This window comes from Geotrypetes seraphini, chromosome 2, assembly GCF_902459505.1.
Source record: "Geotrypetes seraphini chromosome 2, aGeoSer1.1, whole genome shotgun sequence".
In the NCBI taxonomy this organism is placed as follows: domain Eukaryota; kingdom Metazoa; phylum Chordata; class Amphibia; order Gymnophiona; family Dermophiidae; genus Geotrypetes; species Geotrypetes seraphini.
Genome location: NC_047085.1, coordinates 470,707,430 through 470,951,222, shown reverse-complemented (window position 1 = coordinate 470,951,222; position 243,793 = coordinate 470,707,430). Strand labels below are relative to the sequence as shown.

General features: G+C 42.4%; 3 protein-coding genes across 12 annotated transcripts; 2 read left to right on the top strand and 1 right to left on the bottom strand.

The window, feature by feature from the left end:
• Nucleotides 1-19,115: 19,115 nt before the first annotated feature.
• On the bottom strand, nucleotides 19,116-29,624 carry XRCC2 (X-ray repair cross complementing 2). The gene is made up of 3 exons (XM_033931652.1): nucleotides 29,426-29,624; nucleotides 25,472-25,553; nucleotides 19,116-19,956 (listed from the first exon to the last, which is right to left on the bottom strand). Exons 1-3 carry the CDS (start codon nucleotides 29,462-29,464, stop codon nucleotides 19,217-19,219), a joined length of 861 nt encoding a protein of 286 aa, XP_033787543.1. The 5' UTR covers nucleotides 29,465-29,624; the 3' UTR covers nucleotides 19,116-19,216.
• Nucleotides 29,495-136,781, top strand: ACTR3B (actin related protein 3B). Of its 10 annotated transcripts, XR_004538183.1 has the most exons (13): nucleotides 39,693-40,411; nucleotides 61,490-61,545; nucleotides 66,271-66,395; nucleotides 70,698-70,808; nucleotides 74,452-74,547; nucleotides 86,476-86,583; nucleotides 88,836-88,979; nucleotides 89,666-89,839; nucleotides 107,135-107,227; nucleotides 119,991-120,116; nucleotides 122,798-122,880; nucleotides 132,470-132,553; nucleotides 136,008-136,035. XR_004538183.1 is itself a non-coding variant. In XM_033931646.1 (12 exons), the coding sequence occupies exons 3-12, from the start codon at nucleotides 66,324-66,326 to the stop codon at nucleotides 136,101-136,103; spliced, it is 1,104 nt and encodes a 367-aa protein (XP_033787537.1). In that variant the 5' UTR covers nucleotides 29,495-29,581; nucleotides 61,490-61,545; nucleotides 66,271-66,323; the 3' UTR covers nucleotides 136,104-136,781. The 10 variants fall into 10 exon arrangements, 9 of the variants coding, with proteins under 9 accessions (XP_033787537.1, XP_033787534.1, XP_033787540.1 ...); XM_033931646.1 differs by lacking the exons at nucleotides 39,693-40,411; nucleotides 122,798-122,880 and adding an exon at nucleotides 29,495-29,581 and having other exon boundaries at nucleotides 136,008-136,781; XM_033931643.1 differs by lacking the exons at nucleotides 39,693-40,411; nucleotides 122,798-122,880 and adding an exon at nucleotides 29,651-29,739 and having other exon boundaries at nucleotides 136,008-136,781.
• Nucleotides 48,386-48,842, top strand: LOC117354331 (mitochondrial import receptor subunit TOM20 homolog). Its single transcript, XM_033931653.1, is given in 2 exon segments — nucleotides 48,386-48,478; nucleotides 48,480-48,842. Coding segments are annotated over 2 exon segments (441 nt in total). The 3' UTR covers nucleotides 48,828-48,842.
• Nucleotides 136,782-243,793: the final 107,012 nt, after the last annotated feature.

Sequence of the window (243,793 nt, the reverse complement as noted above, 5' to 3'; positions counted from 1 at the left end):
CAACTAGGAACCTGTGACCAGTCAGGCTCCGTGCCTGCCAAGGTCCCTGTGCATACAGGAAGGAAAGGGGGCAAGAAACCCAAAAAGGGGGTGTCCAGGGCCTGGCCCCATCACTGTTGACCAGGGGTGTCCAACCTGCAGCCTGTGAAATATTATGTGCGGCCCCGGTCGAGGATGATGCAGTGTTTTCCTCTGCTGCCCATGGGTGTTTACTGTCTTGCCGGCTCCCTCCTCTGTCTTGCTGCAGCGTTTGCGTGGCCCCAGAAAAATGTTTTTCCGCCAATGCGGCCCAGGGAAGCCAAAAGGTTGGACACCCCTTGTTTAGACCTTCCTGAGTACGCTAGTAACTTGGATTGTAAAGCCAGAACTGAAAATAGGGAGCATGGCTATTATCCAGGTGACCACCAGGGGAGCCAAAGAGAAGATAAGCTGAGAGCAGGCTCATGCAGATCAGGGTGTGGCTTTCCCCTTGAAAAACCAGTAGATCTGAACAAGCTGCTAGGCAGGTTAGGAAGAAAGCTCAGGGCTCTCCCTAAAGAACAGCTTTCTACCTTAAGCATGGGTAATGCCTGTGACCCGATGGAAGTAGAAGAAGCTGGAGCCACTTCAGAATTTGTGAGCTCAGACCCAGTGGAGCCAATGGAACTTCAGGTTGATCTAGCCCTTGAAGATTTGTGTGCAGACCCTAAACTTATGGAAGTGGGTTTAGATGTCATTTTGAAAGATACTGGAGAACTGTGAGGTTTTCTTTTGGCTTTTGCTGTTTTGGCTGGAATGTTGTTTTTTTTCCTTTGTGAGTTTTTGCATGAACTGCCAGAACTGTGGAGTTTTGTTTTTCTGTTTTGTTCCCAGCTCTTTTTATAGAAAGCTGAGAGTGCTTATAATGGGGAGAAGTTTGCCAACAACTGGGAGGGATTTTGTAAGCTGTTTTTCTGCTGTTATTAAGGCAAACTTAAAGCACTTCTCCTAAGCCCAGCAGTGCTGAATATTTGCTGGAGGTTTTCTCATTTGAAGCTGTTTGAGTGTGGGACTATTAAAACAGTAACACTGGACTTACCTGAGACCTGCAGGGTACAGGCTTGGGGAAATAACTTTAGGGAAGAAAAGCTGTTTGAATGGTAAAGCCACAGTTGGAATTAAATGGATTGTGTGAAGAAATCCTGAGAGCCATACAGGATTTTTCATTGAAGTTTATTCTTTTGAAATTGCTTTTGCTTGGCCATTTTGTTTGCTTTTGCTTGGCCATTTTGACTTGAAACATTCTGACATTAAATTTTTTTTTGGAAACTGAACCTGGAACTGTGTGCAGTGGTTTTGTTTTTGTTTTACTGATATTATTGCAGTCCCTGCAGGATGACTCCTTACTGGATCACACGCTGGTGCAATTCTGGACTGTAGCCACTGGAGGCACTGAATAGCCCCATGGGAAGGCTCTGGTGCCGGCTACAAACTCAGCCAATCCCTTATTTTCAAATTAACTGAATTATGGAATGGAATTCCCTATATCCTAAGGGTCTCTAGCTCCTTTCAATTTTTTTGTAAAGCTTTAAAAACAATTTTGTTTTCTAACCACCTTAGAAATCTTTCCTATCTTTGCCTTCTCCCACTTACTGGCTCTTTTTTTCTTCCCTTCATTTTGATTTTATTAAAATACTGTTAACTGAATCGAGCTCCTTGTTTGGAGATGATCCGGTTTACAAAGCTAAGTTTTAGTTTAGTTTAGTATGGTGAGAGCTTACAGGAAATGATGTGGCAAATAACATGTGATTAGAACAATCACTGTAGAAAAACCCAAAGTAGCCAGTGTAGAATTAAAGCTTTAAAGCTCTTACACAGAAAAAAAAAAGGATCCTTTTAAAACTTCTGGCAGACAGACAGCAGAAAAAAAGGATTTTCAAGAAAGTGCAGAGATAGTAGATTACCCACCAGCAGAAAATTGTCCAAAATTAAAAGTGATAAATCAAATAAATGTTGGTCATTTAAAAGAGGTCGGCACTTTAATCCATTCATTATACTATTGTGAGCATATACAAGTATGAGATACTATTTATCATCAAATATATTTTATTGAGCTCGATAGAAAAAAGACAAAATGGGCAGACAAAACAGCAATACAAGCTCAAAGTATATAAAATACCCTACTACAACAAACTATCTAAACCCTCAACAACATGAGATACTATTTATTCCCTGTTGAGAATCAAGGAACTGCTAACATTAAATGTCATTTTATTGGGCTATTTTGGACTTCAGAAGTCATTATCTGATAATCAATCAAAATTATTGAGAATCATGCTAAATTTGGCCATTAAAGTTATCTTGAAACATTGGAAGGATGTATCAATGATAAAATACATAACTTGGTGAAATACTGTTTAAAAGCTAAATTTGAGTGTGTGGCTGCAGAAAGATTAAATGCCTTAAATAAATTTAATAAAATATGGGAGCCATTAGAATCCTCATGCACCTGTTAAACCATGATGACTTCTCTGAATAGAGTATACATCCACACTGTCCGTTTTGAAGTATCTATGATAATATTAATGAGTAATTGTTAATTGTTGCTTATATTGTTCTGTTTAGTTTTATATTGTTCTGAGTTTATTTTTCTACCTTTTATTCATACATATGACTCATGTCATTTATATTGTGTTGATTCATATATGTATGATTTCTTTCTTTTTTTTATTTGAAAATCAGTTTAATTTTATTCAAACAATACAAAACACAGAATTCAATCAAAACAGTGCCAAGAAAAGAACTCCTCACCCTACCCAATTCCCACCCCCACCCCTACCTCCCTACACCCCCCCCCCATCAAGAAGGCAAAAAGGATAGGCAATCCTAGTATCAGTCCAGAAGATGCTCAACAGAAAGAAGTCAAAGAATTCAAATAGGGAGTCCACACCTGTAGAAAAGCTTTACGCTGCCTCCAAAAACCCGCTACAGCTCTCAGCTCCAACTGCAGCAGAGTATGTAATTTGTTCCTCCAATACCATACAGAACGAGGTTGATCAGAAAGTCAATGGTTCATAATACATTTTTCCCCACCACATAACATTTGCTCAAAAACAAGTGCTCTCGAGCGGAATACATAGTAAACACAGGAAAATGGCAAACTAACATAGCCAGGGCTGAAACAGAAACTGCAGAGGTCAAAACAGCACTCAAATAAGCAGCCACCTCCTGCCAGAAACCCCGAATTGTGGAACAAGTCCACAAACCATGCACATAAGAATTCACCCCTTTATGACATTTAATACACAGCTGAGTATCTATACAACCCATATGGTAAGCCTGGCTCTGGGGGACATAAGCCCGCAACAGAGTACAATGAAACTCACGCAGGTCAGCACTGCCCACATCCCCTGGCACACCTTTAAGTGCCCTCATCAGGATTGGTAAGGTCAATTGCCAATTAAGATCTCTCTGCCAATGTTGAAGAATCCCAAAGAAACACCCAGGGGGCTGTAATGTATGATTTATTTAAATGTCAATAAAAATTATTGAACTAAAAAACAACAGAGGAATACTTTTTCTGGGGAGGGAATTTTTCTCTCTCTCTCTAATCATCAGTAGTTTGCTGCTCTAATTCCCTCTCATCCCCAGCTGTCACTTCTCTTTCTCAAACCCCTCAGTTCCAGCAACCATCACTCTTTCCTAGTCCTCTCCATGCCCAGCAGTCATCACTCTTTCTTAAGGTTACCAGATGTCTTTCATTTCAGACTACAAGGTGTGATCGAATAATATGATGAATGCTGCAGCCGAGCACCATCCAACGGAAAGGCAGGGATCACACTGGCCAATAATATAAAAAGACTTGAAGCGGTCCAGAGGAAAGAGATGAAAATGGTAGGAAATCTGTGCCAAAAGTACAAGGCTAGATAACCTCAACATGCATACTTTGGAGGGAAGAAGGGACAGGGGTAATATGATACAGACATTTAAATATTTGAAAGGTATTAATATAGGACCAAATATTTTCCAGAGAAGGGAAGCTGGTAAAACCAGAAGACATACATTGAGGTTGAGTGGTGGTAGACTTAAGAGTAATGTTAGGAATTTATTTTTCACAGAGAGGGTGGTGGATGCCTAGAATGTCCTCCCGGGTGAGGTGGTGGAGAGGAAAACTGTGATAGAATTCAAAAAAGCATGGGATGAACCTGGAGGATTGCTAATTAGAATATAAATGAGCAAACTCTAATGGGCTGAATCCAGCAAAGGAGATGATTTGGCCAGGCTGGAGTGAGCTTAATGGCAACTCCAGTAGTTGGAACCTAAGGTCAGTACCAGGTGGACTTCTAAGGTCTATGGCCCAGAAATAACAAAGAAAAAAGACATTTTAATTTAATCATGAAATTGTAATGCATGTGATTACAGGGTAGACTGGATGGACCATTCAGGTCTTTATCTGCCATCATTTACTATGTTACTATGAGAAGCAGAGCATCAAACCTTAGTAACAACTTTCAACTTGTTTGGTGCGGTCAGTTGGCTCTGAGCTATGGTTGACAGAAGGTGTGTTTTAAAGTCTGTTATAAATCATGGATTACGAAACAACACATTAACATGAAATTTTGTTTCAAATTGCAAATAAGTGCTAAAGAAACACACAAAGGCTCGGATTCTGTATAGGAAGCCCAGTCTCAGAAGCCGACAGGCGTCCTATACATAATCGCACCTAAGCCCGCCTAAAAAGAACCCGATTCTCTAACCCAGTGGTTCCCAACCCTGTCCTGGAGGAACACCAGGCCAATTGGGTTTTCAGGCTAGCTCTAATGAATATGCATGAAGCAAATTTGCATGCCTATCACTTCCATCATATGCAAATCTCTCTCATGCATATTCATTAGGGCTAGCCTGAAAACCCGATTGGCCTGGTGTTCCTCCAGGACAGGGTTGGGAATCACTGCTCTAACCGACATCCATCTTACAGATGCCATTTAGAGAATCGGGTTACCGCTGAGTTTATCATGGCAAGGGATCTCCCTGCCGGCTGTGGCCGCTAAACTTATTGTAGCAAGAAGATCCCTTTCTGTGATAAGCTCAGCGTCTGCATCTACTTACAACGTAGGCCACCATTTTTGTGACCTACATTGTACGCATCTCCCGCTGGCTAGGGAGATGCGTACGGCCGCCTAAGGCTACTTCCGGGTCAAACCACACCTAGCCTCAGCAGGTTTTTTAAAAAAATGTGCATCCCAATTGGCTGGTTAGACAGCGGTAGGACGCTTATCACCACCTACAATCGGGATGCCATTTATAGAATCCAAGCCAAAATGTTAAAATTAGTTTATGCTGATGCTGCAGTGACCATGAAGAAGGTTTACATGAGATTCGAGTGATTTCATAATGGTTAAGAATCAGTTGAAGATGAGGAGAAATCGGAATGTCCTTCAACATCAATAACCCAAGAGAATGTTGAAAGACTAAGTGAAATGATTTGATCAAACATGCAATTACTATTAGGGAAATTTTTGAAGATCTGAACATCTCTTATGTGCATAGAAAACAATCTGAGAAATGGGCAAACAGTTTCATCCTTCGTCATGACAACGCTATGTGTCACACATCGATTCTGGGATGGCAATTCTGTCAAATAAAAATATTACAGTGTGTCCTTATCCACTGACACTGTGAAACTTCTGGCTCTTTCCCAAAGTCAAAATGACAATGACAGGCAAGCATTTTGAACTGATTCAGGACATCAAGGCAGCTACAACACCACAAATAAAGACACGAAAGATGACTTCCAGAACTGCTTCAGAAAGTGGCAAGAATGATGTGTTTGAAGCAAGACAGCATATTTTGAAGGGGATTAATGGCAATGTGTCTTTTACTGTAATAATTATTATTTTTTTAAACATTCATATTTTTTATCGCACCTCACATGTATGTTTTTAGATAATGTGCCCTGAACATTTTTGATATAATAGACTAAATGTCAAAATATGTAAAATGAAATTGATACAAACCTACAAAGAACTAAGTGGTTTAAACAGCTGATCTGCAAATCATGGGAGAAAACAGCAGTACAGTACTCCCCCGATATTTGCAGGGGTTCCATTCCAACAACCACCGCAGAGGAGACAGGGAGGCAGAAGAGGGCAGCCGGAGTGCCAGCGAGTGAAAGAAATCACTTGCGGTATGCTCCGACCGCCTCGTCCTGTACTAAAGTCGGGCCTTACCAATCAGGAGCTGCATGTCTTGATTGGTGAGGCCCGATTTTAGTACAGGAAGAGGCGGTCGGAGCATACTGCGAGTGATTTCCTTCACTCACCAGCGCTCCAGCTGCCCTCTCCTGCCCAGTCATTCACGGTCGGAAAATACCGCGAATGACCGGGACTGCAAATTCGCGGGGGAGCACTGTACATCAGAGCCACTTGGTTGTTGGTGCCACTCTCCTGCAGGATGATGCTAGACTGAGGTGGGGTTGGTGGAAGGATGTTGTACCATATGGAAAGTGTGGCTTCTTGGGATTTTGATTTATGTTTATTATTTTTGGTCAGTTATTATGTATTTGGCATTTGTGTTCTGTGTGTGTGACCGAGATATTCTATTAGGATGAATTTTCTATGTAGCATTCAGTTTTCTTGATAGTGGAGGGGATATTGTGAGGGGAGATGGATTTTGTTAATCCTTTTTCTGTATTTGTGTTTTATAAAATGACAGCTGTACAGCATATTGTTCCTTTTTATACTTTAATAAAATGATTTCAATATAAAATAGCTATTCAAGACTTGTATGGATGGGATCAGACAGAGTCCATGAGGATGAGGACAAATTTTTTCCCTGTGTCATTCTCTAAGGGAGGCATCCAAGAGTTGAAAGAAATATGTCAACCTAATCCTGCTTCTTGGATCACACATTTCTTGGGCAGCTAAATAAAGCCACCTTGTGAAACTAGGCCACTTTATTTACTGTAGCTGCTCAGTGGCAGACAGTTTTCAGCACCACAAATCTAAGGTCCTGATTTAGTTTTTTCCTAATTCTATATCTATTTGGGGGGGGGGGGAAGCTTAGTAAATGAGGCCCTTAACCTTTAGTTAGCTGGCTGAATCATTCTGAAAATTGTACTTACAGTCACATAACCCCTTACTATCCAAAGAAGTCTAGCTCTATAGACCTAAACTCATATTCAGACTCTTTTGATCAGTATTTCCCTTCACTTTGGGCCTCTGTGCTTTGAGCCTACAGATTCCAGTGTTATGGCATCACTTGGGGAAGTTAAAGGCCCAGAATTTTATCTGCTTTTAGTTTCAGTAGTTTTAGCTTCATTCCATATCCTGAGATAGAAGGACGGGCCAAGTTATTCCTTCGGAATACAGCAACTGCCAATCATGCATCCCTTCTCTCCTCCATCTCTGCTTGCTCAGTCTCCTGGCTTGGCTTGTAAAATTCTCTCTAATGCCTGCAGCTGTTTTGGGGTCCTGGTGCAGGAACTCTTGTTCCCTTGGTAACCTGGCAGCTTCAAGAGCTGTGTTGGCACAGATTTCATACATCTACTGGACCAAATTTTTTTCTTCATGCCTGAAAATTAGTATCTTCAGTTTTACACAAAATCCCCTAACCTTTATATTTGACTAATTAATTCTTCAAATAGTCATGTATACAGAAACACATTAAATATACAGAATAGACCATGGATATTATTTTTATAAACAACAAATATTTCTCATTATAATCATGTCTTTAAATCATCTTTTTTTGTATTTTGTATATTGCTAAAAACAACAAATATAATCCCTGTTTTGTTATGCTGCTAAAAAATGCCAACTGCTAATGGTCCTTAAATGGTAAAATTAGCTGTCACTGTAGTTGTGCTAGTCACCTCTATCTAGATATTATATACAGTATATAGGCAATTCTTTAAGATGGCTGCTCACATTTACTTGCAAATGATCAGAATGTACATAAAGCGACTGGGTGAAGTGACTAGGTGACAGATAGGGGTGATGTTGATCTTTTGATTGTTTGGCTATGCAAAATTTGTTTAAGTTTTAACTTTTTTTTATTTTTTTTTAAATTTTAGCTGATTGTAAGTCTTTTAAATCCTATTTCACTGAATCACTATTTCCTAGTTCATCATGGCGCCCATGAATAACTTTTGGTTATTAGTGGGTTTCACTTACCTTATCTGTTACAAAAGTTGGGCTAGTATGATAAAGTCTGATCACATTCCTGTTCATTTTTCTCAAATTCGTTTTCTGAAGTATTATAATTTCCCTGTCACCCATCATATTCTTCATGACTATGCTGACGCAGGCCCGTGGCAGAATCCAGTTCTAATTACCTCCCAAGTGCATTTTAAACCTCACGTAAAAAGACGAGTTCTAAAACAACTTCGTCACTTCAATTTTTTAACTGATTTAGATAATCAGGGGCCTAATGCTAGTTTTTGCAATTTAAAAGGGAATTATTTGAATATTCGTTCTATTAGAAACAAAGCTTATGTGATTCGTGATTGGTTGCAGGAGTCTAATCCAGATTTTTTTTTTTAACAGAAACTTGGTTAATTTCAGATAATGATCCAATTATTAATGAGTTCTTACCTCAAGGTTTTAAAATTATACCACTATCCAGGATTGCAAAGAGAGGAAGAGGTGTAGCAATTATCTTAAAGGACAAGTTTGATTTTGTAAAACTTGATTCGCGATCTACCTCAAATTATGAAATTCTTACTTGTAGGCTATCTTCTAAATTTTTGGATACCTCTCGTTACCCTGTTTTATATCCCTCCCAAAAAATGGCATGTTGTGAAAGCTTTCCATGACTTCCTTGCATCAAATACTATTGGAGGTTCCTATAATTTAATATAATAAACTAGTGTTTTAGCCCATTACATTAATGGGTGCTAGAGTAGATGTCTGTCTGTTGTTTTTTTTTAATTTGTCTCTCTCTCCTTGGACGCTGTCATTCTTTCTGTCTGTGTCTCTCCCTGACTTCCTGTCTGTCTATCTTTATTTCTAACTATCATTTTCTAACTCTATCATCTTCCCTCAATCCTGCATGTGGCCTTTTTTCTTTCTTCTCCCCATTTCCTTCCAACTGCTGCTCCCTCTGTCCTCCACACTTCCATTCAGTGTCTGTCTCCCTCTCTCTACCCCTTTCATCTACTGTTCACCCTCTGTCTTGCCCCTTCCATTCACTGTCCTCTCTTCTCTTTCCATCCAGTGTCTGCCCTCTCTTTCTCTGTTCCATATGGCATCTCCTCCTTCCTTTCCCCCTGGTCTGGCATACCTTCCTCCTTCCATGCCCTGCCATCTCTTCTTCCCTCCAAGTTATTCTCTCCCCCTCTGCTCCCTTTCCTCCTTGAACTTCATCGGGCAGCAGCAGCAGCAACAGTAATCACAATTCATTGCTGTTGCTGGCTTCAGGTCTTCCTCTCAGGCGGGTCCTGTCTTCATGAAAACAGGAAGTAGGCAGGACCCGCCAAAGAGTAAGGCCTGAAGCCAGCAACAGCAGCGAATTGTAAACGCTGCAGCTGCCCGAAGAAGCCAGGCCTTGAAGCACCCAAGGCAGACCGCTTCTCTCCCCTCCCAGCCCAACCCCCGCTGACTCTGCTATCTCTCCTTCCCATGCGACCCTCCCAGCGAGATGACCTTAATAACAAACCTCCTTCCAGCGTTGGCAGCCGCAGCATGCTAAACAGGCTGCTTCATGGCTTTCTCCTGCCGTTGAGTCCCTCTGCCGTGTCACTGCCAAAGCTGGAGGGAGGTTTCTGCCGGTATGTGCAGGAGAAGCAGTATCGCTCTTAATAAATTGAACAGGTGCGTCTCCTTAGTCGGCCACAGCACTCGAGTGTGGGCCCATTGTAAGCGCGCATGTGCTCTCCTGCCTGCCACAGACATACGGAACATGCAGGTAGGAGTGCGCATGCACCGCTTAGGGTTTTATTATAAGAGATAGGTCATATTGTTGTAATTCCTATTGTAAAAAATCCAAAACTAAACTAAACTAAACCTAAGTTTGTATACCGCATCATCTCCATAAAGATAGAGCTCGACACGGTTTACAGGTAATTCAGTAAATGAGGGAAGGACATAATAAGAAATAAAAGGTTATGAAGAGGATAGCTAGCTTTACATTTTAAATAGATAGATTTACATTTTGGAGAAAAACCAGGTTTTCAGATGCTTTCGGAATAATTGGAATGAGCCTAGGTTCCGCAGCGGGGCAGGGAGGTTATTCCAAAGCTCAGTGAATTTGAAGAAAAGGGATTTCCCTAATTTACCTGCATACATGACACCTTTTAACGAAGGGAAAGATAGATAGGCCACTCTAAGGCTGTCCACTGGTGCCAAGTAACTTGAGAAAAAGCACACCAGGTTCTGAGGGAACTGTGTTTTCTTTCATTTCTCCCAACTGCTGTTCTTCCTGAGGATTCTATCAGCTGGTTCAACACAGCAGCACAGACAGGCCACTCTAAGGCTGACCTGGTGCCAAGTCAACTTCAGAAAAAGCACGCCAGGTTCTAATTATAGGCCCGTAGCTAGTATTCCATTGTTCGTAAAGCTAATGGAGGGATTGGTAAATGTTGATTTGGTAAATTATCTGGACAAATTTGACATTTTTCATGACCATAAGTCTGGTTTCCATGCTAGTTACAGTACTGAAACAGTTCTTGCATCCATAATTGATTATCTTTATAGGCAATTCAGTTCAGGTTCAAGTGTTTTGATTTTACAATTGGATTTGAGTAGTGCGTTTGATTTGGTTGACCACGATCTATTATTAGCCTATATGGAGGCCATTGGAATCACTGGGAACGTTCGAAGGTGGTTCAAAGGCTTTTTGCAAAGTAGATCTTACCAAGTATATTCCACTGGGACATACTCATCCACATGGAGTAATCCATCCGGCGTCCCTCAGGGATCTCCATTGTCACCTACTCTTTTTAATATCTACTTGATCTCCTTGGCTAACTTATTGCAAGACCTAAAAGTCAAGTTTTATATCTACACGGATGACATCACCATACTATTGCCTATGTCTTTTACAGAGGACATAAAAGATCAGATCGCTGTAATTCTGGCAAAGATAAAACTTTGGATGTTTAGATTCAAACAAACTTAATTCAGAAGAAACAAATTTTTTTCTTGCCAGTCCTAACGATATTATTTCAGACAAAAAAACTTCTAATCAATGATCAAATTTTTGACATCGTTCCCTCAATTAGGATATTGGGGGTTACATTAGATCGTCATCTATCATTCGATGATTATACAGATGTTATGATAAAGAAATATTTTATGATCCTCTGGAAACTTCGAACTATTAAAAGATATTTTGACTTTGCTTCTTTCAGATTTCTGGTACAGTCTTTAATTCTGTTTTCTCTTGATTACTGCAATATTATCTATCTAGCATCCTATAAGAAAAATTTAAATCGTATTCAATTATTACAGAACACGGCAGTTTGCCTAATTTTTGGCCTAAAGAAATACGACCACGTTAGTCCTTTTTACTAGCAATTACATTGGTTACCTTTCAAAGCATGTATCCTTTTTAAATTTGGCTGTTTTTGCTTTTTGGTGTGATCCCGGGGTACTTGTCCTCCCAATTTAACTTTTACAAATCATCAAAAAATACCCGTAACGATTTTATGTTTATGTACCCTTCTATTAAGGCTTGTCGTTACAAGAGATTTTTTAATAAGACATTTGCCTTTCAATTAGGAAAAATTAACTTTTGGTTAAGCCCTTTGATTTCTCAAATGTATTCTTATAATGTTTTTGAAAGTTTATAAAAACATACTTGTTTGATAAGTTTGTTACATAACTGTACTTTTTACTTCCTATTTTATTATGCTATACAGAATTTTATGTATACTTCACTGATTGTACAGTTCTTCTTAGTGAACCACCCAGAACCTTATGGATGGGCGGTATACAAGAATAAAGTTATTATTGCACATATCTTACATAGCCTATATTATAGATGCAAATGTACACATAGTTGAGCATGAGCAGGGTACATAATTACACATGTATCTTTGGCATTTGGGAGTGAGCATTTACATCAACTCTGTGGCTGGCATAAGGCTCATATGAATATACCTTAGTACACAAGTATTTTACTGTATAAAGGAAAGTGAATGCCTACTTTCTTGTATAGAATGGGTGCTTAATATACAGTAGGTGCACTGCTAAAGAACTGTCCTTTTTGTGGATAATTTTATAAAGGCTTTTCTGCATATACCGTATTTTTTGCTCTATAAGATGCACTTTTTCTTCCCCCCAAAGTGGGTGGAAATAAGGGTGTGTTTTATACCCCCCATATCTTTTTAAAATCCTGCCGTCCAGCGCTGTATGGCAGGAACTTTCAGTGATCCTGCCCTTCCCTCCGCTGACTCCTGAGCTGAACTCCGAGCATCAGAGCAGAGCACAAGGCAGGTGTGAGCTTATCGTGTTCCTGTCTGGTCCCACTCCGCTCCATGAATGGCTGCAGTCAGTTCTCGCGACGGAAGAAGTGGATAGAGATTTAATAGAAGACATTCAGAATATATCTAAAAAAGGGGAAGTCTTGCTAATAGGTGATTTTAACATGCTAGATGTTGACTGAGGTATCCCTATTGTGGGGTCTTCTAGAAGTAAGGAGATTCTGGATTTCTCTACAAGAACTGTTCCAGCAATTGGTAATGGAACGCACACAGGATAGGGTTATACTGGACTTACCAATCAGTTTGCGATCCCTTTGCGACCAAATTTCCCTCCTGCACTATTCACTAAGGCCAGGATTCACTAAGCAAACCGATCGGTTTGTGAGCCTTTTGCGACCAAATTTCCCTCCTACACTATTCATTAAGGCCTATAGCGATCCGATCCCAATCCTCCCATGCAAATTAATAAAACCCCATACAAAATAGCCAAGCGATTGATTCACTAACAATTGCTTGGCTATTTTGAGTCGGGTTTTACTACTGACAAACCTGACTACTGCAGACCTGTCGGTAACTGAGTTACCGACAGGTCTGCAGGTTTTTTGATAAGCCTGTCTTTTTTATTCATTTTTTTTCCATGGAGGGGCCTAAGGCACTGATTGGCTGGGCGCCTCGGGCTCCTCCCAGGCTTCTCCCAGGGAGGAGCCCGAGGCACCTCAGCCAATCAGTGCCTTAGGCCCCTCCCTGTGCATCAGATGATGCGCCATGGTGGAGCCTAAGGCTGCTATTGCACAGCAGCGGCCCGGGGAGCAGGAAGACTTTACTCCTGCTCCCGAAGATCGGTGTAGGAGCAGGAGGGTCCGGGCACCCCTCCTGCTCCCAACTATTTCAAAGGTACTGGGGTGGGTGGGCTGGGCCCGACCGCCTGGGCCGACCAGGAGTGGGCCGGGAGGTAGGAGGCCTAGGAGCAGGAGGGACAGATCGGGGCAGGCAGGAGAAATCGGGGCCTGGGGGATGTCGGGCAGATCTCTCTTGCCTGCTCCGCAGTGCAGGCCTGCTTTAAAACCACGGGCTTGCAATGCAGGGAACAGTGGTAGAGAGCAGCAGAGTCCGGGAGCAGGCAAGAAAGATCTGGGCAGGGCAGGCAGGCGAGATCGGGGCCTGCAGGGGGGGGTGTCACCATAATAAGTATTTAGTTTCCTTTACCATACTATATATTTATTTTTCATGGGTCTTTTTGTCTCCCATGAAAAATAAATATTTACAAAAAACAGTTCTTAGTAAAATAAAGGTGATAAGGTGATAAGTTCGCTCCTACATTTATCCATTTCAATAGGGGTATTTATTTATATCACATCTTTCCCAAGGTGGGTTACAAAACCAACAAACATAATTCTACATAACTTAAATTAAAATCAATATACACGTAAATCAATACACCAGCTGTTCCAAATAATTGCCCAGTTCCCACATGCCCTCTCTCATTTGAAATTCCCCTATCTTAGCTGTTTGAATAAAACCAAGATATTCTCCACCAAACATTTTTAAGACGAAGATACCTTTTACAAGTTGTTGTTGTTTTAGGTACAACTGTTATCAGTCAATGATCTTAAATGAGGTAGTAACTGATTCCAGTTATTCAGACCAGCAATCTTCTAGTCTCTTTAAGACATCTCTCTTTTGCAGTGAGAAGTGATAGAAAATGTATTCTCTCAAATCTCAAAGATCAGGCACATATAGCCCAAACATACCTACAAAATATTGTGCTGACTCATGCAAAGCCTTATACATAAACAGCAAGATCTTAAAATTAATTATTGATACTACAGGCAACTAAGGTAACTGGATCAGCACTGGGGTGACATGTTCAAAATAGAAAGACATGAAAATCAAATGAGTGGCAGCATTTTGAATCAGAGTAAGCCATTATTTCAGTAAATGTCAGTACCTAAATGAGGTAAGGAGTCATCCTAGAAAATGCAGTCTACAAATTTAAGTAAGCTGTACAACTTAGGGCTCCTTTTACGAAGGTGAACTAGCGTTTTTAGTGCACAAACCTGATTAGCGCATGCTATAGCACGCACTAGCTGAAAAACTATCACCTGCACAAGAGGAGGCGGTAGCAGCTAGCGTGCAAGTCATTTTAGCGCGTGATATTCCACGTGTTAATGCCCTAACGCGCCTTTGTAAAAGGAGCCCTTAGTAATAAAAATAGTAATAATTTTAAAATAATAAAATTAAAAAGACCACAAAAACATTGCCTTTTTAATTCTAGAAGGCAAGTTTTTCTATTACCCTTCATTCCCTATATAAGCTATAGCAAGTACTAGAGTACTGCTGCCTTCGAAACTGTTGATCACTACCTCCTTCTCGACACATTGTCCTCGCTGGGATTCCAGGGTTCTGCTATCTCCTGGTTTTCTTCCTATCTCTCTTGTCGTATCTTCAGAATATGTTACGGTGGATCCTCCTCTGCTGCCATCCTGCTGTCTATTGGCATACCCCAAGGCTCTGTCCTGGGCCCTCTCCTCTTTTCCCTATATGCCCGCTCTCTTGGTACACTGATCTCTCAAGGTTTTCAATATCACCTCTATGCTGACGACTCCCAGATCTACCTCTCCACACCGGATATCTCTGCAGGAGTTCAGGCCCGAATTTCAGCCTGCCTGTCCGACATTGCCGCTTGGATGTCTCACCGCCATCTCAAACTGAACATGGCTAAAACTGAACTCTTATCTTCCCACCTCCTCCCTCTCGCCATTCTCTATTTCTGTGGATAACACTATTATTTCTAGAATAAGCTCTGTTATTGTCTACTGTAACCTATTTGTTGTCATGACTAGTCTGTTTTCAAATGATTGTGAATGTCTACTTGTAACCTGTTCTGAGAGAATGGGATAGAAATTGAAATAAATAAATAAAAATAAATATCCTCCACCCTGTCTCATTGGCTCGCAACCTTGGGGTGTTTGACTCCTCTCTCATTCTCTGCTCAGATCTAACAAACTGCCAAATCCTGTTGCTTCCTCCTCTATAATATTACCAAAATCCGTCCTCTTCTCTCTGAACACACTACCAAAACCCTTGTCCTCGCTCTCATCACCTCGTGCTTAGACTACTTCTCTCGGGCCTCTCGCGCAACCATTTTTCACCTCTTCAATCCATTCAAAATTCTGCTGCACGACTCATATTCCGTGAGAGCTATTCTCACATTACTCCTCACCTGAAATCACTTCATTGGCTCCCCATCCATTTTCGAATAAAGTTCAAATTCCTATTGCTGACTTACAAGTGCATTCACTCTGAAGCCCCCCGATATCTCTCCTTACTTATCTCCTCCTATACTCCCCCCATGATCTCTGCTCATTGGGCAAGCCCCTCTTCTCTTCCACTGCCAACTCGACTCCGTCCCTTCTTTCTTGCGGCACCGTATACCTGGAACAGGTTGCCTGAATCAATAGGTCGTGCTCTAACCCTGGCAGTGTTTAAATCTAAGCTAAAAGCCTACTTTTTTGAAACTGCCTTCAACTCTTAACTCCCACTCACTGCTGTCAGATACCTATACCCACTATAATCTCCCCAACCCTGAAATGTCATGTCTAAATTAGATTGTAAGCTCTTCTGAGCAGGGACTGTCTATTGTACATTAAAATGTACAGCGCTGTGTACGCCTTTCAGCGCTATAGAAATAATAAATAGTAGTAGTAAAGTAACGTGGGTCTCTAATCAAGCCTCTCCCCCATACCTCTCCCTCATACCACCAATAGCAATAATTTTTTTTAGGCACTTTCCTGTAGTTTTACCTTGTATGCAAATACACAAAATGGGCAAGTATTTAAAAAATAGTACAAGAAGTTGACTATATTGTACTTGGATTCAATTTTCTCTCCAAAGTAATAATAGTTTTTTGTATTCATTAATATATTTAATGAAGTACAATATACATTACACTTTACTTTAAAAATACTCTCATTCTGTACAGTTGGCAATTATTCAAAAACATTCAAAACTAAAGAATGAACAACTACAGCTGTCAACAGTTTGGATGTATAGCAAGCTAGAACTGTTTTTCCAACATTTTGGCAAGTCCCTAAGGGGGAAATTCTATAAATGGTGCCTTACGAGGGAAACATGATTTTAAACGGTACTTAAATAAAAATTCAAAGCGCCTATTGCTGCCTAAATAAATGGCGTCAGAATCACACTTCCAAAGGCACCAAACAGTGCCTAATGCCAATGTAGGTGTGGCTAATATTGGAAGTGGCATTAGGCAAGATTCACGTCAAAGGTAGGCACTGGAAATGTAGGCCTTGAAAACCCTGAACTATATTTCTGGCACCTATCTTTACTGGAGGCACGATTCTCTAAATAGCGATATCGCATGATTGGCATATGATCGGCGGCCATTGACAATGGCACCATTTAGAGAATCTGGCCCTAAGTGGTTTATTTTTCTTTAACATTTAGGGTCTTCTTGAGGGTTCAAAACCTAGGCAGTGATGGGCTTTTTTAACTATAAAAACATAAGAATACTATACTGGGTCAGACCAATGGTCCATCTAGCCCAGTATCCTGTTTCCAAAGTGGCCAATCTAGGTCACAAATGCCTGGCAGAAACCCAGCACCCAAAAGTTTGACAAGATCATTTTTTAAATTTATATGAATTATGTGTATTAGGCACTTACATTTTTTTTTATGTGCTTATTACAAACATAGCACATTTTTAAGTTTATTGATATATGTACACCAGATACATTTTATTGTTCTGGCATTTCTTTGCATGGTCCTTTATTTTAATTGCCTTTTCATTGGAGATAATTTATTAATTTTTATTTGCTACAGTAATTATTTATATTTGAATATTTGTATGTTTAAGTTTTTTATATGTTCATTATTGTTTTTAATTGTATCTTAGCATCTACCCCTGATGTAGCCAGAAGGCAAAACGAGGCCACATCAGGTTTAGTTTAATAAAATGCACCTTTCCTGTACTATTTGCCTGCTCCATATTTTACTGCTCCTTCAATATATTCCATTCTGTCTTTCCCCAACTCAATTTCTCCCCAGTTTCTCTACCTCCTCCATACTCTATCCTTGAAATAATTTATCTACCTGAGTATGAAAGAACATAGGAATCATGCTGAAACAAGTCTGTGCACGTTTTGCATGTCTCAAGGTTACTCATGTACAGTTGTGGCTCAGTGCAAGTCTAACATTCCAAGAGACAGGATGGCAGGAGAGTCCTCGTTAGTATAATGGGTGAATCAAGTAAGAAACTGCAAGATTTTGTAGCACTGTTCAGTGATAAAATTTCTCACAAAAGAAGGGAAAAAGCCAAAGAAGATCTATGAATGCATGACTGCAGTTTATGGTGAGTCTTCTCCATCATCCTACAAAGTAAAATGTTGGAGCAAGCAGTTTAAGTGGGGTAGAGAATTCATTGAAGATGACCCCTCACACTGGAAGGCCTGTGGAAGAAAGTTCCACAGAAATGTGCAAGAAATTTGAGGATTTAATTTTGTCAGATAGACAAATTAAGGTTTCTCAAATAGCTGAAGAAATGAGCAACTCAGCAGGTATAGTTTGGAAAATAATTCATGAAAAGTTGGGCATGTCCAAGGTTAGTGCGAGATGGGTTCCAAGAATGCTGATGCCATGTCAGAAGGCCACAAAGCTCCAGTACTGTCAGGAGAACTTGGAAATGCTCCATGAGGACCAAGTTAATTTTTTTCATCATTTGGTGACTGGAGATGACACTCAGGTCTATCACAGAGATCCTGAGTCCAAAACAGAGTCAATGCAGTAGAAGCCCAAGTCAGCCCCCACCCTCAAAAAAGTTTGACAAAAAAATCTGCAGGCAAGGTCATGGCAATTGTCTTCTGGGATGATGGACTTTTGCTTCTGGAGTTCATGGCACACAAGATAACCATAACCAGGGAGAGTTACGCCAACACAATGATCACTTTGCAGGAGTCAATCAAGGAGAAAAGACGAGGAGAACTCACAGCAGCCATGCTGCTTCTTTATGACAATGCACTGATGCACATGTCATGACAATCACAAGCTGCCATCCAAGAATGTGGGTTTGAACAGCCGAACCATCCACCCTATAGTCCTGACCTGGCTCCCTCGGATTATTTCCTGTTCCGACTTTTGAAGAAATTTCTCCATGGACAGCAGTGATATCAAAGAAGCTGTGGTATCTTGGTTTGAAGGTCAAACACAAGAATTCTTTTCAAAGAGACTAAAGTCATTGCAGAAAATGTGAATGACGTGAATGCAGCTATCAGGGGACTATATTGAAAAATAAAACAAAAAATTTTTTTTAACTCTTTTCTTTCCTTCTGAGGTAGATAAATTATTGATTGTCCCTCGTATATACCGTACACTTCCCCATCTCTCCTACCAGTTAAACCCCCTTGAAATCATACCTCTCCTTGGGTATTTACCCCATCCTTCTAGTGGCTTGATGACAGTTTTTCTACAGCACTGCAAAGCTTTATGTGAGTTTAAGCGGCATTGTGCCTATTTCCCCAATGCTATTTTCAATCTTGCAGGAATAACATGAGAGACTGGCTAACTACCACAGTGCAGGACCCAAAGAAAGAATTCCATAGGTGGTGCCAACAGCAAGCTTCCAATGAAGAATGGGGGATAGATGCAGAGGGCTGCATTTAAGGTCAATAGGTGCTAGCACAATTCCCTGGGCCTTACAAAGAACAGTTCTAGTGGATATGTACAAAGACCATTCATAATCACCATTTTAATAAACATTTAAAAACTAAAGATAGTCTAAAAACCATAATGATAAATTTACAGAAATTGTATGCGTTTTTAAGCAGATTTAAATTGAAAAAATTGAACCCCACACTCTCCAATATTAAATGAACATTTAACAACACTATGATTTCTTGTGTTACTAGAAACAATTTCAAATTCTTGCTTGCCACTGTTAGATCTGTCTTTCCTAGAAAAAAAAATCCTATGAGTCACAAGGTTTTGCCATGCCTTACAAAGATAAGGTCTATAGTCTATATCAGTGTTATACTGGCGTTCCACTAAAAGAGAAGGTCCTTCCATCTGATTTGAAGATTTTTGCATGATGGCTTGAGTTGATGCAAAAAGTACTAACTGATATTCTTTAAGGAGCTTCCCAAGAAATTCAGTGCATTTCTTTAGATTAGCTTCTTGTATGTAAAAACTTTCTCCACCATTATTTCTGTCTATCCAGTAAAAAGCTGATATACTGTCTAAAATCAAAAGGCATAGTGAAGGGTGACTGCAAATCATGCTTTCCAGATAGTGAAGTGTGAGCAACAACTGAATACTACTACTACAGTATACCAAAAAAAATCTACTAAGGCACTGTTTTACTATCTCTTCTGTGCTTTGCGACAGTCTGCGTTCAAGAATAGTAACAAGCCGAAGCATATCAAAATGATAGTCCATGTCAATGAACAGGACTTCTACTTGTAGCCCTCCTTCAGATTTTGGCAGGATGCAGCGTGTAAGCAGATGATAAAACATTTCTGTTTTTCCTGTTCCTTCTGGACCATACAACTCAATGACATCTCCTGTTCAAAACAAATGGGCAGGACATATGCAATCAGAAGTGATGTAGACATTTTACAAAATAAATCATATGAACAGAAATATTTGAGCTGTCATAGTCCCTATTACTGTTGACATTAAAATAGCTTTAAAAAATTACTATGATTTCTTTACATGCATAGCTAGTTGTCTAATAATTTTATTCTAGTAGCCTTATACTAGACCAGACTAAACTAGCATTGTATTACCTGCTGAGGTGAGATAAATTTCTAAGAAGTGGGGCTGTTATAGTGATCATATAGCTCCATGTGAAAGGTGACACCTTTATTACATTACAGTGGTGCCTCACACAACGAACTTAATCCGTTCCAGGAGCAAGTTTGTTATGTGAAACGTTCGTTGTGTGAAACGCGTTTTCCCATAAGAATACATGTAAAACAAAATAATTCGTTCTGCAGCCCTGTTTTCCCATAAGAATACATGTAAAACAAAATAATTCGTTCTGCAGCCCTACATTTCCCTCCCTCCACCTCACCTTATATGCAGAGATTGCCAGCTTTCTTTTTCACCCAGCCGCACGCTTTCAAAAAGCTGTGCACGCGCAGCTGCTGAAGTTGATCAATGTTCTCTCTCCTGCAACTTCCGGTTTCCGGTTGCGTCAGAGGAGAAGATTGAACAACAGAGCATGCGCGCATGTGCTGCTCTTTGAAAGTGTGTGGCTGGCCGAAAAAGAAAGCCGGAAAACTCGGCATCTAAGGTAAGGTGGAGGGAGATGATGGAACACTGCATTCAGACAGGAGGGTGCTGCTGTTCCCGGCTCACATTAGGAAGCGGCGAGAGTAGTTCCGCCCCCCCCCCGGGCCCCTCGGGCGACTTCGTTGTGTGAAACGAAGTTCGTTATAGGGAGCAAGACAAAAAGTTCGTTATGCGCAGCGTTCGCTGTGCGAGGCGTCCGTTATGCGAGGCACCACTGTATATGAATTCTTATATACCACAACTACCTAACGGTTATGTGTGGTTAACAACTAAAATATACTAACCATTCGAAGTATGATCACAATAAATTAGTCAAAATATTTACCAAACAGGTGAGTTTTCAATGATTTTCTAAAAACTAGATAAGAAGTAGAGATTGATATATAGGTACTAACTTGTTTGTCCAACATAGCTGCCAAATATGCCAAAGTTTTACTAAGGAATCGTTTATAAACACATCTCTTCAAAGACGGGATGTCAAAAAATTGTATCTCAGGCAGGTGTTTTCTATTAGTAAAGTTGAAGCGATCAAGAAGGTAGTTGGTAAGAGTCCATTCAAAGCCTTAAAGCATACACAACCGAATTTGAGAACTATTCTGGCTTCTATTGTCAACCAGTGCAGTCTATAGTAATACTGCAATACATAATCTGATCTTTTCAATCCAAAAATCAGCCGTACTGAAGTATTTTGAATAATCTGCAACCTTTTTACATTTTTATTAGAAATCGACAGATAGAGAATATTGCAGTAATCTAATGTACTCAGAATGAGAGACTCTACCAACAATCTGAATGAGAAGAAATCAAAGTAAGGTTTAATTGCACTTAATTTCCATAATAGAAAGTAAGATTTTTTTAACTAAAGAAGTAATATGGAAATCAAAAGACAATTTACGATCAAGGTAGACTTCAAAGATTTTTAAAGTCGGTAAGATGGAATAAATAGTACCGTTTAAATTTATTGAGTTTTCCTTGATCGTATCAGATGGAATGCAAGGAAAAATTTTGTCTTGTCTGGGTTGAGTTTCAACCTAAAGTCATTCATCCATTTGATTGAATGAAAGTCAAAGTATCATTGTAAGAGCTGTCAATGGTACTACTATGGCTTTATCATCTTCATAACTATATAGCTTTACTCCCAGGGATGAAATTCGAGATCCAAGTGGAGCTAAGTAAAGATTAAAAAGCGTGGAAGATAATGGGGAGCCCTGAGGGACTCCACATAAATGCTTCCATTTGTAAGAGAAAGAATTGTTTAAATGAACTTGGTAAAAACGGTTTGTCAATTCAAGTTAAACCAATTCAAGACATTACTTGACACTCCAATGGCACCCAAACAGCCCAGTAAGATATGGTGATCTACAAGATCAAAGGCACTGCTAAGACCAAATTGCATGATCAAAGCACTAGTATCTATACTAAACAACTGATAAAGAGCAAGGAGGCCAACACTGTACTATAGTGTGGGCAAAAGCCAGATTGAGTAGGATGTAAAATTAGGAAATGTGCTAAGTAGATATTAAGCGTTATGTTCACTATCCCTTCATTAAGTTTTACCAAAAAAGGGATTCCAGCAATTGGCCTATAATTACTTACAAGAGATGTTGGGCATTTGTGATCTTTAACAATCGGAGTAATTACAATATGACCTAAGATTTTGAATATAAGAATAGCCTTACTGGGTCAGACCAATGGTCCATCAAGCCCAGTAGCCTGTTCTCATGGTGGCCAATCCAGGTCACCAGTACCTGGCCAAAACCCAAGGAGTAGCAATATTCCATGTTACCGATCTAGGGCAAGCAGTGGCTTCCCCCATGTCTCTCTCAATAACAAACTATGGACTTTTCCTCCAGGAAATTGTCCAAACCTTTCTTAAAACCTGAATCTTCCCAGGTTTTTCCAATTGCAGCAAAATGGTGCCTGCTGACTGCGTGGGAAGAACAGAGTTAGAAGCAGCTGGCTGACCAGACATCAGAGGGAAGGCTTCCGGGTCTGTCATGGGCAGCGTGCAGGAGCTACTGCTCGCAGCTTTGTGAAGAGAAGTGCGGCTGGGAGAAGGAAGCTGGCCAAAGGAGGTAAACATTCATGGGAGGGAGGGATGAATTTAGGATACAGTGCAGAGGGATGGAAGGACATGAGAGGTATTTTGGGATACAGAAGGGAGGAAGAGGGGCTTGTTGACACAGGGAGAAGCAGACCCCGGTTCATAAGTACTAGTCCAATATAAGTCTGATGTTCTTAACCCGGGGACTGCCTGTAGTTCAAGTGTGTGTGGGTGATGTTTGTATATGATTGAGGATGGGTGTCTGTTACAAAGTGTTGATATGGCTGCATGTTGGTAATGTTATGTGTTTCTTTGTAAACACCCTTTTGCTTTCCTCTTTTATGGCTCTCTCCCTCTTTCCATTATTTTGCCACTGTAGAAGACTTTGCTGCTCCCTAAAAGCATTCTCCCTCACTCTCTGCCCTACCCCCCACCCCCTGTCACAACAGCTTTTCCTTCTCACCCTTGTTCCCATCAAATACTCCCTTTTCTCATCTGGGAAATTTCTTCTGCTCAACCAGGCCTCCATTTCTCTCTCTTCCACTCTTTCCCATCTCCCATCAGGGGCTCTATATCCCTATCAAGGCACTCTCCTTTCCCCCTTTCAAATCAGATCCCCTCTGTGTCCTATGAAGCAACCCTGGCTTTTCAAAGCCCTTTCTCTGTCAAGTTCACAACCCTTTTTTATCCTCCAGCCCTCATCCCCTACTAAAGGTGTTTCCAAGCCTTTCTTTATCCCCCTTTCCTATGATCAGGTCCCCTCCTCTCTTCAATTCAGGCATCCCAAACAGGCCAACCCACCTGCTTTTCCTTGAAGGTTTTCATGGAAGCTCAAGAAGATATAGCAAACCTCCTGCAAGTGTGCTCATTAATTATACAGAAAATTATATATATACACATAATTGCATAATTGCTTGAGGTGTACCTGTAGTATGTATATTAACTAGTCTTTAAGCCCATTACATTAACGGGTGCTAGAATATATGTCTGTCTGTCTTTCTTTCTGTCTCTCTCCCTACCCCTGTCTCTTTCTTCCTTTCTTTCTGTCTTTCTCCCTCTCGCTGTCCCTTTTTGTCTGTCTGTCTTTCTGTCTCTCTTCATGCCCCTGTCTCTTTCTATCTGTCTCCCTCCCGCTATCTTTCTTTCTCTCTCCCTCCCGCTGTCTGTCTTTCTGTCTCTCTCCCTGCTCCCTGTGCAGCAGCATTTTCTTCCCCCCCCCCACTTCCCTGTGCAGCAGCAGCATTCCCTCCCCCTCCACTTCCCTGTGCAGCAGCAGCAGTGGTATTTTCCTCCCCACTTCCTTTTTTTTTTCCTCAATAGTTGTCTGTCCTATTACCTGCCTCCTCCGTCTCCAGTTGTCCTTTACCATTGCTTTCCCCTCCCCAATTTTCCAATTAATACTCCGCATCTCCCTGCTTCTTCACAGTCTTTCTCCTCAACTATCTCTTACCATCTATTATTCTACGTCCTCTTGCTGAGGTGTTCCTAATCTTCTATATCTGTTAGCTGGATAAGACAGGGACAAAACCAGAGGCTGAAGCCTTGACAGTGACAGTCCTGCCTGCATTTAGGGTTTTATGCTTATTTACTGTGTGCTATCTTATGCCAATCAGCAATGTGTATTATTATTCTTACTATAGAACTATCCTCCTTGACCTTCTCTCCATCTTTCTCCCTTCCCAATAAGCAACAAATCATTTCTCTCAACTCTGCTGGAACCTTTCTGCTTCTGCTAACCCTTTGTCAATTCTCCTTTTCTGTGTCTATCTCCTTCAGTTCCAAACGTTTCTTTGCCCCATTCCTTTATAATTGCCAAGAATTGAATGATAGGCTTCAGCTCTTCCGCCGCGGCCTGCAGCCGCCGACAGCCGCCGCTGCGGCCTGCAGCCACCTTCAGCCGCCGCTGCGGCCTGCAGCCGCCAACAGCTGCCGCAACCAACATCCGCCTCGGGGGATTCTCGCGCATGCGCACTCCTACCTGCGGTGCCCTACAGCGCACGGAAAACGGGAGCATGCAGGTGGGAGTGCGCATGCGAGCTTAGGGCTTTATTATATTAGATAATACAAATAAGGTTATGGATTGAGCATTTGACTTTTAAGAAATTACTTAAGCGTCAACAAATAACTGTCTTATTTCTGACATGGCTTAATAGTTTATTAATCTGAAATTGCTGTATGATTGGCTATGGCCACAGAATTTTTCTGATATCGCCATGGGTGACATTTGATGTTATATTCATATGTTTGTATGTCGATATTGAGTTTTTGTTTATTGTATTTGTGTTTCATATTTTATGTATGTAAATTTTGTAAACCACTGAGTTTTTGGCGGTATATAAATTTTTAAAATAAATAAATAATAGGAATTCTTTAATGGAATAAGCATTCAGAATGTACCTTATTTGCCCTCCCTTTTACAAAAACATGAAAGCGGTTTTTAGCGCCGGCCGGCGCATCGAATGTTCTGCGCTGCTCCCGACGCTCATAGAGGTCCTATGATTGTTGGAAGCAGTGCAGAGCATTCAGCACACCAGCCTATGCTAAAAACCACTTTCATGGTTTTGTAAAAGGGGGGATTAATAATGGTTAGATATCTTTGGAAAACTCTTTAAGACAAATAATGAAACTGTGGTAAATTTAAAATAAAAGTAATATTGAATACTGTCCAAAATAACTTCAAATATGAGATGTATTTATAAATACATAGCTTAGTACAGAACTTTTTTTTTTTTTTTTACCATGGATGGGGAATCCTTCCTCAGTAAAAAGCAAAGGCTCAAGATTTTTCAGAGAACTTCTGCCCTCAAGTCGAGCAAGCAGCTTTGGGAGGAAAAAAAGAGACATATTATTAAAAGCACCGAGAACAAGTAAAATCTTCAGACTGATACTATCAATCACCCATTTAAAATTGATCATATGCCAATGGAAGATTAGATTCTTACCTCAATAATCTTCTTTCTATTAGATGTCTGGGAGTCCTGTATCCTAAATTATCTTCAAAAAGCCTAAGTTTTTTGCAGAAAAATGTCATTTACATCTTTCAGCTCCGCCTCCTTCCTCAGTAGGCTGACCCCTGTCTATTCAGTTAGTACTGGAGGAACAGGCTTCACGCATTGATGGTATGGGAATCTTATGGAGCTTGTATGCACCCCAAAAGACAAAAAAAAGTTTCTTTCGACAAGCAACCAAGCAATGAATGGATTTCAGAAAGCAAGTAGGTGGAGATGAGCTTGGGAATGGGGCTATGGGATGGGGGGTTTTAGTGTGGGTTTGGGATTTCAGTTTGTCTTAAAGGATGGGAAACTATAAGAGTCCAGGTACCCCATCTTGGGTATACTGCAACAGATTTACAGGTGATTTCCTTTCCTTTTGAGAGGGATGAGAAAGCAGAATTTAAGAACTATGTTCTGTGTTCTTTACAACTTTTGTATTTTGCATTACAGTACAGAAAAACCTTGGTTTGTGAGCATAATTCATTCCAAAAGCATGTTTGTAATCCAAAGCACTTGTATATCAAAGCAAATTTCCACATAAGAAATAATGGAAACTTAGACGATTTGTTCCACAACCCAAAAACTTTAATACAAAATACTATACGTACTTGTATTGCAAGACCTTGCTCATTTAGAACAGTCACTGCACTCCTTCAGCGTCAGAGAGAGAAGAACCATTGGCTCAGTTGTGATGTGTGTATACTGTATGTACTTGTATTGCAAGACATTGCTTGTATACCAAGTTATAATTTAATAAAGTGTTTTGCTTGTCTTGCAAAACACTTGCAAACCAAGTTACTTGCAATCCAAAGTTTTACTGTATTTGTTTTTATTTGACCAAGATTGCTGTTTATGTATGTGTTCAAATTTTCTTTAATAAAAATAATTTACATAAACGAGCACATCAATCAGACTTGACCTCTACTAGACTATGGCACTATGAGACTTATTCTGCAACCCCACCACTCATATTTATAAAATTTCTGCCTAGCCCTGCTGTTATGGCAGTTCTTGATCGGTAGTGGCAGACTGTTACCTGCTCTAGAACTCAGTATGCATGCATTATTTATCCAGATGATGTCATCGCTGCATGATGGCAGGGAGACCATAAAACAGACACTGAAATATTTTAAATGTGATACTGTGCAACAAACATATCCCCCTTTTATGAAGCTGCGTTAAGCTTTTTTTTATTGCTGGCTTTGATTCCAAAATGCACACATCTCTGTTACCTTCTACCAGTCTTTTAAATTTGCAGGAACTTCAGGTAGCAGAAGACAATAAACCTGTTAAATCTTCACTAAAACTTCCTTGCTTGCATTGTCCTCTCAGAAAAAAACAAGTTTCCTTCTGTACATTGCCCAGAATACTTAATGGACTAATTTACTATATATTTTAACCCAATGTGTAACCATGCCTTCCTAGCAAGTTTAATCGTTCAATCCCTCTGTGCCATTAATGTTCAAGCACATCCCTTGGTAACTGTGATACTAGGCTTTCTGAATTGCCCCCCCCCCCCCCCCCCCGAAATAAGTAACAAATGTTGTTTTTTATTTACTAGGGTTATATTTATGATGTCAAAAAAGAGAACACATGAACCCACCCCATCCCACCTCCATTTTTAAAAATAGTAGTACAGTACATCAATTGCTGAATACATAAGTAAACACAGTACTCCCCCGAAATTCGTGGGGGTTCCGTTCCAGTAAAGGGCAGCTGGAGAGGCAGGAGAGGGTAGCTGGAGAGTTAGCGGGTGAAGAAAATCACTCGCGGTCTACTCCGACCGCTTCTTCCTGTAGTAAAGTCGGGCTACACCAATCAGGAGCTGCTTTGACACGCAGCTCCTGATTGGTGTATCCCAACTTTACTACAGGAAGAAGCGGTCAGAGGAGACCATGAATGAGCAAGTCTGTGATTCACGAATTCGCAGGGGAACACTGTACAATAGAAAGATAGGTTAGATCAGGGGGTGGTAAATATTTTTTGTAAAGGGCCAAATAGTAAATATTTTCATTTCTGCAGGCCAAGGGGCAAACTCAAGGATATTTTTGTAGATAGGCTTACTTAAATAAGCAAAAAATGAGTTTTTACAAAGTTATTGAACAAACCAAAAAGGCAGTGTGGCACAAAGCTGCCTAAAAAGCAAGTAGTCTATGCTTAGTTCCTTTAGGATATTCCAATCCTGCAAAAGGAACAACTGGTTATATTTCTTGCATCACCTCAAAATTAGAAAAATAAAAAAGCAACCCAACGGATTCCTCAAAAGGAGGACTTGTCCAGGGAAACCCAGACATCTGGTAACATTATTACTAAGCTGCATTAACTGTTAATAAGTAATTAACATGCATTAACAGTTACTGCAGCACCTTAGCAGTTAGCTATTTAGAGAATGACACGAGACAAATGTGTCCCCATTCCCGTAGGATCTATCTCAGTGGTCTCAAACTCGCAGCCTGCCAGATACTATTTGAGGCCCTCGATATGTTTATCATAATCACAAAATAAAATAAAAAAGTTTCTTGATCATATGTCTCTTTAGCTATAAATTACAATATTATTATTAAGACTTAGCCAAAAGGAAAGATTTATAAACTATAAAGAGTTTTACCTCATGCAAAATTGTCATTTCTTTAATAAGCAAAAAACAAAAGGAATTGACCCCAAAATATCCACAAAGAAGAAAATCCAGAAAAAACCAAAAAAACTCTGTGGAGTGACGATGTTCCCAAATGGACTTTATTTGAAAGTATCAAAGTTCCAAAGGTACACATTTCTTTAATAAAACATTAACTATTTTTTTTTGAGGCCGTCTAAGTACATACAAATCCAAAATGTGGCCCTGCAAAGGGTTTGAGTTTGAGACCATAAATCTATCTCCATCCCTGTCTCGGCCCTTGGAAGTCTGGATGGGCCATTTGGCCTTTATCTGCCATAATCTTTCTATATAAATATTTAGTGGAAAAGAAATTAGCAAGTGAGGACTACTTGCAATATGTAAGTGATCCTATGAAACAAATAGCTTACATGTAAATAATACCGAAATTTTGATAACGAATACATACATTCCAATGAAAATAAACATTTCATATTTAGTGGAAATTTTAAAAAGCTGTACATCCCTCTAACGTTTTCAGAATAAGAAGAAATTCTGTATATGATTAAAAAGAATACTTCACATTCAAAAAATAATTTCTACTATTTTGGTGCATATAAAGAGACGCCCTATTCCTGAGAAAAAGCACATATGACTTACACTAACTACCTCTGCAAGCTATTACATTTTATTGACATAGAAGACTCACTGAACTCATTCTCAGACACTTAAAGCTGTGTCACCCCCCCCCCCCCCTGCGGCAGACTTCAGCAAAGGAAGTAACCAGACTCATCAGTTTTTAGACCCTCAAGCAAAATCGATAGCACTGTTAAATGTTATGTCCTTTTGGTAGCTGAGCCGAACACGTCTGTTAATTTTTAAAAACTGAACAAATACAAGCACACAAAATACACTCTATGCCTGATAAACCGGCGCGCAGACGGGCCGCCCAGATGGGGGGAAGGGGGCTTTGACTGTACAGTATTGAGCATTCACAGTTCGGTTGGTAGAAGGCGGACTATAGCGGGGTTGGTGACCCTAAGGATAATACCTCCTCCCTTTTGCGCCTCGAGCACAAGGTTTTGGCTCGTTCACTGCTTGTTTACCTCAGTGCCTGACTCCCCCTTCCGGAAGTCGGTAGTCATGCCTAGAAAATACAGCACGTCGTCTTCCGCGACCCCGACGGACGCGAGGCCAGACACTACCGGTTAGCGTGCGCGCACGCGCAGGTTACGTCACAGCAGGACGGATGCATCCGAATGGTCAGTGGCCGGGTGGGTGGTGCTTGGCTGCGTAAGGGCTGGTTTTGCAACTGGAGAGCTTAGGAGCTTTTTGAGCGTCGGGGGTAGATGATTGCTTCCAAGTAACAGTCACCATAAAGAATTTATAGAATGGTGTATCTGGTTCATGATCTAAGAAGGAAAGTACTGGGGAGAAACGTAGCTAAGTTTTTAATGTCAGGGGAAGCAGACCTGTAAAATAGGCGTCTGTGAAACTTAAGGACTGATCTGGCAAACATTGGGATCGTTCCTATCCTCCAAATGAAGGTTTAAATCTCCCAATATAACCAAAATAGTAGTACAATATGAAATTATTTTATACAGATTCAGTTGAGATTTACCCCCAATAATTTATTTATTTAATTCATTTTCTATCCCGTCCTCCCCAGAGAGCTTAGAACGGGTTACAAGATAACGTACATATTAACCTTTACGTTCTCAGTTAACATTCACAGGTAATAATTGTTTACAGTTACATAATTCATTAGTTAACTGGTGCCTTACAGTTTGATATAAATATCATTTGCAGAGGGAATTTGGGTCTAAGTCAGTGTCTTGCAAACTTTGTAAATCTGCGGCACACTAAACGTAGTGGCCGCGGCTCAAAGCATGGGGAAGTGTGCGGACATCAATGCAATGATGGCATGTGCAGTGCATGCGTGATGTCATCACATTGATGTCCGCGCATGCGCAAAGGCCCTCCAGACAGGCCCTGAGCCACGACTGGGGGGTGCCAGCAGGTAAGACAAGAGAGATAGTTGGCTGGCACCGGCGCCTCTCCTCTCCAGCGTCATGTGGCACATCTGAAATCTCAGGAGGCACAGAGTTTGCGATACACTGGTCTAGGTGCTTTGTCATAAGGATACTGGATACAGTAGGGTTACCCAAGAGGTCGATTGCGATCGACCAGAAGATTGCAATGGCAACGCGAGTTGATCGTGGAGCCCATCCCCTCCACAAGCCTTCCCCCCACGTCAATTTTGATGTTGGAGAGGAAGTTCTGGGCCAGCCAATCGCTGCGTGGCCCAGAACTTCTTCTCCGATGTCAGAATTGACGTCGGGCGGGGGGAGAAGGCTAGTGGGCCCAGCGCAGGCCTGGCTTTTGCAGCTTCGGGAAACCAGGGAGAAAATGGCAGTGGTGGCTTGGGGGACAGGAAGAGAAAGAAAGGAAGGAAGAGGAGGGGGCAGGGAGAGAGGAAGAAAAAGTTGGGGGAGGGAATGGAATGTGTCGGGTGGCATGGGGCAGGCAGGGAGAGAGGAAGGAAAAGTTGGACTCATGGAGGGACAGAGAGAGATGTTGGTTGGGGAATGGAATGAGGTCGAGGAGAGGAAGCATGCAGGAGGAATAAAGAAAGAAAGATTGGATGCACAGTCAGAAGGAAGTGCAGCCAGAGACTCATGAAATCACCAGACAACAAAGGTAGGAAAAATTATTTTATTTTCAGTTTAGTGATCAGAATGTGTCCGTTTTGAGAATTTATATCTGCTGTCTATATTTTGCACTATGGCCCCCTTTTACTAAACCGCAATAGCGGTTTTTAGCGTAGGGAGCCTATGAGCATCAGGAGCAGCACGGGGCATTCAGCGCAGCTCCCTGCGCTAAAAACTGCTATTGTGGTGCATGGAGCAGCGGGGAGGGTGGGGTGCACACTGTGGTAATGCCGGGCACCACCCTCCCTTGCTATGCCATTGAGCCCATCAGGACAAGCAGGAGTACCTGATTACTATTCAGTGTATTTTAATGTGCCTTGATATCAGTGGAGGAAAGGCAGTACTGTATATCAAATAAAAATAACCATGACCATAACTATTGCTTGCCCTGGGATCAGTAGCATGAAATATTGCTACCATTTGAGTTTCTACCAGGAACATGTGACCTGTATTGACCACTGTTAAAAGTAGATTACTGGGCTAGATGGAATATTGGTCTGACCCAGTATGGCTATTTTTATGTTCTTTGTTGCCCATTTCTTTGGATTAATTTAGGGGCCCTTTACTAAGTTGTGCTAAGAAATGGGCTTATGTGGGGGTCTTTCTCATGCCTATTTCTAATGTGGCTGTAAATTCAGCCATGTTTTAAAATTGTCATTAGCATGCACCCTTTTAAAAATTTACCACAGGAGCATTTAACTGCCTCGTGTTTAGGAGGCAATAAAGGCCCCTGTGTTATGGATGCGTTAACTAATTAAAACATAAGAGTTGCCATACCAGGACTGACCAAAGGTCCATCAAGCCCAGAATCCTGTTTCTAACAGTAGCCAGCCCAGGTCACAAGCCCCTGACAAGATCCCGATTTTATGCTGCTTATCCTAGGACTACTACTACTATTAATTAATTCTATAGTGCTACCAGATGCATGCAGCGCTGCACAGAGTCACAAAGAGTAAGAAAACAGTCCTTGCTCGAAAGAGCTTACAATCTAAACAGTCAAGACAGACAAACAGAATGTCATGAAAATAGTTAAGGAGAACGGTTAATCAGCAGGCTGGGTTGGAGGGCAGAGGAGTAGGGTTAAGAATTGAAAGCTATATCAAAAAGGTGGGTTTTCAGTCTGCTTTTAAACAAGGGAAGGGGCTTGACGGACAAACTCGGGTAATTTATTCCAAGCATAGGGGGCAGCTAGATGAAAGGAATGAATTCTGGAATTGGCAGTGGAGGAGAAGGGTAACGTTAAGAGTGACTTATCTGAGGAATGGAGTTCTCTGGTAGGTATATAAAGAGAGAGAAGCGAGGAGAGATATTGAGGGGCAGCAGAATGAACACATGTAGGTCAGCAATAATATCTTGAACTTTATGCAATGGCAGATAGGGAGCCAGTGAAGTAACTTATGGAGAGGGGTGACATGAGCGTAGCAAGGTTGGTAGATGATGAGTCGCGCAGCAGAGTTTTGCACAGATTGCAAGGGGGAGCGGTGACACTGCAGGATACCAGTTAGGAGTAGATTGCAGTAATCTATGCGTGAGGTTATGAGAGCTTGAACAAGGGTCTGGGTTGTGTGCTCAGAGAAAAAGGGGTGAATTTTGGTGATATTGAAGAGATAGTAGCGACAGGTCTTAGCAGCTTGTTGGATATACATAGAAAATGAGAGGTCAGAATCGAAGACCACTCCTAGGTTGCGAGCAGAGGAGACAGGAACAATGACAGTATTATTTACAGAGATGGAGAAAGGAGGAGGAGGTTTAGGAGGAAAGAGTAGCAGCTCAGTCTTGGACATATTTAGTTTCAGATGACGGCTGGACATCCAGGCAGCAATGTCAGCCAAATAAGCAGAGCCTTTTTCTTGACAAGTCAATGAAGCCATCTGCGGTGGCGGCAAAAAAAGGGAACAGAATGCTAGGATTGTTTAAGAAGGTTGATCACAAACAGATCGGAGAAGGTTATCATAAGAACATAAGAACATAAGCAATGCCTCCACTGGATCAGACCCGAGGTCCATCTTGCCCAGCAGTCCACTCACGCGGCGGCCCAACAGGTCCAGGACCTGTGCAGAAGCCCTCTATATATATCCCTCTATCCCTTTCTCCAGCAGGAAATTGTCCAATCCTTTCTTGAACTCCAGTACCGTACTCTGTCCTATTACGTCCTCTGGAAGCGCATTCCAGGTGTCCACCACACGCTGGGTAAAGAAAAACTTCCTAGCATTGGTTTTGAATCTGCCTCCTTCCAACTTTTCCGAATGTCCTCTTGTTCATACTGGGCCATGGTACGCCACCACCTGGAATACTGCATCCAGCACTGGTCGCCGTACATGAAGAAGGACATTGTACTACTTGAAAGGGTCCAGAGAAAAGTGACTAAAGTGGTTAAGGGGCTGGAGGAGTTGCCGTACAGTGAGAGATTAAAGAAACAGGGCCTCTTCTTCCTTGAAAAGAGGAGACTGAGAGGGGACATGATCGAAATGGAAAAATTATGTCCTACTTGTTAATTTTCTTTCCTTTACATGCAGCAGATGAATCCAGAGACTAGTGGGATAGCACACATCTATCAGCAGGTGGAGATAGAGAACTGATTTGCAGGTATATATCTTGGATGGAGCCCCTCTTGCCAATTACTTAATGTCCAAGCTTCCGGACTATGCAGTTGCAACCTAGCCAACTTCTTTCCCATGAGCAAAATAAATCCTGACCCCAACCATGAGACAGCACCTGTGAGAAAAAATCCATGAACAATACCTATCGGGTGGGGCTGTGGATCCATCTGCTGCGTCTAAAGGAAAGAAAATTAACAGGTAGGACATAATTTTTCCTTCCTTAGCGCCATCAGCAGATGAATCCAGAGACTAGTAGGATGTAGCAAAGCAACCTCAACTCGGGTGGGGTGAACATGCCGCCTCTGCAAGCACCGAAGCACCTAAGGACGACTCCGCACGCTCCGCTACATCCAAGCGGTAATGCCTAGAAAACGTGTTGGAAGACGACCAAGTGGCCACCCTACAAATCTCCTCTAGGGAAAACCCCCTGGACTCTGCCCAAGAAGTAGCCATCGCACTCATCGAATGTGCATGTAGAGCCTCTGGCACCCACTTACCTGCTAACAAATAAGCAGAAGAAATAGCCTCTTGGACCCACTGAGCCACCGAGGCCTTAGAAGCCGCCATACCCTTTCTAGGATCCAAAAGAGCACAAAGAGGTAATCTGAATGCCGAAATTCATTAGTAACCTAAAGATAGTGCAAAAGCATTCTCCTTACATTGGGCAAGTGCAAGGCAGGAAACCTTGACCCCCCAATCCTTTTCCCGGAAGGACGGTAGAAAGAAGACCTGATGAACATGAAAAGGAGACACTACTTTTGGAAGAAAAGAAGGACCCGTCTGAATCGAAACTCTGGCCTCTGAAAAACGTAAGAACGGATCCCTGCAGGATAAAGCCTGCAACTCAGAAACCCGCCTGGCTGAAGCTAGGGCTACCAGAAAAATCGCCTTTAAGGTAACATCCTTGAGCATTGTGGTATCCAAAGGCACCCCTTGTAAACCTTTAAGGACCACCTTCAGACTCCAATCTGGACAGGGCCTCTGTAAAGGAGGCCTAATGCGGTTAACTACTTTAAGGAACCATATCACATCAGGGTGAGATCCTATGGACAAACCTGACACCTTCCCTCTGTAACAGGCAATAGCCGCTACTTGTACCCGAATGGAATTGTAGGCCAACCCTTTAACAACCCCTTCTTGCAGGAAGGAAAGAATCTGAGACAGGGAAGCCTGAAAAGGAGAAAACTCAATTTGAATGCACCAAGCTTCAAACACCCGCCGGATCCTAGCATAAGTCATAGAGGTAGACCTCTTCTTTGAATGCAGGAGAGTAGAGATAACCTGCTCGGAATACTCCCTAAGTTACAGCCTCGACTGTTCAATCGCCAGGCCATAAGACCACAGCAGAAAGGAGCATCTCCCTGAACCTACTCCAGTGGGACATAGATGGGCGTCCCCTGCCGCTGAAGCGGAGGGACCGGTAACCACCTCCCCGAGGAGTCTAACCTGAGGGCTGCGGACAACCCTGAAATATCCACCCCGCTGCGCTGGAGCTGCGAGCTGGACAAAGCTATACTTGCCCCTTTACAGTCCGGAGAGGAAACCCTCTCTACAGGCGCTATGGGGATCTCGGAGGACTGAGAGCCTACCCTACATCCTGAGCCTGCTCCCTGTGCCTGTTGGGGAGCCAGGGAACTGACAAGGGACTGAAAAGACATACCACCTGGAGTCCCCCTCTCCTGGGGAACCAAATGATCCCCTGGTGGGCCCTCCAAACCCCAGAATAGAGTCCCGGGCCCTTCCGACTGCAAGGAACCAGAACCCCTGGCCCCAAGGCTCACTGGCCTCAGAGTGAACATCTCACAATCTCCTATCCAGCCCCTGCTCACAGGGATGCCCAAAATGAATTTGCGCCTGGAAAAAAGCATTCTCAACCGTAACCTTCGTTCTCTACCCAGAAGACCTCCGGGCTCTATGTAATCTTGGCCCATTTCGCCAGCAATGAGGCCAGCCCCCCCCCCCCCCCATTCACTCGGCAGAAGGAGCCAAAATCCCATCATTGTGGAGGGCGTGAGGACTGAGGAGGATCTACCCTCAAGGCCAAGGGTTTGGCAGGGCGAGATGCCGCTGCGGGATCATCCCTACCAGCCTCTTACATCCATGTCCTGCACCCTGGCCTCCTTCCGGAACCGAACAGAGGTAGAGGACTCTCTGGGTAGGCAAAGTCCTCAGCCTCGGGCAACCTACACCTCTTGGCTGAAATGCTGTCCCTTGGGCTAGGCCACCCTCGCAGAACCCCCTACCTCCATCCGGGCTTGCCTTCTGCTGCAAAAACACCTTGTGCAGCAGAAGCACAAACTCCAGTAAGAGGTTACCGAAGGCTGCAAGCCCTTCCAGTGCTGCCGCTAATGCCGTTAGCACTTCTCCTGCCGCTGCAGCTGAGGTGCATGGCCGCGCCTTCAAAGTCGCGGCCAAATCCAGTCCTGCCTTCTCCCCAAGCATGTCTTTAGCACGGGGAGGAGGCGCACCTTTCGGTGCCAAAACAGCTGCTGCATTCGCGACTCCCGTGAAGCCTGCCGAACACAGCCCCGAAATAGAACTGCGCTTCCCGCACCGCGAACAATGCTTTACAGCTTCTTCTGCCATGTCTTCCCCCTCCCGGTAAAGAAAAATACAGGGGTACTCATGTGCTCCTGTCCTGAAAGACCCACTCCAGCACAAAGCCCCAACGCTGTACCGGCAAACCTGGTCCAAGCCAAATGGCAGGGTTTTTTTTCTTATGGGAAAGAAGCCCTCTGGACCAGGAAACTTTCTTCATGGGCGGCGGGAAGGGACCTGGGAAGGCCCAAGTGTTGCCCCCAAAGTCGGAACTGAAACCTGGCTTAACTGGAGCCAAAGCAGCAGGAGCAACAGCCTTCCACACAGGAGCCTCAGAGATCCAGGAACTGTCGGAACAGCAACCATCCAACCTGCTGAAGATAGAGCATACTGGTTGGCAAGAGGGGCTCCAACCAAGATATACACCTGCAAACCAGTTCTCTATTTCCACCTGCTGATAGATGTGTGCTATCCCACTAGTCTCTGGATTCAACTGCTGAGGGTGCTAAGGAAATTCAAGATAATGAAGGAAATAGACTTAGTAAATAAAAACAGGTTGTTCACCCTCTCCAAGGTAGAGAGAATGAGAGGGCACTCTCTAAAGTTAAAAGGAGATAGATTCCGTACAAACGTAAGGAAGTTCTTCTTCACCCAGAAAGTGGTAGAAATCTGGATCGCTCTTCTGGAGGATGTTATAGAGGAAAACACCCTCCAGGCAAAGTTAGACAAGTTCCTGATGAACCAGAACGTACGCAGGTAAGGCTAGACTCAGTTAGGGCACTGGTCTTTGACCTAAGGGCCGCTGAGGGAGTGGACTGCTGGACACGATGGACCACTGGTCTGACCCAGCAGCGATAATTCTTATGTTCTTATGACGTTAGGTGAAATTTCAGGTGTAGAGAGGTAGATCTGGGAGTCATCAGCATATAGGAGATACTGGAATATTGAATGACATGGGGAAAAAATTTGACCACATCACCACCCCGCAACTTCTGTCCCCACTCCATCCCCGCGACTACTATCCCCACAGCATCCATACAAGCCTCAGTACTGCAATATTTAGCTTATTCCTTCCTTATAAATCAAAGTTCTGGATGCTGAACTAGAGAAAGAGAAGTTCAGCTGGAAGGGCTTTGTTTATAAATTTTTATCAACACAACTAATATACTACTTTATCCTAAAGCAAAAAAATTAAAAAAATGGAAATTTTTTTTCTACCTTTGTTGTCTGGTTTCTGCTTTCCTCAACTTCTCATTCAATTCCTTCCATACACAGTCTGTCTTCTCTCAGCGTCTTCCATTTGCTCTGTTACTGTGCCTCTCCCTTCACCCCCCCCCCCATTGGTCTGGCACCCGTCTTCTTCCCTCTGCTCCCCCCATAGTCTGGCATCTCTGTCTTCTTCCCTTCCAGCGTCTTCTCTCCACTCTGTTCCCCATTTCCCTTCAGCGTCATCTCCCCACTCTGTCTTCCCCATTTCCCTTCAGCGCCTTCTCCCCACTCTGTCTTCCCCATTTCCCTTCAGCACCTTCTCCCCACTCTGTCTTCCCCATTTCCCTTCAGCGCCTTCTCCCCACTCTGTCTTCCCCATTTCCCTTCAGCGTCATCTCCCCACTCTGTCTTCCCCAATTCCCTTCAGCATCTTCTCTCCACTCTGTCTTCCCCATCCCCATTTCCCTCAGCGTCTTCTCCCCACTTGATCTTCCCCATTTCCCTTGTCTTCTCCCCACCACCACCACCACCACCACCCTTCCCTCTCGCCACCTCACCGCCCTTCTGCACCCCTCGTGCGGCCCGAGAATCTTCCTCCCTCCCCTTACCTTCGAGGCCCATGGTAAAGTAACTTGCTGAAACTGGCTGAGCCTGCCTGCAGTCGCGTGTGTGTGGGCGGGAGCTTCTCTGATGCAGTTGGAAGTTACGTCAGAGGAGAAGCATCTGCTCACACATATGCGACTGCAAGCTGACTCGGTCGGCTTTAGCAAGTTACTTTACTAATGCGCCGCGAAGGTAAGGGGGAGGGAGATAGATTCGGTAGGTAGGAAGGAGGTAAGGGGCCGCACGCATTCCCTCCATTAACTGCAGGGACAAGGCCATTCACCGCTCCATGGGGCAGTGGGTGGCCTTGTCTCCGTGCCCGCAGTGAGCACTTCCCCCCCTCACCGTTTTGGCGGGTTACCCGCAGCTAGACGCAGGTAACAGCCACCGTGTCATTCTCTATACTGGAAGCCATGAGAGGAGATCAGGGCACCAAGGGAAGAGGTGTAGAGAGAGAAAAGAAGAGAACCTAAGACAGAACCCTAGGGTACACCAACTGCTAGCAGCAGAAGAGGACTCACCAACACATACACTAAAGGTGCATTAGGAAAGATAGGAGACAAACCAGGAGAGGACAGATTCACGGAATCCAAACGAGGACAGCAAATCATAGTAACATAGAGTAAACTGTGATTTACAGTATCAAAGGCAGCAGACAGGTCAAGAAGAATAAGGATAGAGTAAAGGCCCTTAGATCTGGCCATGAACAAGTTAGCAGAATAAGCAGTCCAAGTCCATCTTAACAATGGTTTATGGTCTTGTTTTGGGACATTTTCCAAACCTTTTTTAAGCCTTGCTAAACTAACTTTCATCACATTCTCTGGCAATGAATTCCAGAGTTTAATTACACGTTGTGAAGAAATATTTTCTTTGGTTTATTTTAAATGTACTACTTTAAAGTTTCATCACATGCCCCCTCGCCCTAGTATTTTTTGGAAAGTGTAAACAAGTGATTCACATCTACCAGTTTCACTCCACTCAGTATTTTATAGATCTCTATTATATTTTCTCTGAGCAGTGGAGCAGTGGTGTAGCGAGGGTGAGTAGCACCTGGGGCTGTGGCACCCCTCCCACCCTCTTCTCCATCCTCCTACTCCTTCCCAACCCTCCCCTGCTGTGCCCGTGCCCCCTTCCCTTCCCCTCCCCTGTACCTCTTTAAATTTCCCAGCGCGAGTAGCATCACAAACTTGCTGCCTGCGTCATGTTGGCTCTCCTTCTGACATCACTTCCAAGGTGTGGAACCCGGAAGTGATGTCAGAGAGGGCTGACAGCAGCACAGGCATTAAGTTCGTGATACTGCTCGCACCGGGAAAATTAAAGAGATACGAGGGAAGGGGTGCATGCACACAGCACAGAGGGGTCAGAAAGGAGCTGGAGTGGAGAAGAGGGCAGGGTGCCACTCACCACGCCACTGGTCACTGATTAGTGCATCCATGTCCCACTCCCTGCCCCTCAAACTCCCCACCACCCCCAGTACCACGTGCATGCATGAACAGATGGCAAGACTAATGCAGAATGTTTTGGCCCAGTGGCTCTTTCTCTGATGTCACTTCTTAGGGCAGGTCTAGGAAGTGATGTCAGAGGATGAGCTAACACTGTCCTGAGCAGTAGGTTGGGGTTGCTGTGCTCACACCCCAAATGTTGGGGAGGACGGTTTCCGGTGCCCCTATCAAGATGGTAAATGGAGCACACCCCTTCCCCTGCACTACACCACTGTTTTGGCCCATCACACGTTAGGCCATTTTTGCTCTATACGGCACGTTAGAGCAGCTTAGTAAACGGGCCCCTTGGTTCTATTTATCTACTTTTATAAGTGAGGTTTCTGAGGAAGAAAAAAAAAAATTCTAAACCAATTTCAGAATCCCTACCAAAGCAGAGAGCACAGAGCTCAAAGCTGATGGAAATTCCGCTGCAAAACAGTAGATGTTGTGGTTATTTGAATACGGAATTTGATGGTCCGAGTTGGTTCTTTGACTTTGTGAAAGAGGCTGTCAGAGGCCTGTTACCCTGAAATGGTTGTCGGGGGACGGGCACAGCCGACGCTCAGAGAGCTGATTACCCGAAGACTGGCTTCTTCATTCGGAGCACTTGAAGAGTATTAGCCCGGGCTGACGATCAGCACTGGTCTTTGTAGGTGTAACGTTGTAGTGAGGAGCAGGAGCGGCTGCAGCGGTGGGGGTAGGAAGAACATCCGGGAGCATGAGCTCAGAGAGGCTGCCTCTGACTCTGGAAGCAGTGCAGCTGTCGGTAGGCTCGGAGGCGGGTTGCACGCGGCAGGGTCTTCGCCTCGCGGGGCTGGGAGCAGTGAAAACCCTTCTGTGTCTCGCGGCACGTGAAGGACTTCATGATCTGAACGGGGAGCGGCTTTTTCTTATCGATTCCTGGTGATGGCAGGGCACTTGCCTCCCTGTGTCATAGACTGTGGCACCGGGTAAGTGTGCAAGAATTAATTGCTGGAATACTTTAATCCCGGGCTTTACTTTTAGGTGTAGTATTGTAATAATTTAACAGGTTTCACGGCCCCCCCCCCCCAAAAAAAATCCCTTCCCCCAAATAAATGCTTTACTAAGCTAGGTATTGGAAAACTCTGAGTGCCGGCTATTTTTGGAGGTATATCGCGCTTGTTTCCAAGGTTGGTAGAGCAGCTTCTCTGGTTTCTTTTTTCACTCAGCTGTGAATCGTAGATAAATGAAAGCCACGTTTCACAGACATGTTAAGTCCCTTGAGAAATGATATATAAATAATGTAACACGGTCTGCAGGTGCTGTCTGTATAAATGAACTGGGGGATATTGCTAGTGCTAGATTTTTGATTGCAGTATCAGAATATCTTAGCAGTATTAACCTGAAGGTTTGCTTCCAAAGAGAACTTTTATCTTCATGTCCATTAATTTTTGGATTAGATTTTATGCAATGTTGTTTTTCACAAAACACAAAGGGCTCCTTTTATCAAGCTGCGCTAGCGGAGTTAACGCGCGCGACGTTTCATCACGTGCTAACCCCCGCGCTGGCCAAAAAACTACCGCCTGCTCAAGGGAGGCGGTAGCGGCTAGCGCAGCCAGCGGTTTAATGCCCAGCTTGATAAAAGGAGCTCAAAAGCTTTCAAAATGGGATAAAGAGCATCATTTTAATTGGAATTAAATTTTATTGAACATCAACCCACATTCTTTACAAACTTATTTTATCAGGTCTGATGTAAAACACCACATGTTTTTGATTTAGTTAACTTTTTTTCATTCCTAGTAAAGAATAGGAGAAAATGCCTTTACAAACTAGGCCTTAAATGTCATCAGGACGTTTATAAAACATATGATATTCCACAAAGCCTTATAACAAAACAAAATGATGTGAAACGCCCACATCTGTTTTATAAATTGAGTCTTATTTTCCGATTAGGTGAGTGGACTTTCAGTTATTAAAGCAGAAATCTGAATTTCTTTAGATAATCCAGTTGACTGTTTTAGAGGAGATAATAATGGAGACTAACGGGGATCTCAAGTGCTCACAGCCAGAGATTTGGTACGTTTTTCAAAGTCACTGACTAATATCGTGAGCTATCATCGGTCCCGTATATTTTCTCCATATCTATGCTAAGTGCATTTTTTAACTTTTTCGTCTTATTTTCCTTTTAATTAATCATTTAAATTATTCTTATAAATTATTTATAAAATCTATATAAGCATATATCTTCATACTCTGCTATTCCATATAGTGCAGGATTACTTAGCTTGTTTTTTCTTTTTTCTTGTTTCTCCTGGTAATTTATTCATTCACTTCTTTTTATTTCACTTCAATGTTAATTCACTTCTCTTCACTTCACTTCCACTTCACTTCTACGGAAGATCTCCGTTTCGCCCCCGAGCTTTAACGCGGGGCTTCATCAGGAAAGCGATAATCATTCACTCGCATTTATCCATAGCACACTCCTTACAAACCAGAGCTTCAGAGACACTCACTTCTACTCCGAGCTCCCCACATGTAAAGAACGTTCTTTACATGTGGGGAGCTCGGAGTAGAAGTGAGTGTCTCTGAAGCTCTGGTTTGTAAGGAGTGTGCTATGGATAAATGCGAGTGAATGATTATCGCTTTCCTGATGAAGCCCCGCGTTAAAGCTCGGGGGCGAAACGGAGATCTTCCGTAGAAGTGAAGTGGAAGTGAAGTGAAGAGAAGTGAATTAACATTGAAGTGAAATAAAAAGAAGTGAATGAATAAATTACCAGGAGAAACAAGAAAAAAGAAAAAACAAGCTAAGTAATCCTGCACTATATGGAATAGCAGAGTATGAAGATATATGCTTATATAGATTTTATAAATAATTTATAAGAATAATTTAAATGATTAATTAAAAGGAAAATAAGACGAAAAAGTTAAAAAATGCACTTAGCATAGATATGGAGAAAATATACGGGACCGATGATAGCTCACGATATTAGTCAGTGACTTTGAAAAACGTACCAAATCTCTGGCTGTGAGCACTTGAGATCCCCGTTAGTCTCCATTATTATCTTATGACAGTGCATAAAGTATTTGTGCGACAGCGCATTAAATTAAGTGGATAGTGTGTTTCACAAAATTATATTAAGTGGTGTTTTAGAGGAGACACATGTTGTTCATATGTATAAATGGCAGACTTGTGTGTATAATGCTATTTTGCATTTGTTAGTGACAGTATTGGAATTGTTACACACAGGAATTTAGAGGTTTGTGGAGGTGGATTTGTAGAATTCCTCCTGATATGTGCTATACTCATTTTAGAAGGGCGAAACAGATTTTATGTGCCAAATATAAATGTCAGACAGTATTTAATCCTGTCAGAAATCATGCACAATTTGCTGTGGACTTGTCTTTTTTGTTCTGGTGCTTGACAAGGTGTTTATTAGTAGAAATTTGATGGGGTTTGCTTTGTCCTCATTGTCACTCTAGCTAACCCCTTGCTTCTCTCTCTCCCTTTATTATTTTCAGTTCTTTAAAGCAATACTTTTCAAATCAGTCCTCAGAGATCACCTGACCAGTTGGGTTCTCAGGATATCCACAATGAATACGTATGAAAGAGATTTGCATGCACTGTCTTCCTGGTATGCAAATTTCTCTCATGTATATTCATTGTCGCTGTCCTGAAAATCTGATTAGTCAATGAGTACTGGGTTGAAAATCACAGATTTAAAGGCCATCTATCCTCTCACCTTTCTTCTATCCATTTGCTCTTGCTCTCTTTCCGTTTAGACTAGGTATATTTCTGTGACTGAAGGCTGGATTCTCTGATATCACCGGTACATAAAATCCGCCGGGTCGCTGTAGATATAATGGATGGCATGGGTGGATAGGAGGATGGAGAACTACCAGCAAATGCTACATCGTTGTGTCAATCATAGGCATGCCAGTGCTATTGCATGGAGGGGAGGTACAATCGTCAGCTTTCAACAAGCACATATGAGACGCACCTTTAATACATGTGCTCGAGATGCGTGCTTTTGAGATTTTTTTCCCATTACTATTTACTATAATTTATGTGAATACTGTGATTTAAAAATTTTTTTTATCATGAACCACACACAGCCTGAGATGCCTGAGATGCGCTTTTCACAATATTGGCACCCTTGCACCAGCCGATAATTTTTGGTCATTAAAAGTCAGCGCTTCATTTGGACAATCATCCGGCGATGATAGAGAATCGCCCAGAGTGCTTGTTTAAATATTAATGATCCCATTTTACTACCATTTTAATAGTAATGGCCTTGTTGTGCTACATTTGCATGGCAGAGTCAGAGGCTGCTGGGAAGCTCAGAAAAGACCACGGTGAGCCTTTCTGAGAATTGGCAGGTAAAATACTTGCGCGCTAAACCAGCTGGAACTGGTTTAGTGAACATCATAAAACGCACAGCGAGTTTTGAAAATCTGGCCCTGAGTGAATGTCTGTCTCTCTTTGGCACTAGTGATTGTGGCTATGTCTCAGTCGGAAATTAATGTTCTAATGCAGTAGTCCCCAACCCTTCCTGGAGGACCACCAGGCCAATCGGGTTTTCGGGCTAGCCCTAATAAATATGCATGGAGCAGATTTGCATGCCTGTCATTTCCATTATATGCAAATCTCTCTCATGCATATTCATTAGTGTTAGCTTGAAAACCTGATTGGCCTGGTGGTCCTCCAGGACAGGGTTGGGGACTACCGTTCTAATGAATCTTAAAGGGTTTGTGCATGGAACATTCAGGCCACAGAAAGGGCCATAAGAATGCATCAGTTCAGGAACTAGGTCTTAGGCCTGTAAATCCTATCTGAAAAAGTTTGCCTCAGGAGATTCTACTTAGACAAGCAGATCCATTTCTGCTTCTGCTGGCTTCTCGATCAGGACACTCCATGCCAGTGCATCTGTCATTTGCTAAAGTCGTTGTCTTTTTGACTGCAGCATCAAGTCCACTGTGGCACTGGTGGTCACAGTTGGCAACAGCCAGTCTGCAACCTCACTCTGCATTGCTCATTTTCTGAGGGTCTTTCTCAGCTATATTGCTGAACATATTGTGCTACAGAAACTTATTTTTTCAGTGACCGTGCCACAGACCTGGAACGCCCTTCCAATTTATTTACGAAGGGAGCAGGACCTAGGAAAATTCAAAAGTAATTTAAAAACTTTTCTTTTTAAAGATGCCTTTGATATTTAATTTCTTAATACCCAGGTCATTGATTTTATTCTATTAATATGCTTTTATTTTTTGTTCCCTTATGTACCTTTCCTTTTTTGTTCTACTTTCCTATATTAAATTGTATTTCATTATCCCTTTTTTTACCTTATGTTATGTATTTGATGAGTTAATTTTTAACCTATTGTATTGTCTTAAGTTTGTATTGTATTGTTTTGTATTGTTCCCCTTGGAATGTATTTTTAATTGTTCATCGCTTAGAACTATGATTAAGCGATTAATCAAAAGAATTAATAAACTTGATAATAATAAACTTAATAATACAGAAACAGCAAACTAAGTCTTAGGGCTAGATTCACGAACCTGCCTGATCGGGGCCGACCCGTGCCTGATTCGGGCAGGTCCGATGGATTCTTCAAAGTCTAATATGCAGATGGGGGCGATCAGAGGAATGCCCCCATCTGCCGGCACGGATTGCTGGTGTGCGATCCCAACGCATGTGCAGACCTGTCCGACCTGTGACTTTTTAAAAACAGCGAGCCCATGGTTTTAACCTGCTTAAACCTGTGGGTTAAAACCATGGGCTCGCAGTGCGGGGAAAGGCAGGAGAGATTTGGGACAGCAGGCAGGAGAAAACTGGTGACGAGCAGGGTGGTGATTCGTGGTGAGCAGGCAGAAGAGATCGGGGCAGAGCAGGGCGGTAATGTGGTGATTCAGGGCAGAGGAGGCAGGAGAGATCCGGGGAAGAGCATTGGGGCGGCAGGCAGGAGAGATTCAGGGCGTGCAGAGAGCAGGGCTTCTATGGAGCTGGAGAGTCAGAAAGACGTTTTCTACTGGTCCCCAGTTGTCGCTTCTTTGGTTGATTGGCCAGCCCAGTTGGTTTGAAAAATTTCGTTGGTGAATCGTGTCCCTGTTTACTTTGCATGCGTTTCTCCTCATTTGCATGCATGGATTTGAAGCGGATCACAGGAGAGATTAGTGAATCTGGCCGGAGGGAAATCTGGTTGCAAAGGGGTCACAAACCGATCGGTACACGATCGGTTTGCTTTGTGAATCTAGCCCTTAGCTCCTTGAGAGCGTTCATTTCCCAACACTGGGGGCAGCTAATTGCACCCTTGTAGTAATCAGATCACCTCAACATAGTAACAGGATGTTCCAATTAGATGGAACAGCATCTATAAAATGCTGGTATCAATATGATAAAACTTAATACATCTTAGACAACTGGCATTCAGTGATTTAAAAAACCTGAATTCAGTGATTTTAAAAAACCTGCAGAAGCTGCTTTTGGATTTAAATGAACTAATGTTAAATGACATAATTTATGTCTTGTTTGTCTTTGATGTGACAAGAAGAGTCTTGTCTGCTAATCAAACTCCTACCATCTGCAACATCCTTCCATCATTTGTCCAGTTGCTCAGGCATCAGATTCATCCATTGTTGCTGTCATCAAGGAGCATTTCCAACATTTAGTTATTTTCCTGTTCATCTACTACACCAGTGTCTTTCATGTTTTTCACAGCACATTATAATTGAAATGATAAAATTGCAAAAACCAACAAAAAATTAAATTTGAGATGTATTTATTTAAAGTTCTTTAAGCTATGTAATTGTTAACAATGGTGAAACTAAAGTAGATAGAATAGAATTGCTAATCAATGTGATGGATGTGCTTATTTTTGAGTGCAAATTAACTCAAAATGTGGCTTGATAGTTGACAAGTAAACACACATTTCATCATCCACCATCTATAGTTATGCTCTTTTTTTCAATTTAATTTCTATCAGAGCTGAAAATCCAAGTTCGCAAAGATAAGACGATCCAAATGGTAACAAAACCTTGATTGCTTTGTTGCTCGTTAAGATAACTACTGCATAAAAAATACAAATAAAATTACTTGCTTTTATTTTTCAAGAACCAATCATGTCAAAGAATGATGCTTGTCTGGGCAGTTGTATCCTTATGCACATAGATGCTCATAACATTGACAGAGTCCTGTGTACATGACATACATGTCATCTATTCTAGTGTATACTTATGAAGGTATGGCGTGGCATTCATCCTCAATAATAAGCATTCAAAGACGGTACTAAACTACGATGTTATCAGTGATAGTCATGTCAGTCCGTCTGCAGGGAAAGCTGATCAATGTGACCTTTATCCAAGTATATGCTGCAACGACAGATGCAGAAGATGAGGATGTAGAATTGTTCTACAAACAACTTTAAAATGTAATATATCAAATGCTGAAACAAGATTTACTGATCATTATGGGGGATTCAATGCAAAAGTTGGAAGTACATCTGAAGATGCAGTGGTTGGAAAGTATGGCATAGGAGAAAGAAATGAAGCTGATGATAACTTAGTATAGTTTTGCAAAACAAACTAACTGTCAATCATGAATATGCATTTCTAACATCACAAATGTCGTCAGTACATATAGACCTCTCCAAATGGTATGTATTGAAATCAAATTGACTATATCTGCATAGGATAGAGATGGAAATCTGCAGTTTTGACTGCAAGGACTAAACCAGGAGCTGATTGTGGAAGTGACCATGAGCTTTTGACAAGTAAGATCAAGATAAAGCTTCACAAGAAGATCATTAGAGACCTCCTCCCAAAATATGACATTGAAAACATTCCTTAGACTATTGGATAAAATTAAACAACAGGTTTGCCTTGCTTGATACAAGAGATAGAGAGCCCGAAGAGTTATGGAATGACATCAAAACTGTAATTAGTGATGAAGCTAAAAAATAAAAACAAAAACCACTCCAGAAGAAAAAGAGAGCCAAGAAATCACCTTGGACCTTAGAAGAAACCAGCAAAGAAGCAGAAGAAAGAAGACAAGCAAAACTATCCGGTGGTAGAGAAAAAGTATCACAAATGAACCGAGAGCTTCAACGTCAAGTTCGGCAAGACAAAGAACAATATCTCAAGGATATTTGTCAGAAAATTGAATCAGAACATGTAAATGAAAAAAACCAGATTAGCGTAACGGGAGATTAAGAGATTGCGGCAGAAATTCCAACCTCAACTGGGGATGCTTAAAGACACTAATGGAATGATATTGAATGATCCAAAAAGCATTAAAAAGAGATGGAAAGAATATACAGAACATTTATACAAACAAGGCAATAAGGATAACATTGGGGAAATTGAACTGGAAACTGAAGCCAGCAGATATTTCTTCAGTTGAAATGTTTCGAAAGTATCTGATACAAAATTTAAACTTCGCACCTGAAATGATTCCTCCATTAAATAAAATTTATTACCTTCCTATTTCTGCAAAAAAAAAAAAAAGAGGGAGCGAAGTGGTTGTGACAAGTCAAGAACCTCAGAACCAGGTCCCAATAGTTCTGGTAATATTTTGGAGATATCGGTTTTGCAAATTAAAAAGAGGAGGGCCACCTTGCTTATCTTATTTGTCTTTCAGTAAGACCTCAACGCAGTAATGAAAATGTATTTTAGATATGCACAGACTCTTTTCTTGGGACAACGTGTTTGGATTTATATTGACGTTAATATCCGTTAATGCCATTAGTTTAACTTGTTTCCTTCCTTATGTATTAAGTCCCTTATCTTTTTGGGCCGCTTCTCCACAGAAACAGAGTTGGGGGTCTAAGAAGAATGGAATTGTTGCTTAGGTTCTATTGTATTTCTTACTAATTGTTGCCTTTTGCATTGCCTAAACAAGTGTATTGCTTGCTATGTATTTCAAATTATAATAAATAATACATTTAGGACGGTTAGGTGAGCCCGTGAGGATGCTGGGGCGGACGGGTGCGGTGGCAGCTGTTGGGCTTTGCGGGGCGCTTTTCATCGGTTATTGTATCTACTTCGACAAGAAACGGCGCAGCCACCCCCGACTTTAAGCTGCGGTTGCGAGAGAAAAGGCGAAAACAAAAGCTTGCCAAAGAAAGAGCAGGGCTGTCTAAGTTACCTGACCTCAAGGATGCGGAGGCTGTTCAGAAGTTTTTCCTTGAAGAGATACAGCTTGGAGAGGAATTGTTAGCACAAGGTGATTATGAGCAGGGTGTTGACCATTTGACCAATGCCATTGCTGTGTGTGGACAGCCACAACAGTTGTTGCAGGTGTTGCAGCAAACGCTTCCACCACCAGTGTTCCAGATGTGTCTGACTAAGTTACCAACTATTAGCCAGAGAATTGTAAATTCACAGAGCTTAACAGAGGATGATGTTGAGTAAGGAGCGAAAACAAGCACCTGCTCTTTCCTAATGCAGAAGATGAAACAATGAGGCAAAAAAAAGAATCCAAATGTGTTAGTAAATGGACAGTATATTGTTTCGGAAGCTGTAAGAAAATTACCAGAGTTCAACTTTTTTGTAGGTGGATTTGGCTGTGTTATTTATTGATTTGATGGATGGGGTTTTTTTTTTTTTCTTTCTCATGTAGAAAAATCCCAGTTATTTGTAAAATATTACTGCATTCATTTACTAAAATATCAACATTGTACATAAAATGGCAGTATATACTATGTATCAAATGCTCATTTTGAGGTGGGGAGGAGCAAGATTAATGCAATAAAAAAGATGTCTCCTTTTTTGTGTCTCCCATTTATGTCTACTTTTCAAAGCAAAATAATAAACAGAGTGAAAATTCTGAATTTTACAATAAATAAATAAATAAAAAATACATTAAAAAAAAAATTATTTTACTGATGGAAAATAAAAATTTGCGCAGATGTTTCCTATTGGCAAATATAAAGTGATATAGAAGGTAACTGGGTAATAACCCAATCAAAGCCTTAAAGCATATACAACAAAATTTAAAGATCACTCTTGCCTAATGTGCGGTGGTGGCCAAAACAGCAAATAGGATGCTAGGCATTATTAAAAAAGGGATAGTTAGAAGGCATGATCCAAGATGGCCGCTGCATGTCTGCTGCAGTGAGGACGCCGTCGAAGTTTCCTGTAACTATGCCGAAAAGACGGGGAAGGAACGTAGGAGGAGCCTCCCGGCGACCCTTAACTCCAGTGGTCACTATTGATGATTTTCTCCGACGCCTACAATGGGAGCAAGAAGAGTCGGGTGCCAGCTCGCTAGGGACGCCGCCGGAGAGTAGCGCGGTGGTGAGATCCCCTGGGCTCGATGTTACTCTCAGCCCCGACGTCAGGACGCCACCCCTTCAACCGACGCCGCAAGCAGCTAGCTCTCCACGGGACCAGAATGCACCCGAGGAGGTAGCTTCTTCTTCGTTCCCAGAGGCTAGCATGGAGGGCTCGCCGAACATAACAACGCAGAGTGACATGCTCTCTCTGCAAGGACTTGCGACCGGGACAACAGAGGCTGGGGGAATACTGAGGTAAAGCTAACTTCAGAACATTTAGATACTACACCACTACAACTTTTTTCACCTACAAAACCCCCTAAAGTTACACTTGATGCATTATGGGACTTGGTAGTGAATTTGGGGAATTCTTTAAATCCTCAAATAAAAAGTTTGGACAAAGAATTAAAAGAACAAAAAGAAGAAATAAATGTGTTAAAACAGGATATTTCTCAATTAAAAACAGAGTCACAAAATACAAGTAAGGAGCTAATATGTTTAAAACAAAATCAAGATTTGCTGGTTAAAGATAATATAATACTCAGGAGGAAGCTGGAAGCTCAGGAGAATAATGGTCGAATTAACAATCTGAGATTTATAAATTTTCCAAAGATCTTGTCAACTTCTCCTAGAGAAATGGTGAAAAGGTATTTTATGGAAATATTGGAAATTCCTGAAAGCTCCTTACCTCCTCTTACAAGAGTGTATTATCTTCCTGCCAAGCCCCAATCCAAAGAAGAAGGAAAAATTGAGGAATCCCGGGAGAGATCATTGGACATTTCCGCAATACTGGAACAATCGGATAGAGAATTGGCTGTTCCAGCCACTCTCTTGTTGTCTGTCGCTTTGGCTCCAGACAAGGATTGGATATTAAAACTTTTCTTTAAAAATAGGTCCAAAGACTTCCTGGGACATCATATTCAGATTTTCCCTTGAGAGACTCAAAAGAGAAGGAAAGAATTTCTACTTCTAAAACCTGGAGTGACTCAAATAGGGGGTATTTTCTTTCTGAGATATCCATATAAATGTGTGGTTAGATATTTATCATTGAAGTATATTTTTATAGAGCCGTCTCAACTGATTAGTTTTCTCTCAGCGAAACGTCTTGAAAAAGGAATAACAGCGCCCATGGAAGGTTAGCTCCCCGCACTGTAGTAAGACATGGATTTTCTTTTAATTAATTTGATTTATATTTGTTCTACTCTTTAAATCTTGGATCCAATATATGGAGGACTAGTGTGTGATCAACTAGATCATTATTACTTTATCTATTTTTATTTTCAAACAGAATTATGATTGTGGTATATCTTAATTTTGGTAATTTAGTTCAGTATGTTGTTTGATCTCACTTTACTGTACAAAATGTATATGCTTGGTAATATTATAAAATTCTATAAATAAATAAATAAATAAATTTAAAAAAAAGGGATAGTTAACAAGGCTAAGGGCTCCTTTTAGGTTTTATCGCATGCATTGGATTAGCGCGTGCTATAGTACACGCTAGTCGGAAATCTATCGCCTGCTCAAAAGGAGGCAGTACCGGCTAGTGCTTGTGGCAATTTAGCGTACGCTATTTGGCACGTTAAGGCCCTAGCACGGCTTTGTAAAAGGAGCCCTAAGAATGTTATAATGCCCCTGTATCGCTCCATGGTGCAACCTCATCTGGAGTATTGTGTTCAATTCTGGTCTCCTTATCTCAAGAAAGATATCATGATGCTAGAAAAGGTTCAATGAAGAGCGACCAAGATGGTAAAGGGGATGGAATCCTCTCGTATGAGGAAAGACTAAAACGGTTAGGGCTCTTCAGCTTGGAAAAGAGATGGTTGAGGGGAGATGTGGTTAAAGTCTACAAAATTCTGAGTGGAGTAGAATGGGTACAAGTGGATCAATTTTTCACTCCGTCAGAAATTACAAAGACTATGGGACACTCGATGAAAGTTACAGGGAAATACTTTTAAAACCAATAGGAGGAAATTTTTTTTCACTCATTGAATAGTTAAGCTCTGGAACGTGTTGCCAGAGGATGTGGTAAGAGCCAATAGCCTAGCTGGTTTTAAGAAAGGTTTGGACAAGTTCCTGGAGGAAAAGTCCATAGTCAGTTATTGAGAAAGACATGGGGGAAACCATTGCTTGCCCTGTATCGGTAGCGTGGAATATTGCTATACCTTGGGTTTTGGCTAGGTACTAGTGACCTGGATTGGCCACCGTGAGAACAGGCTACTGAGCTTGATGGACCATTGGTCTGACCCAGTAAGGCTATTCTTATGTTCCTATGTTCTTATATTGACAACCAATGCAATCTACGATAATACTTCAGTACGTGATTGGATCTTTACAGCTTGAAAATCAATCATACTGCATGCAGTATTCTGAATAATCTGCAACCTTTTTACGTTTCTCCTAGAGATCGAGAGAAAAAGAATATTTCAGTAATCCAACCTACCAAGACAAGGGACTGTATTAGCAATCTAAATGAGAAAAAAATCAAAATATGGCTTAATTGTTCTTAATTTCCATAGTAGAAAATAGGATTTTTTAACTAAGGAGTTGTTTTTAAAAAAAAAAAAAAATTATTTGATTTTATAAAGCATATAAAAAGTGCAACATTTAAACATTCAAAATTTCAATAAACAGCACTTATATACTTGCATTAAACCTGAATCAATTAACCATACCCTCCCTCGTCCTGGATGTACGTGCATAAGAATAAAAATAAATTAAATTTGGCAGGTAAATTATTAATGTTTAAGATATCTAACAAATGTATCCAGTGGACTCCAAATTTTTTTAAAATTTTTTATCTTTCCTGATTGCTCTGCTAATATTCTTTCATATCGGTAATATAAACAGAGCGTTTCCCACCAAAAAGTAAAATTTAGACGATCCCAGTTTTTCTAGTTTCTATTAATTAATTGTATGGCCAGACCTGTCATAATAATAAGTCTATCTTTATTGCTATCAATTGGACTTTTAGGTATCAACGATGTCCCAAATAGAATTACCCCATAAAACAACGGAATAGAGACTCATAAGACACAATTTATTTTGCCCCAAATTGATTTCCAAAAATTATCAGTATTAATTAATTGTATGGCCAGACCTGTCATAATAATAAGTCTATCTTTATTGCTATCAATTGGACTTTTAGGTATCAACGATGTCCCAAATAGAATTACCCCATAAAACAACGGAATAGAGACTCATAAGACACAATTTATTTTGCCCCAAATTGATTTCCAAAAATTATCAGTGGATAATGAAATAAGAGGGGGGTCTAATGTACTCACTTCAAGATGATAGTGCCAGCATCTATTAGATTTTGTATTGTCTAATTTCTGTAATCTTATTGGAGTCCCTAAAATTCTATATAAAAGGAAAAACAAGGTTTGTCTCATAGATGCTGATGTTGTACACCGTATCCTTCGAGACCAAATTCGAGGCCATTGAGTGTCAGAGATATTTTGTTGTATTTCCATGCTTCAGATATCTCTTAAACTTGTTTTTGGCTTTCTGGAAAGATAATCAGATATTAATTTGTACCATTTAGAAGCCTGATGTCCTTGGAATTCCACTTGGAAGCATAAAAATGGCAAACTAAGATGATTTACTATAAAGTATGCCACTCAGGAAACCCTTTTTGAATGGCTTCTTTGAATTGCATTCAATATCAAAAAACATCCAATATTATTCTCAGTACTATGTACTAAAAATTGGAGAAAAGACCTTAGGGCTCCTTTTACAAAGCCATGCTAGGCCCTTAACGCGCAGAATAGCGCACGCTAAATTGCCGCACGTGTTAGCTGCTACCGCCTCCTTTCGCTAAGCAGGTGCGTGCGATAAAACCACTAGTGCGGCTTTGTAAAAGGAGCCCTTAGTGTCTAATAGGAATTACAAAAAGCAGATTTCTCCACATAGACTATCCTGCTTTAATATTACACAAATTAGCCAGAAACCAGCATTTCCCACAGGAAACAGGGAGAAACTCTCAGGACTGAAACTTTGTAACTGTACCACGAAGAACTAGCTTTTGACTTTCACTGCATCGGGAGTTGCCCCTGAGGGTTGCCCCTGACGAAGGTTACGAAACGGGGCTCTGTAAGGCAATCAGCAGGCACCCTGTATGAAAAAACAGCGGTTTGCAGATTGAGATAAGTTCCTGTTTTTTTAGCTACTTTATTAAAGGTTTAAAACTCACAAGGCTCAACATCTTTTTTTCAGATAATGCCTTTCTAATTACCTCTATGTTCTTCAGTTCCAGCCAACCACCAGCCAAATTATTTGAAGGCTTGTTTCTCTTTCTGGCTTTTATTCATCATCAGACCTCAGGATTTTTTTAAAGTGCTTGTGCTCTATATTCTATGTTTTGTGCAAATTGATAAACTTTTCTTATACAACTTTAAAACTTTTGTACTTAGCTTTAGCTATTTCTTCATTCTTTTTTTTTAAACCTCGGAAAGGACCTTAAGGTTCAACCAGTTTCGTCCAAAGGCTTTTTCAAGAACGGGTCCCCTGCAGATAAGAGGCAAGAGTTGGTAAATGCATCAGTTTCATTGTTCTAAAACTTTATGTTCAAATGATTTTTATTGTTCCAACAGAAAACAAACAATACAAGCAGTAACTTAGTCCTGTAAAGAACAATGCAACAATCCCCCCCCAACCCACCCCACCCCCGGAGTCCAGTGCCATAACAAAAACTGAGAGTCCGAGATCTTCCTAAATATTCAAGAGTTTGCTACGGGCATGTGGAATGAGATCCTGCCAGAAACATTCCCAAGTCTGACGAAATCTTCGACCCGGACCACGATCCAGATCTCCCACCAGTCTCCGCTTTGTTCCAAAACTTTAAACTACTGGTAATCCCTCAATATCTTAGCAGTTCTAGTTTTAGAAGTAAAATTACCCCTTTTGTTTTGCTCCACAGCATTCCAACGTGTGTTCTTCTATGTAAAGATGGCCGTGGCATTTTTTGGTTCTGTTTAAATCAGGTGACTCATTAACTACCTCACTGATGATATCAGTTCAGTGGGAGGAGCCTAAACTAGTGTCATCCATTCTATTTCTAAATTTAATCCTGTATGAAACGGAGCCATAAGATGACTTTCAAGAATAAGCCAATCAGGCAGATTCTCCATGAGTTCAGGAAGGATCCAGTACATACCCTGACACAAAATAAAAGCTTGCTGATATCTATAAAAGTTTGGAAAATTTATCCCTCCCATAGATTGAGACTTTTGCAAAGATGATAAAGCTATTCTAGGAGTTTTACCAAGCCAAAGAAAATTCGAAAGAATCCCATTTCATTTCTTGTAAAAAGATAACTGAAAATAAATTGGTAACATACTAAGGAGTTAATATGAAAATCAAAGGACAATTTATGGTCAAGGACTCCTACAATTTTTATAACTGGCAAGATGAAATAGCGTGGCAAGGAACATTGATGTTAGCTTCTTTGATTGCAGGAACGGTAAGCCTATTGCTAGCTGGGCGGAGGGAGGACGTTAGCGCCGGTCATAGGGGAAGAGGGGTTTGTGGAAGAAAGTAGCAGTTTTCATTGAGGGAGGGATGGGTTTGTGGAAGATGGCAGAGTTGGTTATCAGGGGGAGGGGGTATGTAGAGAACAGAAACTCTGGGCATCGGGAGGTTGGGACAGCAGCACCAACGATGTTCAGATCAAGTGGGGAGGAGGACAAAAGCAACAGTCATTGGTTAGGGACTCGAATATAAACCAAGTCCTCCATTTTTAGGCCATTCTTTTTTGCCCCAAAATCTCGGTTTATATTTGAGTATATATGGTATGTAGCAAAATCGACAAATTAACAAGTAGTAAATCACCTGGACCAGATGACATGCACCCTAGGTTACTGAAAGAACTCAAACATAAAATTGCTGATCTGCTGTTAGTGATCTTTAGTCTGTCATTAAAATTATCCATAGCATCTTAAGATTGAAGGGTAGTCAATGTAATGCCAGTTTTTAAAAAGTATTCAAGGGGTGATATGGGAAATTACAGGAGTCTTTCCGGCACTGGCCCTATTTCTCTTTGCTGGCAAAAACCCACTCCTGGCAAGCCTGACTTCAGTGCCAGGCAAAATGCTGGAAACTGTTATAAAGAATAAAATTATAGAACATGTAGACAAACATGGTTTAATGAGAGTCAGTATGAATTCAGCAAAGGGAAGCCTTGCCACATCAATTTGCTTCAATTCTTTAAAAGTGTGAATAAACATGGATAAAGGTGAGCTGAGCTGGTTGCAGTGTAGCTAGATTTTCAGAAAGCTGTGACAAAGTTTTTCATGAGAGACTCCTGAGAAAATGAAAAGGTCATGGGATGGGAAGCAATGTTCTGTTGTCTAGGAATTGGGTTAAATGGCCTTTTTTTCTATGGAGGGCGAATAGTGGAGATCTGTGCTGAGACTGGTGCTATTTAACATATTTATTAGTGATCTGGAAATTAGAATGACAATTGAGGTGATTAATCCCCCCACTTTTACTAAGTAAAGGTTTCTACCGTGGCCTAGAACGTTAAATGCTCCTATGCTCTTTGTGAATCAAGTGCCGTTAGGCTCTGATATCGGTACTGAACTTTAGGTGTAGAAAACCCTGGCATAAGTTGGGGATGCCTAAATGTTAGGATGCTAAGTGCCACCTAAGCATGCTTAGGTGATGCTAAGTGTGATTCTATAATAGGCACTAAGGTTTTATAGAATCGGTGTCGATATTGGCGCCTAACTTTAGGTGGACTTCATAGAATCAGGGCCTAATTCTTTTCTGACCTTGATTCTATCATGTTAAACATATTTTGCTATAATACTTAGTTATAACCATTACACTTCTCCCTCCGTATTCGCGGTTTCGATTATTCACGGTTTTTAGCTTGCTGGCTCATCCCCCCAAAATTACATCAGCTTGCATAGAGAAATCGCTGATTCCAAGCATTTACAGAGAAAATCGCTGATTCCCAGCACTTTCTTCACTGTGTTTTGTCTCTCCTTCAGGAACAGGCCAGGTCTCCCCCCATGTTATTTGTGGTTTCACCATATTCACGATGGTTTTTATTAGAAAACAGCAAATAACATATGAAAAAGTTATTCACGTTTTTTCTGTATTTGTGGTTCTGTTAATCCCCTATCACAGTGAATACGGAGGGAAAAGTGTATTGGTAATGATTATTACTTACCTTTTATATGAACCTGTATGTATGTACCTTGAGATCCTTAGATCTGAGCTGTTTGAATGTACCATTATTATGATTACCATGAAAACACTGGGTATATGCAATTAGTAGTTGGACCAATTGTATTCAATACTCTGTTAGATATCATTGGACTAGATTTAGAGATGTGGATCTTGGGGTTCTCTCATTTGTTCGGACATCTAGGGTTGTTGTTTTGTACAATAGGTCTATTATGTGTGTATTATTGTACAATGTGTCTATTATGTGTATTTTTTTTTCTGAAGTCTACTGAGCTCATAGTGATGAATAGAGTAAATAAATATTTACTGGCAAGATTGCTGTTATGCATTGTCTGGCTCACTTGGACAAATGTTTGGAGAAATAATGAGATACTGTAGTTCAATGTCTGATCACTCCTTTATTAGACTAATGTAATTCACTGTATTTAGGCTTATCAGCATGCAAGATATACACACCACAAATTGTTCAGAATGCAGCCACATATTTGTTGATAAAAACCCCTCAATTTTCTCATATTATACCTGTTTTGAAAGATCTACACTGACTACCAATTCATTGGAGAGTAAAATTCAAGACATTAATTCTGATCCACAATACTAAACTGCAGTGTTTCTCAACTTCTTCCCCCTAAGTCTAACAAATATTAACAGAGTACCACTGCCCAAGCTCTGCCCCAGACCCACCCAGGCTCCACCCCTTACCCCACCCCCATAATAATAGTACTAATTATAATGCAATTTCTTCCATCCATTTTTCATTCAATATAATCTTATTATTACATAATGGTAACCACAAAATAAAAAAACAACAAAGTACACTGTATGCAGTGGAAATGTTAATTATCATTTATATTCGGGGGTTTTTTTTTCCAAAGAAGTCAAGGCAGATGACTTTAAAATATGCAATGTCATCTCAGTAACAACTATAGAAAAACAGAAAAATATAGTGCAAAATATAGACAGCAGATATAAATTCTCAAAATAGACACATTTCAATCACTAAATTGAAAATAAAATCATTTTTCCTACCTTTGTTAGCTGGTGATTTCATGAGTCTCTGGTTGCACTGACTGACTATGCATCTAGTTTTTCTTTCTGCTTCCTCTCCTCCTGACCTCATTTCCTTCCCCAAACAACATCTCTCTGTCCCTCCATGAGTCCAACATTTCTCCCTCTCTCATCCCCAGGATCATGTGCAGCATTTTTCACCACAGCCCACCAGCTCCATGCTCATTTCTACTTCTCCCACATCTCTCCCTCCATCACTATGTTCTCCCCTTCAATCTGTCCCTCTTTTCCCTCTCCACCACCATATCTAACATTTCACTCTCTCATCAATTTACTACCTAATATCACAACAGCTGGGTTAGCAACTAGCCCTGCAGTCTTTCAGGCCTGTTCATTTTATTGCTGGTTTGAGATCCCATATGCCTGTCCCACGCTTTCTGAATTCAGACACAGTCTTTGTCTCCACCACTTCTTCCGGGAGACTATTCCAAGCATCTACCGCCCTTTTTTGTAAAAAAGTTTTTCCTTAGATTACTCCTGAGCCTATCCCCTCTTAACTTCATCCCAAGGAGTAAAACAGGATTTTATGGGCTTATCCTAGGAATAAACAGTGGATGTTCCCAAGCCATCTTAATAATGGCTTATGGACTTCTCTTTTAGGAAATTATCCAAACCTTTTTTTTAAACCCTGCTAAGCTAACCAATTTCACTACATTCTCCATCAACGAATTTCGGAGTTTAAATATCCATTGAGTGAAGAAATATTTTCTGTGGTTTGCTTTAAATCTACTATTTAGTAGTTTCATCATATGCCCCTAGTCCTAGTATTTCTGTAAGAGTAAACAAACGATTCACATCTACCCGTTTCACTCCACTTAGTATTTTATAGACCTCTTATCATATCTCCCCTGAGTTGTCTCTTCTCCAGGCTGAAGAGCCCTAGCTGCTTTAGCCTTTCCTCATAGGGAAGTTGTCCCATCCATTTTATCATCTTGAGCTGTAACTGAAAAAGGCTTGAACTAATTCAGAATTTCTTCCTTTCCCTTCAAGTAAAGGTCATTTAGACCAGATCAGGGTAACACTTTTTATCAGTAAATGCCACCTCATTCAGATTTCACTAGAGATGCATATAATTAGATGGCACTACTGGCTGACATCACAAATATAGCCATTTGGTATGGGAGTTAATCACGTTTTAATAGCTACTTAGTTTGGAGAATATATAGTAGAGGTTTACAAAATCTTGAATGGGAGTAGAATGGGTTATTGTGAATGGATTGTTTACTCTTTCAAAAAGTACAAAGACTAGGGGATATGCCATGAAGTTAAATATAATACATTTAAAATAAATAGGTGAAGGTAATTTTTCATTCAGCAGATAGGTTCTAGAACTCATTGCTGGATGATGTTGTAAAAGCAGTTAACATATTAACAAAGCATGTTAATATATTAACAAAGCATGTTAACATATTAACAAAGCAGTTAACAAAGGTTGCACTATGCAACTTCAAATCAGCAAAACGGTCCAGAAGGCATTCGCAACCATGCACAATTTAAGGCAAATCCGATAATACTTCAACAACAAACAATTCAAACTCTTCAGGGGTGTGTTGGAGGTCTTCAGGGGGAACAGGCCTTTGGGGGGGATAGGCCTTCAAGGAGAGGACAGGTCTTCAGGGATGGTGGCACAGGCCTTCAGAGGGGACAGGCAGACCTTTAGGGTTGGGATGCAGGCCTTTAGGGGGGATAGGCCTTCGGGTGGTGCAGGCCTTTAAGGGGGGGACAGGCCTTCAGGGGTGGGGTGCAGGCCTTTGGAGGGGACAGACCTTCAGGGAAGGGGGGCCCTGGTGTAGAAGTACATGGAGGGAGGGAAGGGGGGTTTCAAAGAGACGTGCATATGCCGGACTTTGGGGGGAAGAAATAATGGGTCTAAAAACAGAGGAGAGGGAGAGAGATGGTGGACAATGGGATTTAGGGAGGGAAGGAACAGAAAGGGAGAGAAGTTGGACACAAGGGATGGTGTGTGGGGGGGATAGAGATACTGGATAGGAGAGTAGTTGGGAAAAGAAAGGGAGAGATAGTGGATCCTGGGGTGTTGGGGAAGGAAGGAGAGATGCTGGATGAAAGGGTAGTTGAGAAAAGGTGGATCTGTGGATGGAGACAAAAAAAAGGAAAGATGCCAGACCTCCGGGGGAGGGAAGGGAAATGGAAGGGGAGGACAGAGATGGCAGATGGATGGTTAGCACGGAGAAAGAAGAAAGAAGGAGACCCTGGCAAGCAAGTTATTGGAAGACAACCAGAGCCTGGGACCAACAAGATTTGAATAATGACCAGACAACAAAAGATAGAAAAATAATTTTATTTTCTGTTTTGTGATTACAACATGTCAGATTTGAAATGTGTATCCTGTCAGAACTGGTATTAGACCACAAACGTGAGCTAGGATTTAACAGAGAGAGGAAAAGTCATTTTTGTTTGTTTATTTTGTTTACACCACAGCGCCAGTGTGGTTAGGAGAAGGCAAAGGAGGTGAAGAGGCTATAAAAGGGGTTAAGAGGCTATAAAATAAACCCACCAGGATGTTTGAAAAAACACCCAATTGGGCAGGAAAATCGAATTGAAAAATCGATTCAATAGGCTGAATCGAATCAAATTTTTTTTTTCCTGAATCAGGCAGCACTAGCGCTAACTGACTGAGCATGCACTAATGATTAGCACATGCTAAATGCTAAGATGCCCATTATATTCCTATGGGCGTCTTAGCATTTAGCGTGCACTAATCGGTTAGTGTGTGCTAAATTGGTTAGCACCCCATGATGAATTTCCCCTTAATCTAATTTTGATCATTTTGTTTTCTCTATTTCCCATCAATGTGTTCCACTCTTCCTCTTCCCCTGCAACTTTATTTTTGCAACCTGGTCCAACTCTAGTTGTTACTCCTTCTATATCTGACTGTTTCTTCTCCTGCTCTTACTAGGGATGGGCAGCCAGAACATTTTGTTTTGTTTTGTTTTGTATCCTTTCCCTTGTTTCTGAGAATATTTATTTCATTTGTTTTCATGTGACTGTTTTATAGTCATGGGAGCAAAGCTGAGTGCATGCTCCTTTTGAAAGAGGGAGCGCTCAGTGTAAAGAGGGTGTACTCTTTTTGAAAGAGTTGTGAGCAGATTCAGTGGTTTTTGCATGCGTTATAGTTTGCGCACATATGGGTGCCCTCTACAAGCAGTGCAGATACTCTTGAAATAGTAAAACATATTTTTTTTGTGTGTATGTGGCTTGTTTTCATTTGATAACAACATTGTATTGTATTGAGTCTTATTTTGGGATATGTCGTTGACATTTCTCATATTGTTGCAAGCTAATGCCCATCCCTATCTCTTACTGCTCCTACATTTTAAGCCTCAGCGGGCATCTACTCTTTATGGTCCTTGCTCATTTGCTTAGCAGCAGGAACCAGGCACTGAATTGTAAGTGTATAGTTAACTTGGCACTTGGATTTTTCTAACCTTGTCTTTAAAATAATATAAATTTGTACTTTAACGAAAAGTAAGCTTATAGCTCCATTTTTAAAATTCTGTTGTCTTTATTTTTCCACAGATATACAAAACTAGGTTATGCAGGCAATACAGAACCCCAATTTATTATACCATCATGTAAGTAAATCTGCTTTCATATGGGAATTGGCGAAGGGATGATAAAAGAGAGCAGCATAAAATGTAATGGATGGAGAGAATGTAGGAGTAAAATACTGGGAGGATTCTGTGGCTTGTGCTGAAGTTTGGCGTTATTACATTGCATCGAAATGACTCTGGAGAAGTTATTTTATGATTTTCCAGACAGAGAAGAAGTCAGCATTTTACATAAGCTGGGCTGTATGAGGGCAAGTTATAATTGAGCACCTCCAAATTAGGTGCCACAGTGGGAAGCACAAGGCATCCTCTATAATAAAACCCTAAGCGTGCATGCGCACTTAGGAGGTCGTAATCCCTGCCGCCGTGCTGTGTGCTTCTATGGCCGCATTCCATTTGTGGAGCATTGGCCGGCTTGTGGTGCATGGGGCGGCTTTTGGCGTGTGCGGTGGCTTGGGGTGCGTGCAGTGGATTGAGTGGCAGTTTGTCTCAGCAATGGCAGGTGTTTGTCGTGCGGGTGCTGTGAGGTGTCCCATGCTGGTAAGAAGTGGAGGGAAGAGGGAAAGGGGGCTGCTTTGGGGGGAGGGGTGTGCTGGGGGGTAGACAGCAGGCATGCTTTGCTCTGGGAGGGGGGGAAACAGAAGGGGGCCACGGAGACACAAGAAAGCATGGTGCAGCAGAGAAATACAGGGATGGGGAGGTAAAACAAAGGAAGAAGGGCTGCTGCTGGACAGGGGGAGCAGTGAAGGGCTGCTGCTGGACAGGGGGTTAGGTAAAAGGAAGGGAGAAGGCCTCCTGCTGGACAGTGGGGAGGTAAAAGGAAGGGAGAAGGGCTGCTGCTGGACAGGGGGAGCAGTGAAGGGGTGCTGCTGGACAGGGAGTTAGGTAAAAGGAAGGGAGAAGGCCTGCTGCTGGACAGGGGGGAGGTAAAAGGAAGGGAGAAGGGCTGCTGCTGGACAGGGGGGAGCAGTGAAGGGGTGCTGCTGGACAGGGGGTTAGGTAAAAGGAAGGGAGAAGGCCTGCTGCTGGACAGGGGGAGGTAAAAGGAAGGGAGAAGGGCTGCTGTTGGACAGGGGGGAGGTAAAAGGAAGGGAGAAGGGCTGCTGCTGGACAGGGGGGAGCAGTGAAGGGGTGCTGCTGGACAGGGGGTTAGGTAAAAGGAAGGGAGAAGGCCTGCTGCTGGACAGGGGGGAGGTAAAAGGAAGGGAGAAGGGCTGCTGTTGGACAGGGGGAGCAGTGAAGGGGTGCTGCTGGACATGGGGGAGGTAAAAGGAAGGGAGAAGGCCTGCTGCTGGACAGGGGGGAGGTAAAAGGAAGGGAGAAGGGCTGCTGCTGGACAGGGGGAGCAGGCAAGGAGTGGAGGTGGACAGCCGAGGAAAGAGAGAGACAGAAAGAAAGACAGACAGTGGCCAAGGAGAGAGAAAGAAAGAAAGAAAGATAGACACACACATCTATTCTAGCACCCATTAGTGTAACGGGCTTAAAGACTAGTAAATTATATAATGGCAATTAAGTACGTCTAAGACATTATGCAGTGTGATAGCATAAGCGATGGTTGGGGGTGGACCCATGGACACACAGCCAGACATGGTTATAAAGGTAACATAAAACCAAATATTAGCCAAAAAGGATAAAGCTTGTTATTTCATAGGTTCAGAATTGAAGGTTTAAAGTCTCTTTAAATCCAAAGAAATCTCTTTCTCTCAGATACTCCAGAGTTGGAGTCTCTAGTACTAAATCAAGAATTGGCTTACCTCAGTCAAATTATAGTAGTTAGATGTAGTTGGAGAAGGCACATGCTGGGAAGGCACACTTCTTCCGTCCTTCCCTGGGGCTCCTTAACTCAGCTCTGATCCTGCTTGGAAAACTGTGTTCAGATTTGGAGGCTGCATCTCAGTAGGGAAGTTAGTAAAGAGAAAAGTGATAAGGATAATGAGAGGTCTCTATCAGAAGACACATGAGAAGAGACTGAAGGTCCCTAAATGTGTACAACCTAACCAGGCATAGTTAGGCAGTTGATAGCCCAAGATGATTAGGTATGACATTTCCACCTCTACATCCCCACCCCCCGCTTTACTCTGCTCTTTCCCACCCACATGCCATTCAGCTAGCCAACCCGAAATATTAAATATCTGAACTGATGGGTATCCCTGAACCCTACTAGCACTCTTCCAAATGGCAGCTGGCAGCTTTTGCCTTGAATGATGATGACACCAGCAGGCCATGCATGCTTAGTGCTTGTGCATGCATGCATGAAAACTGAGCACTTGCAGAGGAGCCGGTGTTAGTGTCAGCTTGAGGCAAGTGCTTCTGTCTGCTATTTAGAAAAGTGCTGGCTGCCTGAGGAGGAAGAAATCTTCAGCTGGTGGGGTTTAGGGATCCCCACCAGCTACAGCAGGAGTGCCACAATTTTAGGTGGGCCTGAGTCCAAATTGGGTGGTCCCTGGCCTACCCATGGCTGCACCACTGGAGAGAAGGATATGATACAAACCTTTAAATGCTTGAAAGGAATTGCTAGACAAACAAGCCTTTTCCAAGTGAGGGAAAGCTCAAGAAGACTTGATATGAAACCACAGGGAGGTAGAGTCAAAAGCAACTTAAGGAGATATTTTCTTCAGGGAAAGGGTAATGGATGCCTGGAATGCCCTCATGAAAGAGGTGATGGAAGTAAAAACTGTGCTGGAATTCAAAATGGAGTGGGATATACACAATGGTTCCCTAAAAGGCAGGAAAGAAGAAAGCAAACATAAAACACTTCAGCTATGTAATTAGATTTGCACTTCTAAGAAATCAAGGAGGAAGGTAGCCTGCACTGTGTTGCAGGTACAACCCCCAACAACAGGCAAATGGGGAATATAACCCAGTCTCAACCAACTTCCTAAGAAGCTTAATGGGCCATGTTAGTCTTTCTCGGTCATCATTTACTGTGATCCTATAAGTTTTTCATCTCACTATTTACCATTATTATGCTCTATAGAAAGATAAATTATCCTGTCACTCAATCCCTGCTTGGAACCAAAGCTCTGTCTTTATAGGTATATATAGAAGAGAAAAACATTTTGCATCCCAACAAATCCCTGATGGATCAACCAGGAGACCAAGCTATGAATCACACTAGTGTCTCTTGCTTAGCAACACAGAACACTGCAACCTCCAGCATTTTTTAATATGCTTTCCAATGTGACTATATCATGAATATTTTTCAATTGTGAAGCACAACTCTAAATCCTTGACATGACAATAGCTATTGTACCTGAATGTAATTCACTTTGAACTACTGAGAAAGGGCATGAACTAAATACCAATCCAGTATAGCCAAATACTGCCACTGTGGGAAATTCTGGTGTTTATAATAATAGAATGAACTTATTTCTCTGCTTTCAGTGTTCTCATCATAAGAAGGCTTTAAATAATGCTATACTACAGAGTAGTTAAGGAAGGTCTGTAAAAAAATTTTTTAAAAAAATCTATTTTAGACTTCTTCATATTTTATTTTACTTTCATTTCCTTATAAGTAGCAATGAACATTAAGGGGGGTCCATTCTTTTCACAAATAATGCTTCTAAACATTTTACAACAATGAACCAGGGGCAGCAGAATGCCTTTTTGTTTGGGGGTGCCCCAGTTCTGCTGAATATTTGGCATGGACTTTCAAAGCAAAGCAACCACCACCATAGACATACATTTGTTTGAGTGTTTCCTTAAAGGCAAAAATGGTACGAGTTTTGGTTATGGATTTGATAATCTAAGGGGCCCTTTTACTAAAGCTTAGTGCACGCTAATGGATATTCGTATGCAATAAGTATCACGGGGCCCAGAGGTATAAAATAGGATGTGCAGCATTTACTAAGCTTTAATAAAAAGACCCCTTAGATTATCAAATCCATAAGCAATTGTTGATGGCAATTGTAAATGAAATAGTACTGTATATCGGTGTCTTCTTAGTGCAGATATGCTGGGAACAGAGGTTCGTGTCCATTTACTCTTCACATAAGAACATAAGAATAGCCTTATTGGGTCAGACCAATGGTCCATTAAGCCCAGTAGCTTGTTCTCACGGTGGCCAATCCAGGTCCCTAGTATCTGGCCAAAACCCAAGGAGTAGCAATATTCCATGCTACCAATCCAGAGCAAGCAGTGGCTTCCCCCATGTCTTTCTCAATTACAAACTATGGACTTTTCCTCCAGGAAATTATCCAAACCTTTCATAAAACCAGCTACGCTATCCATTCTTACCACATCTTCTGGCAATGCATTCCAGAGTTTAACTTATTCTCTGAGTGAAAAAATATTTCCTCCTATTGGTTTTAAAAGTATTTCCCTGTAACTTCATTGAGTGTCCCCTAGTCTTTGTAATTTTTGACGGAATGAAAAATCAATCCACTTGTACCCGTTCTAATCTACTTAGGATTTTGTAGACTTCAATCATATCTCCCCTCAGCCATCTCTTTTCCAAGCTGAAGAGCCCTAACCTTTTTAGTCTTTCCCCATAAGAGAGGAGTTGCAGCCCCTTTATCACCTTGGTCGCTCTTCTTTGAACCTTTTCTAGCACCACTATATCTTTCTTGAGATAAGGATATCAGAATTGAATGCAGTACTTCAGGTGAGGTTGCACCATGGAGCGATACAGGGGCATTATAACATTCTTAGTCCTGTTAACCATCCATTTTTTAATAGTTCCTAGCATCACAGTTGATCAGCATATATATCTACTAAATGATGTGTAAATTTATGCATTTTTTTTTCCAGGTATTGCAGTTAGAGAGTCAGCCAAAGTTGGTGACCAAACTCAGAGGAGGCTTATGAAAGGTGTTGATGACCTCGACTTTTTTATAGGTGATGAAGCCGTAGATAAACCAACATATGCCACTAAGGTAAGAGCATGTAAAGAAACCTTTTGCTTTTAATCATTCAGTTTACTTGAGTTTTAGGATTTTGTTAAAGGAATATGTCAACTAAACTGATATGTAACATTATTAAAGGTTCATTTCTCTGAAATTGGCACTAGGCATGTGCAGAGAACTTACTTCTTCCTTGATTCCATATGGAAGATATTAGGGTGCGTTGTTTTCCTGCAGTGAATTTCAAATGGATTTAGAAGGAGACAGAATAGCTGGCTGTGCACCTGTGATAGAACCTTAAATACATAGAGAACGAATATAAACATTTTCTGCAAAAGATATATACTCATAGTTTCCTGTTTTAGTTTTATAACCAACTTTCTATGGTGTAGTCACCCAGAGTGACTCCTTAAGTAATTGGTTTTAGTCTTGATTGCCTTATAAAAACCTCAAATGGGAAACAAAGGTCCACACTCAGTCTAGAGGAGGTATATAGGCAGATTGATAGGCTTAAGAGCGATAAATCCCCGGGACCGGATGGCATCCATCCGAGGTTCATCAAAGAACTGAAAGGGACCATAGCTGAACTGCTTCAACTAATAGCCAATCTGTCGATCAAATCGGGAAAGATTCCGGAAGACTGGAAGGTAGTGAATGTTACACCTATCTTCAAGAAAGGTTTGAGGGGAGATCCGGGGAACTACAGACCGGTGAGTCTGACCTCTGTACCGGGAAAGATGGTAGAGTCACTGATAAAGGACAGCATCGTTGATCACCTTGACGGAAACGGGCTGATGAGGACCAGTCAGAACGGTTTTAGCAAAGGCAGATCGTGTTTGACGAACTTGCTGCACTTCTTTGAGAGAGTAAACAGACGGATAGACAAGGGCGATCCAGTCGACATTGTATATCTGGATTTTCAGAAGGCGTTCGACAAGGTTCCGCATGAATGACTACTTCGGAAAATTGCAAGCCATGGAATTGAGGGTGAAATACTCACGTGGATTAAAAACTGGCTGGAGCATAGGAAACAGAGAGTGGGGGTAAATGGAAAATACTCGGACTGGAAGAGCGTCACCAGTGGGGTGCCGCAGGGCTCGGTGCTTGGACCCGTGCTCTTTAACATCTTTATAAATGATCTGGACATAGGTACAACGAGCGAGGTGATTAAATTTGCGGATGATATGAAGTTATTCAGAGTAGTAAAGACGCAGGGGGATTGCGAAGATCTGCAACGTGACATAATCAAGCTCGAGGAATGGGCATCGACATGGCAGATGAGGTTCAATGTGGATAAGTGTAAAGTGATGCATGTCGGTAACAAAAATCTCATGCATGAATACAGGATGTCCAGGGCGGTACTTGGAGAGACCTCCCAGGAAAGAGACTTGGGAGTTCTGATCGACAAGTCGATGAAGCCGTCCATACAATGTGCGGCGGCAGCAAAAAGGGCAAACAATGCTAGGAATGATAAAGAAGGGGATCATGAACAGATAGAGAAAGTTATCATGCCGCTGTACCGGGCCATGGTACGCCCTCACCTGGAGTACTGCATCCAGCACTGGTCGCCGTACCTGAAGAAGGACACGGTACTACTCGAAAGGGTCCAGAGAAGAGCGACTAAGATAGTTAAGGGGCTGGAGGAGCTGCCGTACAGTGAAAGATTAGAGAAACTGGGCCTCTTCTCTCTTGAACAGAGGAGATTGAGAGGGGACATGATCGAAACATTCAAGGTACTGAAGGGGATAGACTTAGTAGATAAGGACAGGTTGTTCACCCTCTCTAAGGTAGGGAGAACAAGAGGGCACTCTCTAAAGTTGAAAGGGGATAGATTCCGTACGAATGTAAGGAAGTTCTTCTTCACCCAGAGAGTGGTAGAAAGCTGGAACGCTCTTCCAGAGGCTGTTATAGGGGAAAACACCCTCCAGGGATTCAAGACAAAGTTAAACTAGTTTCTGTTGAACAAGAACGTGCGCTGGTAGGGCTAGTCTCAGTTAGGGTGCTGGTCTTAGACCATAGGGCCGCCGCGTGAGCGGACTGCTGGGCACGATGGACCACTGGTCTGACTCAGCACTGGCAATTCTTATGTTCTTATATTGTCAGATATCAATCAACAAAGTGTAATCTGTTAGACCCTTATTTTTTCAATATTATTTAGGAGGAAAAAAGAATTCAGTGAGTGGGGCTAATTGCGCCAGTAAAAATCCTCTGCAGTATTGCAAGTCCCAACTTCAAATCAATCATAGATTTTAAAAAACCCTCCTATAATTGAACACTGTCTGCATGTAATACTCGATAAATATATATGGCACTTATCTTAAGAATCCCTACGGACCGCGTCCATTTCACCAACTGCTTCTTCAGAACATAAGAACATAAAAAGTTGCCTCCGCTGAGGCAGACCAGAGGTCCATCTTGCCCAGCGGTCCGCTCTCGTGGCGGCCCATCAGGCCCACTGCCTGAACAGTGATCTCTGACTAATTTTACCATTTACCTCTAATCCTATCCCTATAACCTTACCTTTTATCGGTGCAGGCAATGAGTCTGTAAAGAAAAATACAAAATTTTACTAACTTCTTACAGGTCGAGAAAAAGTATAATAATAGGCTATGATTGATTTGAAGTTGAGACTTGCAACAGTGCAGAGTGATTTTTACTGGTGCAGTCTGCCCCACTCGCTGAGGTCTTTTTTTTTTTCCTCCTAACAATATTGAAAAAATAAGGATCTAACAGGTTACACTTTGTTGATTTATATTTGATTGCCTTGTAACCATATGACTTCCTTTGTTTGCTTTATCCTCTTTTAAATGACTTCCTGCAAGTGTTGGAGTAAATGAGTTGCTTTTGATGTCACAAGATAAATGCTGCTGTGTTTGCAATGTGCTATTTACAATATATGGCTGCTCATACCTCTCTGCCTTATGACATACAAACACCCATTGAAGGTTTAGCCAAACATATACTTTAATAGCGTACAAACACCAGCCAGATTACCCAGTGGCATTGATGCATACTGCCATGCAAGACAACATGGTCTTGGATTAATCTTCTGCTCCATGGGCTGGTGGTGGCTAAGACTAATGCAGACACAGCTGTCATTACTCTCAGATTAGAACTTTCTGAACTGTGAGTTGCAACCCTAAATGGGATCGTAAAACCCATGTTGGGGATTATGACCTGGACGTGTATTCCATAGACCGTCATCCTCTGTTGCCTGGGGTTTGTGTACTTTCCAAGGTCACAGCTACAGAAAGATCAGAGGGTGCTATCATGGAGGGAATTCTTACCTTTATGCAACAGTCATTCCTGCAGGTGGGATTCAGGGGGCCCTCTGTAGTCCAAAAGGCATTGCATGTTTTACCCACTGAGTGGGGGAGTAGCCCAGTGGTTAGAACAGCATACTAGGAAATAGGGAAACAAAAATGAACAACCCCACTTTAGATCCTTGTGATTTTGAGTAATTCACTTCATGCTCTATTACCTCAGGTACAAACCTAGTGGCTCATTTACTAAGCTGTTTAAACACCAATGGGCACTTAATGCAGGAAAAATGGAGGACTAACATAAGATACACTAAAGCATTCTGCATTAGTTTTGTCATTAGTGTGTGCTAAGCACATGGTATTAATTTATTTTTGAAGGGTGCATGTCAGGGGCACAGAATGGATATAGAAGCGCTATGCAAGTGTGCTGCTAGTGTGGAACACCTTAGCACCTCCTCAATACCTCCACAATCCCTCCATCTGTCAGATCACTAGATGGACTCTGTAATTTCAGGAAGGCCGTGAAAACCTTCCTCTTTACTAACCCAGCGCCTTAAAGTCACTCACCTTGAAATGCCACCCAGTCAATGCACCTACACCACCTAATCTCACCAGATGCTACTTAGTGCATATGTTTTATTGTCATGTCTATATTGTAATTTATGTAAACTATGTCATCTCTGCTCTGTCTGGATTATTATGGATGTACTTTGTAACCCGTTCTGGGCTCCTTTGGGAGGACGGGCTGAAAAATTGAATAAATAAATTGAATAAATAAATAGGAGGCTCCCATGTTTATTTAAATGGCTGCACACACAAGCTAACATTAGCATACAGCCAGGAATTCTGCAAATAGAAAAAACCCCCATGTATTTTGCACTGTGCTAGAAATGGACTTAGCACGCTGGAAAGTCCTGTGTTAGGATGCGCTAAGTTCATTTACTACGTAGCACAGAAAGTTGAGCTGAAATGATTTGCATAAAATACTAGATTAGGTCTTAATTATTAAGTTGTTTCCTTGAAGACTAGTGTTCTGGATTTTGACTTTTCACATTGCTCCTTTTCCTTTCAGTGGCCTATAAGGCATGGTATCGTTGAAGACTGGGATCTCATGGAAAGATTTATGGAGCATGTGATTTTTAAGTATCTACGAGCTGAACCAGAAGATCACTACTTTTTAATGGTGAGACAGGGGTACAAGGAATGCAACATGTTTTTTTCCCCACATAATCTGTTCAGTGTTAGGAAAATTCTCACTCACTCACCCACAACTGCCCCAAGCACCTCATCTTCCTTTGCTTCCACTGTCCTAGAAAGTACAGTAGGTGACTTTTTGTGTACCACTGGCATCTCCGTGAGCAGAAAATGGAGGGAGAAGCCCTTAATCTGTGCCTTTGCCAGTTGAATCCAACTTGGCTTATCACTCTCCCAGTACCAAAAATAATATTAAGGAATAAAGTTTCAGAAGCTTAATTGAAAGTGTGAAGGCCCATTTTGCAAAGAATGTTGAGATTGGGCATGCTCACTTCTGGCAGTGTTTTACAAAAGGCTCTGCCAAACGTATGTATTTTGTAAAATACCTAAAAGGACATGCAGGAGTGCACATATATTTACTAGAATACACAACAAGAGCACTATTTTACAAATACACATATGGAAAAAAATAAGTAGCATGAACTTACCAGCTTCCACAAGTTTACAAACCTAGATATATATGGTGCAGCCAATTAAGCAATTAGGGTACAAGTATTATTTTTCTTCATTTTGGAAGCAGAAATAAACAGGAAGGTTAAGGGGAATTTATTTCCTTAATCCCTCGTTTCCAAGTTTATTTCATATTTGATATACCGCCCATCAGAAGAGCCATCTGAGTGGTTTACAATTGTTTCAGGTATTCTTAAGTATTTTTCTCTTATCTGCCTGTTGGGCTCACAATCTAACTGTGGTACCTGGAGCAATGGAGGGTTAAGTGACTTGCCCAGGGTCATGTAATGCCTTGGCTGAAGCAAACCACTTCTAAAAATTCTGTGCTTGCCTTTGACCTAGTGTAAAACCCCATCTGGAAATTTTCCCCCATAAATATGTATTCCCTTTATAAAATGGCCAAAGACATGGTCCTACATTGCCCCCTTAAAGTAACATAGTAAATGTCAGCAGACAAAGATCTGGGTGGTCCATCCAGTCTGCCCAACAGCCACATTTATTATTTCTACTACTACAGTCAAACCTCAGTTTGCGAGTAACCCGGTTTGTGAGTGTTTTGCAAGATGAGCAAAACATTCTCGCAAAATGTGTCTTGCAAACCGAGTATTGACTCGATTTCAAGCACCCCCCCCCCCCCGCGCGAACCGGCACCCCCCGCCCGAACAACTTAAACTTACCCCCCGTCTGGCACCGGCACGCAGCCCACAGGACGTGCCGGTGCCGCTAGAAGATCTTCCCTGCTTCTGCTGGCCTTGAGCATGCATCTGCGCATGCTCAAGGATTTCTAATTCTCCCTCTCGCGGCAGAGGAAATCAGGGCAGGGACCTACTGATCACGGAAAATGGAACACGCAAGTAGGAGTGCGCATGCGCGCTTAGGGTTTTATTATAGATGTGCATAAATAATTATTATTTGCATGTGTACTATTTATGTTCCAATTTTTATCTGGTTGAATTGAGTATGCAAAGACTGCATAGCAACCCTTTTTTTTTTTTTTTTTAGGTCTCATTCTACTATATGTGGGTAACTTGTGTTTGAAAATCAGGTTGTTTCGTGCATGCTTTTAGTTAAACCCACTATTGAAAGTGTAACAATGTAATGCTGCGAGAGAAACATCCAAGATTTTCAACTATTGAGAGTGGCAAATGGGGGTTACGTACTTGAGAAATTTCAACTACAGTCCGTTCTCATTATTTGCGGTAGTATGGTTCCCAAAAACGTTCATGAATCGCAAAGTTGCAAATAATGAGACATTGAGGCTTTGGGAAAATAGAGGTTAGGTTCCAGCAGTACACTTGCCTCAAAACTGCAGAAAGTGAACAGTGAATCTTATTGGGGAAAATAGGGTTAGCATGGGACAGCATTTGAAGTATCTGTAATTCATTCTCCAGATGCTTGGGGGCCATATCTGGAAGCGAACGCCAAATGCAAAATAAAAATGAAAGTAAAGGAAACTTGCTTTTTAAATATTTTTTTAGAGCATGTCCGTGAATATGCAAGCAGAATGGTGCAAATTGGGGATATTGGTCACAATAGATGCAACCACGGATATGTGAAATTACGCATCGGAAATGTGCGAATAATGAGAACAGACTGTATATTCCGAAATTAAGTTTGTGCATGCTGTATGATAAGTTTTAAAACTGTAGCCACATCATATTGTAAACCGAGTTGAGCTTTCTTAGAATGATGATTCGGTATATAAAGCCAAGCCTTAGATTAGATTAGATATTTTGGTGCCAAGATCTGCTTACACTGAAAAGTTGGTGGTGGCTAACCAGCTCAAGTGCTACAAGGGTGCTGAGGTTTTGATCTTGCCACATTTAACCTCATGTGTCAGAGTAACAGAAACACACTTCAAAAAGCATCTCTAATTGTACAAAAATCAGATTAATAATTTGAAGGACAGAAAGATACTTTCTTCTAGAACAGAGGATAGTACAGTGGTGCCTCACACAACGAACTTAATTCGTTCCAGGAGCAAGTTTGTTATGCGAAAAGTTCGTTATGTGAAACGCATTTTCCCATAACAATACATGTAAAACAAAATAATTCGTTCTGCAGCATAAAATATGCTAAGATGACATAAAAAAGATAAATTTTTTGTTATTATTTTCATTTAGATACATCTAAAAACACACATTTTTTAAATTTAAAGACAGACTAAGTAGAGTCTATCGAATCTTGCACATCTTCACTGTATGTTTCCTAATGGAGTGAGCAGGCAGTGCCATGCGTTAAGGCCTTGCCAAATCCAGCATCTACCACCTTCTGCTGTTCAGCAAAGTAAAAGGAAGGGACCCAATACTGCAGTTAAACGTCCATTTTTTTTAATCATTATTGGAAGTCCTAGTTCTTAATTTAAGAGACTCACCCCACCACCAGGACCGTCAGCGCCGCCACCGCCAGGTAGTTGGTCTGGTAGTAGAGCAGGTTGCTGACCACTCGGTTGTTCCATTTGTTGATGTCCTTGAAATCGGGCTTGGCGAAGCGATCGGAGCCCGGGAAGAAGTCGGCCCAGGCCCGGAAGGGAGCCAGTTGCACTTCCATGACGGCCAGCGGCTGCTGCTTCTCTTCCAATGGCCCTGGGCTGCACCGGCTAGAGCGGAGCGCGAGCGTGGGATCAGCTGAGCGGCGCGAGCTCCGGGCTCCTCCCTTCACTTCCTGCTCGGGGAGTGGAAGGGCTGCCTTTTATGTCTAAAACGCAACGAAGCTCCCTAACGAGCAAACCGTCCACTTTTCTTTTCTTTTTTTTTTAGCATCGGGGAAGCGGCGAGAGTAGCTCCGCCCCCCCAACGCATCAGCAGTAGGCGCGGATGCAGCTCGGGCGACTTCGTTGTGTGAAACGAAGTCCGTTGTACGGATCAAGACAAGAAGTTCGTTGTGCGCAGCGTTCGCTGTGCGAGGCGGCCGTTATGCGAGGCACCACTGTACTCACTTGGGTATTGATGCATTTATAAAAGTGGTTTTCAGAGAATTTGGAAGCTGGCATTTTCTGTACTTTAATTATAAAATGTTAATCAAGACATGTTAGTTCAAGGATGTAAATCAGGATTTGAGATATTTTACACATAGATTTTTTTGTGACTTCATAGTGAGTGTGTGTGTGTGTTTTCTCATAGACAGAACCTCCGCTGAATACTCCTGAAAACAGGGAATCCCTGGCTGAGATCCTGTTTGAATCATTTAATATCCCGGGACTGTATATAGCAGTACAGGTGAAAATATATTCCGCTGTTTCTGGATTTTACCAAGCACTTGTTTTAAAAAGTCAGCTACAAATTGCATAGGATGACATTTCAAAAGTGCATATCATGGACTATATGTGAATTGCCAAATCAAATTGTTCAGGGGCCAGAAGCAAAAATTGTGTTTTCCTGTATTGGCATTGTGGTAAAAGTACTAGGTACATTCAGTCCTGTATATATTTGGGATTGGTTCATATTTTTTATTGGCTATGGAAACAAAGTTTTTTTCAATAAGATCCAAATGAGAGAACTCCCATAGAGATGCACTTTTGCTTGAAGTAAACAGAAAATGTTATCATAATTTCCTGTTTTATATCATTTTGTGCAGAAAATGGAAGGAACATGAATGTAATTTTATTTGTTCTTTAGTCTATAGCTCAGAAATAACAAAGAAAAAAGACAAGTTAACTTAATTTTAAAAACAAATAGCAATATAATTCAACTTCTGAGTCCCCTTTTCTGCTTAAAAACTGTGCCTTTTAAAAAGTAAAATTGCCCCTCCCTATCCCCCTTTCCCTTGGGAATCCACCAGCTCTGGTCATGCTTGCCCTTCTTTTGCTCTATTCAAATGAGAGCTTCTGCCCCTGCTGTATTATTCATGCAACAAAATAACTCTGACCTTGTAAGTAGATTTTTGGTTGACCATATTTGTGCTACAGGATTCACTGCAAGAACACTGTATTAAATAATGGTAATACTATTCCAATTTTTACTAGTACTCATAGAAAGCAGTTTTGTTCAAATCACATTACACACGCAGTATACAAATGTTACCCAGTTAGAATTGTCACAGTGTGCAAATCTTACTTGTGCATTATTCTGACATCACTGCTTTTGGGACCAGAACAGAAACTTGCAGTTGGAGCCAGCCTAATGACTTACTGTCAGTGCTTTAACTGCCATTTAAAGTACCCGGATTTTAGTCCAGGGTTAAGTTTTCTGCTTCTGATGCTGGCAGGCTTAGGAATGCTGTGGAGACCTGATTTTAGCTCTGTGCAGCAAAGATTTCAGAAGGAGCACTATTGTGTGGCCCCCTGGCTGAGGACCTTCACTGCAACAACTGGGGAGATGACTTGGGATAGGCAAAAATCCCTGGGTAGCTGTGAAAGAAGGCTCATGGTGTCGGACCTTAATCCTGATTCTGACTCTGCCTGTTACCAAAAGAGGAAAACTTCATGTGTCATGTCATATTTGATTTTTTTTTTTTTTGTCTAACACAGTACAGCTTAGAGGGTAACTATGGATGTCAACTTTTCCTTCCTCTTGACCTGGTGCTGCAGCACTGCTTGCAAGTTCTAGGGGTGATCATCTAGTAAGTATCCACACTGGCAAAACAGATACTGCAGAAGGAGATGGCCATGGACATCAACTATTTGTGATCATTCTAGCATACTGCCAAAAACTTCATGGGAAAGTACAAGAACTGTAAAGGGGTATTTGACAGTAGAGAGAGGAAATACTTCATCCAGCTCTGAGGCACAAAGGAAAGTCTGCTTTGAGAGGAAGTCACTCGTTCTTTTCCCCTTGGTGTTCTAGAGCAGTGGTTCCCAACCCTATCTTGAACGACCACCAGCCAGTCAGGTTTTCAGGATAGCCCTAATGAATATGCATGATTGCATGCCTGAAACCTCCATTAGATGCAAATCTCTCTCATGCATATTCATTAGGGTTATCCCCAAAACCTGACTAGCTGGTGGTCCTCCAGGACAGGGTTGGGAACCACTGTTTTAGAGCTTTATCCTTCTCCTCGCTCCACTTTTTCTTCCTTCTTATGTTGGACAATTTTTCTCACTCAGTTTTACCCTCATGCTCGTTCCCTCTCTACCTCTTTCACTGTCTCTTCCATCTCTTTTCTTGTATCTCGCTCTTTCCCTCTCTTACTCTGTCTCCTTTTTCTTCTTTCATCTACTGCTATAGTGAGATCATCATCAGAGACTCAAGATTAGGAAAAGAAATGGGTCTTGTCTCATCTCTGACCTTTTGTTTCTGCTCTTCTATCTTTGGGAAGAATGAGGGGGTGATTGGGGGTGCATGAATGAATTAGTATATATGGGAATGATTGAAGGGTGAATGGGAAGAGGGGTCTGTTCTTAACAAATACATATTGCTGATTTCTTTGTTATTCCTTGTTACATTTTCAGACGGTGCCTGAAAATTATACGTTTGGTAATCAGAATTGTTGTTTTTATTTTATATACTTGTCACTGGACTTTAATATTGTTTATTACTGTACTCCATGATGATTTTCCAATAAAAATGATATATACAAAAAAATGGGTATGACTATTCGGAACTGAACTTGTTTGTGGGATCAGTGTAACACTTCATTCTCAGTCAAAGGTCTTAAACTGCAATCCTGTTGGGCCATTAACAAATCCAGTTTTCAGGGTATTCTTAACAAATATTTGTGTACACTTCCTCCTCCATATTCGCGAATTCCATATCCACGGATTCGCTTATTCGTGGTTTTAGATCAAACAATACAATTTTCATTTTTCAGGCTATTTTAAGCCCTGTAAACCCCCCCTTAAGCCTTACCTGGTGGTCTAGCGGGTTTTCGGGGCAGATCGCTCACAGGAAATGGCTCGGGAGCTCAAGGCAGCCATTTCCTTTGAGCGATCTGCACGGGGCAGGAGTGTAGGAAGATTGCTCCTGCCCCGAAAACCCACTAGACCACCAGGTAAGGCTTAAGGGGGAGGGGGTTTCAGAGCTTAAAATAGCCAGGGGAAGCAGGGGTTAGGGGCAGAACCGGCCCAAATATTATTTGTGGTTTTTTAATATTTGCGGGCCAGCTCTGCCCCGAACCCCCGCGAATACGGAGGGGAAAGTGTAATTATATTTGCATACAGCAGAAACAATGCATGTAAATATACAGCAATGCATATTTACTTATTTATTCAATTTTCTATACTGTTCTCCCAGGTATTCAAACAGTTTTCCCTGTCTGTCCCGGTGATCTCACAATCTTTCTAATGTATGGGGCAATGGGGGGATTACATGACTAGCCCAGGATCACAAGGAGCAGCATGGGTTTGAACCCACAACCTCACGGTGCTGAGGCTATAGCTTTAACCACTTGCCCACACTCTCCCCCTAGACTAGGTGCGGGTCCAGGAAGTGAAGTCAGAGAAAGAGCCGATGCTGGTGTGACCAGTAGGTTGGGGATGCTCGTGCAGGGAATGTTAAAGAGATGTGGGAAGGGGCACTTGCGGTAGTGGGGATGGGGAAGGAGTACGGGGGGCAGAGAGGAGGATGGGTGCCGGCATCCGGGACGGACTGCCCTCCCTCTTAATACGTCACTGTGGCAGTTAGTGTAGCTGGGTTTTAAAAAAGTTTGGACAAATTCATGGAGGAAAAGTTCATAGTCTGCTATTGAAACAGACATGGTGGATTTGGAGGAGGCCACTGCTTGTCCTGGAATCAGTAATGTGGAATGTTGCTATTATTTCAGTTTTTGCCAGGTACTTGTGACCCGGATTGGCCACTGTTAGAAACAGGATACTGGGCTAAATGAACCATTGGTATGGCTATTCTTATGTTCTAATAATAAATGCAAATTAGTAGTGAAAATCCCCCACTGCTCCTTGTGACCCTGAGCAAGTCACTTAATCCCCCATTGTCGCAGGTACATTAGGCAGAGTGAGCCCACCAGGACAGAAAGGGAAAAATGCTTGACTACATTTTCTTGCTAGGCTGAAGTGAAGTGCAGTGAAGGAGGAGTAACAATACCAGCGCTACATACGGCTTCTTGACTTTAACCCAACCACCTTTTCTCATCCAGAGATGGCGGTTTCTGAATTGAACAGTGCAATATGAAATATGATAGCATAAGAGGATCTAATGTATTTACCTGGACTTCCATCTTGACCTGTGAGCATGACCTGATAATGTTTGCAGTGAACCAGGTCTGCAATAATCTCAGTTCTTTTGGAAAGACTGGGAATAATCTAACTTGCAGTTAAAAAGTTTTAAGATTAACTATTTCTATGCTTAATGTTTGTTTGTGGTAGCGACAATAATAAACTTAGTAAAATTAATAAGACAGTTATTGTCTTAATTTTACTAAGCTTGATTTGTGAGTAGTGAGCCTTCCTCCTCCTGGACATGGATGACTTCGTGGGAACAACAATAAACCTTATAAGATTCACTGATTGTCCATCTTTTCTTGATGTAAATCACCCAGAACTCATTGGTATGGCAGTATACAAAAATAAAGTTTATTATTATCTATACTTTGATCTAGATTAGTGAAGTCTCCGTAGGCTTCAAGAGGGGAATGAGGGAGAATCAGGAATAAGACTTCCATGAAAATGTAGGTGAAGACCCCTATGAGACCCCCAGAGGATATTTTTAAGAGAGACGTGCTACTGAATGCAGGTTTCTGAATAATGAAAGAAACATATCTCTCCCTGTCAGCAGAAACAATATGCTTATGTGAGAGGTTCATCTTTGCTCTAGTAGCTGGCAGATATCTGCTGACTGTAACAGCATTGGATATTTTGGGACTTTCCAAGAAGACAAACCCAAACAAGAAGATAAACTCAGGCAACAGTGCTGTGGGACAAGATGTCCTACCAAAAGTTATCTGAACTGCTGACAGAGCGACAATGAAGTTCAGGAAGGAGGGGGTCCTACTCTCAGAAGTTATTGAACTTAGTATTAAGAATGCATTGTCGGGGAAATAGAGGGGTCAGATTTGACACTAGGTGATATCGTGCTTCAATATGGCTCTGTGAAAAGTATGCAGACTATACAATCAATAGATATGATAGATGTGTCAACTCAATAGAAAGTGAGTATGCAATCTGTAACTAGGTAGTACTCTAGGCTACTGAACTAAAGTATATAAGTAGCATACTGTCTGACTTAAGCTTCAGAATGGATCCATGATAGATACCGGCTACGCTGTATTTTATCCATTGGCTCAATTTGCTGTACTGTTGTTCCATGTAAGTTGACTTTTGTCTATTACTAATAAACCTATATTATATACAGCAAATGGGTTGTCGTAGCGAGATCACTATTCTGAAAAGGTTAGCAGTGCCTTTTCAGTTTTCATAGTTCCCTGTCCCAATATTGTGGACTGATAATAATGCAGGATTGATAAATTTCCTTTTAATTTCATAATGATGTGCATTAAGGGTAAATTATATAAATGGTGCTAAAAAGATGCAGATAAAACCAGTGGCTAGATAAATTCTATAAAACATAAGCGCCATTTATAGAATCTCGCTGGCTGCCACTTTAGCCCATGTAGTGCACTGTGTAGAGAATCAGGCAAGGCCCTGATTGGCGCTTAAGCCATTAGGGCAATGTATAAAGAATTTCCTTTTCACAGTGCCTTATGACTTCAACATCTATCTGGCTTTCAGAAAATTGTTAACATATTTATTTGCTAAATTTTTCAACTAATAGATTGTGATTCACTGTTAATGTCCAGGATCTTTATTCTGTTAACCGCACAGAACTGAAAGGTAGCTGTGGTATACAAGTATATTGTTATCAGCGCATATGGACATTATGATGGCATCATAGAAACATGATGGCAGATCAAGGCCAAATGACCCATCTGCACGGGGACATGTCGTGCAACATGCCTCCCAGAAGATAGCCCAGTTTTGGCTATCAAGATTCCAGGCTCTTAGCCAGACTCTTTCTGAGGTGGGAAGAGCACTATTTTGTTCTCCCAGGCCACAGGAGGACATACCCGCAGTACAGAGGAGCCTGGGAGATACTCACAGTGCACTATAATTGGCAAGTTTCCTTCCCTAGTATATGTTTAATGTTAGTGGTATCATTGTTGCTATGATGCTTATAAAAATATTATATATAAATTTATAGAGAGAGGAAGGAAAGGGCAGTGAATGGGTCTTGTATACAATGTTTTTGTGGTTACACATTCAAAGTGGTTTATATATACAGTATATACGAATATATATGTCATATATGTAGGTATTTATTTCGTACCTGGCCCAATGAAGGATCGACACTTGTCCAGGGTCACAAGGATCAATGCTAGGATTTGATCCTGCAACATCTTGTCTATCTTATCTATCTAGGGAAGGGCAGTGACTAGGACTTGTATACAGTGTTATTTCAGGACTGATTCCATCCCAGTATGGCAATTCTTATGTTCTCTGAATTCAACCCCCAATATGAAGGCAGGCCCTCTAACTACTAATATTCCACCAGTTAAGTCACCACATCAGCAATGTGATGAGTAGTAGGAGTGTTCCACTAGGAAGGGAGTATGTTCATCTCAGATTGTATGGGCACTGCCCAGTGAGACAGAGGTAGAGGCACGAGTAGGGATCTTATGTCATACTGCTGTATGACATATGTCATGCACCTGCCATTCAAACTGCCCCTTTCTCCTCTTCCCTTCTCTCTCTCCATAAGACCTCTGTAAACGTGGCTGGCTCTTGCTGCTGCATGAACAACAATTCCTCCAGGGGTGCAAGAGGAAATGTGGGCCCAGGCAGGTGAATATAGAGTCCATCTCGTACACCTTGTCCACTTCATAAGAACATAAGAATTGCCACACTGGGACAGACCAAAGGACCATCAAACCCAGTATCCTTCTTCCAACAGTGGCCAACCCAGGTCCTAAGTACCTAGCTAGTTCCTAAGCAGTAAAACAGATTTTATGCTGTTTATCCTACAAATAAGCAGTGGTTTTCCCAAAGCCATCTCGATAATGGACTATTGACTTCTCTTTTAGAAAATTATCCATTTTTTAAACCTAAGCTAACTGATTTCACCATGTTCTTTGACAACGAATTCCAGAGTTTAATTGCACGTTGTGTGAAGAAATATTTTCTCCAATTTGTTTTAAATCTATTAATTAGCTTCATTGCATGCCCTCTAGTCGTAGTATTTTTGGAAAGCATGAACAAGTGATTCACATCTACCCTTTCCACTCATTTTTTAGACCTCTATCATATCACCCCTGAGGTGTCTCTTCTCCAAACTGAAGAGCCCTAGCTGCTTTAGCCTTTCCTCATAGGGAAGTTGTCCCATTCCTTTTATTATTTTTGTTGCCCTTTTCTGTACATTTTCTAATTCTGCTATTTCATTTTTGAGATATGGCAACCAGAATTGCATATAGTTTTTGAGGTGCGGCCATACTCTCTTACTCCTGCATATACATTTGGTGATAGAACCCCATTATTTACCCTTCTCCATTGAGAATTTTGACCATTTAAAAACCTTACTCTGTTTTCTGTCTTTCAACAAGTTCTTAATCCGTAATAGGACATTAGCTACTATCCCATGACTTTCTAATTTCCTCAGAAGTCTTTCATGAGGTACTTTGTCAAATGCCTTTTGAAAATCCAAATACACAATATCAACTGGCTCACCTTTTATCCATGTGTTCATTCACCCTTTAAAAGAAATGCAGTAGATTGGTGAGGCAAGATTTCCCTTGACTCAATCCATGTTGGCTTTCTCTCATTAATTCATGCTTATGTATATGTTCCATCATTTTGTTCTTTATAATAGTCTCTACCATTTTGCCCATCACCAACATGAAACTCACCTGTCTGTAATTTCCCGGTTCACCTCTGGAACCCTTTTTAACAATCGGCGTCATGTTGGCCACCCTCCAGTCTTTCAGTACTATTCTGGATTTTAAAGAAAAACTACAAAGTACTAACATTAGCTCTGCAAGTTCATTTTTCAATTCTATCAGCACTCTGGGATATATACCATCTGGTCCAGGCGATTTGCTACTATTCAGTTTGTTAAATTGACCCATTACATCATCCAGTTATACAGAGGTTTGTTTCTCTGATTCTTCAGAATTGAATACCATTTCTGGCACCTGCAGCTCTTCTACATCTTCCTCAGTGAAGACCGAGGCAAAGAGTTTTTAATCTCCACTATGTCCTTGTCTTCACTGAGAGCCCCTTTAATCCCTTGGTCGTCTAGCGGGCAACTGATTCTCTTCCCAGCTTCTTGCTTTTAATATACCTAAAATAGTTTTTACTGTGTGTTTTTGCTTCCAGCGCAATCTTCTTTTCAAAGTCTCTCTTCGCCTTCCTTATTAGCGCCTTGCAGTTGACTTGACATTCCTTGTGTTGTTTACAATTATTTTCAGTTGGGATCATTCTACTTTCTGAGGATTCATTTTTAGCTCTAATAGCTTTTTTTTTTTACTTTTCAGGTTTTTTTTCCTTTTTAAAAAATTAATTCTACTTTACAGTAGTATACAGTGAAATCATGAACTTGTTGCTCAAAGAAGCCTGTTCCAAAATACAGGAGAAATGGATGTTTGTGCGCTGCAGTGAGTGCAGCATAAACATCCATTGTAGAAAAATCAATGCATTGTATATAATGCTGATGGGTTCAAAGCCAGCACACAACCAGTTATGTCCTGGCATGTACCCAATTATTCTGTAAAATAGAAATGTATCTGGGTATGTGCCAGCACATAACATTTATCTTTGAACCTTAGAAACATAAACGAGTATTATCCTGATGCTGTCACATCAACTGGTTTTCCTTACCTGTTTGACATTTGGGGGTGGGAGAGTGACAAATTCCACTGAAGGACTAAGGAGGCAGTCCCTCCCATCCAAATCCCTCTAGGAAAGTCCTGCTTATTAGAAGCTGTTTATCAAATCTTAAATGTGCTTGTAGCAAGTGTATTTTCCAGTGTCAGTCTTTTAGACCACAGATGTTTAGTCCCCTTCTGAAATAGAGAATGCAAATAAGTCTTGTAAAATGCGGGCCAATATAAACATAATAATTAAACAAATTTACTTAATATTCTTAAACACAAAACCAATAAAAATAAAATAATATAACATAGACGCTATAGAAATAGACTCCTGGTAGAGGTGGAGACAAAGATTGTGTCTGAATTCAAGAAAGAATAGGACAGGCACGTGTGATTTCTTGGAGAGGGGAGGAGAGAGTGGTTACTGCGTATGGGCAGACTAGATGGGCCATTTGGCTTTTATCTGCCATCATATTTCTATGTTTCTGTTGTTGTTAGGTGGCATCGACTCATGCTCAAGTCCTAGTGACATGATGAATTGTGGATCTAAAAAGAAATCATTTTTGTGCTAGTCCGGAAGGGTCCTCCAGTGTCATCCCCATGGTTGTTCTCAACGTGTCCACCCATCTAATTGCAGGTGCACTCTTTGCCTGGTTCCTTTGATCTTCCCAAACATGATGTCCTTCTCCAGTGATCTTTCTCTTATGGTTGACCAAAATAAGACAAAGACAGTCGTAACTTCATCATTTGGACTTTGAGTGACATAGCTGGTTTGATCTCTTCCAGAATTGATTTGTTAGTTCTTCTGGTGGTCAATGGCATGCCTAAAATCCTTCTCCAGCACCAAAGCTCAAATGAGTCAATCTTCCTTCTGTCTCGTTTCTATAGTGTCCAGCTTTCGCATCCGCAACTGACCACTGAAAATGAATGCGTAGAAAAGTCTGATCTTCTTTTGGAGTGTTACCTCCTTGCCTTTGAATATTTTGGCAAGAACTTTCTATGAAAACCAAAAACAAATGTCAAGAATTCTGTTCATAAGAGGACCTGTCTTAAGATATTACCATTATAGGCAAGATCATTTTGGGGAACTCAATGTAACAGTAAACATCTGTGACTGTCATTCACGCAATAAACTATATATACTGTAAACCCTATATAACACAGGTGTTGAGTTCAAGATATTTGACTATTATAACTGAATCTACATATTATGTAATAAAATGAGAATCAAACAAAAAAGGAGGTGAAAAACCATACAGAGCAATCCAGGGAAAAAATCCACAGGTAGGGATGGACCAATAGACTTCAACCAAGGACCAAATGCAGCAAGACGTCAAAATGTGATATAAAGGTTTATTGAATTATATACTCGGAGCTTTGATACAGTAAAAATAGGCTTGACACAGAGCTGTGTTTTAGCAAAGAATGCCTGCTTCAGGAGCTGTTTCTGATTGTCACTTATAGTCAAACTTGTATAACTTCTATGGCACTTGTAGTCAAAGATCAAACACTGAAAAACTTAATTGATGGAACCTGCAATGTCTCATAACTTTTTTGCCATACACAATTGTACCTTAGTCTGCTGGTGGAGAAAAGGGAAATACTCGTACATCATAGTGTCATATTGTAAGTGGGCACTTATAAATCAAGTTTCAAATTAATTTAAAAAAAATTATTGTGCAGAAATATTAAGTGCAAAAGCTGAATGAAAAATTGTTGCGGTTTTCTGGGTTCATTACAACTGGGTTCTACCTACCCAGACACAGCAAGACCTGGAAAACTGCAACAATCATGATGCCAGTTGCTGAAGCCTAAGAGAACTGTATGAAGCAGATTGAGCTTTGTTGCAACCCCTTCTGGATGCATGAGGCAGATGGCATTTTGTTTGCATAAGGCAATGTCTAGATAAATATAGTACTACAGAACAGTACTGTGGCTGTTTCTTCCTGTTCCATTGGCACTTCAATTCACTCAGAAGCAGAGGTTATATCTGGCACTGTGAGCTTTCATTTATGGCTACCTGGTGATGATTTCCCTATCTAAAATTCCCCTTTCTCAACATACTTCATCTTATCATTGTAGTGACAGTTCTGGGTTGGGGGGAATTGCTAACCAAGGCTTTTTCCAGAACCCTGCAGTCATGGACCGTGAATCTGGTCACTAGATGCTACCCTGAAGTGAGGGCTATGACTTCTCTGCAGCATCCCCAACTTCAGCTGACTTATGGAGTGGATGACCTGACTGGAATTGAAGTAGGGACCACCTTCTGCATGGCAGTGCACAGCAATGCCACCTGACCTATTGGATTGGTCCTATAAATTCTTTCCTAGCTTTAGAACAGCATTTTAGAAAGTACATCCAACTCAGAATAAGGATGCTCAAGTCAGTATTTCACACATGGATATCCTTTTCTAAGAGGTTGCATATGGTAGATTCTGTTCTAAAACGCTTGAGGAATAGACATCCATGTGCTAGTTACATCCAGCATGAACATCAGCTTTACAAACTGAACAGTCCAAAATATTAGTGGGGTAAAACAAGGGATATACACATCATTGTAGCAGCACAAGAATGTCCATGTTATACTGTAAAATAGTCTGTATCAACAGCCCTCTCTGTATAATACAATTTCTTTACTTTTAAAGGACCTCAGCAGTTATGTAAACTTTTTACTCCAAGAATCTTACACTCCACCATTGTCACAACCCAGTTTTACTTTAATTATATTTAACACACATATTTAATTCATCTTTTTCAAACAGAGATGTTTCCAAACAAAAGTAAACAATTTATATGTAGTATTTATATACCACTTATAGCCTAAATGGTTTTATATTAAGGTACTCAAGCATTTTTCCCTATCTATCCGGGTGGGCTTACACTCTACCTAATGTACCTGGGGCAATGGGGGATTAGGTGACTTGCCCAGGGTCACAAGGAGCAGCGTGGGATTTGAACCCATAACCTCAGGGTGCTGAGACTGTAGCTCAAACCACTGTACCATAAAATCCCCTTCTCATCTTTCATATAGTATCAGTGATTCAATTAGGGAACTCCTTTCATGTTATAAAATAGCCGCATTGGCTGTTCCTCCACATGGATCTCTAATGGTCTAAGAACCACAGGACCCTGGTTCAAATTCCAGTGTTACCAATGACCATCTTTTTGGATGAAGACATCTGTTTCTTTTTGGAATTGGAGTTGGAAGTCCATAAGTCTAAATGCTGGTTTTCAGACATTGAGTAGAGCTTCTAAAATAAGGGCCTTATTGTGTGTTCTGCAACTCATGTTAACTTATGAAATGTAGATTTTTGATTTGAAATGGTATTATGAAAGTGCTGTAAACTTTGGTTTCATCTATGTGCTGATAAATAAAGTGTCTGTTTTATACCTAGGCTGTGTTGGCCTTAGCAGCTTCTTGGACTTCACGCCAAGTTGGAGAAAGAACATTGACAGGAATAGTCATAGACAGTGGTGATGGTGTAACTCATGTTATTCCAGTTGTAAGTCTGCAAGTTAACATCTAAATGTTTCTTTTTAAGTACAACATTTTGAAATTCTATCCACAATTACCCAATTCTATTAGATTTATGGTATTTTCTTACATGAATACTTGATGCTGTTATTGAATGCGTTAATGAGGAGGCCATTTTCGATAGGATGTCTAAGTCTGACTTTGGACATTCTTGCAAGACCTCTAAAATTGAAGGCAGAGAAACAGCCATTTTTGAAACTGGCTATACTGCAAGATGTCCCAACTTTTTTTTTTTTTTAAATCACCTACATAGAAGTCTTGGCCACCAGGATGTCCAACCCTTAAGACTTACAACTTTATTCACCATTTTTGACCACAAAACCATCCAAGTTCAAAACATCCAAATCCAGATCATTTGGACATGGGAGGTGCCATCATTGTAATGGACTGGCCATATAGACATGCCAGTAGAGCAGTGGGGCACCTTACAGGGCACTGCTGTGAATGTCACATAAAGGGCGCCAGAAGTACAAAACCATCCAAAATCTAGTATACTCACCTATCAACCACCCCAATAGCCCTTGTTTCTGCAGGTGACATCTGTAAGGTACTATAGTAGGATTTGGTGGGTGGTGGGTTTTGGTGGGCTCACGCTTTCCACCATAAATGTAGTGGTTAAATTGGGTCCTCCACTCTATGGCTCACTAGGCCACTCACCAGGCTCTGTAAGACACCTGTGTGTTGCTCTTCTACGCTTTCCTATACAAGGTACTGCTGTTCTAGAGACAGGATTGTAGTGTTTCATTCAGATCTTTGTGAACATCCAGAAAGTTGTTTTTGATTATCAGCACTTGAACGTCCCAGCTATTAGAACGACCAAGTGCCGAATTAGGCAGGTTTTGGGATGTTTCAAAATTTTGATTATGAGCCTCATAGGCCAATCATCCAAGTACAACTTATTTTGTATACTACAAATCTATATGAAAAAAAATCTATGTAATTTGCAAGATCAAATAAAAAGTATATGGAGGTTCAGGCAATTAAGAACAAGATGTTTCACAGTAATATAGGACTAGTACAAATGTGCAAAAGAAAAGCCACAAAAACATACACAAATGGGGAAAAAAGGGAAGGCGAAGCTATAGTATCGGAGATTAAATAGGGGAAGAGTAACATAAAAAGGGCAGGGAAACAAAATAGAGTTCATATTCTTCAGTAGATAGAACTTTGGAAGAATCAAATTATAGGAGAATAGACAGCTGCCAGGAAGTTATCAAACATATTTTTTCATTTCAAGTGGAAATGATTTACTAATTGATGTCCAGAAGCTACAGTTTTACAATACTTGTATCACTGTCTCAATGAGGCCTTCAAACATCCTTCAGATGAGTACATCATAGTGTATTCTTGGCCTACCAGCATTCCACTGTGCTGTTTTCATGATTAGGACCAGGAAATGACAACAGAAGGGAGTCAAAACCGATGCAAGCAGCAGAAGGAATATGATGCTTGCTCTGGCGGGGAGGAGAGGCAATGGCACCCAGGGCGGTCCATCGCCCCACCTTCCCCTCTACCATGCCATCGACTTGGAAAGTCCTTTTCCTCTTGACAATAAACTTGGCTACAAGGGTGACTGAGCTTCAAATATTGGTAACTTACGAACTCTATACTCTGTTTTATTTATTTATTTTTAAATAAAAAAAGGTTGTTCTATGAGCATCCCTTAAATTCATTTCCATCTTAATAATGAGAGATTTCTCACCTTTTTTCCAAAACCACACAAAGACTGATGTGAAAAAGTCCTTCATGATTTGGACTGATGGTGCAAGCTCCTGGTACTACTGTAAAAGGACTGAACCAATCAAATTCAAAACAGTTTTTTTAATCTTGTTTTAGCCCAGCAGGACTGGTTCACCAATTGTAAAATGAACTCTAGCAAAAATGGTTTCTTCTTTAAGTATTTGTACCATTGAATGTAAACTTTTAGAAATTCTGTGGCTTGTCATTTCACACACAATAACCTCGTGGACTGCATTAATCATATAGTTAGGCGCACAAAGGGATGTGCATTCATTTGAAAGGACATAGGAAACATCAACAGTATCTCCCATGTCATTTCCAGAAAAAAAATTCCTTGTGCTGTACACATTACTGTTTGTGCTAATGTTCTTCCCTTATCCATCTTCACTGGATCAATGAATGAGGAGCTCATAGTCATTTCTAAGGTTTTGACTAGACTGGCATTGTACTTTTGTAAACATTTGTTTTTCTTGTTTTCAGGCAGAAGGTTATGTAATTGGAAGCTGCATCAAACATATCCCTATTGCAGGGAGAGATATTACCTATTTCATTCAACAGCTCTTGAGGGAGAGGGAAGTGGGAATTCCTCCTGAGCAATCTTTGGAGACTGCAAAAGCTGTGAAGGTAAAAACTGTTGTGAAATACTTCAAAGTGTTGAGTTGGCTCATTGCGCTAGCGAAGATTTTAAAGAAGTATGGGGAACTGGGGAAGGGAGAGCATGACATGGGAGGGGGGGGGTGCTGATGCCCTCACCAAGATGGTGCCTGAGGCAGTGTGCCTCCCTGTTCTTCTTACGCCACTGCCTCTAGATGTACTGACAAATTCTGATAGTCACTGGGGCTCTATCATTCTTGTTCTCTTTCAGAATATATGCATAATAGCGAACTTGCACTTAAAAATGATGATTCTTGTAAAACAATGTTTGCTAAAGTTTGCCAAATGGACAAATCTAATTTTGAGGTGTGCTGCTGGTTCTAGGATTATTGCATTGGAGAGAGAGAGAGATAATATGGGAGAACAATTTAATATGGTCTATTGATTTATAGTTTATTTACTTTTGATTGACCACCTTTCCCAACAAATGGATCAAAGCGATTTACATAAAATATAATTTAAAGGAAGGAACTCCATATTAAAATGATAGATAAAAACAAACATTTACTACACACATTTATACAAGAAAGAACATCACATCTAGGTTCCGTCTCACATGTCTCCTTCATAGCCAGCATCAGAAGTGGTAGTGAATTATTGGACAATCTCAAATATCTAAGTGATCTAAGTGTACAATGCACTCTTTTTATTTGCAGGAGAAATACTGCTACATCTGTCCTGATATAGTAAAGGAATTCTCTAAATATGAAGCAGATTCACGCAAATGGATTAAACAGTATACAGGCATCCATGCAATTAGCAAAAAACCATTTGTAATAGATGTTGGCTATGAACGGTTCCTTGGACCTGAAATTTTCTTTCACCCTGAGGTACCCTGTTTATTAATTACTTACAATTATTATTAAAGATTCTGTTCAAGATTTATTTCTGTTGTGATCATATTCTAATAATTGTTTAGTTGTCTTTTCTAAGCTTGTGTATTATTAGTTGGGCATGGCCCAGATGTACATCTTCATTATCTAGTGAAAAAATAACATTTACTTTCACTTTCACCGAGAGCTAGAAATGTTTTTATCATTATTGTAGAGCACATGCTGTAATGTAGAGTTTTAGAAGCCATATTGTATCTTAATCATCAATAGAAAGGAGGCATAGGGTGAGGGAGTAGACTCAAGGTAACCAAAGGAAATATTTATATATAGAAAAGATGGTGGATGTGACGAACAGCTTCCCAGTGGGGCTAGTGGAGATGATATGTATATCTAGATTTAAGAAAGCATAGAATAAGTACCAATGTCTATCCATCTGTTTGGAGACAAAATAGCTCTAACATCATGATGAATCTGAGATCAGTTAAACAGTTTTGGGGATATATAATTTTTAGGATTGATGTGAGCTATAATGCCAAACATTGCTTTATTTTTATTCTTGAAGCTGAATGGTTATTGGAAGTTGTTTCACATCAGCAGATGGAGTAATTTTTGTCCATTTGTGGTAGTACCCCTCTACCTTTCGTTTTTTTTGTATAAAGAAAGATGGCAGTGTAACCTTGTATAGTTACTGACTGGGTGGAGAACACTGAAACAATGCAATACTCTGGATTATTCTTTTAGTTGCAATCCGATTTTTCTGTATCCACTCTACTTCAAAAAGGTTGTGGTAGAATTTATTTGGTTTTGTAATTATCTCTGCTATCCCAGTTTTGTTCATTTGACAAAATAACTCTCCCTAAATTCAACAGAGCAGGACCAAATTTTTGGCAAGATGAGAAAACTAAAATGGTTCAGTGCATTTCTATGAGAGTTTGTTCCAGCCACAGCAGTATACAAACATTGATCCATTTGTATATAGCAATTAGTGAACTGAGCTGTTCCAAGTGGTATCTCCTTTCCGTGTCATTGATGCACATAGAACCTCCGTGTCATTGATGCACATTGCCCTCTCCAGTCTCCCCCCAATACGGTTTTTCAAGATTCGCGGGGCTTCCTGGAACGGAACCCCTGCGAATATCGAGGGAATACTGTACAGTATTCCCCCGATTTTCACAGGGGTTCCGTTTAGGAACCCCCGTGAATTTCTAAAAACTGCGAAAGCGGTTTTTCACCTTTCAAAAGGCAGGGGAGGCAGGAGAGGGCAGCTGGAGAGGCAGGAGAGGACAGCTGGAACGCCGGCGGGTGAAGAAAAATACTCACAGTCTGCTCCGACCGCCTCTTCCTGTAGTAAAGTCAGGCTACCCCAATCAGGAGCTGCTTTGACACGCAGCTCCTGATTGGTATAGCCTGACTTTACTACAGGAAGAGGCGGTCGGAGCAGACCGTGAGTAAGTGAGTCCGCGAACCGCAAATTCGCAGAGGAACATTGTAATGTATTGTTGAATGGTACTGACAACATAAAAAGTAAAAAAAGTGAAAAATGGTTTTGAATCTTGCCCTCTTAGGGACCCTTTTACTGAACTAAGCATAAAAACATATGTAAAATGGCATGCCATGGATTGGGCTCAGGCATTCTGTGGTAACTTTCAATTATCCTAGGTCAAGCAGGCAGCATATGCTCACATGTGGGTGACATTATCCACAGAGTCTGGTAAGGACAGTGTTAAAAGTGAACTGTCATCTTAAGTTTTAATAAACTTTGCGACTGCCAACTCCACTCATGTGCGAGTGCCTTCCTGCCAGACATAGGCTCGCAGTTCCTCAGTTCTTTGTTTTCCACAGAGCGAAGAAGTTCTTTTTTCTGGACTTTGTCCAGTTGGCATTGCCTTTGACCCGTATAATTTGCTACTGGCCTTTGGCTGTTGTTTTTTCCTTACTTTAGTTATTTTGTTTTCTTATAAAAATAAAATTAATAATACTACAATAATTTCTTTTTCCTCATTTGGGCTTTTCAGCCTTCTTATGGGGCTTTTCAACCTTTGTGTTATTCTTCGGTGGGTTTTCTCTATTTCATCATTGAGTTTAATTTTGCTGTCACAATTTTTCCATCCATGTTGAAACAGTTGACAGACTTTAAAAAGTGCTGTCGGTGCCAGCAAACTATTTCAATCACTGATCTGCATAGCTGGTGTTTGCAGTGTTTGGGACTTGAGCATCGTGTTGACACCTGCACACGCTATTCCACCTTACAAAAGCGCTCACTAAAAGCTCATCGCATTTGGCAAGAGAAGCTCTTCAGTTCAACCATGGACACCGGAAAACACTCTGAGTCTGCAGTACTGGCAGTACCAGCATCGATATCGGATGAGATTCCAGCATCGGGGAAGCCATCCTCTTCCCAGGAAGCTTCGCAAGCCTCTACAGCATCGAGTCCCTCGATGCAGGCTAAACGATAGAGCCATTGCTCTCCATCTCTGCAGGTTGTGTCTCCTCCTCGAGGTCACCCACCCTTCGACACCCTACTGCACCGATGATACCGGCTGTTAAGCCAAGGGTACCAGTGCAGCTCTTGAAAGAGCAACTCAATGAGTTTTTCAGGAAGGAGCTCAGTGACATGTTTAAATTACATGCAATACTGGTGCTGACATCGACTCCCTCGGTACCTGTCTGGCCTATGCATAGTACCTCGAGGCCAAGGGGTACCAATTCTAGATCTCCATCAAGACATCAGGCTAACTCTCATTGATCTGCCAGTAGACAACAACACTTTCTATCAAGGCATTGATCCTCAACATCACAGCGATGCTCTTCATCGAAACGTCGATGTCCTTCTTTGACGCATCGATGCTCTTCATCAACTAGACACTCTGCATTGAGGCACCGTCGTTCTACATCGCATCAAACCTATGTTTCCAGGGTAAGAGAACTTCCTGTCGCTCCTCTTCATCAAATTTGTACCGAAGATGTCGAGGAACATTGTCTCATCATTCTCATTGTTTTCCTCTACATTCTTCTTCTTGCAGAGAATCACCTGGGGTTCCTGCAGTTGATTCTGATCGCTCATGTCACCATAGTGACTCTGAGTGTGAACCCACTTTGTCTATCCCTGAGTCATATGACATACCTTCAGATCCATCTCCTCCTGCAAGAAGAAGATTTCCTCCAGAAGGACTTTATTTTACTAAATACATTATACAGTTGGGCAAGGCCCTCCCTGTCAAATTAAGGCTGACACTGAACCCAGGGCAAAGCTGCTTGATTCCTTAGATTATGACAAACCTCCTAAGGAACTTCTCAAGTTACCGCTGCATAATCTTCTTAAACAGACCCTCTTTTGAAACTGGGAGACTCCTCTTTCTGTTACTGCAGCCCCAAGAAAAATTAATTTACTCTATAGAATAATTTCTTGCCCTGGATTTGACAAGCTGCAACTACAATCGTTGCTTGTGGAATCGACTCTTAAAAAATCCTGCACCACTGGGATGTGAAGGTTGTACTATGGACAAATTTGGTCACCGTCTCTACCAAAACTCTATGTTGGCTAATACAATGCTTATTTACAACTTCTACATGTCATTTTATTTTAAACATCTTGTAAAGAAGTTGGCTGATTTCGAGCAGTATATTCCCCCAGAACATCTTGTGGATTTTCAGCAGATCATACACTAGTCTTCTACAAACCAGAAAATATATAGCACCAGTTCAGGGTTGCTGCAAAGATATAACACAGGAGCCAGGGCTTAATTTATAGATAAAAAAGAAGTGAAGCTGTGGAACTGGGAGAGGTTTGGATGGGCCAGCAGCAACAGAAGACGAGGGGCTGGATTAGAGAGTAGTGACTATTCTCTGCTCAACTCCAGGCTCACCACCTCTCTTTCTCTTGCTTGCAGGCTGCTTGGAAGGAAGGGAACAGAGCAGAATACCGTTGCTGCACTGGAGTCTGAAAATAAATGGTGGAGCTGTGTTCCAGGCCATTCCCCCACAAATTACGTAAGCCCTGGCAGGAGCAAAAGGGTTATGTGAAGCAAAGTGTAACACTTCATCCCAGAAGACTTGTGGCCCAAATGGGCCTGGTTGCCATATCCACCAGGAGGATGGTCCAGAGAAGCCTGAGCTGAGCACCCAGCATAGAGAAGATATGGACCAGAGCTTCTGATGTAGCCTGACCTCCTCCCTATAACAACTATACTTACCTGGTCTAGAGAGGTGTCCTGTGTTGTACCTCTCTCTTATACGGCAAGCAGTGCCTCCTGATTTACCACTAAGGATTAAATGCCATCATTTTTCAAAATGGTGGTGGTAAGAGAGGGATGCTGCTGGATGTGTATGTAGTGTGGGTGTCTGGATGGATCAGAAGCTCTCTGGTCCAGGGTCTCCTTATGCTGGGTGTCAGGTGCCCGGACAAAGGATGTCCTGAACTAGATAGCCCCAGGTGGGAAAAAAGGACAGGGACCAGTGAGTTCAGTCAGGTGGCCTTTAACATTTCTCTTCCTATCAATGTGAAAGCCAATCCCTGCTCAGACACTGAAAGGAAGGGAGACATTTTACTCCTGATGCAACAAATTGCTGCATATTACTGCTGTTTTTATTGCCAGTGAAATTTTAAGTGCTGTTAAAATTGGATGCCATTAGTTTACTTTAATGCATCATGAGGAGTAAATTTTAATTTTTATCTGTGTGCATTGAAGTTTTAAAGTACCATTTCTAACTAGTTACTCACTACATTGAAGCCTCAATGCTTGATTGTTTGAATATTAGCCTAACGGTAAACAACACAGCAGATCTTGAAAGGTACCTAGGGAAAAGGATAAATTAGAGAGTGAGAGAGAAGACAAAAGAGATTCATTGTAAACAGTAAGGCAATGCAATACACTTAGGGAATATAGGTAACTCTGCTACTTATAATTAAAGAGAAGATATTTAAGTACATTCATATTTACAAAAAAAAAAAAAAAAAGCTAAGTAGCAGGCTAGCAAGGCATGGAAAGCTCCTGAATTTCTAAAAGAGCAAGGAATAGCAATGAAAAGCATCAAATGGAATCTAAAGATTTTGTTGTCTCTCATTACTGGAAAAATAAGGAGAAAGACGAACAATTATGTTGGGAAAGGCTTATCTTATTTAAAAGAGAAAAGCTCGCCTCTGCCTCTTCTCTACAACCAGCAACTACCCTTAAATAAGTGGCCTGTGTCCCCTGGAGCCTCCATCTGAAACAGATTATCTTTACACATTCTCATATTCTGTGATCATTCTATAGACACTGAGCAGCCATGTACAGCTCCAGGTCGCAGAGCCCTAGGTATACATGCACAGATTTTTAGAGCATCTCAGATCAGAGCATTTTATATACATGTTCTAGTTACAGATCACATACATCTGGTAACTGTCTTCATCACCCTGCTATCCCAGCTGTCCCATGGTAAATACTTTGATTGGTCAGGCATGAAAAGTTGGCTTCCTCTAGTAGTTCACCCTCTGGCTTTTCCATTTGTCTTTGTGTGCTAACTACAAGTCATGCTTAGAAACAAAGAAATATGATGGCAGATAAAGGCCAAATGGCCCATTCAGTCTGTCCATCCACAGCATCCATTATCTCTCTCTCTCTCTCTCTCTCTAAGAGATCCCACATGCCTGTCCCACGCTTTCATGAATTCAGACAGTCTTTGTCTCTACCGGGAGTCTATTCCACGCATCTACCATCCTTTCTGTAAAAAAGTATTTTCTTAGATTACTCTTAAACCTATCATCTTTTAACTTCATCCTATTCCCTCTCGTTCTGGAGCATCCTTTCAAATGAAAGAGACTAGCCTCATGTGTGTTTATGCCATGTGGATATTTAAATGTCTCTTTCATATCTCCCTCTCTTCTACCTTTCCTCCAAAGTATGCATATTGAGATCTTTAAATCTGTTCCCATATGCCTTATGATGAAGATCACTGACCATTTTAGTAGCCCTCCTCTAAACCAACTCCATCCTGTTTATAACTTTTTAAAGGTGCGGTCTACAGAATTGTACACAATATTCTATTGTAAATGAGGTCTCACCAGAGTCTTATACAGGGACATCAAACCTTCTTTTTCCTACTGGCCATACCTCTCCCTGTGCACCCTAGCATCCTTCTAGCTTTTGCTGTCATCTTTTTAACCCGTTTGGCCACCTTAAGATAATCACATACTATCACTCCCAAATCCTGCTCATCTTTTATGCACAAAAGTTCTTACCCCCTAAACTGTACCATTCCCTCTAGTTTTTAAAGTCCAAATGCATCACTTTACATTTCTTAGGATTAAATCTTAGCTGCCAAATTTCAGACCATTCTTCAAGCTTCGCTAGGTCCTTCCTCATATTATTCACACCATCAGGGGTGTCTGCTCTATTGCAGATTTTGGTATCATCCGCAAAGAGGCAAATCTTACCTGACAGCTCTTCAGCAATATTGCTTACAAAATTGTTAAAAAGAACAGGCCTAAGAACCGAACCTTGTGGCACACCACTGGTAACATCCCTTTCCTCAGAGAGAACTCCATCGACCACTACCCTCTGTTGTCTTCCACTCAACTAGTTCCTGACCTATTCTGTCACTTTGGAGCCCATCCCGAGGGTACCCAGTTTATTTATTAGATGCCTGTGTGGAACACTGTCGCAGGCTTTGCCAAAATCTAAATATACCACATCTAGCATACTCCCTCTATCCAGTTCTTTGGTCATCCAGTCAAAGAAATTGATCAGATTTGTCTGACAAGACCTTCCTCTAGTGAATCCATGTTGTCTTGGGTCTTGTAATCCACTGGATTCCAGAAACTTCACTATTCTTTGTTTTAAAAGTGTTTCCATTAATTTACTTACCGGCTTGTAGATCCCTACTTCTTCCTTACTTTTGAGGAGCAAGAGAACATCTGCCCTTCTTTAGTCCTCTGGTACCATTCCCAATTCTTTGAAATTAATTAATACATTGAGATCCAATAGTTTCGCTGTCACTGCACCCACCCTATGGAACTCATTGCCCAATCACTTACGTGTGGAAACCTCAATAAAGCAGTTTAAAACAAACTCAAAACATTTTTATTCGAGGATGCTTTTGGATAAAACTGTTCTTTTTAGGACAAAACTAACTATAGTCCCTTTCCCTACCTGTTGTTTTATCCCTAAGTGTGCTTTATCTTAAATTATTGTAGTTCAGTCCTACTTTAGTAGGTTAGTAAATGTTTTTATGTCAAAGTCTACTAACTTGATACTGTATTGTAAATATTTTAACATTAATTGGTTTTGTTTCTTTTAATGATTTCTCTTTTATTATTGCTGTACACCGTTTAGAAATTTGAATAAGCGGTATAAAATTTTTTTTAATAAACTTGAAACTTGAAATAAACTTGAAGCATTGAAAAAGACAGCCAGAGGAGCTGCCAGAATGTCCTCAAGTTCCTTCAGTACCCTCTGGTGTATACCATCTGGCTCCGATGCTTTGTCTACCTTCAGTTTAACTAGCTCCTTATGAACACAATCCTCTGAAAATTGATCAGGGTCTACCACCACACCTCTGCCACTATATGCGTTTGTCTTCTGCGGTTTTGCTCCCGTCACTTCAGCTGTGAACACAGAACAGAAATATTTGTTTAGCAATTCAACCTTTATCAACTTCTACATATTTCTTCCCTTCACCTTTAAGTCTGATGATGCCACTTTTTCTCTTCTTCCGATCACCAATATGCATAAAAAAATGTCTTGTTGCCCGTTTAACATGCCAGATATTTTTTCTTCCATTTGTATCTTTGCTTTCCTGACAACCCGATAAGTTTCTCTTAAATTTTTCCAGCTATTGTAGCCTGTCTTCCTCTTTCTGTGATCTTTTGCAGTTTATGAAAGCAAACCTCTTTTTCCTTACCTTTACAGCGAGTTTTTTCATAAGGTATTTTTCTATGATATGAGAAAACTGGGAACTTGCTGAATTAAGTATATAGCCCTTGATGGAAACTAAGTTGTTTATCTCGCTTTTTTTACCAAACTTTTCAGACCACCCTCGTATATCTTTTTAAATGAATCCAAACAAATATTATTATCTTTCCATTAGAAATGGTGCTGCCAAGATGATTAGAAAAGTAACATACAGTAGTAATATAATAAATGACAGCAGATAAAGACCTGAACGCTCTATCCAGTCTGTGAAGGAAAAAAAGATTTTGATATCCGAGGTATTTTTCCTTCACTGTCTAATCAACCTGATAGTGTCTATTCTAATGGAGAGTTTATAATATTTGTTTGGATTCTGTTTGTTCTTCTATTCCTTCTAGTGTTATTGTTTAAAATGTAAATAAATAAATAAATAATTATTGTGATTAGGTGCACAAGCCTAAAACAATTATGTAAGAACTAGTCTTTAAGCCCATTACATTAACGGGTGCTAGGATATATGTCTATCTGTCTTTCTTTCTGTCTCTCTCCCTCCCGTTGTATTTCTTTCTGTCTCTCTCCCTCCCCCCTCCCCCCCTTTGTCTACCTGTCTTCCTGTCTCTCTCCCTGCCCCTGTGTCTTTCTTTCTTTCTTTCTGTTTCCCTCCCCACTTCCCTGTGCAGCAGCCGTAGCATTCCCTCCCCCTCCATTTCCCTGTGCAGTAGCAGCATTTCTCCATCCCCCCTTCTCTTCCCGCGGTATGGCCGGCTCCCTTGCCAGAGTTATTTTTAAGTTTAAAGGTGATGCGGCGGCTCCTCTAACGATCCCTGCCTGCATTGGAAGTCTTCTCCGACGCAGGTGCTGCTCGTGAGAGGAGCCGCGGCGGCACCTGTAAACTGAAAAATAATTCCAGCAAGGGAGCTGGCCAACTGGCAGTTCAATGAGAGCCTCAGCTTCCTTAAACACATCCTCCCCCCCTTCCCTTCCTTCCTGCTGTCTGGCCGGCTGTCTTATTTGTAAGTTGGTCCTGTTGTTCGGTCTGGCTTTCTCCCTGCTTCCTTCCCTGCGTCAGAAGTCCGACACAGGCAGGTATCATGAGAGGAGCTGCCCCCGCGTCTTTGAACTTAAAAATACACTACGGCAAGGCACGCAGGGAGCAGGCCAGATGGAACAACAACACCTTGAGGTCCATGAGTGTGCTTACAGGAAAACAGAACCCTAAGCATGCATGCGCACTCCTACTTGCTGGGGACCTACTGATCATAGAAAACGGAACACGCAAGTAGGAGTGCGCATGCATGCTTAGGGTTTTATTATAGTAGATAGGGTTGTCAGATTTTATGAACGTAAAATCCAGACCTATAGCCCCACCGCCCAGTTCCACCAAGCCCCGCCTGTTCTGCCCAAGTCATGCCCCGTTCTGCCCCAGCCCCGCTCCCCCATCTCTTCTCATGTTCAGGGCCAAGTTGGAAGGGCATCTGTGTATGTGGAGATGTGACGCAACGATGTCGCATACATGTGACATCACTGCGTTGCATGCACAGATGCGGTCCCGAGCTGAAAGCTTTATAAAACCCAGACAAACTGCTGGGTTTTGAAAAGCCATCCATGGACAGTCCTTTAAAAAGAGGACATGTTTAGGTAAATCCAGACATCTGGTAACCCTATGTAAGAACCTCAGGAAGTTGAACATAGATTTTGATTTTAAAGATTCGATTACTTGCTCAAGATAAGTTATAATTTAGATAATATAGGTATCTCCCTGACCTCCAGAGGTTTCTAACCTAAGCTTATACATGAGGCAGTGGAAGGTAAAATGATTTTCCCACAGGCTCAAGGAGTGTTGGTGAGAAGTAGGATTTGAACTTCCCTCGTTCTCAGCCTCTGTTGTAACTACTAGGTGGCTATTCCTGTTCTCTCTATAAGCTGTGGCCTGTGGCCTTCAAAAATCCAAAGTGCAAGATATAAGCTAATCTGGGTGGAACATATTTTGTTGTTTTATAATGTCTTTACTCCTGTGCACAGTTCCTAGTTTTACAAAACAGAGATCTATGTAATTGTCTGATGTATATTCAGTGCAAGGGCACCACCTAGTGTGAATAATCCAATATCTAAAGAAACGGACTTGGCTGTTCAGTTGAGCAGACAGTACCAAGGAGGGGGTTTAAGTCCTTTTTTTGAGTAAGAGTTCTTATTCAAATTGCCCATCCTATGTCCAGATAAAGTTATACAAGGTAGATCCTGGATTCACTGTACCTACACATTGAGGAGATGGTACCAAATGTTTAATTGTTTATGTTTATTCAGAATTTGATATGTTGCTCTCGCATTTTACTGACCTAAGCGGTTTACAATGTAACAGTTAAAAACAGAAAGGAACTCTATAGAACATATTCAAATAGGAAACTCCATTGAATATATTCAGATAGGAAAGGTAGAGATAGAGAAAGATACAAGAGATGTACCACCAAAAAAATAAAAAAAGAATACGTATATCTCATTTATTGGAAGCTCTGTAAATATTACACCATTGAATCACAAAAGCACTGGGATAATGATTCTAAGAGAACCGTGAAAAACAAAGAGGTTATGATCACCTGGGACATCCCCATCCTTTTTTTTATATGTTAATTATCATTTATATTCAGGTTTAAAAAAAAAAAAATGTATTAACTTTTTCAAATAATACATCTTATACATAAATTACACATATCGATCAAAAATAAAGGAAATCGAATAACTTAATATAAATTTATACATAAAATAGAACATATACTAATAAACTAAAGTAAACATAAAATAAAACAAAAATACACACAAGAGCTGCAGAATCTTTAATCAGAAACAACGGAGTCTCGTTTAACTATAATAGGTTTCTACAACAATCATCTAGTGGGGCCCATTTCTGATTGAAATTAACAATGTTATTAAATTTGAAAACTATCATTTCTTTGTATTTCCTAATCATACACAAGTGATTCCACCATTCATGAAAATTGAGATTGGAATTATCTTTCCAATTGCAGGCAATATGATGGATAGCGAGAGCAATCATAGTGTCAAATATTTTAAAGTACTTTGGGATCGAGATAATTGGGCACGAGGAGTGCAAAATAATGAATCTGTAAGAGATAGAGATACCACTGTCTAAATGAGTTATAGAAAGTATTTTCGGCCAAATGCTTAACCAGAATAAATGTACATTAGGACACTCAAAAAAGAGATGTATAAGAGTGCCAGGCTGAGAATTACATGATCAACACTTCCCTGATGATGTTGAGATTTTAAACTTGGCAATTTTATTAGGGGTCAAGTAGGCCCTAGGCAAAACAAAATATGTAGATTGGCAAATTAAAGCTGACATAGTGGGCCGAGCTGATAGAGACAAAAAGGAGTTCCAGTCTACTTCATCTGGGATTAAATTAAATTCTTCAGCCCAGAGGTATACATATATACATATCCTAACAAGTGGAAACAAAACTAAAATAATTACTTTATAAGTAAAGAAAATTTAAGCAAATTAGCAACATGAAGTAAAATAAAAGTCCAATAAAATAAAGGCTCAGTCCTATGCAAGACAACGGTAGAACACAGTGGTTAAGGTAAAAGATGCAGGAGAGTCCCAACGGCCGAATACATAATGGCGAGGAGAGCTGGAGTAACAGACAGGTCACAGGAGGTCCTCTGATGACAAGCCACACATGCCTCAGCAAACCATCATTCCAGATGGCATGATCGAGCAGCGGATCACAGAAGCAAATTAAGGCAAGAAGGAACCACAGTCCTTGGTGCACCAAACAGTTGGCCTATTTTCATCAGCACTCTGGATGTCTTTGCAAGCCACCTCCCCCAGCGTGAAGCATCTCACTCCTCCCAGTTGGCTCTCGATCTCAATCGTGGATAAAAAACACCACACAAACCCTGAGTCAATAATGTCGGGGGAGGGAAGTGTATTACTGCCACTGTTGAAAGCGGCTGAAAAGCTGGAATCAACTCCACCTCGACTGCACCTCTCGTTCAATTTCCAGCCGAACCCTCTGCAGGCCACCTCCTCTGACAAATGCGGGATTGGGATGGAGTTTGAAACTTAACAATACGTGCATAAGAATATAAGAACATAAGAATAGCCTTACTGGGTCAGTCAAGTAGCCTATTCTCACGGTGGCCAATTCAGGTCACTAGTACCTAGCAAAAACCCAAATAGTAGTAACTTTCCTTGCTACCAATCCAGGGCAAGTAGTGTTTTCCCCATGTCTTTCTCAAAAACAGGTCATGGACTTTTTCTCCAGGAACCTGCCCAAACCTTTCTTAAAACCAGCTACGTTAATCGCTTTTACCACAACCTTTGGTAACTTGTTCCAGAGCTTAACTATTCTCTGAGTGAAAAAACATTTCCACCTTTTGCACTTCAACTTCATCTTTGCCTACCCTTTCCTGCAAGGAAGACCTAAGAAAGCTTACATGACAAAACTATTATCCTACCAAGCAGCTCACTACAGCTGGGAATTGCCCCCCATTATAGGGTTACTTCATGCATGCATTTCAGGTGAAGATTAAAAACATTCTTATTCAACAAATTCCTAGCAAATCACTAAACCCTGCACCCTCCCTGCTCCTCAAGATGAAAGAAAATTCTCTCTACTCTTCAATCTGCCCCCTCACCTCACCCACTCTCTCGGGTCTTCGTATTTATACCTGTACCCAGGGCAGGATTAATTATTTGAGGGCCCCTAGGAACGCAAGTACACTGGGCCCCCCCTGGCCCTACCTGCCCCGCCCGTACCCCACCCCATTTATCTGTTTTCTTATTTACTTCTTTATGTCCACCTGTATTTCTTTTTTTTAATTCAAAACAAAGATTAGCATACCAGTGCACAGTTTTTCTTCTATGCAACCCCAAACATCTTCCTTCCCTTCCCACCTACTTACCCAGGACATTAACTCTGAACCCTTTCAATATGTATATAAAAGTGTTCAAATATATTGTAAAGCAGTAATACTATCCGAAATATAAGTCTATATTAATAACCAAGTTTACAATGTCTCTCAACTGCCTCACTCTATGTCAACCAACTGTAACCCATATGTATGTATAAACAACTAAATCTGTAACTCCTCTAGTACATTCCACTCCATGTATGTTAACTTGGAAAGAAACAACAAGGCAAGCAGTCCAAAGAATTCAACATGAAACAAAAGAAGATCGATAGACAATAAGGAAATTCAAATCAAGTTTATTCAAGGTGCTCCCAAGAACCATGCCTAATGCATTTCGCCAAACAAGGCTACTCAACACTAACAGCGGGGGTCGGAGGGTGCTCAAGAGTTCTGCTGCACAAGGGATGGGAGGGAAGGTTAGAAGCTGGGCAAGGCTGCATGAGGGATGGGAAGGAGGGGAGGAAAAATGCTGCACATGTGGGGGAGAGAAAGGAAAGAAGAATTGGGGTAAAGGAGAGGAAGAGAGAGATAGTCATGTGCATACCCCGAAAATAAGACCTAGTGCCTTTTTTGGGCCTCAAATAAATATAAGACCTGGAAGAAGTGAAATCATCAAGTTTGCAGACGACACAAAGCTATGCCAGGCAATCAGATCGCAGAAGGAAAGCGAGGAACTCCAGAGCGACTTGAATCAATTGGAGAAGTGGGCAGATAAATGGCAGATGAATTTTAATGTGGAAAAAATGCAAAGTGATGTATTTAGGCAGAAAAAATAAAGATCACAAGTATAGTATGTCAGTTGTAACTCTGGGAAAGACCGAACAGGAAAAGGATCTGGGTGTACTGATAGATAGGACCCTGAAACCGTCGGCGCAATGTGTGGCGGCGGCGGCGAAGAAAGCAAATAGAATGCTAGGCATGATAAAGAAGGGAATTAAGAGTAGATCAGAGTAAGTTATAATACCGCTCTACAGAGCCATGGTCAGACCGCACCTGGAATACTGCATCCAGCATTGGTCTCCATACCTAAAGAGAGAGGGTGCAGAGATGAGCAACGAATCTAGTGAAAGGTATGGAGAACCTGGACTACGAGGAAAGACTTAGGAGACTGGGGTTGTTCTCCCTTGAGAAGATGAGACTACGAGGGGATCTGATCGAGACTTTCAAAATACTGAAAGGATTCGACAAAATGGAGCAGGGAGAGCAGTTATTTACAATGTCCAATGTGACACGGACAAGAGGACATAGACTGAAGCTGAGGGGGGACAGGTTCAGGACGAATATCAGGAAGTTCTGTTTCACGCAGCGAGTGGTGGACACCTGGAATGCTTTCCCAGAGGAAGTAATTGCAGAATCCACCGTTCTAGGATTTAAGGGTAAACTAGATTCACATCTCCTTAAGAGTGGCATAGAGTGATACGGGTAAGGGTAAAGTAGATTCACATCTCCTTTGAGAAGCATACAGTGATATGGGGACTAAAACTATGCCAGGGTAGACCTGGCGGGGCCGCCGCATGTGTGGATCACCGGACTTGATGGACCCAGGGTCTGAACCGGAGATGGCAATTCTTATGTTCTTATGTCTTATTTTCGGGGCAACATAGTAGGTATAACACATTACTGTAAATAGAAAACATACATATCAATAAAACTAATAAAGGCAGGGGGGCAAAAACAAACCAGAGCCACATACAACCAGGGAAATGTTAAAATTGTTTTGTTGTTATTCAAGCTAGTTTTTCTAATTTTTTACATAAGGATAATCAAACTATAAATCAACAAAAACTGTTCACAAAGGAAATACTTGATAGAAACAATCAAGTTACCTCAGGTGCAGGCAGCCGGGAGGACCAGGGTGCAGGCAGCCGGAAGGACGAGGTGGACCCAAGCCACGACAGCAGTTGGGAGGGTGCAGGCGACCACGAGCAGCGACGCAGAGAAAGGGGGGAGCACATTGTCTTAAAGCATGGCGGCTGCATGACTTGAGGCACGTGAATCAGCTGATGCAACGGCAGTAGACAGTGTAGTTGTGGCGGCCGCGAGACTTGAGGGCAGCATCGTCTGGGAGGTTTGTTTTCAGAAGGGTCTGACATGGCAGCATTTCTCACAAGCTGCCAGTGGCTGCTCCAAAGTTTTCTCTCTGCCGCAACTTCCTGTTTCTGACAGGGCAGATTGCTGCAGAGAGGGAAAGCTTCAGGGCAGCCGCCAGCAGTTTGTGAAAACAGCTGCTATGTCGGGTCCCTCTGAAAAGGAAAATTTAGCTTTTTAATAAAGCACTTCAGACCGCGGGGCCCCCTGGATCTGTGGGGCCCAGGGCAGCTGCCCTGTTTGCTCCCTATAACACCGGCCCTGGGGCCCCCTGACAATGTTGGGCCCTAGGCACGTGCCTCGTAGGCCTATTGGTTAATCCGGCCCTGCCTGTACCAAGATCCTACCTCTGTTCATCTCTTGAGTTCTTGTATTCCCTACTTCCTTTGTTCTCGACTTTGACCTTACCATGGTCCTTTATTATTTGTACTCCTATGTTACTTCTAATTGTATACTTCTTACATGTTATGTATGATTTTCAGTTAACTCCTGTTAACTGCATCGAACTCATGATTTTGTAGATTTCAATCATATCTCCCCTTAGCCGTCTCTTTTCCAAGCTGAAGAGCCTTAACCTTTTTAGTCTTTCCTCATACGAGAGGAGTTCCATCCTCTTTATCAGAATTTCAGAAATTTGTTCTTAGTTTGACTCATAAAACTATTTGCATGAAATAGCAGGTGTGCACACCTGTTCAGTTTTCCTAAGGGTAATTTTTGAACTGAAAGTACCTGCTTACGTCACTCGCAAAATCCAATGGTGTCTGCATAGTGAAAAGTATACGTGCACTTATAAATGATTAATAGTTCACTACTTTCAGGAAGATTTATGGCACTAAACAGTGTGTTTCCTCTCTCTGATATTTCATACATGTTTGTTGAACAGAATATGTATAAGACAAGGAAAATATTTAGTTCTGTTGGTGTCTGAGCACAGATCAGCCAAATGTAATGATACATAGCTTTGTCAATACATCTGACAATCCTAAAATGGACATGCCTAAAATTGTCTGCCAGGTCAGTAGTAGTTTTTGTACCTCTGATTAGCAAGTAATGGTTGTGCATCTGGCAAACATCATACTTTTGCAGGGTGCATAAGATGCAGGAAATTGCTTCAGTGAAAGAAGCAGCATGATTGGTCAGCAAGTACCTGGGCTGCCATTTGTATTGCATAGACTGATACTTGGAGTGGGTTAGTGCAGTGGATCAAGAATCTGGGGAGCTAGGTTTAATTCTCACTGCCGCTCATTATGACCCTGGGCAGGTCAAGGTACAGAACTTTATATTGTGAGCTCACTAGGTACAGAAAAAAGTACCTACATAGGCACGTGGGATCTCTCAGAAAGAGAAAGAGATAAAAATTACTGCGGATGGGCAGACTAAATGGGCCATTTGGCCTTTATCTGCCATCATGTTTCTATGTTTCATATCAAGTCCATGATTCTTTACCCTTGCATAAATTGTTTTTTTTTCCAGCACCATTTAGGGCAGTGCTTTGCAATCCAGTCTTCAGGGAACACTGTCAGTCAGGTTTTCAGGGTATCCACAATAAATATTCATGAGAGAGATTTGCATATAATGGAGCTTGTGCTTGGAATTCTATCTCAAGTACATTCATTGTAGATATCCTAAGAAAACTGGCTGAGGACTAGTTTGAGAACCTCTGGTTTAAGGCAGTGCTCTCAAACCTGGAGTCATATCTAGCCAGGCAGGGTATCAGAATCACATAGTGAATATGCACAAGAGATCTGCAATGCATACAGTAGCTCTCCAACATGTGCAAATCTTGTGCATATTTATTCTGCTAATCCTGCAAAACTCAACTAGCTAGGTGCACAACCAGGAGTGGGTTGAAAAGCACTGGTCTAGAAAGATCACTCAGCTCTATCATTTACAGGATTTTTTTTTTTCAGTTCAATCATTTTTATTAGCAATTTAAAATATACAACAATCGGGCAGGAATGACCTACAAGCTAAGTCAATGGTATTGATAGCAGGGAGGCATCTTTTGAAGAGCATTTCTGTAATAAACTGCCCCCCCCTCTCTGTTTTGAAAAGTATAAAAAAATGAGAGTACTTGGTTGATGGTGTTCTTTTTTCCTTTGCTCTCCGATTGTGTAAATGGGGTTTACTATAGACACAGGGAACTGTGCTTGCCTTTCTATAATCTCATTTCAACTTTTTCATAAAAATGTAAAAATATAGTTATTCTCTAAATTGTAAACTCATGTTATTTTCTATATTTTTTAAATTGATGTAAACCGAGTTGAGCTTTATTATATGTAGATGACCCAGTCTATAAATCTAAGGTTTAGTTTAGTTTAAAATTCTTCGCTTTAGAAAGGTAACATGAGGGATGATGTTGCGTCACTTTTTCTTCTAGTTTGCCAGTCCTGATTTTATGCAGCCAATTTCTGATGTTCTTGATGACGTCATACAGAATTGTCCTATTGATGTCCGCCGGCCATTGTATAAGGTATGTTTATTTACCAATTCAATTTTTCCTTCTGTAAGAAAAAGAAGTAGGGGATTGATATTTTATGATTTTCTTTTCTTTTTTAAATAATAATTTTCAGTAGACTTTTTAAAATCTATGATGAAACAACCCTGGACATACCCAAGACATATAGAAATACTATATTTAACAATTAGCTGAAGTAGGTACCTTTAGTTAATCAATAAAACAGGATTCAAGGCATCACACCAGCACATAAAGAGAGGCATTAATAAAAACACAACAACATCATTAACATGGGCCCATGAAACAGCTTTGCAGTACTACCCTTGTGGACTCATGTCAAACAATAAAAATGTAAGGGTCATGTTTTAGTGCTTATTGTCTGACTGGTGAGAGGATAGCATTATAGTAATCTTGCTGCAATGTGCTCAGGAACTTGGGGAAGGCAACAGCACAAGACTTGCATATCCATTCTCCTTCATGGCACCACGTGACCCCATGCTATTTCCATTTTCCATTCTGTTTGCTGGAAATGCTTGTTCTCAGCCTGCCCTTTTCACTGGTCCAAGGGTAAATCCACTTACTCATGGGCATCGTTTCTACATCTTCTCTGTTATTCATTTCTCACAGATCCATCATTTGTAGAGGGACTGCCATGTGGCAGTGTCATTCTGAATGGCATTTGTTATTGTTGTTGCATGTTTTTGTGTGCCATCGCAAAAATGTCAGCTTGAATTAGAGCAATGAACAAATATTAAATTTCTTGTTGAACTTGGCAAGAGTGGAAGTGAAATCAGGGATGTTAGTCCAAGTGTATGGAGATAACCCCATGAAGAAAATATAACATAATTTATATACCACAAAAGCAGTTTATAGGATTAAAAAACAAAGCAACAGAAATATTGGAAACTAGTGTTTAAGCCCGTTAGATTAACGGGTGCTAGATGTCTCCTACTTTTGAACTTGGGCAGGGGCAGAGGCAGAGCCGGGGTGGGAGGGAGTGACGGTGGGAGAGCAATTTCAAAGCCTCAGCAGCGGCGGCTCCTTGACCAATCCGCGCTTACAACGTCCCCACACTTGCGGTCTGGCTGGCTCCCCCACCAAAGCCCTTCGCAGCGGCAGCCCCTCCCGCATCCGTCCCCACGTCCCAAGCCTCTCCGAAGACCGGCTCCCACGAAAATGGTACCCCTCTGTCCAAAGCCGTGGCAGCAGCCTCCCTCAAGATACATTTCAAATCTGACATATTGTAATCACAGAACAGAAAATAAAATTATTTTTCTTACCTTTTGTTGTCTGGTCATTATTCATATCATGTAGGGGTCCCAGGCTATGGTTGGCTTTTGATAACTCGCTTGCCAGGGCCCCTTCTTTCTTCTTCCCTCCCTCCATCCCGGCAGCTGAAGACAGGCACCTCCCCCCAGTGGTCTGAGACAGGAGGGAGCAGTTAGGAGAGGGTCTGAGGGCAAAGAGGGGCTCAACAGCGCACAACCAACTTTCCTTCCCTCCCTCCATCAAGTGCAGTGCAGCTCCACCAATGTTAAAAGGAGCCGCGTCGAAATCGGAGGCCTGCCACTGCCGTAGCACATTCCCCTCTGCCTTGGTCCCGCTCCTTCTCTGACATATGGGACCGCGGCAAAGGGAACGTGTTACGTTGGCGGCAGGGCTCCAATTTCAAAGCAGCTCCTTTTAACATAGGTGGAGGTGAACTGAAGGGAAGGAACGGTGGGGCCGGGTGAGGAAGGCCGCCTGCTAGGTAGGGGGACAACAATGGCGCTTATGCTCAAGCCCCCGCCGCAGCTCCTCTCTCGATCCTGGTGCGGTTCGAGAGAGGAGTCGTGGCGGCGGCTTGAACATAAGCGCGATTGTTGTCCCCCTACCTAGCCGCGAAGCTGCGGCGGGGTTTCCATGGCAACCAGATCGCGGATCTCAGTGTAGGGCCGGGTCTGGCGGCGCCGTGTAGGGCGGAGGCGGGACCTCAGCACTGCACCGCCGGGCGGCTCACGCCGCCGGCCCCCAGGAGCTCGAGGCCGGTTGCGGACATGCCTGGCGTGGCATAGTGCAGGAGGAGTGATCTGTGGCGCGAGGTAGAGAGCAGGTGATGACAGTGATTGGTGGCGCAAGGTGGAGAGTAGGTGATGACGTAAAACGCGCGCATGCGCAATCGTGTTTTCGGGACGGATCAGGGAACACATTTTTTTTAGTGCGCATGCGCGGCCTAGCATTTTATTATATTAGATAATAACATCAAGTAAGATGAATTAAAACTTGTAAGGATGGAAAGGAATGGGAGAGTTTACTCAATAATGAGGGAAAAGAAGTTATTAAATTAGGAGGTAAAATTACATTATTCGCCGATGACGTCAAATTATGCAACATAGTGGGCTAAAGCACAGTGCCAAAAAGTGTAAGGTCATGCCCCTTGGCAGCAGAAATCCATGCAGATCTTACATCCTAAATATGCACCTTTGCAATGACTACAGCAGAACGAGACTTGGGGGTGATCATTAGTGAAGACATGAAGACTGCCAATCAAGTGGAGAAAGCTTCATCCAAGGCTAGACAAATGATGGGTTGCATTCGCATAAGTTTCGTTAGCCGGAAGCCCGAAATCATAATGCCGTTGTACAGATCCATGGTGAGACCTCATCTGGAATATTCTGGAGGCCACACTACCAAAACGATGTGCTGAGAGTTGAGTTGGTTCAGCGAATGGCCACCAGGATGGTCTCGGGACTCAAGGATCTCCCGTATGAAGAATGGCTGGGTAAGTTGCAGCTATACTCACTCGAGGAGCGCAGAGAAAGGGGAGACGTGATTGAGACGTTCAAATATGTCACGGGCCTTATCGAGGTGGAAGAAGATATCTTTTTTCTTAAAGGACCAACGGCAACAAGAGGGCATCCGCTGAAAATCAAGGGTGGGAAACTTCATGACGACACCAGGAAGTATTTCTTCACCGAAAGGGTGGTTGATCATTGGAATGATCTTCTACTGCAGGTAATCGAGGCCAGCAGCGTGCATGATTTTAAGAAAAAGTGGGATAGGTATGTTGGATCTCTTCATGGAGGGAATTAAGGGGGTGTGTCATTAGAGTGGGCAGACTTGATCGGCTCTGGCCCTTTTCTGCCGTTATTTTCTATGTTTCTATGTTTTCTAAGCTCTCTCTCTCTCTCCCTATCTCTCTCTATCTATCTCTCTCTATCTCTCTCTCTCTCCATCTCTCTCTCTCTCTCTCTCCATCTCTCTCTCTCTCTCTCCATCTCTCTCTCTCTCTCTCCCTCTCTCTCTCTCTCCATCTCTCTCTCTCTCTCTCTCTATCTCTCTCTCTCCCTATCTCTATCTCTCTCTCTCTCTCTCCCTATCTCTATCTATCTATCTCTCTCTCTCTCTCTCCATCTCTCTCTCTCTCCCTATCTCTATCTATCTCTCCCTATCTCTATCTATCTCTCTCTCTCTCTATCTCTGTCTATCTCTCTATCTCTCTCTCTCTATCTCTGTCTATCTCTCTCTCTCTCTCTATCTACCTCTCTATCTATCTATCTATATACACAAACACAGTGGTACCTTAGAATGTGTGTGTGTGTATATATATATATATATTGTGATAAGCGGACTATGCCTGCTAGGAGTGTCCCTAGCTCAAATTCTAGGTTAAGTCCTGCCACAGTCCAGAATCTGCCTTTTTCCCCATATTCTGCCACTCTGTCTGAATTTCCTACTAGGGCCAGTAGAGGGAGTAAGAAAGCAGCAGTGCTGAATTCCCATCCCCCTCTGAATCACAAGATGAATCTCAGGAAATCCTTTTCACCTGAGGGTTGGGGGCGGGGCTGCAAGCTATTTTCTCTGAAGGCCAGGCTCCTAGGGAGACAGAAGGGAGAGGAACAGCAAGAGGGAAGGTCGCAAGGCTCAGGGTTGAGAGCTCCTGATGGCAGACCAGCTCCAGAGGACATGGAGATTACTGAGGCTGAAGGAGAATTGCCTACCAGCCTGAGTGAGGAACCGTTGGCTATGGAATTAGAAACAAGCCCTGAAGCCTGTGTTGAAATGACTCCTGATTATACTCCCATGGAAGTTTGCACCACAAAAGCAAGTACTATTTGAATTTTGCTGGAGTTTGTTTTGAGACTTTTCTTTGGGTTTTTGCTGTCTGAAATAATCTTACTCAAGTTAAAGAGTGGATTGGACTATGCTAAGTTAAGCAAGGACTTTTTCTTTTTGGAAGTTTGTAGTTTTCTTCCTTGAAAGTAAAATGGTGTTTTTTTTTCTTCTTTTTGAAATGAAGCCTCCTTGCTGTGCGGAGACAGTGGGGTAAGCCCCGTGTTACGTGGTGGGATAGCGGGCCTAAGTTCAGGCAAGAATAAGACCACACGGCGCACACTGTCCTTCCAGCCTTAAGTGGCTGAAGAAGCCAGTACTTCTATATTGTCTGGTTATTTTGAGTTTTGGGAGGAAAAGTTTTTTTTTTCTTCTTTGCTTTTGAACTCTATTGAGACTATAATTTGAATGAGAGTTTGTTTAAGTTGAACTCTTTTTGAGTTCTCAACCAAAGACTATTCTTGGGAACTTTGTGCTCGATGATATGAGAATTTTGTAATCCTGACAAGCAAATTATTCTTTTTTCTTTGTTTTGAACAATTAAATACAAACCTGAATTATTGTTTGAAAGCTGTCCCTTTTTCTGAAACGTGAAAAACAAGTCATCCTTGTGAGACATGCAGCAACTCACAAGAGTTTAATTGTGGCCAGTATTCCCAGGCCCTCTGCCTGGAGCGTGCGGGTTACAATATATATACATATATACAGTGGTACCTTGGATTACGAGCATAATCCGTTCCAGGAGCATGCTCGTAATCCAAAATGCTCGTTTATCAAAGCGAGTTTCCCCATAGGAAATAATGGAAACTTGCTTTGCTACGTTCCCACCCCCCCACCGAGGCCAGCAGCGCTGCTTCCCCCCCATGAGAACCAGCATTGCTCCCCCTGAAGGCCCCGCGATCTGACACCCTTTCCCCCCCCCCGCGATCGGGCACCCCTTCCGTGCCATCGGGCACCCCCCCGCCGCCATCAGGCACCCCCCCGCCGTAATCGGGCACCCCCCCGCCGCGACCTGAAGTATATACACATACATACACAGTGGTACCTTAGTTAACCAGCATAATTTGTTCCAGAACCATGCTTGTAATCCAAAGCACTCATATATCAAAGCGAATTTCCCCATAGAAAATAATGGAAACTCAGATGATTCGTGTAAAATCTTCTCATTAACTGGTCAAATTAATTACATTTTAGTGCAGGCCTTTAATACAACTGTAGTTATGAAATAAATATTAAATAAAAACAAAAATAAATAAAAGAAAGATAAAAGGGGAGTGAGTTGAAATCAGTCATTAAGGTAGCTTGGCCACTACAACAGGACATAACCTTTGCAAGCAGGGGAAGGCGCCTTTGCCCAGCTTCAGGAGCAACCAAAAACAGCAGGGTCAGAAGGGAGAAGGTTGGCCATCAGTTCATTGAAGCACAGGTCCCAAAGCAGTCAAAGGAAGCGGTCTGAGACAGAAAGTAGGAGGGGCGCAATGGCCGAAGGCAGCAGGCTGAGGAGAAAAGTCAGGTCACAGAAGATCCATCGAGGCGAACTCACTACTGGCAATCACAGCTCTGGCATCCGCCCCAGGTCTCCAACGCAAAACCAGACTCCTAAGGCGTACCACAGCCCCATCAATAAGCAGAGACACCATGCTGATCTTGGAGCCCCGCAGCTGCCGATGAGGGAAAAGGGCTCCAAAGTCAATCACCCTCATCAGTGCAGATCTGGAGCGCAGCAGATTGGAAACACACATTACCAATTAAAGTTAGGATCAAGTTTATGTGCTCGTACTGCAAGACAATGCTCGTTTTGCGAGTTACAATTTGCTGGAGTGTTTTGCTCGTCTTGCAAAACATTCGCAAACCGCTTTACTTGCAAACCGAGGTTTGACTGTGTATATATATATATATTATGCCCCACCACATAAATACATATATATATATATATATATATATATACTAGCTTTATAGCCCGTTACATTAACGGGTGCTAGAATATATGTGTATGTCTGTCTTTATTTCTTTCTCTCTCTGTCTCCTTAGCCGCTTTTTTCTGTCCATTCTCCCTTCTTTTTACCTCCCCTGTGTTCACCACCACCCCTTCACTGCTCCCCTTATCCAGCAGCAGCCCTTCTCTCTTTGTTTTACCTCCCCCCTGTCCATCAGCACCTCTTCCTGCTCCCCCTGTCCAGCAGTAGGCCTCCCTTCATTCCCCCCCCCCCCGTGTCCACCATCACCTCTTCCTGTTCCCCCTGTCCAGCAATAAGCCTCCCTTCCTTTTTTCCCCCCTGTCCATCATCACCTCTTCCTGCTCGCATTTCCCTCCCCCTCCAGGTCCCTGTGCAGCAGTAGCAGCATTTTCCCCCACCCTCTTCCCTACTCTTACCACGAAGTGGCCTGCTCCTTTTGGCCCCTCCGCCTTCCATTCCCGCGGTCTAGCCTGCTCCAAGGGCCCCCCCTTCCCTTATTGTGTTCCCTGCAGGCAGGCCCAGCTTCTCCCTGCACGTTACCTTTTTTAATTCTGTTGCTGTCCCTCGCATGGCTACCTGCCTGGTCCCATTGAGCGGCTCGCGGCTGAAGTCTTTTTTGTTGGCGCTTCCCTGCCCTGTGTTTGTTTTGGTGTTTGTCTCTTTGGCTGATGTATGTGGATTTTTTTTTTTTTCTGTGTCTCTCTCTCCTTTTATTTTTTTCTTTCTTTCAATCTTTCTCTATTGCTCCTTGTCTTTAAGGGTTTTTTTTTCCCGTGTGTGTCTCTCTCTGTTTGTATATTGAGGTGTCATATGTCACCTTTTTTTTTGTTTTGTAATAACTGAAGTTTCAGAGTAAGGTTTTTTTTTTTGTTTTTTTTTTAATGTATATTACCAGCATTTCTTCCCTCTCCATTTCCCTCCCCCCACACTACTTTCCTGTGCAGCAGCAGCATTTCCCCTCCCCCTCCCCCCCCTTTCCCTTCCCGCGGTCTGGTTGGCTTCCTTAGTACCTTTCCGCCCCCCCTCCCTTCCCTTTCCGTGGTCTCGACAAACCTGCTACACCAGCAGCGTCTGCAGCATTGTACACACGCTGCTTCGGGGCCTTCTACTGCCCTGATTCGCTCTGCTTCTGTGCCAGAGTAAATCAGGGCAGTAGAAGGCCCCGAAGCAGCGTGTGTACAGTGCTGCTGGAGTCGGGACCGCGGGAAGGTTTCTAGAGAGTAGCTGAACAGGTCACCGGCAGTCAATGAAGGGCTGCTGTCCTCGGGGGCAGAGCACTCTAAACAGGCTGGTTCGCGGCTTTCTTCTGCCGTTGAGTCTCTCTGTCGCGTCATTGATGACATCAATAGTGACGCGGCAGAGGGACTCAACTGCAGGAGAAAGTCGCGAACCAGCCTGTTTAACGTGCAGCGACTGGCAACGCTGGAGGGAGGTTTGTACCGGTATGTGCAGAAGCGATATGTTTCTCCCCCTCCAGTATCTGTGCAGCACTTTGCGACGCATCCTCCCATCCTGAGTCGGCCACAGCGCTCGAGTCTGTTTCTTGCTTTGTCTAGCCGCCGCATACGAACTCTGGCCACGGACCTACAGAACACGGATCAGGGATTACAGATCACGCAGGTCTGAGTGCGCATGCGCGGCTAGCGTTTTATTATATAGGATATATGTGGAGGGGCATAATAGAAAGGAACATCTAAGTCTGTTTTCGTCTAAGTCGTAAGTCGTCCAAAGTAAAAAAACAGCGTAGGACACATTTTTGAAAAATACATCCAAAAAATATTTGTTTTCGAAAATCGTCTGTCTATACGTCCAGCTGCTTGATCGTCCAGATCGCTAAATCGTCCATCTTAATACCACATTTTCGTCCAACTTTTCATCCAAGTCCAAAACGCCTAGAAACAGACCTTTTGGACATGGGAGGGTTCTGCAAAGTGATGGACAGGACACCCACACAGGGCACCTAAACAGTGGGCTATCTTACAGGGCACTGCTGTGAACTTCACAAAAAGGGTGCCATGTAATCATCTAACTACAGCTCCCTTATAGGTAAAGGTGAGCCCCCCAAACCACCTCCAGAATCTCCTGACCCACCTATCTACTACCCCAATAGCCCTTATGGCTGCAGGAGCCACTTATAGGGCAGTACAAAAGGGTTTTGAGGGTTTTTAGGGGAGTGCACATGTTTCACCATCAATGCAGTCATTACAGTGGCTTATGGGCAAGGGTCCTCCTCTCCATGGGTCCCTAACCCACCCCTAAGACCACTTAAGACGACTCTGTGCAGCGCGACTAGGCTTTCCTATGCCAGGCTGCCAGGTGCTGATGTTCTAGAGACAGAATTTAAAAGTTGTGATTATGATTTTTATGGGGGGGTGTCGTGATCACTGGGATAGTGTGTGGGGGTCTGTACTATGTGTTTGCAGTACTTATATGGTCACTTTATGTTGGTTTTTGTGACTTAGACCATGTTTTAAATGGTCTAAGTCACAACATCCAAGTTTCGTCTATGCCAGGGGTGCCCACACTTTTTGGGCTTGCGAGCTACTTTTAAAATGACTAAGTCAAAATGATCTACCAACAATAAAATTTAAAAAAACACATAGCACACTGTATGCAGAGAAACTGTTAATTATCATTCCTATTCTGGGGTTTTTTCAAAGTGGTCAACCTCAGTAACAACCATACAAAAATAGACAAATATACCCCTCTCCCTTTTTACTAAACCACAATAGCAGTTTTTAGCACAGGGAGCTGCGATGAATGCCCAGTGCTGCTCTCACTCCCTGTGCTAAAAACCGCTATTGCGGTTTAGTAAAAGGGAGCCATAGTGCAAAATATAGACAGCAGATATAAATTCAGACACATTTTGATCACTAAATTTAAAATAAAATCATTTTTCCTACCTTTGTCTGGTGATTTCATGAGTCTCTGGTTGCACTTTCTTCTTCTGACTGTGCATCCAATCTTTCTTCCCTTCTTTCAGCCTATATGCTTCCTCTCCTCCAGACCTCATTTCCTCCCCCAACTTTTTCTTCCTCTCTCCCTGCCCTTTCTTTCTCCCTGCCTCTCTTTCTTTTTTTCTCTCTTCATGCCCCCTTTCTTTTTTTGTTTCCCTTCTTTCCTTCTGTCTCCCTGCCTGCCCCCTTTCTTTCTTTCTCCCTGCCCTCCCCCAAGCCACTGCCACCGCCATCGTGGAACAGGCCCCAAAGCTGCCGCTGCGCCAAGCTCTCCCTGCTTCAGGCTGACCAGCATTCCTCTCCCCAACGTCAATTCTGCCGTCGGAAAGGAAGTTCTGGCCCAGCCAGGCAGCGATTGGCTGGCCCGACCTTCCTCTCCGATGGCAGAATTGACATCGGGGAGAGGAAGGCTGATCGGCCCAGTAGATCGCCAAGGCAAAGTGAGTCTATCACGGAGCCTGGGATGGGCTCCGCGATCAACTCACTTTGCCTTGGCAATCTATTGGTCGATCGCGATCGACCTATTGGGCACCCTTGGTCTATGATGTGTTGTAAAACATTCGGTTATACATGCAGTATGACTAAGTCTAAGCCGGCCCACGTCCCACCCAATTCCCGCCCTCGACACTCCTCCTGAAACGTCCTGTTTAGCTCTGATCGTTCAGCGGCACTGTGAAGGCCTAGGTTGTTTTTAAATATGTCCAAAACTCGGTTTTATTATTGGCACTTGGACGTATTTTGATAATGTTCATCCAAGTGCCGACTTAGGACGTTTCTTGGATGTTTTTTCACTTTTGATTATGAGCCCCATACTGTATATTTATTTTATACATCTCTGTTTACCTACCCCATACATTTCCTTTTAAGTCAAGCCTTTTAGATGTATGAAAGTGAAACAATAAGTCTGATTGGCAGATAGGTGGTGCTATGCTTCTATTTTGATGTAAGGTTTATTACAGCATCCTTAAATAGTGTGAAGCATGAATACAAAGATTGCTGTACTGTAATTACTTTAATTATATTTCATGGTTAAATCTCTTCTTCCCATGTTCCTTTTTTTGACTTCTGCTTGTTAAATCATTTGTTAATATTTAAAAATCACTTTTTGCTTTATACAACAAAAGTGCCAAAGGGGAAGATTAATTGACTTAACAAGAAGGGGGGAAAAAACATGTGAAAGTGGAAAGGTTGCATACTGTACCTGGAAGAGCTGGCTCCAATTTCATTTCTTGTTTTTAATAATTGATGTTTTTCATTTTGTGCAGTAGTGACTGAATGGCATTCCTCCCCCCCCCTCAACCTACAGATGACAAAAGTGTTTGACAGTTTCAGACCTACTGTCTGTAAAAGAATAATGTCTCCTGTTTTTAAGTGTGCTTAAATTCTTGAGAGGGTAATTTCTCAAAATGATTTCCATGACTAAGAAACGTTTTAACTGCATTAATTGGATATCTGTAAATTGGTGTTCTTTAGTGATATTCTTGAGCTAAGTGGCTTTGCTCATTTTGTGTGTTTTGGGACAATTTTTTATGTATTGATATGAACTGAAACTGGATGGTTTTTTTCAGAAGACAGGTGGAGGTTTTTTTTTTTAATGACCAATGAAAGAGTATGCAGCTGCTCTAGTTTTGTTCAGAGTGCTTAGTGTGGATTACTGTGGTCTTTTTTTCTCCACCTATAATTTAATTATTTATACTCTGTTTGCGTGTTCTATTCATTGCACATTGAGCTTCAAAATAAGGAGAATTTGTTGCATTTTTGTGTGTGTTCTTTAGTGCCTCCACAAGTCTTTATTGTTCCACAATATGCACAGTTTTAGATGCATTGGTTGGTGGTCCTAGGAGCATATTTAGGTTGGGTTTGTAAATAACATACATAGGTTGCACTGTCAAATCTACAAGCATTAGTTGCCATGAAAACTAACCACAGAAAAAGCCGATACAAATGACCATGGATATTTTGCACACATTGTAAGTTTTGAAATGTGTGTGTGTGTGTGTGTGTACCTTCCCTTTGAAAGCTAGTGTAAAGTAGTAAATTTAAAGTACCTGGGGACTATGGGATTCTTTTACTAAGCTGCGTGGGTTTAGCGCGCGCTAAAAACACTATCGCAGCTTAGTATAAGGAGCCCTATGTTTCAATATGGATTGCGTGAGAGATGCTCCTAAATTTATTTTTCGTATTTTTGATCTGTAATGATTCTTATAGGTGCACTTTTACTAAAGTGTGATGTTTTAGCACCTAATGTGCCTTAACACCAAAAATAGATCAGTCTTAAGTGCAAAGGCTGCATGCAAATTGTTGAGGGCATGTCTAACACGTCCTTTGCAATTACCACACTGAAATGTTCACTCTCGCGTGCAATTAGCTTGGATACTTAGCCCCTCCTATTCAGGTATTGCACTAACAGCACAATTGACAGTTCACAATATGTTTTCGGCACCAACCTTAATACACTAGTCATGTCAATTATCCACTCATGCAATACCTAGTTTCTATACTCTAATTATTTCATGACTAGGGTAAAGGGATCCTGGTGTATGTCTGGATGCTACAAATTGAGACTCCTCACATAATTTCTGTGGTTGGAACCATGGTTATGCTGCTGCTGTTAACTGGATGGCCTTGACTTCAAAATGGAGGGAGTTATGTTTGTTTATTATTACTTGATGAATCACCTTTTATGACAAACAAATCAAAGTGATGTACAATAAAACACCTAAAATAATAGTAGAGACAACTCTACTGGAAAGGAACACCATTGCAAAAATAGGACAGTCAAAGAATCACACAGAGTAAACAGTCACTCAAAATATCAATCAGGGTATTCTAAAAATGCACCGCGCGCCTCTTAAAAGAGTAAGGTAATACCCCTGCCAGTCTATGGCACTGTAATATCTCAGTTAAGGAAGGTTGGGATCTGGATAATACCAGGTGGACTTTAGTCTATGGCTCAGAAATATCAAACAAGAAACAAATTAATTTAAACATGTATTTTTTATGAGAATAACAAATGGGCTGACTGGATGGACCATTGAGGTCTTTATCTGCTGTCATTTACTATGTTACTATGTTACATACAGTGGTGGGGGAGGGGATATGCTTGACACCTTGGGTGATAGGAAAGAAAAAGAGAGAGAGATGCTGGAAACTTTGTAGGGGGATAGATAAGAGAAGGAGAAAAATGCTGGAAATTCTGGGGGTAGGAAAGAGATGCTGGACACCTTAGAGAAGGAAGAGGAAAGAAAGGGGACGAGAGAGTTGTCAGACTCCCTTGGTGGTGGGGGGGAGGAGTAGGGCAGGAGAGGGAAAGGGGAGAGAGATGCTGGACACTTGGGAGGGAAGGGGGTAGGGAAAAGGAGTAAGATGCTGAACACCTTGGGGGATGGTAGGGAAGGAGAGAAATGGTGGATGCCTTTGGGGAGAGGGGAGATGCTGGACACCTTGGGAGAGGATAAGTCTTTAAGTTGTGAGCTGCATCTTAGTTGGAGGATGATGACACACCTTTGAAAGTTTACCTAGGGTATCAGAAACCCTTTGGCTGCTCCTAATAACAGCTGCTGTCAGAGGTGGGGTTGTATGGGCTCCAGTCCTTCTAAGGACTTTTTTAAATAAGTGGCAGAGCAGGAAAAGGAAATAAGTTTGGGGAGCTGTGCAGTCTGCATGCATTATAGTTAGAAACACGGTCTATGCTTGCATATATCTTGCTATTTTCATACAATTGTTCCTAGAAAAATAATTTCTTTGCTGTTTTTCTTTTCTGTTCTGTAGAACATAGTTCTATCTGGAGGCTCTACAATGTTCAAAGATTTTGGGCGCCGGTTACAAAGAGATTTAAAGAGAGTTGTGGATGCTAGGTTGAAATTTAATGAAGAGCTTAGCAGCGGACGAATAAAGGTATTTCAGAGCTTGCATGAAATGAAGAAGAGAGAGGAACATTGACCCTACCTATGATAGTGTTATCAAATTCCACGTTCTCAAAAATACTATAGCATAATAAATCAGTTTATACGTTTCTTAGTATCCTTACCAGACCAGTACAGAACCCTTGGGTTATGTCCATTGACTACTATTAAAGGAGATAAAAAATCCAAACTAGAACATCCAAATCAACTCAAAAAGAGGAAAGGCCTTTGGCTAATTTCTTATTCTTTATGCCTTGCAGCAAATACTGGATAGGTCCTGATTTCAATTTTTTTTTTTTTTAATCCCTTGTGCCTTTTAGCCATGGTAGCAGTTCCTGATTCTATATCCCCTATCCTGAGCAGTAGCAACATAGTGGGATCTCTCACTCTGCAGTAGATCACAGGTATTATACACTGCAGTATCTTTCTACGTCTCCCACCTGGGAATTGCCTCTTAAGGGTGGTCTCTAGGCTTCAGCTTGTGAGCACATTGGTATTTGGTTGGATCCTGAGGTTTTGACCTAAGTTCATCTTAAGGAATCCTTTTCTTTGAGCATAGCCATTGTATGGTTGATATAGTCCAATGACTTTGCATCTCCAATATTCTGCTTCTGGTTGTTAAAATTTGGTGAAAAGGTGGAACTATAGTCTGGATGATAAGTATGTTTTTACTATTTTTATATCCGCTATAATAAAACCCTTACCGTGCATGCACAGTTGAAACTTCGTGCGGCCATGATCCCTGATCCGTGGCTCTGTGTCACTGCATGTGCAGTAGAAGCCTTTGGCGGTTTGCGACACATGCAGTGGTTTCCCCAGCAACGTTCCTGCCCCGATCTCCGATGCCAGCTGACTTCTGACGATGCCTCTCCTTCTCACCCCCGGACCAGCAGCAGCAGCAGCCGTGGGGCATTTGCTAGGCTGGCCCACTTTGATAATGCGAAGTGGGACGGCCTAGCAAAAGCCCCGAGGCTGCCCGGCCTAGCGGATGCTGGACAGTGAGCAGGTAAGGGAGAAGGTGTACTACTGAACGGGGGGAGGTAAAAGGAACGGAAAAGGGCTACTGCTGGACAGTGGGAGCAGGGAAGGGCTGCTGCTGGTCATGGGGGGAGGTAAAAATAAGGGAGAAGAGAAGACAGGGGGCAGAGAGAAAGAAAGAAATGCCTAAGTCTACACATCTATTCTAGCACCCATTAATGTAAAGGGCTAAAAAACTAGTTTTTAAATAATGTTCTACAGCTTGTGGTGAAACAAGTCATCTGTTCAGCAGTACAAATTATCATACAATTCATAAAATCAGTCTGAAATGGCACCTGCAATCGGGCAAACATGTGGTTTGGACCCAACATGGTTCATGTTTTGGCAGAATCCTTAAAAGAAAATTAATAAAATGAATATAATTTAACTACAGAAATTCACATGATCCACACTGTTTCCAACATTTTGTTTTCCAGATATATGGCTTTTAGTCCCATTCCTTTTGACCAACACATACCTGTTTTCCTGGGCCACTACATTATCACTCTAAGCAGAGTCCTACACTCTCTCTCTTTACATACCTACATCATCTCATGGTAGCTGCTGGAAAAAAAAAAGGAAAACATTTGCCAATTAAAAAAGGGATCACATTCATCATGACTTAAAAGAAAATGTATTCAGAACATACATGAGGATGTTAGTGGTTATTATTATTCCTATTCTTTCTTTCTACCATCTGCTCTCTTGAGTGGTCGCCATTAGAGCCTGATTTTCTTGGGTGCTGGCCCCTGCTTCAGTTGGTTGGTAAAGTATACCCTTCCTAAGATTCTAGGGCAGTTTCACAGCTTTTCAAATACACATGTACTCTTCAGATTACTTGTATATCTTTTCCCTCTTTTAGCTTGCATTTGGCTCACACACAGACCTCCTTTTAACCCTGGGAAAGTCACTTAATCCCCCCATTGCCCCTGGTACATTAGGTAGAGTATGAGCCCACCAGGAAAAAATGCTGGAGTACCTGAATGTAAACCACTTAGGTTATAAGTGGTATATAAATGCAAAAATAAATAAATAAGTTAGGCCTTGAAGGGGCTAGTGCAGACATGGGCAATGAAAGCAGTGCATGCAAATAGATCTCATGCATATTCATTGGGGAAATCCTGAAAACCCGATTGGATTCCAGCCCTCGAGGACCGGAGTTGCCCATGTCTGGGCTAGTGCTATTTTTTTTATTACTTGGCAGTTTTTGTTTTCTTCCATGGTCTAGCGCAGGGGTAGGCAATTCCGGTCCTCGAGAGCCAGAGCCGGGGTCAGGTTTTCAGAATATCCACAATGAATATGTATGAGATGGATTTGCGTGCACTGCCTCCTTGAGATGCAAATCTATCTCATGCATATTTATTGTGGATATCCTGAAAACCCTGAACTGGCTCTGGCTCTCGAGGACCAGAATTGCCTACTCCTGGTCTAGCGCAGGGGTGTCAAAGTCCCTCCTCCAGGGCCGCAATTGAGTCGGGTTTTCAGGATTTCCCCTGAAATATGGATGAGATATATTAGTATACAATGAAAGCATATTCATTGGGGAAATCCTTAAAACCCAACTGGATTGCGGCCCTCGAAGAGGGACTTTGACACCCCTGGTCTAGCGGGAAGCACTTACTTTCTTCACAGCCTGGGATTTCTGTTTTTATCTAGAGAGATTTGTCTTCCCATCCAGGATAATTAAGCAGACCTGGACTACTTTTAAGGTGGTGGTTCCTCAGTGAGATCTCAAACAGGTATTTAATGCTTTTAAATTAGTGCTGTTTGAACTTTTGAAGCATACAGCAGAGGCATGGCCAGATGTCAAATTCTTGGGGGTCCACTGGGCAAATTGGGGTGGACACGTAATCTCCGCACCCTGAACTCCCCTCATACTCAAAACATTAAAAATACCTGAGCTGACGGGGTTCCCCCAAGACCCTCTAGCTGAGACTCTCCTTGAACACATCCAGAACTCTCTTCAACACATCTCAGTTCTCCTTAGCCTTCTGACACTGGCACTTTGCACATGTTCAGTTTTCAAGCATGCGTCAGAAAACCAAGCATGCAATGGGTGCTTAAGAGCTACTGCCAACTGTGAAGCTGTGTTGAAGAGAGTCCTGGTTGTGTTCAAGGAGGTTTGGGGATCCTTGCCAGTTACAGTAAGAGTGCACTGCCACTGAGTGGGCCTGAGAGTCTTCAAAGATTGTCCTTGAATGCAGATTTTCTGGTTGATATGTCTTCTACTTGGTATACTTTGGAGACTCAGATTCTTTCCTGCAGAGATCCCTATCTGTTTTTCATTAGACCTGTTTTTACTGCATCTATGAATGAGTTTCTTGATATATAAATCCACCTCAAACCTTGTTTGGGGATTTGGCAGGCTTTTATTTTAGCCCAAAGTGGTTTCCTCTTTTCATCTGAATCAGGCCTTTTGTCTTCCAGTCATTTCCAAGGAAGAAGGGAGAGAATTGTATAGGGAACTTCATCTGTTATGTATCAATTTGTTCTGTTATCTGAAAATGGTGAACCCTTTTCAGAAAACCATTAGGTTGTTTGTATTGTTAAGCAGAATTCAGAAAGGCTTCCAAAGCTTTGCTGTTTCAACTGATTGTGGAAATACTTTGGTCTGCCTACATTTTGAAAAGACAGACAGCACCTGTCAGTCTTTGGGTTCACTCTTCCAGGGCCCAGGTTGCTTCTTTGGCTGAGGCCTGGGAAGTTACTGTATTTCAGAAGATATTTGTATTATTTTGTGAAGCATTAAAAGTTGGATGTTCAAGCCAAGGAAAATGTTGCCTTTCTGAAGGTGGTTCTCAAAACAGCCTTAGCTGGTCTTGCTTCTGGATTGGTCTTCTAGCAGGACAATAAGAGAAGGGGAAATTAGGTTTTACCTAGTAATTTCCTTTCTTGGAATGCTTTTTTGTGTATTGTATTTTTCTTTTAAATGTTGTATTTTTCTTTTCTTGTACACCGCTCTGATATTATTGTGAAGGGTGGTACATTAAATGCTTTAAACCAGTGGTCTCAAACTGAAACCCTTTGCAGGGCCACATTTTGGATTTGTAGGTACTTGGAGGGCCTCAGAAAAAAATAGTTAATGTCTTATTAAAGAAATGACAATTTTGCATGAGGTAAAACTCTTTATAGTTTATAAATCTTTCCTTTTGGCTAAGTCTTAATAATAATATTGTAATTTATAGCTAAAGAGACATATGATCAAGAAACTGTTTTATTTTACTTTTGTGATTATGATAAACATACCGAGGGCCTCAAAATAGTACCTGGCGGGCCGCATGTGGCCCCCAGGCCATGAGTTTGAGACCACTGCTTTAAACTATGTTAGACCAGTCTAGGACCCTTCAGGGAACTCTCTGGCTACATAAAGGATACCAGCTTTGTGAGTATTTATCCTTACTGTGTTTAGAATTTATATTTATTGGGATTTATTAACAATCTTTATACAGAGATTCACCCGAGGCAGTGTACAGTAGGTACAGTTTAATATAAAACTTACAATATTGTTAACAGAATAAAAATAATAGAATGGCCAAATATAAACATAAATACAAATACAATAAATGAGGTAAACTTGAAAACTGCAAATTGAAACAATATCGGAAATATACAGTTAACAGCACTGTGGAACAATCGTATGACAGAACTATGATAAATGTCAGTGCAAAACAAATGATTTATTAATTGCCCTTATGAAGAAATGTATTCAAGGCAATGTACAATATGTAAAGAGGGACATTTTCAATATGATGTCTAAATCCAATTTTGGACATTTTAGGAAAAACATCCAAAAATTCAGTAGAGAAAATGTCCATTTTCAAACCAGAAAAACATCCAACTTTTTGTTTCAAAAATTACCATTTGCTAGATGCTTTTGAACCCAGTACACCAATTAGGACCATTCCTCCTCCCCTCCAAAAAAAGAGTCCAAGAGAAAACCACACAAAAACAAGCCATTAGGTTTACTTTACTTTTACTTTACATTAGTGATTTCTATTCCGCCTTTACCTTGCGGTTCAAGGCGGATTACATAGGTTCTTAGTAGACTAGCCACACAGACATCCTAGCAGAGCAGTGAAACACCCTAGGGACACTGCAGTGGATTTCATAAAAAAAGGTCCTAGGTAACATCCCACTGTTACCTCCTAACATTATATGAGGATCACTTCAAATCCCACTAAAACCTACTGTTCCTCAGAGGCAGACACCCAATTTTGGGTGGTTTTGGGCCCAGGTCTGGTGAGCAGATCTTTCCCTCTCCCACCTGGGCAATATAGCTCCTGCCCCGGAACTCCTGTGTTTCAGACTTCCCCTCTCCCACCAGGTTATCTGACCCCCTTGCATTCTGGCATCTCAAGCTACCCCTATCCCACCCAGATGATCTGCTGCCCCCTGGCACTCCAGTGTCTCAAGCCCACCACTGCATACCTTTTAGAGAGCCAATCTTCACCAGCAGTGTGACTGATACACGTTGCTTGCACTGGTCCCACAGTCTTCCTTCTGATATATTCCACCTATACAAAACAAGAAATTGTGTCAGAATGAAGGCTGCGGGGCAGGCATGAGCAGCATGTGCCAATTACGCTGCTCGCAAAGATCAGCTGTTTAAAAGGTATGCAGCAGGAGAGATTTTGGGAGTTTCTAACTGGTGGGGCTTGGGGATCCTTACCAGTTATATGAATTTAGTTTTCTGATTTTGCAAACAACTACTACTACTATTTATCATTTATATAACACTGAAAAGTGCACCCAGCACTGTACATTTTGACAATTAATAGCTTAGAAGAGCTTACAATTTAACTTGGATAGACAGACATCACATATAGGGTTGGGGGATGCAGAACTCAAGGTGAGGAGTTAGAAGTTGAAAGCACTCTCAAAGAGGTGAGCTTTTAACTGGACCTTGAACACTGCCAGAGACAGAGCCTACCATAGGGATTTGGGCAACTTGTTCCAAGAATATGGCGCAGCAAGGTAGAAGGGACAGAGTCTTGAGTTGGAGGTACTTACAAGTAGAGGAGGTACTTACAGATAGGAGGTACTTACAAGTTGAGTGGAGCTTGCGGGGAAGATCATAGAGGTAGATAAGTGAAGAGAGATTGTGAAGGACAGCTAAGTGAGTGCATTTGTAGGTCAGTAAGAGGAGTTTGAATTGTATTCGGAAATGGATGGTAAGCCAATGAAGTGACTTTAGGTGAGGGGTAGCATGAGTATAGTGGCTTTCACAGAATATGAGTTGTGAAGCCAAATTCTGACGGATTAGAGGGGAGTGAGATGGCTAAGTGGAAGGCCTGAGAGTAACGAGTTGCAGTAGTCTAAATGCAAGGTGATGAGAGCATGGATAAGGGTTTTGGTAGTGTGCTCAGAGAGGAAGGGTAGGATTTTTGTAAGATTATAGAGGAAGAAGTGGCAGGATTTAGCGATATGTTGTATCTGGACAGCGAAGGAGAGGATTCAAAGATGACCTCGAGATTGCAAGCAGACAAGACAGGGAGGATGAGAGTGTTATCCCCAGAGACCTAGAATGGGGGAAGCAGTGAGAGTGGGTTTAGGCAAGAAGATAAGCAGCTTTGTTTAAGCCATATTCAGTTTTAGATGGCAGTGAGACATCCAGGCAGTAATGTCAGACAGACAGGTTAAGACTCTGGTCTGGGTTTCAGTAGAGATATTTGGTGCAGAGAGGTAGATCTGGGAGTTATCAGCATAGAGGTGGAAGCAGTGGGAGGAGATCAGTGCTCTAAGTGAGCAAGTATAGATTGAGAAAAGGAGTGGTCCCAGGGTAGAGCCTTGAGATACACCAGTCGATAGCAGGAAGGCTATGGAGGAGGAACCACTGTTGAATACACTGAAGTTGCAATGGGAGAGATAGGAAGAAAACCAGGAGAGAGCAGAACCCAGAAATCCCAACGAGGACAGCGTATCAAGGAGCAGGTGGTGATCAACAGTATCAAAGGTGGCATACAGATCGAGAAGGATGAGGACAGAGCAGAGACCTTTGGATCTGGCCAACAACAAGTTATTGGAAACTTTAGTAAGGGCAGTTTCCGTGGAATGCAGCGGTCGAAAGCAGATCAAGAATAGCTTGGGAAGAGAGGAAGTTCAGGCAACTTGGATAAGAAGGGGAGGAGGGAGATGGGAAAATAGTTGGAGTCCAGCAAAGGTTTTATGAGGAAGAGTGTGCCAACAGTATGTTTAAAGGCATCAGGGACAGTTGCAGTGGAATATGTTTGTTATTTCTTATTACATTACATTAGTGATTTCTATTCCGCCATTACCTCGCGGTTCAAAGCGTATTACATTATTACAGTTATTACAGTTTACAGGTATTGGGTCGATTGGAGATACATAAGAGGTAGTCTGGAACTTTATTAAGATGGGAAGGATCAAGGAGTGTTACAGGTGGTGCTTGGGTCAAGTCTGGTTGTGTTAGTTTAGTTTAATGTATTTTTTGAATAATAGGGTTTTTGTTTCTTTTTTGAAGGTTTTTTGAAGGTTTTGAAGTCTGTGGTCGTGATTAGTAGGTTGGAGAGTTGGTGGTCCAGTTTTGCAGCTTTAATAGCTAGGAGGTTGTCATAAAGTTTCTTTGGTTTGACGTTTTTTGTCGGCGAGTACGTGAATGGTGTGAGGGTTCTCCTGTGTCTGGTTAAGGAGGATTGAATTAGTCGATTATTCCAGTATTCTGGGCTGTCTCCATTTATGGCTTTAAATAGTAGGCAGTAGAATTTGAAGAGTACTCTCGCTTGGACTGGGAACCAGTGTGTTTCGAGGTATGCCTCTGTGATATGGTCGTATTTCTTCAGCGAGTAGATAAGTCTTAGGGCTGTGTTATGTATTGTTTGAAGTTGTTTTATCATGTTTGCTGAGCATGGGAGATATAGTATGTTGCAGTAATCTATTAGTCCTAGGACTAGGGATTGTACCACAAGTTGAAACTGTTTTCTGTCGAAGAATTTTCGAACTTGCCTTAGGTTTCTCATAACTGCAAATTATTTTTTTTAGTGTTTTATTGATTTGTGGCTGCATGGTATAGCGTCTGTCTATCAGCACTCCCAGGAGTTTTAAAATGGGTTGAATGGGGTATGAGATAGAGTTTATGATTAGTTTGTTATGGTTGTGGTTTTGCTGTTTTCTAGTAGAATGAAGTTTGTTTTGTCTGGATTTAGTTTTAGTTTGTGTTCTTTCATCCATGTTGCTATTATTTCGAGTGTTCTGTGTATTGTGTCTGTCATGGAGGGTATTGGTTGGTCAAAAGGAAGGAGGATGGTAATGTCGTCTGCATAGCTGTAAAAGGTTAAGTCTAGTTTATCTAGGTGGAAGCTGAGGGAGGCAATGTATAGGTTGAATAGCATGGGTGACAGAAGTGATCCTTGGGGTACTCTGCATGGGTTGGACCATGGTTCAGATTTTTCATTGTTTGTCAGCATTATATATGTTTGTCAGCATTATATATGTACTGTACTGTATGTACTGTAATATATCAATGTATTGTTTCTAGGATATACGATATGGTGTTACTTATTAACATGGGGCCTCCAAGCTTTTTATATAGCCTAGGGAACATGTGTCAAACACAAGGCCCGCGGGCCAAATCCGGCCCGCCAGGCCTTGCAATGTGGCCCGCACCGCGCTGTCATCACTGCACGCTGCTGCGTTCCATCACAATGACGCGCGGTGACATAGGAGGCTTGTGATCTCGCCGGCCGTACTTGCTATCTATCTCCCCCCATCGACCGCCCCCCCCAAGAACCTCCGACTGCCCCCCCAGCCGACCCGCGACCCCCCTGGCCGACCCCCACGACACCCCCACCCCCCTTCCCCGTACCTTTCTGTAGTTGGCCGGACAGATGGGAGCCAAACCCGCCTGTCCGGCAGGCAGCCAACGACGGAATGAGGCCGGATTGGCCCATCCGTCTCAAAGCTCCGCCTACTGGTGGGGCCTAAGGCGCCTGGGCCAATCAGAATAGACACGGGAGCCTTAGGTCCCACCAGTAGGCGGAGCTTTGAGACGGATGGGCCAATCTGGCCTCATTCCGTCATTGGCTGCCTGCCGGACAGGCGGGGTTGGCTCCAGTCTGTCCGGCCAACTACAGAAAGGTACGGGGAAGGGGGGTGGGGGTGTCGTGGGGGTCGGCCAGGGGGGTCGGAGGTTCTTGGGGGGGGCAGTCGATGGGGGGAGGGGGGTTTGCGTCGAAGGCAGGAGGGCCTGGGATCCCTCCTGCCCGTAATGTAGTGCGGGGTGGGGGTAGGGGGTCGCCGTGGTCAGGAGGGTTTGGGCTCCCTCCTGGCCCGAACAACTAGCGGGGGGGGGTGTGGTGTCGCCAGGGCCAGGAGGACTTGGGGAATCGGCGGGGCAAGAGGGCTTGGGCTCCTTTTTGCCCCGATCGTGTCGGGGAGTCGGGGGGGCAAGAGGGCTTGAGCTCCCTCTTGCCCCGATCGTGTCGGGGGTGCCGCGGTTGGCTGGGGCAAGAGGGCTTGAGCTCCCTCTTGCCCCGATCGTGTTGGGAGTCGGGGAGTCGGCGGTCCTTCGGGGTGGGGGTGCAGGTGCGTGCGAGCGGTCCTGCTTGGGGTGAATCGGACGTCGGGGGGGGGGGGGAACTATGTAAAAAAAAACAGATACAGAGTTTTCAAACTGTCAGTTTGTCAAGAAACACCATTGCAGACAGAGTTCAAGAATTCTCAGGAAATCTATCATCACAGCTGGCCGAACAGGCATGCAGTTATCTCGCTTTTTCACTTGTTATCGATGAAAGCACAGACAACACTGATACAGCGCAGCTGTCCATCTTTATACGTGCTACGAAGACCGACCTCTCTGTCACTGAGGAACTTTTGGATGTAGCTGCCATGCATGGGACGACGACTGGTAGAGATATATTTGAGGCTGTGGAGAAATCTATAAATAATTTTAAATTACCCTGGGAAAAGTTGGTGGGGCTAACTACCGATGGCGCACCTTCAATGTGCGGAGAAAAGAAAGGCTTGGTTGGACTAATGAAGGAAAGAATGCAAAAAAGTCACTGCCACACACCCTTGATTACTTATCATTGCATTATCCACCAAGAGGCTATGTGTGGAAAAGTTCTGGACATGAATGACATAATGACCACATTCATTAAAACTATTAACTTTATAAGGGCACGTGGCCTGAATCATCGCCAGTTCCAGCAGTTTTTACAGGAGGTGGGTGCAGAGCATGGAGACTTGCCATACCACACAGAAGTAAGATGGCTGAGCAAGAGCGCAGTCCTCAAAAGATTTTTTGAGCTCAGAGAACAAATTGCTCTTTTCATGGAAAGTAAAAGAAAGCCCTTGCCTGAACTGTCGGATCCCGCCTGGCTATGTGATTTTGCTATGATGTGTGACATATGCGAGCATCTCGCCCAACTGAATCTGAAGCTGCAGAGACGCAAACAAGTCATCACGAAGATGTCTGACATGATCACAGCATTCCAGCGTAAACTTCAACTATGGAAGTCCCAACTGGAACAGGACAATCTTGCCCACTTTCCCGTTTGTTTGAGTATCTCAACCACTATTTCTGGTACTTTTCCTTGCAGTCGGCTGGCTACCAAAGTTAGCCGTTTACTAAGTGAATTTGAGCGGCGCTTCTCTGACTTTAGAACACAGCACTCAGGCTTTGACATCTTTGCCAATCCTTTTACAGTTGATGTCAACAATGTGCCCCATCACCTTCAGATGGAGATAATCGAGCTTCAGTCTGACAGTGGCCTGAAATCAAGGTTTCAGGATGTTGAAATTGAGGACTTCTACCCTCTACTGCCCCCTGACTCAATGCCAGAGCTCCGACTTCATGCTGCCCGTATTCTATCCATGTTCGGGAGCACCTATCTTTGTGAACAGATGTTTTCAATAATGAATCTGAACAAAAACAAGCACAGATCACGCATTACCGATGACAACCTCCATGCTGTTTTGCGGGTTGCTACAGCCCAAGAAATAAAACCGAACATTGACTCATTGATACGGGGAAAACGGTGTCAGACATCTAGCCAGAAAACAAAACAATGAGCATTTTAGGTACATTCCAATATTACTGTTTTGCTTGATACCAATATTACTGTTTTGCTTGATAACATGTGAGTTGGTTAACAGCACTGTTAAGGAAAAGATTGTTCCACTCATTTTAAATTCACATTTCTGGTTAACATTGTCAGTTTATGACTGTTCAGTAAACCATTCAGCCCGCGATTTAGGCTGGATTTTAGATTTTGGCCCCTTCTCTGATTGAGTTCGACACCCCTGGCCTAGGGCCTCACCAAGTCTAAATCTGGCACTGTCCAATGGTGAGCCAGGGCAAGAGCGATCCTTCTATGGTCCTGCCATGTGCAGACTCACTATTCAAAATGGCTGATGTGAGTTCCCACAGTAACCTCATGTGACTGCTGCGTTTGGTTTATATTTGGGTCAACCTTTTGGGGGGAAAAAGGGTTACTTCGATTTATATTTGGATGGGTTTATATTCAAGTATATATGGTAAAACTTGCAGGTTATTTGTGGATCTGTATTTCCACATACTCAAGTAGACTAACACTGTGGTTCTATAGATTCACTCAAATCTTTGGTTAAAATGAAAAAGCTCAAGGGTGTCTGAACAGTTAGATATAACTAGCACATTATGAGGCTCATTTTCAAAAAACGAAAAATGTCCAAAAAGCAGCCTAAAGGGGCAGATGGATGTTTTTGCCAAACCTTTCCATTTTTGAAAAAAAACAAGATAGATGGTTTTTCTGTTTCGAAAATGGCCATGTTTGCTACTGGGTTTTTGTGTGTCTTTCATAAAACATCCAAACTTGAATTTGGATGTTATATCGGAAATGCCTCTCCACATTAATCTAGAGCAGTGGTTCTCAACCCAGTCCTTGGATAACACCTAGCCGGTCAGGTTTTCAGGATACTCACAATGAATATATGACTATTAACTCCATTGTATGCAAATCTATCTCTTGTGTGTTAATTGTGGATATCCTAAAATTCTAACTGGCTAAGTGTGTCCTGAGGACTGTGCTGAGAGAACCCCTGGGCATTAATTCTGTTTGAGGCATACACAAACTAAGCACCACATCCATTTTTTTCTGTGGGGAGGGTCAGGATAGCAGAAACCTTTGAGTATAATTTTGCAGACCTGGAATTCAAGTGAAAGAGAGACAAGAAAGAGGCTGGGGGACTCTCTAATCCAGTGGGAAGATCTGGGGTATTTTTAATTATCACTTTCAAGGAATGTTGACTATGGGATTGCTTTCACTTGGGTCAAAGCATAAGAAGCACACTCTGGGATGTTTATGTAATCTGCATCACTGTATTTTTCAGCCCAAACCCATTGATGTTCAAGTGATAGCTCACCATATGCAACGCTATGCAGTTTGGTTTGGAGGATCCATGCTTGCTTCAACGGTACAGTTTTAATAATTTCTTTTTCCTATGTCAACTTCTTGCAATTTTAGGTTTTTAAAAATTGAGATTTATTAAACGCAAAGCTTCAATGTTTACAATACATTGAAAGGTAATAAGGTACTCTAAATATTCTCCCTATCTGTCCCAGCAGGCTCAGAATCTAACTGTGGTACTTGAGTCAATGACTTTTCCAGAGTCACAAGGAGCAGGGTAGGGTTACCATATGACTCCAGAAAAAGGAGGATGGTTTGAGACATTGCTTTCAATGGAAGTAAAACCTGGATGTCTCAATCTGTCCTCTCGTGGTGAAGCTTTTAACCACTAGGCCACTCCTCCTTCAGTGGTTTGAACCATTGAGTACCAATAAAATACCCCCAATGCAAACAAATTAACGGGCCCTTTTACTAAAGAGTATTAAGCTCTAGCACCTGCTTAGCTCATGAAAAAAGGCTTACAGCAAGATATGTTAGCATTTTGCGGTAATTTCCCTGATGTTGAGCACTAAACATGGTAACTATTTTAAAAAAAAAATATTTTTATAGAGGCTTTCTTGTGCTATCCGATTAGCGTGTGCTAACCTGATAAGGCAGTGTTATCATGGGAGAACCTAGCATCTCCTAAATTGGAGGTGGTAAGTGCTCCCTCATTAACCCCTCAGGTAGCACAACTAGTATGTGCTGCAGTGACATTCCCATTTTAAAATGCAGTATGTCCAGAGTCTAGTGCTTTTTAGTATAAGGGTTCCTAAAATAGGTGTTTATTAAATAAAGACTAGAAAAATACTACTTCCCCTAGTTTCTTCTCACACCTCCCCTGACTTGTATTCTTCACTCAGTTTTTCTGCCTTTTTCTACACTGACGATTCCTAAGTGACACAAACATACCTTATACAATGGAATCATTGTTTATGTGGTGTGAAAACATCAATAATCACTGATATTTTTCTTACCTCAAATAACCCCCAATTAGCTAACTATGCAGTTTGTAAATACCTAAGCTAAGAAGCCCTAGGGCTCCTTTTGCTAAGCTGCAATAGCGTTTTTTGCGCACATTAAACCCACGCTACGTGGCTAGAACTAATGCCAGCTAAATGCTGCTGTTAGCGTCTAGAGCGTGCGGCAATTCTGGTTGCACTAAGCACGCGCTAAAACCGCTATCACAGCTTAGTAAAAGGAGCCCCTAGTTATAAAGTTTTGTTTATGAAACCTTTTCTAAAATTTTTATTTATTAATTTCAAATTTAACATCACCAATCCTGTGTGATATATAAGAAATATTTAGAAAAATTAAAATTCAGAAGATGTGGCATATTTTCAAAGCATAGCTTTACAAAGTTACTTGGAGGGGCATTTTCAATATGACGTCTAAATCTGATTTTGATTGTTTTGCGAAAAACATCTAAAAACTGAGTAGTGAATAACCATTTTCAAAATAGGAAAACTATCTTTTTGTTTCAAAAATGGCCATTTCTTAGATGTTTTTGTGCTCAATGAATCTGTCTTTTTGAACCATTTTTGAAAGAAAATAAGACACATTTTTGAAAAAAAAAAGAGAAAAATAAAACACACACAAGCCATTGGGATGTAGGAGGGGCCATCATTCTTAGTAGATTGGCCACACCGATATCTCAGCAGAGCAGTGGGGCATTGCCATGTACAGTGAACTTCACATAAAAAGTCTCAGGTACACATCTCACCGTAACCCCCTTATATTGTATGGTGAACCCTCCAAAACCTGCTGTACACAACTGCAAACTATAATACTAGCCCTTATGTCTGAAGGTGTCACTTATATGTAGGTATAGTAGGTTTTGGAGGGCTCATATATTCCACCACAAGAATGGGAAATGGGCCTGAGTCCTCATCTCTGTAGTCCACACTACTGACCACTAGGCTACTCCAGGAACCTGCTTGCTATTCTAATAGGTCTGGCCATAACATCTGAAGCAGTCAAACAGGCTGTTATGTACTGTTTCTTTCACATCTTTGAGGAGTAGGAGGAGATCATTGACCACTGGGGGGGGGGGGGGGGAGTAAGTTGAGGACAAGCCTTAATCACTCCAGTACAGGCAGACAGGCAGACAGGCAGAAGAGCCTCTTGCCTTAGGGTGCAAACAGAACAACAAGAAAAGGCAAGGGGATGTATTTTCAAACATAGAAATAGACGGCAGATAAGGGCCACGGCCCATCAAGTCTGCCCACCCCAATGACCCTCCCTATCTATCTTTGTGGATAGATCCCACATGTCTATCCCATTTGGCCTTAAAATCTGGCACGCTGCTGGCCTCAATAACCTGAAGTGGAAGACTATTCCAGCGATCAACCACCCTTTCAGTGAAGAAGAACTTCCTAGTGTCACCGTGCAGTTTCCCGCCCCTGATTTTCCACGGATGCCCCCTTGTTGCCACGGGACCCTTGAAAAAGAAGATATCTTGTTCCACCTCGATGCGGCCCATGAGATACTTGAATGTCTCGATCATATCTCCCCTCTCTCTATGTTCCTTGAGTGAGTAGAGCTGTAACTTCCCTAGCCGCTCCTAGTATGGGAGATCCTTGAGTCCTGAGACCATCCTGGTGGCCATTTTGAAACAAAAAGGTTCCAACAAGGATCCCAGTTTCAACGTTTAAAATTTGCCTTCTTCGGGGGACACTTTGCTGAAAACAACCGCAGGGTCAAAAAAGTTGGCAACAGGAAGGCCCGTTTGCAGGCAGGCTCTACTATTCTAAATGCTGTGAAAGCGAAAGTGTTCCCTGAAGAAGGCGTCTTCTAAATGCCAAAACTGGGATCCTTGTTGGGACCTTTTTGTTTAAATAAAGACTTTATTATTGGTTGAAAAGACATCCCCCTTGCTTTTTCTTGTTGTTCTCTTTAATCACTCCAGTGGTCATCTTGGTCAGTTTGGGCATCATTTTGGCACTTATTTATTAAAACGGCTCTCAAGTTGTTGCACTGGACATTTTTTTACAATGTTCCATTGTGCAGTAAAGTATCCAAATCATAAGCTTTTCCTAGTCCCACCCAAAACATGCCCCAAACACACCCCCTTGAAATCTAGACACAGTGTAGACAACCAGCATAGAAAAACATCTACAAAATGGGTTTCGCTGTTTTCAAGAAAAAAAAAAAGGTCCATCTGCCACTTATGTAGCTTTTTGCACGTTTTTGTTATGTAAATCAGCTCTATAGTAACCTATGGAACTTTGTAAGTCTATCTAAGTGCTTTGAAAATGAGCCCCTGTATCAATTACAAATTAAGGCAAATGTTTATGAAGTTTAAAATAATTTAATTTTTGATGATTTAAATCTACATGCCAAAATTATTTTGGGACACCTGCTTTTATGTAATTATGAATATTAATGTGAAAAAATCAGAACATGATCGTATTATTCAATTGATATCGATATGCTCATGTTTTTTTTTTTTCTCTCTCTTTGGTTTTGATTTTACTGTTTAGCCGGAATTTTTCCAGGTTTGTCACACTAAGAAGGCATACGAAGAATATGGGCCAAGTATTTGTCGTCATAATCCTGTGTTTGGAATCATGTCATAATTTCACACGTGTAGACAACTTCTTCTGCCTGAAGGAAAGATGGCCATATGGTGCTGCGATAAGGGCACACATGCTTTGGGAAACTTGCGCCCAGTAGTATATAAAGCATGGGACAGCACTGCTGCCTGCGGCTCAGAAGCATTTCAGTAGAAGCCATTTCTGTGCTAAGTGTCTTAAGCCTAGTATATTCCTAAAATGTCACCTTCTAGTTAATGAAGACGTCGTAGATCAAAGAAGTTCATAAATAAGCCAAGCTTGTTTGTAAGAAAAGACAGGACAGTGCAATTGCTGCATTTTATTGCCCTATAAAAGAAGGAAAAAAAAGTATGTTTCATCCTTTTCTGTTGATGAAATGTTCTAAACTTGCACTTTAAATGTATAATTCTGGTCATTTTGTATTTTATGGTATTGATGGCATAACTGACAATCCCGTATGAAGCACAACCAGTAGGTAACGACATAAATGTCGCAATTTCTTTTTTTATGACCTTCTGTTTTCTTGAGAACAAAGATGTTTTGTTTCTGCCATACCAGTTTTGAGTGATATGTTTTAACCTATTATTGTATGATTATAATATATTTATCTTAATTGTTTTCCTGTTTAAATTTTATTGCAGCATTTATATTTTAAATGACATGCAACATTGTAGTACTTTAATAAAAGCAAATCGCACCTAACATTAATTAATTATACTACTGCTACTTATTTCTCAAGTGCTACCAGGCTAGCAAAGTTCTGTACAGATACACATAAGAGATGGTATCTGCTCCACAGAGCATACAATCTAGTCAAAGTGACAAAAAGGTTCTTAAAAAAATTTTTTTTTACTGCACTTTATAACAATCGAACATTGCCAATTTAATACAGGAAAAGATGCATAGTAGCAAACAATACAACTTGACAGGAAAACATTAAGCAAAGATAATTTGCAACCAGGTTAAAGCCCATTAATAAGAGGGAGTGAGATCCAAAAAGAATCAAAGGAGTTTTAACAAAAAAGAAAATTAAAAAGAAAACTATATTGGCTATAATCCACCCAAACTTGATATAGGGCAGGATAATCCATAATATACCAAAATCATTTGTTGTGACCTACATTACTGAATACCTCTAGCAAAAAAGACATTACTAAGAAAATAAGAATAGCCTTACTGGGTCAAACCAATGGTCCATCAAGCCCAATAGCCTGTTTTCACGGTGGCCAATCCAGGTCCCTAGTACCTGGCAAAAACCCAAGGAGTAGCAACATTTCATGCTACCGATCCAGGGCAAGCTGTGGCATCCCCCATGTCTTTCTCAATAACAGACTATGGACTTTTCCTCCAGGAAATTGTCCAAACCTTTCTTAAAACCAGCTACTCTATCCGCTCTTACCACAACTTCTGGCAATGTGTTGTGGTAAGAGTGGATAGCGTAGCTGTCAAAGAATTTGTAAGTAAAGCATCAAATCCTTGACAATGCACATAAAAGGAAAATGAAGAAATGAGTGGGCCCCAGTGTCAGCAGCAACTTCCTTATTGCCAAAAATCTTTTCCTTTGATCTTAATTAATCATACCTAGATCTAGATAAATCTAAATCCTTTCACCCATGATAGTTGTAGAAAAACAGATGCAAAATAGAAATACAAATGACCTAAGGAAAGTAGATCTTCCCACTTCCCCTCTGGTCCAAGTTTATTATGTATTTATATACTGCGTATTGTCACAACCCAGGCTCCTGTAAGGCACGGCAAGCATCTGGGAACGTGACCAAAGCTTTAACCCAGCGTGTCCCTTTCCACTAAGGGATCCTTCAGGTCTTTAAAACAGGCACCTTCTAAAACTTATAAGTATGCAAAGTAAAAAGGAATCTTAGTCAGAGATGGCAAAACAAAAAAACTTTATTTCAACCACTGGTTGAATAAACCAAAATACAGGCAACCGCCCTGTAGTTCAGGATGAACTTATATTGCATGAAATCAAAAGGTTCCAAAAATATATAATCAGGCAGTTGAATCTTGGACAGCACTGCCTTGTGTACAGTCCCCTGCTTCTGGACTTTAATCAGTTAAGAAATATAGTCCTCTTCACCAGAGCAGTAATATTCAGGTAAGTAATGCTTTTATCAAACAATCCAGAACACATAAGAACCACAGCATTATTCAGAGTTCAAAATCAGGCAAACGTCCCTCTAAACGTTGCTGTAGCAATCAGGCACAGCTGTGCAGGACCAACGAGATTTCCTAGCTGAATCACCATACAGGAAATACATTCAAAATGGTTTGTCAGAAAACACATACATTCCTGCTTTACAGAAAGCCTCAAAATGTGGCTTTCCAGGAGAGCTTCTGCACTGGCTTCAAACAGGTAAGAGACAAACTGGCAGCATAAAGAAATTAAATCCCAATCTCAGGCTTACTGTGTCTCCATGGGTGTTGGCAGAGTGTCAGCTCCTAAACAGCTTTCCTACACCTCCATGGCTTCTCCTGTTTGTATTCCAGTATCCCAGATGAGAGGTAACTCGTCTGCCTCAAGCATATGACAGTCTGAGAGAGACTGCCTCTTCTCAGCTTCCCATTCTCCCGTCTGCTTCTCTCCTGTGTGCCCCCTTCCTGCTCTCAGAAGCCTCTTTATATCCTGTGGATAACCACTCCCCCTCTGAGCAGGTGGGGGAAGGGTTTTCCACACACTGGCTTGCTTCCTGCTATTACAGGCAGGTTTCTCCCTAGTCCTAATTTTAACAGGCTGTTCAAACTGAATAAGCTTTCTGACAGTGGCAGGTCTGCATGGAGTGGAACTTTTTCTCTTAATCTTATCCTGCCCTGTCTCTTCTACCTCCATGTCAGAATCAGAGCAGAAGTCAGCTTCATCAGTCCATTGGCAGGTCACCTGATCAGCCCTCCTGCATCTAGGTGCACTGTGAATACTCCTGATCACTGGGGCAAAACCCGGTACAGATTCAGGTTTGTTTTGGCCAAAACCCGAAACGGACCTGGGTTTGTCACAGTATCAACAGAGGTTGTCTAAGTGGTTTTACATTCAGGTATTCAAGCATTTTTCGCTGTCCTGGCAGGCTTGCAATCTACCTAGTGTACCTGGTGCAATGGAGAGACAAGGAGCAGTGCTGGGCTTGAACCCACAACCTCAGGGTGCTGAGGCTGTAGCTCTAACCACTAGGCCACGCCTTTCCCTCTGTCAAGTGAAGGCTGTCTATAGATAAGATCCTTCTCAAGATGCTCTGCCAGCTTCCCATGGGAATATAATAGAATTTAGCCAAAGGTAGATATGCATCTGTAAGAATCTTAAAAAGTCATTCATGTATTTCTTGATATCAGTGGGGAGAAATTTGAACTCTCTAGAAAGTTGACCATAGACATTAACATTTGACAAATATAACACAGTAAATGAAGGCAGATAAAGACCCTATAAGGTCCATCCAGTTTGTCCAACAAGGTGACGAAGGTCCTAGTCACCCATGCTTAATCACTGATTGTCAAGCATAGTTATCAAGATTTTCCAGTTTTCTGTGAGCTATGTTTTATCCTGGATCAATCAAAATCGCCAGTCCATTTTCTCTTTTTGAGATAGTGGACTGGCAATTTTGATTTGTCATTAATGGTTGGCCAGCCCTATTAATCTATTTTTGCCCCTGGTGAAAGTGATTTATCCTAGATCAGGTAGGTCTGAGTTGCTACTACCTGGTTCATAAGATGAAAAAGATTCTCAGGTTCTGTTTTTTACTCTATTATTATTTATTGAACTTGCTATTCTGCCTGTACCAAACAAAGAACCCAAGTGGTGTACAAAACTAAAATCAACTCGAAAAATGACAAGAAAGCCATTAATAGACAGGAAAGGTCACAATCGACATAGAACAAACACTTGAGAGCACTGTCCCTTCTAAGCTGAACTGGAGTCCTCCAACTGCATTGCTGCCCGGAGGGGGGGGGGGGGGGGGGAACGCAGTGCTTCAATATTGAGTGTTCAATCACTAGGGCCAGACAGATTACCTGGCGTCCTGCAGAGTGTGCCTGTCTCTCACTATTGAAAACATGATAATGAAACAGCACCACCCACTGGCAGAACTGTAGATGGAAGACTCAGACTCAGCTTTGAGGAAACAGGGCTCAAGAGATACCCTAACTGTACCTGCCCACTAGTGCTGCCCGATTCAGGGAAAAAATTTTGATTCGATTTGATTCGATTTGATTCAGCATATTGAATCGGTTTTTTGATTCGATTCGATTTTCCTGCCCAATTGGGTGTTTGTTTGTTTTTTCAAACATCCTGGTGGGTTTATTTTACAGCCTCTTCACCCCCCTTTGCCTTCTCCTAACCACACTGGCGCTGTGGTGTAAACAAAATAAACAAACAAGAAAGACTTTTCCTCTCTCTGTTAAATCCTAGTTCACGTTTGCGGTTTAACACCAGCTCTGGCAGGATACACATTTCAAATCTGACATATTGAAACCACAAAAAAGAAAATATAATTAGTTTTTCTACCTTTTGTTGTCTGGTCAGTATTCAAATTTTGTTGGTCTCAGGCTCTGGTTGTCTTCTGATAACTTGCTTGCCAGGGTCTCCTTCTTTCTTCTTTCTCCCTGCTAACCATCCATCTTCCATCTCTGTCCTCCCCTTCCGTTTCTCTTCCCTCCCCAGGAGGTCTGGCATCTTTCCTTTTTTTCGTCTCCCTCCACAGATCCACCTTTTCTTAACTACCCTTTCATCCAGCATCTCCCCTTCCTTCCCCACCACCCCAGGGTCCACCATCTCTCCCTTTCTTTTCCCAACTACCCTCCTATCCAGTATCTCTATACCCCCCTCCACACCATCCCTTGCGTCCTACTTCTCACCCTTTCTGTTCCTTCCCTCCCTAAATCCCATTGTCCATCATCTCTCTCCCTCACTCCCTTTCCTCTATTTTCAGACCCATTTCTTCCTCCCCAAAGTCCAGCATATGCACATCTCTTTGAACCCCCTTCCCTCCCTCCGTGTACTTATATACCAGGGCCCCCCTTCCCTAAAGGCCTGTCCCCCCCCTTGAAGACCTGTCCTCCCCTTTGAAGGCCTGCCTCCCCCCCCTTGAAGGCTTGTCCCCCCTTGAAAGCCTATCCCACCCCTGAAGGCCTGCCTCTCCCCTTTGAAGGCCTATCCCACCCCTGAAGGTCTGTTCATCCCCTTTTGAAGGCCTGCCTGCCTGTCCCACCCCGAAGGACTGTTCACTCCCCCCCCGGCATCTGGCTTCCACCTCCTGGCCTTCCGTTTCCCCCCCTGGCCTCCCCGCACTGTTTACCTCCCAGCCGGAACAGCCTGCAAGCTGATGTCAGAGAAGGGGCGGGACCATGATGGAGGAACCATCTCCGAAGCGGTACTAAGATCGCTAACACTGCAATCTTGCTTGCAGGCTGTTCCGGCTGGGAGGTAAACAGTGCGGGGAGGCCAGGGGGAGCGGAAGGCCGAGGGGGTGGGAGCCGGAAGCCGGGGGGGAAGCCAACAGCAGCACTTCCCGACTGACCCTCCCCCCTCGTCTTCTAAAGCAGGTGCGACAGCTGCCGCTCCTGCTTTAGGGGGCAAGGGGGGAGGGTCAGGTGAATTGGGAAGCCATTTTTTTTTTTTTTTTGGTTTCAGGCACAACTCAAAGCGCCATTTATAGAATTTGGGGGATTCTGCATATATTTGAAGTATAGGTGTGAGAGGGACATCTTGGTGGAATATAAGGAGGAATGGTGGCAAGTCAAATGCGCACAAGATAAAAGCGTGCGGACAAATGTGCAAAGACAAGTAAGCGCAAGACAATTGAGCGCAATGATCATTGTGCGCTACGACAATTGAGCGCTATGACAATTGAGCGCAACAACAATTGCGCACAAGACAAATGAGCGGAAGGACAAATCAGCACAACGACAATCACGTGCACGTTTACGTAAGCGTGAGTCACATGAATGCATTCTCATTACTATGGTTACGTTAGCTCCTTTTTTACATGCTCAGAACAGCCCGCCTTCCTTTCGCTAGCCTCTTTGTGATTAGTTACGTTTTCTCCTTTTATACATGCTCGGAACAGCCCGCCTTCCTTTCCCTAGCCTCTTTGTGATTGGTTACATTTTCTCCTTTTATACCTGCTCGTAACAGCCTGCCTTCCTTTCGCTAGCCTCTTTGTGATTGGTTACATTTTCTCCTTTTATACATGCTTGGAACAGTCCGCCTTCCTTTCGCTGCCTGACTGTGTCCGTTATAGGTCTGGTCTAGAACTTGCTCTATAACAGGTATTTCTCTTGCGCGGATTTCACTCGCCTTTGGTGAGAGCGACACTACTTCCAAATTTCTTCATTTGCAAGGTATGTTTATATTTTCATTTGCTAACTTTTAACGTTGAAAGCTATATAAGATGCGCGCAACAGAATTGCTAGTCATTTGCTAACTTTTTTAAGACTCACTTGTCTGCGCTCAGATATCTTGGCCCAGTTGTCTTGCGCGCTGAATTGTCTTGTGCTCACTTGTCTTTGCGCTCACTTGTCTGCGCCCATTTGTCCGCGCGCTTATGTCTTGGCCCAGTTGTCTTACGCGCTGAATTGTCTTGTGCTCACTTGTCTTTGCGCTCACTTGTCTGCTCCCATTTGTCCGCACACTTATGTCTTGCGTGCATCTGACTACGAACCAGGAGAAATAGTGTCAATAAATAGAAGTGGTGCTTTTAAAATGTCCCTTGCATTTCAGATACAAGAAAATAAATACAAGGTGATGTGTAGGTGGTGTCTAGCACTGGCAATTCTGCTATTACTACTTATCACTTATATATATATATATATATATATATATATATATATATATATATATATATATAATATAATAAAACGCTAGGCCGCGCATGCGCACTCCCATTGCGTGCGTCCATTTTCCGTGAGCTGTAGCGACCCGCAGGTAGGACTGCGCATGCATGGCTTACGGTTCAGTTTTTCGGTCTGCCCTGCTCCCTGCTGCTCCTTGCCGTATTGTATTTTTTAGTTGAAAGACACAGTGGTGGCTCCTCTCACGATCCCCGCCAATGCCGTGTCTTTCAACTAAAAAATACAATACGGCAAGGAGCAGCAGGGAGCAGGCCAGACCGAAAAACTGAACCATCTTTCAACGCCACCGCTACAAGGCTGACAAACCCGGCAGGAGCAGCAGCGTCCCAGGCACACTAAACGCTGCTTCGGGTCTTCTACTGGCCTAATTTCCTCTGCCGCGTCCCTGATGACGTAGTACATACATATATATATATATATGCAGTGCTGTTCTTTTGACATTTATAGACGGTCCCTGCTCGGAAGAGTTTACAATCTAACTTGGACAGGCAGATATGACATAGAGGGGAGGGGATGCAGAACCCATGGTGAGAGGAGTTAGGAGTTGAAAGCACTCTTAAAGAGGTGGGCTTTTAACTGGGCCTTGAGTACTGCCAAAGACGGAGCCCACCTTAGGGATTCGGTCAGCTTGTTTCAAGCATACAGTGCAGCAAAAATTCTGAAACACATACTTTCAAAAAATGTCATAATAAATGCTGGACGTTCTGCAGGGAGAGAGAGCACAGATGGCAGCATTGCTACAAAATCTTTCTGGAAGATGATGCAATTAAAGGATTCACCCTATATTGTCCAAGCAGTATATCAAATTCCAGTTCCTTATCCCTTATCTTCTGCAGGCGAATACAATTCAATATAAAATTGGAAAAAAGACATGACAAAGAGCACCCTCACCAGTAACTATCAACTTGTTCAGATAGAATTCTGCGCGTGATGCTTCTTGATCTATTTGGTCAACAGCCTCCCCGTTTTATCCCCCGAGTCCAAGAATTCTTGCTGAACTTTCATGAGAGTCTGTTGTATCTTCCAAGTCTAGCTCTATGAGCTCTCTCCTCCGAGCGTCAAGGTCTGCCAGCACCTCACTTTGCTGGGAATGCGATTTATGCAATCTCTGTAGCTGACTAATCTCAGTCTGGAGCCTAAGACACAACTCTCGCCAGGATCGAAGTCAAAAACTATTATGATAAATACACGCACCATGCAGATAGGATTTAAAGCTTTCCCAGAGCATGACCGGATTAATGGAAAGGAACACCTTAACATTGCCTTCCAGCATTGCTAGATAACAAGGATCAGTAAGGCGTGAATCAGGCAAACTCCAGTATTTCGCCCCCGACTGTACCAAAAAGAGTGAAATACGTTAACTGCTCTTACCACGTCCTCTGGCAATGTGTTCCAGAGTTTATTCTCTGAATGAAAAAAATATTTCCTCCTATTGGTTTTAAAGTATCTCCCTGTAACTTCATCGAATGTCCTCTAGTTTTTGTAATTTTTGATGGAGTGAAAAATTGATCCACTTGTACCCATTCTACAGCACTCAGGATTTTGTAGACTTTTCCAGGCTAAAGTGCCCTAACCTCTTTAGTCTTTCCTCATACGAAAGGAGTTCTATCCCCTTTATCATCTTGGTCGCTCTTCTTTGAACCTTTTCTATATCTTTTTTGAGATAAGGTGACCAGAAGTGAATGCAATACTCAAGGTGAGGTCACATCATGGACAGGGCAGGATTAATTCGTCGAGGGCCCTTAGGTACACAAGTACACTGGGCCCCCTGCCTCACCCCACCCCACCATGCGCCCAGGCGGAAACAGGAAGTTGCGTCAGAGGGAAGCTTTGGGCAAGCAGCACCGCTTGCACAATTACAGTTCCCGTTGCCTTTCTTACCCGCGTTGCTTGCTTGTCTTACTTTCCATTGATGGGGGGGAGGGCACGTTGCAAATCGATGCTGGAGGGGCCCATCGCTGTTTGGAAAAAACAATGTTGATACCCTTCTTCATCGGGTCCCCCTGACCATTTCGGGCCCTAGGCACGTGCCTACTTGGCCTATTGGTTAATCCTGCTCTGATCATGGAGCGATACAGAGACATTATAGCATTCTTAGTCTTGTTTGCCATCCCTTTTCTAATAATTCCTAGCATCTTGTTTGCTTTTTTGGCTGCCACCACACAATGGGTGAAATGTTTCAGCATATTGTCAATAATGACACCCGGATCTATTTCTTGGGCACTGACCCCCAGGTGGACCCTAGCATCTGGTAACTAAGATTTGGGTTATTCTTCCCAATGTGCATCACTTTGTATTTGTCCACATTAAGGGCTCCTTTTACAAAGGTGCATTAGGGCCTTAACACGCGGAGTAGTGTGCATTAAATTGCCGTGCGCACTAGACCTTAATTCCAGCATTGAGCTGGCGTTATTCTAGAAGCGTACCGCGCAGTGTAGCGCGTGGTAATTTTGTGTGTGCGCTAAAAACGCTAGCGCACCTTAGTAAAAGAAGCCCTAAATTTCATTTGCTTTTTGGATGTCCAGTCTTCCAATTTCCTGAGGTCTGCCTGCAATTTCCCACAGTCTGCATGTGTTTTAACAACTTTGAACAGTTTAGTGCAGGGGTCGGCAACCTGCGGCTCGCGAGCCACATGCGGCTCTTTCGCCACGTGGATGCGGCTCAGAAAAGTGCTTCTGACGACCTCACACTGTTCAAAATTCCTCTTATTTTTTCACATCTTCCAGAATGACGCTACTGCTTCCGACGTGGTACGCTCGGCTGAGGCGCGCGCTGTTGGCTGTGCCGGTCCTCTGCCCCCCCTCTTAAGTCAATTCCTGTTCCGGGGCAGAGGACCAGCACAGCCAACAGCGCACGTCTCAGCAGCGCAGTATCGCGCTGAAAGCAGCAGCGTCTTACTGGAAGATGTGAAAAATAAGAGGGATCTTGAACAGTGGGAGATATGGTTCAGAGTGTTGCAACTAAGAAACCAGTGATAGTTTTGTGCATCGGCCGCTTGAGGAGAAAGAAGGGCTGGGAAGAGCAAAACGGAGGTTTCCTGAGCCATTGGAGGCTTCTTCTGGATTGGGAAGAGCAGATAAGAAAGGCCCCAGCTCTGCCTGAGCTTGGGACCGGATTGGGCAACATCCGCTGACATCATCATATCTCAAACCCCCTTGTCTACCCATTGCGGCTCTTTGTAAATCTTGGGTCAAACATTTAGGAAAAAATGGCTCTTTGCTTTAAAAAGGTTGCTGACCCCTGGTTTAGTGTCATCTGCAAATTTAATCACCACACTGGTCATTCCAATTTCCAGATTGGGAGGAGTTTCTAAAGGTATATAATCAGGGCCGGATTTTCCTATAGGCTAACTAGGCTTCAGCCTAGGGCCTCAAGATCAAGAGCAAAATTAAAATTACACTATTCTAAAAACAGTGAACACTAAAACACTGAACCGAAAATAAGGAGAAATTCTACGCTTCGGGGTCGGAACCGGCTCCGGCCGCAACGGGGCGCCGACTCAGCTTCTCCCTTCCTTTTTCTCGCCCTGGGAGGAGGATCAGGGAGGGAAAGACGTCAGTCCAGAAACAGCTGGGCAAAGCCCAGCACCGCGGAGGGAGAGGCAAAACTTGGATCCGTCAGGACAGGGCGGCCCAGACTGGCATCGGGGGTGGGGTGGAGGGGGGGGGTTAATGGAAGGCAGGCAGGCAGGATGGCATGGGGGGGGGTGTTCAATGGAAGGGGGATGGGAGGCAGATAGGCATCGGAGGGGGTGAGGTGAGGAAGGACGCACTGGGGGCACTATGGACATAGGAAGGGGCAATGTTGTGTGTTATGTTTGATTCATTATTGTTACAAGTACTATATATGGTGCTAAGAATAAATGTCCAAATAAGTGTTCTCGACTTTTTTTTATTTATTATCCGTGTCACATTTTTTATAAAGGATAGTACCAATAACAACATGTTTCATTTAATAAATTGATATATATCACAGTAATGATGTATTTTATTATCTCTCATGTAATTTACAAACTTAAAAATGGGAGGTGATAGGGCCTCATAAGTGGAATAGCCTAGGGCCTCTTTTCATCTAAATCCGGCCCTGTATATAATAGATATGTTAAAGTACATTGCTATCTAGATTTTTGTCTGATTTATATTTTGAAGGAGGCTTCACCTGTTTAGGATTGGTTAAATGAGATGTTGTTAAAGGGCCCCTTTGCTACTGATTTGAGAGAGATTGTTTTGATCCCAATATTGAAGGATCCCAAGAGAACATTAGATCAGGTTTCAAACTATAGACCAGGGGCATTTATACCATTTTTGATAAAGATTATGGAAAAATTTGTTAATTATTTTGCATTCTTCACAATCTGGATCGCGAGTGAGTTATAGTACAAAAACAGTGTTAGGAACAATGATGGATAATATAAGATCTCAAGAATGAAGAGGGAATATAATTTTGATCTTAGTTTGATCTTTCCAGTGCATTTGATCTGGTTGATCATGTATTACTATTAAGATTAGATTATATTGGAATTATGGGGGATGTTGTAACGTGGTTTCAGGGTGTGTGTTTTTTTTTGTCCAGATCATATAAAATTAGACTGTACACAATGCTGTCAGGAAGTTGGGAGCCAGCATATGGGATCCCTCAAGGATCCCCATTGCCACCTTCACTCTTTAATGCATTTTTTACATCTTTCAAATTTTGAATTAGAGAAGTTTAATTATTGTACATTCATATATGCTGATGATATTATGATACTGCTACCTTCTTCAGGTAATACAGATCAGGTAAGGAGAGATACAAGTCATTGTATGAATATATTAGAATAGTGAATGGTTGAATTTCAGTTGAAATTGAATAAAGAAAAAACTAAATTGTTAATAGTAGAACCTCCCACTATTTTCCATCAGGATAATCTTTTGTCGATTGATAATATGGATTACCAGTAAATACAGTAATTAAGATTTTGGGTGTACCTTTTGATAGTAATCTATCATTGGAATCTCATGTGAATTTATTGGTAAAAAAAATCTTTTGGGTTGTTCTGGAAGTTGAGGAGAATTAGAAAGTACTTTGATCAACATCATTTTAGACTATTAGTCCAATCTTTGTTTTTCTCAATGATTGATTATTGCAACATCATTTATTTGGATTGTCCAAAATCTATTTTACGTAAATTGCAAACTCAACAAAATACTGCAATTCAGTTGATTTTTGGATTGAAAAAGATATAGAATTACACCATATTTGATGAAGCACCATTAAGGCTTCCTGTAGAAGCCAGAATATGTTTTAAATATTTTTGTATGATGTTTAAAATATATCAAGGAGAATCACTATCTTATATGTCTCTCCTGCCATGCTATTCTGAAGTAGGATTGTATGACTAAGGGCTCCTTTTACTAAGCTGTGATAGTGCACGCTAGATGCTAACGCCAACATTGAGCTGGCATTAGTTCTAGCCACGAAGCGTGGGTTTAGCGTGTGCTAAAATTCTGCACCTGCTATAAACGTTATCGCAGCTTAGTAAAAGGAGCCCTAAGAGTTCTCCATTTTTATTTCCAGAGGATAGAGGAATAAAGTACACTAGATTCTGTTTACTTCTACAGTTGTTTACCAAACTGCAAAACTTTGGAAAAATTTATCAGGTCATATGACTTCAGAAAATAGCTATAAATGTTTTAAGAAGGCTTTGGAAACTTATTTGTTTAATGAACATGTGTTAAAGGAGTAGTAAATTGAATGTTGATTTTAAGATTGTAATTATGGACATTGTCTCCACTTATTAATATTAAACTACAATTAACTTTGCTGACGTATTTGCAGTTTATAAATAAATGTTGCATCATTTATAAATAAGTTAAATAGCACCAGTCCCAGAATAGATCCCTGCAGAACTCTACTATTTACCCTCCTCCATTGATAAAAATGGCCATTTAACCCTACCCTTTTTTTAAAGTCAATATTTTTATGGAGTTTCAAAGTACATAACAAACACAAACATAAAAGCATATACAACGTATAGCAGTACATGAACGATGACTCAATTGAAGTTATATAATGGTATGTATCATACCACACTTAAACATGGTATATGTAAAAGAGAGAAGTATAATACATACATACTTTGTTAGATGCAACAAAGTATGTCAGCTGAAATACATAAAATTATTATGGCAACAAGCGCAGAGACAGAAATATCAACATTGCTATTGTACTAGAATGTCACAATACTCAGCTAGAGGAACCCAAATATGGAGAAATTTACAATAGGAGTTAGTTTTCCTGGCTGTAATACCTTCATCCCTTCATACCTGCGGCACTCCGCTATTTACCTTCCTCCATTGAGATAAATGGTCATTTAACCCTACCCTATGTTTTCTATCTGATAACAATTCCTAATCCACAACTGAACATTGCCTCCTATCCCATGATTCTTTAATTTTCTCAGGAGCCTCTCATGAGGAACTTTGTGAAAAGCTTTCTGAAAATCTAGATACACTGCATCAACTGACTCTCCTTTATCCACATGTTTATTCACATCTTCAAAGAAATCAAGCAAATTGGTGATGCAAGACCTTCCTTGGCTGAACCCATGCTGACTCTATATGTTCCACAATTTTATTTTTTATAATTGTTTCTACAATTTTGCCCAGCACTGAAGTCAGGTTTATCAGCCTATAATTTCTAGGATCTCTCCTGGAACCCTTTTAAAAAAATTCGGGTAACATCAGCCACCCTCCAATCTTCAGGTACTATAGTTGATTTTAGCGACAGGTTACAGATCAATAACAGCAGATCAGCAATTTCATGTTTGAGTACTTTCAGTACCCTCGGATGTATACCATCTGGTCCAGGTGATATATCATTCTTTAACTTGTCAATTTGACTTAGTATGTCTTCCAGCTTCATCGAGATGTCTTTTAGTTCCTCTGCATCAATCACCCTTGAAACCCATTTCCAGTTCAGGTAGATCTCTTACATCTTCTTCTGTAAAGACCAAAGCATAGAATTCATTCAGTCTCTCTGCTATGGCCTTATCCTCCCTGAGTGCCCCTTTTGCTCCTTGATCATCCATTAGTCCCACGGATTCCCTCACAGGTTTTCTGCTTCTGATGTGCCTAAAAAAATTGTTACTATGAGTGTTTGTCTCTTTAGCATGTTTCCCTTCATTTTTTTTTTTTAGCTTTCTTTAGCAATGCTTTGCATCTAACTTGCCAGTGCTTATGTCTGTTATTATTTTCTTCATTTGGATCCTTTTTCCATTCTTTAAAGGATGCTCTTTTTGGCTTTAAAAGCCTCTTTCACTTCACCTTTTAGTCATGCCAGTTCTCATTTCCTCTTCTTTCCACTTTTGTTAATATGTGGACTACATCTGTCTGGGCTTCCATGATGGTATTTTTAAATAACGTCTGTGCATGGTTTACGGTCCTAACTTTTGCCACTGATCCTTTTATCTTCTTTTTAACCATTTTCCTAATTTTATCATAGTTGCCCTTTTGAAAATTTAATGCTGCTACACTTAATGAAAAATTCATAAAAAATAAACCCATGTCATTAGTACTTACATATACTGACAGTTGGCTCCGCCTCCTAAAATCCTATCTAAGTGACGCATGAAGTCTGCCACCTTTGTACCAGGCAGACAAGTGACCAGGCAATCCTTATGCCCACCAGCCACCTAGTTATCTACCTATCTAATGATTGAATCATCAACTACAACAACTGTCCTATCCCGTCTCTCCTGGGCAAAAGCCCCTGGAGATACATCCTCAGTATGAGAGGATATTGCATCCCCTGATGGACAGGTCCTGGCTACAGGATTATTTCATACTTCACTAGGGCAATGTTCTTCTTTAGGGAGACCTCCCTCCTCCAAGGCAGCACAGGAGCTGCCAGACTGGAGGTGGGACTTCTTTACAACATCCCTGTAGGTCTCTTCTATGTATCTCTGTCTCCCTCAGTTCCTCCAAGTCTGCAACTCTAGCCTCAAGGGAATGGACTCAAGCTGCCATTTGCTAGAATGACATCACTTCCTCTAATTATCATATAATTTTTGATATGACCATGCATTTTAACACCTTACGCATGTTTACCAAAGTATGGCCTTTTGTCTCCCTCTGCTGTTACCCATTTGCTTTTGCAAGCCTACTTCATGCCAGGGTTCATCATGATTTAGTATATGAGATAAGGGTTTATGGCACCATATAAAACACCAAAACAAATTGTAAAGTTTTATTGGTTATATGACCTGACTAATTCCATTTACAGCAGAATCCCATTTTCCAAGCTTTGATGAAATTGCTTTATAGACTGCTGAAGGTAGTAATTCAGTTTAGCCAGTCTTCCTCAGATGGAAAACCAATTCTTTGTCTTGCTAAACAAGACTTAAGAGAAATACAGTGCAGCAATTTGGCAAGGTAACAATTTGCAATCAGAGTAAGACTGAGCAGATGGATTTAGAGTTTTGTTTACCAAAGAGTTTTAGGAGTTGCTTGGACCACGTTGCACAGTTCTTTTCAGGACTCAGTTGTCACTGGAAACTCTTATTCCATGGCTGATGCATTTCATTAATAGCTCCGTCTGCCTTTGTTCAGGATAGATGTGGCGTTACATTATGATAAAATACAGGCATAGCTACAGAAGATTTATTTTTTGAAAAGAACACTAAGAGAGTTAAACGTAACTACAGATAAAGAAATATCATCAATTTTGGAATCATCAGACATTGAATTAACAGGACGGGCTACATTAATAGTCTCTTTGGTTTTTCACCAGGATAAAGACTCAATTTTGAGGCTTTATTATAATTTAAAATAAGTTACCTATTTAGGAGAAAGAATATTTGTATATCCTGATGTTTCCAAATGGACACAATTAAGAAGAAAAGAATTCTTAGGTTATCGTGATAAAGTGATTTCATTGGGTGCCTCTTTTCAGTTAAGGTTTCCATGCAAGTGTTTTCTATTGTATCAGAATAATAAGTATATATTTTATGATCCTGATCAGCTGCGTTTCTTTTTAGAAGGGAAAGGGATTTCTTTTGCACCTCAGTGAATAATAAAGTAACTCAAGTCTGTAATTAAAGCCGAAGCTAATGCTCTAATTTCCTATATAATAAGGTGTTTTTCTTTCCTGGAAGAATTTCTTTCTTGCCTCCTTTCTCTTTAATTTGAGGACTATGTACTAAGGTATATTGTTTCATAGCCATTTTGGCTTAATTTTAATTTTTAAATCCATTAGTAAATTGGATGTATTAATTTCTGTTAATTTCCTGTTAAGCACATTTATGTACTTAAATGAAAATCAATAAATAAAATAATAATAATAAATAAAAAAAATACAGGCATAGCCTCTGTGCTAATTTGATGATACCGGCATAAATCTTGGAGAGAAGGTATTAGAAAGGCAATTAACAAAATAATCAGAAAATCAAGTTCCTGATGAGGCCTTTGGGGGGGATGGGGGGAGGGGGTGTCCAAGATGGTGTCAGCAAGGTATCAGCGGCCCTCACTTGGCTTAGCGGTGACATAGTAACATAGTAACATAGTAACATAGTAGATGACGGCAGATAAAGACCCGAATGGTCCATCCAGTCTGCCCAACCTGATTCAATTTAAATTATTATTATTTTTTTTCTTCTTAGCTATTTCTGAGCGAGAATCCAAAGCTTTACCCGGTACTGTGCTTGGGTTCCAACTGCCGAAATCTCTGTTAAGACTTACTCCAGCCCATCTACACCCTCCCAGCCATTGAAGCCCTCCCCTGCCCATCCTCCTCCAAACGGCCATGCACAGACACAGACCGTACAAGTCTGCCCAGTAACTGGCCTAGTTCAATCTTTAATATTATTTTCTGATTCTAAATCTTCTGTGTTCATCCCACGCTTCTTTGAACTCAGTCACAGTTTTACTCTCCACCACCTCTCTCGGGAGCGCATTCCAGGCATCCACCACCCTCTCCGTAAAGTAGAATTTCCTAACATTGCCCCTGAATCTACCACCCCTCAACCTCAAATTATGTCCTCTGGTTTTACCATTTTCCTTTCTCTGGAAAAGATTTTGTTCTACATTAATACCCTTTAAGTATTTGAACGTCTGAATCATATCTCCCCTGTCTCTCCTTTCCTCTAGGGTATACATATTCAGGGCTTCCAGTCTCTCCTCATACGTCTTCTGGCGCAAGCCTCCTATCATTTTCGTCGCCCTCCTCTGGACCGCCTCAAGTCTTCTTATGTCTTTCGCCAGATACGGTCTCCAAAACTGAACACAATACTCCAAGTGGGGCCTCACCAATGACCTGTACAGGGGCATCAACACCTTCTTCCTTCTACTGACTACGCCTCTCTTTATACAGCCCAGAATCCTTCTGGCAGCAGCCACTGCCTTGTCACACTGTTTTTTCGCCTTTAGATCTTCGGACACTATAACCCCAAGGTCCCTCTCCCCGTCCGTGCATATCAGCTTCTCTCCTCCCAGCATATACGGTTCCTTCCTATTATTAATCCCCAAATGCATTACTCTGCATTTCTTTGCATTGAATTTTAGTTGCCAGGCATTAGACCATTCCTCTAACTTTTGCAGATCCTTTTTCATATTTTTCACTCCCTCTTCGGTGTCTACTCTGTTACAAATCTTGGTATCATCTGCAAAAAGGCACACTTTTCCTTCTAACCCTTCAGCAATGTCACTTACATACATATTGAACAGGATTGGCCCCAGCACCGAACCCTGAGGGACTCCACTAGTCACCTTTCCTTCCTTCGAGGGACTTCCATTAACCACCACCCTCTGGCGTCTGTCCGACAGCCAGTTTCTGACCCAGTTCACCACTTTGGGTCCTAACTTCAGCCCTTCAAGTTTGTTCAACAGCCTCTTATGAGGAACTGTATCAAAGGCTTTACTGAAATCCAAGTAAATTACATCTAGCATATGTCCTCGATCCAGCTCTCTGGTCACCCAATCAAAAAATTCAATCAGGTTCGTTTGGCACGATTTACCTTTTGTAAAGCCATGTTGCCTCGGATCCTGTAACCCATTAGATTCAAGGAAATACACTATCCTTTCTTTCAGCAACACTTCCATTATTTTTCCAACAACTGAAGTGAGGCTCACCGGCCTGTAGTTTCCTGCTTCATCCCTGTGACCACTTTTATGAATAGGGACCACATCCGCTCTCCTCCAATCCCCAGGAATCACTCCCGTCTCCAGAGATTTGTTGAACAAGTCTTTAATAGGACTCGCCAGAACCTCTCTGAGCTCCCTTAGTATCCTGGGATGGATCCCGTCTGGTCCCATCGCTTTGTCCACCTTCAGTTTTTCAAGTTGCTCATAAACACCCTCCTCCGTGAACGGCGCAGAATCTACTCCATTTTCTCGTGTAACTTTGCCAGACAATCTCGGTCCTTCTCCAGGATTTTCTTCTGTGAACACAGAACAGAAGTATTTGTTTAGCACATTTGCTTTCTCCTCATCACTCTCCACATATTTGTTCCCAGCATCTTTCAGCCTAGCAATTCCATTTTTTATCTTCCTCCTTTCACTAATATATCTGAAAAAATTTTTATCCCCCTTTTTTACATTTTTAGCCATTTGTTCTTCCGCCTGTGCCTTCGCCAAACATATCTCTCTCTTGGCTTCTTTCAGTTTCACCCTGTAGTCCTTTCTGCTCTTCTCTTCTTGGGTTTTTTTATATTTCATGAACGCCAACTCTTTCGCCTTTATTTTCTCAGCCACTAGGTTGGAGAACCATATCGGCTTCCTTTTTCTCTTGTTTTTATTGATTTTCTTCACATAAAGGTCCGTAGCCATTTTTATCGCTCCTTTCAGCTTAGACCACTGTCTTTCCACTTCTCTTATGTCCTCCCATCCTAACAGCTCTTTCTTCAGGTACTTTCCCATTGCATTAAAGTCCGTACGTTTGAAATCTAGGACTTTAAGTATCGTGCGGCCGCTCTCCACTTTAGCCGTTATATCAAACCAAACCGTTTGATGATCGCTACTACCCAAGTGAGCACCCACCCGAACATTAGAGATACTCTCTCCATTTGTGAGGACCAGATCCAATATCGCTTTTTCCCTTGTGGGTTCCGTCACCATTTGTCTGAGCAGAGCCTCTTGAGAGGCATCCACAATCTCCCTACTTCTTTCCGATTCCGCAGACGGAACATTCCAGTCCGCATCCGGCAGGTTGAAATCTCCCAACAGCAGAACCTCCTCTTTCCTTCCAAACTTTTGGATATCCACAATCAGATCCTTATCAATTTGCTGCGATTGAGTCGGAGGTCTGTAGACTACACCCACGTAGATAGAAGTTCCATCTTCTCTTTTCAGAGCAATCCATATCGCTTCTTCCTCTCCCCAGGTCCCTTGCATTTCGGTCGCTTGGATATTGATCTTTACATAGAGAGCTACTCCTCCACCTTTATGACCATCTCTGTCCTTCCTAAAAAGATTATATCCCGGTATGTTTGCATCCCATCCATGTGATTCACTGAACCATGTCTCTGTGATAGCAACAATATCTAGATCTGCCTCTAATATCAGGGCTTGCAGATCATGAACTTTGTTGCTTAGACTGCGAGCATTTGTGGTCATCGCTTTCCAGCTATTTTTCAGCGATAATCTCCTTTTTCGTATGGATTTTGTGTCGTTTCACTTTCCGTTGCAATACTAAGAAATGAGTTGCTGATATTGCTTATGTTGCAGCCTTTACTACTATCACATCTTTTCTTTTGCCGGGGGTGGTCTCTATAATTGTCCTTCGTACATACACCACCCCCACCTTCTAGTTTAAATGCCTAGAAAAATATTGTCTAAATTTCTCTGCAAGGTTTCTTTTTCCTGCTGTAGTAATATGTAGCCCATCAGTGCAATATAGCTTCTTGTCCTTCCATGTATTTCCCCATCCTCCTATGTACCTGAAGCCTTCTTGATGACACCAGGCTCTGAGCCATCTATTAAAGTCCTCTGTGTTTTTCACTCTTTGCTCTCCTTTTCCATATGCAGGCAAGATCTATACTAGCCATTATGCCTCATACACCAAGTGCAAAGGGAATGTCCAACCCAGTTCCTCGGCGGTGAGGACTTTCTCCCCTGCTCAGCAGTCGATACTGAGGTTCACAGCTGCCACAAGTTCCCATGCATTGTCCGGAGAGTTGTCTGCTCTGCCCTCGGGAAAAAGAGAGACTAAGGACCTGGACTTGGAGATCGCCTCCAAAGGCTAATCCACCACCGCAGCATCCTGTCTTACCCATGGCCCAGCATGGGGAACCATGTATGGATAATCACACAGGGAAAACCCCAAACTGAGGGGGCTGCACCTGCAAGAGATTCAGAAGAGGAGAGAGATCTGAGAGTAACCATTGAGATTACTGCTTAATTGGTGAAGCCTGTGGTGGTAACTTTAGAGAGCATTTAGAAAGCTGTCTCGAAGCTGAACACTACAGGTACTAAATCTTCACAGGAGGTTGCTGTTCTTGTGAGTACTGTGGATATTTTGGGCAAAAAAATAGATGGCACAAAAGAAGAATTTACACTTGAATTGAAACAAGTCAAAGATAATGTTAAAAATCTCCCAAGATTTAACATCAGGAATTGTTAAAGATAAGACTTTTCTTAATAGAAAAATTGAACAATTGGAGAATTATAATTGTAGATTGAATTTGCGTTTTTTGAATTTTCCCAAGGCTCTGGGAATAACTCCCTTGGAAACATTTAAGAAATACTTAATTGAGGTCTTGAGATTTCTCCCAGATAATATACCGCTTGTTAATCAAATTTATTACTTGCTAGCAAAGAAAGACATGACCGGTGTTGCCATTCAGCAAATTACATATAATTGGAAGGATTGGAGGATTAAATTATAACTTCTGGAGGAACTCTTTATGCCATATTTATAAAATGGAAAGGTTTATTGCATTGCAACGGGGATACTTTAAGAAATTTCAGGATGTGTGGAACCATTAACAAAGTATTGTAAAGATTAATTTGAAATTGTTTCCCTTATACTTATCGATTTAAGGGGTAGGGAGGGGGGAATTTTATTATTACATGTTTTATATGATAATGGAATATAAGGGTGGGTGGGGTGGGAAAAGGGAAGGGATATGTTTTTATGTAATATATCAATGATTGTTTGTAAGTGATGTAGTTAATGTTAATCTGAATGAATATATTTAACACTTTAATGTAATTTTGAAAATGAATAAAGAATTAAAAAAAAAAAGACATGGGAGGAAACCCAGAGACAGAAGAAACTAATTTGAATATAAGAGGAGATTTGAATATTACAGATTTACTTGAATCTACATTATCTGAAACATCGGAAAGAGCTACTCTGTTGGTTTCATTTGGTTTTGAACAAGATGTTAATGCTGTGCTTAGATTATATTTTCGCAATTCTCAAGTATTATTCTAAACTAAACTAAATCTTGGACTTGTAAACCAAATCATCCCTGAGAAACAAGGCTCAACTTGGTTAACAATAGTTGTAGTTAATAGAAAGAATTGACCTCATGGAAACTTATCTGCTAGAAAACGCTGAAATAGTAGTTTTCAGAATTTTTCAAAAAAAATTTGAAGGGATAGACGGGATCTTATTTGGGAAGGTAGGTCGTTCCAAATTGCTGTTAGTAAATAGGGGAAGGAATGAACAATTTCATGATAGATCTGGCACCTTTTACAGTGGTGAATAAAAGTTTAAATACATGGATAGCTCTGCAACTTGAATATCTCAAAGAATTTAAAGCTAGAGGGACCAGCGAATCAAGGATACCATGTAAGATTTTAAAAACTATGCAGGCACATTTAAACTGAACTTTCAATTGAAAAGGAAGCTAATGTAAACTCCTTAACAGAGGTGACACATGGTCATACTTTGTTTTACCACAGATCAATCTTGCGGCGGTGTTTAGAATTAGCTGGAGTCTTCTTTCATTTCCTTAGCTCAAACCCACGTACATGGAGTTACAATAGTCCAGTTGTGCCAGAACAATGGATTAGATCAAAACTTCAAAATGATGTTGATAAAACAGGTGATGGACACTTTTCAGTGTATGCAAACTGAAGAAACATTTCCTAATCAGATGGTTTACCTGACAATGGAAAGAGAGGGAGGATTCCATAAAGATTATATGGGAAAAAGATACGGATGTTTCCAGATGTGACAAGACACACACAAGAAAGAAGGAAATTATTTGTGGCTACAAGATCGGAAACGGTGTCCTCATTTCTCCTGGCCTAGCTGTGGAAATGTATGATTAAATATTTGGGAGTGAAATTTTTTTTTTTTTCTCCCCTGAACAGCTGTGAAATTCGTTTCTGGAATTGTTTAGTTGATATAGAATGGCTTTTAGGAAATGTGGAACTTATGCTGTTATGCCAATTCATGTTAAAGTTATACTTCTAATTTATTTATTTAATTTGTTTTCTATCCCGTTTCCCCCAAAAAGCTCAGAACGGGTTACAGGTTAAACACATAATATACAGTAAACAGGTTATGATTTGCACTGGATTTGCTATAATTTCAGAACAAATTTACATTACAAGTTATTATCCTAAGTTGACACATACTAGGGTCAAATGCTAATATATATAACATACAGTTTACAGCTTACAATTTGCAATAGTTAAAGTGGATGATGTTTCAATACAAGTTCTTTTCCTAACATGATACATACGGGGATCTACTATCAATATAAATTTCTTTGTAATCCATCGGTCAAGGGCAGGGGAGTTAGGAGAAGAGGTATATTTTTGTTGCTTTCCAAAAGTTCAGGAGTCCTTCAAGGGATCTAATCTGTGGGGGGAGGGGGGAGGCAGTCGATTCAAGTGGTTTGGTATGGAGTGGGAGTAGGAATGTTGTTGGTGGTTTGCAATTGAAGGGCATGACCAGGGGGCGTTTTGAGGCGTATTTCATCCTGGGAGCGAGGGACCTATTTGGCACGTATGGAGGAAGCTTAGCCATCATGTAGCCTGGCGCCATGTCGTGCAAGGATTTGAACGCTAGCATCAGGCCCATGAAGACACAGCATTGGGCTATGGGCAGCCAGTGCACCAACACTAGAGCCCGGGATGTCAAATTTGAATAAACATAAACATTTAACTCTTTCAAGTGGGACTGGGAATTCTACAAGGGTATCGGTACTTTTAAAACAATATTCACAGGGAGGCTTGGGGTGCCCGATCTTCATGGATATTCCCCCTGCCCCCTTGTACTAAGTCGTGGTAGAGGTCTCCACTGTGGCCCGGAGAGCCAAATGTTCTGATGCTCATAGAATTCCTATGAGCGTCGGAGCAGCATTGAAGCATTTAGCGCCCCACTGTGACCCAGCAAAAGGGGAGCCGTTATCAAGCAGCCCAGATATGGCATATTTGGGAGTGGAGGGCACTGGGTTGAAGAAACAAAAACAGTAATATTGAATGATACAATGCACAGCTCTATTCAAATCTAATCAAATCTTGGATTTATGAGTCATACTATGCCTAAATAGGTTTAGGGCGACTTAAGGAGATACAATTTGTTCAACTACAAATTGGGGGGGGTATTGTTGGGAGACAGCAGACTTGAGAGAGACTTGGGTGTGCTGGTGGATGCATCACTGAAGCCATCTGCACAGTGCGCAGCAGCCTCGAAAAAAGCCAACAGGATGCTTGGCATCATAAAGAAGGGCATAACAACCAGAACACGGGAAGTCATCATGCCATTGTATTGAGCGATGGTGCGTCCACATCTGGAATACTGCGTTCAGTATTGGTCGCCGCACCTCAAGAAGGACATGGCGGTACTTGAGAGAGTCCAAAGGAGAGCAACGAAAATGGTAAAAGGGCTGGAACACTGCCCATACGCCGAGAGGTTGGATAGGCTGGGGCTCTTCTCTCTGGAAAAGAGGAGGCTCAGGGGAGATATGATAGAGACCTTCAAGATCATGAGGGGCATAGAGAGGGTGGATAGGGACAGATTCTTCAGACTGAAGGGGACAACAGGTACGAGGGGGCATTCGGAGAAACTGAAGGGAGATAGGTTCAAAACAAACGCAAGGAAGTTTTTTTTCACCCAAAGGGTCGTGGACACTTGGAATGCGCTACCGGAGGAAGTGATCAGGCAGAGTACGGTACAGGGATTCAAACAGGGATTGGATGGATTCCTGAAGGATAAAGGGATCATGGGATACTGAGGGAGGAGCTGGGATGTAACACAAGTATAGAAAGCTAACCAGGTAATGAGTATAGAAACCAAACCAGGTCGTGCATGTGCAAGACCGGAGGGTTAGGACTTCAATAGGAAGACAGGACTTAAATGAGAAACCAAGGTGGCAAGGGAGCCCCCTCTGGTGATACAGACAGGTCATGACCTGTTTGGGCCACCGCGGGAGCGGACTGCTGGGCGGGATGGACCTGTGGTCTGACCCGGCAGAGGCACTGCTTATGTTCTTATGTTCTTAATTTAGCACAGTACAAGGTTGCTACAGGAGATACATTACAAAGATTTACCCTGGGTAATGGGAGGACTGTACAGACCTAACATTAATAAACCCATTTATTTGCCACATTTTACAAGTTTGATGGATGTTCTCGATACAAAAATGGGGGGAAAAATGGATGTCACTACTCAAACCCATCAGCCAAGCAACGCAAAGAGCAATGCATGAACTAAACTAAACTAAACTAAGCCTTAAGTTTATATACCGCATCATCTCCACGGAAGCGGAGCTCGACACGGTTTACAAAGCTTAAAAAAATACAAGAAGAGAGGGGAGAGAGAGTTTACAAGGGCATTTGAAAAGAGGGGAAGTAAGAAGGAGATGTTATATGTTAGAGAAAAGCCAGGTTTTCAGTTGTTTCCGGAACAGTTGGAGGGAGCCCAGGTTCCGCAGCGGGATAGTGAGATCGTTCCAAAGGCCCGTGATTTTGGAGAGGAGGGATCTTCCCAGTTTGCCTGCGTGGGGGATGCCATGTAGAGAGGGGAAGGATAGTTTATGTCTGTGGGCGGATCTGGTGGTAGCAGGCGTTTGGGCGAGGAAGGATAGAGGGATTAGTGGTGGAAGGATGCCATGAATTATCTTGAAAGCCAGACACGGGGATAAATTTAGGCAATGACCAAGGAGCTTGTATATCAGTTTATCCAAGTAAGGCAGGCATGTTCATTTATTTACTTGGTTAAATGCTGTGGTTCAAGCTCCAAGGATTATTTTCATTATCTTCAGATCAGGCATTGTTTGGGAGAAGCAGCTTACAGGGATTGTGAGTGGGATATTAGGGTTAACCCATAAAGCGGCAAAAGGGCTCATCTGGAGAATCTAATGCATGAATCATCTCGTGTACTTGACTGGCGATGAAACCTTTTACCACATTGCGGTTCCCGTCTTTTTTGAATAAGAGGAAGCAAGCTGTATGGATGAGTGAGACTCTCTCGACTGTACGCTTGTTGGATACTGGAGCACCACAAGGTTCAACACTGTCAGAGGTATTATTTTATATATATATATATATACTGTACCTACTTCCATTGTGCCGATTCTTGCCATCTTTGGCTGTTTTGTACCGAGTTTATTTAAGGTTCTCTTCACTTTATCAGGACCTTCCCCTTAATGTAGAGTGGTCTAATGAAGATATATGGTGTAATTCTTCTTTTTAATGATATTTCAGTCTGTATTTCTTGAGCAAGGTTATTCTTGTGAAAGTGATTAAAACATAATTTTAAAAAGTTCCTAGATGTAGTATATTTAGATTTTGACAAGAACAAAAACACTGTGGAGGAGATGATGTTCAAGATGCAGGCTTTATTAAAAGTACAGTCCAATAAACCACATGAAGAAATACCTAGGAACCAAAGCATTGGGGACTATGGACCCAACACGGTCTGTGTTTCGACAAAACTGTCTTACTCAGGGGTCCCTGAAGATCCTGATACGAAAACTTGTGGATCAAAGACTAAAAACAATCCTGAGTAAACCTCTGCGCAGCTGAGAAATCCTAAAAGCCAGAGGGCGTGGTAGGACAGAGTACAGTGTTGGGTTTTAAGAAAGGATTAGATGTTTTCCTGAAGGAAAAGGGGATTGAAGGGTATAGATAGAGGATTACTATGCAGGTCCTGGACCTGATGGGCTGCTGCGTGAGTGGGCTGCCGGGCATGATGGACCTCTGGTCTGACCCAGCAGAGGCACTGTTTATGTTCTTATGTTCTTAATGCTAAGAAATGCAAGAACATGCATTTGGGCTGCAGAAACCTGAGGGAACAGTATCGTTTAGGAGTTGAAGACCTTTGTGCACGAAAGAGGAGCAGGACTTAGTATGTGATGATCTTAAGGTGGCCAAACAGTTCGAAAAGGCGGCAGCAAAAGCTAGAAGGATGCTTGGGTACGTAGGGAGAGGAATGGTCGGTAGGAAAAAGGAGGTATTGTTGCCCCTATATAACACTGGTGAGGCCTCATTTAGAATATTGTGTACAATTCTGGAAACCGCATTGTCAAAAAGATATAAACAGAATAGAATTAGTCCAGAGGAAGGCTACTAAAATAGTGTGTGGTCTATGTCATAAGGCATACTGGATATAGCAGTGCATTATATCGTTCAATATATTACAAACCCGGCATCTTTAACAAGGATTTAGCATCTTGCTAAGATTTTGAACTGCTCTGCTCTCCCTATCCCCGACCCTGATGAAATTATGAAACGCGTCGGTGGGGATTGAGGCAGACCCAGTTTCATAAAGCTATGCAGTAACTCTTAAAAAATGACCATTATATAACTTATTGAAGCACTTGCACTTTATAAGCGTTATGAAACATTATAAAATAACATATTCACACATTACTATGTTCCTATGAGGACGGCTACCACACGTATATCTGGTGTGGCATTCTGAGGAACTTGTGTGTTGAATTTCTCCAATTCAGGTGGTAACTTGATGTTTACTACGTCATAAGGCATACTGGAACAGACTTAAAGATCTCAATATGTATATGCTGGAGGAAAGGCAGAAGAGGGGAAATATGATAGTCATTTAAATACCCACATAGCATAAATGTACATAAGGTGAGTCTCATTTGAAAGGAAACTCTAAAATAAGAGAACATAGGATGAAGTTAAGATGTGATAGGCTCAGGAGTAATCTAAGGAAATACTTTTTTTACTGAAAGGGTGGTAGATGCATGGAATAGTCTCCTGGTAGAGGTAATGGAGACAGAGACTGTGTCTGAATTCAAGAAATCCTGGGACAGGCACATGGGATCTTCTAGGGAGAGGAGGAGATAGCGGATGCTCATATGGATGGGCAGACTGGATGGGCCATTTGGCCTTTATCTGCTGTCGTGTTTCTATGTATCTAAAGAGGATGCTTCCCTTTAACCTTCAGAGCTGGCCAAAATGAACACTTTTAACAAACTACTACTACTATTTATTTCAATAGCACTGTCAGACGTATGCAGCGCTGTACATTAAACATGTAAGAGACAATCCAATTTGAGCCAGGAAGCAAATGTAAATGCCGAGATAAAAGAATTAAGTCATACACTTGTATTCCCTTTTATGAAATGGAGAATACACGTGTAGATTTTTGACCCAGCTCAGGTCATGTCCAAACCATGTCCCCTACTTGCCCCCCTTTCAATCTCGGCATATTAAATGGTATTATGAGTTCATTGCATGTGCAAAGTTGAGCTTGCATGCAATGTGTGTGCACAACTTAATTAAATAATGAGCCAATTAGTGTTGAGTATTCATTTCTAGTGTTAATTTTTATGTGCACAAATTTAGGTGTAGGATCTGCGTCTAAAACTTAGGCGTGGCATCAAAAAGTTGGGTTCATGGGCAGATTGGGGGCATGTCTCAAAGTTCTGTATAATTATAGAACAAGGGGAAAGGGATGGGATTGGGACTTGTATACTGCCATTTGGTAGTTTTACAACCACTCAGATACACAAGCATTTTCTCTTTCTGTCCCGGTGGGCTCACAATCCAGTTGAAGATTAAGTGACTTGTCTAGGGTCACAAGGAGCAGCGTGGGGGTTTGAACCCACAACCTTAGGGTGCTGAGGCTGTAGCTCTAACCACTGTGCCACACTCTCTTACAGTACAATATAAGAAGTGAGCCAAGTATAGAACAATGGAGCCATTGTGACATCACTAATGAGGTTGGCTTTTATTGGTGGAATGAATCATTATGACATCAGGGAAAGTGATTGGGACTTGTATACCACCTTTTTGTAGTTTTACAACCACACTCAAAATAGCCAAGTACATACAGGTACTGCAAGCATTTTGCCAGTCTGTCCCAGTGGGCTCACAATCTGTCTAATGTACTGGGGGCAGTGGAGGATTAAGTGACTTGCCCAGGGTCAGAAGGAGCAGCGCAGGGTTTGAACTTACAACCTCAAGGTGCTGAGGTTGTAGCTCTAACCACTGTGCCACACTCTCCTACAGTACAATATCAGAAGTGAGCCAAGTATAGAACAATGGAGCCATTGTGACATCACTAATGAGGTTGGCTTTTATTGGTGGAATGAATCATTATGATATCAGGGAAAGTGATTGGGACTTGTATACCACCTTTTTGTAGTTTTACAACCACATTCAAAGTGGTTTACATACAGGTACTGCAAGCATTTTGCCTGTCTGTCCCGGTGGGCTCACAATCTGTCTAATGTACTGGGGGGGCAGTGGAGGATTAGGTGACTTGCCCAGGGTCACAAAGGCCCCGATTCACTAAAGTCAGCGATCCAACCTGATTCACAAAACAGCCCACTGCGTGTTTTTCCCCCTTGATCGCCCATTTTCCGATCCGGCCATGCAAATTAGTAAAACCTCATGCAAAATAACCAAGCGAATTATTCATTTACTTTGCTTGGCTATTTTCCATTGGCTTGTACAATCCTAAAAACCTGCCTGCTGTACAAAATTTCTGCAAAGCCTCTTAATGTGGTAGCAGCTAACGTTCAGCAAACCACACGTTATCCCCCATATTCTATATACCATGATTAAAGCTGTGTGCACAAATCTGTGTCCATTGCTGATTTGCATGTACAACTGCATTACTTAATAAGCCAATCCAGGCCCAAAATTACCAATTAACAAGCAATTATTGGCACTAATTAGAACATAGGTGCACAGCTTTCTAAGTGTATTCTATAAAGTGGTGCATGTAAAGTCTACTGCACGGATCTCAAAAGGGCACGTGGCCAGGGGAGGGGCACGGGCAGGCCATGGATAAAATATGCCCGATCTATGCACAATCTTGGCACAGGCATTTATGCCAGGTTTTTGTTGGCGTTAAATGGCCATGCCTAAATTTTAGTCACAGAGACAGGTGCTATGCATATTCTATAAACCACACCAGACTCTAGATATGGTTCATAGGCTAGCGGTAAGCACAGATTTTTTTGGGCGCCAAATTTTTCCGTGACAAAAATTGAATTTCCCCCTAAGTGCCTAATGCAATTTAGTAAAAGGGATCCTTTATTGTCTAATAAGTGTATTCTGTTCCTTCTAGTCATAGTCTGTTCTTGATGAAAATAAACATTTATTCCACCAGGAGTTTTATCAAGTCATCACTCAAGATAAGACTGTTGTCTTTCCCAAATGTAGAAGCAATGCTGCGACTCTTTTAATCTAATGGTAACAAACTGCTCATGACAGTTCTTTTCATGGATGAAATAGATCAAGAATGACCTGATGACAATGCTACAAGAAAATCTGTCTGCACTAAGCATTGCGTGAATAGAAAGTGATAAACTTCACAGCTTATCATATGACATCATCATCAATTACCTGGCTCTCAAAAATAGTGTTTCATTTTTGTCATGTGCAGAAAAACACACATGGCACATGCAAAGCATCCTAATGGTTATAGCAAAATGTTGAAAACCAAGGAACCTGGAATTTAAATACTATTTTTCTCACTAGTATTACTTGTCACCTTGGGCAAGTCATTGCACCCTATATTGCCTCAGGCACAATTTGGATTTTTTAAAATCCCCTTAGGCAGGAAAATCATTGAAGTACTAACTCGCCTGTGGTTTGGATTTGGAAAAAGTGAAAAATTAAATCTAAAAACAGAGGTGGTTACTTTACCTTCCCTTTCCTTTTTTAAAAGCAGACTGAAAACCCACCTTTTTGATATAGCCTTCAGTCCATAACCCTACTCCTCTGCCCATCAACCCAGCTAGCTGACTAACCATTCCCTTAACTGGATCCTGTTTGTCTGTCTTGTCTATTTAGATTGTAAGCTCTTTCGAGCATGGACTGTCTTCTTTTTTGTGACTCTGTACAGCGCTGCGTACATCTGGTAGCACTAAAGAAATAATTCATAGTAGTAGTAGTAGTAGCAATGTGAAGAATTTCAGTCTTTGGGAAGCAGAGCTAAGATTGTGATGTCAAAATGCCTTATTCCACCAATAAGAGCCAACCTCATCAGTGATGTCACAATGGCTTGATTGTCCTGTACTCTACCACTGCCCTCCAACCCAGCTAGCAAATTAACCGTTCCCCTTAACTGTATTCATGACATCCTGTTTCTGTCTTGTTTGTTTAGATTGTAAGCTCTTTCGAGCAGGGACTGTCTTCTTTGTGACTGTACAGTGCTGCATACGTCTGGTAGTGCTATAGAAATAATTAATAGTAGAAGTCTTTTTTGGTTTGAAAAAATGGGAGCATATTTCCCCTTTTTATCAGAAACTCCATTGGTTGCCGATAAGAGTCCAGAATTTTGTTTAAATTTTCATGTGTTTGTTATAAAGCAGTCTTTGGTATGTCACCAGGTTATCTTGTTTCTCACTTCTCTCTGAGCCATCCTACTAAGAGTACACATAGAGGGCATATGTTTACATATCCCTCCATAAAATCTTATCTCTACAAGAGGTTCTTTGAGAGAACCCTTTTGTTTCAGGCCGCTAAACTGAATGTATGGCTTGGAAAAATCATGTTAGAGGTTCCTTCTTATTCTGATTTTAGAAAATTGTTAAAGACACAACTTTTTGATAGGCTGGTATCCTATTACATCCTGTTTCTAACTTTTAACTGTTTATCTTTTACTTTCTGATGTATTTTATCTGTATTACATGTATTAGTTCTATTTCTGTGAACCGCCTAGAACCTCTCGGTATGGCGGTATATAAGAATAAAATTATTATTATTCAGAGTTTCCATTTGGAATTGCTGGCATCTACATGTAGAAATGGCATCTATATATAAATCACTTCTACGTGAGGTGAAAACAGATTAATAGGGCTGGTAAAAACTCTAATACATATCCAAAAAAGCCAATCACCCTCTCAGTAAACTCCCAGTGTGAATATATATATATCAAGTTATTGTTTCACTCTGTCCATAGAGCCTTAGAAGCGGCTTGTTTCATGGGAACAATGACCCAATATATGTTTGAAAAGGGCCGCAAGCTTCCTCACCGGCTCAGTGAAAGCATATTAACTTTTAAATATCTTACATACATCTGATTTTATATATATATATATATTTATATAGATTGAATATGTTCCAGCATAACTCTGAAACGCATGGACAGATTTCAACCAAACATGGTGTATGTATCAATTACTATCTGGGAACAAACACTGTGGGGGTGGGAAGGGGGTGACATGCAAAGAATCATCGAAAAAGACAGATATTGCTTTGACCAATGGTGTGAAGCTTGGGGAATGATGTCACACTGTCATTGCTGTAACAATGCCTCCAAGGAAACATAAGGCGTGTTTCCAACAACTACATCTAGAGCTCCAGAGACATTCCAGCAGCATATGGCCCGACTACAGGATATGAAATAGAGAGCTGCTACATCTAGAGGGACAATACAGCAGCGTGAGGCCCAAACTACAGAATATGAAAGATAAGTGTCTAATCCATAGTTTTAGGGCTCGCTGAGACACTCCCGATGCCGTTTAAGTCCAAGTTCAGCCCCATAGAGAGGATCATTCTTGCTGCTCAGATTGGGATATCTGGGATTGGGCTTTCCGGGCAACGCCAGGTGATCAGCTAGTAAATATATAAAGTGCTCATAGTCTTGCTATAGTATTTTTACTTATCTTTCAATGTGAAAACCCCATGCCAACATGCATGTTTCACATACTGTGTCAGGGCTGGGTTTCAACTAAAAGAAAAACAAACACCAAACTCAATATATATAACCACATCAAATCTTCCTAAAAAAAAAAAAAAATCCCCTTTAATTTAAATGGAACTTCTCTTAAAATACTTATGACAATTTACCCATGGCTGCACATATAAATTAGTTCTTACAAATGGTGCTCAAACCTCCAAAGTATCAGCTGATTTTAAAACCTAGAAGACGTCACCCCTTACCCATGTGACTCTAAACCAACATTATGTCAGAGACATCCAATCCAATTCTGCATTTAGACCGCAGGGTTCTAATGAATCCAGCTCGACTATCCAACACTGTTCTTTATAATTTAATAGCGATTCAAAGTCACCACCCTCCCCCACCCAGACACAACTTATTCAGTAACTCTCCATTTGAAAGCTGAAATTACACGGTCCACTTGTTCCCAATGGGCTACCATAGGAGCCAAAGCTTTTTTATTTTTAAGTCTAGATTTGTGCTCAGTTAAACGGGTTCTAATGGCACGCATTGATCTGCGAACATAAACTTTGTCACGTGTGCATATAATAGCATATATAACGCAACCAGGTAAACAGGAGGTATTGGTACAAGATCAAATCTTTCTATTGCTGCCTGGGGGTGTCCAAAAAGGACCTTCAGTAGTGGAATTACACCATTGACACATGCCACACTTGGTTTGCCCCATTATAACCACCCTGTCCACTGAATAATCCAAACATTTATATGTGAGTATTTCTCCCAATGTCTTGCCTCTTTTATAGGCAAACATGGGTTGAGATGACAGTTCTTTATGCACCGACAGAACCGGCCAATGTTTTAACCCATAGATCTTACTTGGGATGATCTCATAGAAAAAGGGAATACTGCTTTCATTCTATCATTATCAGTGTGTTCATGATATTGAAGAAGTAATTCCCTATTGGCATATTTTGACTGAAGGTAGGCCTTTCTGAGGGTAGCCATGACCTAAAAAATTTTAATACATTAATTTTGCATAATGCTTAAAGTCAGTTTCAGTGGAGCATATAAATGGCCATCTTAAGGCTTAGTTTACACTTAGATGTGCATAATAGGCTGAATTATATATATAATGCACCTAAAAAATCAACGCAGAACCCCCCCCCCTTCCGCCTAAAGTTAGGTGTCATTTATAGAATGTGGGACCACTTACTGCCTCCTAAAAAAGAAGTGCTAAGTACTTCTTCTTTTTTAAGATGTTTTTATTAACAGTGTGCATCGGTGCTCAGACAACACATGATAATAATGCAAACAGAGGGCTCCTTTTACTAAGCTGCGATAGCGTTTTTAGTGCACGCTAAACACATGCTACGCGGCTAGAACTAACGCCAGCTCAATGCAGCTTAGTAAAAAGTTCCCAGAGTAAATTACAGTAGAGCAAAAATGCTCAAAAGACCCCAATATTTATTTATTTATTTATTTTACACTAGTCTTTAAGCCCGTTACATTAATGGGTGCAAGAATAGATGTGTCTGTCTGTCTTTCTTTCTTTCTCTCTCTCCTTGACCTCTTTCTTTCTTTCTGTCTCTCTCTTTCCTCGGCTGTCTAGCAGCACCCCTTCCCTACTCCCCCTGTCCAGCAGCAGCCCTTCTCCCTTCCTTTTACCTCCCCAATGTCCATCATAAGAACATAAGTAATGCCTCTGCTGGGTCAGACCAGAGGTCCATCATGCCCAGCAGTCCACTCACATGGTGATCCATCAGGTCCAGGACCTGTATAGTAATCCTCTATCTATACCCTTCTATCCCCTTTTCCTTCAGGAAATCATCCAATCCCTTCTTGAACCCCAAAACCATACTCTGTCCTATAACGCCCTCTGGAAGAGCATCTGCCAGGTCCACCTCCTCCGACGTAACTTGCTTCTTCTGGAGCAAAGCCGGCAGACGAGTCATCGGGGGACCTTCCTGCAGGGCCGCCATCAGAAATTTCTGGGCCCCTTACTGAGCAAACCTATTGGGCCCCCCCACGCACCCCTTCCCCCCCACTTTTGTCCGGGGGGGTTCTATCAGGAAATCGGCAGGGGACAAAAAAAAGTATGACAGCAGTGTTTATTGTTTATTGTTGTGCACAGCAGAAGAATAATACAGGAATTTGTGCTATGGTGGCCTAGGACCAATGTTCCCTCTAAGGATTGATGAGGTGTGTGCAAAAAAAAAATATGCATGAGCAACAAGTTACATATTCTACAAATTTATGAGCAGGCGCGGAGGACGCATTTTTAAACAAATGTAGTTTATCCTTGTACTCCTTATGTAATTTTAATCATTTATGGATATGTTTGTATGTTTATTGTTCAAATGGTTTTATTTATTTCCCCAAATTTATTTTTGTTATACGCATTGAAAATATTTGATATTGCGTTTAAATCAAAATCTCAATAAACTTGAAACTTGGAACGAGTGCCCGTGAGATTGTGGGAGGGTTAAATACTCAAAACTTAGAAGAATAACAATTTACTTAAAGTTTTTGCTTCGCCAGCTTTCTGGTATCTTTACATACAGTGGCGTACCTAGCATATGTAACACCCGGGACCCATCATTTTTGGCACCCCCCCCCCATCTGTAAGAAAATCATGATTTTTAGTAACAAACCACACGTCACACATGAGTATTTAGGAAAAGGCAGCATCTTACATATTGCAGTGAGCAAGTACATCAATACACCCATTGTAAAACTAAACAAGCCAGACCAGCACAGATCAATCCTACATTGTCAATCCTAACAGAAAACCATGTCTTTCAAACACACAGAACACAGAAAACACCTTCGCCTAGTATGGAATATGTCATCACAAACTAACCCCTCCCCCTTTTACAAAACTGTAGTGTGGATTTTAGCCACGGTAGTAACAGCCCTGACGCTCATAGAATTCTGAGCATCAGAGCTGCTACCACCACAGCTGGCGCTAAAAAACGCTCCACAGTTTTATAAAAGGGGGGATAAAATATTAATACACAGTTTCAACACTCTAGCTCAGAGATGCCCAAACTTTTTGGGCTTGCGAGCTACTTTAAAATGACCAAATCAAAATGATCTACCAAAAATAAAATTAAAAAACACAAAGCACACTATACGTTGAGAAAATGTTAATTATCATTCCTATTCTGGGTTTTTTCAAAGAGGTCAAGGCAGATGAATCTATGCATTGTCACCTCAGTAACAACCATACAAAAATAGACAAATATACCCCCCATCCTTTTTATTAAACCACAATAGCAGTTTTTAGCGCAGGGAACTGCGCTAAATGCCCAGCGCTGCTCTCGACGCTCATAGGCTCCTTGCACTAAAAAACACTATTGCGATTTAGTAAAAGAGGGCCATAGTGCAAAATATAGACAGCATATATAAATTCAGACACATTTTGATCACTAAATTGAAAATAAAATCATTTTCCTACCTTTGTTTGGTAATTTCATCTGGTTGCACTTTATTCTTTTGACTGTGCATCCAATATTTCTTCCCTTCTTTCAGCCTCCTGTATGCTTCCTCTCCTCCAGACTTCATTCCCTCCCTCAACTTTTTCTTTCTTTCTCTATGTCTGTCTTTCTCTGATTCTGTGCCCCATTTTTTTGCTTTGTTTCGAGTCCCCTGTCCCCCCCCTTCTTTCTTTCTTCCTTCCTTCCTCCGTGCCCCATTTTTTGCTTTTTTTTCTGGCTCCCTGTCCCCCCCACCTTCTTTCTTCCTTCCTGCCTCCCCCATGCCACCACCGCCGCGGAATAGGCTGCTGCCGCTGCCACAATCTTCTGCACGGGGCCGATCAATTCTCGCCGCCCGACGTCAATTCTAACGTCGGAAAGGACGTTCCGGGCAGCCAGGCAGCGATTGTCTAGCCAGAACGTCCTCTCGATGTCAGAATTGACGTCGGGCCGCCGCGAGAGTTGGTCGGCCCCGCAGGGAAGAGAAGCAGGGAGATCAAAGACACGGTGCCGGCCTGATCCCGATGGCAGCAGTGAGAAGGGAAGGGAAGCAGGTTGGGCACCACTGCTCTAGACGAGCCGCGAGCCGCACTCTAAGGAGAACAGTTGATCGCCCCCCCCTTGGTACGCCACTGGAGCAGCAGCGTGTCTGGCTGGCTCGTTCATTCAAAGCCGCGGGTGGCGGCTCCTTGCGAGATCCGCGCCTGCGTCTGAAGCCTCTCTGATGGTGTGACATCAGAAAGGCTTCCGATGCAGGAGTGGATAGCGCAAGGAGCCGCCAACCCGCGGCTGTGAACGAACGAGCCGGCTGCTGCTCCAAAAGGAAGAGAATGATCGCCTCCAGATCACGGGCCGCAAATAAAACCTGGAGAGTCACACGTGGGCTGCGTGTTTGAGACCGCTGCCTTAGAGGGAACACTGTCTAGGACCTTGGGGGAGCCCGGGCCCCCTGTCACCTCCGGGCCCCTAAATGCAGGACTGGTAGTACTGCCCTGATGGCGGCCCTGCCTTCCTGCACCTCAGCGCAGCTGCCGACTCTGCTCTAGAGCAGTGTTTTTCAACCTTTTTACACCCGTGGACCGACAGAAATGAAAGAATTATTTTTGTGACTGACAAACTACTAAGACTGAAATAAAAAACTCCACATTTCTGCGCCGTCTCCGCAAGCTCGGTCCCCACAAACTATCTGATCCCATCCGCACAAGCCTCAGTTATGATTTTATATTGAACGTATTTTATTAAAGTATAAAAAGAAACAATATTCTGTACAATTGTCATTTTATAAATATAAATATACAGAGCAAGGACCAACAAAATCCCTGTCTCCCCTCCCCTTCACATATATCCCCTCTACTATCAAGAAAACTGAACAAGCCAAATTATTACAGAACTAGTCTTTAAACCCGTTACATTAACGGGTGCTAGAATATATGTATGTCTGTCTTTCATTCTTTCTCTCTCTCTCCCCTTGGCCGCTTTCTGTCTCTCTCTTTCCTCGGCTGTCAACCATCACCCCTTGCCTGTTCCACCTGTCCAGCAGTAGGCCTTCTCCCTTCCTTTTACCTCCCCCTGTCCAGCAGCAGTCCTTCCCTGCTCCCCCTGTCCCTCTTCCCTGCTCCCCCTGTCCAGCAGCACTTCTTCCCTGCTCCCCAGTCACTCTTCCCTGCTCCCCCTGTCCAGCAGCACTTCTTACCTGCTCCCCTGTTTCTCTTCCCTGCTCCCCTGTTCCTCTTCCCTGTTCTCCCTGTCCAGCAGCACTCCTTCTTTTCTCCCCCTGACCCTCTTCCTTGCTCCCCCTGCCCAGCAGCACTTCTTACACTCTCCCCCTGACCCTCTTCCCTGCTCCCCCTGTCCAGTAGCACTCCTTACCTGCTCCCCCTGTCCAGCATGCGGCTCCTCTTCTTTAAAACAGCCTACCGGCTGTAACGAACCTTGCAGGCCGCTCTGAGGCACGGTTGACATGGCCACTGTATGGTTGGGTTTTTTTTACTGTCTCTCTGTCTTTTTAATTGGCTACTGTATGTGTGCCTTTTTTTCCATCTATCTCCTTGGCTGTTGTTTGGTTGTTTGTATTTTTTTGTTCTCTGTCTCCTTGCCCGCTGTGTCTCTTTTTGCTGCCTGTCTATCTCCTTGGTCGCTGTTTTGTTTGTTTTTTTGCTGATTGTCTACTTGGTCGCTGTCAGTCTGTCTGTCTCATTGGCTGCTGTATGTCTGTATGTCTTTTTTGCAGTCTAACTCCTTGGCCACTGTACGTCTGTATGTATTTTTTTCCTGAATTTATCCTTGGCCATTGTATTTTTTATTTTTTTCCGTTTGTTTCCTTGGCTGTTTGTATTTTTGGTTTTTGCTGTCTCCTTGCCCACTGTCTCTGTGTCTGTCTACTTGGACGCTGTATGTAAGTATGTCTGTATTTTTTTTTGTTGTCTGTCTCCTTGGCTGCTGTATGTCTGTTTGTCATTTGTTTCCTGTGTCTCTCTCTCTCCTTAGTGTTTTGTTATTTTTTTCAATCTGTCTCTTTAGCCCCCTGTCCTTCTGTGAGTGTCTGTGTGTCTCTCTCTCCTTGTCCTCTGTGTTTTGTGATTTTTTCAATCTGTCTCTTTAGCCCCCTGTCCTTCTATGAGTGTCTGTGTGTCTCTGTCCTTGTCCACTGTTGTTTGTTTGTTTTTTTTAAATCTCTGTTTAGCTCATGATCTCCTCTGTTTCCATGGCAACCCTGCTCGCGGATCTCAGTGTAGGGCCGGGTCTGGCGGCGCCGTGTAGGGCGGAAGTGGAAGGCGGGGCCTCAGCACAGCACTGCCAGGCGGCTCGTGCCGCCGGCCCCCAGGAGCTAGAGGCCGGCGGCAGACATGCCTGGTGTGCCATGGTGCAGGAGGAACATTGATCGGTGGCGCGAGGTGGAGAGCAGGTGGTGACGTAAAACTTGCGCATGCGCACTCGTGTTTCCACGACGGATCAGGGAACACGACTTTTGAGTGCGCATGCGCAGCCTAGCATTTTATTATATTAGATGCTACACAGAAATATCATGCTAACAGAATACTGCAGTCACACATGACAGAAATAGTGTTAGGGGAGTGTCCCCTGGTCCGAGAGAGCCCTAAGCCAGCTGGAAGCTAAAGAAGCACTGCCTGAACTTTGCATTCCCCAGTTATGTCTCTAGCAGGATACATATTTCAAATCTGATATATTCTAATGACAAAATAGAAATAAAATGATTTTTTTCTACCTTTTGTTGTCTCTGGTTTCTGCTTTTATCTTCTTTTCACTCTTTTCCTTCCAGCGTCTGCCCTATCTCTTCAATCCAGCATCTGCCCATTCCATCCACTGTCTGCCTCTTCTAGAAACTGTCTGTCTTCCCCCCTGTCATCTCTCCTCTAGGCCACCCCTTTGGTCTGGCATCCATCATCTTCCCTCTGTTCCCTCATGGTCTGGCATCTTTCTCCTTTCATCTCTCTTTCCCTTCCCCCTGTGGTGTTTAGCATCTCTCTCTTCCCATTTCCTCCACTCAGATCTGATATCTCTGTCTCCTTCCCCATTCTCTGGCATCTCTCTCTCCATCCTTTCCTTCTCTGGTCTTCCTTCTTTATTTTCTGCCTCCGTCTAAATTAAATTCTTTCTTACTATGCAGTTCTCAGTTTCCCTCTTTTCACTGTGCCTACCCACAGCATGCCACCTCTTTCCTTCACCCCTCCACTATCTCACTAACTGTATCTTCTTCCCCCATCCAGCATATGTCCTTTTTCTTTATCCCTCCTTCCATCCAGTATGTGTTATCTTTCTCCACTTCCACTCAGCATTTGCTCTTCCTTTTCCCCACTTCCATCATCTGCCCTCTTCTCTCTCCCCACTTCCATCTTCTGCCCTTTTTCTCTCTCTCCCCCCACTTTCATCATCTGCCCCTTCTCTCCACTTCCATCATCTGCCCTCTTCTCTTTCCCACTTCTCTACACTTCCATCATTTGCCCCGTCTCTCTCTTTCCCTCCACTTCTATCATCTGCCCCTTCTCCCCACATCCATCATCTGCCCTTTCTCTCTCTTTTCCCCACTTCCATCAACTGCCCCTTCTCCCCATTTCCATCATTTTCCCCCTTCTCTCTCTTTCCTCCCACTTCCATCATCTGCCCCTTCTCTCTTTCCTCACACTTCCATCATCTGCCCCTTCTCCCCACTTGCATCATCTGCCCCTTTTCTCTCTTTCTCTCCACTTGCATCATCTGCCCCTTTTCTCTCTTTCTCCCCATTTGCATCATCAGCCCCTTCTCTCAATCTCTCCATCCACCACAGGCCCATCTCTCTCCTTTACTCTCACCTTTTTTTCCGATTTTGGCAACAAGATCGGCAACGTGCCTCCTTCTTCCCTGGCATCAACAGAACTTCAGATCGGCAACGCGGTACTCAGTCCAAAGCTTCCCTCTGACTCGAACTGCGGGGGGGGGGGGGGGAGGAGGCACATTGCTGATCTTGAGTGCCATGGGGGACCGTTGCTGATCATGAATTGCGTCGCGGGAGGGTGCCGATGCCGCTCATCGCCAGACGCTGCTGATGGCCCCAATCTGATCTTGCCGGCCCTGCGCGGACTGGCAGGAATTTTCTGCGGATTGGCACCGGACGACCTGGACCTGGCCGGTTGTGCACCCCCCCTAATGCCAGCGGTGTCAGGTCAAAAGCGCGCCGGGACAAAGGTGCGCCCAGACAATTGAGCGCAGCGCGCGCCGCTGCGCCGCTCTATATTATTGTTTTTAGTGCTCCGACGGGGGGGCATGGGGGGACCCCCCCACTTTACTTAATAGACATCGCTCCGCATTGTGGGGGGTGTGGGGGGTTGTAACCCCCCACATTTTACTGAAAACTTCACTTTTTCCCTGTTTTTAGGGAAAAAGTTCAGTTTACAGTAAAATGTGGAGGGTTACAACCCCCCAACCCCCCCATAACGCCGGCGCGATGTCTGTTAAGTAAACTGGGGGGGTTCCCCAACAAAACCCCCCGTCAGAGCACCTAAAAACTGTAATTTAGAGTGGCGCGGCGGCGTGCGCTGCGCTCAATTGTCGGCGCGCGCTTTTGTCTTTTGCGCCGTTGTCTATGAACCATTGGGGTTCGAGAAAGGATTAGATAATTTCCTGAAGGAAAAGGGGATAGAAGGGTATAGATAGAGGATTACTATACAGGTCCTGGACCTGTATGGGCTGCCATGTGAGCATGCTGGGCATGATGGACCTCTGGTCTGACCCAGCAGAGGCACTACTTATGTTCTTATAATAGCTGTGTTAAATTTGAGTACTTCAGTTTTAGGCTTGAAAAGTTAGATGCCTATTGTCAACTAAAAGCTGAGACGTCTAAGACTGATTAAAAAAAATCATGCACTTATATTGAGGTCCTCGGCTGTCTTTGAAGGTTGCCCTCAGTGCTAAAAGATTTTGAGTACTGTATATGCTTATACCAAATAGCACCAGAGGGTGCTCTCTCATTGTTTTGCAGAGCAAATATGGAACTGAGTGTAGTAATGGCAAGTGTTCTGGATTAGTATGTTCAATTTTTATTTTCTTTCTCATTTTTTTCTCATTTTCTTTCTCATTTCACTGCCAGACATCTTTTTAAATGTAGATCAACAACTTATTATTTTCTTCCCATGTAAACATATATATACAAAAAGCTAGAATTGTAAAACAGCATGAAAGAGAGCATTTTATGATTCTATCGGCCTCTTTTACAAAGCCGTGCTAACGGCTGTGCTAATGGCCCCGAAATCCATAATAGAGATGTTGCTGTGCAACTTTGTAAAATAGGCCTTTTGTGTTCTGTGTTAATTGAATGCCTATGTTATGGGAGCTTAATATTACATTACATTAGGGATTTCTATTCCACCATTACCTTGCGGTTCAAGGCGGATTACAAAAGAGTTAACGGAGGTTACAAAAAGATATCTGGTCCTTTTTAGGGAAAATAAAGAGTAGAGCAGGTTGTTTTGCGGGGTCAGGGAGCTAGTGGGAGGAAAGAAGGAAACTTGTGATGTTAAGTCTTTTTCAGGGATTTCTTGAAAAGTATAGTCCTTATTTCTTTTTTGAATGTTTTGTAGTATGGGGTCACCATCAGTAGGTTGGAGATTTGGTTGTTTAGTTTGGCTGCTTGAGTGGCTAGGAGGCTATCATATAGTTTTTTCTGTTTAACTTCTTTGATTAGAGGGTGTGTGAATGGGGTGTGAGTTTTCCTAAGCCTGGTTGAGGTGGTTTAGATGAGGCGGTTGTTCAGGTAGGTTGGGCTGTCTCCGTTTAAAGTTTTAAATAGTAGACAATAGAATTTGAATAGTATTCTTGCTGGAATTGGAAGCCAGTGTGAGTTGAGCTATGCCTCTGTAATGTGGTCGTGTTTCCTCAATGAGTAGATGAGTCTTAGTGCTGTGTTTTGAATTGTTTATAATTGTTTTGTTATTGTAGCAGGGCACAAGAGATAGAGGATGTTGCAATAATCTAGTAGACCTAGTATTAGGGATTGTACTATGAGCTGAAATTGTGTTTTCTCGAAGAATTTTCGAACTTGTCTTAAGTTTCTCATTACTGCGAATGATTTCTGTATTGTTTTATTGATTTGCGGTTGCATAGTGCAGCATCTGTCTATTGTTATTCCTAGTAGTTTTAAGGTGGGTTGTATGGGGTAGTTAATTGCGTTGATTTCTATGTTGGTTATGGTTGAGGTTTTATTATAGAGAATGACACGGGGAAAAACTGTCCCCATCACTGCCCCGTCCCTGGCCCACCGTCCCCTTCACCGCCCCATCACCGCCATTCCCTTCACTGCCCTGTCACCGTCACCGCCATCCCCTTCACCGCCCCGTCACCGTCACTGCCATCCCATTCACCGCCCCGTCACCGTCCCCACAGCATCCATATAAGCCTTAGTACTGCAATATTTAGCTTATTCCTGCCTTATAAATCAAAGTTCTGGCTGCTGAACTAGAGAAAGAGATGTTAAGCTGGCAGGGCTTTGTTTATAAATTTTTATCAACACAACTTATATACTACTTTATCCTAAAGCAAAAAAATAAATAAATAAATAAATATAATTTTTTTTCTACCTTTGTTGTCTGATTTCTGCTTTCCTCATCTTCTCATTCAATTCCTTCCATCCACTGTGTGTCTTCCATCACTGTTCATCTTCCATTTGCTGTTACTGTGCCTCTCCCTTCACCCCCCTCCAATTGGTCTAGCACCCATCTTCTTCCCTCCGCTCCCCAATAGTCTGGCATCTGTCTTCTTCCCTTCCAGCGTCTTCTCCCCACTCTGTCTTCCACATTTCCCTTCAGGGTCTGTTCCTCTCTACCCTACTTCAATGTCTGTTCTATTCCTTTCCACTACCACCCTTTCCTCCCTCCTTTACCATCTGTTCCTTTCTACCACCCTTCAGCTCCTCTCGCGCAGCCTATCTATCTCCCTCCCTCCCTCCCTCTTTCGTGGCATGTTACAATGTAATTTGTGCAAGCCGCTGGAGCCTGCGAGCTTGGTCCCCAAACAATCTCGCTTCTGTGTTCCTATTGTCTCCATTTCTAATATCTCCCCTATGTATCTGGCATTGCTCCCCCTGTGTCCATATACCATCCCCATGGCATGTCCCCTTTATGTCTCTATCCCTATGCCCCATGCACATAATTTCCCCTCTTTCTGTTACCTTCCTGTGTCCAGATTTCCCCTATCTTCCTCTTCCACACCAATGTGTCTCTTCTCTTCAACCCCATCTATCTTCTTTCCCTCTTTCTTTCCCCCCTTGCTTCCAGCATCTGGCTCAACTGCCTGTCCTCCCCTTTCTTTCCTGCTGTGGGTTTCTTTCTCTCCCTCTTCATCCCCTTGGCCTAGAATCTCTTTTCCTTTCACTCCTTCCTTCCTAGTGTGAGCCGGGATCACACGCGATCGCGCGGTCCAGCAGTCCACTCCCGCCTGATTGCAGCATTCCGTCAGCTCCCTCCCTCCACCTCACCTTATATGCAGAGTTTGCCGGCTTTCTTTTTTGCCCAGCAGCAAGCATTCAAAAAGCCGCGCACGCGTGGCTGCTCAGTTGTTCAATCTTCTGCTCTGACGCAACCGGAAACAGGAAGTTGCAGTAGAGGAGAAGATTGAACAACTCGAGCAGCCACGTGTGCGCGGCTTTTTGAAAGCATTTGGCTGGGCGTAAAAGAAAGCCGGAAAACTCTGCATATAAGGTGAGGTGGAGGGAGGGAGCTGGCTGAACGCTGCGATCGGGCGGGTGGGGGCTGCAGGAGACAAGACCATTCACCATTCCAAGGGGCAGTGAATGGCCTTGTCCCCGTCCCCGCAGCGACTACTATTTTTTCTTTCCCCGTTTCGGCGGGTTACCCGCGGCTACTCACGGGTAACAACCACCGTGCCATTCTCTATTTTATTATTTTCAAGGAGGATGAATTTTGTTTTGTCTGGGTTCAATTTCAGTTTGATCTTTCATCCAAGTCGCTACTGTTTCAAGTGTTCGGTGTAGTGTGTCTGTCATGAAGGGCTTTGGTTGATCAAAAGGTATGAGAATGGTGATGTCATCTGCATAACTGTAGGAAGTTAGGCCTAGTTTGTCCAGGTGGGCACCGAGGGAGGCCGTGTAGAGGTTGAAGAGAGTAGGGGATAGTGGAGATCCTTGTGGTACGCTGCAGGGGTTGGACCAAGGTTCTGATTTTTCTTTATCCGATTTTACTCTGTAGGTTCTGGATTTTAGGAATCCTTCAAACCATGAGTACACTTTATCTGTGATACCTATTGTGTCTAAAATTTGTAGTAGGATGTTATGGTCCACCAGGTCGAATGCAGCAGTCAGGTCCAGTTGTATGAGCATCATTTTTTTTTCCTGTCCTGAGGTGTTGTCTAGCTGTGTCCATGAGGGATCCTAGTAGTGTCTCTGTGCTGAAGTTAGTTCTGAAGCCAGATTGCGTAGGGTGGAGTATGTTGTGGTCCTCTAGATAATTGGTGAGGAGTTTGGCTACTAGCCCTTCTATTATTTTGATATAGAGTGATATAGAGGCAATGGGTCTGTAGTTGGATGGTTGGTCTGTTGGTCCTTTAGGGTCTTGTAGGATTGGGGTGATGATAATTTCGCTGAGTTCAGTTGGGAAGAAGCCGTTTGTGAGCATGGTTTGTATCCATTGTAGGAGAAGAGCTCGGTATTTTGTGCTGGAGGTTTTTAAGAGATATGTCTGTGTGTGTGTCTTCTAGTTTCTCAGGATACATGAATGTCTGTAGGGGGTTGAGGAATTCTAAGTATGTGGAGGGGCATAATCAAAACATACGTCTAAGTTCGATTTGGGCGGATGGCACTAAACGCCCAAAGTTAGCAGTGGGAAAATGTCCATTTTTGAAAAATACATCTAGAATTTTTTTTTCTGAAAATCATCTACCTGGACGTCCAGGCTATTGTTTATTCAGACCACCAGGACTTCTATCTTTATACCACATTTTCGACCAAAATTTTGTCCAAGTCCCAAACACCCAGAACAAGACCATTTGGACGTAAGAGGGACCAATCTTGTATAGGACTGGCCACCCAGACATGGCAACAGAGCAGTGGGGCACCTTACAGTAGATCAACCGTGGGATCACCGAGTTGCTTACGATACAGGAAGTTAACTCATTTTTAAATGAATATGCTAAATCTAACTGTGGCCTGGACAATTGTCCATCATATGTCGTGAAAGAGACTAGCACTCCTTTTTTTCTATATGCCCTGACTGAATGGCTAAACAGCCAATTGTACATGGGTTGGTTCCTGAGCATCTGGGTAATATTATCTCGATGCCCATTCCCAAAAATCCAAAAGTTAATATGCAAGTGATCAGTAACTACCAGTCAGTTGCTTCCATTCCACTATTTGTTAAAATCATGGAAGGTTATGTTGCTCAACAGTTAGAAAATTATCTGGATCAATATGATATTTTTCATCCTTCTCAATCTGGTTTTTGCAATAACTTTAGCACCAAAGCAGTAGTGGGGTCTCTTATTACTCTAGGGCAGTGTTCTTCAATGAAAGGCCCGGGTGTCAGTGGCAACCCCTGGAGACCTCTGGGGCAGCCCTCATCAAACTGGCTTTTTTTCTGTTATGCTCTTCTTCTCTACTCAAGCTCAAGGCAGAAAGGGGGAAGTGAATGGGAGGGTGAATGTTTGCTTGAAGGACAAGGTATTTCTCAATACACAAAGAGAATGTATTTGGAACTGCCCACCTCCTTGAGGATACACTCAATGATAAGTTTGAAAAGAAGATGGTGGAGGTCCTTTTGGTTGTTATCTACACTGAACCTATTCAGAAAGCTGTGGAATATAAGAACTTGAATTGGTGGGGTGGATGTCATTGACACACACTAATCAGCAGTATCAAAGTTTTGCATGGGAAGATATTTGATGGCTCTCCTTCAGTTCATCTGAATCTAAAGTGACTCCCACTTAAAAATTAGGGCAGACCATTGCCCTAGGAAAATCCTCATTCGGTTGCGATCATAATAATAATAATAATAATTTATTTTCTTATATACCGCCCAACTGGAAGTTCCAGGCGGCCCACTCTAATGACCCCCCCTAACTTCAAGGAAGAAATTAGGGGGGGGGGTCAATAGAGTGGGCAGACTTGTTGGGCCGTGGCCCTTTTCTGCCGTCATCTTCTATGTTTCTATGTTTCACAACAAGAGAAGTTTTCAAGTTCAAGTTTCAAGTTTATTTAGATTTAATGGTTCGCCTAATAAATTCTAAGCGAATTACATAACAGTTTAATAGGGATAAAACAATTAATTAAAAAAAATAAAAAATATTTAAAAAAAAACAAAAAAAGACAGGGTTAATACAGACTAACAGTTTGCTTGAACTGAGACATATCAGCGAAGACACAAAATACAGTAGAATTCAGTGGAATACAATACAGTGAAATATAATATGATGCAATACAATGTAATATAATGTAAAATCATCGCAGTTTGATCTCTCATGTGCTTTTGATCTTGTTGATCAAAACCTTATGCTAATAGTGAAATAGGTACTCAGGGCAAGGTCTTGAATTATTTTTCTGGTTTTCTTTCTTACTGTCAAGTTGGTGGGAACTCTCTAATCTCCCTAGCAGATTAATTGTGGAGTACCTCAGGGATCCCCCCCTTATCCCCTTCCCTATTCAATATTTTATTTTGATCACTGGGTGCAGCTCTAGAAAAACTTGAATTGAATTTTTTCATCTATGCAGATATTACTGTGTTGCTCCCGGTGACTGAAGACTAGATAACAACAATGAAGAAAATCTCAGGGTACATAATATTGATAGCTTGTTGGCTTAAATTGAACTGCGATAAGACCAACTCTTATAGATAGGCTTTACTGAGCATACTTGGATCACTCATGGTTTCACCACTGGACTGGATAAATTTACTTCTGAATCTGGGAATGGAGTGGATAGCTCTCTGTCCTTAAAGCTCCAGGGGAAGTCTGTGGTGAAAAAATGAATTTTATATCTTAAAGAAACTCAGAATCATCCATAAATATTTTGAGTTGAGTACATTCAGACTGTTAGCTTAGGCTTTAATTTTGTCTAGGCTAGAATATTGTAATGTCATTTTTGCGGGCTGCTCAGAATGTTTGATCAGACAACTGCAGATTGTACAGAATAGGCAGCTCCGTTTGATCTATTCAACTCATAAGCACGTATAACTCTAATTCCTTTCTTCTTGGAACTGCACTGGCTTTCTGTTGAAGCCAGAATACAGTTTATGATGTGTACTACTATCTTTAAAATTCTATATGGTCATGTACCTCTGTATATGTTCTAGCTCATATCCCTACTTTAGAAAGGTGACTTGCATAAGACGCGTAATCAACTGTTACTGTGCTTTCCAGCTATGAAAAAGAAAATAACTAATAACAGATTCTTCCTTTTCATATCGAGCTGCTTTATCTTGGAATTCACTGCCATTATCTGTAAGAGCTCTTAGGGCTCCTTTTACGAAGCCGCGTTAGTGGCTTTATTGCACGCACATTTTTAGCACGCGCTAACCCCCTGCACTAGCCAAAAAACTACCGCCTACTCAAGAGGAGGTGGTAGTGGCTAGTGGGGCCGGCAAATTAGCATGAGCTATTATGTGCGTTAAACTGCTAGAGTGGCTTCGTAAAAGGAGCCCTTAATGTAGCTTCAATTTTCTAGTCAGCTTGCTCTTCAGGAAGTTCTGTTTCGCATTGCGAGTGGTGGACGCTTGGAATGCTCTCCCGGAGGAGGTTGTGACGGAGACTACCATTCTGGGATTCAAGCGCAAGTTGGATGCACACTTTCTTGCAAATCACATTGAGGGATACGGGGTAATCAAGGTCTCCATCAGGGAGCACCTAGCTTGGCCTCCGCGTGTGCGGGTCCCCGGACTAGATGGACCTAAGATCTGATCTGGTGAAGGCGTTTCCTATGTTCTTATGTTCAGAAACTACTTAAATCCCTGTGCCGACAGCCAGTGTTTCGCAAAAAAAAAAAAAGAAAGCTGCTTCAGGGCAAACTCGGGATTTGTATGGGCACACTGTTCACAATTCTGAACAAGTATGGCAGCCATTCTTGTTAAGTTTGAGAATGTATGCCTTTTTGCACAGGTGAAATTAATTTTAATAAGGATTATATTTTTGAATTTCACATTGTCTGTAAGAGCTCTTAAAAGGTATCATTGTTAAAATGTTCTCCTTCCATAAATGTCCCAGAAGATATAAATTCAACACATTGGTGGTGTCCTGTTACTTTACATATCTGTGTGAGTGTGATTACCTCTGCGAGACATTCTTTTATTTTGTAAGTTGTCAGCCCAACTACACTGAAATCACTACCCTAAAGTGCTTATCTAACATCCTGCTGATCATGTGACCTCCCACCTGTCATAGAAGGGAGTCTTTTTGGCCAGTCCTGGTTTTAAAATTACATCCCAAAGCAGTATAGTATTTGCAGTCCATGATTCTATCCTTTGAAATCAGTGCTACAGGCCCCATAATACACCAGGATAAGGTTGGCAGAAATCCAGGATTGGCTAAAAAGTTTCCCTTCTGAAATGAGTAACCTGGTCACCCTATGTAGTGTGTTTCCAGAAGATGATATAAATTCAACACATTGGTGGTGTCTTCATTGGTCATTTCCTATATACCGGTTTTTACTTAGACGCAAATCGATTAGTGCTACTTATCCTTAAGCTTGGCTTACCACGGATCTACACATCATCCAGCCATCTTTTTCCTAACACCAAAATTATGGAATTACCTGATGACACAGATCTGTAGTGAAATATCTTTTCCAAAAGTCAAATCAATGTTTAAAACTCATTTTTTTTCACCTTAGCTACAGCTTCTTAAGTTTGTGGTGACTGCATTTCTTCTCAGACTGGGTGAGCAGACATGCCTGTAAAGTTTTCTTGAATGAATGTAGTTCCTCTCCTATCTGAACTATGGTCTTTCCTTTTATCAATGTTATTTTAGACTGTACCCTGCCTAGATACACTTGCTCAGTAAAGGCACTATATTTAATACAAGAAGATAAGGCAATAGAGAATATTTTTCTTTTCTAAGGTTAAATTCAAGTAGGTATCATATACACAACCTTAGGTAAAAATATATTATTCACCGTTTAGGACCTCAGCGGTGCAAGCTGTGAGAGCAGTTCATTCACAGGATTATTTGCACTAAAGTCTTCATCGGTCTTGTTTTATATATATAGTTTTAAATATTTTTAAATCTTTAAGTTAGTTTTCAATTTATAGAAAAGATAGAAAGGTGAAAGTGATTCCTGAGCTTTTGTTTCATAATTTCACCATTCCCTTTCCAGTGAGTGCCTAAAGTTATGAAGGGGTTTTTGAAATGAACTGTTTTAAAAGCTGAGAAGATGATATAGTTCCACTGGATACTTTCAGATCCACCCACTATATTTCAGTGTCGCTCGCACATGATTCATTTATGGACTACAGAGTGATATTCTTTAAAGGATCTCACTTTCTTGAAGGGTCAAATTTTTCACAAGAATTTGGAAACTTTTTTGGAACACACTGACTGAGGTGGGTTACAAAATAATTTTACCTGGATTATTGTGACCATGTTGCCTAACCAGGCTATATAAGTAGGGTGGGAGTGTACCAGCTCAATGCAAGGGTTAAAACGGAGTGGTTCACTTGTCAATCTTTGTTAATAGTGAATGTAGAAGTGTTATTTGAGGAAAGGCCCTGCCAGGGCTGGCCGTGAGCAGCCTGTTCACAGCGCTGCCTCTGCTGACTGGCTGCTGCTGCTTCGTAGGCTGGGGGGCGATGGATGGTTGTTGGGTCAGGACCGACTGCACTGCTGCTTTGGGGACTGGAGGGAGGGGGCCTGTTAGGTCAGGATCAGCTGCCACTGCTGCTTCGGGGGATGGAGAGAGAAAGAGGGGAATTGTCTAGTCAGTGCAGGAGACAATTTTTTTTTGCCTTGAATTTTTTTTTTTTTTTTGCTGGTTGGTTGAGAGTGCTGGTTGATTGAGTATCAGTTAACCGGGGTTCTACTATATTGGGAAATATGTATATGCAGTCTTTTTATAGCCATCATATATCTACCTCCATTTTTCTAGACAGTTTGACCCAGTCCTAGTTTTATCTCACTGTATACATGCATTTGTAGTTTAGATTTCTGTATTAATTTCCTAAAGTAAAGCATGTCTAAAAGTTTAGGTAAACAAGAAGGGGAAAGAAGAATTTTGCCTTAACAATATTGCAGAAAACCCAAAACAAGAGGCGCGTTTTTGCCCTGTCAGACGCTCCCATCACGCATCTACAATGGGTTGTTTCTTGCCGGTTTGTGCTGCCCTGCGTCCACGGCAGTGTCATCCCCTGATGAAGGCATCTACGGATGCCAAAACTGGGATCCTAGTTGGGACAATCTAGGCTTCACTCAGACTGAGTTATATGGACATTACAGTATAGACTAGGGGGGGACACTCGAAATTACAGGGAAATACTTTTAAAACCAATAGGAGGAAATTTTTTTCACTCAGAGAATAGTTAAGCTCTGGAACGTGTTGCCAGAGGATGTGGTAAGAGCGGATAGAGTAGCTGGTTTTAAAAAAGGTTTGGACAAGTTCCCGGAGGAAAAGTCCATAGTCTGTTATTGAGAAAGACATGGGGGAAGCCACTGCTTGCCCTGGATTGGTAGCATGGAATATTCCAGAATCTTTTATTATTCTTTGGGATTCCAGAATTATGCTATTCTTTAGGATTCTGGATGGAATGTTGGTACTCCTTGGGTTTTGGCCAGGTACTAGTGACCCGGATTGGCCACCGTGAGAACGGGCTACTGGGCTTGATGATTGGTCTGACCCAGTAAGGCTATTCTTATGTCCTTATAATAAAGTATTCCCTCTGTTGATTACTGGACATCTCTTCTGGCCTCTTGTTTTTGGGTTTCTACAAGTTTAGGTTTGCAGAAGAGTAAAACTCTAGATCAGGCTATCATGAGAAAAATGGAGCCAGTTGACCTTAGTTGAACTGCTCTATCACTTTTTCCCTTGTTGTTCTTATATAATTGTATTTCCTCGAGCCAGAGTAATTCTGTTGAGGTGTAAATTTTATTTCCCTATTGATTTCTTTTCAGATATGTCACAATCAATCAAAACGCATAACTAATAAAACTGACAAAGCACTCAATCAGTGAACACACCATCTGGAACCTGGAAGGTGAAGAACAAGGAAACAAACCCCACTGATCACATTCTCACTTTAAAAAAAAAAAAAAAAATCACATTAGAAGCTCATTAACACCTCATAACAGTCAAGCATTACAATCAAATAAATGAAAGTAATTTCAGAGACAACATACAGATAATTTCATATCTGTCAAGCTGTCTACAAACATATTCAGCCAAACAATAGAAGGTGCTTTCAATTCCTAACTCTAAGCACCCATATATCTATCACTCCCCCTGTAATTCCCCACCTGAGAACAGATGCACCTTTTTGTCCAGTTTTGGCTAGATTCACAAAGCAAACCGATCGTGTACCGATCGGTTTGCGACCCCTTAGCGACCCCAGCCCGATTCACTTTCCTCTCTGCCGACCATCCTCCGATCCGCGCATGCAAATGAGGGCAACGGCATACAAAGTAGGCAGGGACCCGATTCATTAAACAAAACCCTGCAACACCGACTGGGCTGGCCGATCATAAAAAAGCAGCGACTGCTGAGGACCAGTCGCTGAAGCCCTTTGCGACTGCCCTGCCTTCTGCCGCCCTGCATTCTTGCCTGTCAGTCCCGATCTCCTTCAGCCCTGAACCCAAACCCCCTGCCACGAATCTCCCACCCTTCCCCGCATTGGAGATTTCCAATGAACTTGTGGGGATGGGGAAACCGATCTGAATGCCGCCCTGCTCTGCCCCAATCTCTCCTGCCTGCTCGCCTCGACTCTCCTGCTCTCTGCCGCCCTTCCCCGCAGTGCAAGCCCGTGGTTTTAAAGCGGGGCTGCACACCGCAGTGCAGCACCAGCTTTAAACCCGCAGGCTCGCACTAAAAGGAAGGAAGGAAGAGGCTGCCGCTGCAAGCGGATAGGAGCAGGAGAGTCGGGCCCCGAACATGCCTGCCCTGACTGCCTGTGCAAGCCCGTGGTTTTAACCCAAAGCAGGTTAAACCCATGGGCTCGCAAAAGTTTAAAGTTAAAAAAAAAAAAGTCGTGGCTCGGACGGGTCTGCGCGGTCTGCGCATGCGCGATCCGTGCAGGCAGATGGGGGCGTTCCTCCGACCGCCCCCATCTGCATATTTTAGGTTCCAGAATTCATCGGACCTGCCCGAATGGGAAATGGATTGTTCTGATGTGGCAGGTTAGTGAATCTAGCCCTTTGTCTGTTATAACTAGATTGGAAGCTCTTTCGAGCAGGGACTGTCTCTTCCATTTTTGGTGTACAGTGCTATGTATGTCTGGTAGCACTATTGAAATGATAAGTAGTAGTATGAGAACATAAGATTTGCCATACTGGGACAGACCGAAGGTCCATCAAGCCCAGTATCCTGTTTCTAACAGTGGTCAAACCAGGGCCCAGATGCACTAAAGCTAGCGATCGTTGCTAAACCTCTTTTTTTTTTTTTTTTAAAGTTCAATATTTTTTTTCATTATTAATATTTGCATAGAAAATAACAGAACCAAGAAAAACAGTAACTATAAATGCATACATGACAATGCAGTATAGATCCAACATGAACAGTCATTACAAAGTTATGCTAAGTTATTGCTACCAGAACAATAGTCAATCAATCATCCTTTCAATACTCTAGTACAGGTAACCATATTTTTCGAAAAGTTGTGAGGGAATTGGTTTTCTCAGCAGCAATATGTTCATACTTAGAATAAAGACACACTGTATTCCACCACATATTAAAATTAATAGTAGTAAAATCTTTCCAGCTTGAGAGAATAGTTTTGATCGTTAGCAACAAAAATGATTTGAGTAATATGGCTTCATATTTATCAAGTGGTACCCTCAATGCACTAGCTCCAAATATAACAATCGCATATGATAACTTATCAGTAATAGGAAGTAATTCACAAATCTTAGACCAAACCGCTTCTCATAATAATTGTAAGTGTGGACAATTGTATATCATATGACTCAACGTACCAATATCTTTGAGACAAGACCAGCATCTGTCAGATACAGTGTCCCTCATTTTTGAAAGCTTAACAGGTGTCCAATAAGCCCTGTGGTATAAATATAGAACCATTTGTTGTATAGCAGAGGACTTTAAGGCTCGAAAGGACATTAACCAATTATCTGACCAACCTGTAAAATCAAGATCCAATTTGGTATCTAAAGCCCATATTTCATATAAAGCAGGGGAGGGTACATATTTCTTATTATGGAGAAACCTATACCAATAAGAGGCTTGACCAGGTTGGAAGAGGAGAGCTGATGACCATGTTAGTATAGAAGGTGCAGTTGGTACAAGCTTGGTCGACTTTAAATATGCTCTAATAGCATGTTGCAGTTGCAGCCATTGGTATTGTTGGGAAGGTTCCAGCCCATAAGTAGAACATAGTGTGTGAAAGTCAACAAAGTCAGAGGAAGACAGTAGATGATGAAAAGCCCATAGTCCACGTTTCCTCCAAGACTTCCATTCAATGTATTGACCCTGAATCTTCACGTGAGGGTTTCTCCAAAGAGGTGAATGTAGAGTAGAATTCCATTGCACAGGTGCAAGGCAATCCACTGCTCGTAGAGCCGTCCTAGTAGAAGCCAAAATATGATGCTTCTTGATCCGGTTGTCAGGAGTAGCAAACGATATATACTGTAGATAGTACGAGTCAAATAGCTTGCGTTCCAAAGCAAGCCAAGTCGGAATAGGTAAGTCAGTAGTATCTTGCAGCCAGTAGGAGCCCTGTCTACATAGGAAGGCTAGATGATATTCATAAAGGCTAGGAAAATTTACTCCCCCATTTTCTTTAGAGCATTTCAGCTTCTTCAAGGCTATGCGAGGTACCTTGCCATTCCACAAAAATTGTACCATCAAAGATTCAAACTTCTTGTAAGCAGAAGCTGGTAATAAAAATGGTAGCATAGACAATACATATATAAGTTTAGGTACCAGAACCATCTTTATAGAATCAAGACGGCCCCACCAAGATAATTTCAGGGGCGACCATCTGTTGGTGGTAGAGCTTATTATCTGGAGAATATAATCAACATTATATGACATCGTCTCTTCAATCGATGTTCCGAAGAAAACACCCAGGTATTTCATTTTGGTAGGAATATACTTAAGATGAAGATCAGCAATAATATCGCTGCAAGGAAAATCCCCAAGTGGCATAATCTCTGTTTTAGTAGAGTTAAGTTTATATCCTGACACTTTTGAATAAGATCGTATACACTGTAGAACAGATGGTAGAGATTCAACAGTGGTATAAATTTGGATATCATCTGCATAAGCTGACAATTTAACTGTAAGGTCCTCTATTTCCAGACCCTTAATGGTAGCAGTGGATCTGATGCTTATGAGAAGGGGTTCCAAAGCCAGATTAAAAAGAAACGGTGACAATGGGCAGCCTTGTCGTGTACCTCTGGATGGCGTGAAGGCAACAGTAAGTACGTTGTTGATCCGAAGTCTAGTAGTTGGATTAGAGTAGAGAACTTTGAGCATTTGAAGAAAGGTCTCCGGAAAGCCGAACCATCTCAGGACTTGAAACATAAATGACCATTCCACACGGTCGAACGCCTTCTCAGCATCCACTGCCATACTCACAAAAGACGACATTGTAGAGGGGACACAGGACAATATATGAGAGAAGAGTCTTGTATTATCACTGGCTGATCTCCCCTTCATGAAACCATTCTGATCAACACTGATGATTTTAGGTAGAACAAGCTGTAATCGGCCAGCCAGGACCTTGGCAAAAATTTTTGCGTCCACATTTATAAGGGACAATGGTCGATAGTTTTGGACCAATAAAGGGTCCTTGTCAGGTTTTAGTAATACTATTATCAATGCTTCAGTGATGGAACCAGTAGCAGATCCTTGAGAGATAAGATGATGAAGGTAAGACAGTAGGATAGGCAGCAAGACGTCTTGGAAAGCAAGGTAGAACTCCACCGTGAGACCATCCGGTCCAGGAGACTTGCGCTTAGCCATGGATGACAAGGCCTCTTTCAGATTTTCCAACTGTATTGGTGCATTCAAGACCGCCACATTAGAGAATGACACGGTGAAAAAATTGGTCCCCGTCACCGCCCCGTACCCGTCTCACCATCCTCTGCACCGCCCCGTCACCGCCATTCCCTTCACCGCCCCTGCCACCCCATTCACCGCCCCGTCACCGCCACTGCAACCCCATTCACCGCCCCGTCACCGTCACCGCTGCATACATAAAAGCCTCAAACGGGTACGATTTTATATACTTTTCTTTATTTACGTATAAAGGAAACATTCTTTAAAACTTTAAAACTTAGTTAAATATTAGTTAATAACTATACAAAAACAAAACACGCAGAGAAAAAATTAATTAATATAAATTCTCAAAACTGACACATTTTGATCACTAAATTTAAAATAGTTATTTTTCATACAGTTTTTCAATCACTAATCTTCCACCACCCCTGGGGCTAGCAATGCAAAAACAAACACGACATGTACTTTAAATGCTTACAATGTTAGCCTACATGGTAAGTAGACGCGGCCGCTGTACCTAATCGCGGCAAAGATCTCCCTGCCGTGATTAGCATAGTGACCGCGGCTACGGCTGCAAGTCTCCCCTCCCCCCAGCGATCACGGCAGGAGGGCACCCAACCCCTCCTGTAGACCCCCCCCAACGGCCCTCCCGACAATCGCAGCAGAAGGGTACCCAACCCCTCCTGCCGGTCCTCCCAATGGCCTCCCCTAAGATCGCCGGCAGGAGGGTACCCAACCCCTCCTGCTGGACCCCCCCCAATGAACCCTCCCACCCCGGAACCCCCTTAGTCTTACTTTCCAAGTTGGACCGGACGGCTCCTCACACGTATGGCCAGCAGGCTTGCCTCCGTCCAAATGAGGCGGGTCCGCCCCTACCCTGCCCAACCCACAGGATCCTAGGGCCTGATTGGTCTAGGCACCTAAAGCCACTCCCACTATAGGAGGGGCCTTAGGTGCTTGGGCCAATCAGGCCCTAGGATCCTGTGGGTTAGGCAGGGGAGGGGAGGGGCGGGCCCGCCTCATTTGGACGGAGGCAGGCCTGCTGGCCAGACGAGCGAGGAGCTGTCCGGTCCAACTTGGAAAGTAAGACTAAGGGTGGTGTTTCGGGATGGCGGGGTTTGTTGGGGGAGGGTCCGGCAGGAGGGGTTGGGCACCCTCCTATTGGCGATATAGGGGGCCGTTGGGGGTGCCGGCAGGAGGGGTTGGGCACCCTCCTACCAGTGATCATAGGGGGGCTGTTGGGGAGCTGGCAGGAGGGTTGGATATCCTCCTGCTGTGATCGTCGGGGGGGGGCTGTTGGGGTAGGCAGGAGGGGATGGGTACCCTCCTGCCGCGATCATTGGGGAGGGCTGGTTCTGTTGGCATGAAGGGCTGAGGGCGATCGTCGGGGGGCGGGCGGGTTCTATTGGCAGGAAGGGTTGATCTGACAAATGAGGAGCACGGTGAAACACAGGTAAATAGCGGTTCCTAGAAGGGGGGACATTGGCCTGCGGGGACAAATCTATTCACCGTTTTTGCGGGCGGTGAAAGGATTTGTCCCCGCGTCTGCGGCGATTTGCTAATGAGGTCACCATAACCCGCAGCCAAACCGCAGCCACGCAGCGGTTCGCTGCGGGGATCGCTCCCCGTGTCATTCTCTACGCCACATCTTCCAAGTCTAACTTGGGGCCCTCCAGTCCATGCAGAAATTCAATAATGGAATTTTCATCGGGAGATTCTGTTGAATAGAGATCCTCATAAAAGGAATGAAAAGAGTCACAAATTTCTGATGTGTGATATAATGTGTCCCCAGCAGAAGAATTTATCACCGGTATGGAGGTTCTTTCTGCCTTTACCTTTAGGTAGTCAGCCAGCTGATGCCCAACTTTATTCGACGTAGCATAGTAATGTGCAGCCTGTAAAAAGACTTCAGAAGCCGCAGTTTTGCTTAGTTGTAGATTGTATTCGTACCGTAGTTTCCTCAATTGCTCTTGCAAAGGCAGATTCGATAAATCTGCTAAGTGAGCCACTTCAAGACCAGCTATTTCATCATGCAATAATTGTAGTTGCAATCTATCTATTTTGCGTTTTTTGGATGCATAAGAGATAATGATTCCTCTAATATACGATTTAAAGGTGTCCCATGTATTTTGCCACGAAGTCTGTTCAATCTGGTTAATATCAAAAAATTCTAAAATGTGTGAATGAACACGGTCAATAAATGGTTGATCCGATAATAAGGCTGAATTAAAACGCCAAATACATTTAACCCTAGTTGGAGCAAGGCCTTGTAGTGATAAAAGAACAGAAGCGTGGTCAGAGATTAATATTTGGTGGAGCTCAGAAGTTGCCAGTTTATCAACCAGTGAATGACTAATCAAAAAGAAGTCAATCCGTGAATATGATGAATGAGGCGGTGAAAAGAAGGTGAACGCCTCCTCATCAGAGTGCAAAAGCCTCCATGGGTCCAACAACTTGAACTGATACAGCATGTCTTGGAGTGCTGACCACGATCTTGATTTCTTATAGCTTGCTCTTGATTTCCGGTCTTTAAGAGGATTAAGTATTAAGTTGAAGTCTCCTCCTATAATGCATGGTTGGTCTCCACAGCTCAGAATCTCAAGCGCCAGGGAATCAAAAAAGGATGGACAGTCTTGATTAGGCGCATATATGTTAATGAGATGAAGAGGTTTATTAACTATAGTAATGGAGAGTTTAATCCAGCGGCCTTCTGTATCTGATGAAGAGGAAATTATGGTGAAGTCAGGATGCCTTCGGAGCAATGTTATAACTCCATTCTTTTTCCCAAGCGATGGTGAAATCAGGGGTGGGTATGCCCAAAGAGGTGCAATTTTGAGTGCTTCAGCTGTAGAGAGATGAGTTTCCTGGTAGAACACCACATCTGGGAAATATTGGTTTGTATAGTTCAATATTTTGCGTCTTTTCACTGGATTATTGAATCCCTTCACATTTAACGATAAGCATGTTATAGACATAGGAGAATGTCAGATGATAAGAACAATAATACATTCAATAGGTTAGCAAGGTGTAAAAATGGGCTTTTATAAGCAAATAACATAGCATTAATATTGATAAAAATCATAGCATCAAATGTCCTGAGCCTTAATATCTTTAGTATCATTAACTGCATAGCCATAAACAACAACAGAAAATAACTAATACCCCTGTGGGTCTAAAGACTGACAAGATAAGAAGCTCAATAGGCTGGACTCCGGCGGCTTAAAAAAGAGTGATGTGAAAACGACCTAAAACATAAGAAAATGTTAAGTCAGTGAGCGCATATAACAGTGCATCTAATTAACATTGACCACCAGAAATATACACAAGAAATAACACGTGGCTGATGTGAACTCTAGGAAGCATATAGCTATCTCAAGTTTTATCAATAGAGGTAGGTTTTACACTTTCAATGAAGTCAGCAAGTTCTGTAGGGCTATAGTAATCTTTGGTGGTATTACTGTGTGTAACTCTCATACGGGCGGGATATAGCATCCCAAAGCGAGCCCCCATATTTTTAAGCTGGGGTCTATAGGAAAGTAGAAGTTTTCTTCTTTTTGCAGTTTCTTTAGTTAGATCAGGTAATATGATTAGTTTACTGCCCTCAAAAGTTATAGGAGCGTGCAGCTTAGCATGTTGCATAATCTTCATGACTTGTTGATGCCGCAGCATTGTCACCAGAATGGGTCGGGGATATTTTTTGTGCAGGTCATTAGGCTGCGGGAGACGGTGTGCGCTGTCAAATTCCAGCTTTATATCATCATTCATCTGTAATATTTGCGGCAGTAATGCTGCTAGAAAATCCACCAAATCACAGGCTTCCCGCCCTTCCGCTAGGCCCAACAGACGAAACCCATTCCTCCGTGCACGATTATCTGAGTCTTCCAACGCGCGCTCTAGTGATGTAATGCGGGCAGATTGCCGATGCAGCTGATGAACTGAGTTTTCAGTTACAGTGACCCTAGCGTCCAGGGCGTCAGTTCTAGCCCTAGCCGTCGCAAATTCTTCGTTTAGAGCTGCAACATCAGATTTTACCTCCGTTATTTCCTGCTTCGTTTCTATCAGCAGCTCCTTGATAGAGCGGAGCTCTTCCAAGATGGCGGATGAAGCATTGCCATCGAGCTTAGCAGAGCCGTTTTTCGTTGGTGTTGAAGGCTCAGCACTTTTTCTTTTATTCGGCTTACTTGAAGCCATATTAAGCCAGATATGAAGAGTAGTTGTGGCTGATTTTAGGGCGATAAAGTCGTTCACTCGAGTTTTCAACGAGTCAGCCCTCCGGAGCTCGTGCCTATGGCGACTTAACACATCGGGCTCTCTAGCGCCCCCCGTTGCTAAACCTCTTTTGACAGCTTTAGCGACGATCGCATTTGCCGACCCGATGCACAAAACGGCTCACTGCGTGTTTTTTCCCTCGACTGCCCATTTTACGATCTGGCCATGCAAATTAGCTAAAATCCCATGCAATTGAGCGATTGATGCACTAACATTGCCTGGCTATGCAAAAAAAAAAAAAAAAAAAAGGGCAAGGGTTTTAGAGATCCGAAAAAATTGACAGGTTTTACTGACCTGTGTTAGCGAAAGGTCTGCTTGTTTTTGTTTTCATTTTTTTAATTGCACAGATATTTTGTGTGTGTTACACAAGTAAAATATCTGTTACATTAAAAAAAAACCCTGAAAAAGCCCTCCCCTCCCCTGCTGATGATAGCCCTCCCCGACGACCCCTGACAAATACGGCACTGGGAATCCCTTCCCCCCTCCACCTGTGCTAGCAAAAAATCAGCAGGAGGAATGCCCATTCCCTCCTGTCATGCCCCCCCCCTCAAATGCAGTCCCAAGTACCTAGCTAGGTCCCAAGTAGTAAAACAGCAGTAGTTAGAGAAGTGATGTGTCAGTCACTGGCAGTTTCTAAATTTCATATTTATGTTCAATCAGTCTCTGATTGTCAAGAGGTTTGTGACGAGGAGAAGGATAAAAGCTATTCCATTTCTCTGTCTGTTCAATTCCCTTTGGTCCAAAACATCCCATTTAGACAACACCGAAGTAACGTTATGAGTGGTTTGAGTGTGTAGAACAACTTTTTAAACACTCAATTAAGCATATGGACATAAATTTAGGTGCTCAGAAAATTTAACGCCTGCTTCCATGTGACTTAGGCGTTTGCTTTCCTGTGGTCAGAGAATGGGGAGAGTGGAGGGTTAGTTCCACATTTATGCATGTGTTTTTATAAAATGCATGCATTTGCAATGATTCTCACTGACACTGATGTACAAAGTTATTCCTGCTCCTAAGGGGGTGTCTGAGCACATCAGAGCCTTAGGCCCCTTCACGGTGCATCCCAAGGTGCACTAGGGAGAGGAAGGCCCATTTTCAATGATGCAGGCCACCTGGGAGTCCGCGTCCCTCCGTGCATCTATTTGGAAGTAAGGGGGAGGGGACATCGGAGGCAGGGGGGAGGGTTCTATGACAGGGGGGTTGCCGCCGTTCCGGGAGGGGGGATGTTCGCTGGCAGCATGGGTTTCTTCACAACAGGAGAGAATCGACATCTCTCCCACTGCAGGTGGGAGTGTCACCACTGTTCTGGTGAGGGGGGCGGGGTTGTTCACCGGCAGCAGTGGGAGAGAATCGGTATCTCTCCCACTGCAGGTGGGGGGTGTTTGTTAGTTGACAGTAGGGGAGACTGAACAGCTCTCCCGCTGTGGTGTTTTTTTTTTTTTTTCTTTACGCAATTTTTCTGCGCATGTATCCACCGGTATCACCAGTGACGGGCACAAGCAAATTTAGCAAATCTTTGCTGCTGTCCGTATCAAAGCAGAAGAAGATCTCTTTTTTCTTAAAGGACCCACGGTAACCAGAGGGCATCCGTTGAGAATCAGGGGAGGGAAATTCCATGGCGACACCAGAAAATATTTCTTCATCGAAAGGGTGGTTGATCGCTGGAATAATCTTCCACAACAGGTAATTGAGGCCAGCAGCGTGCCTGACTTTAAGAAAAGATGGGATTGGCATGTGGGATCACTTCATGGGCGTAGTTAGAGGGTGGGTCATTGGTGTGGGCAGACTGGATGGGCCGTGGCCCTTTTCTGCCATCATTTTCTATGTTTCTATGTTTATGTTTCTATGTTGACGTCATTTACATGCATGATTTTTTGAGAATGTCTCGCTTTTTTCAATTTGCTATTAAAACGGCTGTTTTAGCAGACTGTCGCTTATTAGTTCACGTTTCCAACATCAAAATCTTGTTATTACAAAAAAGTTTTAGGAAAAAAACTTTTTCATTTCAGGCTAGTGCAGCGGTATCAAACACGCGGGCCGTGGGCCGCATGTGGCTCTCCAGGTTTTATTTGCGGCCCGCGGTCTGGACTGGATCATTCTCTTCCTTTTGGTGCAGCAGCGTGTCTGGCCGGCTCATTCCGTTCAAAGCCGCGGGTTGGCGGCTTCTTGCGCTATCCACTCTAGCATCGGAAGCCTCTCTGATATCACAACATCAGAGAGGCTTCAGACGCAGGCGCGGATCTCGCAAGGAGCTGCCACCCGTGGCTTTGAACAGAACGAGCCGGCCAGACACGCTGCTGCTCCAGTGGCGTACCAAGGAGGGGGGCGGTCCGCACATCTGGCCCCCCCTCCACTGTTCTCCCTAGAGTGTGGCTCATCTAGAGCAGTGGTGCCCAACCTGCTTCCCTTCCCTTCTCACTGCTGCCATCGGGGAACAGGCCGGCACCGTGCTCTTTGATCTCCCTGCTTCTCTCGCCACCTGACGTCAATTCTGACGTCGAGAGGACGTTCTGGCTAGCCAATCGCTGCCTGGCTGCCCGGAATGTCCTTTCCGACGTTAGAATTGACGTTGGGCGGTCGGCCCCGTGGAGAAGAGAAGCATGGAGATCTCGGCCTGTTCCCGATGGCGGCAGCAGCAGCAGCCTATTCCCTGGCAGTGGTAGCATGGGGGAGGGCAGGAAGGAAGAAAGAAGGGAGCCAGAAACAAAGCAAAAAATGGGACACAGAATCAGAGAAAGACAGACATAGAGAAAGAAAGAAAAAGTTGGGGGAGGGAATGAGGTCTGGAGGAGAGGAAGCATACAGGAGGCTGAAAGAAGGGAAGAAATATTGGATGCAAAGTCAGAAGAATAAAGTGCAACCAGAGATTCATGAAATTACCAAACAAAGGTAGGAAAATTATTTTATTTTCAATTTAGTGATTGAAATGTGCCAGTTTTGAGAAAGAAAAGATATTAAACTTTAAATGTGAGGGCTGCAGAAAAAATAGAGTACTTGGAGGGCCGCAGAAAAAATAGTTAATGTCTTATTAAAGAAATGACAATTTTGCATAAGGTAAAACTCTTTATAGTTTATATATCTTTCCTTTTAACTGTTAAAGGAAAGTTTTATAAACTATAAAGAGTTTTACCTCATGCAAAATTGTCATTTCTTTAATAAGACATTAACTATTTTTTTCTGCGGCCCTCCAAGTACCTACAAATCCAAACTGTGGCCCCGCAAAGGGTTTGCGTTTGAGACCACTGGGCTAGTGCAATGAATACTTGGTGAAGTACTCTTATCCCCCAAGTTTTATTATTCTTATAGAGAATTGTTGAAAACGTATTTGTTTGATAAAGTTGTGACCTGACTGCCATTATAGCATTTTCTGAAATGTGTATAACATGTTTATGTATGATTTGCTGATTGCAGAGTTTTTCTTGATGTGAACTGCCTAGAACTAAATGGTGTGGCTATATATAAGAATAAAGTCATTATTATTATTTAACACAGGTTTTTGAGAATCCTGCCCTGAATTCTATAAATTATAGCTGTGACCCCCCCCCCCCTGAAAATTCTCTCTGCCATAAAGACAGAGACCTGGCAGAATGTTTCAATGCCTAAGTTCATTTGATCATCTTAATTAGTTAAAATATATCAAATGCATTATTGCCTCTTACACATTACATATTCTGTATCAATATATAAATATAGATTTAAAGCACAGTTTGACAAAGAACTCCTTCCTCATTACTCTTAGTTTCACTGGTCATTCCAATGATGATTTATTACTGTAATGCATCATTTGGCTGTCTACCTGGTGAAGTATTGCCAGTAGCTTATAATTACAGTACCATTGCTCTGTGCTCTGATGTGTTACTCTAATATATCACAGGAGAGACAGCCAGCAGGCTTCAATCCTCAGAAAATGCACAGCTGTGTGGATATTTTATATATGTCTACCTATCTATAATGATGGAATTTATATTTCATCCATCAAATGTGCAGGAGAAGCCACTGAAAACTGCATGGGAAAGGGTCAGATAAAGAGAATTCCTCTAGAAAAGGAAACATGGATGAAAAAGGAGAAACTACAAATCCTAAGCAGAGGAGGAGTCTCTTAAGCTATGGTGTAGCCAGATAACCAAATTTTGAGTGGGCCTCTTTCTTTCCCTCCCTTTCCAATTCCCCCCTCCAGTGCAGCCTCTCTCTTTCCCTCCCTTCCCACCCATCCTCAGGCCACTGGTCCTATATGCCAGTGTTTCTCAACACAAGGTATGTGTATCCTTAGGGTACATGAGCCATTTCGGGGTACGTGAAACTGGCCGTCACCAAAGATTTTGCCCACCCACTGAAGCCGTCGCCAGAGATCCCTCCTTCCTGCCCTCCACCCTCCTGTCAAGTATCTGCCGGGGATCCCTCCTTCCCATCTGCCCCCTCCACCGAAGCTAACTCAAAGGGCTTCCCTACGATGTCAGAGCTGACATCAGAGTAAAGCCTTCCAGTTCAGTGTGAGGAGAGGGGTATTGTCCCAATTACCTCCTCTTGCATTCAGCGGTTCTCATTTCTTGTTGCAGGGACATGCAGGCAGGTTCACATGCTGCACATAGCTGACCCGGAAACCTCTCTGATGTTAAGAGTTGTCGTCAGAGGGAAGGCTTGTAGGTCAGTCAAGTGCAGCCTGTGAAACGCTGCCTGTGCATCCCTGCAACGAGTGCCACTGAAGACAGAAGGGGAGAAGGGACATGATCTGGGAGAAAGGGAGAAAAGGGGGGGAAGGAGCACATTGGAATTTGGGAGGAGCACATTTTTGGGACAAAAGCTGGAAGGCAGGGAGGGGGGCACAAACTCAGGACACAGATGGAAGGGAGGGGGCATGAACATGGGATGCAGAAGAGAGGGAGTAAGGGGGCACTTACTTGGGACATAGGAGGGAGGGAATAGAAAGGGAGAATTGTTGGGCATGTTTGAGTGAGAGGGAAAGAGATGGTGCACATGGGAAAAGGAAGAAAGAGGAAAATTGGCCAGAGAGAGAGAGAGAGGAGTGAGGTAGAGATGCATGGGGAATAGAAGGGTAAGAGGGAGAAATGTTGGATATGGTGATGAGAGGGAATAGAGGGACAGACTGAAGGGGATGCAAGGGGGAGGAATGTTGGACATAGTGGTGGAGGGAATGGAGGTAGAAATGTTGCATGTGATAGAAGGAGAAATGTTGGGCATGGGGCTAGTGGGCAGTGGTGAAAGAGGCTGCACATGATCCAGGGGATGAGAGAGGGAAAAATGTTTGATGTGACAGTGGGAGTGGGAGAGATGCCTGGATCTCTCAAAACAAATGAACAGTGAGAGAGAGAGGGAGACGTTGCCAATAGGGATGGAGGAGAGAGGAAGAAAAGTTGGACTCATGGATGGACCCTTTTGAGATTTAGATGCACTGCAGATGAACAGCTTAGAAAATTGTCTATAAAATGGATTTTGAAAATAGCAATTTGAATGGATTGGCAAAAAAACCATCCATCTGTCCCTTTATGCCATTTTTGGACACTTTTCTTTTTGAAAATGAGCCCCAGAGTGATCTAGGCCCATTTACAAGTTGTTAATTCATTGTTTTGATTAATGTGGCAGGCAGTGCACCTGCAATTTTTAAATATCTTCTTTTTATTTATTACAGAGCAAACAATTGTAAATTACAGTTGTGAAATCAAAGATGGCCTGCTCGCTCCCTAATAAAATATGCAATAATGTTACAAAATATGAACTCAGAAAACTTTCACTGTGTAATATTAAATTTGGGTATTTATTTAAATGTGGAAAAGATGTCAAAGGTTTTAGGAATTATACTTGATTCCTCACTCACCTGTGACCAGCAGGTTGTTAATCTTTAGAGGAGAACTTTATATACTTTGGAACAGCTTAGGTGAATTAAATCTTTTTTGAGCATCATGTTACATCATTATTTCAAATGCTTGTATTAACTCAGTTGGATTATTGCAATTCTTTATATGTGAATTAGAATTCTCATTTGTCAAACAAACTTCAGTTAAATCAAAATACAGCAGTTTGATTTTTGGTTTGAAAAATATGACAGTGATTCAGATGCTCTTAATAGATTGCCCCAGGCACGTTAGATAGAGTGTGAGCCCACCAGGACAGGGAAAAATACTTGAGTACCTGAATATAAACCACTTAGGCCATCTTTCCTATCTTTCCTTGTGTTTTAATATGTCTGAAATGTTAGTTTAGAATATGTTTTTTGTCACTTATTTTGTTGTCCCCTAAATTTTGTAATTTTATTGATATATACATCGCTTCGAATTCTGATTAAGCGATCAATCAAATCCTTATTAAACTTGAAACTTGATTACCGGTTAAAAAAAAGTGGAATTTAAATCTGCTTGTTTGGTTTTTCATGCATTGTAGACAGATTTTCCTGCCTGCTACATCTCTGGTCCACCAGGGATTCCAGCGGCAGAGGAGGTAGGATGGGCAGGGAGCGGGGACACAGGGTGCAGAGCGTGGCGGCCTAGCAGAGGTCTGCAAAAAGTTTGGGAGGGGGGTAGGTATGCGCTGGATGCTTGCCGGAATATAAACCGGGATCCCCATTATTTGAGTATTTACGGTATTCAAATATTCAGGAGCATTAAACTGAATGTCTGTATATATGTTTTGCCTGTGATGGCTAGCATTTTGAAAAATGCAGGCTTAGCATCAGGGGCAGTGAATTTACATATTTAGCCGTGCCGACTGCATAAATGTTTTTACATATTGATCTGCCTTTGTTTGGGAGAAAAGAGATACATTTTTTTTTTCTCTCCTTACTCCAATGCCTTTCAATTAAAACATGCTCCACTTGTTTGCATGAAGGAAGATAATGGATCACAGAAGAGGAAGTACAGCACATTTTTATTTAAGATAGTCCAATGTGACCACGTTTGCGTATTGCAGGCTGCTTTAGGGGCAGCAACTAAAGGGGATTCTGAAATCCCATTTCCCCTTAGTTAGAGGCAACAGCTTGGCCAAGCTGTTCATTGTGAAGGAGTGCCGAGGCTGTTGTCAGCATTCTTTGCTCTACGGCAGGGGTGTCAAAGTCCCTCCTCGAGGGCCGCAATCCAGTCGGGTGTTCAGGATTCCCCCAATGAATATGCATGAGATCTGTTAGCATACAATGAAAGCAGTGCAAGCAAATAGATCTTATGCATATTCACTGGGGGAAATCCTGAAAACCTGACTGGATTGCAGCCCTCGAGGAGGGACTTTGACACCCCTGCTCTAAGGGGAAGTATAGGAGAAGGTCTGCTTCTACTTAACACTTATATAGCGCTGAAAGGCATACGCAGTGCTATACATTATGACATTTATAGACAGTCCCTGCTTGTAAGAGCTTACAATCTAACTTGGACAGACAGACATGACATATAGGCCTCATAAGAACATAAGAAGTTGCCTCTACTGGGTCAGACTAGAGGTCCATCGTGCCCAGTGGTCCGCTCCCGCGGCGGCCCATCAGGTCCATGACCTGTGAAGTGGTTTCTGACTATTCTTATAACCTACCTCTACTTCTATCTGTACCCCTCAATCCCCTTTTCTTTTAGGAACCTATCTAGACCATTCTTGAACCCCTGTAGCGTGCTCTGGCCTATCACAGCCTCCAGAAGCGTGTTCCATATGTCCACCACCCTCTGAGTGAAAAAGAACTTCCTAGCATTTGTTCTAAACCTGTCCTTTTTCAATTTCTCCGAGTTCCCCCTTGTACTTGTGGCTCCCCACAGCCTGAAGAATTTGTCCCTGTCTACCTTCTCTATGCCCTTCATGATTTTGAAGGTTTCTATCATGTCTCCTCTAAGTCTCCGCTTTTCCAGGGAGAATAGCCCCGGCATTTACAATCTGTCAGCGTATGAGAAGTTTTCCATACCTTTTATCAGCTTTGTCGCTCTTCTCTGGACTCCCTCAAGTACCGCCATGTCCTTTTTGAGGTACGGCGACCAGTACTGGACACAGTGGACTCCAGATGTGGGCGCACCATTGCCCGATACAGCGGCAAAATGACTTCCTTCGTCCTGGTCGTGATACCCTTTTTGATGATACCCAACATTCTGTTCGCTTTCTTTGAGGCTGTCGCACACTGTGCTGATGCTTTCAATGTTGTGTCCACCATCACCCCCAGGTCTCTTTCAAGGTTGCGCAGAATTGCCACATGCGCTAGACGCTAACACCAGCATTGAGCTGGCATTGGTTCTAGCTGCGTAGCGTGGGTTTAGCGTGCGCTAAAATTCTGCACGTGCTAAAAACACTATCGCAGCTTAGTAAAAGGAGCCCTTAGGGTTGGGGGATGCAGAACTCAAGGTAAAAGGAGTTAGGGTCAAAGTACAGCACACACCAAAAACAAAATAAAAGCACTAAGGCCCATCCAGATTTGGGACCTAAAATGAAGTTATTCTGGGACCCGACATGGGCCATGTTTCAGTGAAAAAAACACCTGCCTCAGGGGTCTAAGACTGTAGAACCAATATGAATTATCAATAATGGCCGGACTATCCAAAGCACTTGTAGAAATAAAAAAAATGTTTGAATGATACTGAAACCAAAGAATAGTTCAAAAATCCAACCACTTCCCTTTCCTCCCGTGTCAATATTTCCAAATCACTATAAGTGAGTAAGAGTTTTTCTCATCAGCACAAATTTCAGTATAGCCAGTGCTGCTACTTTTAACAAATAACCAGTATGAAATAATAGGCCATGGTATAAGCGCACATTAAATATTAGACAACATTTTCAGATGATCTCACTAACTCTTCAGGAGTCTGTTTGTTCTAACAGGCGAGAAGTTAAGAAAATGAGAATACTGGCTACTGATTTCTCAAGTCGCCATTGATTTAAACATAACAGCAAATTGTTTTTTATTTTCAAGCAGCGAATTTACAGGCATATGAAGACTGAAAATGTAGCAGCACTCACCCTTAATTGTGTGGGTCTAATTCTATCAGATCATGCTGTGAATTGATTGCTGTAATGGCCTTAATTAGAATTATATTACTTCAGGCTACTGCAACACATCTAGTTTTGTAGAATATTAATATATACGTTATTTAAATGTAAAAGCTGAAGTAAATAATTACTTTGCTTTTACAGCTGCAGCCCATTCAAGGAAATTTTTACAGTCAACTTACATAGTGAAGATAAATGTGCTGAAAATAAAATCTAGACATCTCATCAATTATTTCCATGAAAAAGACTGATTTGCGAAAGTTCTTTGCTACATTGGTTTCCTTGTCATTCTAAGCTGTGTTTTAAATGGTACAACACTGGTATATTAATATCCAGAAACATATACACTGGATAGAATCAGCAAAAACTGGACCAAGTATACTTCTTGATTGCAATTTTCGGTGGGGGGGGAGGGGGTTTGACCCTCTATTGCTAATAAAACTGAAACAGATTATTTATTTATTTCTAAAATTTCTAAACCGCCTATAACTAAGCAGTTAACAAAACATTCACAGTAGTTCAGAGGACAGTAAGTTTACAAAATGCATTCAATTACATTCCAATCACATAATAATTTAACCCACTTAAAATAATGTCAAAAATGCGATGAGTTTACATGTTATCCATCCCAACTAATTAAAGTGCAACAATCACAGTTCAGGATTCTTATTAAATATGCCTACTAACATAAGAACAAGAACATAAGAACATAAGAGGTTGCCTCCGCCGAGTCAGACCAGAGGTCCATCTCGCTCAGCAGTCCGCTCCCGTGGCGGCCCATCAGGCCTAGTTGCCTGAACAGTGTCCCTGACTAATTCTGTACTGTCTCTAATCCTATCCCTATAACCTACCTACCTAACACAACTTCAAAGAAAAGCCTTCACAAACAGTGTGTCTTCAACATCTTTCTAAACTGTGAACGGTCAGAGCAGGTCCTCAGGATGCCAGGGAGGGAATTCCAAAATGTTACCCCAGCCACGGACAACATTGCTGCTCTAGATTTAGCGTATCGAACAGTTTTCTCCTTCATGGAAGTTAGTCTCATACTACCCTCAGACCTTAATGTCCACCTCGGCTGATACACCTCTCACAGATTTTGGAAAATTCAGTGGCACAGATCCATACAAGTTCTGATATATCTCTGATAGCATGTTATAACAAACCCTTTGCGACACTGGAAGCCAGTGTAGTTGTTGTAACACAGGAGTAATATGTTCTCTACGTGAAATTCCCAAAATCAGCTTGTTGATGCAAGTTGAGGTAATTTTTCTATCTTTTGTACATTTGAGGGGGCGGTGGGTAATCTATAAATAATACACACAAACAGGTGAATCTACCTCCTCAGGATAGAACAAAGAGAAGCAAAAGAGGCAATCCTGTTTATTCAAGACCCGAAACGTACGTGTTTTGGCCGTATGGCCTGCCTCAGGGGTCTTATCCTCAATGAGAAGCACTTTGTTTTCAAATCTCCTCTTATAGTGAAACAATCTAAATGTAAATAAATGAATGGTGGTTTGAAAAGATGACCTTTAAAAGCTAATCAGCTGTGCATAAGAGCAATGAGGATTGGGCATGGATTCTGGATTATACATCTAAATGGTGCCATAGTGTTTTCATCTACAGTCTGGCCAGACATTTTCTACCAGCACAGCACGGCGTTTCAGACCATGGTCCCAAGCTAAGTAAAACTTTTTTTGCTTTTCCTGTGCACAGTGATGGGTATATTACCCTTTTGATAATTACATTTCAGTGGTGGTGGAGTTTTTTGACAGTGATAGTACATAAGCAGCTTGGACTTTAAACAGTATTAAAGTTGTTTACTGCTGCATTTAAATTTTTGAAGCTTTTTCTCCACTGGTTTGTGAAATGGTTATCAGGGGAGTGTAACCCATCTCTGGTGAGTAATATTTTGTAGCTAAATTTTGGGATTTTTTCTATTACTCTTTGTTTTTTTCTTGAGAGATGTTTAAATACCTACGTGGTGTAAATGTGCATGAGTCGAGTCTCTTTCAATTGAAAGGAAGCTTTGGAATGAGAGGGCATAAAATGAAGTTAAGAGGTGATAGGCTCCGAAGTAATCAAAGGAAATACTATTTTATAGAAAGGGTGGTAGATGCATGGAACAGTCTCCCGGAATAAGTGGTGGAGACAGAATGTATTTGAACTCAAGAATGCGTTGGATAGGCATATGGGATCTCTCAGAGAGAGAAAAAGATAATGGTTACTGAGGATGGGCAGACTAGATAGTCCATTTATCTTCCATCATGTTTCTATGTTTCTAACTCCAATAACCAGGAACATTACCTTGGGTTCTACTCTTTGACGTAGACTCAGGAAGAATTTAGGCACAATTCTGTGCTTGGTCCTACTTAGTCTGTACTAAGGGCTGTATAAAAGGCCCTTTGGTATGACCCTTCAGGGGGGCCCATCTAGACACTAGCCCTCTTCTTAGCCAAAGATCAGTCAGTGAGTGGGTGGGCTGGACTTCCCCTCTCACCTGGGCTGTGTGGAAAGAGTTCTGGTGGGGTAAGGAGGGATCTGATGGCCTAGTCTTTCTCCCTATCCTGCTAGTGGAGCTGCAAGATCGTGTCAGGAGCCCTCTCTGTGCCGAAGACCAGGCAGTGAGTGGGTGGGCGGGACTTCCTCTCTCATCTGGGCAGTGCAGAAGGAGCTATTTCCATCATGGGAGTGACCTTGTGGAACAAATTAACTGGACCACTGAGGGCTCCATCTGATATTCAGAAGTTAAAAAAAACAACTTAAAATGACATTATTTCTAGAAGCATTTCAATAAAGAATATGTTGTTTAATGCTGATTTAAGTTAAATGGTACTAAGAGGATTTCTGAAATCTTGATTTTAAGATGTGATTATTCATTTGTAATTCAAGATATTTATATAAGTCTTGTGTGTTTTGTTTTATGTATGTTACTTTTGTAATGCCGCTTAGGTATCGGCGGTTGATAAATTTTTTAAATAAATAAATAAGGAAGGACTCAGTGGCCTAGTCTTCCTCCTTTTCCTGCCTATACGGTTTGCATAAAACACACATAACATTGGACATTGTATGCATGATCAATAAAGGGAAGAATACTTTGGGGCTCATAATCGAAAGAGAAAAATGTCCAAAAACCGGCCTAAGTCGGCACTTGGACGAACATTTCCCAAATACGTTCAAGTGCCGATAATAAAAACGGGTTTTGGACGTATTTCTAAACGACCTAGGCCTACATAGTGCCGCTGAATGACCAAAGCTAAATGGGGCGTTTCGAGAGGAGTGTCGAGGGCGGGAGTTGGGCAGGACGTGGACCGGCTTAGATTTAGTCGTACAGCATGTATAACCGAAAGTTATACAGCCGACGATCGACGGAACTTGGATGTTGTGACTTAGACCATGTAAAACATGGTCTAAGTCACAAAAACCCACCTAAAGTCACCAGATAAGCACTGCAAACACATAAAACAGACCCCCCACACACTACCACAGTGATCACCGACCCCCCTACCCCCATAAAAATATTAATCACACCTTTAAAATTCAGCCTCCAGACCATCATCACCTGGCCGCCTGGCATAGGAAAGCCTAGTCATCCAGCACAGAGGCAGCTTAAGTCGTCTTGGGGGTGGGTTAGGGACTCATGGTGAGGAGGACCCATGCCCATAAGCCCTTGTAATCACTGCATTGATACTGAAACATGTGCACTCCCCTATACACCCCCAAAACCCTTTTGTACTGCCATATAAGTGGCTCCTGCAGCCATAAGGGCTATTAGGGTGGTAGATAAGTGGATCTAGGGGATTCTGGAGGTAGTTTGGGGGGCTCACCATGACCTAAAAGGGAGCTGTAGGGAGGAGAAGCCATGGCATCCTTTTTGTGAAGTTCACAGCAGTGCCCTGTAAGGTACCTTACTATTTAGGTGGCATGTCTGGGTGTTCAGTCCATCACTTTGCAGACCCCTCCCACGTCTAAAAGGGCTTGTTCTAGGCGTTTTGGACTAGGACGAAAAGTTGGACGAAAATGTGGTATAAAGATGGACGATTTAGTGGCTTGGACGATCAGATCGGCAGGACGTATAATTAGACGATTTTTGAAAAGAAAAAAAAGTTGGACGTATTTTTTGAAAATGCGTCTTAAGCTGTTTTTTAACTTTGGACGACTTGCGAGATGGGCGTAAACGGATTTAGACGTCCCTTTCGATTATGCCCCTCCACGCTTTTCAAAAACCATCTCATACAAATCAAAAAAATCTATTGCATTAAGTCCATAAAGCACAGTTACTTACCGTAACCAGTGTTATCCAGGGACTGCAGGCAGCTATTCTCACATATGGGTGACGTCACCGACGGAGCCCGGATGCGGAAGCCTCGCAAGCAAACTTGATTGAAGAAATGAGAAGTTTTGAGTCAGCCACACCACGCATGCGTGAGTGCCTTCCCGCCCAGTGCAGAGCGCATCTCCTCAGTTCAGATAGCTAGCAGAGAAGCCAATCAGGGGAGGTGGGTGGGTTGTGAGAATAGCTGCCTGCTGTCCCTGGATAACACCTGTTACGGTAAGTAACTGTGCTTTATCCCAGGACAAACAGGCAGATATTCTCACATATGGGTGACCTCCAAGCTAACCAGAATGGGATGGTGGGAGTGTTGGCAATTCAGGAGAATAAATTTTGTAACACTGCCTGGCCAAAATGGCCATCCCGTCTGGAAAAAACATCGAGACAATAGTGAGAAGTGAAAGTATGAACCGAGGACCAAGTGGCAACCTTGCAAATCTCCTCAATAGGGGTAGACCTGAGGAAAGCTACTGAAACTACCATTGCTCTGACCTTATGGGCTGTGACTCTACTGTATAAGGGTAATCCAGCCTGGGTAGAGCAGAACGAGATACAAGCAGCCATCCAGTTGGACATGGTACGTTTAGAGATAGGATGTCCCAACTTGTGTGGATCGAAAGAGACAAAAAGTTGAGGAGCAGATCTGTGTGGTTTGGTACGTTCCAAATAAATGGCCAAAGCACGTTTACAGTCCAGAGTATGAAGAGCTGATTCTCCAGGATGAGAATGAGGCTGAGGAAAGAACACTGGAAGAACAATGGATTGGTTGAGATGAAATTCCGATACCACTTTTGGAAGGAATTTAGGATGAGTATGGAGGACCACCTTTTCAGGATGGAAGACAGTGAAAGGTGGATCAGCAACTAAAGCTTGCAGCTCACTAACTTGTTGAGAAGAAGTGAGAGCAATGAGAAACACCACTTTCCAAGTGAGATACTTGAGATGAGCCGTAGACATTGGTTCAAATTGAGGCTTCATCAATTGAGCAAGGACAACATGGAGGTCCCAAATCACTGGAGGCAGTGTGAGAGGAAGTTTGATGTTGAAAAGTCCTTTCATGAATCTGGAAACCACCGGATGAGCAGAGAGATGTTTCCCTTCAATAGGCTGATTGAAAGCCATAATTGCACTAAGATGGACTCAAATCAATGTAGACTTGAGGCCAGAGGTGGATAAGTGCAAAAGGTAATCCAAAACAGAAGATAAGGAGGAATGTTGAGGTTCCTTATCATGAGAAAAACACCACATAAAAAATCTAGTCCATTTTTGGGGATAGCATTGTCTAGTGGCAGGCTTCCTAGAAGCTTCTAAAATGTCTCTTACAGGTTGAGAAAACTGAAGAGGAGTTATGTAGGGAGGTACCAAGTTGTCAGGTGTAGAGACTGTAGGTTGGGATGAAGCAGAGATCCCTGACTCTGTGTAAGCAGAGATGGAAAAACTGGTAGAAAGTATGGCTCCCTGATGTTGAGTTGAAGTAGAAGGGAGTACCAAGGTTGTCGCGGCCACCGAGGAGCAATCAGAATCATGGTGGCATGGTCGTTCTTCAACTTGACCAGAGTCTTGAGAATGAGAGGGAATGGAGGGAATGCATAGAGGAAGAGATTCGTCCATTCCAAAAGAAAAGCGTCTGCCTCGAGGCGATGAGGAGAATATATCCTGGAGCAGAACTGAGGCAGTTTGTCATTGTGGGGAGCTGCAAAGAGATCTATCTGCGGCGTTCCCCACTGTGAAAAGATATGATGAAGAGGCGAGGAATGGAGTGTCCATTCGTTAGGTTGAAGAAGACGACTCAAGTTGTCTGTGAAGCAATTGTTCGCCCCTTGGATGTAGACAGCTTTGAGGAAGGTGTTGTAATGGATTACCCAGTTCCAAACCTTCAGAGCTTCTTGACAAAGGGAGGAAGACCCCGCCCCTCCCTGTTTGTTGATATAGTACAGGGCGACTTGGTTGTCCGTCTGAATAAGGACTACCTGGTTGTGAAGAAGATGTTGAAAAACGTTGAGAGCCTTGAAAATCGCTCTGAGTTCCAACAGATTGATGTGACACTGACGATCCATACTGGTCCAGTGGCCTTGAGTACGGAGACCATCGAGATGAGCGCCCCAAGCATAGGTCAAGGAATCTGTGGTGAGGACCTTCTGATGAGGGGGCGTTTGAAATAGCAAGCCTCTGGAGAGTTGGGAAGAGAGCATCCAACAATGGAGAGACTGCTTCAAGGAAAGAGACAGTTATGTGTCGAGATAGAGGGTCGCAAACCTGTGTCCATTGAGATGCCAGGGTCCACTGAGGAATTCTGAGGTGAAGTCTGGCAAAAGGAGTCACGTGTACTGTTGAGGCCATGTGACCCAGGAGTACCATCATGTGTCTCGCTGAGATGGAAGAGTGGGAAGACACTGTATGACAGAGTTGCAGGAGAGTTTCCAGACATTGTTGCGGAAGGAAAGCTCTGAGTTGGACAGTGTCCAGAACAACTCCGATGAATTGTAGATTCTGAGAGGGTTAAAGCTGAGATTTGGGAAAGTTGATTTTGAATCCCAAGCATTGTAGAAACCACGTAGTCCATTGGGTCGCTACAATAACCCCCTGAGATGTTGAATCTTTGATGAGCCAGTCGTCTAGGTAGGGTAATATCTGAAGACCATGGTTCCTTAGAGCTGCTGCTACCACTACCAGGCACTTGGTGAACACTCTGGGAGCCAGGCCAAAGTACAGCACTCTGTACTGATAATGCAGATTCCCCACCCGAAATCTGAGATATGGGTGGGAGGCCGGATAAATGGGAATATGAGTATAAACCTCCTTAAGATCCAGAGAGCATAACCAATCGTTCTGATCTAGGAGGGCATACAGGGATGCCAGGGATAGCATGCAAAATTTTTCTTTGAGTAAAAATTGGTTGAGAGCCCTGAGATCCAGAATGGGTCGCAGATCGCCCGTCTTCTTCGGAACAAGGAAGTAATGGGAGTAAAACCCCCTGTTCCGCTGTTCCAAGGGAACTGGTTCGATGGCATGGAGACGAAACAGAGCTTGGGCTTCCTGAAAAAGAAGGGTGGTCTGGGATGGGCTGGAAAGATACTCTCTTGGAGGAAGCTCTGGTGGAATCTGAGTGAAATGAAAAGAGTATCATAAGCACATAAGCACATAAGCATTGCCTCTGCCGAGTCAGACCATAGGTCCATCATGCCCAGCAGTCCGCTCCCGCAGCGGCCCCCCAGGTCAATGACCTGTAGTGATCTATTACTCAAGAGCATTTTGTCTTGTATAGTAACCCTCTAATTGTACCCCTGGATTCCCTTACCCCTGATGATGGACAGCACCCAGAGGTCGAATGTGATTGTCTCCCATCGGTGGTAAAAATGATGGAGACGACCTCCAAGAGGGGGAAGATAGGACAGAGACAGAACGGTGGAGGTTATGCTCTGTTTTAAACAGTCAAAAAGGCTTTGTAGCCTTAGGTGCAGCAGAAGGTTGAGATTGTTGTTGCTTCTGAGGGGTGCTGTTGCATAGGAGGAGTGCGATTGTAAGGAGCCACTCTCGAAGCAAAACACCTCTGGTAAATTGGAGAAGGGCGTGCAGGTTGAGCAGGAGCTGGCTTTAGCAGAGGTCTGACAAAAGAAACAAAGGATTTGTCATGCTCAGGCAATTCTATGGTGGCTGCCTCAATGGATTCATCGAAGAGGTCTTTGCCAGCACAAGGTATAGTAACCAAGGTGTCCTGAAAAGTAGGATCCATGTGAATGGTACGAAGCCAACCGAGACGGCGCATTGCAACAGAACAAGCAGCCGCTCGGGCAGACAACTCAAAGGCATCATAAGAAGACTGGAGGAGATGCAATATGAGTTGTGATAGAAAAAGTATGACATCTTGAAATTCAAAGTGCTTTTGAGTATGCAAATAACTCAAAAATTTAGGCAAAATAAGTAATAAAATGAAAATTATAATTAAGGACTTTAGAGGACATCAAAGCATTTTGAGAGATGCGATGTCCAGACCAGACACTTGCAAAGACTCTGCTCCTTGCATAGAGTGCGAATCTGGAGCTCGGGACAGAAGCAAAGACTCGACTTTGAGGGAGACTGCTGATTTCCCAGCTGAAGTAGAAGAGGCATTGTCGAGGCAGAACTATATTTGCTCAATAACTGAACAAATTGTTGCCCAAACATGGTCTGGAAAGAAGTCGGCAAGGATGGATCCGCGTCCGAAACCGGACCACCTGTCTTGGCTGGAGGTTTCACCGAGGCAGTGGAAATGTGCTTCAACTTGGAAGGCTTAGACACCTGAAACACCACCGGTGGAACTGTCTGCTGCGCTAGCTCACCTGAGGATACAGGGGAAGATACAGCAGTCGTCGTCGAGGAAAGAGCCGTTGCAAACGAGAAAGGTTTGATGAGGCTTGAGGTCGAAGCAGTGGAGGCTGGTGGACCCTCGGTTGAAGTCGAGGCCGGGGTCGACTTCGGAGTTGAGGAAGAAGTGGATTCCATCTGGAAGAGCCTCTCCACTGAAAATAGACGGCGTATAAGCACAACTTCGGTTGATGGTGAGGCTCAAGGCACTTAAGGTACCTGGTATGTGGATCCGGGAGAGAAATCGCACGCTGACACTGGCTACATTTCATGAAGCCGGTAGCTGGCCGGGACATAGAAGGAAAAAACAGCCGCTGTAAGGTCGAAGCCCGTGGGCTGCGGCCGAGCGGCCTGACCCGGCAACCGGACGGAAGAAAGAAAAATTATTATTATTTTTTTTTAAACAAGAAATAAAAGAAACACAGCGATTCATGAAGAAAATAACACAAAACCGCGGTGAGAGAAGGCACGAAGTTAGTTAGTTAAACGCAGAGAGTCAAAGATGGACTTCTCGGCTCCGCGGAAAACTGAGAACTGAGGAGACGCGCCCTGCACTGGGCGGGAAGGCACTCACGCATGCGTGGTACGGCTGATTTGAAACTTCTCGTTTCTTCAAGCAAGTTTGCTTGCGAGGCTTCCGCATCAGGGCTCCGTCGGTGATGTCACCATATGTGAGAATACCTGCCTGCTTGTCCTGGGATAATACTTGTTTTTCTAATTTAACATGCATTATGTGATGAAATCATGCATTGTTCCCTTAATGCACATTAGTAAATATCTCTCATAAATGGACAAAAGTTCTTCATCAGAACAAGAACATAAGAAAAAAAAAATATGCTGTCAGTTCAAGTTCTGTGGAGTCCAGCATCCTTCCACCCTTCAACAATCTGGGTCACACACATCTGGCACATGCCAATATTTAGATCTATTTCTCATAACGCATTTCCAAAGATCAGCCATATCTCTTCAAAGTCTACCTGGCTACTAATTCTTATGAACAAACAAGAGGGAATCAGCAACACAGACCAAATGACACAGCAAACAAAATGTAGAGGGCTAGAGATGGAACAAAAAGGCATGGCCTTAGGTTGAAGAAAGACCCGACACAACTGATGTTTCAACAAGGTGCCTGCATCCTGGGTCATATGATATTCTCATAGAAAGTTTGCTTCCTGTATTTATTCAGTTGCAAAAAAATAATGCTGATGGTAGTTTTGTGCTTAAATCACAAAGTTCAGTTAGAGCTTGTTTAGAAAAATGAAATTAAAAAGATGAGAAGGCTCAAAGAAAACATATTTAATTGGATTTCAGCTTAATTATACATTTACATGGGAACTTCAATAAAAATGATGTTCCCAACTGCAATACTCCAAGGTACAATAGTAAAAACTGTTTATGTCTCTTCTGTGTTTTCTTAGACACATTCGGAGAGGTTCTAATTTTACAGCTGTGTAAAAGCTTACCCCTTTTCTTGACAAATATTTTAAGAAGCCATTCTTCTATATCCAATGATAATGCCTGTGGAACTTGAAAGAGCAATTAATCAGGGCCCCTCATAAAAGGAAAGAGGATAATTCTGAGTCTAGCTCTGAGTGAGATGCTAAAATTTAGAGTAGGGGGTTTCCTACTGTGGTAAAAAAGTTAACCCCCCTCTTTTATCAAGCTGCGCTGCCAAGCAGTGTGAGCTAAAAGCCGAGCTGCCCTTTCTAATTCTATGGGCAGCTCGGCATTTAACTTGCGCTGCTCAGTAGTGCAGCCTTACTGGGTCAAACCGATGGTCCATCAAGCCCAGTAGCCCATTCTCACGGTGGCCAATCCAGGTCACTAGTACCTGGCCAAAACCCAAGGTGTAGCAATATTCTATGCTACCAATACAGGGCAAGCAGTGGCTTCCCCCATGTCTTTCTCAATAACAGACTATAGACTTTTCCTCCAGGAACTTGTCCAAACCTTTCTTAAAACCAGCTACGCTATCCGCTCTTACCATATTCTCTGGCAATACGTTCCAGAGTTTAACTATTCTCTGAGTGAAAAAAATTTCCTCTTATTGGTTTTAAAAGTATTTCCATGTAACTTCATTGTGTGTCCCCTAGTCTTTGTAATTTTTGACGGAGCAAAAAATCAATCCACTTGTACCCGTTCTACTCCACTCAAGATTTTGTAAACTTCAATTTCTTTTCCAAGCTGAAGAGCCCTAACCGTTTTAGTCTTTCCTCATATGAGAAGAGTTCCATCCCCTTTACCATCTTGGTCGCTCTTCTTTGAACCTTTTCTAGCGCCACTATATCTTTCTTGAGATAAGGAGACCAGAATTGAACGCAATACTCCAAATGAGGTCGCACCATGGAGCGATACAGATACATTCTTAGTCTTGTTAACCATCCCTTTTTTAATAATTCCCAGCATCCTGTTTGTTTTTTTGTCCGCCGCCACATATAAGAACATACGCAATGCCTCTGCTGGGTCAGACCTGAGGTCCATCATGCCCAGCAGTCCACTCATGCGGTGGCCCAATAGGTCCAGGACCTATGCAGTAATCCTCTATCTATACCCCTCTATCCCCTTTTCCAGCAGGAAATTTTCTAATCCTTTCTTGAACCCCAGTACCGTACTCTGCCCTATTACGCCCTCTGGAAGCGCATTCCAGGTGTCTACCACACGTTGGGCGGAAGGTTTCATCGTATTGTCTACAATGATACCCAGATCCTTTTCTTGGGCACTAATCCCCAAGGTGGACCATAGCATCCAGTAACTGTGATTCAGGTTATTCTTCCCAATGTGCATCACACTGCATTTGTCCACATTAACTATCATCTGCCATTTTGATGCCCAGTCTTCCAATTTCCTAAGGTCCACCTGCAATTTCCTAAGGTCCACCTGCAATTTTTCACAATCCGCATGCGTTTTAACAACTTTGAACAGTTTAGTGTCATCTGCAAATTGAATCACCTCTCTCGTCATTCCAATTTCCAGATCATTTATAAATAAGTTAAATAGCACCGGTACCAGTACAGACACCTGTGGCACTCCACTGTTTACTCTCCTCCATTGAGAAAAATGACCATTTAACCCTACCCTCTGTTTTCTATCCGATAACCATTTCCTCATCCACAACTAAACTTTGGGAGGGGGGGATGGGGATAAGAGTGCAAGGAAAACAATAAATAAATTTGGCCAAAATAGTCTCTAAACTAGAATATCAGACATAGTTTGTAATGTTATATTGGTCTTGTACTAATTAAAGGGGGAAGGATGACCTGGAAGCATTGAAGGAACCAGAGAGTATCCAGCTACAGTATATAGCACCATATATAGTAAGAATAGATTCCTTACCTGATGCCAAGAGGTAGCTTACTGTATATCACTGGGCAATCTCCACAGGTCCAATTCCAAACCTCAGGACTCCTCCAAGTATAGCTGTCCAAGATCTGTCAAATAATTAAATCACTGGCTACTGATAGCATTACAGGAGAACAGGGCTGGAAGACAGGAATTCAAAAAGCACATTCTCTGTCTGACTCATGATGCTTTGTGCTGCATCTTTTATAGAGTTATCATATCAATTGTAATAAGCACTGCCCCAGTGTGATTGTGTGATCAGGCCAAGAGGTCAACACCCATCACACATCTGTCCCCATGGAACTTCCAGTCTTCTACTGGGCTCTGCTAAAACACAGCAACAACACGCTTTATTCCTACAGTCTGTTAAAACATTTCTAGAGCATGTGACCATGTCCGTCCAGGCACTTCCTGGTCTCCACTAAGTCTTCATTCTTCTCCAGGTCCTTGACCCTCCAGGTTTTCTAGCAGCTTCTGGTACCATTTATCAGTTTCCCCGCTGGTTACCTCTGGTCCCGCTGGTCCCTCTGCCAGTCCTTCCCCAGTCACCTTTGGCCAGTGTTCTCAGGGTCTATCAGGCTGCTTCTTAGGGAGTCTTCTGCCAGCTCCTGGTACCATTTACTGGGCTCTCTACCAGTCTCCACTGGTCCCTAACCAGACCTCCTCAGCCTTAGACCTCAAACTCTTCCTGTTTCTTGTGAGGCTGCTGCATCTGTTCTCCAGCCTCTTGGGTCCTCATGGGTCCTGGATACTTCATTCCCAACACCGGTCATCAAGCCTGAGTTCTCTCCCCTGGACTCCAAGCTCTACCAGGCCCTCTGACTACTCCTTCTTCCAGGCCCTTGCCAGCTACTCAGTTGTCCTGTGAGGACTCTCCCCATCTCTCACTCTCCTGATCACACACACAACTCCACCAGACCCCCTTTTGGTCATCAAGCTTCAGCCTTCCCTTGGACTGCAAGCTCTACCGAACATGCCAGTCTGAAAACCTGGCTTTTCTCAAAAAATGTAAGTCTCCCTCCAACTTAGGAATCAAGGAAACTCTTATATCTTGGCATCCCAAGTCCTGTAAATTTTCTTCCCAGTTCTACCTCTAACCCTCTGTTGTAGTTCCTTTCTATTTCTCCTACTGTAAACCGCGTCGAGCTCTATGAACGTGGAGATGATGCGGTATACAAACCTAAGGATTAGATTAGATTAGGCTTAACAAGAGTTAGGTCAAAGTCAGTATTCCTTCCCTTGAGAGTCACCTGGCTCCCAAAGGAGCTTCTGCCTTTCCCAGCTCTTTGCTCTGGAACTGCCCTTTTCAGCACCATACTGCAGTCAGGGTGAGTAGACAGCTCCCAGGTGCTTTTGCCGAGATTCTCCCTAATGGTAATTAAGTTTTTGGGGATGTGGAACGAATTGTTCAAGTTTACACTAACTCTTATGGGAAAAGTTGCTTTGATATAAGAGTGTTTTGGTTTAAGAGCATGCTTCTGGAACGAATTATGCTCGTAAACCAAGGTACCACTGTATATGTATTATCCGGTTGTAACAAAGACAAGAAAAGAACTGCAGACGGATGTACACGATGCAGACAAAGTTTATTATAAAACCAATAAACAATTTGTTGTGTACAAACAGACCACTTGGTACAGATTATGGGCTCCAACACGGTCCGTGTTTCAATCAACGCGACTTCATCAGGGGTCCTAATAAAGAGATGCTGTGCATTATGCAGTGATTGCCTGCATCATGTACATCCATCTGCAGTTCTTTTCTTGTCTTTGTTACACATAGAAACATAGAAACATAGAAGATGACGGCAGAAAAGGGCTACAGCCCATCAAGTCTGCCCACTCTGCTTACCCACCCCCTGTCTATGCCCTAATGACCCAATTTCCTTATCTTGACCCTCATAGGGTATCCCATTTATTCTTAAAGTCTGGCACGCTGTCTGCCTCGATCACCTGCACTGGAAGCTTGTTCCAATGATCAACCACTCTCTCTGTGAAGAAATACTTTCTGGTGTCGCCATGAAATTTTCCACCCCTGAGTTTGAGCGGGTGCCCTCTTGTGGCCGAGGGTCCCTTGAGAAAGAAAATATCATCTTCCACTTCGACACGTCCCATGAGGTACTTAAATGTTTCGATCATGTCTCCCCTCTCCCTACGTTCCTCAAGAGTGTAGAGCTGCAATTTGTTTAGTCTCTCTTCGTACAAGAGACCCTTGAGCCCCGAGATCATCCTGGTGGCCGTCCGTTGAACCGATTCAATTCTGCGCACATCTTTACTGTAATGTGGCCTCCAGAATTGCACACAGTACTCCAGATGAGGTCTCACCATAGCCCTGTACAATGGCATTATGACTTCAGGCTTTCGGCTGACGAAACTTCTATTGATACAACCCAATATCTGCCTTGCCTTAGATGAAGCCTTCTCCACTTGATTGGCAGTTTTCATGTCTGCACTGATGATTACTCCTAAATCTCATTCTGCTGAAGTCCTAGTTAAAGTTTCTCCGTTCAAGAAGTACGTCCTGCATGGATTTCCGCTTCCGAGGTGCATGACCTTACATTTCTTAGCATGTAAGCAGGTCCTGCGCCATATAATTCTGTAAACTGCATTCACTTACTATATTACATAGTTTGGCGTCATCGGCGAATAGTGTTATTTTACCTTGAAGCCCTTGAGTCAGATCCCCTATGAATATGTTGAAAAGGAGTGGACCCAGGACCGAGCCCTGCGGCACTCCACTGGTCACCTCCGATGTTTTAGAGAGGGTACCATTAACCACCACCCTCTGAAGTCTGCCTCTCAGCCAATCATTGACCCATGCAGTTAGTGTCTCTCCTAACCCCATCGATTCCATCTTGCTTAGCAGCCTGCGGTGTGGGACACTGTCAAAAGCTTTACTGAAGTCCAGGTACATGACGTCCAAAGATTCTCCCAAGTCCAACTTTCTTGTTACTCAGTCAAAGAAGCTGATGAGATTGGATTGGCAGGACCTACCCTTGGTGAATCCATGCTGACTGGGATCCCGAAGATTCCCTTCATTCAAGATCGTGTCCAATTTGCTTTTAATTAGTGTTTCCATGAGTTTGCACACTATTGATGTGAGACTCACCGGTCTATAATTCGCAGCCTCTGCCCTGCAACCCTTTTTATGCAGAGGAACGACATTAGCTAATTTCCAGTCCAGGGGAACTTTCCCCTTACTTAGGGAGAGATTGAATAGCTCAGCCAACGGTTTCGCCAGGACATCGCTCAATTCTCTGAGCACTCGGATAAAACATATATAGTTTGCTCATATATGCATATCGTATTAATTATAATTCCACCAGTGGGAAAGTGAAGCTGATGCTGGTTGGACTTCTGCGGTCTTTATCCCATATGTGGCAAGATGGATTTGGACAGCTTGAAGTTAGATCTGATGATGACTCCAGTACTGGGGCAATGTGGTTGATGCCAGATGGACTTCTACAGTCTGTGTCCCGTATATGGCAAGACAGATCAGGAGCAAGTATGCATATTTTATACCACATTCATACCATCCGAGTACAGGTCTTGCCTATCGGGGGAGGGGGGAGGGAAAGACATCTTATAGAGGAACTTAACAAACAGTAAAATGAATGATTACTAGATTGTTGTTCAACATTGCCTTGATGATGAGTGTGAAGGCTGGGCAGACAATGGACCACACAGATCTTCATCTGCTGTCATTTACTATATTTCTACAAAATAAGATTGTTAAGACTATCAGGAGAAACATAAAATGGGGGGTGTGGCTTGATGATCATAGCTGCCAGATGTGCCGACTGAGCTCTCCCTGATAACAGTGCGTAATTCTGAATAATTCAGCTATATACATGGCTTCACACTATACATTACTTAACTATATCTGCAAAGAATTATGTCTTCCAATAAGACCAATAAGAGTGAGCAATCTGCTACCGTGCTCCCTAACGGCAAGAAGCCTAAACACGAGGTTACCTCACCAGAAAAATCGCCGCCAAAATCCATGGAATCCCAGCTTGAGCTTTTACTGACTGAGATGTGTGCTTTTAAGAATCTCATGTGCAAACAATTTGAAGAATCCCAGCTTATCAGGATCGAAATAGAGGCTCTAAATGTTCAATTTATGGATGCAAGACACAGGCTTGACACGCTCGAAGATTTCAAATTAAAACACTCAGCTAACATCTCGCTCATTCCACAACATGCAAAGGATATCACAGCACTGAAATCTGAATTGGAAGATCTGGCGAATAGAAGTCGTCAAAGTAACATACGAATTCTGGGCATTCCTGAGACTTCAGAAGGCTCAGACACCATTTCTTTCCTGCAAAATCTTATTCCATCTTTACTGGGAATCACCTTTAATCCACCACTGGAATTGGAGCGTGCCCATCGAGTTCCATCCAGGCTCACTCCTAATCAAAAATCACCAACACCAATCGTGGCTAAAATACTATGGTATCAACACACCTTAAGTATCCTGACTTCTGCAAAAGAAAAGAAACAAATCCTCTATCAAGGCAGGAAAATTCTCTTCGTTCCAGATCTAGCAAAATCTACGGCGGCCAGGAGGAAGCTTTTTCTACAGCAATGACAAGATTTAAAGGATATCGGAGCTAGATTTGGCCTACTCTATCCTGCTAAAATGCTGATCACCCACAACAACAAAACTGTAATGTATTTGGATCCCACTGAATTACAAATTTATATAGACTCTATAAAAATGCAATAACTTGGGCTAATACACTGAGCTGTTAAACCTTATGTATTCTACATTTGCTGTGTATGTACATCATATCATATTTTCACATATGCACCACATGGGAGACTCCGTCGTTCACGGAGGTCAGCCGATGAGGCTTCAATCCCACCCGATCTTTTTTCTCCTAGTTTATTAATGTAATTTCTCTGGCACTGTTTGTCTCTTACAGTTCTGACATTTTGTTGTTTTTTTTACAGTTTAGGAAGTTTTGGTACGTGTCTAAGATAAAATGCCTATTCATTTTTATAATTGTATATTTTTACTGTTACAATCTGAATGCCAATATGATGATCACATTATATGAATAGTTTGCATATAATAACTTTCAATGTCAATGGGCTCAATCACTGTATCAAGCGGAAAAAAGTGTCTTAACTATTTAAGATCACTCAATCCAGATATTAATTTTTTTCAAGAAACCTGATAATTTAAAAACAAAAATTCAGGGATATAATGCTCCATACTTCTCTCCAGCAAAAAAAAAAAAAAAGAATTCGAGTTTCCATCTATTTTAAATCCTCCTTATCCATCATAATACATTTGCACAGCACAGATTTGGAAAGAAGATGGTGTATATTGCATGTATCCATATATGGAAAACTTTTCACATTATTGAACGTTTATGCACCCGTTTCTGAATCCCCAGAATTCTACCGTTCCCTTCAAACTACCCTCTTACCTTTCTCACATTTTCCAATTATTATTGGTGGAGATCATAATCAGCCTCTTGACTATATACTGGATAGAACATCTACTTGTAAACCTACAAAATCCAAAACGCTAGAAGAAATTAAATCTCTGATTCTCAATTATACCTTACTAGATCCTTGGAGAAAATTGCCTTTAAAAAAATGAAAATCTCCCAAAATATATGGAGGAATAAATATCTCAGATTTTCATAGATATCACATTGCATCCCTAGCAAAATATGTATCAAACTGGTTCACGCATAACCAATCTCAATCTGCTTCCTCTATCCCAACCTGGTTGGAATTAGAGATCTCATTGTGCAATCTAATCCCTATCAATATCATTCCAACTATGTCTATCCCATCCCGACAAACTATTTTCTCTTCTCCCAGGAACAATTTCTGCAATACGTTCTTTAGATCGAGCAGCTCATCATTCTATTTTCACACATAATGAAATGGCCCTTTGGAACAATCCGGCCATTAAACACAAAAACCGGTTATTAAACTGGAAATCCTGGAGTAAACTTGGTATATGGCAGGTCAAACAACTCTATCAAAATAATAAACTACTCTCTTTTGCAGACTTCATTAAACAATATCCAACCTTCTCCGAAAAGCGACCTCAATGGTCTCTATTAACCTCCTTACTTTCTTCTATACAATACTCAGAGGTTTCATGCATTAGAAAATGGAGTATCTTGATAGAGGCCCAAGGGTAAGCAATCTCGTATTTTTATAAACTGCTTCAAGGTATGCAACCCACAATAAATATAGAAATCAATCGTAAATGGTCACAAGAACTTAACATACAACTCTCAGACAAAGAACGGTTTAGGTTTTGGACAAAGGTGAATAGACCTCTTCTCTCTGCTAGTATGTCACAATCTTTGTTATTTCTCATGTGGCGAGCCGTATGGACACCACAAAGAATGAAACTAGCACATTTGAAAACTGATCATTTATGTTGGCATTGTTTAAAAACTCAAGGCACCTTATCCCACATGCTTTATGAATGCCCACAAATTTTGCCTTTTTGGACTTTTATAAGAACTGTATTAACTTGTACTGCAGACCTATCTTTCGATATAATTATAATGCGTTCTCTTCACCCTTGCTTTGCGAATTGTTCCTGTGAACCACAATTGATTGACAAACTGTTGTCAATTGGCATACAACAAGACCTACAGAACTGGAAATCCGCTTCCCTCTTAAACTTTACTTTCTGGTAGAACTCAATCTGTTTATATAAACGATACGAGCAACATGCTATGGACAAAAGAAAACCTCATCCCTTAACTTCAGCACGCAATATATGGACACCCATTGACGATTATATACAATCTCTTTAAATGTGTGATGCCTTTACTTTAAAGCACATCTATATCTGATATTTTATTTTGTACACTACCTATATATGTGTACTTTTATAGCTACATGATGTTCCTTATTTCCTTATTTTTTCATTACTCAATAAACAAATTGAACTAAAAAAAAAAGAGAAACATAAAATGATACATTCCAAGCATGCACAGTTAGCTGAAATCAGTTAGTTGGTAAAAGGTCAGCATTTGACCTCTCACATCTTCACACACTTTTGCAAACCTTATTCACACCAGGCACTTGCAGTGGCCTATCATAATAAATCACTCTAACCCCTGCATACTCTTTCACAGACTGTTACTTTGTGGTACTTCACTCATTTTTTTTTCACTCAGAGAATAGTTAAGCTCTGGAACGTGTTGCCAGAGGATGTGGTAAGAGCGGATAGCTTAGCTGGTTTTAAGAAAGGTTTGGACAAGTTCCTGGAGGAAAAGTCCATAGTCTGTTACTGAGAAAGACATGGGGGAAGCCACTGCTTGACCTGTATTGGTAGCATGAAATATTGCTACGCCTTGGGCTTTGGAGTACTAGTGACCTGGATTGGCCACCGTGAGAACAGGCTACTGAGCTTGATGGACCATTGGTCTGATCCAGTAAGGCTATTCTTATGTTCTTATACCACAGAATTACAGAAAAAAATACACAAACTACAGATTCCACTTCAAGATTCTTCACTATAGCTGAAATATCCAGGACATCCATTTTCAAGTTATCTTCTCCCGATGATGAGGAATCTTTCATTTTCTTTGTTGGCAAATAATATACAGTGGCAAAAGGTAGCAAATGAACAACCAGTATCTCCAAGACTTCAGCCACATATTTTCTAAACATTTCCCAAGGGGACACCATAGATGACTGAGAAACATTCAAAGAAGATCCCAAAAAAATTGTTTATCGGGAAAAACAGGCACGGGGGAAACAAAACCTATCGAGCTTGAACCCACTAATTACCAATATGCAAAAATAAATAATAATAATGGTGTAGACGGGGTCTTTTTGCTTTTGTTGGGTTTTTTTGTGAGAAACATTCAAAAGCATTATAAATCTGAGGCATTAAGGCCTTCCTCAAATGATTACTTCCCAGAGTGTGTCCAAAGACAGAACCTGGACGAGAGAACAAGGTAGTAAGCAATGTAATCTCACCAAATTATACAGGTAGTATTGAGCTAGCCACATGTAAAGATTGCTCCACTTCAGAAATCCCTCTGACTGCACTTCCAGCAAAGCTAGTATCTTTCCAGCTGTTCCCCACTAGCTTGCATCTCGCCGGACTTTGGATCTAAAACCCTCCTCACCTTAGTTTTACTTCTGATGAGTGCAGTGGTCTCCGTTTTGCAGACTGGGACATCCACATTTGGTAGAACATATTTATTTCCATTTTTGGAGAGCGTTTCTGTCATACTGAATTCAAGCCCAGGGCTTTGCCAGTGTTGGTGTATAGTAGTAGTATCTTTCTTACTCACTGGTCTACAATGACAGTTTATTGAATCCAATATTTTAATTCTCTGAGTTCTGCCTAAAGCAAACGTTCCAGCAGCTTCACTCCAATTTAATCCACTCACTGAAGTTTAGATACATTTTATATTGGTTTTCCATTGTCAAATCATATGTGAATAAACTTCACCTTATGCATTCCCAGATATTGTTAATTTTATGAAATTCAGCATTAGCTTCATGAAGATTCTCATTTTTGTTTCTAATAGAAGCTTTTATTAAAGTCTCCTTCAACTATCACAACATAAGATGGTGAATCAGTTAGGCTCTATCTCGCCTATTGACCTTCTCTATTATTTGCGAAAATGAAGCAGATGAATTTGGTATCTATCGCACTAAATTATCTTCCAGGCTTCACAGTTGCATTCATTTCACTTTTAATACTTATATCATTTCCTCCTTGTTTAAAAACTCTAATCTCTTTAGAGTATAATTATATTTACTATTTATTCTCTGTTAGCCTCTCGCCACTCACTGCCACATGATTGTACATTCTTACCAGGCAACTCATTCACAGACATCAGTATGTCTCAGCTTCCAAGAGTACCAGCTCCCGAACTTATTCATATGTAACTAGCTGATGCCCCGGCGTTGCACGGGTATTTAATTATAGCAATAACACTGTAAATGGATTCAAATAAAGATACTTTATAGTGGTGAATGAAATTATTTTTTTACAGCTTTATAAAAAGTACAATATTCAAATTATAATGTGAAATATTTGACAAAATGAATACAATACAACTAACACAAAACTTGATAATAAACAACATTTTTAGTTTCACCTCCAGGAGCAAGAACATATAAATTCTTGGGTGAACCCACCCTTGAGCAAGCAACATAGAGTTGACCATGGGAAAAACAGGGGGATCTTAAATCCACTCCACAGTATGTAATAGTCTGTCCCTGTGATTTGTTGATTGTGATAGAGAATGCAAGTATCACTGGAATTTGCAATCTCTTAAACTGAAAAGGAAGATGTGTTGCAAGTTTCGTTCAAATCGGGCAAGCCGTTTTTGCGTTGGCAGCTTTGTACAATTTTTCATTGACATGAATGGGTGAAATCTGATTTTCTGTTTGTAGCTCCGCCCACGTATGCAGGTGGGCCGCGAGACCCCCAGAACATATCACCCCAGGTAGTGAGGGATCTGCATACCAAGTTTAGTTCAAATCGGGCAAGCCGTTTTTGCGTTGGCAGCTTTTTACATTTTTGCCATTGACATGAATGGGTGAAATCTGATTTTCTGTTTGTAGCTCCGCCCACGTGTGCAGGAGGGCCGCGAGACCCCCAGAACATATCACCCCAGGTAGTGAGGGATCTGCATACCAAGTTTTGTTCAAATCGGTCAAGCCGTTTTTGCGTGATCGCGGCACATACACACACACATACATACACACATACATACCTCCGATTTTATATATATAGATGTAATGCCACATTTATTCTGGTATACTTCTCTCGGTGCTCTAATTTCATCCCACGGGTTCTAGTGCCACCTCTACGCTGATGACTCACAAATCTACCTCTCCGCACCTGAAATTTCTACGGGAATACAGGCCCGAGTCTCAGCCTGCCTCTCTGATGTTGCTACCTTGCTGCCATCTAAAATTAAACAAGGCCAAGACTGAACTCCTTATCTATCCTCCTAAACCCACCTCTCCCGTTTCCCCGTAGTGGTGAATAACACCCTCATCCTCCCTGTCTCGTTGGCTCGTAACCTCGGGGTCATCTTTGACTCATCGCTCTCCTTCTCCTCTCATATCCAACAGACTGACAACACTTGTCGCTTCTTTGTCTATAATATTGCTAAAATCTATCCTTTCCTTTCTGAGCATGCTACCAAAACTCTCATCCACGCCCTCGTCACCTCTTGTCTGGATTACTGCAAAGTGCTTCTCACCAGTCTACCACTACGCCATATCTCTCCACTTTAATCACCTCGTATTCCGCCAGGGTCATTTTACCCACATTACACTTCTCCTCAGATCACTTCACTAGCTCCCAGTCTGTCTCCACATTCTAAACAAACTCCTCTTACTAAAATTCAAGTGTACCCACTTTAGAGCTCCTCAGTATCTCTCCTCTTTTGTTACTCCCTATATTCCACTCTGAGAACTCTGCTCGTCAGACAAGTCCTTTCTCTCTGTACCCTTCTCCTCTACCTACAACTCCTGTCTCCATCCCTTCTACCTCACTGTGCCGCATGCTTGGAACAATCTGCCTGGCTCGCTACATCAGGCTGTCTCTGGCGGTATTCAAAGCCAGACTAAAAGTCCACTTAACTGAATGGGAGCCTTTTATGTTTTTGGACTTTTGATACTTTTGAGCGCTTTAGTTGAAGAACTGAGAATATTGGACCAAATTAGGATCTGGATTTTGTTGTGAGTTTTTTTTTTTAAATTCTCTTTCCCATATTAGAAAGTGGCTAGACCAGGTGACCTGGACTGTGCAATGCCACCACACACATTAGATTTCACAGTTTATATGGGTAATTTATATAAATGATACATGACAAGTGCCTCATAAAAACCGTGTATATCCTAAAAATAGAGAAGTACATTTTTAGCGCTATTTTATAAAGGGAAGTAATAGACACATAGGGCCTGATTCTGGTGCGGCATCTGCCATGGCAGGTGTCTGCAAAAGGGACGCTTGCCTTGTGTCAGTCACCAGCTGGCGCAGTGTCCAGAATCACATCTTTCTTTAACATAGGCATCTTAAATGTAGGCCAGCATTTTTAAAGACCTACATTTAAGGCACTGGTCTCGCACCTACGGAGGTGCATAGGGATGCCTACAGACACCTAAGGCCACTTCGAACACAAGCCATATGAGGTCTGCAGTTTGTCTTTATACAGTAGGTCCTCAAACCTGATTGGCTGGAGCTTATGGTGAATGAGGAAGGAAAGTTCGTTGGTCCCCAATTTGAATTTTGGTAGGAAAGTTGGTTGTTTTTTTCCTTATAGAATGGAAAAGTCTCTGCTGAATTTAAAGATATTCTCCCCATGAAGCTGTGTTATATGCTCTCTCAGGGATTCCATTGCTATACTGTACTATATAAAGACAAACTGCAGACCTCATAGCATATCTTGAAGAAAACCACAGCATGATGGCTAAAATGTTGTTTCTACCTGACAAGACGTAGCGAGACCTGGAAACCTGCAACAAGCATGATGCCAAGCTGCGGAAACCCTGAGAGAACATAAAACATGCTTTGTTTTAGTGATTTGAATATACCTACCTTGGGCATCTGAATTTGCAGCATCGCTGCTATCTTCTGTTTTTTGCAGAGGCCAGGAGGAAATGCATTTCTCTTTCTATTTCTCTAGTGGTGTAGTGCAGGTAGAGTCCAGCTTCTTGGGGTTTCCAGTCCAATTTTTATCCCAGGACAAGCAGGCAGGTATTCTCACTAGTGGGTGACGTCATCCAACGGAGCCCCGATGCGGGATGTTTTGGAAGCTTCAAGGAAGCCTGCTACTAGACAACCGAATCGCTATCTGAGATCAGCAGGGACACTGCGACTAGTGAGTGAGGAATTAACTACAGTACATTATGCTAGAATACAATCTTCTGTGATTTCGGTGGCAGGGGTGTCTTGGTGGAACAATGTGACAGGATCAGTTAGGGCTCCTTTTACTAAGGTATTCTAGTGTTTTTAGCACACGCAGGATATTACCGCGTACTACACCACATGCTACGTGGCTAGAACTAATGCCAGCTCAATGTTGGCATTAAGGTCTAGCGCGCGGGGCAATGTTGCGTGCATTAATGCCCTAACGCAGCTTAGCATAAGGAGCCCTTAGGGTAATTTCTGATATTCAGAAATTTAAAAAGGTGCTGAAGATGACGCTATTTGTAGAGGCTTTCTTTTAAAACGAAAGATGATTTGTGCTAATTATGCAGAGTGCATGTTTAAGTATGGTTTATTTATTGGTGTATTGTCTTAAAATTATGGATGTATCTGAAAACCACAACATATGATCACCCACTACCATCGGAAAATTGGTTAATACTGTTATTGATGGTAGTTCTGCTGATGGAGATCTGGCTTGAAGGCCTTTCTTGACCTCGAACCACCTGCTTCGTTTTGACTGTTTGTTGTTATTTTTCATAGATCTCTCTATTTCTTTATCAGGTCTTTGCAATCCCAATTCATATGATATAAAGTTCAGGGCACAAAACGGAGAAGGGAACCCCAAGGCCAACTGGTAAGCTTTGCCTTTTTTAGTCTTGGGCAGTGTTGGGACTTCCACTGGTAAGGGTAGCCTAGAGCAATTGCTTTGTTTGTAACCCTTATCCCATGCCCACCCTGCATATAATGGGCATCAGGCATTAATAGCATGTTCCATTTCATAGTACTGTTTTGTTTGGGTTTTTTTGGGGGGAGGGGGTATACACTGAAGTGTTGTTTTATTGCCTGATTGCTTTTTAATAAAGATTTGGAAAAGCTGCTATTGCACTAACAGTTCATCCATCCTTAAAAGAATAATGATAAAAAAAAAAACCAAATACACAAAAAATACACCTTTCCAATTAAACTTTAAAATTCTGGGCATGCAGCAGTTTTCTCATCTCATTGCTTTAGTGCAATTCAGCAAGTGCTGCTGTATCAGAAATGTTTGACGTTCCAATGCTCAGATGTATGGCGTGGCAAAGGGAAGCAGCAGCAGCAGTGCCTGAAATGAGTACGCAACAAAGCTAATGGAATCTCCACAACCCCCCCCCCCCAAATGGAAATAAATCTAGTAGTCACATTCGTCCACTTAAGACTAGAAGATATCTGTGCACACTTGGCACAGATCATTTTATTTATATTTTACTAGTTTTATAGCCCATTACATTAACGGGTGCTAGCATATATGTGTGTGTGTCTGTCTTTATTTCTTTCTCTCTCTCTCCTTAGCCTGTTTCTGTATTTCTTTCTTTCTTTCTTTTTGTTCGGCTGTCCACCACCACCCCTTGCCTGCTGCCCACGCAGCCATAGGGAAATCCTTCTTAGTTTCCTGCCCTTCCAGCACTTTACAGTGATTTAATTCCCTCTGCAGTTCTTCTCCAAGCACTGTCAGGAAACAAAGTAAAATCTTGTACGTGATACAGTGAAAGCTGCCTTAAGAAGCAGAGTGACTTTTGATTATTATAAAGGATCATTGCTCTGCAGCATCTGTCCATCATTTCACTCTCTTCTGCTTTGTCCTCTCTTAATCAGTACTGCAAGGGCTTCTACCGCAGCACAGGAGCCATCTTCGTCGGTCGCTGCCCTGCCTTGCTCCCATCAGGTCCGACGCCCACCAGAGCTCCCGACTGCCTACTTTCTACTGGGCTCCGCCCCCCAGTACCTTCTGGGAGCCCTTAAACTTGTTCTACAACCGCGCCCATTCCCAACCTCCTTGGGCTCTTCAGGCCCTCTGAGGCCTACATTTAATCTTCGGGACCTGGCCACTACTGGACCAGGTCCCCGACGATACTCCAGTGCCAAGGCCGGGGATGGCGGGGAGGCCGGGGTTGCGTGGAGCAGCAACGGCAGCAGCTCGGCCATGCAGCCAGGGCATGGACCTTGCGCCGCCCGCTCGTGGAGGCGATTGGCAGCTGGTTTCGGTCCCCGGCCTGCTTTCAAAGTTCATTTTTTAGTTCAAAGCTGACGCCGCAGCTCCTCTCTCGATCCCCGCCTGGTGCGGTTCGAGAGAGGAGCCGCGGCGGCGGCTTGAGCTAAAAAAATGAACTTAAGCCCACTCTTTTTAAATGTTTATATTTCCTAATAATTTAAATATTTTAGACCTTATAAATCATAATGGTTGATGGCTGAAAGAATAAAGTCTCATAATTTTCATATATTGTAATCTTAATCATCCTAAATATTTTTTAAGCATAGAAAACAGTCCCAATTTTTAAATACCTGAAATACATATTTGTCCAGATATGATGCTTCAATTCCTAAGTACTGCTTCACAGAAAAAAATCTTTCACATTCATATGTTTGCAATTCACATTTTCTCAGCACTTAGGTTCCTGTTTTCATCCTGCAATCTTTCTATACACCTGTTCACACTCCCGCCAATCAGAACATACCACCACTGAAATAGTCTTATGTTAATCACAAAGCAAACCCCTGTCTTATCCCAGGTACAAAAGAAATCCATGGAAGGGGTTAAAAGTCATTGCAGGAAAAGTGGATGAAGTGTATGGAGCTATCAGGGGACTATATTGAAAATTGAAACAAAAAAATTTGTGAAAACTCTTTTCGTTCCTACTGAGGTAGATAAATTATTGAACGTTCCTTATACTGGCACAGAAACCCTTTGAGCATAGGGGTTCTAACTGATTTCCCCTTATTGTTACTTCTCCTTTCTCATTGTAGTATGAATGCTGTGTGTTTGATGCTTTTCTATTTGGAATTGCAGTTCCTTTCCTAAATGTATTATTAGATTGTGCACCTTGCACTGAGGAATGAAACAGCACCCTAGAAGTCTCCATTACTGCAGGTGATTAATTTGATGAAATGGAGGAGGCGGTGAAGTGGGGGTGAGGGGGTGAGGGGGAGCAGAGGCAGAGATGGGAGTTCCAGCCTGCAGATCTGAATAGTGAGTGACTCTCAAGAAGGAGAGGGGGACCATAAAGATGCTCAGGATGTTTCTGTCAACTGAATATGACAGGGTATTAGATTGCTCCAAAGTTGAGAGAGGAAAAAATGATCAGTTCACAAAGAAAAATCTCACTCATACAGTGTTTCTTGTGTGCCTGAGCGGATCCTACTAATGTGTTCCCCGATGCGGGTCTTAATGCTCCTGACAGTATGACCTACATAATGGATACCGCATGGCCATGTGGCCTGTGCAAGATGTGCAATTATAATGTGTCTTTAACAGAATTGGATGTGCCGGAATTTGCAAGGAAGAAAGCCAATCATATGTCTACAGATTGTAACTCTATAGAACATAAGAACTGCCATCTCCGGATCAGACCCATGGTCCATCGAGTCCGGTGATCCGCACACGCGGAGGCCCAGTCAGGTATACACCTGATGTAGTTTTAGTCACCCATATCCCTCTATGCCTCTCGTAAGGAGATGTGCATCTAATTTGCCTTTGAATCCTAGCACAGTGGATTCCTTAATAACCTCCTTTGGGAGAGCATTCCAGGCGTTCACCACTCGATGCGTGAAGCAGAACTTCCTGACATTTGTCCTGGACTTGTCCCCCCTTAGCTTCAAACCATGTCCTCTTGTCCGTGTCACGTTGGACAATGTAAAGAATTTATTTTCCTGCTCTATTTTATCGATGCCTTTCAGTATTTTGAACGTCTCGATCATGTCCCCTCGCAGCCTCCTCTTCTCAAGGAGTAGTATATATTATTCAATGGCCATGTGGTATCCATTATGCGGTGCATTAAGACCCGCATCGGGGAACACATCAGTATGATGCGCTCAGGCACACAAAAAGAACCTTTAGTGTCACACTGGATCAAGAAATCCCAAGCAGTTAGAAGACCTAGAAGGATAGTTAGGGAGGGTTAATAGAGTGGGCAGACTTGATGGGCTATAGCCCTTTTCTGCCGTCATTTTCTATGTTTCTATATTAGATATATTTAAAAACACATGGGGAGGAGACTTAGCTTGTGTTTTATGGCAGAAAGAACAACGCTGGATATTTACTTTGAATATCCTCCACCTGAATGGTCTCAATAACAAAACTGAGTGGCAAGCATTTCTATAAGTTGACACTGTTATGCAGAGAATTTGTAAGCTAGCATGTCACATGTAGTGCCATTTTTACGTTTTCGCAGCAATGTTTTTGACAGCATCACGCAGGGCATGTAAATCTGTACGTCATCACGTTTTTACGATCTCCCACGTGATCAGGTTTTAAAGTGGGAAATTGGCGGCGTTCTCTATCAGTTGAAATTAGGCAACACCATTGAAAACGCTGGTACATATGACAGGTATCCATCTCTTATGCCGCGGCTTTATTAGAGTTCTTGTTATAAGAAACGCCTCAAAATGTATATTCAAAGGCTTATTATATATGTACATTCTTTGTAGAGATGGAACTCTGGAGGTAGCCGAGTAGAAAATGAACCAGGAGCCTTTAAAGACAGCTTCATAGGCTTTTTGCCATTAGCAATCGAGACCAAATTGGAGACCACTTTAGAAAAAAAAACTTTTTTTCGGTTTCCCTGAGGAAGAGATGTACACGAGGCCACGTCGGGACCCCTCAAGTCATCTTTTGAGATAAGTGGCTTTTTAATTTCCACTGAGCACACGGCTGATAAACAGTTAAGCAAAATAAAGAGTAAAGCAAAGAGAAAATAAAAAAAGATAGTCATATGCAATGACTGGATGGTAAGCTCCGCGATGGGGTATATTCCCTACAGAGCTTTATGTCGCTGAGCATATGTGAAGAACAATAATTACAAATACAGTATATTTGCATTTAAATTTATGTTAATACTGTATGAGCGAGATTATTCTTTCAGAATGTTTCTGTGGCAGACAAAAAAAGCTTGGGAAGGTCTGAGAATGGCAACACAGGAAGCCCAGTCTGGGGAAGGTTTGCTGGGCCATATTATGGCCATGTGAGCTGATCGCCACAAGACTGGAAGCAGCTAAGCTGTGCTCCGTGGAGCTATATGTGTGGTCATGACTGAGAAGGGGACGGGGATAGTGAGATCTCAAAAGGGACAGGGAAGAGCTGTCCCTGTGTCATTCTCTAGTTAGGGACAGGACTAAAAATGCTGGGTGGATGGGGGGGAGGGGCTGACAGGCTGAATGCCAGTTAGGTGTCGCAAAGCCAAGGAGAGGAATCCCTGCTTGTAGGATGAAGGGTGCTGCAGGACTGGTGATTAGAGACAGTGACTTAGAGCAATTACACAGTTCAGCGGCAAAACATGAGAGGGATGGATAGTGGGTTGAATTTGAAAAACAGGAGAACTGGAAGGGCAAAAATGAAATGTAAAAAGAAGCAAAGTTCTGGGTCCTTCTCTGATTTATCATCTTTGGAAAGTGCTGCAGGCGGGGATCGTGAGAGGAGCCACCGCCGCGTCTTTCAACTTAAAAATACAATACGGCAAGGCGAGCAGGGAGCAGGCCAGACCGAACAACAGGACGAAAAACAACCCTATACAGAACCCATTCCATGCAATACCTTGAGATTCAGCTTCACTCTAGCCCCTACCAGCAGCCAATATCTAATATAATAAAATGGTAGCCGCGCATGCGCACTCCTACCTGCGGGGCCCTACAGCGCACGGAAAACGGAACACGCAGGAGGGAGTGCGCATGCGCGGCTAACGTTTTATTATATTAGATGTAATTTTATTAGTGCTTATTTACACACAGAAATGGCTTTTAAATTGGGCCCTCTCCTGAATTTAGCTTATATTATTTTATGTCTGAATGACTGACTATGCACACCGTTTTCTTTCACTGCCAAGCAAACCAATATTCTCTTTTCTAAGAATTATCATCATGATCTTAAGTAATTAGTTTGGCTCTTACTTTAAAAAGGTAAAATACTGATTCTCTTCTCTCTCTTGGAGAAACATTTGTTTAGCGCAATATTTACTATGCCTTATTAAAGTCAGCAAACTCTTAATGGTATTAAAACATTATTTATGGCTTTTGGACATCCATCAGGAAATGGATCCAATTAGCATAGTCTTAATCCGCCTACTCATGTGAAGGGAATTTAGGAATAAAGTTAGTTGAAACACATTGCTGTAACAAGAATAACATATGCTTTAGTGGGACCAGTATCCAAGGCCCTGATTCTATAAATGATACCTAAAGTTAGGTACCTAGGGCTAGATTCACTAACCCCCGATTCCGTGTCCGATCCGTGCCCGATTGCATGCAGGTCGACGAATTGACAAAAGGCCTGCATGCAAATGGGGACGATTGATGACACACTCCCAACTGACTGCACGGATCACTAGAGCCCTGACAGTAGTGACAGGAGAACCAGCCTCCTGTCACTGCTGTCAGGGCTTTTAAAAATTTTTTTAAATCGGGCAGATATTTTGCATGTTTTACACACGCAAAATATCAGCCTGATATTTTTTAAAAAAATTAACCCCCCTCCCTCTCCTGACAAGTGCCCCTTCCTCCTCCCTCCCCGAACAAATTGTATGCCCCGCTTTTAAAATTATGGCAGGAGGGTTCCCACTCCTTCCTGCCATCTATACTATTTCCCCCACCCCCAAAAACAAATGGCAGAAGGGATGCTGATGCCCCCCTGCCACCCAAGGAATGCCCCTTCCCAGTTCCCGGCCGGACTCATCCCCCTCTCCGTACATCCCCTCCCAGTCCCTCCTGTTCCTCATGCCTCCCGTGATCTTCAGAAGCAGGAGGAAGCGCAAAGTCCTCCTGCTCCTCTGCCGGCTGCGATGCAATACCAGCCTTAGGCCCCGCCCTGGTGCATCATGTGATACACGGGGAGGGGCCTAAGGCCATGATTGGCTGAGGTACCATGGGCTCCTCCCTTGGGAGGGGCCTTGGGCGCCTCAGCCAATCAGGGACTTCCTTAGGGAGGAGTCTTAGGAAGTCCCTAATTGGCCAAAAACAATGGCCTAAGGCCGGTATTGCGTCGCGGCCAGCAGAGCAGGAGAACTTTGAGCTTCCTCCTGCTCCCGAAGATCACAGGAGGCCTGAGGAGCAGGAGAGACTGGGCACCCCTCTTGCTCCCAACAGTTTTAAAGGTATGGGGAGGGGGTAGGCCCGACAGGGGGATGGGTGGGGTGGGCCCGGCTGAGTTTGTGATGGCAGGAGGGAGTTGGCATCCCTCCTGTCATATTCCCTCGCTTCGGGGAGGGGGTGGATGGGCAACCGCAGGTATCAGTGCGTGGTGGGGGGCAGATTTTTTTTGGTTCAGGGATGAGGGACACTGTCGGGTTAAAATCACGGGCTTGCAATACTTTTTGCTGAATATATAAAACAGGAAAAATTCCTTTTTTATATATTCTGCTAAAAACATTGCAAGCCTATGATTTTAAAGGGCAGGAGGGTTGGCCAGGATAGTAGCGACTGGTCTTCAGCAGTTGCTTCTTTTCTGATCGGCAAGCCCAATCGTTTTTGTATAAATTGTTTAGTGAATCACCTTACAAAATTTGCATGGCATTTCCCTCATTTGCATGCGCTGATCGGATCAGGTGTTGATCGGGTCAGGAGGAGGGTTAGTGAATCGGGTCAGGGAACAATCGGGTCGCAAAGGGGTCACAAACCGATCGGTACACGATCGGTTTGCTTAGTGAATCTAGCCCCTAGTATGTTTCAAAGGTGTAATTGGCACCAAGAATTGGCAATTAACAATGTGTAATTGATGTTAATTGCACTTAATCGAATGATAGGTGTCTAACTTGGTAGGCGCCTACCACTTTGACATCGGCGCACTCATTTAGGCCAAGAAACTCCTGGCATAAATAGGGTGCACCTAAGGTTAGGACACCTATCGATGCCTAAACCCACTTCAGGAATCACTAAGCGCAATTCTTGAAAGTGCACTTAACTTTTATAGAATTGCATTTAGCTCTGGACTACTTAGCACCTAACTTTAAGACGCCATGTATAGAATTTCCCTGCTAATGCCTTTAAAACTTCCCATTGCCCACTCCTATAGAGTGGCTTGATCTGCTGCTCATGACAATGCTGGTGCTACACTCTAATACTTTGGGGGCAGATTTAAGAAAGGGTGACAAACAGGTACAAAAATTGAGCACCAAGGCCCCGATTCTATAAAAGGCACTTACCAGTAGGTGCTTAGGTCGAGGCCCCCCTACCAATTTAGATCCCTATCTTTAAATTTTTTTAAATTGGCTTAATTGTCGTGGATAATTGAAAGCACCGCTAAACTGATCAAGGCTGGGTTCTTCTTGTCCAGACTGACTGCTGACATTGAACAGTACCTCTAATGCACATTACCAGCAATGGACCACTAGACCATGTGCATATCGTTTCCCTGTGTCTGGAAACAATAGCTGAAAAGTTGGCAATGTTTTGGTGGCCACTGATCATTTCGCCCAGTATGCCCAAGCCTACCCTGCTAAAAATCAACAAACAGACAGAGCTGCCACAGTGTTATGGGAGAAATATTTTGTACACTATGGATTCCTCAACAGAATCCACTCTGACCAAGGTAGAGATTTTGAAAGTCACTTAATCAGAGAAATGTGAAAAATTTTGTTAAACATGTTGGTTACCTTAGGAACCAAAGTAGAAACAATAGTGGAGTCAACAGTATAAGCAGGAACTTTAAAAGCGACCGAGGGAGCTTTCCCTCTCCGACCCTGCAATCGGCAGCGTCCACCGTCCACTGGGCCTGCTCCTGCACGGAGCCTCGTTCCCAGGCCGCCTCCAGCTGGGTGTGCGAGCCTGCTCCACCCCTCCCGACCTAAGAGAACTTTAAAAGCGACCAAGGGAATGGCGCACTGCAATAACGCGTGCCTTTGCGAAGCGACTGAGTAGAACTGAAACACCTTCCCTACATTACAGCACCATAACTGCTCCACTCCTACTCTACAGCCGCATAACTGCTCCACCCCCACCGCCTCCATCTTCCTATCAGCACTGGGATAGCCAACGGGAAGAATTTTCTCCTGCACCTTCACACTCTCTCTTCTATATCTGGTGCCAACTCCAAGTGATCTCGTATCCTGGCTTGGAAAACCTCCCCACAGACCCTCTGACTAGATAAACTGATAAGTATTGCATGTTTAGCCAATTACCTTTTCCAGTTAAAGTTATCGTACTTTCTGTTGTAAATTCTCTAACAAGATGGCTTCTGTAAATCACTATTTAATACTGTTCCTCATGTTTTACTGGTCCTGTTACAAAAGTTGATTAGCCAATGCTCTTTATTCTACACCAATCCCAATCCTCATAAGACCCCGTCCTGCCAACCCGGAACCCCACAGGCCTGCCCACCGTTTTATACAAGACTGCTCCAAAGGGGGCCCTTTTCAAATCCCGGTCCTACCCCCCTCACGCAAACCTAACAGACCTTTCTGTAAAAGCCAACGGAGGTTAAGGAAAATTACCTGTGCAGTAACAACTGACTCCCCCCACTATCAAAAGGTTCAAGGCTACTACCTAAATATTAGATCTATCAGGAATAAATCACAGTTGGTTAAAGACTGGCTTGAGGAGACCAACCCAGATTTTGTTCTCTTAACTGAAACATGGTTGATCCCCGATAATGACATCATTATACGCGAGTGCCTTCCACCTGGGTTCAAAATCATCTCTCAGCCCAGAAGTGAGGGAAGAGGGGGAGGATTAGCCCTCATTGTTAGAAACTCATTTGAATCCGCCACCTTAGCTTCAAACTCCTCAACGGATCTCAAAATCCTCTCCTGTAAACTCTGGTCAGACCTATTAGAAGATGGCTTAATTATTACGCTTTTCTACATTCCCCCCAGGAAATAGTCCACTGCTAAGGACACCTTCTTTGAATTCCTCCTTACTAACTCAATTGCAGGTCCCTACAACCTACTGACAGGCGATCTGAACATCCACCTTGAACAGGCAGAGCAGGGCGACACCAAAGAACTACTAACCTTCATTACTTCCCTAGACTTTCTTATGCCACCCCCAGAAAGGACCCACAAAAAAGGACACCAACTAGACCTAGTAACCTTTTCTTCCAAAGAACTAGCCCATCCTAAAATACTCTGGCACCAACCCACCTGGACTGATTCTTTATGGTTGGACCACCGATTATGTAACTTCTAACTTAGCTGGCAAGCCAGTCATTCCCTAACCAAGCCCAAGGAGGCAAAAAGCAATAGGAAAATGATAGCCATCAGAGGCTTGATAAATCCAGTGGAAGTCTGGTCACACTATGATATTACTTCTACCTCTGACTCCGATTCACTCTCAGTAGACTCCTGGACCAATATGAGCACGCAGATACTAAACATAATGGCCCCCATTAAATTAAGAAAAACAAGAAACAAAAACCTGGATAGCTGGTTCGCCGCCGAGCTAAGATCAGTGAAACGGGAGCTGCATAAACTTGAAAGACAATGGCTGAAATCAGGAGATAGCAAAGGGAGAGCAAACTGGAGACTCAAACTAGAGGTCTTCACGGGAACGGGGATCGCGGGAATCCCCTCCTAACCCATGGGACTCCCACGGGGACCCCCCTCTGGCCCACAGGACTCCCACGGGGACCTCCCTCTAGCCAATGGAACTCCCACGGGGATGGAAGGCTTTGGAAGCAGGGTTCCTCCATGTAATATAATGGACATGTCAGCCTTAGTAAAAGAGGGGGTTTATAAGTTAACTAGTCTTATAGCCCGTTACATTAACGGTTGCTAGAATATATGTGTGTGTGTCTGTCTTTATTTCTTTTTCTCTCTGTATTTCTGTCTTTTTTTTTTCCTTGGCTGTCCATCACCACCCCTTGCCTGCTACCCCTGTCCATTCTCCCTTCCTTTAACCTCCCCTGGGTCCACCTCTACCCCTTCACTGCTCCCTTTATCCAGCAGCAGCCCTTCTCCCTTTGTTTTACCTCCCCCTATCCATGCCTCCCTTCCTTTTTCTGACCCCCCCTGTCCATCAGCACCTCTTCCCCTTTCCATCAACCCCTCTTTCCTGCTTCCCCTGTCCAGCAGTACACCTCCCTTTTACTGCCCCCTCTGTCTGCGTAAATGGCATTAACAGGCCCCCCTTTGAATTAGCGCTGCAAGGCGCTTGGGGGGATTTTATTATATATGATGTTTGGCGAGCCTTTAACCTATTTATTGTCTCAATATTAATGATTTTTACACTTTGTTAAATTGATAATGATAAATCTAATAAAAATAAAGCTGAAGTTGCTTTCTTCAAGCAGCTGAACAAATGCTCCTTCGAGGTATTTCTACTTGAGGTCACAAAATCAAAGACAGGCTGCCTCCACCAGTCCAGGAAGAGCTGAAAATTTCTCTCATTCAGCTCCCATCTCTGGTTCAACAATGGGCCACTAAGGAAGACTACCTGGACACTATTCTTCTTGACTTTGTGGATGGCCAGGAACTCTAAGAGGTTGGAATTTGCCCACTGATAATGAGCTGCTGTTCCAGGACCACTGCTTGCCCCTAGTGCCTCCCTGCTTGTTACTCCGTATTATACAGTATATGCCACCTCCCCCTTCCCACGGTCCTGACAAATCTCTCGCCTCTAGCAGCAGCCGCAGCACTCTACACACGCTGCTTCGCGGCCTTCAACTGCCCTGATTTGCTCTGCCGCGGCTCTGATGATGTCATCAAGGACGCAGTGGAGCAAATCAGGGCAGTTGAAGGCCGCGAAGCAGCGTGTGCAGAGTGCTGCGGCCGCTGCTAGAGGCGAGAGGTTTTTCGGGACCGCGGGAAGGGGGGGGCGGCAAGGGAGTAAGGGTAACGGCCAGACCATGTGAAGGGGTTCGTGTGCGCCGGGGGGGATGGGCTCCCTCCACCCTCCTTCCACACGCCCGCGCTGCGGCCCTCTCGGAGTCAACGGAAGAGAGGTGAGCGGAGAGCAAAGAAGAGGCACAGGAGACAAACCGTGAAGAGAGGGGGTCATAGGCTTTTTCCTCCCTCCACTGCGGTGGGAGCCTGAGCCGGCATAGGTGGTTGAGGGGGGAAGGTTGTGGTCGGAGCTGCTAGGCTGCAGTGGATGGGGCGAGCGCCTCTCCCCCCCCTTTGTCCGTTTTCCACTGTTCCGAGCCCTTTTCGGCGTCTGCCCTCTGCCGAATCCCAGGCCTGCTCTCCTTCCAAATTGCCGGTCCCTCACTCTGCGCCATCTAGCGCATGCGCACTCATGCTGCCACAGCGCAACAGATCAAGGAACACGCGGTGCGAGTGCGCATGCGCGCTTACCATTTTATTATATATGATTACCTGAACAGAAAACAAAAAAAGGGTTCCACCAAAGAGATTCCACAAGGAAAACAGTAGCGCAAACACAAAAGAAACTGGAATTGATGATCCTGTCAGAAGTAATTGCTGCTTTTTATGGGGACGGGCGGGGATGGAGGTAATTCCTTGCGGGGATGGGTGGGGACGGAGAGGATCCTGATGGGACGGGTGGGGACGGAGAGGATCCTGATGGGGACGGGTGGGGACGGAGAGGATCGTGGCAGGGACGGGCGGGGATGGGTGAGATTTCTGTCCCCGTGCAACTCTCTAACTCAAACTAAAAGAATACAAAAAACTAATAATTACAAAACACACTAATTTTTATGCACAAAAAAAAATCAACTCTCCCAACACCAACATTAGAAACCTCTTTAAATTAGTTAACAATCTCTATGATATTCAGGCCTCTACCCGCCCCACCACAGACTCCCCACCATTGGCTGATGCTCAGGCTGCATTCTTCAACAACAAAATCAACCTCCTAAGATTCAACCTACCAATCACCACATACAACCATTGGAACTACCCAGTAGCTCAACACATAGTCGAACCTCGGGTAGACATGTCCTGGAACAAATTTTCTACCCCCACCTGGCAACAATTCTGCAAATTCTACTCAAAATATGTTGATTCCTACTGCAGAGCAGACTGTTGCCCACCAAACATCATGAAAGCCGCCCCAGTCACTTTCAAAGCCAAGGTACACAATTGGCTCTCTTCTCTTTTACTATCAGGCACATTTCCCGAGGAGTTAGGTCAGATCTTAATCACACCAATTGTAAAAAATCCCAAATAATCTATCAAGCTGATATCGAATTACAGACCCATTGCGAGCATTCCCTTTTTTGTTAAGCTGATGGAAGGTTTGGTAAACCAGAACTTAGTAACATACCTGGACAAACACAACATATTACATGACAACCAATCAGGTTTTCGATTCGGGTTCAGCACGGAAACAGTTATTGCTTCATTGCTAGATTCCCTCCTTAACTTATTCAGCCAAGGCACAAGCGCACTAATCCTGCAGCTAGACTTGAGTAGCGCCTTCGATTTAGTCGATCATACCATCCTAATTGACTGTTTGGAGTCAATTGGTCTCTCTGGTAATGTTATAATGGTTTCGAGGTTTCTTGACTACTCGTTCGTACCGAGCCTACAGCGATAACAATCTATCCACCAGCTGGGTAAACCCATGCCGAGTCCCGCAGGGTTCCCCCCTATCCCCCCACTCTATTCAACATTTAACTAGCCCCTTTGGGGAATCTACTGCAAAGCTTAAAAGTCAAATTTTATATCTATGCTGATGACATCACCATAATTCTTCCCCTAATAAGCCTGACTTCTGAGTCCAAGAATCACCTGACATTAACTTTAAAGCAAATCGAATCGTGGATGGCCGAATTCAAACTCAAACTCAACTCAGAAAAAACCAAATTCTTCCTGGTGAGTCCGAATGACAAAATAAAAAATACTTCAATTTCCTTAAACGGTCAGATCTTTCCTATTGCTGACTCCATAAAAATTCTGGAAGTGACGCTGGACCGCTACCTTACTCTTGATGTTCACACTGAGTTACTGGTTAGAAAAGGCTTCTCAGCACTGTGGAAACTAAGAACCATCAGAAAGTACTTTGATGCAGCATCATTCTGTTTACTGGTGCAATCTTCCATTTTAAGCTTGCTAGACTATTGCAACATCATTTATCTAGGGTCCTTCAAGAAACCCATCCACAGACTCCGAATCATACAAAATTCGGCAGTTCGACTGATTTTTAATATAAAAAAAAAGGGAACATATAACCCCCTACTACCAAAAACTTCACTTGCTGCCCCTGGAAGCAAGAGTGTTGTTAAAATTTACCTGTCTATGTTTCAAATCAATTCAAGGTCTGGCCCCCATTTACCTGGTTTCCCACTTCAACTTGGACTGTTCCACCAGGCCTACTCGCAGGATCCATATGTTTAGCCTCCCAACATTAAAGGCCTGCCGATATAAGAGATATCTGGGCAGATCTCTTGCTTTCCAGACAGGCCAACAGAACGGTTGGCTGAGCAACATCATTAAGCACGCCTCATCCTATCTTAACTTTAGAAAACTAGTTAAACCTCTTCAATCGATTTGTAACCAAGAACTCTTAATGCCTTGCCATGAACGCTTCCTACACGTACTCATTGCCTCTACTCTATGCTTATCACTTGACTTTCTTCCACTCTACTTGTAACCGCCCTTCTCCATTTGTACTCGATGACGTCTTTGTAATTTCTTTTCGCCGATTGTTCAGCTCTTCTTGTTGTAAACCACCTCGAACTACCATGGCTTTGGCAGTTTATAAGAATAAAATTATTATTATTATTATTATTAAGCAGATCGGTACATGCTTATAATCTGCACAAAGAATTATGCCACAGTGTATTCTCCTTATTATCTTATGTTTGGCTGAGAAGCTAGACTACCTGCGGATGTATGTTTTGGAGTCACATCAGATGGACACTCTTCGGGAAACCATCTCAAATACATCCAGAATCTCAAACAGTAATTCAATGCTGCACATCAAGTAGCTCAGGAGACAGCTGACAAATAAAATACAGGCAATAAACTACACTAAGATGTCCGAGCCAAAAGCTAAGAGCTACAAGCTGGGGACAGAATACTGATCAGGGGTCTAGGCATCCCAGGCAAACTGCTAATACATAGAGCTTTATGTAGTAGGGACTCAGTTGCCATATTTGCCAGTGTACAAACTGACACCTGACATTGGAAAAAGTCCTGAGAAAACTACAGAAAAATCATCTACTCCAAATAGGTCAATCAGTCTGATTGTCACAAATTGAAAATTCTATAACATCCAGGCAAAATACAAATGAAAGTTAAGACATCAAACTTTCTCATAGAACAAACAAGAAAGCTGTGACTTGGATAACTCTGCAGAATTTTCAGAGTCTGAGGATTCCATATTTCAGATGGATACTATGTGGTCCCACCAGTATCAAAAGGCCTACACCTGTAGATCTGACTGCGTTAGATGCTTCACAAATGGGTCAAAATTAAGACAGTAACTGAAAGAAATGCTAGAAGTGCAGAGGATCTTAGTGATCCCTCTCTCGTACAACATACACATAACACACCTCGTGTACCTCCTATACATAGGCCAGAAGCAACGTCAAATTTATCTGAATCAACCAGTGAATCTGAACCTCTACCTGAGCTTAGTGGTTCCACAGCTGATAACAGTCCTTACAAGGGAATATTGGCAGACATTAATGCTC

What these genes read in the sequence shown, in the direction of transcription:
- ACTR3B (XM_033931642.1), top strand. Translation starts at nt 40,368, where the DNA reads ATGGCAGGGCACTTGCCTCCCTGTGTCATAGACTGTGGCACCGG. An exon ending in CCAATTTATTATACCATCAT is followed by an intron (nt 61,546 to 66,270) that starts GTAAGTAAATCT and finishes TTTTTTTTCCAG; the next exon opens with GTATTGCAGTTAGAGAGTCA. An exon ending in AAGATCACTACTTTTTAATG is followed by an intron (nt 70,809 to 74,451) that starts GTGAGACAGGGG and finishes GTTTTCTCATAG; the next exon opens with ACAGAACCTCCGCTGAATAC.
- XRCC2 (XM_033931652.1), bottom strand. Translation starts at nt 29,464, where the DNA reads ATGACTACCGACTTCCGGAAGGGGGAGTCAGGCACTGAG. An exon ending in AGGGGGAGTCAGGCACTGAG is followed by an intron (nt 25,554 to 29,425) that starts GTAAACAAGCAG and finishes TTCCTCCCAAAG; the next exon opens with CTGCTTGCTCGACTTGAGGG. An exon ending in GGAAGGATTCCCCATCCATG is followed by an intron (nt 19,957 to 25,471) that starts GTAAAAAAAAAA and finishes TGTTTTGAACAG; the next exon opens with GAGATGTCATTGAGTTGTAT.